The sequence below is a fragment of the Ranitomeya variabilis genome, chromosome 2 (assembly GCF_051348905.1).
Source record: "Ranitomeya variabilis isolate aRanVar5 chromosome 2, aRanVar5.hap1, whole genome shotgun sequence".
NCBI lineage: Eukaryota > Metazoa > Chordata > Amphibia > Anura > Dendrobatidae > Ranitomeya > Ranitomeya variabilis.
In genome coordinates, this window is record NC_135233.1 from 273998867 (window position 1) to 274287224 (window position 288358).

A 288358-nucleotide genomic window follows, 5' to 3' on the forward strand; every position below is an offset into this window, starting at 1 on the left:
TTGCATTTTTTTTTCAATTTCACCGCAGTTGGAATTTTTTTTCCCGTTTTCCAGTACACGACATGGTAAAACCAATGGGGTCCTTCAAAGTACAACTCATTGCGCAAAAAAACAAGCCCTCACATGGCCATTTTGACCAAAAGATAAAAAAAAAGTTATGGCTCTGGGAAGAAAGGAAGCAAAAATGAAAATCCAAAACCAAAAAACCCCCTGGTCATTAAGGGGTTAAAAATGCTCGGTACACCCCTAGATGAATTTCTTGTGGGGTCTAGTTTCCAAAATAGGGTCACTTGTGTGGGGTTTCTGCTGTTTTTGCATGTCACGGGCTCTACAAATCTGACATGGCTTTCACAATCTATTCCAGACAAACAGCGCGCCCTGCCTAGTGCCCAAACAGAAGTCTTTGACCACATATGGGGTATCATCGAGTTCAGGAGAAATTGCATATCGAATTAACGGGTCGGTTTTCACCTATTATCCATTGTGAAAATTACAAAGCCGATGATTCTCAGACATAGATCATGTGACTAGAAGAGCAGCTCAGATTACGGGAGGATTTGGTATAGCAAGGTATTTAGTGAAATGCTTATTTATGGCCAACCCCTTCAACCTTATATTACAATATTATACTTGTTATATGGCGGTATTATTGGAAATATGAGTAGTACTATATCTTGATTTCCTCCAAAGAGGGTAATATTAGTAATAGAGACTAGTGATGAGCGAGTGTACTTGTTGCTCGGGTTTTCCCGAGCACGCTCGGGTGACCTCCGAGTATTTATGACTGCTCGGAGATTACGTTTTCATCGCCTCAGCAGCATGATTTACAGCTATTAGCCAGCTTGATTACATGTGGGGATTCCCTAGCAACCAGGCAACCCCCCACATGTACTCAGCCTGGCTAATAGCTGTAAATCATTCAGCTGCCGTGATGAAAACTAAATCTCCGAACACTAACAAATACTCGGAGGTCACCCGAGCGTGCTCTGGAAAACCCGAGCAACAAGTATATTCGCTCATCACTACTCATCACTAATAGAGACTCCAATCTAGGGAAGGGGCCTGCGTGCATTAACAAGGGATGAAATTTAGCTTATATCAGAGACAGACTGGGACTATGTTATAGATAAATATATTTCCACTGGATACTATTCTGGAAAGCTCAGGACTGCACCGTCAGTTTGCCCATATTTTGCTTTTGTCCCATAGGTATCCTGCTTGTTTCAGATGGTTGGCTATAGTGCTGTGTGATTTATGTGTTTGGCAGAGACACAACACACAGAAAACCCCAGTGATATCAGCTGCAGTTACCTCCATGAACCCTTAACAATAATTCATTTCTGGAGCCCTTACATCATCAGCTGCTTGCTAACCTAGAACATTCTATTTCCGATATTTTCCCTATTTTGCTACAACACATCGGATGACTTATGTATCTTGTGTAAGATAAAGCATTCCCACTATAAACTTAAGAGAATATTAGAAAATACCTAGGTGTTTTGTGGTTATTTAAAAGATAGAAGCCCCAGGCAGTAGTACTACAACAGTTGAGGTATTGCTTTGGCTGCTGCAGAATCTCTTTGAAAAGTAAGAATTTTACAAAGGATGATCAGTGAATAGAAATAAAACATAGCGCTATACCCATGCAATCACCAGCTTAATATCACCAGGGGCAGCACCTCTTCCAGAAGTGAAAACAATTTACCATATATCAAAGGTAAAGGAAAGGGCAGGTTTACAGTGGTCACCTGTAGACTAGAATTGTCAACTTCTGCAGCAGCTTGTATGGCAACTATTGGTTGCATTGACTCTTTATGGCCTGGAAAAGCACATGGGACAAGCCTTAATTGAGGACCCACCAGGACTTCTGACACAGGCAGCTCAATCACCATTTTCTTCCTCCACCAAAATAAGCTACACTTTGTCCCCTTTTTTAGACCACAAGGTTAGCATTTTAAAGCAGTCCGGTGGACAAACACATCCTCATTGGAGCCAATATGCTTGATTAAATCATATTCCTAGCAGGTATTTAACCATTTCACTATTCCCATCATTATGCCTGCTGGCTCATGCAAAAGCTTCTTTGTAACCTCTGATCATTCCCAAAAAATAGCTTGTTCCAATAAACAGCACCTTGAAAACCTTATGGATTCTTTAACAAGGGCTCCCATGTCTTGACGCTAAGCAGTGGTTTATTTTCCTGTGATGAGAACTGTATGATCTCTGTGGCCCTCTGGGATCCTAGATTCTTTGGCTAGATGTCCAGGCTTGTTGCATCTCCAACACCTGTTATTCAGCTGTATAGTTTCTGGAGGCATGACTTTACTATTAGCATTTTCACCTCTCAGGTGGGAAATCCACCTAAGTCTACGTTCACATTTGCGGTCTGCGCCGCAGCGTCGGGCGCCGCAGTGTCGCCGCATGCGTCATGCGCCCCTATATTTAACATGGGGGCGCATGGACATGCGTCGCACTTGCGTTTTGCGCCGCACGCGTCCCTGCGGCGCCCGCGTCCGGGCGCAGAGGACGCAGCAAGTTGCATTTTTGCTGCGTCCAAAATCAATCAAAAAAAGGACGCATGCGGCGCAAAACGCAGCGTTGTGCATGCGTTTTGCTGCGTTTTTGTTTGCGTTGTGCGTTGCGGCGCCGACGCTGCGGCGCACAACGCAAATGTGAACGTAGCCTAACAAGTTCTCAAAAAAAGTCTATCAAAGATTTCCTGGAAAGACATTATGGGGACAGTCTGTGTGCTCATAGTGGGTTCAGGGGTTGCCCCTCAGAGACTCATACAACAGTAGTTGTGATGCCATTGCTAAGATAGGAGAACATTTATTTATTCAATCAGCAGCTTTTACTTATTTTACGTAGCCATGACAACCATAAGAATTTTGTTTTCATGACTAGGCAGTGTGATCAATGTGGAATGCACATTTAGTCCAGTCCTCCTATTTCTCAGAATAGGATACATCAGCAATCTGGACCAGTATCCCAATTGTAACTCTGTAGTCAGGGCCACAATATGCAGGGGGTCCAGGGGGCAGCTTGATCCCTGTTCTCCTATCTCATCCTCACGCACAACTGCCTCTTCCTCTCTTGCTAAGTGCTGACACCTGATAGGTCATCAACCAAGGCTGAAAACACAACTCTGATTGGTGGATGACTATTTTATAATCTATTGATTAGATGACTATTTTATAATCCCATTTACACAATCAGGCACAATACACTTTAAAAAAGACAGCCATTCATAGAGGGGAAACATCATACTCCACAGGTGGGCTGCCAGTGTGTGATGGCAGGAATACTCCTCTCACATACAACGCATATGTGAGCATTTTCAAGGAGCCATACCAATAACTCACAAGTCATCTAGTATTCCCTTTTTTGAGGAGAGAATTATAGTATTCAGTCTATAAAATGATTAATAAAAATAACAAAATGGAGTGGTGAACAGAGCAGGTCAAGGTACAGCAGGTGACAGTAACTTAACCAGGCTGCCAATGTTTTCAAAGGTAAAGTGAAATAATTTCTAAAGAAGATCAGAAGGAAAGAAGTAGTGCCAGACAGGGAACACTCTGACATATAGAAATTACCTACAGAGTATTTGCTCCTCGGCTATTGAAGGTTGTGGTCAACCACTTCATCCAGTCTATGGCCTTATCATCCCATAGTATGCTGTGACAGATTGAAGCTGAACTGTTGATTTAGAATCATCCAGAAACCATAGGGGGTTAAAATGATTATTGCAGACAGGGAATGGTTAGCTCAGCCCCCGAGGATACTGGGAAAGTTGTTTTTGCGTCCTAGACATCCAAGAGTAAGGCGTGTCCTAGAGAGTCTCCTGTCAGACTGAAATCAGATAAGCTGTATAGACCAGTTATTCCTGGGAAGCGATTGCTGTAATAATAGAAACAGTCAGGACAGCCAGGAGTATCTTTATTACCTCAAGATATAAATGAGAGAGCTACAGCACTGGGCTCATCCCCCTTCCCTCCACCTCACTGCATGACCAAGGTACAGTTCTACTTAAGTTAAGACACTGTGTGTGAAGAGAAGTTATCTGTAAAGATACTTTCATATATGTTGATGAAATATTGCATGAAGAAAAGCTATTCTGTGTGATGAAAAGAAGCCTGAATAAAACTCTGGGATTGACTTCAGCTCAGAACTGTGTCATAGCTGTCTGCCTGTAAACCGTTACCTCCCCTCTACTGTGAAGAATTATAATTAATGCTCGCCCTGAGTAAGATTTCCCCAGGATTCCAACAAGAACTCATGTTCCATTGTATCGCCTCATATGCTGAGTGGTGTGCATGCAACAATGTTGTAGTATTCTGATAGTAATATATCCTGAAATCTTCATGTTAAACTTTTATACCACATGGTTTACCACCAGTAACGGTGTAATATGTTTCCCTTTATGCCCGCTATGACTGTTAGTGAAGCGATGGCCGGGGGACCACCACGGTGAAGGAAGACTACTGTACACAAGATGAGGTGCAAACAACAAAGGGTAGATTTATTGGAAGGCAAGGAATGAAGTGGATGAGGAAGATGCAAACAGGGGAATGCAATGGCAAAACATAATTTACAAGCGTTATATTCTTTAGCTTGTCCGTAAAATAGCACGATGCTCCAACTATTACAGAATCAACATACGTCACACAAGTAAATGCAAACAATAAACAAATAATGATGCTACTCTACGTATAACCTCCCTGGCCTTTACTCAGCAGGCCACACGGCTCCCGTGTACTGACTATTGAAGCCTACACTAGGAACTAATATGTGCACAAAACAGGAACAAACTCACAGTGATGTTGGGGACTCAGATGCAGTCCCGGGGGGCCCCCAACAGTCTAGTACCGTGGTGCGCATGGCTTACTGCCAGCTCCGTGAAACGTGGTCTTCTCCTTGCTTCTGGGTCCTGGAGGTGCTCCTGGAAACTGTAAATCCCTTTCTCGGTATTTTCGTGGCTTCTCACACTCACACAGAACAGCCACTCTCGCTGCACCTGGAAAAGTCTGTCAAATTTCACAAGTCCACTCTGTTACAGGCTGTGGGTCCTCTCGCAGAAAAACAGCACAAAGTTCTCTCTGCAGCAGCTTCAGCTCACACATCCTGTTCAGGCAGGCTCTACCCCCAGCCTCTGCACAGTCCAGTTCATTCACAAAGTCTCTTGCAGGGGAGAAGCAGAACATTCCAACACACCAGACAAAGGGGTGCAGTCTCTTAAAGTGATAGCGTGTTCCTTACTGTCCATAACAGCACCACCCTCTTACATTAGTATTGGCTGTTTTGGATCACCCACCTTATAGACATGTTAGAACAATTCCTTCTGTTGGGTATCTAGCACTGGTTTCATCTTCAATTGTTTAGCCAAGTCTCACCACATGTGAAACATTTAGATATACCTACAGAAATAACCTATTTCTAGGAGACTACATACAAGAGTTAACAAGTATAGTATTGGCTTAGTAACAATTAAACAGGCACAGCCCGTATTACTAGAAAGAATCTTAAGGTACCGTTACAGTAAACGATTTACCAACGATCACGACCAGCGATACGACCTGGCCGTGATCGTTGGTAAGTCGTTGTGTGGTCGCTGGAGAGCTGTCACACAGACAGCTCTCCAGCGACCAACGATGCCGAAGTCCCCGGGTAACCAGGGTAAACATCGGGTTACTAAGCGCAGGGCCGCGCTTAGTAACCCGATGTTTACCCTGGTTACCATTGTAAATGTAAAAAAAAACCCCACTACATACTTACATTACGGTGTCTGTCACGTCCCCCGCCGTCAGCTTCCCGCACTGACTGTGTCAGTGCCGGCCGTAAAGCACAGCACTGCGGTGACGTCACCGCTGTGCTCTGCTTTTACTTTTCGGCCGGCGCTCACAGTCAGTGCGGGAAGCCGCCGATGGGGGACGTGACAGACATCAGAAGGTGAGTATGTACTGTTTTTTTTTTTTTTACATTTACAATGGTAACCAGGGTAAACATCGGGTTACTAAGCGCGGCCCTGCGCTTAGTAACATGATGTTTACCCTGATTACAAGCGAACACATCGCTGGATCGGTGTCACACACACCGATCCAGCGATGACAGCGGGTGATCCAGCGACAAAATAAAGTTCTGGACTTCTAGCTCCGACCAGCGATGTCACAGCAGGATCCTGATCACTGCTGCGTTTCAAACACAACGAGATCGCTATCCAGGACGCTGCAACTTCACGGATCGCTGTCGCTCTCGTTGGAAAGTTGCTCAGTGTGACGGTACCTTTAATCAGCAAACCTAAAGTCAATAAAAAGAAAACTCTTCTTGACTCCTATGTTAATCATGCCTCTTCTTCAGGTCTAAGCATCACATTACTGGTATAATCAAGGCACACGTGAATGGTTTCAGACCTGTCACTTCTTCTAAATGTTCTGGGAAGGAGACTCTGGAGGCTGCATGCTCCTTGTAACATAATAACACCATGTATAATGCAATGTACAGTATATGCAGTGTAGGTGTAGGCAAGACTTCTTAATGCCTTGTCTCTCTTTAGTGTGAGCAAACCTAACATCTATATTATATATGCTGGATCAAGGTTGATTGTAGTGATTACTGACAGGAAGCCAGAACAAATTTCTTCCCCAATAATAACTACATTATCTTACATATAGATAGTTTTTATTGAAACAAGAACTTTTACATATTTAATACGTGTTATTAACAGTTTACAGATGTTGCAGGAGAAGAAATGCCTCAGCATCTCACTCACTAGACAGCTTCTCTGTGCTTTGTGTCTCATGTTGAAGGGAAAAACAAGTCGCACCACATTCAACATGCTTTATTAGATTTAATGCTGTTTTTTATGATGGCTAAAATTATTACTGCACAAAAATAGCCTACAATTGTGTGCACGGTGTAGTATAACTCCAACTCCAAAAATGTGGGACGCTGTGTAAAATCCAAAGAAAACAGGAATACAATGATTGCAGCCATATTTTCTTCACAACAGGACAAAGAACACAGGATAGAAGTTGAAAGTTAGACATTTTTCCATTTTGTTTAAAAGACAAACCTCATTTAGAAATTGATGGCAGCAACACATCTCAAAATGGTTGGGGCAGGGACATATCTACCATTGTTTAGCATTCTCTTCTCTTTTCACAACCATCTGTAAACATTTTGGACGTGTGGAGACCAGTTTGTCACACTCGCAGTTGGCTCATGTGGTTTGTGGACCCACCTTGCCTCGGGGCTGGGCTTGCCCAAGAGGGTTGTAGCTAAGCAGCAACCTGCCGACCTCAAGGGTCAGGTTCAGTGAATGGGGGACACAAGACCAGAGCCACTGACAGGCAGGATTCAGAGACTGATAGACAGTCCAGACAATATGGAATCGAGGGATAGGTTCTCGTCTGGGGAAACGGTTCAGGTACCGCCGGAGCGGCTTCAGGGACATTTATACATTACACAAGACTACAGGGAAATAACTACAATAGACTGAGGATGGGGGACATCCCTGTTTGGGTCACTGCTCCCTTATTGGGACACCACCCCCTTTAGGGACTCCACCCCACTCTGGGGTACACCCCTTGGACTCCCCCACGGCACTCTCAGGCCTCAGTTTCCACAGTACACTTATGTCTCTGTGGGCTTCTACTTGCCCTTTAAGAGTTTATATGACCTGGACCACTGTCCTCTCACGACACCTCACCAGCTCCTGCTAGCGCTACCACAGCTCCTGCTGCAGCCACAAACCGCCGGTACCTCTGGGTGCTGATCACAAGCCGCTGCTGCTGCAACTGCAGCTCCTGCTGCTGCAGAACCTTTGGCTGCACCTGCAGCTACTCTCCACAAGGCTCTGCACGGCTCCACAATGCAGACTTTGTGGACCCACCGATCCACAGCAAGACTTTGCAACCCTGCTGAGTTACAGCCAGACTTGTAAGCTTCATGGATCCGCCGATCCACAGCAAACTTCATAACCCCGCCAAGTTACAGCAGTCTAGCACCATATGTGAGATAGCGCTACCTGAGTGGGTTGGGGGACACTCGCTTGGCAATGGGATTAAAGCACTCAGGCACAGTTTCTCACATAAACAGTCTATTTGGTTTATTAACTCCGCATAAACCACATAACATAAAGTCCATTTCATTACATCCACAAACATATCATGACCACCAGTCTGTTTATGTAGCAGATAAACCTCTCTGCCGTATATTACAACCCCCCTTTTCTGGGGTTACGTTCCAGGAGCTCTGCTTCTACGCTGACGCCTTGTCAGTCCTGGCTTCGCCAACACAGAAGCTGTCCCAGGCTCTGTAGGTACATGGCCTCTCCATGCGCTCTTCAGGATGTCCGTTCCCAGCTGGGACCGTCCAACACACAGGCCACTCAGTGCCAAAGCCCCACCACGTGCTATTCAGGGAGATATCACTCCCAACACATAGAATTCCAGCACCTTGCACGTGGACCAAACAGATCCATACACTCTCAACCATGTGACCACACCATGGTCACATTATGTAACCACCCCCATAGGTGGGAGGAGTGTGTGGTTAGTCTGTTCCACCCAGCTCTCCAACCAACCCTGCAAGCCTCCCTTTATCTATGCAAATACTTGTGGGACTACAGGTCCCAGAACAACAATACTACAGACTTACAGCGCAGACTCCCTCTGCGACACATACCAGCCATTTACAATCATGCCGGACACTGTTTCATTATCAGCATCATTACAGATATGCCTCCATGTGTATCCTGAGGAGCACATACAGCGCCCCTGGCTGTAACATTAGTCACTGCATCACAGCCAATAGATCGTGAGCATCCAATATTGATTGTCATCCTGTTCCCTTGTGCACATTGATTTGTCCAAAATAGATGAATCTTTTTATATTATGTACTGTAGATTGTGGGATCTTTTTCTGAAATTTTTGAACAATTTTTACATGCAGTAGTTCAGAGATGAGTCAACCTCTGACCATCTTTTCTTTTGAGAGACTCTGCCTCTCTAACATGCTCCTTTTCAACACAATCATGTAGTTGAAAATTTACACTCCAGCTGTTTTTCATTAGTACCACTCACTTTTCCAACCAGTCGTTAACTTTCCCAACTTTTTTTGCAATTTTAAAATGGGTAAAAAAAATAATCAAATGACAAAATGTCTATGTGCATTCTTGTTTCCTTTTACACCAAGTCCCAACTTTTTTGGAGCTAGAGTTGAATAATTAATTACCCCAAGACTTGCGTACTTGCCTCGGTGCTCATGCACCTGGAAACAGAATGCAAATAAAACAAGCTTACTATGTATGCATGAGAAGCAGTACTCAGCAGTGCACACAATTAGAATGGTGTGACTACTGAGGTCACTGACTCCACCCAGATGACTCGCTAAGAGTATTTATAATACACACAAACAATAAAGGGTTCATTTTCTGCAGTAATCACTATCACTATATAACTAAAACCATACTAGTGCAGCTTTTAAAAAGCCATATAATGTTGTGTTGGTCCTGCTTTATAGTCCAAAATTGCAATGGTATAGCAGAGCTGTTCCTCATAACAAAATCCTCATAGATTTCAGATTTTGGTTGATTAATAGAGATGTGAATTGACCGCAGAGGATTGAGTTCAGGCTGAATTTCCAGAAATTTGCGATTTCAAGCAAATTAGACCATTTTGCGATTTTATTCACAAGTTGCAAATAAACCTCAAAAACGTTTCTGGCACCATTTCCCATGCTGCGGAAACATCAAATGCCCTGCAGCTATGACATCAGATTATCATACCTTGTATAGTGGTGAGCAGCACTGGGACCATCACTGATCAGCGGTTCCCAGCGGAGCACAGTTTGTACCAGGGTTGTGGATTCGGACTCCATTTTGGTGGAGTCAGAGTCAGTATGAAATGGCACAACTAGGACTCCTAAAATATATAATAAATTGGGTGCAGTAGTAGAATGTAGGATGTGCTGTAAATGTTTTGGCGAAGTTATGAAATGTCCTATAAATGTCTGTTCTGTTCTTGATCTAAGGATCTGGGCTTTTAGTTGAGATGAATCTGCGCTGCGCTTTATGTACATGCTCAGTAGTGAGTCATGTATGGGATAGTCGGGGAAATTGAGGAGTCACAGGTGGATGTATAGCTTTCCGACTCCACAGCCCTGATTTGTACGGCTTTTCTATTTCCAGAGTCACTGGGTAAGTCTCTCTCTTCTGTATAGGGTAAGCTCTTATGGTCAGGGAGATTCTCTATCCTGTCCCCAATGTGTATTTTCCATGCAATTACAAGCTTTCCAGTATTGAAATTCTTGTGAATTTATTCACGGCTAGTCAAATTTTTAGTGGCCATTTGATGAAGTTGGTGAATTTGAATTTTGAAGGACCTGTTCACCTCTATTGATTTTAAGCAATAATTAGTGATGAGTGAATATACTCGTTACTTGAGATTTCCCGAGCACGCTCGGGTGTCCTCTGAGTATTTTTTAGTGCTCGGAGATTTAGTTTTCTTCGCCGCAGCTGGATGTTTTACAGCTACTAGCCAGCATAAGTACATGTGGGGGTTTCCTAGCAACCAGGCAACCCCCACATGTACTTAGCCTGGCTAATAGCTGTAAATTATTCAGCTGAGGCGATGAAAACGAAATCTCCGAGTACTAAAAAATACTCGGAGGTCACCCGAGCGTGCTCGGGAAATCTCGAGTAACAAGTATATTTGCTCATCACTAGCAATAATTCTAAAATAAAATTTAAAAAATGCACTATGTCTGATAGTTGGCTAAACACACAATTTTTGTACAATCAGCAGACTATAGCCGAATGGTACTTGTCCATTAAAAAAGGGACTAGATATGATGGTTTTTAAAATGTGCTGATCCCTTGTTGCTTTTTAACCTCTTAATTCTTCAAGCGCCACCTCTGTGCTCTGTGTCTGCTCCTTGGACTGTGAGCGGAGTGCAGAGACATCTGAAGGGAGAACTAATTTCAGCACCTCTCAGAGGACAGCTCCTTCCTTAGTACCTTTACTCTTATTGCTGGGCTGAAAGATGGTCTAAAACTCTTTTAAATTGGCTTTAAATATGAACTATTATTATATGTAAGCAGCAATTTTTGTCTAGGGAACATCTAAATCGAGTGGTATTTTATTACATTGCTAACAAGAAATTAAAAAGTGCTGCTCACAATCACTACTTTATATCCAGTATATTAATTTCTGGACGGAAATTAAACAGTCAACATCAGGTAACCAAGACAATGCTCCTTCCCTGTAAATAAACAACCCAGAAAAAAGGGCTCAAAAGACAATACCATAGGGTCAAAGAAAGACAATATGAGCTCCCTTTAGTTATGTGTTAAAAAATGTTCCTGTGCTGAGATAATCTTATAACTGTGCCCCTCCTGTGTACTGTGTAATGGCTGTGTCCACCCATGCAGAGCTGCTTCAGTTCATGGTCGGCACATACCACTGCTCCTGGCAAGGGGTGAAGAAAAAGTCACTTATGATAAGGTTATAGCAACTACTTTCTAAGGTAAAAAAAATGTCTGATTGTTTTATCATAGAAGTGAGTGTTTATGCTGCATCAACAGTCCTGTGAGCTCATTATAAATCAAGTCAGTGACAAACAGGTGCATCTCACAAAATTAGAATATCATCAATATGGTCAAAGTTCATTTTAATCAACAGATCTTGGAATAATAAGTAGCACTTCCACAAGTGGATGTGTTAAAAAAATGTTCCTGTGCTGAGATAATCTTATACATGAGCTCCTGCTATGTACAACATAACGGCTGTGTCTGACCCTGCAGAGCTCTCCAGTTCATGGTTGGCACTTACCACTGCTCCTGGTCAGAGGGCATAAATCAATTAAGATAAGTGAGCATGCAGACAAAACAGCAGGGGCTCGCAGCTGTTTATTTCTGGGATAACACAATTTCCTGCCTAAGTTCTGGTGGCCACTGAGCTTATACAGGTGTTTCTCACAAAATTAGAATATAATCAAAAAGTTAATTTATTTCAGTTCTTCAGTACAAAAATTGAAACTCATATATTATATAGAGTCATTACAAACAAAGTGATCTATTTAAAGTTTTTATTTCTGTTAATGTTGATGATTATGAGTTAAAGCCATACATACATTAAGGCTTACAGCCTCAGTGGTCTAATAGTTGTGTATTGAACCTGTTTTTGAACTCTGTAATGTAAATACAGTCTTATTAATGTCCAAATGACTTCAACCTACAGTATCTGGCTAGAGAAAAACAGATGGTAACCAGCAGTACACAGCAGCTTACGTAACTGTACATTGCGGTTTTGCCCTTTGTAGGCTACCTAAATTATATAAAAGGTCAAAAAATATCCCTTTTTGGGGCAGATGCCTGTTTGCTGGTGTTCATACATAGGTAGTGAAAACAGAAGAAATGGTGGCTTTTTCACATGAGAAGTGAAACGAATGTTGTTGTTTAGGGAATTCCAAGAGTATTGTTCTTTGCTAAGTGAAGTTGCGATAGCTTTTTGACAAACCATCCAAAAATTATACTTTTATTTAGAGAGCGCAAAGGTGAAGAAGTAATGGCTTATCAAGTAGCAGTGAAAAAATTTACAAAATGATTAAGCAATTACAAAGGCTTTTTTTCAAGCCGTCCAAAAATGATTCCCTAGTTTAGAGAGCATTGATAGGTTAGCTGTTTGTCATCAATGGTTTGTCATAAAACCTTTCTAAAAATTAGCCCTATTATGGGAGCTAGTTCTTTTTTTATGTGTACCATCAAGAAAGTTTGGTTACCAGCATCAGTAAAGTCTAGCACTATGAAAAAAAAAACAGTGGGCAACCTGGATATGTGTGGTTGATGTGGCTCTGCAATGGCAGTGGAATAAGCCCCATGGTAGGGAATTAGGATGAGGCAGGTAAAGAGATTTGTGGCAATGTGGAACAAGCAACAGCAGCCGTGGCATCAGCAAAACAGACACTATAAAACACACTTTGTAGGTAGGACATGCGTGGCTGGTGTGGCCGTGCATTGGCAGGGGGAGCTGCAGAGGTCGCACAGTAGAGAATCTGAACAGGGCAGGCAAGGAGATGTGTCCCAGCTTACTGTCAGCAACATCAGCCCCAGCAGAAGCAGTGCTACATTATAGATGGCATAACTGACGGGGTAAATGCCTGCTGAGTGTGGGCCATCGGCACTGGCAGCAGCAGAATGGCATAGAAAGCAGTCAATGGACAGGCATATGGTATGGCCGACTGACATATGTATGTGAACCAAAGTTGGTTTTGGTCCATGCCTGATTCATTTTGACAAATGTCAGGTGGAGGATAACCTGGCCTGCTTGACTAAGCCAAGGGCAGCACTGAGTCCCCACTCTAACAGTACACTGGGGGCTGGACATGACAGTAGACCCAGAGCAAACTTTGTCACTTGTTTTCACTGTTCCAATATGTTGAGCAAGAAATCCATGGAATTGGATCGCAGGGTATGTGCTACAGTAATGACACAGAGCAGGTACAAATTAACATGGCTGTTCACGCAGTGCAACTCTGCTGATATGAATACGTTTGTTGCACCAGCAGATAAACCATTCGGTCCATCATGTCATATTTACAGTATATGTTGTAATTGGTGCCGCTGCTGACTCAGCTATTTGTAAAGTTGTTAATTTTTTTTTAAAGAAAAATTGTAATTATGAAATTCAAAGAATTTGAAGTTCGGAATTTTAAACAAATTATGGTTATGGCCATGGAAGTGAAATAATTTTGGTTTGAAAATTTCAAACAATTTCACCCTATGTGACAATTTTTCCTTTTCTGTCCTGCCCTGTAAGGCAGAGGTGTCAAACTGCATTCCTCGAGGGCCGCCAACAGGTCATGTTTTCAGGATTTCCTTAGCATTCCACAAGGTGCTGGAATCATTCTGTGCAGGTGATTAAATTATCACCTGTGCAATACAAGGAAATCCTGAAAACATGACCTGTTGGCGGCCCTCGAGGAATGCAGTTTGACACCTCTGCTGTAAGGTGTCCGCACACATGGGAAGTGTTGACTCTGCAGAGAGTGGAGAGGGTGTTTTTGGTCAAACATACAGTCGGTAATCGTTCACTGTGCAAAAACCTCACCAATTAGGGAAGATGGATTTTCATGGTAAAACACATATTGCCCTGACCCCAACATTTCTTAACAATTTTGGAAAAAATTGATAATTTTTTCGAGAAAATTCACTTATGGAATTCAAAGAATTTTTGCCGGATAATTTTTGAACAATTTTGCACCTTTTTCACATCCTGATCAGGGTGCTCCCAGGAAAATTTACTCCAGTTGCAGTAACCGTACAATTGAATTTCACTCAAAATGAAAAAGAAGTTGAGGTTTTTTTTCAAAATATTGATACACAAAATGTAAAATTTTGTTTTTGAAAACATTTTGCATTTTGTGCCAAAACCTGACCGATGACTTTTTAGCGCAACAAATAATGGCAACTACGTATCGTCCATGTTTCTTGGTCACACAAAAAGAAAACTGTCAATGCAATGGAGGTAGAAGAAATGCATGGAAAGCAGTAAGTAAGGATGATGATGGGGCTGATGACAGTGAAAAGGCACTACTTGCAGGTGCAATCTGGTTACTAGAAAGATGATTGTGAGGAGCATAGCTTGAACCTCATCCTCTACTAACTTTACCTACTCAGACCCCTGTCTGGTTCCCAGGTCTTGACCACATCAGAATAATTATCATCCCTAATTTGGCTGATAATTGACTCTTTGCAGTAAATAACCTGAATTACTTGTCCCCTGCTTACCTCATCCCCTCCCCAGGCTTCTTGCCTTGAGATTTGCCCTGGCTCAGAATGCTAGTATCACTGCCATTGCCTTTACCACAACGACTTGCTGATCTTACAACACAGCTTGACATTAAAATTGTGTTCTCCATCTCATCTAGCCCCATGATATCCAAGAATAATGTAATGGCTGACTGTTATTTTCCAAAAAAACAAATGGAATGAGTTATTCCATTGTAGTATATTCCTTAGCATCTGAAGTGCTGTGGGTTAGGTGACTATAAGACAGAACAGAAACAAGTGTTATTGACAGAATAGAAATCCTGTTATGTACAATACTAAGCATCATAATGGTGGAGAAGCTGAACTGGGCAAAACACTGACTCAAGCTGATGGTGTCACTGTCAGATGCTACATCATCCTGCTGTAATTGATATGGGTAATATGATAGATATTCCATTACTTCCTATGCTTCCACTCCATTAATATTCTTGCCAGAGGTAAAATGAGGCCAAGTTTAACCGAAATTTGATATTACTACTGCTATGACAGTTGCTGCCAGCAATGTTTGTGTTGTTGCTGCTACTAGCGTCTCCCACATTTATTGCACAGACAACGTTTTGCTTTAAAATACATTTTTGTAAAATTTAATTTGTGTCTAAAACTTTGTTACCACATAACTTAGGCAACCCGGGAAAAATATGAAATCAAACAAAAATGCTAGGCAGGGTTCACATGATGGACAAAAAAAGATAATTCAACAACAGGCTGGGTTGTATCTCCAGTTTGACAATTTAGGCAGGTGAGGCAAAACAGACCTGCACAGTAAAATGTCAAAATAAAAAAATGGCTTGCCCATCTTACAATGAATGCAAGAAGCACACTTTCTTTGACACACAAGTCTTGGATTCAGAATTTTATTTTAGCAGCAAAAAAAGCATCAAGGGGTTTGATACTTACCTTCCTTGTTTGCAGTTTGAGAAAAATAGTAATGAGTCTGTTGTTAAGGTGCTGTTACTGCAGTATCTCACAAATCAATCAATCCACAGTCACACTGGATAACTATAGTATATAGCCACAGCAGTTCTCTACACATCACTGCAATCTCTATATTAGCATTCACCAAATGAGATGATCCCATTTTCAATCTGCTTCAGCACTGAATCGACCTTTTTCTATCCATAGGTATAATGAGCTGTATGCTTTTATCTCCTAGCCCTACCCTGTACAAGCATGTAATGTCGCTACTTGGCTGGGCATCAATTTTTATACTGGCTGTGATAGTCCACTTGATTGGCTGCACTAGACCATGTGAAGTGATAGCTGACGGTCAGTATGGAGAGGCCTGTGCCATGCCGTTAGCCCATACTATGATTCCTCAGAGTGTTCGAAATGGCACCAAGCATTTTTTTAGCCAGTCCTCACGAATCGAATCGCATAGTGTTTGACTTCGCAGATTCCTAAAAAATTTTTGAAATTCTTTTCTTAGTTGTCACCATTCCTCTGCTCAGAGTGTCTGGGACTCTGTGATGGATAGCTCTGTCATCCTATCCTGTGCTTGGGTGTGCTGAGCTGGCAGTGCTTTGATTGACAGCTCGGTTGACCTATCTGAGACTGAAAGGTACAGAGATTTCCACAGGTGCTCCCTGTTCTTGGTAATTGCTCTGCTATTTAGGTGAGCTGTCTGGCACAGATCACTGCCAGTCAAAGGCTTGTTCTAAGCTTGTGCTCTCTGGTATGTTTGCCTGTACCCTGTGCTGTAAGTTCTGAACTTCTGCTGCTGTCCTTTGGACCATGTTCTGACTACCCGTTTGTTATTGCCCCTTTGTATCTGATATTCAGCTGGTGTCCTTTGAACCGTGTTCTGACTACCCGTTTGTTATTGCCCCTTTGCTTATCTGCTATTTCTCTCATCTTCAGACCCTGGCATGTGACTTACGACATCGTATTTTCCCCTTGGTTTACTGCGTGCTCTTTTGGTATTGACCCCGGAACATCTGACTTCGCTGATTCAGCAATCCAAGAAAAACTTTAAAGCTAAATCTGCTTTAACAAGCGGTTTCTTCTATAAGTTCAATAAGTATTCAGATTGATAGTGAAATATCAGGCAATGTGGAGGGGCAGCTTGACATCAGCCTTGTTATTTAGTCGTGTCCTGCTACGGTGAATTAATTCCACATATCAGCTTTTCTCTGGTCCATTCAACTTGTTCCAAATGGGACATTATGCTGTCAGTAATCCAATTGTCTATGTGTTGTGTCTGAGCACTGATTATTTAGTTGCAGACCAGGATACATGTCACCTGGCAGCTGAGGTCTGGAAGATGTCACACGCTGACTCCACTTTTGTAGCCAAGAATAGGCACCAATTCCACTTTACATTTATGATATTATGCTTTTATTACCTATGTGATCGGGTGTGATCATATAGTTCTCTGACAACTGAATTGTGCTTTATATGGCATATACATGAAGAATGCAAGCTCCTCAGACAAGAGGCTGGCAGTCAGGGTTATGGTAAAGGCTGTCTCACCCAATATTAGGGGGAGAGGGCTGCTAGAACACAAGAAGCTGAATGGAAGAGAAGATGAATGAGAAGCTGCACATAGTGAATGAACGGAGAGGAGGGGGAAGGAAGAGGTGGAGAGTCTGTGAAAAGGAGGAGGGGGGCGGCTTTTATAATAAAAAAAACCCACAGTTGCATAAGGCAGGGAAGGCAGTGCACGTGCATGTGAGCACGGGGCCACGCATTGACGTGCCTGCGCCCCTCTGATCAATTTCTCAAGGTGTTCTCTGCACAGCTGAAGATGGCGACAGATTAAATAGAAATAATAGGAGACCCAGCTGGGTGATCTCGGCCTGGGTGCTCTGCGAGGAAGAGAAGGCATGGGAATATTCAGTCCTAGCAGCAGGATGCCCAGGGAGCAGAAGAACAGTGCCCATCAGAAGAGGAAGAGAAAACAATAAGGAGGGCACAGCCACCTTCCGAGGAGCAGAGGAGCAGAAGCAGCCCGGGATCAGCAGGCAGGATGGGCAGCAGGTGCTAGGCACAGGGGATGCCCATACCTGGCTCTGCTGTAGATCCATAGGGGGGTGGGTGGGGGGATGTGCACGGCTTGTCCCTTGCATCCCCTGTGGACTTCTCCTTGATGTTCTGTGCCCCGGGGCTGAATCTTTACACAGGGAGGGGGGGTTCTTTTTTCTTGGTTGCTTTCCCAATATTTCCTGCAATGGCCTGTTACTGAGTGACCCGGGCAGGGCGGGCAGGGGAGGGGAGCTCCCATCCCTTCATCCACCTGTCATTGCTCCATCACATCCTCAATATTCTACAATTCATCCTCATTTCTCCTTCCTGTATCTGACCCTCCATCTCCTTGTCCCCCATCCCCCGATGATGTCCCTCTCTGCAGGCCCCCTCACTGGAGGCAGGTGACATTTTGCTGGTGGCACGGAACCCACCACAAACATAGGGGGTGGGGAAAGACTGAGAGCACCCGGCCGCCGAATTCTCCCACCCCCTAAAATATGATCAGGGGGGCTTGGATGTATCCAAGGGAAGATGAGGCCGTCTTAAAGATCTGCTGGGAACCCCGACACAGTGACAAACCGTGCGCCGACTCCGAGAGGGCTCAGAGATGGCGCTTGTCCCTTGCCTCTCTCTTGTTCTTCACCGTCCTGCTGTCTAATCACCTCTGGTTGGTCTCTGCAGGGGCCAAAGCAAGAGGCAACTTCTCCTACAGCCAGCAGCCCAGTCGGGGGGAGCTGGACAACTCTAGCTTGCTGTCCCTCCAGAGCTTCCCCGGGGAGGGCAAGGGGTGCTGGGACAACTTCCTAAGCAATTCGACCAAATCTGCTGCTCATCGTCCGCACTGCACTGGTGCCAGGTCTTCTCACCTGGATACTGCCTGCACCAAATTGCATTTGCAAAGACTTAGGGGGTCTGCGGCCCCCTCCTCCCCCCAATCCTCCTCCTCAAGAACCTACTCCCCTTCCTCTACTTCCTACAACCAAAAGAGGAACTTTTTGAAGGCTTATTTTAACAATTTCACTCTGTCTTTTTGTGATACTTACACCATCCTGGACCTGCTGCTGGGCATGTCCAACCCGGACAGCTTGAACTGCAGCCTGGAAAACCTGATGGAGGACTTCATGGGGGCCCCTGCAGCCTCTGCTGCTGTCACGGACGATGAGGTGTGCAGCACCTGTGTCCAAGCCTACCAGAGACTGGATCAACACGCTCAGGAAAAATACGAGGAGTTTGATTTTGTGTTAGAGAAGTACCTGCAATCTGGGGAATATTCTGTCAGATCCTGCGTGGGGGACTGCAAGGTAAGAAGGATGTACCCACACCAACCACTCTCCAGGTTATCTCGGGTCATATCAGACTTTCAGGTCAGGTCAGAGGTTGCGCCATAGCATAAATGGCTACTCCACAAGATGCAGGTAAAGGCGGCTATTAACACCAAACACAACATATTTCTACCAGCTCATATGGAGGTCACCTCAGCCTGTCAATCATGGGAGGCTACAGCTGGAGGACAATTTCTTATTCCTTTAGTTGAGAATCAATAGACACATCATTTCCTTGCACCGATAGAAATATGGAAGAGGATAGTTTCCACTTTTAAGTACTACATCAATTCTGATTCTGTGCTGGGACTGATGGTTATTGGTTAACTATATCTTTTGCTTTTCTTGTTAATAATGATATCTTTAGCATAATCATTATTGGATACCCTGAGTCTTATCTCCTCCGTTGTAGTCCTGCAATGGTCATTCTCTAAGGCTTCATGAAATAGTTTAGTTCTAGTGATTCAAGCCTAAGAACAATATGAAGAAGTAAAAAGTAAAGAAAGGCTGTGTATTAAGACACGGTATTACTATTACATGATTGATATTACTAAACCTACAAATACTGATCGCTACTGGTATGTTTATATGCTTTACTACAATATTAAGATGCAGTATAGAACATTGGTCTGCGACCTAAGCCTGAGACTGCAACTGGCAGCATGACCCGAGATAGACAGATAGATTATAGATACATAGATAGATAATAGATAGATAGATTAGATAGATAGATAGATTCACAACGGTAGTTACATCAACTATAGTACTATGTACAGACTTGTAAGAACTTTTTTTAATATTACTTTATTAGCTCTTTAAACAATAGAGATGCACAGAATGCATCAGATTTGTAAAGTTACATATTAACAGATAACATTGATCAAGAAACAAGTTTTCTTTTAAACCAACTACTTTTCATGTCCTACCAAACTCCTGATTTCCACCCACATGTAAGAACTTTTATCCTTTTTTTTAACAATATACTTTCCTAAAAGTTATTCTTACAAGGACACCAGTAGAAAATACTTGACTCTCCAGTACAATGGTAAACATAATATAAACTAATGAGATTTCTTAAGTGTATAAAATACCTAGGGATCAATTCCAGTAATGAAGCTATAAATATCGGTTGAGAAGGTCCCTTACAGTCAGGACTCTGGGCTACATCTTTAAACAAGCTTGGTCGTATGGATGCAAATATTCCTTCCAGTCACCGCTCCTTAAGTTACTTTTTTGGTAGCATTTTATTTAAAGAATTGGCACTTGTCGGAGATGCAGAAAGTAACATTTTCTCAAGAAGGGATTCAATATTTGGAATGTTATTCTAAGTGTTACTTCCTTTTTTTAGTTGGTCCTTTGAGATGTGCACACTGCATTGTATATCCTGACGCAGCAGTGGGAGGAGTGCTGGGGATGTGTAGCCATGGACAAAATCTTTTATTCTGTAACGATGGGGAATTATTCCTGTTCCTAGCTGGCTTCCACATTGCTTATTCTGTAGGAAGGGTGATAATGTGGCATTGCTGACCACACAGTGTTGTTGTTCCATAGTTTGCACACTGCATTGCACCTCATGGACTAAACACTGCCCACAATACTACACTGCAGTGCTTCATCAAGCCTGAGCGACCACGCTCTGCCGCTCTGCCTGTAGGATTGTCTCCACTCTGCACATTCCTCTCCAGAACCATATATGGAGCAGAACGTAAGGGAAGCATGGCCAGGCCCATACACTGCAGCACACTGCAGGCTGCTGCTGGGCGAGAAACTCGCATTCTGCAGTGTGGCTGGGAACTATAGGAAATTACAGAAGATTAAAGTCTCATTGCTACCACGTTGTAACCAGCCATGGTCGGCTGAAGGCTAGCTTTGCAACAATTTTTGTGGAGCCATTTCCAATAACTGGTTAATGTAGACTACTGTGCCAAGGCTCATTAGCTGGGCATTCATCATCTGTGGCGTCCTCTTACTTTGTGGCATCGTAAGACTATTTAGATTGTTCCAAGATTAGTCAAATGATTCTTATTATTTAGCGGACGAGAAATAGTCTTTATTCTGTATCGCGTGCCCTATCGAGACGATGGAAAGTGTTGGCAGGACCCAGTGACTTTTTAATGAATTGTTATACCCCCAGCTCGGCTAATAAAACTTTAATTTCCTCAATTTGACATTTGCACAATCTGTGGCTCTTGTGCCAGGCAGACGTGGTATGTGATGAACGCTGAGATTGGTTGACCTCTAGCCCCTTTTACCAGCCTCTTTCTGTAATGGGCCACCCGGACTGCTGCCTACTACAACAGAAACCAACAGAAACCATGGCAACTAAAACCGCCTGCCAGAAATTGCAGACGCCAACTCCTGCATTGCAATCAGGAGAGCCTGCTATCTGTACCAGAGGGGGGAAAGGAGAGAGGGGGAGGAGGAGAGAGCAAAAAAAGAGACACAGAAAGACACAAATGGCTTGCAAAACAGAATAATACACGTATTCATATGTAGAGTGAAAATAATGGCAGCCGGCGTAGACCGAGCAGAGAGAATGACAGAAAGCAGCATGGTGACAGCGCACATTGGAGAATGATGGAAATCTACCAGATATGGAATAGTGTGGGAAAGGCGGCAGTCACTTGGAGGAGACAAGGCACCTGAAGGATAGTGTACTGCTCTGCAGATGAAGGGCTCAAGCCTCTGACACCTGGTATCGAGTGTGAACCTCAGATGAGGCAGATGCTCTTCAGAACAGAATGGTCATCATGGGGCAAAATGTCCAACATTTACTTTATTAGCTGATCAGGTAGAATATATAAGTATACAAATGTTCTGCTATGAATGGTAGGTGTCATTTTATAGATGGAAGCACCAGATAAAATATTGTGTCTCATGCACAAGGATCCATATCACGTATACTGATAATGCATTTGGATGGAGCCATTTATACTATCAAAATATGGCGATATTCAGATATTTCTAGATGTGGAGTCTACCTGAAAAGAGAACTGACTATTAATACAGATTCTTTCCAAAGCTTTTCGGGAAAACTTGGATTTGAGTTCACACTGAACTATGGGGTCCTCATTAGATGCTGCAGTTTGGTTCCATATGGCACACTGTACGACACATCACATGATTGTCGGTGGTTCAGGCACACTGGAAGATATATACACTGATCAGTGATCACACATACAGTATCATTAAAACCACTGAAGTGAATAATATTGATGATCTCTTTGTAATGAAACCTGTCAAGCTGTGGGATTTATTAGACAGCAAGTAAGCAGGAAGTTTCCAAATATGATGTGTTGGAAACAGGAAAAATGGCCAGGTTCAAGGAACTGAGCGACTTTGTCAAGAAGACCAGATTTTAATGGCTTGCGAGGTGTTCCCAGCATGCTGTGTGGCAAGGGCCCCTAAGGGGGAGCAAAAGTTAGGGTGTTTTGGCCATTCAGTTTGATGTGCTGGATATCCCACAATGTCCAATACCAGATGGCAGAGAATCAGAAAGTGGTTATCATGTTACATTTCCTGCCAGTACCATTTCTGCTTTATGCATATTGTGATATTTCTATGTTCCCCTGATGAACCTTCTTTGAAGACACATGTTGAGACTTTGTCATTGGTGTTAGATGTGGAGATAGGCTAGCTTTCCACCAATGTCTGTGGTCAAATTTGCTGTTGGCCAGACACCTTGTGAAAGACTATCAATAAGTACGTTATAGCCATTATGATTGTTAGCAATCAGGTCTCATTGGATTTATAGTTCCATCATTTTAAGGTTGAAAGTAGACGCTAATTGCTTCATATTAAAGGGAATCTGTCAGCAGATATTTGCTATGTTATCTGAGGATAGCATGAGGTAGGGGTTAAAACACAAAATTCAATGATGTGTCACATGTCTAGCTGTGTGCTGTTGTTTACGTATACTGAAGGTTTTATCACCTTGTGATTATCATTGTCTGGACTTCAGAAGCTGGTGCCTCCTGGTCTGACTCCGCCCCTTCTGTGATAAGCAGCTCACTGTCCATAGCTATGTACACAGAGAGCCTGGTGTGGCCCAGGGGGAAGAGGAGGGGTTGTGGCAAGTTTTTCAGCTCTGTTTCATGCTGCAGCTAAGATCTCTGATTGTGTCAGAACGGCTGCACCCCGTAAGCTAAGTGATGCATCGTTGGATTCAACTTCTCTTTGCCTACATTGCAATCTACTCATGTTAGGTAGCAAAAACTTGCTGACAAATTCCCTTTAAGGGAATAATTCCTTCCCAACCCCACATATGGTAATAAGACTAGTTCTCTGGATCAATGTCCCACCAGAGAATCTAATAACCATAACCTATACATTATATTTTTCAAGAAAGACTCCTTGACCTTTTTAATGAATCAGCCATTACAACATTATGTGGCAGAGAGTTCCATAATCTCACTACTCCAGCTGTAAAAAAAATGTTGTTTATGATGATTATTAAACCTTCTTTGCTCTAGACTTGGAGGATGCCCCTTGTCATCATTGAAATCCTAGGTGTAAACAAATCATTAGAAAGATACCTATACTGTCCCGTCATATATTTGTACATTGTAATAAGATTGCCCCTAAGCCTTCATTTTTCCCAAACTGAAATCCCAAACTTTGATAACCTTTCTTGATATTGTAATCAACTAATTCCCTTAATAACCTTGGTTGCTGTTCTCTGCACCCGCTCTAGTTTAGCTATGTCCTTCTTATACACTGGAGTCCAAAATTGTACACAATGTTCTAAGGGTGGCCTCACTAATGACTTGTATAGAGGCAAAACTATGTTCTTGCCATGAACATCTATAGTTCTTTTAATGCATCCCATTATTTTATTTGCCTTGGCAGCAGCTGCCTGACACTGGTCACTAACTTAGAGGTTACTGTCTGCCCATATACCCCATATACTCAAGTCTTTTCAGTGACAGTTTTAGCCAGTGTTTTTATTTCCTCAAGTGTATGATTTTACATTTATCTACATTAACATTTAATTGTCATTTCTAAGCCTAAAACTCCAGCTTACATTAATTATATGAAATTATCTTTGTAGAGTTTAGTATCATCTACAGATTTTGACATTTGATTTTACTCTAAATGTCCTCTACAAAGCCATAAATACACATGTTAAAAAGAAGAGAGCCCAATACAGACCCCTCTGGTGCTCCGCTGTTAACTGTAACTCAGTCCGAGTGTGTTCCAATATTAACCTCTGTTTTCCATCAGTGAGGTAGATGTTAACCCAACGACACATGTTTTTCCACAGTTCCATTGCTCTCATTTTATGTCCAAACCTTTCATGTAGCACTGTGTCAAATACCTTTGAAAAGTCCAAATAGAGGACATCTACGGCATTACCCTGGTCCAGTCTGGAACTTACTTCTTCATAGAAGCTGATCAGATTAGTTTGACAAGACCAATCCCGCATATCTACTATTTCTTTTCCTTTAGGCTCATTTACACTGGCGTTGTTAAACAACCCACAATCGGCTACATGTTTGCCAATTGTGGCAACGTAAGACAAGGGAAAAAAATAGGTCTATTAATGGGTATAAACAAATACTAAATATAAGTAACCTATATTGTAAATACTGTGACCCAAAAGACTGGACTGTGCTGGCTAGAGGGACAGTCGGAAATTCATGTTTAACAATTGTGGTAGTTTAATACCAAGTTTAGACAGGCTGGTACACATCCTATTTGCACAGAATGATCATCAATAGATCGTTCTGTGCGTATAGACTGTCATTGTTCTCAGCAACATGTCCTGTGTACACAGGATGATGTGCTGCCAAGAACAATGATTTTTAACCAGGTTCGAGCTAGTTCATTGGGTAATTGGCAGCCGGTCTACACTACCAGATTAACGGGAAACGAATACATTCTTAGCTTGCAAGCAATGCTTTAAAGCTGGCCAGATTGCTGCACCCAGCCAGCTTCAATGTTCTTGCTTTGTTCAATGCATCAGCGACTATGCTGTCCTTGCTTGCCGCTCGAGAGAGCACACAGTTCAGGCCAGTGGAGTGGCCATGATGCCGGCCATAACTGTCATTTTTAAGGAGCACTCCGCCGCTCAGCAACATTATTGATACGATTGTTTTGTCTCCATACATGAGGTGGTGTGTCGCCGACAACGATGATGTTTATGCCAATCTCCAGACAAACAATTATTTTGTGCATACTTTGGATGGCATGTATACATGGGCAGACAATTGGGAAATAGCAATTTTATGGACACTTGTTCTCCGAGTATCAGCCTGCCTAAATGTGCATTTAGTAAAAGTCTTCTGCATGAGTCTTCTGCATGTTCTCAGATCTTATCCCAAAAGAACTTCTCAGCCCCATGTAAACAATGACCTTGTCGGGTTCAATATAAGGAAACAGTAGAAATTTATTCCAAAATTAAAACTAGTAGACATTGGGTAGATCATCAAAATATGACAATATTCAGTTCAGCTGAAATCAAAGTAAGATGATTATGATCAGTTTGCTGTGCTTGGCTAGATTCTCTAAGGCGAAGTTAACATGTTCAAACACTGTTTATTATGTTTTCGGTAAAGACGCATTGAATTAATGTGCAAAAGTGACCTGCATCATCTAAACCCAGCCTAACATTACACTTTATACAGACTATATAAGCAGAGTTGAGCAAAAAGAACTGTATGACCCTGGTCCTGCGGCCACCTCACTAGACTAGACTAGAGCCCTGTGTAAATGTCCTTCTACCTTACGACATCATTGGCGCTTCTACTGATTAGGAGGCCCAACACAACATCATCTTTACGGTGTGAAGCATGGGAGGAATCTCGGCAGGTAGGAGAAAGTTCACAGGGCTGTGTATCGGCATTCATGGACTGGATCGGGGTCCTACTGTTCACTTTGCTCAACTCTACTTCTATGTTAAATTCTTGTAAATGTCTTTGTAGCAAAGTGAAAATGTAATAAATAAATTATGCTTTAGAATTGCTCCTAATGAGTTGTCAGAAATGTTGACACTCCAATAAATATATACATAGACTCATGTAGATCTACATTTCATTGTGTGCTTTAGGTATGAGCATATGGTTCATCTGTGGATGTTTTGATCTACAGACGTTTGATGAACGCATCATGAGACACAAGCAAATATATTACTAGACAGCAATACATTACCTGTGCCAAGGAGCTACACTGTCTACACGAGCAATCTCATGTAAACAAACATAAATTCAGTCTGGCTATACATACCTGTCTGTGTATGCAAAGCCACAAAAAATTGGTGCAACAAAGTCCAAAAATCATGCCAAAATCTTTATTAAATATAAAATATACAAAACAAGGATAAAGAACTAGTAGTGGGTTAAAATCTGTTTGCAAAATACATAGAACACACAGAGTGCAGGAACTCCATCACATCAGCAGCCAAATACAGTGTATTTCAAAGAAAGGGCAACAATAGCCCCTGCGAACCTCATAATGGTATTAAATAACAACAAAGTAACAAACAAAGTCCGCAGAGATGTAAAACCAAATGGCACATAGTCACAGAAGTAATCCAGTGAAATACCTGATAGGCTGATGGCAGAGGGAGACCGTACACTCCAAAACCCACCCAAACGCGCGTTTCGGAGATGTCCTTCCTCAGGGGGCGTGTCATGTAATCACCGCACGTAGTTTATATAGTCCCAGGGCGTCGTGAACAGCCAATGCGCAGAAAGACTAAAGCAGGCGGGCGCCCAGACCGGCGCCGGAAAGCACGGGCCCATGCAATCCGGCGCCAGACCGCGACCCGGAAGTAAGAAGAAAGGGGAAGATAACTACTGCGCATATCCGGAAATGAACCCACGGCCATGTTAGAGAAGAAAACTACAGGGTACAGGGTAATGTGATGGTAATGGGACCGGAAACGCAATAACGGCCATGTTTAAGAAGGGAAAGAGTGCCATATATAAAAAGGGCCGGGCAACCAATGAAAATAATTATCTGTGCACATAAATATATATCTGGAGACTGCCCAGAGTAATATATCACATAAAAAGAGGCAGTATGCGTATATATAGATATAAAGACATACAGATAATAATAGATAACACCGAAAAGATAAAAATAAAAGACAGTACAATATAAATACACCAATATGCAAATAATGAATGACAATATAATAAATAATAATACATGCAATACAATAATATGCACAAGTAACAAATGGCAATATGGTGTATAAAGATACGTATATAACAAAAAGCAAACAAGACTACCTATAATAATATACTATATATACTCAGAAATACAGAAACATCAATTTATTATATGCATAGAGGAACATGATGGTAAATGTTCCAAGATTTGGTACACGTTTGGTTGCTAAGATGAATCCCGCGACGAACCCATGAATGGACGGAGAAAATACCCATTGCAGATAGATGACATGACAGATGGCGTAATGGTGCTACAAGGTAAAAAGCAAAATATTAAAAAAACACACATAAAATAAAAGAACCATGTATAGATCCGCAGACTACGTTTACCCAATATAAACAGCCGATTCAAAGGAAGGGAGCAAAGGAAAGACATTCATTGAGGCCATACGGATGAACTGTATTCAATCGCCAGATCCATCTAGCCTCCAGTTGACTAAGACGTTTGGACAGATTACCGCCACGTATATTGATCTTAATACAATCTATGCCCCGTACTCTCAACAGGGCACTGTTGCAGTTATGCAATAATTTAAAATGGCGAGGAATGGTTTTCAGGGTGGCTGGTTCCGCATGAGTGGCTGCTGCCTCAATGCCCAAAACGTGTTCCCTGATACGGACCTTGAGCTGTCTTGATGTTAATCCAATATATACGAGTCCACAAGGACACGTGGCATGGTATACCACGTATCTTGTTGTACAAGTAATATACTGGTTAATTTTATAGGTCCTAGTCCCATCAAAGTTGGTAAACGTATCTGTACGGTCCACGTTTGGGCAGGCGACACAGCCACCACACGGAACACAGCCAACCCTCCTTGGAAATCTGTCCAAAAATGTTGACTTTTGGTAGTTGTCATAGTGACTGGAGACTAGAAGGTCACCCAAGTTTTTACCACGTCTATATGCTATAGACGGTCTATCGGGGATGATTTTAGCTAAAGTGGTATCCACTTTAAGTATGGGCCACGCGTTCAAAACAGCGGAATGAACCCTATTGGACTGGGAATTAAAAGTAGTCACAAAGCGTGTTACTTGCTTGGTGGAAGAGGGCTGGAAACGTGCCTGTTTATAAAGAAGTTCCTGTCTGGAAGAATGCTTGGCCCTATAATATGCCTTCTTAAGCATGCGGCGACTATAGCCCCTAGATATCAGGCGTTGTTTAAGTTCCTCCGCCCTATGTTCAAAATCAGCATCCGTAGAACAAATTCTACGGATACGGAGGAACTGGCCAGTGGGGACCGACTTAATCATATGCCTAGGGTGACCAGATGTGGCATGAAGGAGGGTATTAGTAGATGTTGCTTTTCTAAAGACATCAGTCTGTAGAATGCCTGACGAATCCCTCCTTATGGTCACATCTAAAAAGTCCAAAGTCACTTCACTTGAACAGAACGTCAAGTGAATGTTGCGGTCGTTATTATTTACCATATCAATGAATTGCGCAAGGTCGAACGGAGTGCCCTGCCAGACAAAGAAGATATCGTCAATGTAGCGTGTCCACAATTGGACACGCTCAATTGACCCCAATCTGTCGGACAGGAAGAGGTCCCTCTCCCACAACCCCAGGAAAAGACCGGCATAGGACGGCGCAAAGGCCGCCCCTGTTGTGAACTATACTTCTTGGCTCCCTCTTGTGGTCACTAGTGGTTTGGCACTTGGATTGTCTTTTCCCAGGTTGGTACTCACCTGGTTCGTTAGGCCTGGGGTGTTGCTATTTAAACTTCCTGGATTCTCAGTCCAGTGCCTGGCATCGTTGTAATCAGTTCATTTCTGTTTGCTCCTGTCTTCAGGTCCTGGTTCCTTGCAAGATAAGCTAAGTCCTGCTTTCTTATTTTTGTTTATTTGCATTGTTCCTATTTTTGTCCAGCTTGCACAAAATGTGATTCCTGATATCGCTGGAAGCTCTAGGGGGCTGATATTCTCCCCCCTCACCGTTAGTCGGTTCGGGGGTTCTTGGATATTCAGCGTGGATATTTTTTGTAGGGTTTTTTGCTGACCATATAAGTCATCTTACTATATTCTGCTATTAGTTAGTGGGCCTCTCTTTGCTAAAATCTAGTTCATTCTTACGTTTGTCTTTTCTTCTTACCTCACCGTTATTATTTGTTGGGGGCTTGTACTATAACTTTGGGATCTTTCCTCTTGAGGCAAGAGAGGTCTTATTTTCCCTGACAGGGTTAGTTAGTTCTCCGGCTGGCGCGAGACGTCTAGGATCAACGTAGGTACGTTCCCCGGCTACTGTTAATTGTTTGTGCTAGGATCAGGTATATGGTCAGCCTAGTTACCACTTCCCTATGAGCTGGTATTTATGTTTGCAGACTTTGCTGTAATCTCTGAGATCCTCTGCCATTGGGATCATAACAGTATGCCAGGCCTAAGAGTGAATTGCTGAAGCGGGATTAAAAGAAAAGAAGTTCTGAGTTTTTTTGTTTTTTTTTTCTTCTTCCCCTTTGTCTCTGAGTGGCTTGAAGCTTTGCTGCAGACATGAATGTTCAGACCTTGATTACTAGTGTGGATCAGCTTGCTGCACGAGTGCAGGGCATTCAGGATTTTGTTGTTAGCAGTCCTATGTCAGAGCCTAAGATACCTATTCCTGAGCTGTTCTCTGGAGATCGATTTAAATTTAGGAATTTTAGGAATAATTGTAAATTGTTTCTATCTTTGAAACCTCGTTCGTCTGGAGATTCAGCTCAGCAAGTTAAAATTGTTATCTCCTTCTTGCGTGGCGACCCTCAGGATTGGGCTTTCTCGTTTGCGCCAGGAGATCCGGCATTGGCGGATGTTGATGCGTTTTTTCTGGCGCTCGGATTGCTTTATGAGGAGCCTAATCTTGAAATTCAGGCAGAAAAAGCTCTACTGGCTATCTCTCAGGGCCAGGATGAAGCTGAAGTGTATTGCCAAAAATTTCGGAAATGGTCCGTGCTTACTCAATGGAATGAATGTGCTCTGGCCGCAAATTTCAGAAATGGCCTTTCTGAAGCCATTAAGAATGTGATGGTGGGTTTCCCAATTCCTACAAGTCTGAATGATTCTATGGTGCTGGCTATTCAGATTGATCGGCGTTTGCGGGAGCGCAAATCCGCTAATCCTCTGGTGGTGTTGTCTGAATGGACACCTGTCTCAATGCAATGTGATAGAATCCTGACTAGAACCGAACGACAAAATCATAGACGTCAGAATGGGCTGTGTTTTTACTGTGGTGATTCTACACATGTTATATCAGCATGCTCTAAACGCCTAACAAAGGTTGTCAGTCCTGTCACCATTGGTAATTTGCAGCCTAAATTTATTTTGTCTGTGACTTTAATTTGCTCATTGTCTTCCTACCCTGTTATGGCGTTTGTGGATTCAGGTGCTGCCCTGAGTCTTATGGACTTGTCGTTTGCTAAGCGCTGTGGTTTTGTCCTGGAGCCTTTAAAGATTCCTATTCCTCTCAGAGGAATTGATGCTACGCCACTGGCGGAAAATAAACCGCAGTATTGGACACAAGTGACCATGTGCATGACTCCTGAACATCGGGAGGTGATTCGTTTTCTTGTTCTGCATAAAATGAATGATTTGGTCGTTTTAGGTCTGCCATGGTTACAGACCCATAATCCAGTTTTGGATTGGAAGGCTATGTCTGTGTCGAGTTGGGGTTGTCAGGGAATTCATTGCGATTCTCCGCCGGTGTCTATTGCTTCCTCTACTCCTTCAGAAGTTCCTGAGTATTTGTGTGACTATCAGGATGTATTCAGTGAGTCCAGGTCCAGTGCTCTTCCTCCTCATAGGGACTGTGACTGCGCTATAGATTTGATTCCTGGTAGTAAATTTCCTAAGGGACGATTATTTAATTTGTCTGTACCCGAGCATGCCGCGATGCGTTCTTATGTCAAGGAGTCTTTGGAGAAGGGGCATATTCGTCCATCCTCTTCCCCTCTTGGTGCGGGATTCTTTTTTGTGGCCAAAAAAGACGGGTCTTTGAGACCTTGTATAGACTATCGGCTTCTGAATAAAATCACTGTTAAGTTTCAGTATCCTTTGCCACTATTGTCGGACTTGTTTGCTCGGATTAAGGGTGCCAAGTGGTTCACCAAGATAGATCTTCTTGGTGCGTACAACCTTGTGCGCATTAGGCAGGGAGATGAATGGAAAACTGCATTTAATACGCCCGAAGGTCATTTTGAGTACTTGGTGATGCCCTTTGGGCTCTCTAATGCTCCTTCAGTGTTTCAGTCCTTTATGCATGATATCTTCCGGAAGTATCTAGATAAATTTATGATTGTTTATCTGGATGATATTCTGTTTTTTTCTGATGATTGGGATTCTCATGTAAAGCAGGTCAGGATGGTGTTTCAGGTTTTGCGTGATAATGCTTTGTTTGTGAAGGGCTCAAAGTGTCTCTTTGGAGTGCAGAAGGTTTCCTTTTTGGGTTTTATTTTCTCCCCTTCTGCTGTGGAGATGGACCCAGTCAAGGTCCGAGCTATTCATGATTGGACTCAACCCACGTCTGTTAAGAGTCTTCAGAAGTTCTTGGGGTTTGCTAATTTCTACCGTCGTTTTATCGCTAACTTTTCTAGCGTTGTTAAACCTTTGACGGATATGACCAAGAAAGGTTCTGATGTGGCTAATTGGGCTCCTGCAGCCGTGGAGGCCTTCCAGGAGCTGAAGCGCCGGTTTACTTCGGCGCCTGTTTTGTGCCAGCCTGATGTCTCACTTCCCTTTCAGGTTGAAGTGGATGCTTCTGAGATTGGTGCTGGGGCTGTTTTGTCGCAGAGAGGCTCTGGTTACTCTGTGATGAGACCATGTGCTTTTTTCTCTAGGAAGTTTTCGCCTGCTGAGCGGAACTATGATGTTGGTAATCGGGAGTTGTTGGCCATGAAGTGGGCATTTGAGGAGTGGCGTCATTGACTCGAGGGTGCTAAGCATCGTGTGGTGGTCTTGACTGATCACAAAAATCTGATGTATCTCGAGTCTGCTAAGCGCCTGAATCCTAGACAGGCTCGTTGGTCATTGTTTTTCTCTCGTTTTGACTTTGTGGTCTCGTACCTGCCTGGTTCGAAGAATGTTAAGGCTGATGCTCTTTCTAGGAGCTTTGTGACTGACTCTCCTGGAGTCTCGGAGCCAGCTGGTATTCTTAAAGAGGGAGTCATCGTGTCGGCCATATCTCCTGATTTGCGACGTGTGTTGCAGAGATTTCAGGCTGGTAGACCTGACTCTTGTCCACCCGACAGACTGTTTGTTCCTGATAAATGGTCCAGCAGAGTTATTTCCGAGGTTCATTCCTCAGTGTTGGCAGGGCATCCGGGGATTTTTGGTACCCGAGATTTGGTGGCTAGGTCCTTTTGGTGGCCTACCTTGTCACGGGATGTGCGGTCATTTGTGCAGTCCTGTGGGACTTGTGCTCGGGCTAAGCCTTGTTGTTCTCGTGCTAGCGGGTTGCTTTTGCCCTTGCCCGTCCCGAAGAGGCCTTGGACACACATTTCCATGGATTTCATTTCTGATCTTCCGGTGTCTCAAGGTATGTCTGTCATCTGGGTGGTGTGTGATCGTTTTTCCAAGATGGTCCATTTGGTGCCCTTGCCTAAGTTGCCTTCCTCTTCCGATCTGGTTCCTTTGTTTTTTCAGAATGTGGTTCGTTTACACGGCATTCCTGAGAATATCGTGTCCGACAGAGGATCCCAGTTTGTGTCCAGATTCTGGCGATCTTTTTGTGCTAAAATGGGCATTGATTTGTCGTTTTCATCTGCCTTTCATCCTCAGACTAATGGCCAAACGGAGCGAACTAATCAGACACTGGAGGCTTATTTGAGATGTTTTGTTTCTGCGGACCAGGATGATTGGGTGACCTTCTTGCCATTGGCTGAGTTTGCCCTTAATAATCGGGCTAGTTCCGCTACTTTGGTTTCGCCATTCTTCTGCAACTCTGGTTTTCATCCTCGTTTTTCCTCGGGTCATGTTGAGTCTTCTGACTGTCCTGGGGTGGATTCCGTGGTGGATAGGTTGCAGCGGATTTGGAGTCATGTGGTGGACAACTTGAAGTTGAGAAGGCTCGGCGTTTTGCCAACCGCCGCCGCGGTGTGGGTCCCCGACTTCGTGTTGGGGAGTTGGTTTGGTTGTCTTCTCGGTATGTCCCTCTGAAGGTTTCCTCTCCTAAGTTTAAGCCTTGCTTTACTGGTCCTTATAAAATTTTGGAAGTTCTTAACCCGGTTTCTTTTCGTTTGGATCTTCCGGTGTCGTTTGCCATTCACAACGTGTTCCATAGGTCTTTGTTGCGGCGGTACGTTGTGCCTGTGGTTCCTGCTGTTGAGCCTCCTGCTCCGGTGTTGGTTGAGGGCGAGTTGGAGTACGTGGTGGAGAAGATCTTGGATTCTCGTCTCTCTAGACGGAGGCTTCAGTATTTGGTCAAATGGAAGGGCTATGGTCAGGAGGATAATTCCTGGGTGGTCGCCTCTGATGTTCATGCGGCCGATTTGGTTCGTGCCTTCCACGCTGCTCATCCTGATCGCACTGGTGGTCTTGGTGAGGGTTCGGTGACCCCTCCTTAAAGGGGGGGTACTGTTGTGAACTATACTTCTTGGCTCGCTCTTGTGGTCACTAGTGGTTTGGCACTTGGATTGTCTTTTCCCAGGTTGGTACTCACCTGGTTCGTTAGGCCTGGGGTGTTGCTATTTAAACTTCCTGGATTCTCAGTCCAGTGCCTGGCATTGTTGTAATCAGTTCATTTCTGTTTGCTCCTGTCTTCAGGTCCTGGTTCCTTGCAAGATAAGCTAAGTCCTGCTTTCTTATTTTTGTTTATTTGCATTGTTCCTATTTTTGTCCAGCTTGCACAAAATGTGATTCCTGATATCACTGGAAGCTCTAGGGGGCTGATATTCTCCCCCCTCACCGTTAGTCGGTTCGGGGGTTCTTGGATATTCAGCGTGGATATTTTTTGTAGGGTTTTTTGCTGACCATATAAGTCATCTTACTATATTCTGCTATTAGTTAGTGGGCCTCTCTTTGCTAAAATCTAGTTCATTCTTACGTTTGTCTTTTCTTCTTACCTCACCGTTATTATTTGTTGGGGGCTTGTACTATAACTTTGGGGTCTTTCCTCTTGAGGCAAGAGAGGTCTTATTTTCCCTGACAGGGTTAGTTAGTTCTCCGGCTGGCGCGAGACGTCTAGGATCAACGTAGGTACGTTCCCCGGCTACTGTTAATTGTTTGTGCTAGGATCAGGTATATGGTCAGCCTAGTTACCACTTCCCTATGAGCTGGTATTTATGTTTGCAGACTTTGCTGTAATCTCTGAGATCCTCTGCCATTGGGATCATAACACGCCCCCATGGCGGTCCCCTGGAGCTGAAGGTAGAAGCACCCCTTGAAGACAAAAAAGTTGTGCGTGAGGGTGAATTCTAACAACTCTAGCAGAAGTGTACGAATTCCAATAGACAAGGATGACATGTCTAGAAAAAATTTCACAGACGATATACCATCGGTATGTTTGATGTTTGTATATAATGACTCCACATCTGCTGAAGCCATCAGAGTATCACCCTCAATAAACAGTTCGTCAACCCTGCGCAAAAAATCCCCCGTGAGCGCGGCCGATCGTGCTGGACGTACTATTCCGTCCTTGGGAATTAGGGCCCACCCCACATGGACGGAATAGTACGTCCAATGGCAGAAAGGGGTTAAGCATCCTATTTTTAGAATGCATTCCGCATTTTTTGTGCACATGCTGCGTTTTTTTCCGCAGCTGAATTGCAGTCCGGAAAAAAATGCAGCAGGTTCATTAAAGTGCGGAATCGCGGTGATTCTGCACACATAGGAATGCATTAATCCGCTTACTTCCCGCATGTGGCTATGCCCATCATGTGCGGTTGGTACCCAGGGTGGAGGAGAGGAGACTCTCCTCCAGACCCTTGGAACCATATAATTGTTAAAAAAAATAATTAAAATAAAAAATCGTGATATTCTCGCAGCTTTCCCACTCCTCCCGACGCTCCCGTTCCCAATAATGCTTTGCGAAAATGACCTGTGATGACGTGCGGTCTCGCGAGACCGCTACGTCATCTGGGGTCATGCCGCAAAGCATTACTGGGACTGGAGCATCGCGAGGAGCGGGAAAGGCTGTCGGGGAAGCCGAAAGTTGAGAATATCATGATTTATTATTTTTAACATTCTATCTTTTTACTATTGATGCTGCATAGGCAGCATCAATAGTAAAAAGTTGGTCACACTTGTCAAACACTATGTTTGACAAGTGTGAGCAACCTGTTAATCAGTTTTCCAAGCAATGCTACAGATCGCATGTAAGACGCTAGGATTCTGCAAGCTAATTACACTTGCAAAACCCTAGTGTTTAGCGAGAATACGCATGCCAATTCCGCATGCGATATACCCGTGGCAGGAGTTGCGGAATTGCTGTGGAAATTTCCACTGCAATTCTACAATGTGTTCACTTAGCTTTACTGTTATTGTGAACAGAGAAAGTTTGACAAATTGGCAACAAAATTCCCTATCTAAAGACTGTTAAAATATAACTTTTAATTCACTATTTAAAGGAATATTGTCACGACCACAAGGGTCAACACAACAAACACCAACAACTGGAATGGGAAAAGGGGGAGGAATACCTTAATATTAGGGAACGAGGTATGTGGCACCTCCTAACTGAGTGCCTTTCACTAAGCTCCCCTAACGCCCTATGCAGGTCCTTCCACCTGCTGCCGTCTCGTGGCTAGTCCCTAGCCATCACCTCACTAAACTCTGGCTAATGCACTTGCCAGCAAGGACGCCAGCCTCACCACTTCAGATAGTACAAACACAGGGTATTGTGACAAGTGTGAGACAGACAAGGTATATAATCAAGCAACTTAGCTCCAGGCTCCGCTGCCAAGCTTCACACCGCAGAGGATACAGAAACAGAAGTAGCAGATTCAGTGCTGACACCAAATAGCTGTAGCTCCAAGGCTGGCATACATAATTATTATTAATATTTATATAGCACCATTCCATCGTGCTGTACATGAGAAAGGGGTTACGTACAGAGCTATAGATATAATTTACAGTAAACAAATTTACAATGACAGACTGGTACAGAAGGGAGAGGACCCTGTCCTTGCGGACTTACATTCTACAGGATTATGGGGAAGAGACAGAAGATTGGGGGTGCGGCAGCTCTGTCAGTGGTGAGGCTGCAGCTCTGGTGGTGGTGACTTGGCAGCTCTGGTGGTGGTGAGGCAGCAGCTCAGGTGGTGGTGAGGCAGCAGCTCGGGTGGTGGTGAGGCTGCAGAATGGTTATTGCAGGCTGTAGACTTTCCTGAAGAGATGAGTTTTCAGGTTCTGTCTGAAGGATCCGAGGGTGGTGGATAATCATAAAAACTCTATTACCAACACTCAGCTGATGCATCATGTGACTATTTAAAGGATGGTGGGAGTGGTCACCACCCACATCAGCTGACCTAGCAGCACACCATACAATGTGATGTTCTGTTTTTTATTTTTAGATTCTGTCTCTCAAAGGTGAAGTGTACCTACCATAAAAATTACAGACCTCTCCATTGTTTGTAAATGGAAACACTTTCAAAATCGGCAGTGTATGAAATACTTATTTTTCCCACTGTAGGCTACTTAGCTACAGTTTGCAAGATGCAACCTTTATTTGGACAATTAATAATGTGAAGTAATTTTTATTATTAACACCAGTTTCAAAATTGGAATATCAACAATAGATGATAACATTTTTTGCAGCAATAGAGCGATCTGTTTGGAATGAATCAATTGTGGCACATTGCACTTTAATATCCCATTCACTAGGTCACTTTACTGCATACGACTTTCTAGAGGTAATTGTTTAGTTCTTGTTTTGTATATATACGTTTGACAATAGACTCGCATTTAGAGCATTGAATCAATTTTTTTGCCTGTTCGCTATCATTCTACTAGAGTCTAAGTCTCTCATCTAATTTTGCACCTTTTCTGATTTTAATTTGTTTTTATATGATGGAATACTAAGAAAAAAAATTTGTTATAAGTCAGTTCAGTATCACTTCTAATTTATGCCAAAGTGAAACTATGCACTTTGTGGATCTCTGATAAATTTAGGTACTAGCCATGCAGGGTGTCCAAACTTTTGTATTTGCCCATTTTCCTTTTTTCTAATTTTTAAAATGTAAAAGATGAATCTATATTAGCAGGGCATTGCAGTAGCTTAGGAACCCATGGATATGACCACTCACATAGTGACAGTTAGACAGCTCTTAGTGGCCGTAACCATGGATACCTAAGCTACTGCAATGCCCTGCACATGGGGTAAGCAACATAGCCAATCTGAAGAACTATACTACATTCGTAATTGGCGGTATTTGCTACTATTATTAATATTACGCCTACTACATGTTGGGATAGATATAGGATATTGGAATTGGGAATACCCATTTAAATCCTGAAAATGGTTTTGAGTCTTGATACCATCATTCAGACTTTGATTGTTTTCTCTCTGCTGTCACATCCCCACTCACCCACTTCCCCCATAATTTTGTTTCTCATCAGAGACCACCTTTTGCGTTTTTCCTTTCCACAATGGTCAGTCCACATATTACCTATTATTATTAGCCAATGGGCTAAGTTAGAGGGGAGTGAATCTGCTAAGATTTGAATTCAGGAGATTTCTCAAATTTTGCAGGGAATTTCTATTGTTGTGAATTGAAAGTTAATTTTTCTGTTCCATGGTCTTTCCAGACCCAAGAATACAATAAACAAAAAAAATGTAAAAAAACATAAATAACAATTAATTCTGACATTGCTGCCCACCTATCCCACATCAACCTGATGAGCAGCCACTTACGTCTGCCTTCCCCATCACCAACATCCTGTTTGGCCTTTTTCACTTTGCGCAAGGGATTGTAGTATCAAGTAGGCCTTTGACATCACACCGCACGTCGTGATATCATGGCACACATCGTGACGCCACAACATTGCAATGTGCATCACCTGAGATGCTGACTAGGCCTGGAACAATGCATGTTGTGACAACGTGACTTCATGACATGAATAAGGATAATTAGCTTGTCCTTTATAAACACCTGCCGCAACCCCTTAGTGACCGGGCCAAATTTTAGAATTCCGACCATTGTCACTTTATGTCGAATGCTTCAACATATCCCAATGATTTTGAGATTGTTTTTTCATGGCACATTATATTTTATGATAATGCTAAATTTAGGTTGATATGTTTTGTGTTTATTTATAAAAAAAAATATCAGAAATTTGGTATTGATCCCCACACTAAAGGATCACATGAATGATTTAGTCTTTTTACTATAATTGAACCTTCCTCAGTTCAAACGTTTTTGACATTATAAAAAATTTTTTGGCATTACATAGTTAGTGATACATATATTTTATATAATCAACTAGTGATTTCACAGTCAAACTAGCAATTTCCCTAATGGCTGACTAACCATTCAGTGTATCTGCTCCTGTGATGGCGTTCTGACAGCACCTAGATGTGCATGACTATTCATTTGTGTGCATACTTTGTCTCAATCATGCAATTTTATATAACAGGCAGTGATGTTCTTGGTCTGCATATATTAGACCACTAGAAATTGCTTTGCTGGTTACATCTTCCATGAACCAGTCGGCAAAGAGTTGGCTTTGAAGAAAAGAGACAAGACATTGAGATGAGAGGCAGCCAGCCTTAGCTTATTGTAAGACAGGGGTCTCAAGCACACAGCCCACGGTCCACATGTAGCTCCTGAGGCTGCATTCTGTGGCTCATGGGACACCAGAGCTCCCACAAGACATTCTTTGGTCTGGAAAACAGGCCAAAGAAGGAGCACATCAGGTGCCCCTTAATGACCACACCGGACCACAGTGTGACATCACATCAGCTCACAAGCAGAACTGGCACCATCTTCAGCAGGTGTTCGCTGAATATCATAGCTGACAACCTGCTGAAAAAGGTCACAATTGGTTTTAGTACCGAAAACGACCATTTAACCCCTTAGATACACATGTTTATTGAGGCAGGGGGCTCCCTCTTTGAGCCTATTGGTAGCCCACGATCAAAGGGTGCCGGTAGTGTCATGGCCAAAAAATGGCCTTCAAGTCAGCCACCTGGTATGTAAGGCCCTGCAATAAACAGGTGAAGGGTCAGTATAAAACTGACAGAACATCCTGCAGTGCAGAAGTATTTCAGGATAATACGGTAGATCAGTGATCAAGCAATTAAAAAGTTAACGTCCCATATAAGGACTAAGTAATGAAGTTCAAAACAGAAATAGGAAAAAATAGTAAACATTCTGAATAAAGTATGAAAAAATAAGTGAAAAAATATTTTGACACTAAAAATGCTGGAATGACCCAAGCTTTAATACTGTACCATAACCCATACGATGAACATAGTGAAAAATATGAACACACCAAAAATGTAGTATTTTCATTATACTGACACACAAAAAAAATAGCAAAGAATGATCCAAAAATGTATAGAAAAATAATCTCACAGATAACATCATCCTGTCTACAAGTAATGCAGCATGTCAACTTCAAATTTTTTCTAAGCACGCGGCAGAGTTTGAGACCCCTACAGTAAGATAAGGAGGAATTACTGCTCAGTGAACATGAAGAAAGTCAGGAACTCACCAGTTCGTCTATAACCTATAGTTGGTCTGTAGTAGTCAGGAACTCACTAGTTCGTCTATAACCTATAGTTGGTCTGTAGTAGTCAGGAACTCACTAGTTCGTCTATAACCTATAGTTGGTCTGTAGTAGTCAGGAACTCACTAGTTCGTCTATAACCTATAGTTGGTCTGTAGTAGTCAGGAACTCACTAGTTCATCTATAACCTATAGTTGGTCTGTAGTAGTCAGGAACTCACTAGTTCGTCTATAACCTATAGTTGGTCTGTAGTAGTCAGGAACTCACTAGTTCGTCTATAACCTATAGTTGGTCTGTAGTAGTCAGGAACTCACTAGTTCGTCTATAACCTATAGTTGGTCTGTAGTAGTCAGGAACTCACTAGTTCGTCTATAACCTATAGTTGGTCTGTAGTAGTCAGGAACTCACTAGTTCGTCTATAACCTATAGTTGGTCTGTAGTAGTCAGGAACTCACTAGTTCGTCTATAACCTATAGTTGGTCTGTAGTAGTCAGGAACTCACTAGTTCATCTATAACCTATAGTTGGTCTGTAGTAGTCAGGAACTCACTAGTTCGTCTATAACCTATAGTTGGTCTGTAGTAGTCAGGAACTCACTAGTTCGTCTATAACCTATAGTTGGTCTGTAGTAGTCAGGAACTCACTAGTTCGTCTATAACCTATAGTTGGTCTGTAGTAGTCAGGAACTCACTAGTTCGTCTATAACCTATAGTTGGTCTGTAGTAGTCAGGAACTCACTAGTTCGTCTATAACCTATAGTTGGTCTGTAGTATAGTGCAAGGTTTCCCGTGCCTCCTTTCACCTGGTATAAAATATCCACTCCTTATAGTGGTTGTGTTTACGTTTTTGGTTCTGAGTTTAAACTATACATTTTCAAGACTAGAAACTAGGGGACAATATACAATTGCAGGCATCTAGCTGAAAAGGACATTTAGAATGAGTGAGAAAGCCTCGCCTACCTGCTGCCCTAAACCAATTAGAATCGCTGTGATTGTTCTCAGTGATGCTGATTGGTGCAGAGGAGCTGTAAAATGGGGCAGGTCTCGCAATGCTCCTCTCAATTGTCCATTTCAGCTGGATTCTTTGAGGATTGCACTGTGTCTTTTTGCAGTTATTGATCCCAGAAAACATATCAGGAGGATCATGGCTACAGGAACATTGATGTTTGTTTAGAAATAATGCATCCGGGTTATACAAGCAAACACAAAAGGGAGAACATTCATTCACACAAAGAAAAACATGGGCTCACGATAAAAAGATGATTGGTTTTACTGAAAACAAAAGAATGTGGCCTATCACTATGTAACTAATAGTTAGTGCTGTAGACTGAAGCTGCTCAGCGATTTAATAGTTACCACATTGCAATTAATCCTAGTGACTGTGGTCATGTTTCACCCACTGGTTACCTTTAATGCAGCGTGACACTAAACAGAAATACAAATTTGTTGACTTCTGCAATAACTCATTCACCATAATTGGTTGAATGTAAGAGAGTTGCACCTGCTTACCAGGAGGCGGTGCATTCCCGAAGACTGACAGTTTAGGCCAGCTGCGTGGTCGTGCCGCTGGTCTGAACTGTGCTGTCTCAGATGCTGCTATCATCTTGCAAGCTCGCACTCCTTACCTAGGTTACAGGCCACCCTTATTGCAGAGAAGGATGGCAACCTAGGCAACGATCTGTAAATTCTACAATTAAAAATCCATCTGTTCTCCAGAACGAAGAGGATTATTAATAAGAGGGAAATTGCAAAGTTGCTTGTTTTTACAATCACTTTGCAGTTTTGCAATTTTAATCAAACTAACTCCGTGCAGATGTTGTCCTTCTTAGCATTTTCCTTCAAGACTGCCATATGAAACATCCATCTTTATTAATTCTTCCCCCCTCTCTCCCCTCACCCAATCTTATTCCAATGTTTAATCGTGAAGTAGTTTTTGAGAACTTGTGTTAAACTGTGCAATGTGCCAAGAGCGCTGTAGAAAAGACTCCAAAAACATGGCTGATACAATCCCTTTTTTATAGAGTGATCACAATAAAATGATCACCATGTGTCCCGCTGCAGAGACTTCCATAAACCTGTTATGGAACCAGGAGGCAAGCGTTCCATTTCCATTTATTACTGCTCTTTGCACTGGCTAATAGACAAAGGTCCTGAATGGGAATACCCATCACCACCAAAAATGAATAATAATTACTCAACCAGACAACTTGTTTAAAGGTCTTGTATTAGTGCCAATACAACGTGTTGTTGCTATCAGTAATATCATCATCATAATCCAGCAGTTATGTTGACCTACACCGTGCAATGAGGACTGTGATGTCCTTATCCTATGCTCTCTGTATTTCTACAAGTCGGTCTGAGTTCCACCCAAAGTAAGGTAATACATGCCACCAACCTCACACTCCCATTATCAGCTAAAAAAGGCAAAAAATAGGCTTGACATGTAACCAGAGACAGCTACAAATGACTCAAATCTTAAGAATCAAAGATTGCAGGCAAATACAAGGAGAATTGTCTGTCTTCCAATAATGTTATGTTTTCACTGCCCTCCTAGAGATAACCGACCAGTAGAATGATCTAAATAACCTATATCCTCATCTGCAAAACATTCACTGTCACACGGAGGAAACCATACACACTAGTACGTCTGGCACACCAGCATTACTGTCGCACATATATTTAGTGCCCGCAGTTACATTATCACTTCCATTGTGAGAAACATATATTCTGACTCATACCTGCTTTGAAATACTTACACATTGGACTGAAAATTAACTTGTTTTTTCATATATATGTTTAATACTCCCAGATTGAGAAAAGTTGCAGACATTATACTGAATGTAATTTTCAGGGTCACAGAAAGGGAGGATGACCCACACATTACAAGTAACAATCTGCAAGCCTATCCTATAACAAAGGTATGCTAAAACTTTTTCTGCTGGGAGTCTCATCAGATAATGCCCAGACCTCACCAGACAAACCACAATAATAACCTGGTTTTATCAGACAGAGCAGGAAAATGCCCGGGGCTCACCAAACCAAGGTAATGCCTAGGGCTCACAAGAAGAACAAGATAATGCCTGAGCTTCATCTGCCAACCCAAGATAATGCCCAGATTTCTCCAGACAAACATAGATAATGCCCGGGCCTCATCAGACAGACCAAGATAATGCTCCGGCTTCATCTCTCAGACCAAGATAATGCCTAGGGCTCAGCAGAAAGACCAAGATAATGCCCGAGATTCATGTGTTAACCCAAGATATTGCACAAACTTCATCATACAAACCAAGATAATGCCCGGGCCCCATCAGACAGATCAAGATAATACCCAGATATTACCAAACAGACCAAGATAATGCCTGGGCCTTACCAGACAATCCAAGATAATGCCCGGACCTCACCAGACAGATCAATACAATACCCAGATATTACCAGACAGATCATGATAATGCCCGGACCTCACCAGGCAAGTCGAGATAATGCCCGGACCTCAATAGACAGACCAAGATAATGACCGGCCTTCATTAGACAGATCAAATAATGCTTGGGTCTTACATACAGTCCAAGATAATGCCTGGGCCTCATTAGCTGGACCAAGCTAATACCCAGTACTCATGCCTTACAAGACAGTCTAAGATGATGCACAGGCCTCATTAGACAGACCAAGTTATTGCGCCGACTTCAAATGCCAATCCAAGGTAATGCCCGGGCCTGGTCAGACAGATCAAGCTAATGCCCGGGCCTTACTGAGCAGACATAAGTAGTATCCAGGAATCACCAGACAGACAAGTGTGAAATCTGGGCCTTACCCTTGTGAGGCAATGACAGGTATTAAATGCGAGGGGCGCTATGTATCCCCCAGGATGCGCATAGAGGCAAATTAAGGCTGCTGTAGTGCATTGCAGTCACAGGTATAGCTGTGACTGCAATGCAGATCACGTGACATGGGCTTTTATTTTTGGAGCAAACTACAGAATGGTAGTGGGTCGGTTTGCTCCCTCCATGTCTTACAAGTGGCCCATGGCCACTGATTCCATTTAAAAACCCTTCAGTAAAGGGTTTGGGTGTGTCAGTGTTTGTTTGCAAGTGGCAGAGCTAGTGGCTCTGCAACAGTCGGCTTGGGTGAGGTAAGACAGAGCCAAAAGCAGCGAATGCCTGGCACCCCTCAGCGTGACATGGTGGTGCAGTCGTCCTGGGCAACCGGTCTGTGATATGGACTGTTGTGACGCCCCGGCAGCAATCCGGAGGATACCGTGTGAAGTTAATTTTGTGAGATTTTGACATTAAATATGTTTGCTTTGAACTTTCCTGGGTCACTGCTTCATTACTGTATGGTGTGAACACCACTGCACTATACCTTCTGTAGCGTTTCACCTACTACGTGTCTTGGGGGACACTCGCTTGGCATAGGATTCAGGCACTCAGCAAGATATCTCACACAAATCAGTCCATAAGGTTTATTTATTTGTCATAAACCGCACCGTAAGCCAGGTTACACATCACCAGCTTACACATAGTCCATTGCTTCAACATGTGTGGCTTTACAAAGCATTCAATAGGCACGCCTTATCTCTCCAGTCACCAGGTGACTGCACAGTTCAGCAACTATCATATGTTAGCACACAGTTCTTTTCCCCATACCAGCGGTTACCTCTCAGGAGCTCCTGCTCCACAGGTTGACTCCACGTCAGTCCCAGGTCCTCAACACAGACTGTCCAGGTTGATGGTCTCACAGTGCTGCCAGGACGTCTTCACTCCCAGGAGCCTCCAACACTGACCGTCCAGGACCTACAGCACACAGGCCACTCAGTGCCAAAACCCAACCATATGCTATTCAGGAATCCTATTCCCCAGGACTTCCAACACAGGCTTCCAGGGCCTTGCACTTGGACCATTCAGATCCAAACACAGGAAACCCACAGGAGACATGTGACCCACACCCTGGTCACATTACATACTTGTAACCACTCCCCTGGGTGGGAGTGTGGGTGTGTGTGGCTAGTTTGACCCGCCCATCTCTCATAACTAGCCCTGCCAGTCTCCCATTAGAACTACACATTTACATTTGGGACTACATATCCCAGACCACAACATAACTTCAGACTGACAGCGCAGAGTGTCCTCCTCTGCGACACACATACTGGCCATCTACAATACTGCCGGACTTTGTCTCATCACAATTATGCCTCCAAGTGCATCTTGAAGTGCATGCGCAGCGCCCCCTGGCTGTAACATTGGTCACTGCACCACACCTCTTTAGTGGAAATTTATAAAAAAAGTTCAAAATATCTCTTAATTTTCCTTTTTTTGCTTCGCCTGAATATAATGTAACAATACAAAATGAGTCATGTATGTTGCTAAACAAAATATTGCTGCGGCCATAGAAAGTACTGTGCAGCGTACGATCACTTGTATGAAAACTGCCTTCCCAGCTGTGCCAATAACTAAAGGACGCTTCACAGTTTGAGAAACACTGCTCTAACAAATAACATGCCTTTATTTTATATAGTACCATATGTACAATGGTTCTTTTCTTATATAAAAGTTGGGAACTTAATAGTGCGTACAAACAGTCCCACTGAGGAGCAAGAAGTATATCCAAATAGAATAAAAGATTTCCTTCATAAAACAACCATTTAAATAGGTTGTACCCAGTTAAGATAGAGGATAACTTCTGAATCATAGGGGGTCAGACTGCTGGTGCCACCACTCTAAAAACAGGGGCACTGAAAATCGCTATTGGAATAGGGTAGTGGAGTGGTCAATCATGCGTACTGCTGCTGCATTAATTCTTAATAGGATTGCCAAAGCTCAGTCAAACCCTGTGCTCGGACATCTCAAACTGTTCCATGGAGAACGAATGGAACCGAGGTGCGAATAATTGGCGAACACTTATTTCACAAGGGGCTCTACAGAGCATTGGTTTTCAGGACCTGTGCTCAGACCCCCAGCAATCAGGAAATTGTACCATATCCTTTGATAGAGAATAACTTCCAAACTTGGTGTAACCTCTTTAAAGAACTTTGCAAACTCTTTTGTCAGCTGGGTATATATTATCCGGTCATGGATTATCCTTTTGGAAAATACACACCAATGTATTTTTTTTTTCATGTGCTTCCTGGATATCCATCTCTCTGCCTGATTAATGTTCAGCATTCGATGAGACAATTTTGGATTCCTGACACTGTCCCAGAAAGCAACACATCTACGATCCTTTACATTTACTTCTGAAATTTTACTGTTTACGTATATAGTCAGAAGGAAATGTTACCATTTTCTCCTGATTTACCTTTTCAACACTATGATGGGTGTCTGTGTATTTGAGGTTGCAACAGGCATCAAGGACAAAAAATTGCTGCCGAGACCCTACAGCCTGCCTTCTGGAAAAAGGCAACGATCTAAGGATAGTAATAAGGGAAGCAGTTCATCCTGTGACCAGTGTGTCATGTTTTTCTGTAAAACAGAGGACCTGCAAGCTTTCCTGACATGAACAAGCTCTCCTGACATCTGAGGAAAGCCTTGTTCCTAGGATGAAACATTATTGTTTTACACTAAAAATAGAGACATCTGTTAATCTACCTCATATTTTTGCAGTGTTCGTCGCTTGTGATAGCAAATTGGTCCAGAGCTTCTCTTAATATCCAGCTCTCCGTTAAGTCTGTTTCCGTGAATTCTTGTTTTCTTCGTAAAGTAAAAATGCTGGAGCATCTCTTTTTCAAATTTTGCATTGGTTGATTCCTACACTACTTGAATTTATAAGTCGATAAATTGGAGTTATTATTCCTCTTGTCTATGTGGGGGGTCTCTACCCAGTCTGACTCAGACAATCTGTTGTCAAAGTACTCAAATATTTGTGTGGAATGGCTGAATGCAGAGTCCTGAACAAGAAACAATACCTTAGAATTAGTAGTCAATGTATCCAAGAGTACTGACACTTACCTTGTTTGGTATTAAACCAATGGTATCATTGAAAAGTACAACTCGTTTTGCAAAAAAATAATCCCTCACATTGCCAAATTGACAGCAAAAATAAAAAAGTTATGGCTCTGGGAAGAAGGGGAGTGAAAAACGAAAACGCAAAACCGAAAAAAGCTCCGGGGGTTAAGGGGTTAAATTTCCCCGCCTGAGCTTTATCTCCCCAAACTTCATCATAGTAGACTCAAAACACATCAGATGGTCGGCCAGCCCTGACAAAATCAGCCAGTTCCACCAACTTTAGCCTAAATTGTAAGTTCTGCCAGTCTATGCTTGGGTGGTTTGCAGCAAAGCTAACTCTTTAGGAGGCACCGACTTTGATAATGCAAAGGAAGCAAGTTATACCTTATCTTATATATGGTGAGACACGAAACACAGACCCCTGTTTCCCCTGTGTGCTTTGTACAGGATTATACTTATCGGGTTTCATTCATCAGAACTGTCTTACAGTAAAACAGTCTTTGTGGCTTATAGCAATCAGTCAGAGCTCAGCTATCATTTCACCAGAGCAGTAAAAGAAATGAATGAGGCCCACCGTATCCTGACCTGCCAGCCTATATGGAGGACAATAGTGATGTGTGTCAGTATGTCTTACATCCCGTATTCGAATCAACAAAGATCTGTGACAATGGAGGACGATCAGCGCACATGCTGCTTCACAGAAACACCGGACTGTTTTACTGGTGAATTTAAAGAACCTTCTGCTTCAAGAAATTGCAGTATAGATGGTTTGGTGCAGTAATGGGAGGATCCTTGGCCAATTCTAGTACTCAGTAATCATTGATGAAAATAGGAACTGTTGCACAGTTAGCTGATATTGAATAAGTAGTCTTTTTTTTTAATAGGGTCCTATCTTCCATGTCCCACCCTGAACAAAGCTGTTGCCAAGATACAGATAGTGATGGTACTCCCAAATACAGCTTGTACATATAAATGAACAATAGAATGATGGAATTCGATATGAACCCCTTCCCAACATATGATGTACATTTACATCATATGTCTGGTCTTCTTCTTTGAAACAGGCTCAGAACAGCCTGCGGTCTTGTCAGAAGATGGATGATAGTGCTGTTGAGTCATCATCTGCCTCTAACAGCAGCGAGTGGAGCCGGGCTCAGTGTGCTGCTGTCAACCTGTTAGATGTCACTGTCAATCTCTGACAGCACATGCCAAGCTAAGCGTTCATAGCCCCCCCAAGCAATGTGATTGCGGGTTGCCGATGGGTTGCCATGACAGGCATGGGTCTGCTGAAGACCCTAGTGCTTGTCATGATCGTGCTCCTTTGAAGCCAAGCATTTAGTTGGGCTTTATGGCTGACCATGATTTTTGCTATATACTGTGATATTGCGGTGTGTAGTATAAGCAATCAAACAATCACAGGTTCAAGGACTAGAAAATACAGTAAAAAGTGAAAAAAAAGTTTTTTCAAAAAAATTGTAGAAAATGTAAATATATAACAGTTTGAATCCTCCCCATTTTTCATTCAGTTAGAAATAATTAAGTGAAAAAAGTAAACATATGTGTTATTGTCACATTCATGAACGTAAAATCAGTAAATGTCGTAATGACAAAAGCAACTGAAAAACCAGAAAGGTTTCTGTCACTGAAACACCACAAAAAAATGTCAGAAGTAATCAAAATGTCATATTTAACCCAAAATGATATTGATAAAAACATCAGCTCCTGGTGCAAAAGACAAGTCTCTAAACACTCCATCAGTCAAAAAATGAAAATGTTACATGTCCCGAAACATGTGACATTTGTCCACATGTGTGATTTGTCCACAGTACATGCTTAATAAAGTTAGTTTTATACAAAAATCCAGAAAAACCTGTTTGGTGCCTTTATTTTCAGCGTTTTTACACTTTCTCATCTCTTTCTAAGGATGAAAAAATGCTGCAAAAACTCTGTAAGAATTGCCATGCTGCAGATTTATTCTTACAATCACTGGGTTCCAAGAGTTCTGATTTCCAGTGACTAAAGATATGTAGTATATCCTAATGATATGCCATCCCATACTGATATCTTCTTTATTCAGAATGCATAATAATAATAATAATAATAATATATTCCGCAGCACCTTACATTTTAGAGGGGACTGAGTAAATTCTTAATCCAGGTAATATAACTTGGGGCTTGTGTTCTAGCTGTAAGAGTCACCACTCACCATAGCACTGAATTAAAAAAAAAAATGTTTTGTACTTGTTTTTTTAGACTAGGTCCCATGACTATAAGTGTATTATGACCAAAGTGTGGCATTGTAGAAGCATCGGATCCAGTAAGGAGGCATCATATAGTGGTTCACTATGGAGTCACAGGGACCAGTTATGTATATTGACCAGTTTGTAAAATGACAATGCACTCTCTAAACTGGATGGGTGTAACAGTAGGAACATGTGTTAGCAACCTACGAATGGAAACTGCACTTGGGTGGTCATAGATTTATAGATGTACAAATAAAGAAATCAGCGTCAAGAAACTTCAGGAAATTGGGAGGTGGAATAATATAGAAAGAAATACATGGTGATGAGGACATACCAACTTGTTATTTCCTCATTTGCAAGTCTCCACATAAAGTAATGTTGGCACTGGTGCTGAAGAACAATATAAAACCACATGGCGTGATGTCTTTCATTGCAGAATCTCTTGTTATGGAAGTAAATTATTTAGGAAATAATGACAGGTTTTTCTTCCAGAAGGTCTAAACTGGGTTTGTGATCTTGACACTGCCCCAAAAAGTAGAATGTTTCACTTCCAATACTGACTTCAACTTGGCGAAGACACAACTGAGATGGCGTTCCGTATTTTTCGGACTATAAGATGCACCGGACTATAGGGCGCCCCTAGGTTTTAGAGGTGGAAAATAGGGAAAAAATATTTGAAGCAAAAAAATGTGGTAAAATATTTAATAACATACTATTATATGTGGTGTTATTATATATAATAGTATGTTATTATGTTGGAAGCTGCGGGACCAGTGTGGTGTCTGTGAAGTACTATATGAAGATGCTGTAGGGTGAGTATAAGAATGGTGGCACAGGGCTTATATTGAAAGCACCACTCCAGCACTGCAAAATAACACTGGAGTGCTGCTTTAAAATCCCATGGGAGAACTATAACTCCCAGCATGTCCTGCAGATCCTATGGCATGCGGGGAGTTATAGTTCACTAAAGGAGTGGCAGAGTGCTTTATTGTGTTTTGGAAAGACTAACCTCTTAATTGTGGCAGCCAGCCTGTGGTGAGGTGAAAAGCATCCCATGGCTGCACAGACAGAGCCCTCCCTCTTGTTGCCTTTCCACAGCACAGGTAATGGAAGCCAGCAGATTCTAGTGTTGGAGTCTGAAGGACCTGTGATGATGTCAAGAAGAGGGAGGGCTCTGTGCTGCCATGTGATGCTCCAGCCCGCCCACTTCTGACATCACACAGGTCCTCCTTGTGCACAGTGCACAGCACTCAGCGTCCAGCCCAGGAAGGTATGCAGCGATCTCCTCTCCCCCGGACCCTGCTGCTGCTGCCTCCTCCCCCGGACACACGGATCTCCCCAGCTGCTGCAGGAATCAGCGCTGAGGAAACCATGTGTGTCCCTGCTTAAGTGCAGTATTCATTTGCTGCTCCTGGCTCACCGCACAGCTGATAGGTGGGGAGTAGCTAATGAATATTCACTGCACTTAATCATCGGGACCACATGGTTTCCCCAGCAGCTGATTCCCGGCAGTGGGGACATTTTTCTGCCTCCTGAAGTGGGATAACATTGTGATCCCACTGGCTGCTGCCCCCCTCCCCACATGCTACATCCCTATCATAAGACGCATCCACACTTTCCTCCCAAATTTGGAGGAAAAAAGTGCGTCTTATGGTCAGAAAAATACGGTAATATGGTTGTTCATCCAAATTGATTGACTTTGGCATCATTTCCAAATGCAGATTGGGATTGAATGTTTTTGGACCTAGTAGACATGGTGACTTTAATATCTTTAGATATGACACCCTATTTACAGTATTCCATACAACCTCCAGCATTAAATTAATTTTACCTGTGCCATGCAAAGAGCAGGAAGTGATTGGTGCAGGTTCCTGTACCAGCTTAGATAGAATTGGGGAATGTTCAGGTCCATTGGCCTTGTTGATGTATCTGAACTTCTACAGCTTTCCTACGGCATATGGATGTTCAGTTCTCTTACCAGACACTTCAACGTGCTGAAGAGATGTTAATTAATGTATGAATGGTCTCATGCCCTACATAGGTGGTCCTCAAAATTTCTTACCTTGAGAGCCACATTCAACTCTGAGAGATGGTTGTGAGCTACATCCTGCGCCAACCCTCATACTAGTGACACTCAGATACTCCCATTACCAGAATGAAAGCCAAAACATAACCACAGAAAGCACACTGAGATCTTGTGCCCATCTAGGAAGTATACTTACAACAAAGAGGTCTACCTTACTCTCATCTGGTGTTCTTCTAACAAGCACACCCTCCACACTATTGCATTCACCCTCAAGCTCCTCGCTAACACAATCATCCAGCTTATTATATTTCTCACACCCATCACAACAATATATGCACATTCAGATCTTCTCTTATGTACAAGGCTACTCGCAATAGTCACCGTGTGGACACCTACTCTTAATAGCTAATGCACCAAGCGCTAATGCACCAAGCTGGCAGAGAGCCACAAGACACCAACTTGGACCATTTGTGGTTCCCAAGCCATTGGCTGGGGCCTCCTCCCTACATAATGACCATACAGGCTCTTATTCTTCAGTAAAATGCAATAACTTTCTTACCCAGGGGTAGAAAGATATTGAGGGATTTTGATATCGGATATCACAAATGGATATTTTATCCCAGAGCTACGGTTTAGAACATTAGAGATTGGGCACAGTAATTTGAGAATATGAAATTGAATCCAAAAGGTTTGCCGTTCTCTTTGATGGGAGCTCATCACCTATGGCGTGTGTGTGGGCACATGTCGTATGGGAAGGGAAGCTTGAATGTGTAGCATATGTAGCTCGTCATGCACTTTGCTGAATGGCTCTCGTGGTGGATTGACCTGCGACGTGCTGGTGGTGAGATGAGCTTCTCACGCAGCACTGCTGTCATCTCAAGGGCAATGAGTCAAGAGAAGGAAGAGCCAAGTGATTTTACAAGCGAAAGGGAGGAGGGGAATGGACATGATTATACAGAAATATGTGTCTGCTACAGTCTCCATGACATGATCTACACAATACATAATGCTACTACTGTATGTCCCTCTGTGTGATTTTGGCTTTTCTGCACTTTTTTAAGATAAAGCTCCACAGTGCATTTATGATTTTGCCATTCAGACATCACAATTTATTTCACAAGTGACTTTCTGCCATCAACTGAGGAATCTGTCTTAAGAGTTAAAATAAAATTAGATTTTAATATCGCATGCCATTGTGGGTATACTGCAATTTTCAATTCATATGGAATGGCACATATGCATGTCGATATGCCGTGTAATGGAACCTCATTGGAAAACATATTATAAATGATAGCATGCTGTGATCTGATGTAATATTAGGCAGTAGTGATTATATGTAGACTTTTGGTATGAAGCCCCATCATAGTTTTGATTCCGAAAAAGGACAAAAACGCACTAAAAATGCCACATGTGAATATATGCTTGTGGACACAGTTGACAGGACAGGGACTGACACTAATTGATTGCTAGGGCACACAAATGTCCTTGCTGTCAGTTCTTACCAAAGTCATCTAATTACGTGACATATTACATAGAAACTACTTGCTGCCTTTAGGATAACAAAATATTTCGGCCTCATAGAGTAACCATCGTTTTAATTTATTTTTCATATATAAAGTGCAAATGAAAATAAAAAAAAAATGTAATATATCTGCTTCTTTCACGTCGTCACTGATAATCTTCAACTAATGAATAAAATCTGCATTCAGAGAATACAGATTTTCCCATCACGTAGAGAGGAGATGACAGTTGGTGCTCATGAAGTTCTATGGAGAACTGTATCTGCCATTTCAGGAGAACTCTGCGCTCATGGAAGTTCCCTCGTCTGGTCTAGATAGGCTATTAAACAACTGCAGATCACCTTACACATAGCTAATCGATGGTCATTTATCGGCCACAAATGTGCGGTGCATACCTGGCCTTACTCTCCAGTATAACAACCAGACCATATAGCAGACTAGGTATCAAGTATTTATTATTATCTGGGATCATAATGCATCAGCGGTCTCATTAATTCACCGTATCGGTAACATATCTGTCGTTGGCCACTATTACATGAGAAGACATTTTTTATTTGGCTTATTCATGGTTAAAAAAAATGTGGCTGCCTTAATCTAAAGACAGCTCCACTCCTGTCTACAGGTTGTGCGTGGTACTGCGGCTCTGCATCATTCATTTCAATGGAGTTGAGATGCAATACTTGTGTATTGGTTTGGTGCTGTTTTTGGGGAGAAGGCAGCCATGTTTTTCAAATCCTGGACAACTCCTTTAAGATTTCTCACTCAAACTATTCAATATAACATTATTGTACCGCAGCCAGTCCGTGATTTTTAGTTTTCTCTCAACCTCCTTTTATGTTTCTCAGTAGTCGCCTGATGCCATCAAAATACAAAATTATGCTTGTGACAGAATGGTGACGTCGTAGCTGAACTCAGCATCCCTTCGACAAGAATTCGGTCTACACGTGATACTGATGTCTCCCGGCACAGTCAATGCTCAGCAGGGTCAAAGGGATGTATAGTAAAGACCATTTATATATTGCAATCAACTCTAGGGAATACCATCATCTGCTGCCGTCCCCCCAGTGTCCCCCGTCCTGGACATAACACATTAGTCGCTGTTTGGTTGCAGCAGAATCTATTGATGTCAGATTCAGTGAGAGGACCACTACATACCCAACAGGTTATATAATGCTAAAGGCTACATTCTCAAGATGTAGTGATACGACGTTTGTCAGATGTGGCAGAGCTGTCATTTGTGTCACTTGCCACCACTCATGGTGCTATCTGTGGTTACTGCTGATACAACAGATTACTCAAGTAACACAGGATCTCCCAAACTATTCATCCTTCACATATGTCTATTAGGATGCAGTCACGGCCATATAAATCGGACCAAAATCGGAACACAATGGACCGACTTAGCACTCCTGACCCGAGAGTGACAGCTTCATGTGCTTCTATGTAGTTGTGACAGTTGGGTCGTGAGAGCCGCCGGCCAGTCCATACACTCTGTTCCGATCTCGGTCCAATTTATATGTCCATCTGACTGTACCCTTATATGTTGGTTAATCACGAGAAATTCCCTATAGAAGTCTGTTTACACTAACGTCTCATTCAGACATTCAGGATTTTTATTGTACATTAAAAATGGTCCGAGTGTCATCAGTGTTCAGTCGGTGTTTAATTTTTTACTATCACTTCTTTTCGTCAGTGATTTTTGGTAAAAAAAAAAAAAGAAAAATCTTCTCCCATCATTGCAGTGTGTTAATCACAGATAGTACACTGATGCCATCCATGTGCTGTTTGTGGTTCTCATTGACTCATAAATTTGTATTGGTAATTCCAGAAAAAAAAAAGACGTGAGCAGCCCCATAAACTATAATGGGTGCATATTCTATTCTAATTTGAAAAGCAAGGATATAACATGTACGGTACTGTACATGCAGTGTCAGTGTTAGGGAGAGCGAACTGGGCAATTGCCCAGGATCCTCGGCCTCCACAGCAGGAGCTACACGGATAATAGCATTAAAACTATTTTAAAAAATACACTGCATTCGTAAAAGTCCGATTTGTCAAAATATAAAATTACTTAGTCTGATCGCTAAACGGCGTAACCAGTAAAGAAATCAAAATGCCAGAATTCCTTTTTTGACTACCGTAACGTTGCAATAAGAGGTGATCAAAACATCTCATCTGCCCTAAAATGGTAACATCAGCTCAGGGTGCAAAAAATAAACCCTCATGCAGCCCCATATCCTGAGAATTGGAATCATTAAGGGACTCTGAAAATGGCGACAAATGCAATATTTTTATTTTTTACAAATGTCACCTCTTAAATTAAAAAAACTATACATGTTTGGTATCCGCATGCTCGAATTGTCTTGGAGAATCATATTGCCATGTCAGTTTTACCATATAGTGAACATGGTAAATAAAAAGACTCAAAAACAATTGTGAAGCTGCACTTTTTTTGCAATTTCAACGCACTTGGAATTTTTTCCCACATTCCAGTAAATTATGTGATAGAATGAATGGCGTAATTCAAAAGTTCCGCAAAAAACAAGCCCTCATACAGCTATGTGGACAAAAAAATATGGATGCAGGGGAGGAAAAACATCCTCCTTCGTCAGCCGGTGTAAAGATGCCAGTAAACAAGCGTCAAACGACTTCAGGATTGTCGATCGCACTCATTTAGCGGTCTGAACTCAGAGCGGGTAAATGCGACCTGAATGTTTCTGTGTGACGGTGGAATATGTGAGCATTTGGACTCCGCTTTAAACTTTTGCCCAGGGCCCCACTTTGTCTAAAACCGGCCCGGCATACATATTATTCCTGGCGATAATGACAAGGCTGAAATATGGAAGAAAACCATTGAGGATGATAGGAAGCGACTACAAGCAGAGATCTTTAACATCATGAGAATGTCATTCACCAGATACAATAGATAACTATCATGTTTTATACAACATAAATGGATAGGGTTTATTGGCTTCAGTCGCAATACTACTTTAACAAAAAGAGCATTTAAAGAAAGCATAAAGAGGGGGTTATGTACGCTAATCCAGCACTAAACCCTGCAGGCAGATTATTCTCATCCGTGCGGAAAAGCTGCCCATACACAAAAATAGCCATCAGCCATATTAGCATTCAGACAAGCCCTTTGTTCCACAACTTTCTTATAAATGTGAAAGGGCAGCACATCCTATTGTGCATGTTAGGTCTCATTCACATGTCAGTGTTGCACATATGTGTTGTGTAATAGAGTGCAGGGTAGAGTATGTCACCACAGAACAGACAGACCAACTGTTGAGGGGAATTTACTAACAGGAGTAAGATTCTCCTCGCAGGGAGTAAACAGGGGGTTAATAGAGATAAAGCAAAGAGTAAAAAGTTAAGCGGAATCGCAACGGTTAATAAGTGTTCTTGTAACTTATCAGTCCAGGGCGGTCCTGACTGGAGGGTCCTTATCCCAACGTGGGTACAGTCACCAGCAGCGCTTGAGATCCTGAAGTCTCTCCTCTGTCTCCTGGGAACTGGAGACTCGGGGGTTAAGTCTTTGCTGCCTTTTCTCCCAGTGAAGCTGGAAGCAGGAAGTCACACAGCTGTTGTGAATTAGACCTTTTGGCTCCCTCTTGTGGTTACTAGTGATATGACTCTGGGATTTCTTTCCTCAGTTTGGCACCCACCTGGGTCGTTAGCCCAGGGGTGTTGCTATATAAACTTCCTGGATCCTTAGTCCAGTGCCTGGCATCGTTGTAATCAGATCCTTTCTGTTTGCTCCTGTCTGCTGTCCTGGTTCGTGCAAAATTAAGCTAAGTCCTGCTTCTTTGTTTTTTGGTTATTGCTTTGCTCTTATTTTTGTCCAGCTTGTACTAAATGTGATTCCTGACTTTGCTGGAAGCTCTAGGGGGGCTGGTGTTCTCCCCCCGGGCCGTTAGACGGTTCGGGGGTTCTTGAATGTCCAGCGTGGATATTTTGATAGGGTTTTTGCTGACCATATAAGTCATCTTTGTCATGGTCTCAATGGCAAGAGACATAGCCCAGCATATATCAGAACTAGCTCTTGGATGATGGGAACTAAACTGACCATGAACTAAACCTATCACACAACCAGAAGTGGCCAGGTAGCATGCCTACGTTGATCGCTAGATGCCCAGCGCCAGCCGGAGAACTAAATAGTCTAAGCAGAGGAAAATACAGTCCTTGCTCACCTCTAGAGAAATTCCCCGACAGGCAGACAGAAGACCCCCACATATATTGGCGGTGAATCAAGATGAAACAACAAACGCAGCATGAAAATAGGTTTAGCAAATTTGAGGTCCGCTTACTAGATAGTTGAAAGACAGAAGGGACACTTTCATAGTCAGCTGAAAAACCCTATCAAAATACCATCCAGAAATTCCTTTAAGACTCTGGCATTAACTCATAACACCAGAGTGGCAATTTCTGTTTCACAAGAGCTTTCCAGACACAGTAACGAAACTACAGCTGTGAACTGGAACCAAAAATACAAAAACAAACATGGACGAGAGTCCAACTTATCTAGGAGTTGTCTAGGAGCAGGAACATGCACAGAAGGCTTCTGATAACATTGTTGACCGGCATCAGACTAACAGAGAAGCCTGGTTATATAGCGACTCCCACATCTTGATGGGAACAGGTGAACAGAGCAGATGATGACACAAGTTCAATTCCACCAGTAGCCACCGGGGGAGCCCAGAATCCAAATTCACAACAGTACCCCCCCCCTCAAGGAGGGGGCACCGAACCCTCACCAGACCCACCAGGGCGATCAGGATGAGCCCTATGAAAGGCACGAACAAGATCAGAGGCATGAACATCAGAGGCAGTCACCCAAGAATTATCCTCCTGGCCGTATCCCTTCCACTTGACCAGATACTGGAGTCTCCGTCTGGAAACACGGGAGTCTAAGATTTTTTCCACAACGTATTCCAACTCACCCTCAACCAACACCGGAGCAGGAGGCTCAACGGAAGGCACAATAGGTACCTCATACCTGCGCAATAATGACCGATGAAAAACATTATGAATAGAAAAAGATGCAGGGAGGTCCAAACGGAAGGACACAGGGTTAAGAATCTCCAATATCTTGTACGGGCCGATAAACCGAGGCTTAAACTTAGGAGAAGAGACCCTCATAGGGACAAAACGAGAAGATAACCACACCAAATCCCCAACACCAAGCCGAGGACCAACACGACGACGGCGGTTGGCAAAAAGCTGAGTCTTCTCCTGGGACAACTTCAAATTGTCCATCACCTGCCCCCAAATCTGATGCAATCTCTCCACCACAGCATCCACACCAGGACAATCCGAAGATTCCACCTGACCGGAGGAAAATCGCGGATGAAACCCCGAATTGCAGAAAAACGGGGACACCAAAGTGGCAGAGCTGGCCCGATTATTGAGGGCGAACTCCGCTAAAGGCAAAAAAGCAACCCAATCATCCTGATCCGCAGACACAAAACATCTCAGATATGTCTCCAGGGTCTGATTAGTCCGCTCGGTCTGGCCATTAGTCTGAGGATGGAAAGCAGACGAAAAAGACAAATCTATGCCCATCCTAGCACAGAATGCCCGCCAAAATCTAGACACAAATTGGGTTCCTCTGTCAGAAACGATATTCTCAGGAATACCATGTAAACGAACAACATTTTGAAAAAACAGAGGAACCAACTCGGAAGAAGAAGGCAACTTGGGCAAGGGAACCAAATGGACCATCTTAGAGAAACGGTCACACACCACCCAGATGACAGACATCTTCTGAGAAACAGGCAGATCCGAGATAAAATCCATCGAGATGTGCGTCCAAGGCCTCTTAGGGATAGGCAAGGGCAATAAATTTCAGCTTCATCTTGCCCCTGAGATAGGGACATCAAAGTTTTTTCTGCCTGAAGCTCCAAATGAGGTTCCTCATAAAGCAACCCCAAGGCCAGAAAAAACGCATCCACATTGAGCAACGCAGGATCCCCTGGTGTCAATGAAAAAGCCCAGTCTTGAGGGTCGCCCCGGAGCAAGGAAATCACAATCCTGACCTGCTGTGCAGGGTCTCCGGCAGAGCGAGATTTCAGGGACAAAAATAATTTGCAATTATTTCGAAAATTCTGAAACCAAGATCTATTCCCCGAGAAAAATTCCGGCAAAGGAATTCTCGGCTCAGATACAGGTGCATGACAAACAAAATCTTGCAAATTTTGTACCTTCGTGGCGAGATTACTCAAACCTGCAGCTACACCCTGAAGATCCATTTTACACAGATGAACACAGAGCCATTCAAGGTTTAGAAGGAGAGAAAGAAAGGAAAGCTGTAGTATAGACAGACTGGCAGGTGGTTCAATTATGAGCACACTCAGAGCTAGAGGAAAAAAAAAAAAAAAAAATTTCAGCAGCTTCTCTTTTCTCTCCTTTCTCAGCCAAGGATTTAACCCTTTAGTGGGCCGGTCAAACTGTCATGGTCTCAATGGCAAGAGACATAGCCCAGCATATATCAGAACTAGCTCTTGGATGATGGGAACTAAACTGACCATGAACTAAACCTATCACACAACTAGAAGTGGCCAGGTAGCATGCCTACGTTGATCGCTAGATGCCCAGCGCCAGCCGGAGAACTAAATAGTCTAAGCAGAGGAAAATACAGTCCTTGCTCACCTCTAGAGAAATTCCCCGACAGGCAGACAGAAGACCCCCACATATATTGGCGGTGAATCAAGATGAAACAACAAACGCAGCATGAAAATAGGTTTAGCAAATTTGAGGTCCGCTTACTAGATAGTTGAAAGACAGAAGGGACACTTTCATAGTCAGCTGAAAAACCCTATCAAAATACCATCCAGAAATTCCTTTAAGACTCTGGCATTAACTCATAACACCAGAGTGGCAATTTCTGTTTCACAAGAGCTTTCCAGACACAGTAACGAAACTACAGCTGTGAACTGGAACCAAAAATACAAAAACAAACATGGACGAGAGTCCAACTTATCTAGGAGTTGTCTAGGAGCAGGAACATGCACAGAAGGCTTCTGATAACATTGTTGACCGGCATCAGACTAACAGAGAAGCCTGGTTATATAGCGACTCCCACATCTTGATGGGAACAGGTGAACAGAGCAGATGATGACACAAGTTCAATTCCACCAGTAGCCACCGGGGGAGCCCAGAATCCAAATTCACAACACATCTTACTATATTCTGCTATTAGCTAGTGGGCCTCTCTTTGCTAAATACCTAGCTCATTCTTACATTTGTCTTTTCCTCTTACCTCACCGTTATTATTTGTTGGGGGCTTGTATCCAACTTTTGGGGTCTTTTCTCTGGAGGCAAGAAAGGTCTTTCTTTTCCCTTCTAGGGTTAGTTAGTTCTCCGGCTGGCGCAAGACGTCTAGAACCAACGTAGGCACGTTCCCCGGCTGCTGCTATTTGTGGTGCTAGGATTAGATATATGGTCAGCTCAGTTACCACTGCCCTATGAGCTGGTTTTTTGTGTTTGCAGACTTAGTAATTATTTCTGAGACCCTCTGCCATTGGGGTCATAACAGTATGCCAGGCCAACATTGAATGTTTGATGCATTGCAGAAGTGGGATAATAAGAAAGGAAATTCTGAGGGTTTTTTTTTTTTTTCCTCTCTTCCTCCCCTTTACCTCTGAGTGGCTTGTGCTTGCTGCAGACATGAATGTCCAGACCTTGATTACAAGTGTAGACCAGCTTGCTGCTCGTGTGCAGGGCATACAAGATTTTGTTATAAGTAGTCCAATGTCTGAACCTGAAATACCTATTCCTGAACTGTTTTCTGGAGACCGATTTAAGTTTAGGAATTTCAGGAATAATTGTAAATTGTTTCTATCTCTGAGACCCCGTTCATCTGGAGATTCAGCTCAGCAAGTTAAAATTGTTATCTCTTTTTTACGGGGCGACCCTCAGGATTGGGCTTTCTCGCTAGCGCCAGGAGATCCGGCATTGGCAAATATTGATGCGTTTTTTCTGGCGCTCGGATTGCTTTACGAGGAACCCAATCTTGAAGTTCAGGCAGAAAAAGCCTTGCTGGCTATTTCTCAGGGCCAGGATGAAGCTGAAGTGTATTGCCAAAAATTTCGGAAATGGTCCGTGCTTACTCAGTGGAATGAGTGTGCTCTGGCCGCAAATTTCAGAAATGGCCTTTCTGAAGCCATTAAGAATGTGATGGTGGGTTTCCCCATTCCTACAAGTCTGAATGATTCCATGGCGCTGGCTATTCAAATTGACCGGCGTTTGCGGGAGCGCAAAACCGCTAATCCTCTGGTGGTGTTGTCTGAACAAAAACCTGATTTAATGCAATGTGATAGAATTCAGACTAGAAATGAGCGGAAAAATCATAGACGTCAGAATGGGTTGTGTTTTTACTGTGGTGATTCTACACATGTTATATCAGCATGCTCTAAACGCCTAACAAGGGTTGTTAGTCCTGTCGCCATTGGTAATTTGCAACCTAAATTTATTTTGTCTGTGACTTTAATTTGCTCATTGTCTTCTTACCCTGTTATGGCGTTTGTGGATTCAGGTGCTGCCCTGAGTCTTATGGATCTGTCATTTGCCAAGCGCTGTGGTTTTGTTCTTGAACCGTTGGTAAATCCTATTCCTCTTAGAGGTATTGATGCTACGCCATTGGCGGAAAATAAACCGCAGTTTTTGACGCAGGTAACCATGTGCATGACTCCTGAACATCGGGAGGTGATTCGTTTTCTTGTTCTGCATAAAATGCATGATTTGGTCGTTTTGGGTCTGCCATGGTTACAGATCCACAATCCAGTCTTGGATTGGAATGCTATGTCTGTGTCAAGTTGGGGCTGTCAGGGAATTCATGGTGATTCCCCCCCGGTGTCTATTGCTTCCTCTACTCCTTCGGAAGTTCCTGAGTATTTGTCTGATTATCAGGATGTATTCAGCGAGTCCAGGTCCAGTGCTCTGCCTCCTCATAGGGACTGTGACTGCGCCATAGATTTGATTCCAGGTAGTAAATTTCCTAAGGGAAGACTATTTAATCTGTCTGTACCTGAGCATGCCGCAATGCGTTCTTATATCAAGGAGTCTCTGGAGAAGGGGCATATCCGTCCATCCTCTTCCCCTCTTGGTGCGGGATTCTTTTTTGTGGCCAAGAAGGACGGATCTTTGAGACCTTGTATTGACTATCGGCTTCTGAATAAAATCACTGTTAAATTTCAGTATCCTTTGCCTCTATTGTCGGACTTGTTTGCCCGGATTAAAGGTGCCAAGTGGTTCACCAAGATAGATCTTCGTGGTGCGTACAACCTTGTGCGCATTAAGCAAGGAGATGAATGGAAGACAGCATTTAATACACCCGAAGGTCATTTTGAGTACTTGGTGATGCCTTTTGGGCTCTCTAATGCTCCCTCAGTGTTTCAGTCCTTTATGCATGATATTTTCCGGAAGTATCTGGATAAATTTATGATTGTTTATCTGGATGATATTCTGGTTTTCTCTGAAGATTGGGACTCACATGTGGAGCAGGTCAGGATGGTGTTTCAGGTTTTGCGTGAGAATTCTTTGTTTGTTAAGGGCTCAAAGTGTCTCTTTGGAGTACAGAAGGTTCCCTTTTTGGGGTTTATTTTTTCCCCTTCTGCTGTGGAGATGGACCCAGTCAAGGTCCGAGCTATTCATGATTGGACTCAACCCACGTCAATTAAGAGTCTTCAGAAGTTCTTGGGTTTTGCTAACTTCTACCGTCGTTTTATCGCTAATTTTTCTAGCGTTGTTAAACCTTTGACGGATATGACCAAGAAAGGTTCTGATGTTGCTAACTGGGCTCCTGTAGCCATGGAGGCGTTCCAAGAGTTGAAGCGCCGGTTTACTTCGGCGCCTGTTTTTTGCCAGCCTGATGTCTCACTTCCCTTTCAGGTCGAAGTGGATGCTTCTGAGATTGGGGCAGGGGCCGTTTTGTCGCAGAGAGGCCCTGGTTGCTCGGTAATGAGACCATGTGCTTTCTTCTCTAGGAAGTTTTCGCCTGCTGAGCGGAATTATGATGTTGGCAATCGGGAGTTGCTGGCCATGAAGTGGGCATTTGAGGAGTGGCGTCATTGGCTCGAGGGTGCTAAGCATCGTGTGGTGGTCTTGACTGATCACAAAAATTTGATGTATCTCGAGTCTGCTAAACGCCTGAATCCTAGAGAGGCCCGCTGGTCATTGTTTTTCTCCCGTTTTGACTTTGTGGTCTCGTATTTACCAGGTTCAAAGAATGTGAAGGCTGATGCTCTTTCAAGGAGCTTTGTGCCTGACTCTCCTGGAGTCGCAGAACCAGTTGGTATTCTTAAAGAGGGAGTTATCTTGTCGGCCATTTCTCCTGATTTGCGACGTGTGTTGCAGAGATTTCAGGCTGGTAGACCTGACTCTTGTCCACCTGACAGACTGTTTGTTCCTGATAAGTGGACCAGCAGAGTCATTTCCGAGGTTCATTCCTCGGTGTTGGCAGGACATCCGGGAATTTTTGGTACCAGAGATCTGGTGGCTAGGTCCTTTTGGTGGCCTTCCTTGTCACGGGATGTGCGGTCATTTCTGCAGTCCTGTGGGACTTGTGCTCGAGCTAAGCCTTGCTGTTCTCGTGCCAGCGGGTTGCTCTTGCCCTTGCCTGTCCCGAAGAGGCCTTGGACACACATTTCCATGGATTTCATTTCAGATCTCCCCGTGTCTCAGGGCATGTCTGTCATCTGGGTGGTATGTGATCGCTTTTCTAAAATGGTCCATTTGGTGCCTTTGCCTAAGCTGCCTTCCTCTTCCGATTTGGTTCCTGTGTTCTTTCAGAATGTGGTTCGTTTACACGGCATTCCTGAGAATATTGTGTCTGACAGAGGATCCCAGTTTGTTTCCAGGTTCTGGCGATCCTTTTGTGCTAGGATGGGCATTGATTTGTCGTTTTCGTCTGCCTTTCATCCTCAGACTAATGGACAAACGGAGCGAACTAATCAGACTCTGGAGGCTTATTTGAGGTGTTTTGTTTCGGCAGATCAGGATGATTGGGTGACCTTCTTGCCGTTGGCTGAGTTTGCCCTTAATAATCGGGCTAGTTCTGCTACTTTGGTTTCGCCATTTTTCTGCAACTCTGGTTTCCATCCTCGTTTTTCCTCGGGACATGTGGAGCCTTCTGACTGTCCTGGGGTAGATTCTGTGGTGGATAGGTTGCAGCAGATCTGGAATCATGTGGTGGACAACTTAAAGTTGTCACAGGAGAAGGCTCAGCGTTTTGCCAACCGCCGCCGCGGTGTGGGTCCCCGACTTCGTGTTGGGGATTTGGTATGGCTGTCTTCTCGATTTGTTCCAATGAAGGTCTCCTCTCCTAAATTTAAGCCTCGCTTCATCGGTCCTTATAAGATATTGGAAATCCTTAATCCTGTGTCCTTTCGCTTGGATCTTCCGGTGTCATTTGCCATTCACAACGTGTTCCATAGGTCTTTGTTGCGGCGGTATGTTGTACCTGTGGTTCCTTCTGTTGAGCCTCCTGCTCCGGTGTTGGTTGAGGGCGAGTTGGAGTACATGGTGGAGAAGATCTTGGATTCTCGTCTCTCCAGACGGAGGCTTCAGTATCTGGTCAAGTGGAAGGGCTATGGTCAGGAGGATAATTTCTGGGTGGTTGCTTCTGATGTGCATGCGGCCGATTTAGTTCGTGCCTTTCACGCTGCTCATCCTGATCGCCCTGGTGGTCTTGGTGAGGGTTCGGTGACCCCTCCTTAAGGGGGGGGTACTGTTGTGAATTAGACCTTTTGGCTCCCTCTTGTGGTTACTAGTGATATGACTCTGGGATTTCTTTCCTCAGTTTGGCACCCACCTGGGTCGTTAGCCCAGGGGTGTTGCTATATAAACTTCCTGGATCCTTAGTCCAGTGCCTGGCATCGTTGTAATCAGATCCTTTCTGTTTGCTCCTGTCTGCTGTCCTGGTTCGTGCAAAATTAAGCTAAGTCCTGCTTCTTTGTTTTTTGGTTATTGCTTTGCTCTTATTTTTGTCCAGCTTGTACTAAATGTGATTCCTGACTTTGCTGGAAGCTCTAGGGGGGCTGGTGTTCTCCCCCCGGGCCGTTAGACGGTTCGGGGGTTCTTGAATATCCAGCGTGGATATTTTGATAGGGTTTTTGCTGACCACATAAGTCATCTTACTATATTCTGCTATTAGCTAGTGGGCCTCTCTTTGCTAAATACCTAGCTCATTCTTACGTTTGTCTTTTCCTCTTACCTCACCGTTATTATTTGTTGGGGGCTTGTATCCAACTTTTGGGGTCTTTTCTCTGGAGGCAAGAAAGGTCTTTCTTTTCCCTTCTAGGGTTAGTTAGTTCTCCGGCTGGCGCGAGACGTCTAGAACCAACGTAGGCACGTTCCCCGGCTGCTGCTATTTGTGGTGCTAGGATTAGATATATGGTCAGCTCAGTTACCACTGCCCTATGAGCTGGTTTTTTGTGTTTGCAGACTTAGTAATTATTTCTGAGACCCTCTGCCATTGGGGTCATAACACACAGCCACTCTGCTGCTAGTCTCTGTATATTAGGCTGACAGTCTCTCTCTGCAGCAGCAATGCTACACACACACTGAGCAGTTTACTTTGTCACACTCAGGGGTCCTGGCTTGTCAGTGCGGTCACCGGGGCTGCGCGCTCAGGTCACTGTAAGGGGATATGTCTTTTCTGATTACGGAGGCTTCCAAGTCCACACTCTCACATCCAGCCTCCACTACGGCTGGTATCTCAGCCTCAGTGCCCTTACGGGGAGCACTCTCTCATGGGTAGCACGGCGCTGCAGCCTGCTTTCTCTCTGGCACGCTGTCCCCTCTCTTCCTCTCTGCCCCCAGCAGTCACATGGTCCCTTCTGTCCAGGGCAGAAAGTCCCAGCTGTCTGACTAAGTGGTTCCAGGTAAGGAGCAGGGAAAGCAACCTCCTTACAGTTGTATCCATTTTTTTTACGGATTCGGCAAATACCCATTATGCTCTATGATTCTATTCACAGGTCTGTGTTTTTTACGGACCGTGCGTCTATGAAAAACACATAGACGAGTCTGTTTTTTTCAGCAGCACGGATGAAAAATGGCCACCCTGATGACACACAGCTGACATACTGATGGTAAAAATAGATACACGGATGACACACTGATGGTAAAAACGGACACATTAATGACACACCGATGGTAAAAACGGACACATTAATGACACACTTATGGTAAAAACGGACACATTAATGACACACTTATGGTTAAAACGGATACACGGATGACACACTGATGATAAAAAACAGACACATTAATGACACAGTGTTGCAAAACACTGATGACACCGGTACCATTTTTTCACATACATGTTTAAACAAATGAGTGACTGAGGCCATATGGTAATAGAATAGTGGGAAAATGTCTACACCCGGTATGTACCACATACTGTATATAGTGAAGAAACAAAAAATCAGAGATGTTCAAATCCAACTTGTCCATTCCTTGTAGCTCCTAGTGGGAGATATCTGTGGACATTAAATTATGGAAGTATCCTTTCAACCATGGTGAAATCTTGACAAATAGCTAACGTGTAACGTGTACAGCCGGCTTAAATAAGCGCTCCCAGCAATTAATTTTCCCTAATCCTTTCTACATATGTATGTGATATACTGTAGTGTAAGTAGTGTAAACTGGAATAATGGGCAGTGACTAGGGATGAGCAAATAGCTTCGGATAACTCCTTATCCGAATAGTTATAGAGCTTACCAAATAGCTGCGTCGGGAACCTGGATACCTGGAGCGCTCCTGCTGATCAGCTGTTCGGTGCTAGCGCTGCATGTGTCGCAGCTGTGTGACAGTCACAACACACAGGCTCTCCATCTATGTGTTGTGACTGTCATACAGCCGCGACACATGCAGTTGTGGCAAAGAACATCTGATCAGCCGGCACGCTCCATGTATCCGGGATGCTGAGGCAGCTATTCAGTAAGCGATATAGTTAGTTGAATAAGGAGTTATCCAAAGCTATTCGATCAACCCTAGCAGTGACTAATAGAATGGAATTTAACAAGGAGAAATGCAGGATTCTATATCTGGGCAAGAAAAATTAAAATTACATCTACCGAATGGGAGGAATAGAACTAAGCAACAGCATGTGTGAAAAAGACTTGTTTTATACTAATAGATCACACACTACACATGAGTCAATGGTGTGATGCAGCAGAAAAAAGGCAAACACAGTTATGGGATGTATTAAGAGAAGCATATAGTCTAGATCACCTGAATTATTCCTCTCTACTCCTCCTTGGTCAGACATCATCTGGAATACTGTGTCCTGTTCTGGGCACCATATTTAAAAAAAAGAAATAGAAAAACTGTAGCAAGTTCAGAAAAGAGCTACCAGGATGATGAGTGGATGGCAAAGTATGTCTTACGAGGAATGGTTAAAGGATCTGGGAATGTTTAGCTTCCAAAAAAGAAGGCTAAGAGAAGACTTAATAGTTGTCTACAAATATCTAAAGGGATGTCACAGTGTAGAGGGCTCATCATTACTCTCATTTGCACATGGAAACACGAGAAACAATGGAATGAAACTGAAAGGGAGAAGATACAGATTAGATAATAGAAAAAACATTTTGACCGTGAGGGTGATCAATGAGTGGAACAGGCTACCACCAGAGGTGGTGAGTTCTCCTTCAATGGAAGTCTTCAACCAGAGGCTGGACATCTGTCTGAGATGGTTTAGTGAATCCTGCATTGAGCAGGGGACTGGACATGATGACACTGGAGGTCCCTTCCAATGCTAACATTCTATGACTCTATATTATAATAGTCTCTAATTGTTGTCCTTTCCAGTTTCCAACGCAGCTTTGTTTCTCTTCTGGACCAAACTTGCAGAATCACACTGGTGTTTATGAGTGGTCCAGAAGTTGCTTTCTCAATGTAAATCTATGGAACTTCTCAGACTCATAGACTTACTTTGAAAAAGCTGCTACTCCTCAACACAATAGTTACTTTGAGTGCCTGCACTGCTTATTAGTGGTCACATGGTCCAGAAGAAGATTGGAGCGGCGCTAGAAACTGTGGAAGATGGCCCAGTGGATATTCTGTCCAGATTTTTCTGCCATAAAATTAATTTCACATTACAGTAATAGCATTGTAAATAGGATTTCATAAAATCTCTTCTAGGCACTGCAGGGAAAATCTGCAATATAAATAGAGCAGCACTGGGATTTGGGATACATGCTGTAGATTTTAGCCATGCACATTCCGCAGCGGATTAGCTTCATGGTGACTTACTCAAAGACATTTATGTTATTTCCCAGAGATATTCTCAACTTATCCGCACAACAATTGTCCCAAGAATGATGTTGCTCCAGGTGAGGCAGTAAAACCATATAGGTATATATTGGCCACTTCTTTATGTGAATGTATAAGTGCCGAGGATGCTTGCTTGGAAGAAATAGTAGCTAAAGTTATCAGTAAAATGAGGACATCCATCATGTGGTGGTGACAGATGCCATTTAATCAGACACATGATGGTGCAGAAATATCTTTGCTTCTTCTTGACTGATTCAGTTATGTTGAAGGAAGAATATTATTGAGATAATGGAGTATTCATTTATATTTGTCAAGCATTCAATTGTATTAGATATTCACCAAATTCTGGTATTGTGACTATCACGGTGCAAAGAGAAGAGTCGGCTCCATACACTGGTCTAGGAGCATTAAAAGTGATGTGCCTTAGATCTGCCTGGTAATACCTACATAAAGAACTTCCAGGGCATAATTGTCGTAGAATATGTTCATTTTTAGCATATTCTGCTATTAAATGGACATGCAATCTATGGGCATTATGCTATAGAGCAGGAGAATCTGACCAGATTAATATAGAGGTTTGTGGAAAAAGATTCAATAAGTCAAGTCAATGGGATTGTTCCGATGAATGTTTTTTAATTGATGATCTGCATCTAAAAACAAAATTGCGCCATGGACTACTCTGATAATGGAGTTTTTATTTAGGTCAGACTCACCCATTAAACTCAATAGATACTTAAAAAATCAGGTGCTATATGGACACCATCCAAATGGCACCCATTTTTTACAGATCTATTGTAATTGTTAACACAGGAAACCGTAGTTGGATTTCTTACTTAATTTTTTAAAATTTTTGATACATATAAATGTTGGAATAGTGCTTACTATAGTATATATTGCAAGAACTACTAATTACTACTGTTTAATAGTGCATGAGTTTCTGTCTCCAGCAAGTATTATATTGCAAGTAAAGCACTGTTTAAAAAAAACAAAAAAAAAAACAGTTCCTGCTCACTGTGTGTGTGTAGCTGGAGCTCACTTTACTTTCACTTTGCAAGGTGACAGACAAGATGCTACGATCTTAAGCTATAAGAAATACCAGTTGTAAGCTGTGTTATCTTTCTTCCTTAATAAATATATTTTCACTGTTGAACGGCTGGACAGTACAAAGGTTAATCCACTGCCAGCAAAAAAATAAGTCATACTGTTAACCATACGTCACCCTTATGTCCATTTTATTAACAAATCAGACAATTTTTCATACACTGAACCTGGACTTAGGCAAAGTTTGTATAATTAAAGTGTTTGTCCCAGTTTGCCACAAAAGTCAGTCTATGTGAGTTCAGACTTGTGAATCCTCACATCACTCACAACATGAGGTGTCAGGATTCTCCGGTGCCGGCGGCGAGACCAGGCTGTCTTGTGATCCCAAATATGCGATATGAAAATTTCAACTAAACATGTGCGGCCTCGCTCAATTTACTTGTATCACAATGTGGTTTGGAGTATGCCCGGTCTCGCCGTCGATACCAGACAATTCTGACAGCTCACGGTTTGTGATGTGAGGGTTTACAAGTCTACAGTCACATGCAGTGACTGCAGACTTTCACACCAAGCTTGGACAATCCCTTTAAGGAGGTCTATGTGTTGTCCATGTGTTCATTTTTTAAATCTGTATTACACATTTTTTTATATCCACAATTAACCCCTTAAAGGGAACCTGTCACCAGGTTTTCCCAATATAAAATTAGAGACCTAAGTTACTTGATCTGAGTAATCCAATCCTCTTTGCTAGCTAAGGTATTCAATATATTGCAGTCTATAAACAGCATTTTCAGACTGGAAAAACTGTGTTTATGGATTAAGGTTAAGATTATTGACAGGAATTTGAGAAGAGTTTATTTACATAATTTATCTCCTGTTCTGCGAATCCTCGGAAACATTTATGAATCATGATGGCAGCTTTTAATCAGAAAAGCTCCATATTTTTTGTTATTTGTGTTAACTTCTAGGTAGTGGCAAATAGCTTTCACTCCAGCCTCCGTGAATTCTAGATTAAATTATGACCCTGAAGCTAATTCCTCAGAATCGTATTCCGAAGAATATGTGAATGTGCTGCTCTGGAAAATAAGATGACTGAGCCAAGTGGTCGAGATGAGTAGCAGATGACAATTGTGCTATTGGACAAGATTTTATGCTTTCCTGTAGTAGATACTGTCAGCTGGCCTGCTCTTAGACGTATTCTTACAGAAAATCTAGTACTATAGCCTCCAAGAGCAGCAATTTGACTTCAATATAAAGAAGCATAGAGTTGTCAAACACCAACTAAACCTAGGAAGCCATATCAGTTGAGCCTTGTTTACTCCAGAACCTCAGGTAAATTTAGCTGTTTTGGTAGATTATACCAGTAGTTCTCAAAGTTTATTACTGGGACAGGAAAAAAAGAAAACAAAGCCTTCCTGCTCTCTATGGCGACCGTCAATATTCCCTTCTAGATTCTCACTATATTTACAAGGTAACGCCTGAATACTGGAGCTAGGAGCATCTATAATAGATAGGTAGTAGAGATGAGCAAACCGTTGGTTAAACACATTTGTAAGTCTGTTTTAGTGTTCGGAGTTCTGGGTGATGTCCCGGAGGAGAGAGAGGGAGACATACCCCAAAGCCCCCTAGCCCTTACTATGACCATTTTACAACACCAAAGTTTGGTTCCCCATCGACGTCTATGGAGATCAAGTTCTGGTTACAGTTCTGGTAGAGTTCTGATACCCTAACCGAACTTTAAACTAAAGTCTAAGGTCTAACCCAAACTTCCACAGGTCCGTTCATCCTTAATAGCTAGTCCTCTGAATAATCATAATATAAATCACTGGTAGAAACTCCAAATAGTATATCATCTGTAGAAACAACTGGACTACCAAAAATAATCATAGAACATCAATTTTATTAATAATAAGATAACATTTCAAAATCTTAAAGGTGGATCTTTATAGAGGGATCGAATTGTCAGTGAGCAACAGTGTTACAATAGTTGATCATTCAAAACATGGCATAAATTAAAGGGCCACTGTCACCCCCTCCAGCCGTTATAAACTAAAAGAGCCACCTTGTGCAGCAGTAATGCTGCAGTCTAACAAGGTGGCTCTTTTAGTTTTTGATTCATTTATTACCTCAATAAAGCGTTTTAAAAATTGGCCACAAATACCAGATATTATATCTGGAGGCGGTCCGAATCGTCCTCTATGAATCTCCCAACTGCCGTCACTCTTCTCTTCAGGGGCGATGGTCGCCGCCCCCTGAGCGCTGTTGCTTCTTAAATCCGGCGCCTGCGCTGTGCGTGCCTGCCTGGGGCCCGCACTGTGTTATTCATTATGCACAGTGCGGGGCTGGGGTTCCTGGGCATGCGCACTGCGCTTGTCAGACGCTCCCCCGGTCCCCCGCCTTCCAGCATTGCCGGAATATACAGGTTTCATTGCCGAAGTTTTGAACAGCCACAAAGAACAACGCTGGAAGGCGGGGGACCGGGGGAGCGTCTGACAAGCGCATTGCGCATGCCCAGGAACCCCAACCCCGCACTGTGCATAATGAATAACACAGTGCGGGGCGGAGATTCAGGAACAGGGTGGCCGCACTGCCCGCACCTGCGCAGTCAGGCACCCTGCGTCTGAGCTGTGACTGACGATGAAGACTGCGCAGGCCCCAGGCAGGCACGCACAGCGCAGGCGCCGGATTTAAGAAGCAACAGCGCGAAGGGGGCGGCGACCATCGCCCCTGAAGAGAAGAGTGACGGCAGTTGGGAGATTGATAGAGGACGATTCGGACCGCCTCCAGGTACAATATCTGGTATTTGTGGCCAATTTTACTCTTTATTGAGGTAATAAATGAATCAAAAACTAAAAGAGCCACCTTGTTAGACTGCAGCATTACTGCTGCACAAGGTGGCTCTTTTAGTTTATAATGGCTGGGGGGGGGGTGACAGTGGCCCTTTAATCAAGATGATATAAAAAGTGCGCAAATATAAAGGGACAATCATAAAGCTCGTGTCGATGCAGTTGCCAATGCTCACCCTCCTTCTGTATATCTTAATCATGCCAATTATGATGTCCACGGTCAGTATACTCCTTGTCCACTGCTAACCATCTATTGGTGGCATTTATAGGTTGGTGGGGGTGGAGAAGTGATAGGGTTATATGCTGCACAATGATTTTGAACCTGGCAAGGAGCAGACTATGACTTTAAGTACCTCTAAGGGTATGTTTCCACGTTCAGGAAACGCTGCGTTTTTGACGCTGCGTTTTTCTGCTGCGTCAAAAACGCAGCGTCCAGATGTTACAGCATAGTGGATGGGATTTTATGAAATCCAGACTCCACTATGCGTTTAAAAACGCATGCGTTTTTGCCGCGAAAACGCATGCGTTGTGCGTTTTTTCAAAACGCTACATGTTGCTACTATGAGCAAAACACGCAGGTACACCACAGGTGACCTGCCAGTGACCTCAGGTGCAGTTTTGGTCAGGATTTTACTTGCATAAAATCCTGACCAAAGACTGATGCAATCCTGAACGTGGAGACATACCCTAAAGGTTACAGGTTTTGCTTTCATTTTACTGTGGTATAGGTCTATATTCTGCGGGGAGCTTGGGATTATTATTACACTCATAGTACATAAATACACCTACAAATGGAATAAGGCTCCACACCTGAGCAATTACTAATAAAAAATATATTTATTTGTGACATAAGATAAAACAAGACCAAACATAGACTTAAAAATTCCACATAAATAACAGGTGAGGCTCACATATGCACAGAAAAACAGATGGACAAACCTGGAAAAATAATAAGGACATAAAATCCAAATACAAGTGTGTATATATATATATATATATATATATATATATATATATATATATATATATATATATATATATATATATATATATATATATGTGTGTGTATCTCTCTCAGGCAAAGAATGTTAAATATCATATAAAAAGACAAGAATGGCACACTTTGTTCATTATGAGCTAGTGCTACACTGCACCCGATAGCAGACAAAAAAGATCCCATGTAATTGGATATACCCATGTGGTGGGCCTAAATGTATGCACTAACATTATGGAAACCCACATGTATTTAGTCAAATGGATACAACACTTTTAACACAGCCATCCTATGTACATGTCTAATAAAATTACAACATTCATTACCAGAAAGTGTAGAGGAAATCCAGATGTCCACCACACCCAACGCGCGTTTCGCAATGAAATGCTTTGTCCAGGGGTGGATAGACGCTGGTAAGGTACCTTTTTATATTGCAAATGGCCAATCAATAAACAAAAAAATGTGTGGTCCAAAGCGCATGCACCAGGGATAATGTTTACGCCGTTGTCATGAGGATAACAATACCGCAAAAGAGAATCCGCCCAATACCAGTCCAAAACCGCCCGAGCATATAAAGGAAGGAACACGTGAAAGGTAAGCGCAATAAAAAAAGAAAAACTATCGCGTGATTCAATAATGAAAACTGCTGTACTGCCAATGCCATGAAGACACCGAGAAAACACTTCCGGGGAACAAGCCGTAAGTCAGTCCGATCACGTGTTAGGTCAGCGCAGTAAAGCAGGATCCTATGGAGATCATAGAAGTGGTAAGTATCCAGGCAACATAGACGCTGTCTCAAAGATTGAAGAAGAGGGAAAAAAAAGAACAAGCTGTATTACAGAGAAAAAAAGAGACAGAGTGACAAAGAAAAGTGAAAATATGATGCTTATCAGTACAAAAGCAAAACCCGGAAAAAATGATTTATCATGAACAGGTGACAACAGTGCATATCTAGATAAACGAAGTGAAAATGAATATATGTGTACATATAAATAAACATAAATTAAAGTGCACTAGGACATAATAATATGAAGTGACAAAATTACATAAGTAAAAAACCCCAGCAGACTAATGATGGGATAAAAAAGTGCATACATAGTAATATACAATTACTCATAAAAAGAGTAAAGTGACACACAGTATTACAAAAAGTGCATAGTGCATGAGAAGAAGCAAAGTGCATAGTGCATAAGGAAGGACATCATCCTCGATATAGAAACGGCAGAAGCACAGCATGGATCAGGGCCAACATCTGAAAGAAATAGACAACATATTAAAGACAAAAAACATATAAAACATAAAAACCAACGACTAAAAACAACGAACAGCTCAACAAAGGGACATATAGAGATAACAATAAAATTAATACAAAATTATTTTAGACAAATATGATAAAATACAATAATAATCAAAACAACTGGTATAACGGAGTAAAGAAGAAAAAATTGGTAATACAGAAATATTACATAATTAATATGCAAAAACAAAGACCAGATGGAGCGCCCCCACACCGCCGCAGGGCCGAGGGGTACCCGGAGCCGGGCCTCTGAGTTATCAGTTCTGGGGTTGTCACGGTGGCTAGACCCGGTCCGTGGCCCTGTCTGTCAGTGGGGGACGTCCGGTGCAATAAGTGGTGTTGTAACGGTGCAGTTGTGGGGTGCAGGTCGCGGTAAATAACGAGGACACCAGGTTGCAGTCTCTTTACCTCTTTACTGAAGATCTCTGGGTCCTCAGTCCAGAATACGGTTCACCAGGCTGCGCAAGTCCGGCCGGTCCAATGGCACCTCCAGAGTTCTCTTCCCAGGTGGAAATCGGTGCCTTCCTTCTTAGCGCTATGTGTTGTAGTCCTTCCCTGCTATGCTTACGGAAAGTACCCCACAACTGTTGTGTCTGTTTCTTAAGTTCCCTCACAACAACTCGATTAACTGATCTTCTGCTAATCATCCGTCCCTTCCTGATGTCACAGTTAGAACGGCACCCGTTTGTCGGGTAGGCCTGGAGTTCTTTTGGGACCCTAGAGTCGCCCCTCTCCCGCAATTGCCTCCCAAGACTTCATAGGTGATTTAGGTGAGACAGCCCGCCTGAGACTGACTGCCCTGCCGCTGTTTGGAGTATTGCTTGAAGCTGAATGTTATTCCACTCCCTCGGCGTTCCGGCCACCGGTAATGCGCCTCAGTAGGGTGTTGCTCCGGTCTTACAGCATGACCCCTACTGGTATTCTCCTATTGCTTGATCTCGTTTCTCACTCAGCACAATCTATCTCGCTTCTAGTCCTTTCTTGGGTCCCGCCGCTTCCCGGAGCTGGCGCGGACCCGTTACGTTCTTTTCAATGCCAAGCCTCTGTCAGGATCCCACCCCTGACAGAGACCCTACTGTCTCTTCCTCCACAACACCCTCTGCCACCAGGTGTTGCTTCGTCCAATCCAGTCAGCTTTCTGATCTAACTTCCTGCCTGACCCCCAGTTTACCCACTATGGTGGGGAGTGGCCTAATGAATAGAACCCTTAGCTCCCCCCGGAGGCCCAGCTGTGAAATGTATTGGTGTCTGTGATACCTGATCAGATGAACTCCTTCAGTGCCATCGGACGCACCGTAGCTCCCCTTAGTGGCGGAGCCACAGTACTGCAACGACCAGGACTCTGGGGCGCTGCACAGACTCTTATTACAGAAAAGGTTGGAAACTGTTGTGATCATTCAAACCATGTGGGGATATAGTAGAGTGCATGTCTGAGGACGGGCTTTAAAGGAGACCCCGATTTTCAATAAATGCAGCAATACTGTGGTATTGCTGTACATAACACAAACAATCAGACAACCACAGATTATAGCCCCCTAGAGGGACTAATACAGTAAATAAGGAGAAACATAAAAAAAAGTTCTGAAAAGAATTCAAAAAACCATAAACGTTAAAATCACCCCTGTTTTCTCCCATTAAAAATAAAGATAATAAAAATGTGAAAAAAAATACATATTCAGAAAAGTCAGAAAAAAAATAAAAATTAACTCAATTTGTAAACACCTTAAAGGTAAAAAATTAAAGAATGCCAAAAGTACGATTTTTTGTGTAGCTGCAATAGCACAAAAATGCGGTGTCAAGGATCAACATTCATATCTATCCCAAAATAGTCTAAATAAAAACGTCATTTCACCCTGCAAAAAATAACCTGTCACACACAGCTCAATCGACCATTAAATGAAAATGCTACGGGTCTCAGAAAATGGTGACACATCCCCCAAAAAATGTTATTGTCAAACTTAACTTTTGATTTTTTTTCACCACTAAAATAATTAAAAAAAACTGGAGAGATTTTGTTTTGCCATAATCATACTGCTAAGCAGAATCATATTGCAATGTCAATTTGACCACAAAATGTACATCGTGCAAACAATTGCCAAAAAACAATGTCAGAATTGCATTTTTTTTACAATTTCTCTCCACATTTGAATTTTTTTCCTATTTTCCAGAACATTATGGGGTAAAATGAATGGTGTCATTCAAAAGTACACATCGTCCTACAAAAAACAACCCTCATATGTCTATGTGAACAGAAAAATAAAAAGTTATGGCCATGCAAAAATGGAAATTTGTCGCGTCGTGGCTGATCTTTAAACTTTCTTTTGATTTTGGCTTCAAAAATGGAATAAAAAACCTAAACTACCCCTGCATGGTTAATTGCATTTTGTCTATGTTTATAAAGATTTTAAAGAGATTTTCCTTGTGGATTCTATTGGCTGTGAAAACTGCATTAAAAAAAAAACTTGTAAAAAAAATGCATGAAAAGTTGGCATTACGAGATAGTGTCTTGTGCTCTTTAGGCACATTTTCCTATCAAGAACATTTGGAAAATTATTTTAAGCATACTTGAAGTATTGTTTGCTGAGGTTTGTGGTACAGAGTTCTCTCCAACACCCATATCTAAAAACTCCAAGTGAGCATACCAGACTAATGTCATTTAAAGAGCTATAATTTGAGAGATACACAGGGCAAGGTGTTGACATACACTAGCCTTCTAAAGTTTAGTATAATAAATGCATTAAAGGGGTTTTCCCTTGATCAAAGTATATTTTAATCAATAGATCTTGGAATAGCAATAATTTCCACAATTGGATGTCTTTAAATAAAATGTTCCTGTGCTGAGATAATCTTATAAATATGCCCCTGCTGTGTACTGTGTAATGGATGTGTCTGACTGTACAGGAACATGGTTGGATCATACCATAGCTCCTGGGCAGGGGAGGAAGCAAAGAGTATACAGACAGGACAGCACGGGATCACAGCTGATTCTTTCTGTGAGGTACAACATGTTTAAAAACAAGCAGGGAAATGTTTTAGCTCCCAGAAAGAATCAGCTGTGATCCACTTTTGTAATGTCTGTATACTCTTTTGCTTCCTCCCCTGCCCAGGAGATGTGGTAGGATCAGACCATGTTCCTGTCTGTATACTCTTTGCTTCCTCCCCTGCCCAGGAGCTATGGTATGATCCAACCATGTTCTTGTACAGTCAGACACATCCATTACACAGTACACAGCAGGGGCACTTTTATAAGATTATGTAAGCACAGGAACTTTTTTTTAATACATCTAATTGTGAAACTTATTTTTATTCCAAGATCTATTAATTAAAATGTACTTTGTTTGTGGGAAAACCCCTTTAAGTGAAAATTATGTCTATCTTTGGACTTCCCAATGCTGTTGAAGACAAGTAAAGCTGTTATGAGACTGTTTTTTAACAGCCCTCCCCTAACCGTTTATCCCCTACAAATATCCTCAGTAGACGTGTTTGGCTTGTTTAGAGGGCTTCGTCTTTGACATCCATACGATATACTTTACAGTATATTTTAGGGTTTACTGCTTGGACGCGATTCCTTTGTTTCAATAAGCACATTTGTTTCAGCCACAACTCTCTGAAAGATTGATGGGAAATATATTATCTTTGTCTACAAGACTTTCTGCATCAGACATGGATCATTTCCCTTTGGCCTCTTACTAACGTTGCTCTGTTGGTCCTGTCACAGCTCACTAAGGTATAACGTGTGAGACACATTGCTCCTTATTCCTTGATTGTAATGCATGGACTGAAATGGTGCAGAACTCTGTCCTGCCCGAGATAATCTCTGTGAATGACGCTGTCAACCCTTTCCAGAAGGGAAACACAAAATTGCTGCTTTCTATAACAGTAAAATAGGTAGGCATCAAGATAGGGGCTGGAATGGGTGCAGCTGGTGGAGGCCCGGACATGACGGGAGTTTGTAAGTGGGAGGTATTGAAGGGGTTAACCAGTAGTTTTACACATAGGAATGAAGAGGGTGGTGATATGGGGGCGTAAGTTGAGGGATAGGTCACAAGGAGGGCATTGGGTGTGATTGGATAAAAGTTATAAGGGGAGGAGTAGTGTAGGGTACCTTATAAAAAGATCACGGACCGACCTTGTCTGTGCAGAATACAGGATCAGCGAACGTCCCTCCTACCTGCTCTTAGTTTTGGTTGGTTATCACTGACTAGATTTCGGTGGTGTGGAATCTCTTCGATATGTTTGTCTTGTCATGGAAGCTGGAGGTGAGGAGGTCAGGGATGACCTTGGTTAATTGGGGTTTGGGCACATCAGAGGGATGGTGACCCTTAATCAATGGGTGTGGTTTGTTCCCGCTCGGACGGTTTCTGGGGAACAGAGAAATGGTGATGTGGGCAGCACTATGACAGTTTGTCAACCCCGAGTTGAAGCGGTGCGACTGGGGAGTGTTTTTGAGTTTGTACTGCCCACTGTGTTTTTGGGTCGGCCATCCAGGATTGCCTCTAAAAGAGGATAATTTATGTGTTGTTATATTTATATTGTAATCAATAAAGGTTGCTGTGGCCATTATTCTCCATGGTCACTCAGTGTCATGTTGTTTATTCAACTAATGCCGTATACAATTTTCATTACGCTAGTCACGTTGACCTGTATCGATTAGAATATGTATAGAGGATTGTGTTACCTTACGACCAGAATGTCTTGCAGTGATTCACTAGAATATGCAGATCATATCCCATAAACACCTGCTTTTTATCACCAGCTTATTGGTAAGAATCAGATGCAGAGGAAGATAAAGGGATTTGCCAAAGGGAGTGTAGGCGTCTGAGGTTGGAATTGAACTTACAAACCTACGTATTTAATACTTACACATTTACCATGGCAGCAGTAACCTACTATGCATGCAGTCGCTCAGATGGTGACTATTAATTTCAATACAGCTGGCAAATTACAAGCCCAGTCAGGGGTACAAGGCTGATTTGTTCCCCTTCAACAAGACAATGTATTAACCTGTCTCTGGTGTCGTGTTCTATATATACTGTTTTCTTTAAGGCTTTAATACATTCTTAAATGAGCTATCAAGATATTTGGACTAATTCAGACAACAGGATAGTGGGTGTACTTTCTTGTCAATATTCTGGCCAAAAGTTCCAGTCTGACTGTTGTCGCCTGACCTGAATGAGTAGCATTATATATACCTATGATGCTGCTAGTTTGGGTCACTCATACTTGGGCTTATATCGCAAACTGGATGAGAAAATATACCTGCTATCTGGTTTTGTGAATTAGCCCCCAAAAGAGTTGTCTGGGCAAAAAGAAGTGAGCCCCACGGCTTGGAGTTGTAAAAAATTATAAAACAAAGTGATACTCAACTACTTGCACCCATCTAGATCCAGCACACACAAGAAGAGAAGACGTGACCATTCCACTTGCAGTAGAACCGCTGCAGTCTGTTATTGGCTTCAGGTGACTTGAGCAGCTCATCATCATCAGAAAAACAACCTATGATGCTTTGTTCAAGTCACCTTACCGCTGCAGCTAGTCACAGGCTGCAGTGGTCATACCTCACCGCTGCGGCTAGTCACAGGCTGCAGTGGTCATACTGCTGGTGAAACTCTGACATCTCCTCTTCCTGTGTCAGGGCAGACCCAAGAGCGACCTGTACTGGATCAAGGTGGGTCCCGTTACATGATTATGGCCCCCTAAACACAAGGTAGCTGCCAGCCGAGCAATAGGCCAAACAGTGATCTTGCCCGACTCGCCTATACACAGTAGCGCTCACTCTGCTGAGCACTACTGTGTTCTCTAGGAGAGACCATGTTGCAAGGGCTTACCAGTAGAGAACAAAAGGATTGTCAGTCCGAAATCGGACATGCCGCATCCCTACCTCCACCAATAATCATGTGTTGGGGGGCCCCGTACACATTAGTCTGTCTGCTGAACCCATGGATATCAGCCAATGTTCCTTTAATGTGTACAGTAGCTTTATAACTTTATTTCTTACAGCTCCAAGACCATTGAGAACTTTTCTTTTTGCCCAGACAACCCCTTTATGGAGATTTTGCTGCCACAGTTAATTTCCCAACCATAAACATAATAATGAGTAGAGCTTATCTGCTGGTTTTTATGGCAGTTCTAAAAGTCAGTTGTTCAGTACAACCAGCTACAATGCAAACCCTAATGCCCTTAATGCCATATTTTTGTCTCATGTTGACATGTACTGTTCTTTTTTGTTTCTCTTTTTTTTTTTACGACTATAAAAAAGGAACCTAATACATAATCTACTAATACATGAAACGGAGCCTTTTAAGAGGTTGAAAACTTGTAATGTGAATTCAGTCCTTCTTGTATGAAATGGACCTAGGGCCATTTTCACATAAGCAGGTTTGTCGTGTATGCCACATTTATTTTTACGCTATATGTGCCTACATTCCAGTTGCAATGGCAGTGGCGATCTTTGAGTTTTTTTTGGTTGGTCACATAAAGTGCACATTTGAGAATCACAGCTCAATTCTGAATAGTAATGCAAATACAAAGCTATATAATTCTAAGTGCATATGCTCAGCTGTATAACTGTGCCTGGTGTACCTACGGTAGGTCCACATTTTCGGGAATGGTATTCTCCCCTACTAGTAGTAATGCTTCTTGAGGAAAAATATTGCCATAGTAGAAAACAACATCTTCATGCCATTGGATGTGATCATGTAGTGTGGGGTCTTATAGCAGTCTACAGGTACCATGTGTATAGAACAGGTACCAAGTATAGAGAGCTAGGCCTGCTCCATGTGTGCAGGTGGGATTGCAGTACCTGGACTGACCGCTGGTATCCCGCCTCACAGACACATATGAGGCTGTCATTTTGGATTGGGAGATCCGCGGTCAGTCCAAGCATTGCAATCTGTATATGGACCATGAAATACGCTCATGTGAACCCGGCCTCAATCGATGCATCTAGGGGAGCCATGTCTTGTGCTGGAGTTGTCCTCCATCTGAAATCATGTAATGCAGTCTCATGTTCATAATTTGACATTGATTGATAAATTTATTGACCAAGATTGGCAAATGAAAAATACAATATTCTGGCAGTCCTAACCTATAGCAGTCATTGCCGCTACCTCTACTACAGCGCCGCATCGTGTGTTTGGTTGCCATGGGTTACAGCACTTTCACAGACCTCGCTTCCCTGTGCATGAGCCTGATATATTAATCACCAGCACCTGTAGAGTTATATATCATGCAATGATGCCAAGAAAACATTATCTGTGGTAAATGTCAGCTTATTATAGCGTACTGCAGGGTAACAATGAGTTAAGGAAAGCCCTTGATGGCCTCATTCAGTCCCCATCAAGATGTCTCTTAGCGTCTCAGTTCCTGCCTGTTCCCATGGAAATGATGAGGGAACCTTTCCGGCTGCGGCAATCTCTGCAGGGGGAGGGGGTGCGCGGTGTAACACAGCTCCAGAACCAGGCGCACTGTCATTATTAATTCACTACCAGACATCCCAGGAGAGCCCTGCAAATGATGAGATGGGGGAGCTCACAGAGAGGAGCCCCCAACAGGACACCTCACCAGACCTTTATATAATACACGTTAATTGTTCTTTAATTCCCAGGCATTGTTTAACCTCTTACACGCCGCGCTCTTTGACACCACGATCGCCAATCTACAGCAATGTTAAGTACTGATTGAAAATATAAAACATGGCTGTCAGTTCAATGAAGAATCAGTGAATGTTTATAGATACCGTGAAGGGAACGTTCATTTCTGGTGATCCTTCTTTTATATATGAGAGAAATAGATTTCAGCGATTCACTTAAATATATCTATTATCCAAATCACCTCCTTTACAAATGAGAGCAATCAGGGTAATAGAGGAGATGTGTCACAGGGGAGACAGAGTCCCCGTGGCTGCGCTCCCTGTCATCTTTAACATTATATGGTACCACTATGGCTGGAATCACACATGCAGATTTTGATGCAGTTTTCTACGCCAAAGCCAGAAATGGATTCAGCAGGAACAACCAGTCTGAATATTTCCAGTCTCATGTAAAGGGTTAAATACATGGTACATCCTGCAAGTATGACATTGTCCCGAATGACGCAATCCTTTAAGGCAGGGTCATAGGATTTGTTACAACACTCATTGTGGGGCCATAGATGTTAGGTAATAGGGTTCCCATTGCAGAAGAAAGTTGCAACTGAAGCAAGCAAATAATGAAAAGTCAAAGGCTCCAATTTATCAAAATGGTTAATCTGGCGTAAAACACTTTGAAAAATCACATACATTTTGTGAGTTGCGTAAAATTTTCAACTTTTAACGTTTCCACACCATTTTTGGCCAGGTCTACTCAAATAAGCTCGCTGGGGGGGGGGGGGGGGGGGGCAGGGAAACTCCACCTCGTCAAATTCATGACGAACTGTGACATGTCTTATGACACAATTATTACTCCACTCCCTGGTTCACATCACTTTTAAGACTATCCAGATTAATTAAGAGGCATGCGTCTATCAATAAATAAGGGGTATCTGACTCCAACACCCCATCTCATCAAGGCAGGCATGAACAAGTCTGGTCTTGATGAATCGGGACCTACCGGTAAATCATTTTGGTTTTTTTGTCACTTAGATGTCACAGTCGCTGCAACTTGCAGGTAAAGCAACTCCATTTTCTAATGATTTAGCAGCACGATCTTTAGATGATCTATCACCCAAGCCAAATTCCACAATAAACTTTGGCTCAAAAATCTGCATTGATAACTGTACCAAAAACTGCCGTTAAAACTGCACATGTGGGATCACCAACTGCTGAGGTGCATAAAAGTGGCCAAAACTGTCTTGACTGTATAACTGCAGAGATCAAGCCCCCTATGGCATTGACATTCACACAAAAAGTGGACCGGAAGCTTCAGTTCCAGGGGCCTAATAATTTCAGTTCGCAACCATGACTGGGCCATTGTGGGTGGTGGGCCTGCTGACACCAGCGCAGACTTCAACTGGATGTGTGTCCTCGGATGCACAAAAGAGACATAAAAAAGCTAGACTGCAGTTTGCCAAAATGTACATGAGTAAACCAAAATCCTTCTTGTTTCATAGGTCATTATGAACTATCCTCAAGAAGAACAAGGATTTTTTTCTTTGAATGGGAATTTTTCCAAGTTACAAAATGAAGAGGCAGGCCGAATCCTTGGCTGACATTCCAATAATTCCCTATAGGGCTGCCAGAAAAATCTTAAAACAACACTTAAAGCACCTTTCCAATATTTTGTTTTATTTCAACTCTGGAGTGGTACTTTAAATGTAAGTCCCCTTCTCCTGTTCTTATACTCCCTTTCCGGCAGTTTCACCTTTTACTGACACTGCTCCACTCCCACTGCAACATCTTACACCCGTAAATTATGACTGGACGGAAGTCAGAAGTTACGTCCCAAGAGCTGAATGCGAGTCTATGAGAACCAGAATGACGTGCTCATACAGATATATTGAAAAGTGACTTCCGGTGTGCTCCATGAAACACTGAAGCCGCCAGCAGGTCCCTTTTTGCCAGAGACCGACGGGTGCGACGCTGGAAAAGGGTGAAGGCTGCAGGTGAGTATGAGACGGGGCAGTGGAATAACATTTAAAGTACTACTCCTGTAGTGCAATAAAAAAAAACTGCTGGTGGTGCTTTAAATGACATGAAGTTTAGCTCCAAATCAAGGTGGTTTTCAAATGATTTTACATGCAAAAAAATGTGAACACTAACACTCATTTATAAAACAGGCCAACTCTGAAACAATCTGCATCACAGCTACTCCTTTGCCCAGTGGCAGATAAACCATTGGTGCAACCACACAGGGGCCCAAGAGGTAAGGAGGCCCATTTCCACATTCCAAAGCAGGCAAAATTGTGCATTATAATCAGCTATTGGACCCCAAAATGCCCATATATACTGTAGATCTTTCACAGGGGCCCTTTTCAGTCTGTGTCTTCTCCTGCCTTGTCCGCTCCTGCCTTAGCCACTTAGTGTGTCAAAAGCTTATAATGCAGGAAACTGCTCAGACTCCCCGCCTGACGCGGTGAAATTGACAGTGTGGGAAAATTATCAGAAACTTTCCCACGCTAATGAGTTCATGTCCGGTCAGGCGGGGAGGCTGCGCAGGCAGCTTTTCATTCATTACACAGTGGTTTACAGTTGGGGCGGTAGCATTATTACCGCTCCCGTTTGTAAACTATTTAACCCCTTGAGATGGATTGCAGCATTGGAATTGACTGCTCAGTGGAGAGATATGGGATATTTTTGCTTTTTGATTTTTTACAGCAGATCGATGGCATCGCTTGGATTGAGAGTGTAAGGCCCCTTTCACACATCAGTTTTTTGCCATCAGTCGCAATCCGTCGAATTTTGAAAAAAACAAATCCGGCAACTGATGCCGCCTGATTTGTTTTTTCTCATAGACTTGTATTCGGATTCGTTGAAAATTGTTTGTCTGGCGAGCGGAGACAATGGACAAAGTAGCATTTTTTGCGTACGTCAAAAAAAACGGACAGCGACGGATCCGTCGCCGTTTGTCATTTGCTAGAATGGAAGCCTATGACACCGGATCCATCAAATGATGGAATCCAGCGACGGATTCCGTTTTTTTTAACTGAGCATGCTCCGATCCATTTAGCCAGATCCGCTAGTCGGATCCGTGCCAAAAAACAGATCTGTCACATCAGATTTTTACAATCAAGCCAACGGATTATCACTGACGGAAAAAAAGTGATGTGTAAAAGGGGCCTAATAAAGATGGAAAACCTGTGTGTTTAATTATTTCATTCAAAAAACTTTATTCTGCATGTATGTGTATTTTTTAACCCTTTCACACTAGTGGATTAATAATGGATAGGTGTCTTATTGGCACCTCTCCATTATTAACCGGGCTTAATGTCACCTTACAATAGTAAGGTGACATTAGCCCCTTATTACCCCATATGCCACAGCTACAGGGCAATGGAAAGCGAGAGGCTAAGTTCAAGAATTGCCACATCTTACAGATGCGCCTTTTCTAGGGTGGCTGGGGGCAGATGTTTTTAGCCAGGGGGGACAATAACCATGGTCCCTCTCTAGGCTATTAATATTAGCCTTCAGTCACTGGCTTTCCCTCTCTGGCAGAAAAAATTGCGCGGGAGTCCACGCCAGTTTTTTCCATGATTTAATTCTTTCATTTAACATCTACAGATCCACAAGTTTACACACATATACTACTAACACTATTAGTCAGGGACATGTATAAATCTAAGGGATATGCAATGGCTTACTGTATGTAAACCATGTCTCATATCCTGTCGGCTTCTGCAATGATATTACAGAAGCTGACAACTGAATTATCGGCTATTCTGCTACCTAACCCTCTATGAAATATATATATATATATATATATATATATATATATACTGCTCAAAAAAATAAGGGGAACACTAAAATCTCACATCCTAGATATCGCTGAATGAAATATTCCAGTTGTAAATCTTTATTCATTACATAGTGGAATGTGTTGAGAACAATAAAACCTAAAAATGATCAAAGTAAATCACAACTAATATCCCACGGAGGTCTGGAGTTGGAATGATGCTCAAAATCAAAGTGCAAAATGAAGTTACAGGCTGATGAAACTTCAGCAGAAATGCCTCAAGACAAGGAAATGATGCTCAGTAGTGTGTGTGGCCTCCACGTGCCTGTATGATCTCCCTACAATGACTGGGCATGCTCCTGATAAGGCGGCGGATGGTCTCCTGAGGGATCTCCTCTCAGAACTGGACTAAATCCGCCAGCTCCTGGACAGTCTGTGGTGCAACGTGACATTGGTGGATGGTGCGAGACATGATATCCCAGATGTGTTCAATCGGATTCAGGTCTGGGGAACAGGCGGGCCAGTCCATAGCTTCAATGGCTTCATCTTGCAGGAACTGCTGACACACTCAAGCCACATGAGGTCTGGCTTTGTCCTGCATTAGGAGAAACCCAGGGCCAACCGCACCAGCATATGGTCTCACAAGGGGTCTAAGGATCTCATCTCGGTACCTAAACGCAGTCAGGCTACCTCTGGCGAGCACATGGAGGGCTGTGCGGCCCTCCAAAGAAATGCCACCCCATACCATTACTGACCCACTGCCAAACCGGTCATGCTGAAGGATGTTGCAGGCAGCAGATTGCTCTCCACGGCGCCTCCAGACTCTGTCACGTCTGTCACATGTGCTCAGTGTGAACCTGCTTTCATCTGTGAAGAGCACAGGGCACCAGTGGCAAATTTGCCAATCCTGGTGTTCTGTGGCAAATGCCAAGCGCCCTGCACGGTGTTGGGCTGTGAGCACAACCCCCATCTGTGGGTGTCAGGCACTCAGACAATCTTCATGGAGTCTGTTTCTAACCGTTTGTGCAGGCACATGCACATTTGTGTTTTAACCAAAAACCAAAGGAGAAAAATCTAACCCATATTATCTTTACATTTCAAGTAGAAACATGAGCATATAACCAAAAAACTACCTGAAAAAATACTATTAACAAAATTTCATTAAAAACAATATATTTTATTATGTATTAGAAACACTACACAGAACAAAACACAAAAATCCAAACGAGGCACACAAAAGGTATATATCAGAAAGCAATTTTTACAAGGTATGACAATGTTCCATGTATGATAATATTTATACCCTCGCTTTCAATTTTATTATCAATATAGACAGGAGCTATGGCAAAGAGCTACCAACAAACGCATTAAAGCTTAGTAGACTCAATTAACTACTTATAGATCATCCAAGGATAAGGTGCATAGTGCATAGTGTTTATCATAGTCAATGCCAATATAAGGCACCGCTGAATAAGGTATGTACCTAGAAGTCTCTTATTTATATATAATTAATATAAAGTGCTACGTGCACATATAAATAAGGTATATACCTAAAAAGTCTCTTTGTTTAAATATGGTTCGTATAAAGTGCTAAGTGCACATGTTGGTTCTTACCAGTGCTCATGTCAGCGTTCCTGTGCCTCAGCCTAACACTCCAACGCGCGTTTCGCACGTTGCGTTGCTTCCTCAGGGAGTGAACCTGATGTTTCTAATACATAATAAAATATATTGTTTTTAATGAAATTTTGTTAATAGTATTTTTTCAGGTAGTTTTTTTGGTTATACATGCACATTTGTGGCCTGCTGGAGGTCATTTTGCAGGGCTCTGGCAGTGCTCCTCCTGTTCCTCCTTGCACGAAGGTTGAGGTAGCGGTCCTGCTGCTTAGTTGTTGCCCTCCTACTGCCCCTCCACCATGTGTCCTGGTGTACTGGCCTGTCTCTTGGTAGCGCCTCCAGCCTCTGGACACTACGCTGACAGACACAGCAAACCTTCTTGCCACAGCTCACATTGATGTGCCATCCTGGATGAGCTGCACTACCTGAGCCACTTGTGTGGGTTGTAGAGTCTGTCTCATGCTACCACGAGTGTGAAAGCACAACCAACATTCAAAAGTAAGCAAAATATCAGCCAGAAAGCATTGGTACTGAGATGTGGTCTGTGGTCTCCACCTGCAGAACCACTCCTTTATTGAGTGTGTCTTGATAATTGCCAATAATTTCCATCTGTTGTCTATTCCATTTGCACAACAGCATGTGAAATTGATTGTCAAACAGTGTTGCTTCCTAAGTGGACAGTTTGATTTCACAGAAGTTTGATTTACTTGGAGTTATATTCTGTTGTTTAAGTAACATAGTAACATAGTTATTAAGGTTGAAGGAAGACTTTAAGTCCATCTAGTTCAAGCCATAGCCTAACCTAACATGCCCTAACATGTTGATCCAGAAGAAGGCAAAAACAACCCATGTGGCAAAGATTAAGCTCCACATTGACAAAAAAAATTCCTTCCCGACTCCACATATGGCAATCAGACTAGTTCCCTGGATCAACGCCCTATCAAGAAATCTAGTATACAGTGCCTACAAGTAGTATTCAACCCCCTGCAGATTTAGCAGGTTTAATAAGATGCAAATAAGTTAGAGCCTTCAAACTTCAAACAAGAGCAGGATTTATTAACAGATGCATAAATCTTACAAACCAAAAAGTTTTGTTGCTCAGTTAAATTTTTATAAATTTTAAACATAAAAGTGTGGGTCAATTATTATTCAACCCCTAGGTTTAATATTTTGTGGAATAACCTTTGTTTTCAATTACAGCTAATAATCGTCTTTTATAAGACCTGATCAGGCCGGCACAGGTCTCTGGAGTTATCTTGGCCCACTCCTCCATGCAGATCTTCTCCAAGTTATCTAAGTTCTTTGGGTGTCTCATGTGGACTTTAATCTTGAGCTCCTTCCACAAGTTTTCAATTGGGTTAAGGTCAGGAGACTGACTAGGCCACTGCAACACCTTGATTTTTTGCCTCTTGAACCAGGCCTTGGTTTTCTTGGCTGTGTGCTTTGGGTCGTTGTCTTGTTGGAAGATGAAATGACAACCCATCTTAAGATCCTTGATGGAGGAGCGGAGGTTCTTGGCCAAAATCTCCAGGTAGGCCGTGCTATCCATCTTCCCATGGATGCGGACCAGATTGCCAGGCCCCTTGGCTGAGAAACAGCCCCACAGCATGATGCTGCCACCACCATGCTTGACTGTAGGGATGGTATTCTTGGGGTTGTATGCAGTGCCATCCAGTCTCCAAACGTCACGTGTGTGGTTGGCACCAAAGATCTCGATCTTGGTCTCATCAGACCAGAGAACCTTGAACCAGTCAGTCTCAGAGTCCTCCAAGTGATCATGAGCAAACTGTAGATGAGCCTTGACATGACGCTTTGAAAGTAAAGGTACCTTACGGGCTCGTCTGGAACGGAGACCATTGCGGTGGAGTACGTTACTTATGGTATTGACTGAAACCAATATCCCCACTGCCATGAGATCTTCCCGGAGCTCCTTCCTTGTTGTCCTTGGGTTAGCCTTGACTCTTCGGACAAGCCTGGCCTCGGCACAGGAGGAAACTTTCAAAGGCTGTCCAGGCCGTGGAAGGCTTAAAGTAGTTCCATAAGCCTTCCACTTCCGGATGATGCTCCCAACAGTGGAGACAGGTAGGCCCAACTCCTTGGAAAGGGTTTTGTACCCCTTGCCAGCCTTGTGACCCTCCACGATCTTGTCTCTGATGGCCTTGGAATGCTCCTTTGTCTTTCCCATGTTGACCATGTATGAGTGCTGTTCACAAGTTTGGGGAGGGTCTTAAATAGTCAGAAAAGGCTGGAAAAAGAGATAATTAATCCAAACATGTGAAGCTCATTGTTCTTTGTGCCTGAACTACTTCTTAATACTTTAGGGGAACCAAACAGAATTCTGGTGGGTTGAGGGGTTGAATAATAAATGACCCTCTGAAAAAACTTTTCCCAATTTAAAAACAAAAATAAACAAAGAAATAACATTCTTTTTTGCTGCGGTGCATTTCACACTTCCAGGCTGATCTACAGTCCAAATGTCACAATGCCAAGTTAATTCCAAATGTGTAAACCTGCTAAATCTGCAGGGGGTTGAATACTACTTGTAGGCACTGTATATTACCTGTAACATTATTCTTTTCAAGAAAGGTATCCAGCCCCTCTTAAATTTTAGTAATGAATCACTCATTACAACATCATACAGCAGAGAGTTCCATAGTCTCCCTGCTCTTACAGTAAAGAATCTGCTTCTGTTATCATGCTTAAACCTTCTTTCCTCCAGATGTAGAGGATGCCCCCTTGTCCCTGTCTCAGGTCTATGATTAAAAAGATCATCAGAAAGGTCTTTGTACTGTCCCCTCATATATTTATACATTAAACTAAGATCACCCCTTAGTCTTCGTTTTTCCAAACTAAATAGCCCCAAGTGTAATAATAACCTATCTTGGTATTGCAAGACCCCACAGTCCTCTAATAACCTTGGTCGCTCTTCTCTGCACCCGCTCCAGTTCAGCTATGTCTTTCGTTTACACCGGAGTCCAGAACTGTACACAGTATTCTAAGTGTGGTCGATCTAGTGACTTGTAGAGGTAAAATTATGTTCTCCTCATGAGCATCTATGCCTCTTTTAATGCATCCCATTATTTTATTTGCCTTTGTAGCAGCTGCCTGACACTGACCACTAAATGTGAGTTTGTCATCCACCCATACTCCCAGGTCTTTTTCATTGATGGTTTTGCCCAGAGTTTTAGAATTAAGCCATTGTTATACATCTTATTACTTCTACCCAAGTGCATGACCTTACATTTATCCCCATTAAAGCTCATTTGCTATTTATCAGCCCAAGCTTCTAGTTTACATAAATCATCCTGTAATATAAAATTGTCCTCCTCTGTATTGATTACCCTGCAGAGTTTAGTGTCATCTGCAAATATTGAAATTCTGCCCTGTATGCCCCCTACAAGGTCATTAATAAATATGTTAAAAGAAAGAGGGCCCAATATTGACCCCTGTGGTACCCCACTGCTAACCGCAACCCAGTCCAAGTGTGCTCCATTAATAACCACCCTTTGTTTCCTATCCCTGATCCAGCTCTTAACCCACTTACACATATTTTCCCCTATCCCCATTACTCTCATTTTATGTATCAACCTTTTGTGTGGCACCGTATAAAAAGCTTTTGAAAAGTCCATATACACTACGTCCACTGGGTTCCCTTGGTCCAGTCCGGAACTTACCTCTTCTTAGAAATTGATCAGATTAGTCTGACAGTAAGTGTCCCTAGTAAACCCATGTTGATATTGGGTCATGAGGTTATTCCTCTTCAGATACTCCAGCATAGCATCCCTTAGAATACCCTCCAGGGTTTTACCCAAAGTAGAGGTTGAGCTTACTGGCCTATAATTTCCGAGTTCAGTGTTCTCTTTATTCTATTCTATTTATTTTTGAGCAGTATATATATATATATCAATGACATATATATACATACCTATAATATAAGGCTAGGAGCACCACTCTGTCCGAAGCCTTTATAGACTGTGCAAGCGCGACACGCCTGCGCAGTCTGGACCCCACAGAGTTACACATCCGGGGATGAGGATTGTGGCCCAGGAGATCGCGGACACCCTCCCACAACGCGGACAGCCTCCCACCGCGTGGCCCGTGCTGGAGTCACACATCTCTCCACACAAGATGCTGACACCAGCAGGAGAGTCTGGCTATTGGCACCATGATGGGCAGTGTATTCTCAGTCTGCAGTTACACACCAGAACAAGCCACAATGGCGCCCAATCCCTAACACCAGATGACGACGGCCAAGTCCTCACTGGCTGAATGTACGGACGTATGCAGCACATGGACAGAGAAGTACAAGGGAGGCAGCTCTGACTACAACTACCCACACTGCACAATACCACCTCTATATCCTGTATATTTACGCTGCACAGTACCACCTCTATATCCTGTATATACACACTGCACAGTACCACCTCTATATCATGTATATATATAGATATACTGCACTGTACCACCTCTATATCCTGTATATATAAACTACACAGTACCACCTCTATATCCTATATATATATATATATATATATATATATATATATATATACTGCACAGCACAGCACCACATGACAGGATAGGGTGCAGGATGGGAGCACCATATGACAGGATTGGGGGACAGAATGGGAGCACATGACAGGATTGGGGCGTAGGATGGGAGCACATGACAGGATGAGGGTACAGGAAGAGAGTAGCACATGACAAGATGGAGGCGCTCAAAACAGGATGAGAGCGCAGTATGGGGGCTGCACATGACAGGAATAGGGCACAGGATAGGGCTGCACATGACAGGAAGGGGGCACAAGATGGTAGCAGCACATGACAAGATTAGGGCGCAGGATGGAAGCAGCACATACCAGGATGAAGACCATATACCAATATAAATGCTTGCCACCTGGGCATAGAATGGGTTCAATAGCTAGTATATATATATATATATATATATATATATATATATATATATATATATATACCTATACTATGTGTATACATTTATTTTATCTATTCTATTCTAACCAGTCAGTGTGATTTTACTGTACACCGCACCGAATTGACGGCTCTTCTAAAGGACACCAGTGCGTATTTCTCGCAAGTCACACTGATGGTTCTTGTTTTGTGCGAGTTTTTCTCGAACCCATAGATTTTCATTGGCAAGTTTCGGCCGATATATGGTGCAAATCGCAACATGCATGATGGGAGATGCCCCATAGATTAACATTGGGCAGAGTGCTATGTGATTTTTTTCTCCGTATTCCTCTCTAGTGTGACTCCGGCCTTAAAGGTCAACTGACAAAATGAGTTCATTGTGGGACTCTCACTGCCATGTTCACCAATCAGTCACAATTATTGCTGAGTATGCAGTCAATGACTCCTCATCCGGACAGCACTTTTCCATGTCTTATTAGCCACATCATAGTTGACATAAAATAGTACATTTCTCCTGTGTGATGGCTGGAAAACTGTGGAAAGATGGATCTTAACATGTCTAAAGGTTCATGCTTCTGGCTATATGCATGTAGCATGATTCATGCTCTTACCATGGAAGGATGTACAGCCCGTGCACACAACTCAAACCAAGTCCAGTGAGATCAAGAAAGGTTTTTCTCAGGCCTTCTCTCAACTCCCACATGAACATGCACACTTGGATCAGCCAGGGTTCACGTGTTTATCTCAATGAAGAGTGAGGGATAAGCTGCCGCCAGTTATCTTTGGCAGCACTTATCTCCAGGTAGAACAAGGAACCAACAAGCTTGTTCCTACTTCACAATACTTTTCTCACACATACTGTCCTTGTACATTAGATTATATCTCGATTTCTCCAAAAAATGGTGGGTTCAGCTGACTATTATCTAATATTTGCAGTAAATCTGCCACATCTTGGCTTGTGTGACCTTATGTCCTAGGGTATAGCCCTGCCACTATGTGACCTTATGGTCTGGAGATACAGAGATACAGTTTTCAGAGGAATCATTAACAGCGTACCATGTATAGTATTTATCAGACAGAAGTGTCATGAGTGAGACATGCACAGTATTGCTGGAGATATCACACAGTTCTCAGAACCCTGCTGCTTCCCTAGAGTCAAATCCTTTCCATTTACCATATGAAGAGGGAAGATTATATAATTGGGGAAGTCTCTTTGTGTGATATCAAGTACTGCTGCTCCTCACAAGCACTTGATAGCTCCTTAAACACAATCCTATTTTTGCCTTGGTTGTTGAATGGGGTCAAAGAGATTCATAAGTCCAGATTAGACACACTGAAGAGAACTTGCCGGGTCTCCTGACTCTTCCCAATTAGTAACATAGCAGCATGCATGGGGATGTCATTAATTTGATCATATCTTCTACTGTATATTGCACACTGAAGACAAAAGGTCTAATGTGTATGGGAGTCCCAGATGATTCTGAAGGATCCAGCATGTTGGATCTCCAAAGGCTAATCCTTATATTCTTCAGGAGACAAGACGCTGCCGTAAGAGTCTGGCAGTGGTTCTCTCATAGAGAAAGCAGGAGCACATTGCCAAGCATTCCTGTGTAAGGGGGACATCTAAGAGATAGCTGTTTTCCAGCCAACAGCTATTTAATGTGTATGATGGGTTTTATGCTGCAGGTTTTTTTCAAAATGAACTTTAAAAGTGACCTGTCGCATCAAAAACACTATTAACCTGCAGATATATGGAAAATCTGCAGGTTAATAGTATTCTAAATCTATGGTGCTATCGCACTGAAAGCCCAGCTGCAGGGAGGAAATTGACTTTTTTTCCACCCGGTAGCCTCTGGCTTTCAGTCAAAGAGGAGCGGCTTCCCTTACTGTTAAGTACATAATGAGTGGCAGCTGTATCTATGCTCCCCACACTGACTGACATTCAGCTCTGCTTTGCAGTAGTACAGAGCCAGCTGTCAGACAGTGCCGGGGCACTATGTACTGAGAAGTGACTGAAGCCGCATCAGTCATAACTCTATGACTGAAAGCCTGAGGCTTCTGGAAGGAATAAAGTTCATTTTCTCCCAACAGCGGGGCCTTCAAATTGGTGGCCACATAGCTTCAGAAGTCTATTAACCTGCAGATTAATCCTACATATGTACATATGTATGAGGGGGGACAGCTTTTTTTTGACATGACAGATATCCTTTAATCCAGCAGTGCTGCATATTCTAAGAGACAGGACTAGTCTAGAGAGGTGTTTCCAGGTGAGAGTCCTGCCATTGATCGTCTAATAACACATCATTGGGCATCATTAACAGCTTGCATATGGGTCCTGCCATACCAGAGAGTGTACACTGTCAGTCATGCCCAGGTATTCCAGCCAGAAAAATTGTAAGAATACATAGAAGTAAGCAGATGGTTGAACAACCATTGAACAATTACCTGGTGAGTGACCATTTCACTTAAGCTGCTATATACATTTTAGTCCATATCTGCTGTAAAGCTGACCATACACGGTAAATAACTGTTGGACAAATAATAATTTATTCTCCTGAAGTTTCCACACACATTAATGCTCATCATGGTGAGCATTCCCTTGTTCTCTATGGCAGAATCATTTGGTAGCCAGTTATCTGTCCAGGAGATTCAATTCCAACTACATTATCTTTATGGGAGACCCCCATACACATTAGATGGTCAGTCGATCCCAATGAAATCAGCAGTGTCAGAGAACTCATCTAAAGTATGGGAGCCTTTGGAATCTCTCAAACTGGCCAAACATGTTCAATGATATTGAGCAAACGATGAATGATCTTTCTGGTAAACTTCTGTGAAGATTCTTTCTCAGGACTCACAATTATCAGGCAAAATTTGAAATCCAACCGACTACTTCACCGAAGGTCAAAGTCGGCTAAAACTACAGTTCTATGTGAAATTTCACCTGATTAAAACATGGCACTGCTTGAAATCATTCATTTTTATTAACTGGCTTCCAACCAACGACAGATAACATTGAACTGCATAACAAATATAGCTTGCAATTTGTTACCATCTTTTCAGTTAGCCATTAAAAGGTACTGAGGACTCTCAATTCTAAATATTTTTCTAACAAATATAGATAAGAGAGATAAGGCTAAATGCCTGTCTCTCCATGAGAAATGTCTGACAGCCGCCTTGTGGACTCTTTCCAACAGAAGAAGTATTGCGGAGGCAACTCTGGGCAAACATACAGATTGTACAGCAGAATGGTTGTACGATTTTTACCTGGGCTGTATGTCTAGATAAATGCTGTAAAATGGTGTTCAATATAGTTTACAGTCTTTTTCTAAGTGGAGGCAAAATGGTGGTTTTATTATTAGAGGTATGTTACATACTTGCACATTCTTTACTGAGTAGGTATAAGCAGCACATTTTCTCTGTTACTGTGTGTTATCACAGGCCGGTGATGATATGAAGTATGAATGATCCAGACGTGGCTTCAGCCAGAACATTCAGCATTGCCATTGTCAGCCGTTTATTTGATGTGATCTGCATGCATTGCAGACGCCCGTGGATTACATCTAAATGAGGGAAAAAATAGAATGACAGGCTCTTTACGAGATCATAGTGACAGCAGCGTGCACGGCTTCATGTCTGTCGCTCTATGTTCAGACACCTGCCACAGAATGCATCTACAACGTCTTCTTCATCGCTTTTTGGTTACATTTCATGTTATGTTTTTTGAAAACCTATATACTCAAGAGGAGAGAATGGAAAATAGCACCACCTTATGGTCATGATTTGTGCCACTACCAATCCCTTTAACTCAGTTATAGTGCACTAGAGAGATGACTTCAAGACGTTATAGTGACCAAATGGATGAGGGCTTGGAAATGCGAAATTCTTGGCTATCATATAGGACAGAATATAGGGAGTCTTCTTGTAATGGAGCATCTCAATCATAGTATTTTTACTGTCATCCATTCTATCACCATAATGCTAGACGTTCAAGGCGGCCACAAAGCTCCTTCCTTTTCCGTAAACACATGGAAGGGATTCCCAATAATCTAGCAGCAGGTTGGTGGTGGATTCCCCCTTTCATGTTAGCACGGAGCCTTCTGGCGGTACCCCTGCAGCAGAGAGAGACTCCGGGGAATAAGACACACTGCATCTTCACTACTGCCATTCTCGCATTTGGGTTTCCCTCCTGAGCTGCTTGTGGTTTGTGCTCCTGTCGCTGCAGGCTGTTTATCTACTAATGGTTCATGTCTGGGATGCCCACGCATCGCTGTGCCAGCACCACTGTTCCTTCCCCCGCGTGGTGCTCCCCCATTATTGGATGCTTTGCAGCACTGCTGTGGAAACTACCTGGGTACCCCCAGCCTAATTCCTGTGGTGAACGCATACTGCAGTGTGGAAACTTCCCGATGCAGAGCAGAGGCGGGCGTGCTGCAGATACAGACTGACACCCAAGGCAGACAAGCACACGTACTGCTGTTCACATTACATCTTCCTCCCATCACTCTATGTTTTCATTTTTATGTTGCATGGTGACCTGTGCGGATTAGAACAAAAGCAGCCTTTATGTTTCCCACAGTACGAAGAATAAACCCTTAATTTCAAGACAAACCCAAAAGCGTTACAATTAAGCTCTTGAAAATTAACCGTTTCACTACTTAGCAGGGTGAAGAACCTCGCCGTTCTTCAATGACTTGCAGCCATTTTCAATAGACTGAATACTCCTGAGAACAAGCGCCTCTATCCATCCATTTCATTGTTTCATTGCAGATTTTAAAACCATTGTTACCTTGTGTGTTTTCCATTTTTTTTGCTGTTACCTGTGGAACATATCAGCATCATAGGGGTCTAGCTAAAGCGTATACAAAGATAGCAGTCACATCTGAGCCTTAATGCTGTAGGTGGCCGTAAAGTAGATGTTAGAGGTTTTGCATTGGGGCCCGAGAGCGTCAAGTTGCGATTCTGTCTCTAAATACCAGCTGAGGTTCTTGTAGACAGAAGGTTTGCATCGATACAGTATATTGTGTGTTCAGTGGCAGGTTTTGCACAGAATTGCTGGACCAGGCTCAGTAACACTCCCTCACGTGTCTGATTATTATAAGCTCCTTTTTTTCCCAGAAAAAGAAATGTGGAGGAGGCCGGATGTTCTCACACAACATTATTATATAATAGTGTATGCTTATTTTCCTTATTAACCATGGCAAGTCAGCATATCTAAATGCTGCAGCAGAGGCCCAGCCATAATAATGTCTCCAGATTAGTGATGAGCGCGCTAACTCGTCACTGCTCGTTACTCTCTCGAGCATCCGTGTGCTCGAGATGTTGGTTACTCGGCGAGTATTTTTTGAAGGCTCATGCGCAAGCTCGAATCCTTGCCTAGCATGCTTGGCGCTTTTTAGACAGCCAATAAACATGCGGGGATTGCCTGACAGTCACTGTAATGCGGTAACCATCTTGGTTGTGACATTACTGTTATTGACTGGCCGCATAGCATCATCGGGTCTATATCAGACCCAGGACGCCATGCTTGGCACAGTATATCAACTGAAACAGGCAGCACAGTGAGAGGTGCTGCTGGCCTAGGGACAGAGTTTTAGCTGCGTAAAGGCAGGGATTAGTCACCATTAATATTTCTTTCAATTGCAACAACAGCCCTTATGAGGGCTAATTATAATCAATATACTGCTGTTAGCAGCACTTAGGGAGAGATTGTGCTGAAGGGATAGTGTGGGACAGGATAAGGTTAATTACATGTCCTTTCTGCTGCAACACATACTAAAAGCCCTTCTCAGGGCTAGTAATATTCTTATTACTCTTAATCCTGAAAATTGTTCTGAGCAGGGAAATATTAGACACCATTTATACTGCGCCAGTTTTGCATCAAAAGCATACAGTCAGACTTGGTTGGTTAGCAATAGCATCACTATATTGCTACTGCAGGGTAACAAGTCCATTCGAGGTGGGCAAATTTTCCTGTTACTAATCCTGCAAAGTTTTCCCAACAGGAATATACAGTGCCTACAAGTAGTATTCAACCCCCTGCAGATTTAGCAGGTTTAATAAGATGCAAATAAGTTAGAGCCTTCAAACTTCAAACAAGAGCAGGATTTATTAACAGATGCATAAATCTTACAAACCAAAAAGTTTTGTTGCTCAGTTAAATTTTTATAAATTTTAAACATAAAAGTGTGGGTCAATTATTATTCAACCCCTAGGTTTAATATTTTGTGGAATAACCTTTGTTTGCAATTACAGCTAATAATCGTCTTTTATAAGACCTGATCAGGCCGGCACAGGTCTCTGGAGTTATCTTGGCCTACTCCTCCATGCAGATCTTCTCCAAGTTATCTAGGTTCTTTGGGTGTCTCATGTGGACTTTAATCTTGAGCTCCTTCCACAAGTTTTCAATTGGGTTAAGGTCAGGAGACTGACTAGGCCACTGCAACACCTTGATTTTTTGCCTCTTGAACCAGGCCTTGGTTTTCTTGGCTGTGTGCTTTGGGTCGTTGTCTTGTTGGAAGATGAAATGACGACCCATCTTAAGATCCTTGATGGAGGAGCGGAGGTTCTTGGCCAAAATCTCCAGGTAGGCCGTGCTATCCATCTTCCCATGGATGCGGACCAGATGGCCAGGCCCCTTGGCTGAGAAACAGCCCCACAGCATGATGCTGCCACCACCATGCTTGACTGTAGGGATGGTATTCTTGGGGTCGTATGCAGTGCCATCCAGTCTCCAAACGTCACGTGTGTGGTTGGCACCAAAGATCTCGATCTTGGTCTCATCAGACCAGAGAACCTTGAACCAGTCAGTCTCAGAGTCCTCCAAGTGATCATGAGCAAACTGTAGATGAGCCTTGACATGACGCTTTGAAAGTAAAGGTACCTTACGGGCTCGTCTGGAACGGAGACCATTGCGGTGGAGTACGTTACTTATGGTATTGACTGAAACCAATGTCCCCACTGCCATGAGATCTTCCCGGAGCTCCTTCCTTGTTGTCCTTGGGTTAGCCTTGACTCTTCGGACAAGCCTGGCCTCGGCACGGGAGGAAACTTTCAAAGGCTGTCCAGGCCGTGGAAGGCTAACAGTAGTTCCATAAGCCTTCCACTTCCGGATGATGCTCCCAACAGTGGAGACAGGTAGGCCCAACTCCTTGGAAAGGGTTTTGTACCCCTTGCCAGCCTTGTGACCCTCCACGATCTTGTCTCTGATGGCCTTGGAATGCTCCTTTGTCTTTCCCATGTTGACCATGTTTGAGTGCTGTTCACAAGTTTGGGGAGGGTCTTAAATAGTCAGAAAAGGCTGGAAAAAGAGATAATTAATCCAAACATGTGAAGCTCATTGTTCTTTGTGCCTGAACTACTTCTTAATACTTTAGGGGAACCAAACAGAATTCTGGTGGGTTGAGGGGTTGAATAATAAATGACCCTCTGAAAAAACTTTTCCCAATTTAAAAAAAAAAAATAAACAAAGAAATAACATTCTTTTTTGCTGCAGTGCATTTCACACTTCCAGGCTGATCTACAGTCCAAATGTCACAATGCCAAGTTAATTCCAAATGTGTAAACCTGCTAAATCTGCAGGGGGTTGAATACTACTTGTAGGCACTGTATCATATGCAATTTAAAATGGGCAAGGTGCATGTTAAGGGACAGGGAAGTGGACATGATGCTGAGGGTGAGCGCAAAGGCCGAGACCATGGGCAGGTGCCTGCTGCGGGAACACAAGAAACACACACATCATGTCGACCTAGCCTCCTGTCCCACATTGTAGTGGTGCGTGGAACACCACTCTTGTAGCCAGATGAGTGTGAAAAGATTGTTGGATGGATAGCAGATAATGCTTACAGTCCCTTTGCCAGCACCACCCTGTTTGCCACACATTCCAGTCTCAATTTGTGCAAAGTAATGGCGAAAATATTATTAACAGCTAAAAGATGCTGGATAGTAATCAAGTGGGGAAATACCGAATACCTACAAATTAGGGCAGAAAAGTGCAGAAACCGCTACATAAAAAGTGAATGGCAGACCATTCGGTACACTGAAACAACAAAGAACCCAAAGTATGGAAGTCAACGAATATATGCCCTACATATGGAAGGAGAGGAAATGAAATGTCCCTACATAATAGCCAAAATACAACAGTAAAAGGAATCAAAATAAAACCATAATAGAATATAAAAATGCCTTTATTAGAAGTATAATGGTTAAAAATGGCACATACAAACGTGTGCCTGTAACTGGAGGAAAATATAAACTATATATTAGAAAAGATATATATATATATACGTATGCATAAAGATATATACGTGAAAATACACTAACATCAATAAAACGGACACAAAAAAGGCAAGGTATACATACAGGAGGAATACCATAAGTTCATATGCTTGAACCACACGGCACATAAAAGTGCATAAAACAATATAAAGTGCACCACACCATGAAACAATATAAAAAATATAAAAATATATGTATACAACCGCCTATATAAAAAGGGGGGATATGTGTGCAGTAAGTGCAAATAAAGTGTACAAGTGCAAAAATCAATGTGTGTGAAAGCCTCTTATAGGCAAAAGTAAACACTACAAATATCAATATATGTGGACAGTGTAACCTAAAACACACATTAATGGGCACCTGGTTCGGTAAGCAAACGTAAATAGGTGGATGAGGTATATACCTTGTCCTTTAGGGTCCGATCCTCCAGGTACAGCGCACCCCTACGCGCGTTTCGGAATTAATACTTCGTCACCCCTGACGAAGGATTAATTCCGAAATGCGCGTCGGGGTGCGCTGTACCTGGAGGATCGGACCCTAAAGGACAAGGTATATACCTCATCCACCTATTTACGTTTGCTTATCGAACCAGGTGCCCATTAATGTGTGTTTTATGTTACACTGTCCACATATATTGATATTTGTAGTGTTTACTTTTGCCTATAAGAGGCTTTCACACACATTGATTTTTGCACTTGTACACTTTATTTGCACTTACTGCACACATATCCCCCCTTTTTATATAGGCGGTTGTATACATATATTTTTATATTTTTTATATTGTTTCATGGTGTGGTGCACTTTATATTGTTTTATGCACTTTTATGTGCCGTGTGGTTCAAGCATATGAACTTATGGCATTCCTCCTGTATGTATACCTTGCCTTTTTTGTGTCCGTTTTATTGATGTTAGTGTATTTTCACGTATATATCTTTATGCATACGTATATATATATATCTTTTCTAATATATAGTTTATATTTTCCTCCAGTTACAGGCACACGTTTGTATGTGCCATTTTTAACCATTATACTTCTAATAAAGGCATTTTTAGATTCTATTATGGTTTTATTTTTATTCCTTTTACTGTTGTGTTTTGGCTATTATGTAGGGACATTTCATTTCCTCTCCTTCCATATGTAGGGCATATATTCGTTGACTTCCATACTTTGGCTTCTTTGTTGTTTCACATTCCAGTCTCAGTAGCCATGATTCTGGACCACATAACACTCACCCTGATCCTCCTTTGTCCCAATATACTAAGTGCCAGGAGACAAGTGGCCCTGTTCATTTCAAGTGGGACATGAGAGATCGCAAGCAGCAATGCCCAAATATTTAAGCAGCCATGGTCACAAGAAGGCGACGATGGGAAAATGCAATTACTGTCACATGAGGTGGATGACAGTGAGACACAACTGCCAACAAGTGATGTTGTTAAGTCATCAAGTCAAGAGGAGAACTAGGGTGTGGAAGTGGAAGACGAGGTGGTGGAAGATGAAGTCTCTGACCCAATCTGGAAAGGTGACATGCAGAGCGAGGACCGCAGTGCAGAGGGGCATGTATCCACCTCACTACAACAGGCAGGAAGAGGCATTGGGGGGCCAGAGACACAAGGCGAGCAACTGTTCCCCAGAGCACCAACAGGGGTCCAGTTAACCAAAAATGTCATTTGCAACATCTGCCATTTCAGAAACAGCAGGGGCAGCACAACTACCAGCCTGGTAACCACCAACCTGCTCAGGCACATGACAGCTAAGCACCCAACTAGTTGGGCTGAATGGCAGGGTCCAGAACATTGTCTGCAGGTGATACCACTGCCTCTTCTCCTGTTCTACATGCATGCCAATACCCTGTCCATGACACAGGTGAAGATGCCTCCCTCCCTACACTTTTTGTGGCACACTTGCAACCACTGTCAGCAACCACGTCCACATGCTTGTCCCAGTGCAGCGTTCAGTTGTCCATACCCCAGCCCTTTGAACACAAGTGTAAATAAGCAGTCACGCACCCACAGGCCACAGTACTAAAAGACCCCATTTCCAGATTGTTTGCCATGGAAATGTTGCCATTTAGGCTCGTGGATACAGAAGCTTTTCGCAACCTTATGGTGGCGGCCTTCCCTCTGTACTCGGTCCCTAGCAGCCACTATTTCTCCCGGTGTCGCCGCCTTACACGAGCACATGTTCCATAACATCAGCCATGCCCTGAACAAAAGGGAAGGTCCACTTAGTCACGGACACGTGGGCAAGTGCTTGTTCCAGAGACGCTACATTTCCCTGACTGCACACTGGGTGAACATTGGGGAAGCAGTGCTACCAACACCAAGGATTGCAGGTCCTTGTGCAATCATGGCTTCCACCACCTTCTACAGTAGTTCCTGCACCTCCTCTTCCTCACTCTCCATCTCCGAAACGTAAACATCAGTTGCAAGCTGGAAGCACTGCAGCACTGCCTCTGCCAAGCGGCAACAGGCCCTGCTGAAGCTAATCTGTTTAGGTGATAAAGCGCACATTGCCACAGAGTTGTTGAAAGGTTTAACAGACCAGACTGATCTGTGGTTGTCACCTCTGAACCTACAACCAGACATGGTCATGTGTGACAAAGGCCGTAACCTGGTGGCGCCTCTGAAGCTTGGCAATCTCGCACACATGTTACATATGTTGGCAAGGCTTGTGAGTAGCAGAGGGCAGTAGTTGAATACCAGCTACAACATGCCCGTCGGTATTCCAGTCAACCTCTGCACATAAGAGCTGATGAGTTGGCATGGATTTCTGACATCAGTGAGGTTCTGCAAAACTTTGAGGACTTGATCAAGATGGTGAGTGGCGATGATGCCATAATCAGCTTCAGCTGTCTACTGAAATGCTCTCTGTTCACAATTAAAGTGGAGGCTTTGCTGACGCAGTAAGTTGAGATGAGGCAAGAAACTACACAGGATGATAATGCGTGGGGTACTATGACAAGGAGTAAAAAGTTTTGGAAGATGCTGAAGGAGTACCTTGCCAACTGCACCAGTGTCCTCCGTGATTCCTCTGTGCCTTACAACTATTGAGTATCCAAGCTAGACACATGGCATGAACTGTCTCACTACGCCTTGGAGGTCCTTGCCTGCCACTGCCACTAGTGTTTTGTCAGAGCGGGCTTTTAATGCCGCCACTGGTATTATAACTGATAGGCGCATCTGCCTGTCAACTGGAAATGCTGGCAGACTGACTCTTAACAAAATGAACAAGGGCTATATTGGCCCAGACGTCTCAACACCACTGGATGACAGCGGCGGAACATAAACTCAAATCCAGTGTTTTGTTGTTTTTTTTCTGGTCTACTCCCATGCACCCTTTCCCACCCAAACATGGGTATACACTTCAAGATTTTGTCTTTTTGTGTTGTCTTCCTCTTTTGCCTCCTCATCCACCACCATATCAATAGGATGATCATGCTACCCTTGCTATAAATTTTTTAAGGGTATTTACGATTCCCTCATAAAGAATTTTGAGGTGCCTACCTTTAACATTCTTTGATATATATGTATAACCTCTGGGGTAAATGCTTTTCAACCCATACACTTCGTGCATGTGCATTACCAGTCTAGGACACCCACTCCTTCATAATAGAAAAAATGCTTTTCTGAGGCTCCACCTTCCAGTTGAAGGAATATTTTTCAAAACTAAAAAAGCCAGTGGGTTCTATTAGTATATGATCCGGTGCCTTTTTATGGGCTGTCAGGTGGGCGTCACATAGGGAGTTCTGCACACAGAATTTCACAGCTGGGTTAGGAGATCTTGGTCTCCTCCATATCAGGCTGAGTAGATGTGAAACCACTCCACTATATTCCCCAGCAGAGTTGATGAAATAACAGTCCTTGATGCTGCTATGTTAAACTATTCCCCAGCAGGGTTGATGAAATAACAATCCTTGATGCTGCTATGTTAAACAAGTAGCCTTTTAGGGCTAATTAAAATAGATTCTATTCTCTAATATTAACAACACTCATATCTGCAATTTGTGTAGGGTAAGCTGTTGCAGTAGGGATAGCATATTACAGGCATCTAGTGAGAGATTATAAATTATAATCCTTGTTACTGCAAGCTGAAAAATAAATATCAAAGAAACATGTATTCTATTCCATATTAATACTGTTAGCTGCGTTTAGTGTAGGAATAGGTGCTAGGTATCATCTGTTGGAAATGAGTATTCATTCTGGTCACATACAGTGAAGGAAATAATTATTTGATCTCTTGCTGATTTTGTAAGTTTGCCCACTGACAAAGACATGAACAGTCTATAATTTTAATGGTAGGTTAATTTTAACATTGAGAGATAGACTATCATAAATAAAATCCAGAAAATCACATTGTATAAATTATATACATTTATTTGCATTTTGCAGTGAGAAATAAGTATTTGCTTCCTCTGGCAAACAAGACTTGTTGGCAAAACCATTGTTGGAAAGCACAGCAGTCAGATGTTTTTTGTAGTTGATGATGAGGTTTGTGCACTTGTCAGGAGGAATTTTGGTCCACTCCTCTTTACAGATCATCTCTAAATCATTAAGATTTTGAGGCGGTCATTTGGCAACTCAAAGCTTCAACTTGTCCGCTCCATGAACTTAATGTGCTTCATTTTGAGCCACTCAAAACCCCCAAAACATAATGTTTCCTCCTCCATGCTTGACAGTGGGTACGATGTTCTTTGGGTCATAGGCAACATTTCTCTTCCTCCAAATATGGCGAGTTGAGTTAATGCCAAAGAGCTCAATTTTTGTCTCATCTGATCACAGCACCTTCTCCCAATCACTCACAGAATCATCCAGATGTTGATTGGCAAACTTCAGATGGGCCTGCACATGTGCCTTCTTGTGCAGGGGGACCTTGCAGGCACTGCAGGATTTAAAACCTTTACAGCGTAATGTGTTACCATACCAATGGTTTTCTTGGTGACTGTGGTCCCAGCTGCCTTGAGATCATTAACAAGTTCCCCCCGTGTAGTTTTAGGCTGATCTCTCACCTTCCTCATGATCAACGATACCCCACGTAGTGAGATTTTGCATGGTGCCCCAGATCGATGTTGATTGACAGTCATTTTGTATTTCTTCCATTTTCTTACTATTGCACCAACAGTTGTCTCCTTCTCACCCAGCATCTTACTTGTGGTTTTGTAGCCCATTCCAGTTTTGTACAGGTCTATTATCTTGTCCCTGACATCCTTAGAAAGCTCTTTGGTCTTGCCCATGTTGTAGAGGTTAGACTCTGACTGATTAATTGAGTCTGTGGACTGGAGTCTTTTATAAAGGTGACTATGTAAGACAGCTGTCTTTAATGTAGGTAACGAGTTGATTAAGAATGTCTAGCTGGTCTGTAGGAGCCAGAACTCTTAATGCTTGGTAGGGGATCAACTCACTGAAAATGCAAATAAATTTATATAATTTATACAATGTGATTTTCTGGATTTTATTTTTGATATTCTATCTCTTAACCCCTTTCTGACATCGGATGTACTATCCCATCAAGGTGGGGTGGGCCCGTATGACCACCGACCGGATAGTACGTCCAGCGCAATCGGCCGTGTTCACGGGGGGAGCGCGGCAGATCGCGGCCGGGTGTCAGCTGACTATCGCAGCTGACATCCGGCACTATGTGCCAGGAGTGTTCACGGACCGCCCCCGGCACATTAACCCCCGGCACACTGCGATCAAACATGATCGCAGTGTTCTAGCGGTATAGGGAAGCATCGCGCAGGGAGGGGGCTCCCTGCGGGCTTCCCTGATACCCCCGGAGCAACGCGATGTAATGCTCCGAGGGTCTCTTACCTCCTCCTCCCTGCAGCAGGCCTGGATCCAAGATGGCCACGGCATCCGGGTCCTGCAGGGAGGTGGCTTCACTGCGCCGGGAAGCCTCCAGGAGCTTTGCACGTCAGATCGCCGATCTGACACAGTGCACAGCAAAGTGTCAGATTGGCGATCTTACTCTATAACATCATGCCCCCCCCCCCAATGTTATAGTGTAAAAAAAAAAATTTCACATGTGAAAAAAAAAAAAAAATCAGAAAAAAAAATGCAAAAAAATATATATATATATTGTTCCTATAAATACATTTCATTATCTAAATAATAAAAACAAAAAAACAATAAAAGTACACATATTTAGTATCGCTGTGTCCGTAGCGACCCGACCTATAAAACTGTCCCACTAGTTAACCCCTTCAGTGAACACCGTAAAAAAAAAAATTAAAAAAAAAACGAGGCAAAAAACAACACTTTATTATCATACCGCCAAATAAAAAGTGGAATAACACGCGATCAAAATGACGGATATAAATAACCATGCTCCCGCTGAAAACGTCATCTTGTTCCGCAAAAAACGAGCAGCCATACAGCATCATCAAAGAAAAAAGAAAAAAGTTATAGTCCTCAGAATAAAGCGATGCAAAAATAATTATTTTTTCTATAAAATAGTTTTTATCGTATAAAAGCACCAAAACATAAAAAAATGATATAAATGAGGTATCGCTGTAATCGTACTGACCCGAAGAATAAAACTGCTTTATCCATTTTACCAAACGCGGAACGGTATAAACGCCTCCCCCAAAAGAAATTCTTGAATAGCTGGTTTTTGGTCATTCTGCCTCACAAAAATCGGAATAAAAAGCGATCAAAAAATGTCACGTGCCCGAAAATGTTACAAATAAAAACGTCAATTCGTCCCACAAAAAACAAGACCTCACATGACTCTGTGGACCAAAATATGGAAAAATTATAGCTCTCAAAATGTGGTAACGCAAAAAATATTTTTTGCAATAAAAAGCGTCTTTCAGTGTGTGACGGGTGCCAATCATAAAAATCCGCTAAAAAACCCGCTATAAAAGTAAATCTAACCACCCTTCATCACCCCCTTAGTTAGCGAAAAATTAAAAAAATTAAAACATGTATTTATTTCCATTTTCCCATTAGGGTTAGGGCTAGGGTTAGGGTTAGGGTTAGGGCTAGGGTTAGGGCTAGGGTTAGGGTTAGGGCTGGGGTTAGGGCTTGGGTTAGGGTTAGGGCTAGGGTTAGGGCTAGGGTTAGGGTTAGGGCTAGGGTTAGGGCTAGGGTTAAGGCTACAGTTAGGGTTGGGGCTAAAGTTAAGGTTAGGGTTTGGATTACATTTACAGTTGGGATTAGGGTTGGGATTAGAGTTAGGGGTGTGTCAGGCTTAGGGGTGTGGTTAGGGTTACCTTTGGGATTAGGGTTAGGGATGTGTTTGTATTAGGGTTTCAGTTATAATTGGGGTTTTTTCACTGTTTAGGCACATCAGGGGCTTTCCAAACGCGACATGGCGTCCAAACTCAATTCCAGCCAATTCTGCGTTGAAAAAGTAAAACAGTGCTCCTTCCCTTCCGAGCTCTCCCGTGTGCCCAAACAGGGGTTTACCCCAACATATGGGGTATCAGCGTACTCAGGACACATTGGACAACAACTTTTCGGGTCCAATTTCTCCTGTTACCCTTGGGAAAATACAAAACTGGGGGCTAAAAAATAATTTTTGTGAAAAAAAAAGATTTTTTATTTTCACGGCTCTGCGTTATACACTGTAGTGAAACACTTGGGGATTCAAAGTTCTCACAACACATCTAGATAAGTTCCTTGGGGGGTCTAGTTTCCAATATGGAGTCACTTGTGAGGGGTTTCTACTGTTTAGGTACAATAGGGGCTCTGCAAACGCAATGTGACGCCTGCAGACCAATCCATCTAAGTCTGCATTCCAAATGACGCTCCTTCCCTTCCGAGCTCTGTCATGCGCTCAAACGGTGGTTCCCCCCACATATGGGGTATCAGCGTACTCAGGACAAATTGGACAACAACTTTTGGGGTCTAATTTCAACTGTTACCCTTGGAAAAATACAAAACTGAGGGCTAAAAAATAATTTTTGTGGAAAAAAAAGGATTTTTTATTTTCACGGCTCTGCGTTATAAACTGTAGTGAAATACTTGGGGGTTCAAAGTTCTCACAACACATCTAGATAAGTTCCTTGGGGGGTCTAGTTTCCAATATGGGGTCACTTGTGGGGGGTTTCTACTGCTTAGGCACATTAGGGGCTCTGCAAACGCAATGTGACGCCTGCAGACCAATCCATCTAAGTCTGCATTCCAAATGAAGCTCCTTCCCTTCCGAGCTCTGCCATGCGCTCAAATGGTGGTTTCCCCCCACATATGGGGCACCAGTGTACTCAGGACAAATTGGACAACAACTTTTGGGGTCTAATTTCAACTGTTACCCTTGGAAAAATACAAAACCGGGGGCTAAAAAATAATTTTTGTGGAAAAAAAATAATTTTTATTTTCACGGCTCTGCGTTATGAACTGTAGTGAAACACTTGGGGGTTCAAAGCTCTCACAGCACATCTAGATGAGTTCCTTAGGGGGTCTACTTTCCAAAATGGTGTCACTTGTGGGGGGTTTCAATGTTTAGGCACATCAGGTGCTCTCCAAACGCAACATGGCGTCCCATCTCAATTCCTGTCAATTTTGCATTGAAAAGTCAAACGGCGCTCCTTCCCTTCCGATCTCTACCATGCGCCCAAACAGTGGTTTACCCCCACATATGGGGTATCAGCGTACTTAGGACAAATTGTACAACAACTTTTGGGGTCCAATTTCTTCTCTTACCCTTGGGAAAATAAAAAATTGGGGGCGAAAAGATCATTTTTGTGAAAAAATATGATTTTTTTTTTTTACGGCTCTGCATTATAAACTTCTGTGAATCACTTAATGGGTCAAAGTGCTCCCCACACATCTAGATAAGTTCCTTAGGGGGTCTACTTTCCAAAATGGTGTCACTTGTGGGGGTTTCAATGTTTAGTCACATTAGTGGCTCTCCAAATGCAACATGGCATCCCATCTCAATTCCAGTCAATTTTGCATTGAAAAGTCAAATGGCGCTCCGTCGCTTCCGAGCTCTGCCATGCACCCAAACAGTGGATTACCCCCACATATGGGGTATCGGCGTACTCAGGAAAAATTGGACAACAACTTTTGGCGTCCAATTTCTTCTCTTACCCTTGGTAAAATAAAAAATTGTGGGTGAAAAGATCATTTATGTGAAAAAATATGATTTTTTATTTTTACGGCTCTGCATTATAAACTTCTGTGAATCACTTAATGGGTCAAAGTGCTCACCACACATCTAGATAAGTTCCTTAAGGGGTCTACTTTCCAAAATGGTGTCACTTGTGGGGGTTTCAATGTTTAGTCACATTAGTGGCTCTCCAAACGCAACATGGCGTCCCATCTCAATTCCAGTCAATTTTGCATTGAAAAGTCAAATGGCGCTCCTTCGCTTCCGAGCTCTGCCATGCGCCCAAACAGTGGTTTACTCCCACATATGGGGTATCGGCGTTCTCAGGACAAATTGTACAACTTTTCTGTTACCCTTGGTAAAATAAAACAAATTGGAGCTGAAGTAAATTTTGTGTGAAAAAAACTTAAATATTCATTTTTATTTAAACATTCCAAAAATTCCTGTGAAACACCTGAAGGGTTAATAAACTTCTTGAATGTGGTTTTGAGCACCTTGAGGGGTGCAGTTTTTAGAATGGTGTCACACTTGGTTAGTTTCTATCATATAGACCCCTCAAAATGACTTCAAATGAGATGTGGTCCCTAAAAAAAATGGTGTTGTAAAAATTAGAAATTGCTGGTCAACTTTTAACCCTTATAACTCCCTAACAAAAAAAAAAATTTGGTTCCAAAATGGTGCTGATGTAAAGTAGACATGTGGGAAATGTTACTTATTAAGTATTTTGTGTGACTTATCTCTGTGATTTTATTGCATAAAAATTCAAAGTTGGAAAATTGCGAAATTTTCAAAATTTTTGCCAAATTTCCATTTTTTTCACAAATAAACGCAGGTAATATCAAAGAAATTTTATCACTATCATGAAGTACAATATGTCACGAGAAAACAGTGTCAGAATCACCGGGATCCGTTGAAGCATTCCAGAGTTATAACCTCATAAAGGGACAGTGGTCAGAATTGTAAAAATTGGCTCGGTCATTAACGTGCAAACCACCCTTGGGGGTAAAGGGGTTAATGTTAAAATTAACCTACCCTTAAAATTATAGACTGTTCATGTCTTGGTCAGTGTACAAACTTACAAATTCAGCACGGGATCAAATAATTATTTCCTTCACTGTAAATAATAAAATAATTATATTGTTAGAGCTCCAGCATATTTACCAGCAGTTTACAATCTTAATTATAAAAAATATTGGTTGTCAAATAAAGCTGCATGTTCCGGTCATCAGCCAGTATTAGTGTTGAGCATTCCGATACCGCAAGTATCGGGTATCGGCCGATACTTGCGGGTATCGGAATTCCGATACCGAGATCCGATACTTTTGTGGTATCGGGTATCGGTATCGAAACAACATTAATGTAAAAATGTGTAAAAGAAAGAATTAAAATAAAAAATATTGCTATACTCACCTCCCCGACGCAGCCTGCACCTTACCGAGGGAAGCGGCAGCGTTCTTTGTTTAAAATTCGCGCTTTTCTTTCCTTACGTGAAGTCCCGGCTTTGTGATTGGTTGCGTCGCAGTCACATGGGCGACGCAACCAATCACAGCAAGCCGTGACGTAATTTCAGGTCCTTAAGGATTTTAAAATTACGTCCCGGCTTTGTGATTGGTTGCGTCGCAGTCACATGGGCGACGCAACCAATCACAAGCCGTGACGTCACGGGAGGCTGGACATGCGCGCATTTTAAAATGCGCGCTTGTCCAGCCTCCCGTGACGTCCCGGCTTGTGATTGGTTGCGTCGCGATCAACCAATCACAAGCCGGGAGGCTGGACACGCGCGCATTTTAAAATGCGCGCGTGTCCAGCCTCCCGGCTTGTGATTGGTTGACCGCGAAGCAACCAATCACAAGCCGGGACGTCACGGGAGGTTGGACAAGCGCGCATTTTAAAATGCGCGCGTGTCCAGCCTCCCGGCTTGTGATTGGTTGACCGCGAAGCAACCAATCACAAGCCGGGACGTAATTTTAAAATCCTGAAGGACCTGAAATTACGTCACGGCTTGCTGTGATTGGTTGCGTCGCCCATGTGACTGCGACGCAACCAATCACAACGCCGGAACGTAATTTTAAAATCCTGAAGGACCTGAAATTACGTCACGGCTTGCTGTGATTGGTTGCGTCCCGGCCACATGGGCGGCACGCGACCAATCACAAGCCGGGACTTCACGTAAAGGAAAGAAAAGCGCGAATTTTAAACAAAGAACGCTGCCGCTTCCCTCGGTAAGGTGCAGGCTGCGTCGGAGAGGTGAGTATAGCAATATTTTTTATTTTAATTCTTTCTTTTACACATTAATATGGTTCCCAGGGCCTGAAGGAGAGTTTCCTCTCCTTCAGACCCTGGGAACCATCAGGGATACCGTCCGATACATGAGTCCCATTGACTTGTATTGGTATCGGGTATCGGTATCGGATTGGATCCGATACTTTGCCGGTATCGGCCGATACTTTCCGATACCGATACTTTCAAGTATCGGACGGTATCGCTCAACACTAGCCAGTATCTGTCTATGTACAGTTACCAATTGCTATTGGAGGATGTAGAGACAGATGAATAGGAGGGACTAGATTCTGAGGAAAACAGAGAGAACAGGGAAGAGTTTGATTAGTGAAGTGAGATGATAGGATTGTCTGTGGTACTGCATTCCTGAAAACTGGTGCAGTAGTCTTGGACACAGAGGTGGGAGATTTGGATTATGGAGGATGTTAGAACAATTGCAGAACGAAGAGCAAGAGTAGGGTGACAGACAGAGATGAGGGAGGAGATGTATACTACCGTTCAAAAGTTTAGGGTCACCCAGACAATTTTGTGTTTTCCATCAAAATTCATACTTTTATTAATCAAATGAGTTGCCAAATGAATTTAAAATCTAGTCCAGACATTGACAAGGTTTCGAAAAAAGATTTTTATTTGAAATAATATTTTTTTTCCTTCAAACTTTACTTCCATCAAAGAATGCTCCCTTTGCAGCAATTACAGCATTGCAGACCTTTGGCATTCTAGCAGTTAATTTACTAAGGTAATCTGGAGAAATGTCACCCTATGCTTCCAGAAGCCCCTACCACAAGTTGGTGTGGCTTGATGGGCACTTTTTGCACCATACGGTTAAGCTGCTTCCACAACAGCTCAATGGGGTTGAGATCTGGTGACTGCGCTGGCCACTCCATTACAGATAGAATACCAGCTGCCTGATGCTTCCCTAAATAGTTCTTGCATAATTTGGAGGTGTGCTTTGGGTCATTGTCCTTTTGTAGGATGAAATTGGCTTCAACCAAGCGCTGTCCACAGGGAATGGCATGGCGTTGCAAAATGGAGTGATAGCCTTCCTTATTCAATATCCCTTTTACCTTGTTCAAATCTCCCACTCTACCAGTACCAAAGCAACCCCAGACCATCCCATTACCTCCACCATGCTTGACAGATGGCATCAGACACTCTTCCAGCATCTTTTCAGTTGTTCTGCGTCTCACAAATGTTCTTCTGTGTGATCCATATGGAGCGCCCCCACTGTCGCAGGGCCGAGGGGTACCCGGTACCGGGCTTCTCTATTTCGGTTCTGGGATTGGCTAGACCCGGTCCGTGACCCTGCTGAGGGGCGTCCAGTAGAAGTTGAGAGTGATGATGTGTGGTGCAGGGTGCGATGAATAACGAGGACACAAGGTTGCAGTCTCTTTACCTCTTTACTGAAGGCTTCAGGATCCTCAATCCGGAGTACGGTTAACAGGGCTGTCTGAGACCGGCCGGTCCGATGGCACCTCCAGAGTTCCCTTTGGAGGTGGAAATCTGTGCCTTCCTTCTAGCGCTTGTGTGTTGTGGTCCTCCCCTGCTGTGCTTACGGGATAGTCCTCACAACTGTTGTGTCTGTTTCTGATGTTCCCTCACAACTGATTCTGATGTTCTTCTCCGTCCCCCAGATGATATGGCTAGGACGCACCCGTATGACGGGTAGGCCTGGAGTTCTTCCGGGACCCTAGAGTCGCCTCTCTCCCACTGTTGCCCCCTATGTCTGCTTAGGTGATTTAGGTGAGACAGCCCGCCTATAACTGACTGTCCTGCCGTTGGTTTGAAGTAAGGCTTGGAGCTCAATACTTCCTCGGCGTTCCGGCCACCGGCTACGCGCCTCAGTAGGATGTTGCCTCGGTCTTACAGCACGACTCCTACTGGCGTTATCTCCTTGTTGCGTTGATCTCGTTTCTCACTCTTCACAATAAACCTCGCTTCTTGTCCTTTCTTTGGGTACCGCCGCAATGAAGTGCAGGCGCGGTCCCGTAACGTTCCTTCTCTTCGCTAAGCCTCTGTCAGGATCCCACCCCCTGACAGGGACCCCCCTGAATCTTCCCCTGCAACACCCTCTGCCACAGGATGTTGCCTGGTTCCAACCCAGTCAGCTTTCTGTCTAACTTCCTATCTAAATAGTCGAAATTCACCGCACTCTCATGTGGATTGGTTATGCAAAGGATTATATTCGTTTATTGGGAGCGTAACAGAATATTACAGTTATGACAAAGGCTCTGGTTGAGCCGAAACGTTGTTTATCGCATATACTGTAATATTCTGTTACGCTCCCAATAAACGAATATAATCCTTTGCATAACCAATCCACATGAGAGTGCGGTGAATTTCGACTATTCAGCTATTTGGACCACTGGTCCATTGCACCAGCACCTCACCTGAATTCAGGCTGAGTGCACACCAAATAATCTCTTTCTAACTTCCTATCTAACCCCCAGTTTTACCAGATTGTGAGGAGTGGCCTAATACATAGCACCCTTAGCTCCCCCTGGAGGCCAGACTGTGAAGTGTATTGGTGTCTGTGATACCTGGTCAGGTGAACTCCTTCAGTGCCATCAGATGTACCATAGCCCCCCTAGTGGCGGAGCAACAGTACTGCAACGACCAGGACTCTGGGGCGCTGCACAAACACCTCAAACTTGGATTTGTCTGCCCATAACACTGTTTTCTAATCTTCCTCTTACCCATGTCTGTGTTCTTTTGCCCATATTAATCTTTTCCTTTTTTTGCCAGTCTCAGATATGGCTTTTTCTTTGCCAGTCTGCCCTGAAGGCCAGCATCCCGGAGTCACCTCTTCAGTGTAGATGTTGACACTGGCGCTTTGCGTGTACTATTTAATGAAGCTGCTAGTTGAGGACCTGTGAGGCGTTGATTTCTCAAACTACACACTCTAATGTACCTGTTTTGTTGCTCAGTTGTGCAGCGGGGCTTTCCACTTCTCTTTCTACTCTGGTTAGAGCCTGTTTGTGCTCTCCTCTGAAAGGAGTAGTACACACCATTGTAGAAAATTTTCAGTTTCTTGGCAATTTCTCGCATAGAATAGCCTTAATTTCTAAGAACAAGAATAGACTGTTGAGTTTCACATGAAAGTTATTTTTTTATGGCCATTTTGAGGGTTTAATGGAACCAACAAATGTAATGCTCCAGATTCTCAACTAGCTCAAAGGAAGGTCAGGCTTATAGGTTCTCTAATCAGCCAAACTGTTTTCAGCTGTGCTAACATACTTGCACAAGGGTTTTCAAGGGTATTCTAACCATCCATTAGCCTTCTTACACAGTTAGCAAACACAAAGTACCATAAGAACACTGGAGTGATGGTTGTTGGAAATGGGCCTCTATACACCTATGAAGATATTGCATTACAAACCAGACATTTGCAGCTAGAATAGTCATTTACCACATTAACAAGGTATAGAGTGTGTTTCTGAATCATTTAATGTTAGCTTCATTGGGAAAAACTGTGCTTTTCTTTGAAAAATAAGGAAATTTCTTAGTGACCCTAAACTTTTGATCGGTAGTGTATTGTGGAGTGGAATTGTGGAGAACTTTTTGGGTGAAAGCGATGAGTTTATATTGCACTCTGTACTTGATGGGTAATTAGTGCAATGACTGGCACAAGGTAGAGGCATAGGTGAAGTGGCTGGACAGAAATATAACCCTAGCTGTAGCATTCCGGACGTATTAGAGAGGAGAACATTTTAATTGTGCCATTCTTCTTTTATACCATAGTTCCTCCTGTCCAAGTGGACATAGTCAATATATATGAAATAGAACACACCATATTTACAAAGTGAATGGTGACACCAAGTTATTTCCAGGAGTAACAGATGTTCCTCTTGGTCAGATGTGAATCAAATTTGAATCCAAGTTAGAAGCAACCAGACTCGGCTGGAATAAATCAGATGAAATAAAATTAGGCGTTCTTCAGCATTTTAGAAGAAATATCTATAAATAAGAATTCAGCTTGAACTGAACAGCCCAAACGCTGAACAAAAATGAATATGAAATCTGGGCTGCAGCCGTGTTTTCAATGTCTGGAAACCACTGATCTAGAACAAAGTTTCTCAATCTGTTTCTTACGAACCTGGAACACATATCAAAATTTCCTGCGTGAGTGCACTTGGGATAATTACAGATTGCTTGCAGCAAGTCATATTTCAAGAATGCTCCTGAACAGGTTGAGCTGAATTATTTAAAGAGAGAGTAATTTTAATATTATATCTTGTAGCATAGCACATAAGTCATTCTTATTGTACAATAAATTATCTTGACCTGCCTTGACCAAGATATGGTAAAAGTAACTTACATCGCATCTTTTTAGTTTAAACCCATTTTAATCTTTACAGGAATTACATCTTTTAGGCTTTTTTTTTTCCCATATTTGATGATGGGCACCATTATAGTTGGTAGTCTCCTGGACAGGAGACTAAATACTCCTCTTACTTGCTTTCATCAGTGCCTTTTCTTTTTGATTAGCTGGCATGGCTCAACATCATCGCTGTGTTGTGACACACATGTAGCATTGCGACAGCCAGGCTAATCAAAAGAATAGCTGCGGATGAGAGCAGGTAAAACCTGTACTCCCTTTACCATGCAGCGGCTACAGACCGCTGTTGTGGATGATGGAATGGGACGTGAGAATAAATGTGCACCAACCATAGTCCTTATAACAATTTGTATGTAGATTCAGTGCCTTGGAAAAGTATTCATACCCATTAACTTTTCCACATTTTGTTATGCTACACCCACAAACTTAAATGTATTTTATTGGAGTTTTATGTGATGTACCTGTGACGCCCCAGGGTCCTGGTGGTCACAGTGGCATTGCTTTCCTCTCGGGGAGAGTGATGTCACGCTTGGAAGCGATGAAGGATACCTTTCACCAGGTAATCACATACACACAACACGTTCATACTCCAGGCCAGAAGGGGGAGCTCTAAACCTGGTTTAGGGTGAACTCCCCTATAAATACATTCTGGTCTGGAGGGAAAGGGAGATTTCAGTCAGACTGTCAGAGGACAGAGAAGAGAGCAGACAGACATAGAGTGTCAGAAGGTCTCAAGGGGCCATGTAGTCTGAGGTACTATAGCTCCTGGAGGAAGAGAACAGAAAGGGAAAGAACAAGCTTGTGGAAAGTGTGCAGGAGAGAGAAGGCGCAGGAGAGTGACACCAGGGGAGCAGAGCAGTGAATTAGCTACCTCCCTGGGTAGCGTAGATTCCGGTAGCCAGAAGACCGAGGCTGTGTCGGACTCTAAGGGGCATAGCTGAAACCGGCAGGACAGCTGAACGTCAAGTTACCTGTCCGTCTTTACACCCAGGAGACACAGTGATATATATAGGGCCCGGGTTGTGATAGAGACCCTGTAAAAAGGCCTGCTTCACCTGTCATACGGGTTGCGTCCTAACCTATATGGCGGACAGAGAAGAACTGTGAGGACCTTATCAGAAGCCATAGGCAGTAAGGGACTACAACACCATCGCGCTATAGGAAGGCTTTCATCTCCACCTGGTAAAGGGGAACCGTGGATTCGCTTCCAAGCCGGCCGGACCTTGCCTGTACCTGTGATCTGGTGCCCTGGACTGCGGTTGCCTGAAGCCTACAGTAAACCAGGTAAAGAGACTGCAAACTTGTGTCCTCGTTCTTTACTGCACCATTCACCATCTTCCATCTACACACCGGAAGCCCTGGGGACCTACTTCACCTGTGGGAAGTTATACCATCTAGCTGCCATACCATCACCCCAGAGGACCCCTTTAAGCAGCGTTGGTCCCCACTGACCGAATACCACAGGTGGTGTCACGAACATAAACTTTAATCAACATTCCTTTTACATGGGCGCCCAGGGCCACGGACCGGGTCGCCGCCGTGACACATCCCCTTAAGTACCGGACCCGATACCGAGTACCCCACAAGCCCTGGCGGGCGACTCATACCAACACAAAGTAGCAAGTATTTGTGAAATGTAAAGGAAATGATACATGGGTTTCTATTATTTTAAAAATATACATCTGAAAATTGTGACTTGCATTTGTAGTCCGCCCCCTGTAGTCTGATAACCCTAAATAAAATCCTGAGTGACCAATTGCCTCCTGAAGTCACATAATTAATAAATTGATTACTCTTGTGTGTGATTTATTCTCCGTATAACTACAGCTGTTCTGTGAAGGCCTCAGAGGTTTGGTTGAGAATATTAGGGATCAAGCAGCATCATGAAAACCAACGAACACACCAGACAGATCAGGGATAAAGTAGCGAAGAACAGTAAAGCAGTGTTAGTTTGTAAAAAATAGACCAAGCTCTGAACATCTCAAAAAGCATTGTTCAATCCATCATTCAAAAATTGTCTGGTGCTGTACCTAGTGGTCAGTTGTACATTCATTGTCTGGACCCTGGTAATTAGCAGTACATTCATTCTCTTGTCCCCCTGGTGATTAGTAACACATTCATTTTCTGATATCTGGTGATTGGTGGTACATTTTATTGTCTGTTCCTCATGGTCAGCCTTACAATCATTGTCTAGGCCCTGGTGGTTAGTGGTACATTCATTGTCAAGTTCGTGGTGGTAAGCAGTACATTCATTGTTTGGTCCCTGTTGGTCAGTTGTCCATTAATTCTCTGGTCCCTCTTGGTCGGTAGTAAATGTACTGTCTGGTACTATACCTAGTAGTCAGTTGTACATTCATTGTCTGGACCCTGATGGTCAGTAGTAAATTCATTATTTGGCCCATGGTGATTAATGACATATTTATTTTCTTGTCCCTGGTAGATAGTGGTACCTTCATTTGTTTGATTCCTCATAATCAGCAGCACAATCATGATCTGATTCCTAGAGGTTAGTGGTATGTTCATTGTTTGGATCCTGTTTTTTACCAGTGCTTTCATTGTTTTGTCTCTGTTGGTTAGTGGTACATTCTTTGCTTGGAGCCTGGTGGTCAGTAGTACATTTATAGTTTGGTCCCTGGTGTTTACTAGTACATTCATTGTCTGGAGCCTGGTGGTCAGCAGTACATTTATTGTTTGGTCCCTGGTGTTTAGTGGTACATTCATTGTCTGGAGCCTGGTGGTCAGCAGTACATTTATTGTTTGGTCCCTGGTGTGTAGTGCTACATTCATTATCTGGAGCCTGGTGGTCAGCAGCACATTTACAGTTTGGTCCCTGGTGTTTAGTGGTACGTTCATTGTTTGGAGCCTGGTGGTCAAAAGTACATTTATTGTTTGCTCCCTGGTGTGTAGTGGTACGTTCATTGTCTGGAGCCTGGTGGTCAAAAGTACATTTATTGTTTGATCCCTGGTGTGTAGCGCTACATTCATTATCTGGAGCCTGGTGGTAAGCAGTACTTTTATTGTTTGGTCCCTGGTGTGTAGTGCTACATTCATTATCTGGAGCCTGGTGGTCAGCAGCACATTTACAGTTTGGTCCCTGGTGTTTAGTGGTACGTTCATTGTCTGGAGCCTGGTGGTCAAAAGTACATTTATTGTTTGCTCCCTGGTGTGTAGTGGTACGTTCATTGTCTGGAGCCTGGTGGTCAAAACTACATTTATTGTTTGCTCCCTGGTGTGTAGCGCTACATTCATTATCTGGAGCCTCGTGGTCAGCAGTACTTTTATTGTTTGCTCCCTGGTGTGTAGTGGTACGCTCATTGTCTGGAGCCTGGTGGTCAAAAGTACATTTACAGTTTGGTCCCTGGTGTGTAGTGGTACATTCATTATCTGGAGCCTGGTGGTCAGCAGCACATTTACAGTTTGGTCCCTGGTGTTTAGTGGTACGTTCATTGTCTGGAGCCTGGTGGTCAAAAGTACATTTATTGTTTGATCCCTGGTGTGTAGCGCTACATTCATTATCTGGAGCCTGGTGGTCAGCAGTACATTTACAGTTTGGTCCCTGGTGTGTAGTGGTACATTCATTGTCTGGAGCCTGGTGGTCAGCAGTACTTTTATTGTTTGGTCCCTGGTGTGTAGTGCTACATTCATTATCTGGAGCCTGGTGGTCAGCAGTAATTTACAGTTTGGTCCCTGGTGTTTAGTGGTACGTTCATTGTCTGGAGCCTGGTGGTCAGCAGTACATTTATTGTTTGATCCCTGGTTGGTAGTGGTACATTCATTGTCTGGAGCCTGATGGACACCAGTACATTTATAGTTTGGTCCCTGGTGTGCAGTGGTACATTTATTGTCTGGAGCCTGGTGGTCAGCAGCACATTTATTGTTTGGTCCCTGGTGTTTAGTGGTACATTTATTGTCTGGAGCCTGGTGGTCAGCAGTACATTTATTGTTTGATCCCTGGTGTGTAGTGGTACATGCATTGTCTGTCTGGATCCTGGTGTTCAGCGGTACATTTATTGTTTGGTCCCTGGTGTGTAGTGGTACATTCATTGTCTGGAGCCTGGTGGTCAGCAGTACATGTATTGTTTGGTCCCTGCTGTTTAGTGGTACATTCATTGTCTGGAGCCTGGTGGTCAGAAGTACATTTATTGCTTGGTCCCTGGTGTTTAGTGGTACATTCATCGTCTGGAGCCGGGTGGTCAAACGTACTTTTATTGTTTGGTCCCTGGTGTTTAGTGCTACATTCATTGTCTGGAGCCTGGTGGTCAGCAGCACATTTATTGTTTGGTCCCTGGTGTTTAGTGGTACATTTATTGTCTGGAGCCTGGTGGTCAGCAGTACATTTATTGTTTGATCCCTGGTATGTAGTGGTACATTTTTTGTCTGGAGCCTGGTGGTCAGCAGTACATTTATTGTTTGATTCCTGGTGTGTAGTGGTACATGCATTGTCTGTCTGGAGCCTGGTGGTCAGCGGTACATTTATTGTTTGGTCCCTGGTATTTAGTGGTACATTCATTGTCTGGAGCCTGGTGGTCAGCAGTACATTTATTGTTTGGTTCCTGGTGTGTAGTGGTACATTCATTATCTGGAGCCTGGTGGTCAGCGGTACATTTATTGTTTGGTCCCTGGTATTTAGTGGTACATTCATTGTCTGGAGCCTGGTGGTCAGCAGTACATTTACAGTTTGGTCCCTGGTATGTAGTGCTACATTCATTGTCTGGAGCCTGGTGGTCAGCAGTACATTTACAGTTTGGTCTCTGGTGTTTAGTGGTACATTCATTGTCTGGAGCCGGGTGGTCAAAAGTACATGTATTGTTTGGTCCCTGGTATGTAGTGGTACATTCATTGTCTGTAGCCGGGTGGTCAAAAGTACATGTATTGTTTGGTCCCTGGTGTGTAGTGGTACATTCATTGTCTGGAGCCTGGTGGTCAGCAGTACATTTATTGTTTGGTTCCTGGTGTGTAGTGGTACATGCATTGTCTGTCTGGAGCCTGGTGGTCAGCGGTACATTTATTGTTTGGTCCCTGGAATTTAGTGGTACATTCACTGTCTGGAGCCTGGTGGTCAGCAGTACATTTACAGTTTGGTCCCTGGTGTGTAGTGGTACATGCATTTTCTGTCTGGAGCCTGGTGGTCAGCAGTACATTTATAGTTTGGTCCCTGGTGTTTAGTGGTACATTCATTGTCTGGAGCCTGGTGGTCAGCAGTACATTTATTGTTTGGTCCCTGGTGTGTAGTGGTACATTCATTGTCTGGAGCCTGGTGGTCAGCAGTACATGTATTGTTTGGTCCCTGGTGTTTAGTGGTACATTCATTGTCTGGAGCCTGGTGGTCAGCAGTACATTTATTGTTTGGTCCCTGGTATGTAGTGGTACATTCATTGTCTGGAGCCTGGTGGTCAGAAGTACATTTATTGCTTGGTCCCTGGTGTTTAGTGGTACATTCATTGTCTGGAGCCGGGTGGTCAAACGTACTTTTATTGTTTGGTCCCTGGTGTTTAGTGCTACATTCATTGTCTGGAGCCTGGTGGTCAGCAGCACATTTATTGTTTGGTCCCTGGTGTTTAGTGGTACATTTATTGTCTGGAGCCTGGTGGTCAGCAGTACATTTATTGTTTGATTCCTGGTGTGTAGTGGTACATGCATTGCCTGTCTGGAGCCTGGTGGTCAGCGGTACATTTATTGTTTGGTCCCTGGTATTTAGTGGTACATTCATTGTCTGGAGCCTGGTGGTCAGCAGTACATTTATTGTTTGGTTCCTGGTGTGTAGTGGTACATGCATTGCCTGTCTGGAGCCTGGTGGTCAGCGGTACATTTATTGTTTGGTCCCTGGAATTTAGTGGTACATTCATTGTCTGGAGCCTGGTGGTCAGCAGTACATTTACAGTTTGGTCCCTGGTGTGTAGTGGTACATGCATTGTCTGTCTGGAGCCTGGTGGTCAGCGGTACATTTATTGTTTGGTCCCTGGTGTTTAGTGGTACATTCATTGTCTGGAGCCGGGTGGTCAGCAGTACATTATTGTTTGGTCCCTGGTGTTTAGTGGTACATTCACTGTCTGGAGCCTAGTGGTCAGCAGTACATTTATTGTTTGGTCCCTGGTGTGTAGTGGTACATTCATTGTCTGGAGCCGGGTGGTCAGCAGTACATTATTGTTTGGTCCCTGGTGTTTAGTGGTACATTCACTGTCTGGAGCCTGGTGGTCAGCAGTACATGTATTGTTTGGTCCCTGGTGTTTAGTGGTACATTCATTGTCTGGAGCCGGGTGGTCAGCAGTACATTATTGTTTGGTCCCTGGTGTTTAGTGGTACATTCACTGTCTGGAGCCTGGTGGTCAGCAGTACATGTATTGTTTGGTCCCTGGTGTTTAGTGGTACATTCATTGTCTGGAGCCTGGTGGTCAGCAGTACATTTATTGTTTGGTCCCTGGTGTTTAGTGGTACATTCATTGTCTGGAGCCTGGTGGTCAGCAGTACATTTATTATTTGGTCCCTGGTGTGTAGTGGTACATTCATTGTCTGGAGCTGGGTGGTCAGCAGTACATTTATTATTTGGTCCCTGGTGTGTAGTGGTATATTCATTGTCTGGAGCCTGGTGGTCAGCAGTACATTTATTGTTTGGTCCCTGGTGTTTAGTGGTACATTCATTGTCTGGAGCCTGGTGGTCAGCAGTACATTTATTGTTTGGTCCCTGGTGTTTAGTGGTACATTCATTGTCTGGAGCCTGGTGGTCAGCAGTACATTTATTGTTTGGTCCCTGGTGTTTAGTGGTAGATTCATTGTCTGGAGCCTGGTGGTCAGCAGTACATTTATTGTTTGATCCCTGGTGTTTAGTGGTACATTCATTGTCTGGAGCCTGGTGGTCAGCAGTACATTTATTGTTTGGTCCCTGGTGTTTAGTGGTACATTCATTGTCTGGAGCCTGGTGGTTAGCAGTACATTTATTGTTTGGTCCTTGGTGTTTAGTGGTACATTCATTGTCTGGAGCCTGGTGGTCAGCAGTACATTTGTTTGATCCCTGGTGTTTAGTGGTACATTCATTGTCTGGAGCCTGGTGGTCAGCAGTACATTTATTGTTTGATTCCTGGTGTGTAGTGGTACATGCATTGTCTGTCTGGAGCCTGGTGGTCAGCGGTACATTTATTGTTTGGTCCCTGGTATTTAGTGGTACATTCATTGTCTGGAGCCTGGTGGTCAGCAGTACATTTATTGTTTGGTTCCTGGTGTGTAGTGGTACATTCATTATCTGGAGCCTGGTGGTCAGCGGTACATTTATTGTTTGGTCCCTGGTATTTAGTGGTACATTCATTGTCTGGAGCCTGGTGGTCAGCAGTACATTTACAGTTTGGTCCCTGGTATGTAGTGCTACATTCATTATCTGGAGCCTGGTGGTCAGCAGTACATTTACAGTTTGGTCCCTGGTATTTAGTGGTACATTCATTGTCTGGAGCCTGGTGGTCAGCAGTACATTTACAGTTTGGTCCCTGGTATGTAGTGCTACATTCATTATCTGGAGCCTGGTGGTCAGCAGTACATTTATTGTTTGGTCCCTGGTGTTTAGTGGTACATTCATTGTCTGGAGCCTGGTGGTCAGCAGTACTTTTATTGTTTGATCCCTCGTGTTTAGTGGTACATTCATTGTCTGGAGCCTGGTGGTCAGCAGTACATTTATTGTTTGATCCCTGGTGTTTAGTTCTACATTCATTGTCTGGAGCCTGGTGGTCAGCAGTACATTCACTGCCTGGTCTTTATAGGCCCTTTACACTCTAGTGAACATTCATGCTGTCAGGTAATTTTACATCATAATACCTTTATCCAGCAGTGTATATTTTGAGTTTTTCATGCTAACAGCTGTCTTTTTAGCTATGAAGCCAAGGACTACTGACTGGCACTGCATCCACAGTTGTCAGTGGGGCAGCCTGTAATTGACACGCTGTTAGACTCAGATTGTGAAATCTTCTTCTGAGATTCATGGATCCAGTTACTGGCTGATCACAATGATTGTCGTGGTTCTTTCCCTTGATGCTGTAAAAAAGTGCATAAAAAATAACTCTTTGCAAAAAAAGTTCCTGTCTCTAAAATATTTACAGTGGGTTGTTTAAGGCAAAATAGTTTGTATCGAAAGAAGGTTGGTAAACTGGAAAAGCAAAATTAATCTTCCTGTTATTACAGAACTGTTACATTTAAATGCTGTTTTTCAACCATAAAACCACAGTCAAGAAAGTAGCAGTGGTTTAGAAATCAGTGTATAATCAATTGTAGAATGAGATTTGTAATGAACACGTTTGACTTATGAGATGTAAAAAGGAAAATCTAATTTAGTCAGCAAGAAAATGAGGAATGGCCGAAAGAAATGTAGCCTTATAATTTGTTACATAAATGCTGCAGGACTCATTGAGAAATACTAGTTGGCTGCATTGACCAATGTTGCTGTGGGTTTGATGGATCACGCTCCTTGTGTAAATAGCACCACGGAGTGCAATAATGAGAGGTCTGCTCCATAGGTGTATTGTGCTCGTCTCCAGCTTCCCTGGACATTATGGAATGAGCTGTAATCCAGGGAGCAGACATCAGTGAACTGAGCTTCTGGGTAAGTGCTGAAACTGCGTGTGGTGCTCCGGAAACATCATTACTCAGAGTAATGACTGCTTAAAAAGACACTCGCATATCAGGAATTAGGAATTATCCTGTAGGAAAGAGATCGCTGCCGACTCTACGGCATGTTGTATTACTAAAAGTGAAAAAGTCAGTGTTCTCCCCATGTCCCAGCTCATAAGAAAGAACAGTACGACCTTTACTAATGTATAAAGTGTAAATTCATCAGGTGATGTGGGAGCCCCTGTTTACCGCAACACTTAACACTTGTGATTGAAAAGTATCGAGCAGAGAACAAACAACTTTATGTGGCTTTTGATTCCTTTGTGAGAAATGCAGCAGTTCCATAAATATTTACATAGCACTTTTTAGATTCTGCAGTCATGTCTATGAATTTCATGTATATCCCCGGAATGTGTGAGAAGAGCCGCATGCCAGCCCCACACCTCTGCTGCCCCGATCCATGCAGACTCGGGCATGATTTCCAGAAGGATTTCCTGAAGATATGTTGTAGACTATTATTGAGCAATTGACATTTTATCAAGAGTGAATGAAAAAAAATTGGTCATTATATGAAACTAATCTCTGCAAAGTGTACAACAAGAAGAGCAAATTGTCTCTTCAGAGAGGAAGAGGACTAGAACTCTAGTGGACCTAGGTGGTACTAGAGTTCTAGTCCTCTTCCTCTCTGAAGAGACAATTTGCATATTTCCCAGAGGAGCATTGCGGCTTTAAGTCTCCTCATCTCGACATGCTTAACATGTCACTCTCCGCAAGAAGAAATGATACTTCTTGGATCCCCAACAAGAAGAGAGCATTTTCCAGGCTTAGCAGTGGATGCATATAAAAGTAAGAGCAGTGTTGACAAAACCTAATTCTAACGTTATTATTAATAGTATGGACCATTACAGATCCACTCCAGACACCAGCAGGTGTAATGCACAGGGATAATCTGACCACTGACTTTCACATGAAGAGGTGAGTGGCGCCGGTTACATCTCCAAATATCTGCCAGCTCACCTGTACATGTGCCAGGTACCGCTCACCTGTCCTATTCTAGTACGAGCTGGCAGATGTTTGTACATGTGACATCGCTGATGCAGAAGTAAACTGAGCTGGATTACCCCTTTGGGCGTTTTTGCTTGGCAGGTAAGAAGCTGCGGCAAAAATGCAGATGTCAGGGCTCTGAACATTTTGATTACCTTTTGTGCATTACTGCCCTTTTCCAAGATGGCGTCTTTGGTCTCATGTGCACTGTGTCTTCCTGCTATATAACTCCACCCCAGCCTTTAGTCTGTGCTAGAGTATTCTGCCTTGCATCCAGCTCCTGACGACTCCCTGGCTTTGCACCTGCTTCTGTGAACCTGTGTGGAGATCCTGCTACTCAGCTCTGAGTTCCTGCTGCATACATCGGTTTCCAGTAATCCTCCTCCATCTGCTGCTTGTGTTTGTTTCCCTCTGCATTTGCTGGACATGTAAGCTGTTGCTGCTCTGCTTAAACCTGAGACTTTTACCCAGGCCTCCCTGGTTGTGCTAAGATATTATTTGAACTGCCTTACAAGCATATCTATCTGTGTTTGGACTACCAAGGACTTATTCGTGTCAAGTATCCTCAAGAATAATTGTGCTTTATAGACTTTCTGCGTGATTGCATTTTCCTCTGAAGTTTCCTATAGACTGTTAAGCTGCATTTAATATTTACACCAAGTGTTGTGGACTTGAGTTTCTCTCTGCACCTGTTTGAATCACCATGTGATAATATAGACTTTACCACTTATAAAACTGTGTCCTGTAGTTGTCTTGTTCCATGCAAAGAGTCTCCTGAGTTATCCCTTATAATCTTTACAGCAGGTCTTGCTCTATTTTTGGTGCGTTTTTTTTCATGCATTTCTTTTCCCCTTAATTCAATGAGTGAAAAACGCTGAAAGAAGTGACATGCTTTATGTCCAAAAAACCAAGCAAAGCACGAAATACCGATGCCAAAAAAAACAAGCTGTGTGCATGAGATTTCTGACACCTCACAGACAAAGCTGGTACTGTAAAACGCAGCTGAAAATTACGATAAAAAAGCAGCAAAAACCCTTGTGTGAACTTAGCCTTAGAGCAAATACTGTAACAACTCCCTCCCCTTCATCACACATTGCGTTTTTGCTGTGTTTTTTTAATGCAAATTTTAAGCTATGTTTTACAGTACCAGCAAAAGCTATGAGATTTCAGAATCATATTTTTTTGGGGGGTGGGGGAACACTATATTTTATCAGCATGGACAAGATACAACAAAAATGCCGTAATAATACAGCAAATACGCAACGCTTTTTGTTTAGCAGCTCCTTTTACTGCCAAGAGAGCACGTATTGCCTGCAGAAGAAAATGCAGCAAAAATGCAACGTGTGAACATAGCCTTATGGGTTCTGCTCATATTTCTTTTCATTTGGACTTTGCAGCGAATCAGCTCAAAAATCCACAATAAAAGCCATGTGAAATACTACTTGATATGGATTTTGGAGCAGAATATTCTAAATCCTTGGCAATGGCTGCGTGGCGCAGGTACAATTGCTGTCTTGACACCCCCTATAATTATGCCCCATTAGATTATCATTTTAAAGGTAATACAGATGATCAAGATGTGTCCTGCAGCATGTAGTGCATTTTCTAGAAATACTGTGTAGCCCCAAAAAGTCAAATTTGTACCTTCACTTGATGTCCTCAATAAACCTCTGTCTACTTTTCTGCTTACTATTTCCATATTATCTAGTAGGCTGATATTTTTATTCAATGGTACTTGCTTGGCATGAATTAAGGACAATTGCCACAGTCTTGTAGACTTTAGCTGACTAAACCGTGACTCATTTACTATGAATGATATAAAGGGTTCACTATTATCCATTCCTCTGCTATGTAATCTGTAATCAGTGTTTGACAGATAGAAATCCTTTTATAACACAGAATACAGTCAAGTCTGAATGAGCAAACACATCACAAGAGAATATTTCATGGTCCACTTATAGACCACAATGCCCAGTCCTTATAATGTCCATGAAAAACACCCTTCTGAACCCAACCTTAATAAGAGTTTGTCGGAACTGCTGACAGCTCTGGAGGGTAAACCTGTAGAGGTATTAAAACGTGCCATTGAGTAGTGGACTTGTGGAAGTTCAAGTTCTGGTACCCGACCGACCTTTAGTCCAACATTCGGCTCAGGTACCAGAACTGAGCCTGAGCTTGAACCCCATTGAAATCAATGAGAACTTGAACTTTGGAGCAGGAAAATCTCTATCTCTCTCTGTTTCAGCATCTGACACTAGGTGTCCGTTACGAACCCCAATCTTTACAGTTCGGGTTCGCTCATCTCTAGAAGTGTTTTAGAAGATTCAAAAAGTAAAGTTTTAACCACTGCACCATACTACCTGGCAGCCACTAAAAGTCGAAAGTTCTCTGCAGTAAGCAGTCCACAACCTCTGCCCTTGAGTACCACATACTTGAAGGTTTTAGAGTTGTCCATGTGTCTGGTGAATACTATCTCAGAAGCATTGGCAAATACTTGAAATATTTATCTTGCTCTTCCCTTTTGGTAAATGCAATGTACTAGGTGAAAAATGAAATTTGGTTGTTCTGGATCAGAAATCCATTGATCTAGCAGTGATTGGTACCTGGTGGTCAGTGGGACATTTAATGTGGCGCCTGATGATACAACCCTGTCCAAATGCATGGTGGTTACTAGTTCTTTGTTTTTATGGGACCAGCGGTAAAGCTGATAATAATTTGTTGTATTTTCATCAGTAGGCAGCAAAATACCACATGTCCTCATGTGTCCTCACCACATGGGTCTAAGCCATCTTCTAGTGGTGACATACTGCTGGTTGGGCATTAGTGTCACCCTTGTCCTCATGTGTCCTCACCACAAGGGTCTAAGTCATCTTCTAGTGGTGACATACTGCTGGTTGGGCATTAGTGCCACCCTTGTCCTCATGTGTCCTCACCACATGGGTCTAAGCCATCTTCTAGTGGTGACATACTGCTGGTTGGGCATTAGTGTCACCCTTACCACTTTGTGCCACTGTTTATAAATCTGACTATTTGGTGAGTAGCATAACTACAAGTTAGATACATTATTTTGGGGGGGTGCATTTCAATCATGCCACTTTGACGGAGATTGGTTCTCTTTATTGAGACCAGCTGTATATGGAGTCTTATAGAAAATGCTCAATGGGAAAAAAAAGTGCAAATTAGGTTTTCTCCTATAAAGAAAGAAAATGATCTCACTAGTGTCCCCTGAGAGTGATATAAATGCCGTCTTGCATAAATATATGGAGTAACTACGGTGATATCAGGCTGCCATTGCTATGGGCAGTGGGAATATACATGGAGTCACAGCTTGTTTGGGAAGTTCCTGCAGCTCCATGGTTACAAATCCATATTGCAATGTTCTGTGCACATGGAGACGCTCCACTTCATTTTCATTCCTCATTTGTCCGCTTTCCCTCACTTCCTGTTTGCATGTCCCACAGAAGCACATTGCCTCATCTTTCCTGCATCTATGGTTTCACAGACCTCCTCGGCCCTCTCCTCCCTTTCCATCCTTCTGTCTGTCTCCCTCCTATTTGTTATTTCTATCAGTATTTATCTCACCCTCCTAGTTTCCCTCAGACATGCAGTTGTGACACCATATCCAGGAGTTTCCATGGTAACGGACCTGTGTCTGTGAGCATTTTGTTGTAAAGGGGGAGCAGGGTTCAGGATGACGAGGGAAACACCGTTGACACAGGAAGGCTGCGTGTGATTGGGATTCATGGTGACTCACTATCCCACAGGCACAAAAACGAAACTCTGCACTGGTGACCAGGAATCTACCAGAGCCGAATATTAATTTTGCATTTGTGTAGCCATAACATAAAAGCAGGTTCTACAGATGTCCGCACAGTTGTGGAGCTATGCCAGCCTCATAGTGCACAGGGTTACATCGGTTCATCCAATGCATAATACTCCATCCACATGATGCCAGTCTGTTGCAGGACAGGACATAAAGCAGGCCTGCCCGCCAGTGGGAAATGGTTTAGCGCAGCATTTTAGCATTTTTTGCATATTTCTGTATACATAGTAATACCTTTATGCAGTGTCGGACTGGGGTTCAAAGGGTCCACCAGAAACATCAACTCCAGGGCTCCACTTTTCATCTACATGTAAATGTGACTTTATGCTCATTCTCAAATTTATATAGCAATAACATGGGTTGATTATTGAATAAAAATGAAGCTGCCTTTGTCTATATATAATGAATCAAGTATATTGTGCCAAGTCCTGCTCAAATAAGAGGGTGCTGGCAACTCCTGCACAGCGTTCCACCAGAGGATTCTCCTGCTCTCCTGTGGGCCAGTCCGAGCCTGCCTTTATGCATCATCAGCCTCCTATTACAATCTCTTTCAAATTTGGAATTATTTCTGAAAATGTTCCCAAAATGACCACTCTTGCTACCTATCATGAGGGTGCAAATGATGTATTAGCAGAATTTACTACCTGAGAACATAATGCTAACCTGCCTCATTAAAAAACTTGGCCTGCAAATCACTGGATCAACAATTTGATCTGCTATGCTGCTGGTGTGATTGGCAGTCTGTCTTATTATACATTGTAACTTGGGTCTTTAGTGTCTGAGCTGATCGGTGTGGCAGGTCCACGTTTAGGCTGGTTAGATTTCAGTCCATCAGGTAGTATAGGATTAAGATGCTATTGAATGTACACCATGTTCCAAATTATTATGCAAATTATATTTTTCTCGGCTTTTCCTAAATGGTCGGTGCAAATGACAGTCAGTCTAATAAAAGTCATCACCTGTTAGATTATACATTGAATTTTATAAAAGAAACCTCCCAATGATAACAGTATAATCTCCAAAATGAATAAAAACTCAAAATGCACTGTTCCAAATTCTTCCAACAGTAGAATTTCTAAACATTTGATATGTTTTAAAGAACTGAACATTCCCATTTGTGGTATTTGCAGTATGAGGAGGTCACATTCACTGAACAAATAAGCTATTTAACTCCAAAACATCCTAACAGGCCAAGTTATATGTTAGCATAGGAACCCTTCTTTGATATCACCTTCACAATTCTTGCATCCATTGAACTTGTGAGTTTTTGGAGAGTTTCTGCTTGTATTTCTTTGCATGAAGTCAGAATAGCCTCCCAGAGCTGCTGTTTTGATGTGAACTGCCTCTCACCCTCATAGATCTTTTGCTTGATGATACTACAAAGGTTCTCCATAGGGTTGAGGTCAGAGGAAGATGGTGGTCACACCACGAGTATATCTTCTTTTATGCTCATAGCAGCCAATGACTCAGCGGTTTTCTTTGCAGCATGAGATGGTGCATTGTTATGCATGAAGATGATTTTGCTCCTGAAGGCACGTTTATGCTCTTTATACCATGGAAGAAAGTTGTCAGTCAGAAACTCTGTATACTTTGCAGAGGTCATTTTCACACCTTCAGGGACCTTAAAGGGCCCTACCAGCTGTTTCCCCATGATTCCGACCTGAAACATGACTCCTCCACCTCCTTGCTGACGTTGCAGCCTTGTTGGGACATGGTGGCCATCCACCAACCATCCACTACTCCATCCATCTGGACCATCCAGGGTTGCTCGACACTCATCAGTAAACAAGACTGTTTGAAAACTAGTCTTCATATATGTCTGGGCCCACTGCAACCGTTTCTGCTTGTGAACACTGTTTAGGGGTGGACGAATAGTAGGTTTATGCACCACTGCATGCTTTTGAAGGATCCTACACCTTGAGGTTCGAGGGACTCCAGAAGCACCAGCAGCTTCAAATATCTGTTTGCTGCTTTGTAATGGTATTTTGCCAGCTGCTCTCTTAATCCAATGAACTTGTCTGGCGAAACCTTCCTCACTATGCCTTTATCTGCATGAACTCTGTCTGTGCTCTGTTTCAGTTACAAATCTCTTCACAGTATGATGATTACTCTTAAGTTTTTGTGAAATATCTAATGTTTTCATCCCTTGACCAAGGCATTGCACTATTTGATGCTTTTCGGTAGCAGAGAGATCCTTTTTCTTTCCCATGATACTTGAAAACTGTGGCCTGCTTAATAATGTGGAACATCATTTTTAAGTAGTTTTCCTTTAATTAGAATCACCTGGAAAACTAATTATTACATGTGTTTAAGATTGATTTCAGTGATCGATTGAGCACTGAGACACAATATGTTGTTTTGTGTTTTTTGTAAGATCTATCTCTCGGAGTATTGTGCTTGCTTGTAAACATTAAAGGCGTATCTCCCAACTGTCCCAGATCTAGGACGACTACCCCAATTTGGGGAGTTGTCCCGCTGTCCCAGGATGTTCTGTTATGTCACAACATCAGCTATTTTCTAAGGTCACAGATGCAGCTGAACATAACAGTGGAGGAAAGAGCTATGTGAGAAGTGATGTAGCAGGACTGCTGTGTGTGTATGTATGTGTGTATTGAAATAGCTGAGCTGTGTGTATTGATGTAACAGAGCTGTGTGTGTTTGTGTGTACTGATATAGCAAAGTTGTGTGTATGAATTGATGTAGCAAAGCTGTGTGTGTTTGTGTGTATTGATATAGCAAAGCTGTGTGTATGTATTGATGTAGCAAAGCTGAGTGTGTATGGGTGTGAATTGATGCAGCATAGCTGATTATGTAGCAGAGCGTGTGTATGTGTTTGTATTCATGTCTCAGAGTTGTGTGTGGGGAGATGGGGTATATTTGTAGTGACCCGGTCCAGAGTGTGACCGTCCCTTTAAGTAACCCTGGACTGTGAGTAGCTTCTGTACACTGCAACTCACTCCTAAGTTATCCTCTTACTGTTATATGGTTTAAATGAATCCAAAACTCACTAATCTCATTTATTCCGCAGGTATGTGTTTCAGTGTTCTATTAGGCTTCTTTTGCACTTCCATTTTTACAATCTGCACAGGATCCGTCAAAATGTTGAAATGACGGATCCTGTGCAGATTGTAAAAAACGGGTGCACTGGGTACGTTTTTTTGACGGACCCGTCGAGGCTATGTGCACATGTTGTGTATGCGTCTTCGCAGCGGTTTTCCGCTGCGAAAACGCATACACAACACAACCCAAGTTAAAAAAAAAATAAAAAAAATAAAAAAATCGCAATATTCTTACCTTCCGGCGTCCTGCGCAGCATTACCAATGCTTGCGATGCTCCCGGCAGCTGGCGTTCCCAGTAATGCCTTGCGTGCAATGACCTCTGATGACGTAGCAGTCTCGCGAGATCGCGACATTATCGGGTCATTCCAGGAGCCTCACGAGCATTGGTAACGCTGCGCGGGATGCCAGAAGGTAAGAATATTGCGATTTTTTTTATTTTTAACATTATATCTTGTTACTATTGATGCTGCATAGGCAGCATCAATAGTAAAAAGAGAGAGCAAGCGAGAGAGAATTTCCCTGACTGGAAATTCTTCCGTGCCTGCTCAGTTTGAAAAGACGGGACCCGTCGCTGGATTCCTGCTTTTGACAGTCAGTGACGCATCCTGCGTCCATAGGCTTCCATTATAGCCAACGATGGGCAGTGCAGGATCCGTCGCTGAGCGATTTTCCGACGTGCAGAAAAAACGTTCCTCTGTGCATTGTCTCCGCCCGACAGACAGCACGACGGATGAAACGGATGGCCATCCGTCACAATCCGTCGCTAATACAAGTCTATGGGAAAAACAGGATCCAGGAGAAAAATTTGCTGGATCCTGTTTTTTCAAAAATCGTCGGATTTCGACGGGAGCTAAAAGACGGAAGTGTGAAAGAGGCCTTAAGTGCACTTTTCCTTTAATGTGTTCCAGCACCATCTGCTTGTGAATACATAATCTATACTATTATGTCAATGTACGATCTCACACAGAATTGAGTATAGATCCTATTGGTCAGTGACCCTGTCACCAAGATTCAATAGGAGGAGCTACCTCCAGTCTCTGTCTAGACAAGACAGAGATCTGGAGAGTCCCCATGTGAAGGGTCTCCTCACCCCTCCAGGCTCATGCCTGGAGAGGTTCATCCTTCTCTTCATCTTATTCATCTCAAGACATAAAGCCAGGCCTAATGCTTAGGATTTTTCCCTTGGCTTCTACAGCCAAGATGGCTAAAAACTTTCACATTTCTTTTTAACCCTGGGTCTTGCGCTGTCGTGCTTCTCCAGCATTAGGGTGCACTGAGGTACATAGAAGAACCTATTGCCCCACGTGTTGAGGAAATTGAGGGTCTCCCGCCTCACCGCAAATTGTCCGTTACTTACTTTAAGTATACATAATTCTGTACGGACCGCGACAAGCTGTGAAGTGGATACCGGACTCAAGGTCTGTAAATACCCTTACTATGCATCTCCTCTTCTACTCATATGCCCCAAAAGACTTTGAACTCTTTTAAAATTACCTACAAGTACTGCTTCTAACTAATACAGGTTCTTAAAGTTCCAGAACCTCAATTCTGTGTCAGAATCCAATCCTGAACTGTATTGGCCGTGGATTCTCCATGTGAACTGTAAACCATTACTACATGTTATATCTCCCCTTTCTGCTGAAGTAAAGCAGCTGTTATCCCCGAGACCTGTTGTCTGTGGTTATTCAATCGGCTGTGGACACTGCTTGGGGATGGATAACAGGGAATGGAATAGCTCCATACCAGGGCTATTGCAAAAATTGCTGTACGAACCCCACTGTATTTGTCGATCTTTCTTGCTTTTAAAAGTAAGGTGGTATGAATAAAGGGGTTGTCCAACTTTGGGGACCAATCTATCTATTTTTAATTAAATGTGTGAGTTTGGGGCTAAAAATCATTTCTGAAATTTGATTTAAATAAAAATGTTTCTTTTTGTTTCCCTGCAAATTCAAGTTTTTGAAGTGGTCTCTGGTCATACATCAGCTGAAAGGCGCTCAGAAAATTACAGAAAAAAAAGTTAAAAACTCCCTGTCAGACTGTCATACCAAGCTAAATGATGGATTCTCAATTACCTCATTCTGTTACAGCAATATCAAGGTTACAAAACCCTCATTCAATGCAACACAGGTACTGCAAAAGACAAGTACTACAAAACAGTGCAAAATTTTAAAAGCGCCACTCCGGTGTTGTTGTTTTTTTCAAATTTCAGCACTGGAATGGTATCAATAATGTAAGTTCTCTGCCCCTAATAATATACTTACCAGTCACCATCTTCAGCTCCTTCTCAGTGGTGTCACTTTTGGCCCTCACCACCATCTTGCGACCGCAGTTTTTAACTGAACGGGGAAGTCAGAGGTAGCGGTCTGTGAGAGCCACGTTCTGACTCTAAACACTGGCAGTTGGTTTGGGAGTTAATTTTGAGTCCATCTTCAACCTGAATAGGACCAGTTAGCTCATCTTTAATAATGCCTGTCCATAGCAGTAGCCCACCTCCACTTTGCTGGCATCTGAGTTATAATAGAGGTCTGTGCCCATTACTGATGACTTGTTACTGTTTTGCTCCTAAAAATCTATATTTACATTTTCTTTATTTTGTTAGTATTTTGTAAATCCACCCTTGGCTTTCAATACTGCCTGAATTTTTATGGGCGTGCCCTCGATCAGATTCAAGCATGTCTCAACTGAAATCTGATCCCAGGTCTCTTCTACATGTTCCCAAACTTGGTGCATACTGGTTGATTCACTTGGGTATGCCACAGCTTTTTCTTCAACTCTACCCACAAGTGCTCGATTGGGTTGAGGTCTGGGGACTGTGGAGGCCATTCCAGCACCTCTACTTTGTTGTCATTGAACCATTTCTTTGCCATTCTCAACATACACTTCAGATCATTGTCTTGCTGGTACACGCTGCAGGTTATTGTCCTGCTGGTACACTTGTCGTCCTTTTCATACCAATAGTACTCAAGTGTACAAAGTAACTCATCTTTTAGGATACTCACATAGCATTGAGATCACCATGAATCCTGGTCAAGCATCCAACCCTTTAGCTGTGAAACAACCCCCTATCATCAGGCTTCCCCCACCGAAATTGTCAGTTCCTTCAATTTGTCTATCTGTTAGCCCCTAATTCCCTTGTTTCTTCCGGATCCATTTGCACTCATGAGAGTCTAGTCTATTGACTTTTGTCTCATTGCTCTGAATCACCCATTTCCATTCTTCTACTGTCCACTTTTCATGGACGCTTTTTATGACTATATTAAAGTCGAGGCTTCTTCACCTTTCTTCGGGTCACCATTCCAGACTCATTTAATGTGCGTCACACAGTGTTTGCATGGACGTCTGTGATCTCACTAATACAAAGCATACGAGCTACTTCCACTGCCGTGTTTATTGCGCCAGAACTGATAGACCTTGTGAAGAGCCAGCTTGTTGACTCTGGTATTTTGCCAGGACGACCACCTCTTGTCTTTTGAATGGATGGGCGGACTTAATTTCATATTCTTCCAACTGTCATGGGGCTCACATGATGCAGTTTTGCAATTTTCTTTACCAATAGACCACTATCGATGAGCTGGATGATGATGCTTCTCTCTTGGGAAATCTTTTTCATGGCTGCTCCTCGATTCAAACCAATGACCTTTTGCTTGGGAAGCAACCTAATAACACAGTGAGCAATTAGGGAGTGTGAGAACAGATTGCATTTTGTAGCATACAAGAAGAAAAAGATTTTTCCACCACCAGGAGCAAAACAGTAACAATACACTGACATGACAAGAAACTGCATAATTAATCATATGCTAAATAGTTGTAAGTCTAATTTGTATATGAGATAGCCAAGATGAATATCTATAAAATGATGGTAGTCTTTTTTCTAAGATAAACAATTTGAACTTTTCTAACCTCTCATGAAAGTAGAGGCCTTTCATTGTAAGTAAGAATCTAGTTTCCCACTTTTTAACTAATTTTAATTTCACAATATCCTTTATAAAATCTGCAGGCCAAAACTGGATCCCATATTCTAGATGTGGCCTCACCAGTGATTTATAGAGGGGATCACAGGATTTTATTTCTCTTTTTATGCACCTTAAAATCCTCTTTGCTTTTGCAGCTGCTGCCTGACATTGAGTACTGCTGCTCAGCTTACTTGTAACCAGAATGCCCAAGTCCTTCTTCTGTTCTTTAATTCCTAGCATATATCAATTTAATGTGTATGCTACAACACACTTACTGTGGCTGCAGTGCATTACTCTACATTTATTAACATTAAACTTCATCTGCCATGGGTTTGACCATGGGGACATATTATCCAGATTGTTCTGCAATATTATGTACTCTAGCTCAGTAGCTCAGTTTTTACTGTTCTGCAGAGTTTTGTGATCAGCAAAGGATACCAGCAAAGACTGACACTTTACTCTCAATCCCATCCACAAGGTGATTAATAGGGAGGAAAAATAGGATCTAACACAGATCCTTATGTTCCACACTGCTGATTTTATCCCATTTAGAGAATGTACCATTTACATTTTAATTGTTTCCTGTTCCTTAACCAGTTTTTTACCCATCTGCATATTGTTTCCCTCAGTCCTTGTTTCTGTAGCTTCAGTATAAGGCTGTTATGTGGTACAGTGTCAAATAACTTTGCAAAGTCCAGATTAATCATATCAGCTGCATTACCAACATCCAGGTTTGCACTTGCTATATTTTTCGGACTATAAGATGCACTTCTTTCCCCAAAATTTTTTTGGGGAAAATAGAGGTGCATCTTATAGTTAGAATATGCTTACAAGTAGTGTGGCGGAACTAGGAGTTGGGTAATTGTGCAGCGGTCCAATGCTGCAGGGCGATGATCACACTCCCTTTCCAGGCTGGTGCGGCAGTATTCGGCGGTGCTCTGTGGTGCCGGGGCTCCACCGACATTTTGTGAAAGCCCGGAGACCCCACACTTCCATTGCTGCGATGGGTGGCCTTTGGGAAAATGGCTTCCAGAAGCAGCACATGCGCAGATTGAGATCTCAGCAACGAGATCTTGGTGCCGAGATCTCAATCTGCGCATGCGCTGCCCCCGGCAGCCATTTTCCCGCAGGCCACCGCATAGAAGCAATGGATATGCTCCAACCTTTCAGAAAGTGTCAGCAGAGCCCCTGCACCACGAATACTGCCGAACCTGCCACATCAGTCTGGGATTGGAGTCCTATCATCGCCGGAACACCCCCTGTAACCACACTCCACCAGCGCTGCTGATATCCCCCCCAGAAAACTGAATTTGGACTGTAAGACCTCCCTTTTGACACATTAATTTTTTTCCCTATTTTCCTTCTGAAAATTTGGGGTGCGTCTTATGCTCCGCTGCGTCTTATAGTCCGAAAATTATGGTATCTCCTTATACATGCCTAGCATGTTGCTTAGACATGACTTATCTTTCATGAATCCATGCAGATAACAGTATCATTTTATTCTTTACAATATATTTCTGGAGGTCATCTCTTATCATGCCCTCAAAAATGTATGAGCACTTTTATTACTCCTAGTCACTCTCCTACTTTTTTTTTACGAATTTCAGACCCCAGGAAAACCTCATTGGCCCTTATTATCATCCACTGCTTGTGTCCTCTATCCCCTTTTTTGCACAACCAGTCTCCTACCCCCTATCAAAAACCTGTAAACAGATTCACTTTAAGCAAGTTATCAGCTTTCTGCAGGATAGGTGATAATTTACTGATCGGTAGAGGTTCAAGAGCTAGGAACTGCACTGATCAAGAGCTAGGAACTGCAGTGATCAACAAAACAAGACATTTTTATCCCCAGTGGCACTTTTTTCCCTATTGCAAAATTGGTGGTCACATACCTGACCATCTCCTCCATTTATTCTTTAAGGGACTGCCATAAAAAGTTCAGCACAATGTTTTGTGGCACCACAGAGAATGAATGGAGAGGGGGTCAGGCAGGTGCAGCTCCATTCTAATGGGATAAAAGGGTCCTGATCTGCAGATCAGTGCAGGTCCTAGTGGTTTGGCTGCAAGTAATCAATAAGTTATTATCACCTGACATGACAATCACTTTTATGGTTTGGTGGCGCTGTTTGGTTTCAGTACTATCAAGCCTTCTTGGTCAGTGTCATACTCAGTAATTAAATGTATCACTAACAGAAAGGAATAATGAGATTGTAAACATATAATAAGTTACAGGTGCTCTGGAAATAACAGGACCCAACATTGATATTTAGTCCAGGAAATGTCTATCCTGATTAGGCAGTTATTGACTCCCTACACAGTGTATGATGAGAATAACTATACAAAGACTCTACTTTGGAGCTGAAAATAAACAAAAATCGCATCCACGGCAAACATGACCATTCTTTGGGTTTTTAGCATTTGAAAGAACCGTACAGGTGTTTTTTTGCTCCCAACAGCCATTACTACAATCCCATTCAGTGCTGTTTTAGTCCTTTCTGTATCAGAAGTAGCTTAAAAAACTTTGAAGAAAAACCTTAAAAGAAGCAGTAACCAAATATCAAGCTCTCCGTGCTCTTAATCTGCCCAATATGACGTAATGGAGGTTCCTGAGGAAAGGGGACGACGGTCCAAGCTTTTCTAAGATCCTGCACATGCGCCATTGATGTCTATTTCTAAAATATGCTCTGTTAAAGGGTTTGTCCACTACTAGGACAGCCCGTTCTTGAACTAAATGTTTGGCTCCGACAAAATAAAAAACCTATACTCCCCTTTCGTGCCAGCAGTGTTGGCACTCGCTCTCCTCGGGGATCTTGTGCGGTTGTTGCGACACTTGAGCCTGGCACTCAATCAGCGCTGGCGACACTGTCCCGGCCTTCTTACGGATTGAATATGGAAAGGACGTCAGGGATCAGCTGCAGTCCTGTCTATATTTAAAAAAAAAAAAAAAAAAAGCAGAAAATAGAATATACGTTATGGGCAAATTGCTTTGTAATGCTTATAGTTTCATAAAGCTAAGTTGGACATATAGATAAGATTTTAGGAATGACTTTTGTGCCTTCCACAAAGTTTCCCTATGGTTGAAAGAAGAGTTCTGCATTTTGGCTTTTTAGGCTACGTTCCCACGTGTTGCAGATTTTCTGCACCCATTAAAGGGAACCTGTCAGGTCCCCCATGTCCTGCAATCCAGCATCATTCATCCATGTGTGATTAACCTCCCTCTGTAACCAGCCCTGAATAACATAATTCAGTTAAATAAATGCTTTAAAAAAGTATTTAGAACCTCCGCTTTCCCTATGTTAATGAGGGCTTTGACTAGTCTATGGGGCATTAGTTGCCTTAGACTAGGCACCTCTCTTTCCAAGTTATCACAACCCTGTGGGTGTGATAAAATAATTTCCACAAGCAGCGTCATAGTCAGCTCATGGAAATCTGCGCATGCGCACCGCTTATTCCGGCAGTGTCACTGCGTCTCTGAAGCCAGGTGTATGCTTCCCGGCTTCAGAGTCGCACTGTACATGACCGAAAGCCATCTTCTAAACTTCCAGACATGCGCAATACGTGCCTCTGAAGCCAGGAAGCGTACACCTGGCTGCAGAGGTGCAGTGATGCTGCCAGACTAAGTGGCACTTGTGCGCGAGCTGTCGTCACCGCCAGCCCCTGCAAATTCTGTTATCACGCCCATAGGGGCGTGATAACATGGAAAGAGGGCCGCCTGGTCTGGGAAACTAATGCCTCATCAACTAGTCAAAGCCCTCACTAGCATAGGAAAAGAGAAGGTTGTTGCTGGATTGGAGGAAACGTTCCCTTTAAGTAAGATAGGTTATTTGCATTTTTTTCAAAAATATGCAGCATCAGAAACTCACCAAAAGCTCATCATGGGAACATAGCCTCCCTGGTCAGATTCTTTATTTCCTTGTAAAGCTACATTCCCACAATGAGCTTTTGGTGCATTTTTGATATTGCACCATTTCTGCACCTATTATTTAAATTAGGTTACTTGCGTTCTTTTATTGCATTCTTGTGTGCGTTTTTATCGTGTTTTTTGATTATGCTTTTTTTGTCTCTTGTTGATGTGTCATGCTTTAAATAAATCTGCTTTTATTCTTGGTATTTAACTCTGACACCATTTTATTGATATACTTATGTGCATATTACATGTGTTTTTGATGCGTTTCCGCTGCGAAATGCACTAATCCAGGTGCGTTTTTACCTGCAGAATTTCTGCAACTAGTGCAAATCTATGGGGAAAATCGGCACAGAAAACTCAGCGTACCCACAAGAGAAATTAACAAGCTGCTGATCTGAAACCCGCACCATGGGTCAGTTTATGCTGAGTAAAAAAGAAGCATAGTGGGCAGGAGATTTCTATAAATCCCATCCACTCTGCTGCAACTGTAAGGCTGGGGTCACACATGCGTGTTTTACGTACGTAAGAGCACAAAAACTACGTACGTAAAACTCGCATTACATACGGCACAATGCTTCTCAATGGGGCTGCTCCTATTAGCCGTATATTACGGTTCAGTATTATACGGCTTTCTACGGCCGTACAAAATCGCAGCATGCTGCGTTTGTCAGCGTATTGCGCAAATAATACGCCAATGAAAGTCTATGGGGGCGAGAAAAATACGGATTCCACACGGACCAGCAGTGTGACTTGCGAGAAATACGCAGCGCTGTTAGTGAAAAGTCGGTAATTCAATTGCCGGCTTTTCATTTCTCCTGCACAAACCCGACAGGATATGAGACGTGGTTTACATACAGTAAACCATCTCATATCCCCTTTTTTTTTGCATATTCCACACTACTAATGTTAGTAGTGTGTATGTGCAAAATGTCAGCGCTGTAGCTGCTGAAATAAAGGGTTAAATGGCGGAAAAAATTGGCGTGGGCTCCCGCGCAATTTTCTCCGCCAGAGCGGTAAAGCCAGTGACTGAGGGCAGATATTAATAGCCAGGAGAGGGTCCATGGTTATTGGCCCCCCCGTGGCTACAAACATCTGCCCCCAGCCACCCCAGAAAAGGCACATCTGGAAGATGCGCCTATTCTGGCACTTGGCCACTCTCTTCCCACTCCCTGTAGCGGTGGGATATGGGGTAATGAAGGGTTAATGCCACCTTGCTATTGGAAGGTGACATTAAGCCAGATTAATGATGGAGAGGTGTCAATTATGTCACCTATCCATTATTAATCCAATTGTAGGAAAGGGTTAAAAAACACACACACACATGATTGAAAAGTATTTTAATGAAATAAACACAGCGGTTGTTGTAATAATTTATTGTTCTCTCAAATCCATTTGCAGGCCCTCGCTTGGCAACATAATAAACGCACAAGATACATACCTTCTGATGTACTGTCAGGTCCAACGATGTAATCCATCTGAAGGGGTTAACTAATATTACAGGCAGGAGCCCTGCTAATGCAGCTGTGCTCCGTGCCTGTAATCCCCGGCGAATGAATGAAATGTAGGTCATTGACCTACATTTCCTTCAGTCGCGGTGATGCGCCCCCTGGTGGATGTCCTCATATGACCTGGAGCGTGGGAAAAAGTTCCCAGGCTGCAGTTCATGAGAACATCCACCAGAGGGCGCCTCACCGCGAATGAATGAAATGTAGGTCAATGACCTACATTTCATTCATTCGCCGGGGATTACAGGCACGGAGCACCGCTGCATTAGCAGGGCTCCTGCCTGTAATATTAGTTAACCCCTTCAGATGGATTACATCGTTGGACCTGACAGTACATCAGAAGGTATGTATCTTGTGCGTTTATTATGTTGCCAAGCGAGGGACTGCAAATGGATTTGAGAGAACAATAAATTATTACAACAACCGCTGTGTTTATTTCATTAAAATACTTTTCAATCATGTGTGTGTGTGTTTTTTAACCCTTTCCTACAATTGGATTAATAATGGATAGGTGTCATAATTGACGCCTCTCCATTATTAATCTGGCTTAATGTCACCTTACAATAGCAAGGTGGCATTAACCCTTCATTACCCCATATCCCACCGCTACAGGGAGTGGGAAGAGAGTGGCCAAGTGCCAGAATAGGCGCATCTTCCAGATGTGCCTTTTCTGGGGTGGCTGGGGGCAGATGTTTTTAGCCACGGGGGGGCCAATAACCATGGACCCTCTCTAGGCTATTAATATCTGCCCTCAATCACTGGCTTTACCACTCTGGCGGAGAAAATTGCGCGGGAGCCCACGCCAATTTTTTCCGCCATTTAACCCTTTATTTTAGCAGCTACAGCGCAGAAATTTTGCACATACACACTACTAACATTAGTAGTGTGGAATATGCAAAAAAAAGGGGGATATGAGATGGTTTACTGTATGTAAACCATGTCTCATATCCTGTCGGGTTTGTGCAGGAGAAATGAAAAGCCGGCAATTGAATTACCGGCTGTTCACAGATATCGCGCTGATTGAAATCTAAATACAGAATATATATATATGTGTCACAATGACATATATATATATATATACTGTATATATGTTTTCCCGAACATTTGAGCACATAAATCCATTAGATGTCGGTTTTGCAAGCCTGCGCGAAAATCTCGCAGTACGGATGCCATACGGATTACATACGGAGGATGCCATGCGCAAAATACGCTGACACACCCTGACTACGGATCACTATTTTGGGAACATTTCTCCGTATTACGGCCGTAGTACGGACGTATAATACGTGGCGTATTGTCTTACGCCATGTGTGACCCCAGCCTAAGACACTGCGATTTTGACACAGCAAAAACACACCGTGTGAAAATCGCACTAGAAACTTATCATGGGAACATAGCCCTATGAGCCCAAAACCAGTGATGCCCGGCAGCTGTTTATCTCTCCACCTATTACATGAGCTTATGGCAAAGTAGAATGTGCATGCTATTGTGAAGTTACATATATATTTACATATATATATTTATTTATTTTAAAAAGTCCATTGTGCGCAACCTTCTATATTTGCAGAACTAAGGTAGATGTTAAAGTTGGCGGTCATTATACTCCTGGTATATATCAAATGTCTATGACCTGCTAAATTCTCTACCCTACAAACATAGTTGTGATATACCCTTCTTTTTCGTTACCAAAATTAGATTTATAAATTAAAAATAGCAGAAATATCTCTCTGAACAATGCTTTTTTCTGTACATTATTATTAATGATGTATTTTGCTCTGGTATTATTTACTGTTTTGCTGTTGTGTATGTGCCTGCCTATTTTCCACATATAATATACTGCTGGGATTGTTATTCGTGTTTATTTTTAGTGGAGTTTGGCCAATGCTGTTAGGTTTCCTTGCTGCTGTTGCGATATTGTTGTGTATATGCCACTGCTGTGTGTATATTATGGCTTGCATTGTAGCAGTGTGTGTCGTTCTCGGCTGGGTGTACATTGTTGTATGTGTAGTACCGCTGGGCCTGTATTGCTGTTTATGTTCCACAACTGTATATGTATATATATATGTCACTGTTGGATGCTTATTATATACAAACTGTGATTTTCCAGTAACTAACATTATAAGTAATTGAGAAAAGAGCAGCTTTCTGGAATATGTACAATGGCCAATTTGTTGATTTATAGACTATTTCTACTCTTCAAGTCTGCAGAGATACGTTGTCTGCTAAAGTCATAATATATACTAATTTCTACATATAAAGTCACATACTGTGCATATATAAAGTTATATATAATTATAACTTTCAATACTTTTTTATGTTACTCATACAGGTAGTCCCCAGGTTACGAATTTGTGTTCTGTAGCTTTGTTCATGACTCAAACATGTATGTAAGTTGGAACAGGGTAAAGAGAAAAATGTTCACCTCATCATCGCTCACCTCTCCAGCTGCCCCGCTACTCGTCGCCTGCCATCCGATCTTCTTTTCACTGTCACACATTTCATCTCTGGCCTCTTCACTATAGATTAGTAGTTCCAGCAGTGTTCAGGTGACCTTATGATGAACAGTGACCTCCGGGACCTGGACACGGCCAGAAGTCTTGGAGATGCGTTGAGCAATGGAGAGGTATTTTCTGAAAAAAATACTCACAGCTCCGGTCACCCACCTGCTCACCAGTCACATCTCCTATCTCTTGACTACAGTCCAGGACTTCCAGTTATGTCCAGGCGATGATGACTCAACCTTATGACGTGCAGTGAGCACCAGCCTAGACATTGCTGGAAAATCTAGCCTACAGCGAAGAGTCCAGATATGCGGCATTTGACAGTGGAAAGGAGACTGAAGCAGGGCTCAGTGAGAAGAGTATTAGGGCAGCAGGTGGGTCAGTTGTTAGCATTGTACCCTTACAGTGCTGGGGTCCTGGGTTCAAATCCCACCAAGGACAACATCTTCAAAGAGTTTGTATGTTCTCCCCATGATTGTGTGGGTTTCCTACAGGTTCTTCGGTTTCCTCCCTCACTCGAAAGACATACTGATAGGGTATTTAGGTTATGACCCTCAAGGTGGACAGTGATGATAATGTATGTAAAGCGCTGTGTTATTAATGGTGCTAAATCAGGGAATGCATAAATATTAGATTTTGGGGGTGATTTTGAACATCCGACATTCATGTGTAGGGGGTCGTACGCAAGTTGGATGTTCATAAATCGGCGACTGTCTTTATTATCCTCTAGTCTATAATTCCATAATTTTTAGAAGATTATAACATACATTAAGGACATATAGTACCATGTAAACATTTTAGGCTGCTGAGGACAAAAATGCTGCAAAGAAAAAAACTTAAAAAATTAGAAGTGCTAATAATTTATTTTTATCACTTAACAAAATGCAAAGTGAATGAACTAAAGAGAAATCTACATGAAATCAATATTTGATGTGAGCACTCTTTGTCTTCAAAACAGCATGAAAGAATTGATTATTTTAGGTATACTTGCACACAGTTTTTGAAGGAACTCTGCGGGGAGGTTGTCCCATGCATCTTGGAGAACTGACCACAGATCTTCTGTGGATGTAGGATTGAGCAAATCTTTCTGTCCCTTTGTGTAATCCCAGACAGACTCAATGCTATGATCAATGATCTTTGGGGCCCATAGTCATAAATTCCAAGTCTCCTTGTTGTTCTTTAAGCTGAAGATAGTTCTTAGTAACATTGGCTATAATACTGTAGTCGTTTCCCTGCTGAAGAATATAGAGCCAGTCAAATGCTTCCCTGATGGTATTGTATGATGGATAAGTATCTGTCTGCATTTCTCAGCATTGAGAACTTCATTAATTATTATTATTATTTATTACTAGACTGTGGCCCGATTCTAACGCATCGGGTATTCTAGAATATGCATGTCCCCGTAGTATATGGACAATGATGATTCCAGAATTCGCGGCAGACTGTGCCCGTCGCTGATTGGTCGAGGCAACCTTTAGGACATCATCGTCGCCATGGCAACCATTATGACATCTACGTCGATACTGTGCCCGTCGCTGATTGGTCGAGGCCTGGCTGCCTCGACCAATCAGAGACGCGGGATTTCCATTATGACATCATCGTCGCCATGCTGTGCCCGTCTCTGATTGGTCGAGGCCTGGCAGCCTCGACCAATCAGAGACGCGGGATTTCCAGGACAGACAGACAGACAGACAGAAAGACAGACAGACAGAAAGACAGACAGACAGACAGACGGAAAAACCCTTAGACAATTATATATATAGATTATAGCACCATTTATTCCATGGCGCTTTACATGATAAAAACAAGTACAATAATCTTAAACAATGCAAGTCACAACTGGTACAGGAGGAGAGAGGACCCTGCCTGCGAGGGCTCACAATCTACAAGGGATGGGCGAGGATACAGTAGGTGAGGATAGAGCTGGTCTTGCAGTGGTTTGGCCGATCGGTGGTTCCTGCAGGTTGTAGGCTTGTCGGAAGAGGTGGGTCTTCAGGTTCTTTTTGAAGGTTTCGATGGTAGGTGAGAGTCTGATATGTTGTGGTAGAGAGTTCCAGACTACCATATTTTTTGGACTATAAGACTCACCAGACCATAAGACGCACCTAGGTTTTAGAGGAGGAAATTAGGGGGAAAAATATTGAAGCAAAAAATGTGGTCAATTCTGTGCTTAATATCCCTTATCCTGGTATATATAGCCCCCTCATCCCTACCCTGTTATGCATGGCCCCCCATCCCTATCCTGGCATGCATGGATCCCTCATCCCTATCAGGTATGCAGGGCCCCATCTCGTCCTAGTATGCATCACCCCATCCCTATCCTGGTATGCAGGGTCCTCATCTGGTCCTAGTATGACTGGCCCCATCCCTATCCTGATATGCAGGGCCCCCATCTCATCCTAGTATGCATGACCCCATCCCTATCCTGGTATGCAGGGCCCCTCTCATCCTAATATGCATGGCCCATCCCTATCCTGGTATGCATGGCCCAGTCCCTATCCTGGTATGCAAGGTCCCCATCTCATCCTAGTATTCATAGCCCCATCCCTATTCTGGCATGATTGGCCCCCATCCCGGTCCTGGTATGCATGTCCCCATCCTTATGATTGGCCCCCCACCCCCATCCTGGCATGCATGGCCCCATCAGAAAACATTAAAAAAATCACACTTACCTTCCCAGCGCTCCCTTGCAGCGTCCTGCTCCGTTGCCAGCAGCTGCTTTATGCTTGTCAACAGCACAGGGCAGGAATGTCATGCGCTGCTTGCAAGCCGAAGGGCAGCTGCTGGAATACTCACTGCTCTGCATGTCGGTACTATGTGTGCAGAGAGCAGTGAGTATTCATTGCTCTTCAGTAGTGCGCATAGTGTCAGCCGGAGCCTTCCTGCACCTTCCGGGTGGTCATGTTTGCCACTACTTAAGAGAAATGAATATTCACTCCTCTGGGCATGGAGAGGACTATAAGATGCACCCCCCATTTTCCTCCACATTTTTGGAGGAAAAAAGTATGTCTTATAATCCGAAAAATATGGTAAATCCCCAACTCTATTTGCTGAAATGCAGCCCCACATTTTCAAGTAAAATCCACCATTCTTCATTTTTGCTTGGAGACTTTCACTATTGTACTGCTTTCCAGCCCATCAGCAAGTATAATCTTCCTTCTGTTACAGCCAAATATTTCACATTTTGACTGATCAGTACAGAGCACCTGCTGACATTTTTCTGCACCCCACTTCTTATGTTTTCGTGCATAGTTTAGTCACTTGGCCTTGTTCCCATGTCGAAAGTATGTTTTTTTTTGCCACAATTCATCCATGAAGATTACTTCTTGATAGATGTCTCGAAACAGTAGAAGGGTATAGCTGGACCCCACTGGTTGCTGCCAGTTCTGAGCTGATGCACTGCTGGACATTTTCCGATTTTAAAGCGAAGTAAGCATGATGTGTCTTTCATCTCCTGCACTAAGTTTCTTTGGCCAACCACTGCGTCTACGGTCCTCAAAATTGCATAATTTATTGATGTCCTCAAGGCTGAAAAATGCAGGCAAATATTTTTCCATCATGTAATACCATCAGAGATGCTTTAAATTTGGTCTGCAGGAGAACAACGACCCCAAACATACAGGCAATGTCATGAAGAAATATTTGAGTGTAAATTCAGGAGTCTTGGAAGTGATGATGTGGCCCCCACAGATCACTGGTTTCAACATCAACGACTGTCTGTGATTACATAAAGAGACAGAAGGATTTGTTTATGTCTACAGCCACAGAAGATCGGTGGTTTGTTCTAATAATACAGTATGTACTGTATTTCTATAGAACCAACATATTCCACAGCACTTTTCAATTCAAAGGGGACATGTATAGACAAAATAAGATATTACAGAGTAACACATAGTTCAACAAATACCAAGAGTAGAGGGCCCTATTCAACAGGAAATAGGGGAGACACAAAAGGTAAAAAACTTCTTATATTGTATGTATATAGGGATATTCAAATAACGCTGCATGAATTTGTAACCAGCCAATATGTGTACAAGTACTGATACAAAGTGCTACTGAGGGCATGGACATTGTGGAAACAAATGATATGAGGGACCAGATTCTGAAGAACATTTAGAAAGGCAGAACAGGCAATAGTTAGGCTAGTGGGGTGAGGTGATAGTCTAGTCTAAATAAATGTGCTTTATTGCACACTTTTCTGTGGAATTAATTGGATTGTCTGGGGTAGTACATTCCAGAAAACTGGTGCAACAGTAGAGAAGTATTGGAGAGGAGATGTGAGTGTGAGCTTCAGATTATAGAAGATGTCAGTCTTAAGGTACCGTCACACTAAGCGACTTTGCAGTGACAACGACGACGATCCGTGACGCTGCAGCGTCCTGGATAGCGATCTCGTTGTGTTTGACACGCAGCAGCGATCTGGATCCCGCTGTGATATCGCCGGTCGGAGCTAGGAGTCCAGAACTTTATTTCGTCGCTGATCACCCACTGTCATCGCTGGATCGGCGTGTGTGACACCGATCCAGCGATGTGTTCACTTGTAACCAGGGTAAATATCGGGTTACTAAGCGCAGGGCCGCGCTTAGTAACCCGATATTTACCCTAGTTACCATTGTAAAAGTAAGAAAAAAACACTACATACTCACCTTCTGATGTCTGTCACGTCCCCCACCGGCGGCTTCCCTGCACTGAATGTGTCAGCGCTGGCCGGCCGTAAAGCAGAGCACAGCGGTGACGTCACCGCTGCTGCCGGCGCTGACACATTCAGTCAGTGCAGGAAGCTCTCGGCAGCAGCGCGTAACCCTGTGGACGTCGGGGGACGTGACAGACATCAGAAGGTGAGTAGTGTTTTTTTTTTACTTTTACAATGGTAACAAGGGTAAATATCGGGTTACTAAGCGCGGCCCTGCACTTAGTAACCCGATGTTTACCCTGGTTACCCGGGTGCTGCAGGGGGACTTCGGCATCGTTGAAGACAGTTTCAACGATGCCGAAGTCGTTCCCCTGATCGTTGGTCGCTGGAGAGAGCTGTCTGTGTGACAGCTCCCCAGCGACCACACAACGACTTACCAACGATCATGGCCAGGTCGTATCGCTGGTCGTGATCGTTGGTAAGTCGTTTAGTGTAACGGTACCCTTAGAACACACAGATAGGATGGTAGACAGAGATGAGGGAGGAGATGTAGGGTGGAGCAGAACTGTGGAAAGGTTTGTATGTGAGTGAGAGAAGTTTACACTGTAATCTGTGGTGGATGGGTAACCAGTCCAATGACTGGCACAAGAGTGAAGACAGCGGATTGGTGTAGTGGCTGGACAGAAATAATAGTTCTCCAACATGTTAGGATCAACCTTTCTGCCAATTTTCTTCACAAACCCTGTACAAATGTAACTAAAAGAATTGATGCTTTCATGTTGTTTTGAAGGCAAAATGTGGTCACTAGTAATGAGCGAATGTGCTCATGCTCCGATAACGTCTTATCTAAGCACGCACAGGTGTTCTCCGAGCATCTGGCAGTACTCGTATATTATGTTCGAGTCTCTGAAGCTGCATGATTTGTGGTTGCTAGACAGCCTGAATACATGTGGGAATTTCTTAACAAACAGGCAATTCCCACATGTGTTCAGGCTATCTAAGAGCCATAAATCATGCAGACACAGGAACTCTAACATAATAAACGAGCACTGCCAGATGCTCAGATAACACCCAAGCGTGCTTCGATAAGACGTTATCCATTTACGTTCGCTCATCACCAGTGGTCACACTAAATATTGTGTTAATTTAGTTTTCATTTGTTAATTTGCTTTGCATTACCTGGTAAGTTAGGCATTACATATTGCAGAAAACACAGAGGATAGGTAGAACTAAATAAACTTGGTTTATTCTCAAGAGTAGACTATATAGCTAAAAGCCAAGTTCTAAGAGTGTGTTCACATAGGTTTTATAATGTGAATTTGAAACCATGCTGGGGCATACTGTGTAAGCTTATAGGTATATTATCTGGTGTAGGAAATCCAGTTTTTAAATACTCTATGAAGCAAATCTAAGCTAATAAGGGTGGTTTGGGACAAGTGTTCAATACCCTCATCCATCAATTACAAGTGAGAGATTCTACAAAGAGCATTTATACATTTCGTCCAACAGTACATTGATTTGTGTGCTTGATTTTTCCTATGGTAGAGCTGCAGGTAAATCGCTTGTTGCCAGGTTCCCTTACATATTACAGCTGATCTCTGGGGGGATCCTAGCAGCAGGACAGCATGTAAGCTGCTTCTATAAAGAGGCTTTTCTAATAAAAACGTTATATATCAGCGTTATATTATGTACATTTTCATTCTAAAATTTTCTGCAGTAAAATTATAATTTTCAGCCCCCAATGGGGCCAATCTGTATGTCTGTGTTGTAATAGGATAGTCTTCAAAACACTTAATTCAAAATGGCCCACACTGGACAATGCAGCACTTAGCGTAAGCTGTCTGTATAGCGAATGACCCTCACCTTTCCCTGTCTGCCCATACCGTTGATTACTGTACTTACACATGATCTCTGATCCATTCAGACACAATATAGGTTTCACTACCGCCAAGGATATGCTCAGAGCAATGTGTCTGTGAAGTTTTCCCAACATTACAGGTTGTCCAAACTCATGGCTCTCACATCAGTCATGGCTAGACAGAGTGTGCACAGCTTTTACTGAGGCTGATCTATACCCAGAGTCAGTGTGGACAGCCTCGAGCTACTGTCACGGGGATTAATGATCTTTGTGACAACCGTATTTTGCAGGCAGCGCAGAAGCAGTTATCTACAGTGAAAGCACAAAAGCAATCTGCCATGTGTTGGGGAAAACTGCTTCAAAGACCATTTGTATTTGATATTATATTTCACGACGTCTTCTTTAGTTTTCCATATAGGTTGGACCATCAATTTCAAGCAAAGTGATCAAAACTGTAGGATCCTAAACTCAAAAGCAGATAAAAAAAATAAAAATGAATCCTTTAAATTCTCTGGTGAACAGTAATAGCAAAGATGTGTAGATTGTATAACTTATATCATCACTAGTATTCCATGAATAAATATGGCTGGATTGGAACAGATACTTGGTGGCCGGGGGAAAATTTTATATGTAGGCACTGTAACATATATTCTGCATACTATGACAAAATTAATGTAAATTAATACCTGAATTCTATGTAAGATTGCATTAAGCAATTTCCCACAACTCAATTAGTGGCATGCTGACATCCAGTGGATATGAATTACAAAAGTCATTTTTACAAACTGTTCTGAAGTTCTACTGTACTTCATTTATAAGACTATGTGATCTTACTTAGCTAACTATGGGATAGGTCTCCCCTTGAACTCCTTTGTTTGTCCCTCAAGTCCTTAGCACTTTACTTATGAAGCATAACGTAATGATCTGGTAATAATAAGTGAAAATAAATAGCTAACCTCCAATATTCACAGGTAGCCCATTTGCACCTCCGTTCCAGCAATCTAGGTTAGGATATTTGATACTCTGTTGGGACCAGAGATGCACCATACTCAAGACCTGCTGCTTTGGAAATGCTTTGCTGCTGTCTTTAGCCATCACAAAAAGCACCTTGTCCAAGTCAGATTCTTAGGGTTCCCCTTATTTCCTGCTTCAAACTCATCAACTCCAAAAACTGTATACATTTTGCCGAGTTCGTCCCACCCCACCCCATGTCAAGTGTCATTGTAATGAGATAGTCTATGTTATTCCTTTCACTGGTCAGTTATTTCAATGCTGAGAGGCTTTGTACATACTTCATGTATTTTATATATATACCGTAAATGTAATTAAAGAAGCACCCAGATACAAGACAATGGTTTGTAATTTTAGCCACAAGCTGTGGAGGTTGGGGAAATTTGTTAGGCCATGTGACCAGTGGATCGCCCCCGTGGGCAAGGGGTGCTCGGTACCGGGTCCTTCGGTTCTCAAGGGGGATGTCACGGTGGCTGACCTTGTCCGTGGCCCTCGGGACGTCCGTGTATAAAGGGAAAGGTCTTTAAAGGGGAAATGTTCGTGACGCCACCTGTGGTATGCGGTCAGGGTGACCGACACTGCTAAGGGGTTCGCTAGGGTGATGTTATAGCAGCTAGATGGTATACCTTTCCACAGGTGAAGTGTGTCCCCAGGGCTTCCCAGTGTGTAGATGGTGGATTGTGAGAGGCGCAGTGAAGAACGAGGACACAAGATTGCAGTCTCTTTACCTTTTTACTGAAGGCTTCAGCATCCACAGTCCAGAGCACCAGAACACAGGGCAGGCAGAGTCTGGCCGGTTTGGAGGCAAATCCAGAGTCCCCTTATCCAGGTAGAAATCAGTAGCCTTCCTCTAGCGCTGTGTGTTGTAGTACCTTACTGCTAAGCTTCTCATAAGGTCCTCACAACTGTTGAAGATGTTCAGATGTTATGTCTCTCTCTCTGTCCCCCAGATGGATAGGACAAACCCATATGACCGGTGGCTTGAGGCTTTTTACAGGGACTCTATCATGCCCCGACCTCTCGTGGGTGCCACCTTGCCTCCTGGGTATAGGGCGGGCAGGTAACGTGAAATTAGCTGTCCTGCCGGTCTCTGGAGCAAGGCATAAAGGACTGTTGCTCCCTCGGTGTTCCGGCTACCAGGATCTTGCGCCTCAGAAGGAGGCAGCCTGTGCAGCTCAGAACTCCTCTGATTTCTACTGCTTTGCTACGACTTCTTCACCCTCTCTACAATACAGTTCTCTTTCCGTGTCTCTTTCTGGGTGGCTGCCGCACTCAGGGCAGGCGCAGCTCCGTGTCCTTCTGTCTCAGCCTCTGACAGGATCCCACTCCTGTCAGGGACCACCTACCTGAGCGGAGTTCAGCCAGCAACTAACTAACTTCCTGTCCAGGCAACCAGTTTTACCTAAGTGTGAAGAGTGCCCTATTAAATAGGAGCATAGCTCCCCCTGGTGGCCTGGAGTGCAAAATGTGTTGCATGTTTGTGATACCTGGATTCAGTTGTCTTTCATTGCCTTCAAACGTAACACCACTCTCCCCTAGAGGAGAATGATATTACTGCAACGACCAGGACCCTGGGGCGCTGCACCAGCATGATGGCCATCTTGAATGTGGTCATCATAGATTTAACTTCTGTTTTTCAAATGGGAATGTAGATGTGTGGCATATCACTCTGGTAGAGCATTTTGGCAGAAAAATAATGGTGTTCTTCATATTAATGTAACTTTATTTGTTCTCATGTTATGGCAGTGATTTTTTTCTAGTTCAGAGAATATAAACCATGTTGTTATCCCAAGCAGATCGCTGTGAGGTCATTCTCATTTTGTCTTAAGGTAGCTTCACACTAAGCGACGCTGCAGCGATACAGACAACGATGCCAATCGCTGCAGCGTCGCGGTTTGGTCGCTGGGGAGGTGTCACACAGACAGCTCTCCAGCGACCAACGATGCCGAAGTCCCCTGGTAACCAGGGTAAACATCGGGTTGCTAAGCGCAGGGCCGCGCTTAGTAACCCGATGTTTACCCTGGTTACCAGTGTAAAATGTAAAAAAACAAACACTACATACTCACCTTCGCGTCCCCCAGCGTCCACTTCCCTGCACTGACTGAGCGCCGGCCCTAACAGCAGAGCGGTGACGTCACCACTATGCTGTACTTTTACTTTACGGCCGGCACTCAGTCAGTGCAGGAAGCGGACGGTGAGGGACGTGTGACAGACATCAGAAGGTGAGTATGTACTGTTTGTTTTTTTACTTTTACGATGGTAACCAGGGTAAACATCGGGTTACTAAGCGCGGCCCTGCGCTTAGTAACCCGATGTTTACCCTGGTTACCATTGTAAAACATCGCTGGTATCGTTGCTTTTGCTGTCAAACACAACGATACACAGCGATCTGACGACCAAATAAAGTTCAGAACTTTCAGCAACGACCAGCGATATCACAGCAGGATCCTGATCGCTGCTGCCTGTCAAACTCAACGATATCGCTATCCAGGACGCTGCAACGTCACGGATCGCTAGCGATATCGTTTAGTGTGAAGGTACCTTTACTAAAGCACTTGCCATTGCAAAACATTACTTCCAATATCACCCAAGCAGACAATACCTCAATTCAGCAAGTAAACCCATCAATGGCACCTTTACAAAATTTGTATACTGCAATACCTGACGAAGGACTCGGACTACGAGATAGACTATCCACAATGGGTAAAAAGCAACTTCAGGTAAACACTTGTTTCCCCATCAGGTGCTATTCAATGATGGCAAGAAGATTGGTCACTGTACATAAGGTAATGAAAAACCTGCTTGGTTGAAATCTGCAATGACACGTGCTTCATTTATCAGAGATGAGGGCATTCGCGATATGTTCTGCTTAGGATTACACTACCATTCACATCACAAGTTCAAAAGAAAAAACTCTGTTTTAACATGAGAAGAAATACAGTTAGGTTAGCATGAACAGTGGCGTATCTAGGGGGGCAGCCGGGGCATGTGCCCCGGGTGCAGCCGACAGGGGGGGCGCCATCGGGCCGCCTGATGTGCGGTCCAAGGAGGCTCCCCATCAGAGGCATTCTGCCGCCCCCACACTGAAATTCTGCTGTTCTCTGAGCCGGCTGTTAAACTGAGAGCAGGCTCAGAGAAAGTGCTGCACGTCGGTTCCCAGGGATATGTACTAGCGTCTTCAGACGCAAGTACACTTCCCTGACCGCCCCCGACACTTCCTGATCAGTGAAACGCCAGCAGCGTGATCAGGTCACATGATGCTGACGTCACTCACTCTTCAGAGGCGATAACACAGGGCACAGCGCTGCGGTTGGTGATAAGTGCTCCAGACGGGGTAATGGAGCTGAAGACATTGAAGATTTTAATGGTGGAAATTTAAGGACAGTATGAGGGAGAAATGTGAGAACACTGCATGGGGGGAGAAATGTGAGGACAGTATGGGGGGAAGAAATGTGAGGACAGTATGGGGGGATTAAATCTTAGGACAGTATGGGGGGAAGAAATCTGAGGACAGTATGGGGGGATTAAATTTGAGGACAGTATGGGGGGACTAAATCTGAGGACAGTATGGAGGGACTAAATCTGAGGACAGTATGGGGGGACTAAATCTGAGGACAGTATGGGGGGACTAAATCTGAAGCACAGTATGGGGGTATTAAATCTGAGGACAGTATGGGGGGATTAAATCTGAGGACAGTATGGGGATTAAATCTGAGGACAGTATGGGGGGATTAAATCTGAGGACAGTATGGGGATTAAATCTGAGGACAGTATGGGGGGGGATTAAATCTGAGGACAGTATGGGGGGATTAAATCTGAGGACACTGCATGAGGGAGAAATCTGAGGACAGTATGGGGGTATTAAATCTGAGGACAGTATGGGGAGGGAGAAATCTGAGGACACTGCATGAGGGAGAAATCTGAGGACACTGCTCATATATAGCTTTGTCGCCATAAAAGGAGGAGGGCACAAACACAGTTCTTGCACAGGGGCCCCAAGCTGTCAAGTGGGGATAGGGGATTTCTTGTGTGGGGTGAGATTTGGAGTGGAGATCGGGTTATCAATGGTGTGTGGGGAGATTTGTAGTGGGGATGGGGGATTTAATGTGTGGTGGAGATTTGAGGACACAAAATGAAGAGCAAAGGGGGAATGTGGTCAGAAGTATACAAATCACATGCTTGTGCTGACATGACCGTCCACCGGCAAGTGAGAATCCTAAAAGTATGCAGTGCATTAGTCAGAATTCAGAAGCTGCGGTGTCAAGATTCAGCTCTGCAGGTTCCAGTAGTCGTCACATGGACATTTCACTCAAATGTGACTTTCATACTTGTGGTCCTGTGACAACGAGCTTCTCATCTGCTTCTCTCAGTTTTTCACTGAACATTGAGAGCATTAGGGAGAGCGGCTCATGGGTACATGACTAAGTGTGCAAATCGCATATGTCCTAGGGGGGGGGGGGGGGGGGGGGCGCCAAACTGAATTCTTGCCCCGGGTGCCAGAAACCCTAGATACACCTCTGAGCATGAAGCACACCATTGTGTTTCTGGTGAAATTCTGAACCAGACAGATGTCATACACCTTCCTTCCTATTTGTGAAACTGAAGGTAAATCTAAGACAGCAGTATTTAAGATGGCCACCACATTGACACAGTGACATGGCCTGACAGGATTCTCCCTTCCCCACAGCTCATGTCTAAAATTGTATCTCCATCTACAAAGCCAGTTTACTTTTTATGTGCATTTCCTTACTTATAAGATATACAGTATATGTGCATATTTTTATGTATGCAGATATGTAAAACAAGTTGGCGACATGTTGCAACTTCTATCTATTTCCATTCTTCAAGAACAAAAACGGGACAAAAATACAGCGTGTGAACAAGCCCCAAGTATTGCATTCTGCCGTGCATTGTCCCAAAGATTTAGCACAAATAATATTAGAGAAATTTAAAAATAATTTTCACCAAACAAAAGTACATTTGTGGTATAGTAGATACTTTGTAAAAATTTAGAAAAAGAATCACTTTATGGAGCCATAAAATGCATCACATTTCTTACTAAAGTTAGGTACAAAATGGAGATGTGGGAAAACTGTAGCTGGCTGTTCATTGGCTGACGTAATTTCTGAAACATTTAGTTGGGAAACAAACCTTTCATTGGACATCATCGACTTAGCAAGCAAACAGAGAGATTCATAGCACCTAGTTCATCTATGTCCCAGGGCTCGGGAGGGCTGTAACAAGGCTTAGAATGGGATGCCCCTCCGCCAACAAAGACAAGAAAGGTCATAAAATAGACCAGTTATGCCTAATATGGTCTTTTCCTCTATTTCCTTTCAGTTTACCGTTTTTTTTCAAAATCTATGACTGCTGTCATTGAAAGGAAACACTTTTGTCCATATTCAGAGCTCAACAAACGTGACATTCATACAGCTGTAGTTTCAGCAGTGCTCCAGTCTACGCAGACATCTGGCCACGGCTTAAATTTCTCTCTTGCCCTAAGTACTGGTTGATAACCTTTACTAACGCTAAGACATTGTATTGGTAACAATGAATATCTCTTTTCACCGGAAGCAAACAAGGATCTTGTAAATGGTGGAGTCTAATGCAACAATTGAGCCTCCATTTCCAGATACCACAACATAGACTTGTCCATTATCTCTACTGTCAGTAGTCCTGTGCATAATTCCCGCCAATCCATTTTGTGCTTTTCAAGTCTCTGGTACTACAGTTGCTATGGGACAGCACATTTCTATATACCATAGAAGTGTCAGGTTAACGACTACAAGTATTTACTTCTTTACAGTCTATATCTGTCACTAGGGCCTCATTAATGAGGAATCCACTTCATAGATGCTACAAGCCAGCAATTTTCTAATAATGATTCTCAGCCTAAGCTTCACATTGTAACAGTCAGCTGAAGGGTTATACAGGTGTATACGCCAGAAGGTGCTTTCCTTTGAATATTTTTTTTCCTCAAGTATTTTGCATTTTACTACCAGGGTATGTGTGCACTAAATTTTCTGAGGAGTTTTTGGAGCCGAAACTCTGAGCAGAAACTCTACAAATCCTGCTTAAAAATTGAAGTTTCTGATCCCAAACCTCTCCAAAAAGAGTCAACTTTGTGTGCACATAGCTCTCACAATGGCGTCACGTCTCCCTGGAAGACCTGCAGTTAGACGGTCACGTCAAGTAGTGAATCGCAGGTCTTCTTCAAAGATGGTGTGATTCATGTCCTATTTTAAATGGATGCTGAGAGGGTTAGGCCGGGTTCAAATTTGCGTTCGGGGGCTTTGCGGAGGGCTGCGTACGTCCTCCGTTAAGCCCCGCCTACCTCCGCATACTTCTGCATGCATCCTGTGTACCTATCTTTAGCATTGGGTAGACAGGACATGCGGATGTATGCGGATGCGTCGCTTTGACGCGCCCGCGGTCAGGACAAAACACAACTTGTGTTCCCGTGTGGTCAGCGGGCGCATCAAAACAATGCATCCACATACATCCGCATACATCCACATGTCCTGCATACCCAATCTTAAAGATAGGTACACAGGACGCATGCAGAAGTATGTGGAATTAGGCGGGGCTTAGCGGAGGACGTACGCAGCCCTCCGCAAAGCCCCCGAACGCTAATGTGAACTTGGCCTCAGTAACTCTTTCCATGCTGGCTGAGACCATACAGCCTGGTTATTATCAGCTGCAACTGCTTATCATTTACTCCCTCTATACAGCTCTGACAAAAATTAAGAGGCCACTGCAAAATGTTCAGTTTGTCTGATTTTTCTCTTTATACAGTATATTTTTGAGTAAAATGTAAATTGTTCTTTTATTCTATAAACTTCTGACAACATGTCTCTGAATTTCCAAGCAATACATTTTGCTTTTGTTTGTCCGAAAAGGAGAAACTGTCAAAATTAAAAAACAAAACAAAACAGTGCTTCCAGACCTCAAATAATGAAAAGAAACCAAGTTCATGATCATTTAGAAACCACAATACTAATGTTTTAACTCAGGAAGAGTTCAAAAATCAATATTTTGTGGAATAACCATGATTGTTAATCACAGCTTTCATGCGTCTTGGCATGCTTTCCACCAGTCTTTCGCACTGCTTCTGGCGCAAAAATGTAAGCAGTTCTTCTTTGTTTGATGGCTTGTGACTATCCATCGTCCTCTTGATTACATTTCAGAGGTTTGCAATGGGGTTCAGGTCTGGTGATTGGGCTGCCCATGACAGGGTTTTGATGTGGTGGTCTCTTAATTTTTGCCAGAGCTGTATTTGATGGTCCTGGACGTTTAGTCTGCTGGTGAAAGATTTGTCTTCCTTCCTGTGCTAAAGCTAAGTGTTTGGAGTGGAGATGTTGTAGTAGTGATCTGTAATTTGCAATAGTAATTGAGTGCTTATCTCCTGGTCCCTATTCCCATTTGGCTTTATTCCTTCCTGTCCCTATCCTCCTCCATATTGTTGGTTTCTGCTTTTGTACGATAGAGGTTTTCTGTTATCCCTGTTTTGTCTTTGTGTCTTGTGAACATTACATTTCTGTCCCATGTCTCATGGAGTGGGGGAGAACAGATTAGGGTTTAACAGGAGCATAGTAACGTTAGCGACCCGGACCTCTCGACCTTTAAGGCTATGTGCACACGTCAGGAATTGACGCAGAAATTTCCGCGGCAATTCCGCAACTGTGCCACGGGTAAAACATAGGCGGAATTGGCATGCGTTTTCCCGCTAAACACTAGCGTTTTACAAGTGTAATTAGCTTGCAGAATGCCAGCGTTTTCCCAGCGATCTGTAGCCTCTCTTGGAAAACTGATTGGCAGGTTGGTCACACTTGTCAAACATAGTGTTAGCCTATGCAGCATCAATATTAAAAAGATATAATGTTAAAAATAATAAAAATAATAATAAATCGTGATATTCTCACCTTCCGGCGTCCCTTGCAGCGTCCTCCTCGCGATGCTCCCGTTCCCAGTAGCAGAAATGCCTAGTGGCAATTACCCCAGATGACATAGCGGTCTTGCGATACCGCTACGTCATCACAGGTCATTGCTGCAAAGCATCACTGGGAACAGAAGCATCGCTAGGAGCGGGAAGACTGCCGGGGACGCCGGAAGGTGAGAATATCACGATTTATTATTTAAATTCTTTTTTTTTTTAACAATTATATGGTTCCCAGGGCCTGGAAGAGAGTCTTCTCTCCTCCACCCTGGGTACCATCCGCACATGATCCTCTTACTTACCGCGTGGTGGGCACAGCCACATGCGGAAAGTAAGCGGATCAATGCATTCCTGTCATGGTTCTCAATGGCAAGAGACCGTAGTAAAGCATACAAAGGACTAGCTCTTGGAAGATGGGAACTCGAGCTGACTGTGAGCTAAACCTACCGCACAACTAACAGTGGCCGGGTAGCGTGCCTACGTTTTATCCCTAGACGCCCAGCGCCAGCCGGAGAACTGACTGACCCTAGCAGAGGAAAATACAGACCTGGCTTACCTCTAGAGAAATTTTCCCCAAAAGGCAGACAGTAGCCCCCACATATAATGTCGGTGATTTTAGAGGAAATTGACATACGAAGTATGAAGATAGGTTTAGCAAATTGAGGTCCGCTTACTAGATAGTAGGAAGACAGAAAAGGGAACTACACAGTCAGCTGAAAACCCTTTCAAAACACCATCCTGAAATTACTTTAAGACTCTAATATCAACTCATGACACCAGAGTGGCAATTTCAGCTCACAAGAGCTTCCAGCCTCAGAAATATTCAAACACAGAGAACTGGAACAAAAATGCAAAACAAACTTAGGACTACAAGTCCAACTTAGCTGATAGTAGTCTAGGAGCAGGAACATGCAACAGAAAGGCTTCTGGTAACATTGTTGGCCGGCATAGAAATGACTGAGGAGCAAGGCTAAATAGACAACTCCCACATCCTGATGGAAACAGGTGAACAGAGGCGATGAAGCACACAAGTTCAGTACCACAAGTGACCACCGGGGGAGCCCAGAAACCAAATTCACAACAGTACCCCCCCTCAAGGAGGGGGCACCGAACCCTCACCAGAACCACCAGGGCGATCAGGATGAGCCCTATGAAAGGCACGGACCAAATCGGAGGCATGAACATCAGAGGCTGTCACCCAAGAATTATCCTCCTGACCGTAGCCCTTCCACTTGACCAGATACTGAAGTCTCCGTCTGGAAACACGGGAGTCCAAGATCTTCTCGACAACGTACTCCAACTCACCCTCAACCAACACCGGAGCAGGAGGCTCAACGGAAGGCACAACCGGTACCTCATACCTGCGCAACAATGACCGATGGAAGACATTATGAATAGAAAAAGATGCAGGGAGGTCCAAACGAAAAGACACAGGGTTAAGAATCTCCAATATCTTGTACGGGCCGATGAACCGAGGCTTAAACTTAGGAGAAGAAACCTTCATAGGGACAAAACGAGAAGACAACCACACCAAGTCCCCAACACAAAGACGAGGACCAACACGACGACGGCGGTTGGCAAAATGCTGAGTCTTCTCCTGGGACAACTTCAAATTGTCCACCACATGCCCCCAAATCTGATGCAACCTCTCCACCACAGCATCCACTCCAGGACAATCCGAAGACTCCACCTGACCGGAAGAGAAACGAGGATGAAACCCCGAATTACAGAAGAAAGGAGAAACCAAGGTGGCAGAACTAGCCCGATTATTGAGGGCAAACTCCGCCAAGGGCAAAAAGGCAACCCAGTCATCCTGATCCGCAGACACAAAACACCTCAAATAAGTCTCCAAGGTCTGATTAGTTCGCTCGGTCTGGCCATTAGTCTGAGGATGGAAAGCAGACGAAAAAGACAAATCAATGCCCATCCTAGCACAGAACGCTCGCCAAAATCTAGACACGAATTGGGTTCCCCTGTCAGACACGATATTCTCCGGAATACCATGCAAGCGAACCACATTTTGAAAAAACAGAGGAACCAGCTCGGATGAGGAAGGCAATTTAGGCAAGGGGACCAAATGGACCATCTTAGAGAAACGGTCACACACCACCCAGATGACAGACATCTTCTGAGAAACAGGGAGATCCGAAATAAAATCCATGGAGATGTGAGTCCAAGGCCTCTTCGGAATAGGCAAAGATAACAACAATCCACTAGCCCGAGAACAACAAGGCTTGGCCCGAGCACAAACATCACAAGACTGCACAAAACCTCGCACATCTCGCGACAGGGAAGGCCACCAGAAGGACCTAGCCACCAAATCCCTGGTACCAAAGATTCCAGGATGACCAGCTAACGCAGAAGAATGGACCTCCGAGATGACTCTACTGGTCCAATCATCAGGAACAAACATTCTACCAGGCGGGCAACGATCAGGTCTATCCGCCTGAAACTCCTGCAAGACCCGTCGCAAGTCTGGGGAAACAGCAGATAATATCACTCCATCCTTAAGGATACCTGTAGGTTCAGAATTACCAGGGGAATCAGGCTCAAAACTCCTAGAAAGGGCATCCGCCTTCACATTTTTAGAACCCGGTAGGTAAGAAACCACAAAATTAAACCGAGAGAAAAATAACGACCAGCGCGCCTGTCTAGGATTCAGGCGCCTGGCAGACTCAAGATAAATCAAATTCTTGTGGTCGGTCAATACCACCACCTGATGTCTAGCCCCCTCAAGCCAATGACGCCACTCCTCAAAAGCCCACTTCATAGCCAAGAGCTCCCGATTACCAATATCATAATTTCGCTCAGTGGGTGAAAATTTACGAGAAAAGAACGCGCAAGGTCTCATCACGGAGCAGTCGGAACTTTTCTGCGACAAAACCGCCCCAGCTCCGATTTCTGAAGCGTCGACCTCAACCTGAAAAGGAAGAGTAACATCAGGCTGACGCAATACAGGGGCGGAAGAAAAGCAGCGCTTAAGCTCCCGAAAGGCCTCCACAGCAGCAGGGGACCAATCAGCAACATCAGCACCCTTCTTAGTCAAATCAGTCAACGGTTTAGCAACATCAGAAAAACCAGTTAAAAATCGACGATAAAAATTAGCAAAGCCCAAAAACTTCTGAAGGCTCTTAAGAGAAGAGGGTTGCGTCCAATCACAAATAGCCTGAACCTTGACAGGGTCCATCTCAATGGAAGAGGGGGAAAAAATGTACCCCAAAAACGAAATCTTTTGAACCCCAAAAACGCACTTAGAACCCTTTACACACAAGGAATTAGAGCGCAAAACCTGAAAAACCCTCCTGACCTGTTGGACATGAGAGTCCCAGTCGTCCGAAAAAATCAAAATATCATCCAGATACACAATCATAAATTTATCCAAATATTCACGGAAAATGTCATGCATAAAAGACTGAAAGACTGAAGGGGCATTAGAAAGACCAAAAGGCATTACTAACTACTCAAAATGGCCCTCAGGCGTATTAAATGCGGTTTTCCACTCATCCCCCTGCTTAATTCGCACTAAATTATACGCCCCACGAAGATCAATCTTAGAGAACCACTTGGCCCCCTTTATTCGAGCAAACAAATCAGTAAGCAGTGGCAAAGGATACTGATATTTAACCGTGATTTTATTCAAAAGCTGATAATCAATACACGGCCTCAAAGAGACATCTTTTTTAGATACAAAGAAAAAACCGGCTCCTAAGGGAGATGACGAAGGACGAATATGTCCCTTTTCCAAGGACTCCTTAATATATTCCCGCATAGCAGCATGTTCAGGCACAGATAGATTAAATAAACGACCCTTTGGAAACTTACTGCCCGGAATCAGATCTATTGTACAATCGCAATCTCTGTGCGGAGGTAGTGAACCAAGTTTAGGCTCCTCAAAAACGTCACGATAATCAGATAAAAATTCCGGAATCTCAGAGGGAATAGATGATGAAATGGAAACCAAAGGTACGTCCCAATGAGTCCCCTGACATCCCCAACTTAACACAGACATTGCTTTCCAGTCGAGGACTGGGTTATGAGATTGCAGCCATGGCAATCCAAGCACCAACACATCATGTAGATTATACAACACAAGGAAGCGAATAATCTCCTGGTGATCCGGATTAATACGCATAGTTACTTGTGTCCAGTATTGTGGTTTATTACTAGCCAATGGCGTGGAGTCAATACCCTTCAGAGGTATAGGAACTTCCAGAGGCTCTAAATTAAACCCACAGCGTTTGGCAAAGGACCAATCCATAAGACTCAAAGCGGCGCCAGAGTCGACATAGGCATCCGCGGTAATAGACGATAAAGAGCAAATCAGGGTCACAGATAGAATAAACTTGGACTGTAAAGTACCAATTGAAACAGACTTATCAACCTTCTTAGTACGTTTAGAGCATGCTGATATAACATGAGTAGAATCGCCACAATAGAAGCATAACCCATTTTTTCGCCTAAAATTCTGTCGTTCGCTTCTGGACAGAATTCTATCACATTGCATAATCTCTGGCGCCTTCTCAGTAGACACCGCCAAATGGTGCACAGGTTTGCGCTCCCGCAAACGCCGATCAATCTGAATAGCCATTGTCATGGACTCATTCAGACCTGCAGGCACAGGGAACCCCACCATAACATCTTTAATGGCATCAGAGAGACCCTCTCTGAAATTCGCCGCCAGGGCGCACTCATTCCACTGAGTAAGCACAGACCACTTACGAAATTTTTGGCAGTATATTTCAGCCTCATCTTGCCCTTGAGACAGGGCCATCAAGGCTTTTTCAGCCTGAATCTCTAAATGAGGTTCCTCATAAAGCAACCCCAAAGCCAGGAAAAACGCATCCACATTGAGCAACGCAGGATCCCCTGGTGCCAAAGCAAATGCCCAATCCTGAGGGTCGCCCCGGAGCAAGGAAATTACAATCCTGACCTGCTGTGCAGGATCTCCAGCGGAGCGAGATCTCAGAGACAAAAATAATTTACAATTATGTTTGAAATTCTGGAAGCGAGATCTATCCCCGGAGAAAAATTCAGGCAAAGGTACTCTAGGTTCAGATATAGGAGCATGAATTACAAAATCCTGTCAACTTTGAACCTTCATAGCGAGATTATTCAAACCTGTAGCTAAACTCTGAGGATCCATTTTCATCAGGTGAAATCAGAACCATTCAAGGATTAGAAGGAGAGAGAGACGAAGGCTGCAGTAAGCAGAGATGCTAGTGAATCAACTAATGAGCAAACTCAGGAAAAAAAAAAAAATTCTCTGCAGACTTCTTTTCTCTCCTTTCTTCTGCCAATTATTTTAACCCTCGGCCGGCCAAACTGTCATGGTTCTCAATGGCAAGAGACCGTAGTAAAGCATACAAAGGACTAGCTCTTGGAAGATGGGAACTCGAGCTGACTGTGAGCTAAACCTACCGCACAACTAACAGTGGCCGGGTAGCGTGCCTACGTTTTATCCCTAGACGCCCAGCGCCAGCCGGAGAACTGACTGACCCTAGCAGAGGAAAATACAGACCTGGCTTACCTCTAGAGAAATTTTCCCCAAAAGGCAGACAGTAGCCTCCACATATAATGTCGGTGATTTTAGAGGAAATTGACATACGAAGTATGAAGATAGGTTTAGCAAATTGAGGTCCGCTTACTAGATAGTAGGAAGACAGAAAAGGGAACTACACAGTCAGCTGAAAACCCTTTCAAAACACCATCCTGAAATTACTTTAAGACTCTAATATCAACTCATGACACCAGAGTGGCAATTTCAGCTCACAAGAGCTTCCAGCCTCAGAAATATTCAAACACAGAGAACTGGAACAAAAATGCAAAACAAACTTAGGACTACAAGTCCAACTTAGCTTATAGTAGTCTAGGAGCAGGAACATGCAACAGAAAGGCTTCTGGTAACATTGTTGGCCGGCATAGAAATGACTGAGGAGCAAGGCTAAATAGACAACTCCCACATCCTGATGGAAACAGGTGAACAGAGGCGATGAAGCACACAAGTTCAGTACCACAAGTGACCACCGGGGGAGCCCAGAAACCAAATTCACAACACATTCCTATGTGTGCAAAATCCCCGTGATTCCACACAAAGAATGAACATGCTGCATTTTTTTCCGGAATGCAATTCCGCCGCGGAAAAAAACGCAGCATGCGCACAAAAAATGCGGATTGCATTCTAATAATAGGATGCTTAATGTAAGCACTTTTTTCGCGTTTTTATAGCGAAAAACTGCGAAAAATCCTGAACGTGTGCACACAGCCTAAGAGTCTCCCCGGAAACGGCATAGTTAGGGTCCCATTTCCAGGGACAGTTTGAGGTCCCTCTCCCTAACTGAAGACCATCACAGCGTGACAATAGCCTAGGGGTATGCACACACTGATTTTATTTTAAATAAAACACAAAAGCATAATAGGGTCTTATCCAAGTACACAAGAGGAAAAGAGAGATAAATGTGCTCACATTATAGGGTTGTGTATAACACAACCACTAAAGAAACTGTAGTCCAGATGCTGCAGCTTCCATATGATAGTGTCAGGAAAAAGTTGTCAGGGCAATGGCAGTATTCTGCGCTCACTGGAAAATTGACATCCACAATCAGATACAGTATATTATGCAGGTTTATTGTCAATGCATTTCAGAATCACACTGACTTCTTCTTCAGGACAACCATGCATAAGAAGTCTAATGTATGGGTGTCCGGAAGGAGTCAGTGTGATTCTGAAACGCAATAAACCAGCATATTATACCTGATTGTGAATGTCAATTTTCCAGTAAGCGCAGAATAATGCCATTGCCCTGACAACTTTTTCCTGATTTTTTTTAGGAGTCTTTGGAGCAGAATCTGAGCAAAAAGTGAGAGGAAATTCTGCAAATCCTCTTCAAAAGTTCAAAACGCTTAAAAAAATCACAAAAACTGTGCAAAAAGACAAATACTTTTAGTTTGAAAAATTTAAATGTTTATCTTTCATTAGTGCTTGACTTTCTTTAGGCTAAGTTCACACAATGACAATTTGGGGCATTTTTGATGTTGCATGTTTTTGGCAGCATTTCTGCACCAATTAGCTAAATTATGTGTTTGCATTGCAAATTTGAGTACATTTTTACATGCATTTGTATCACCTTTTTCAGCTGCAGTTTCTGTTTGTTTGTTATTTCATGTTTTAAATAAAGCTGCTTTGTTATTGAAACTTCCTGTTAGTTAGCTTTGATAAAACTTTATTGATAAAGTCATATGGGGATCATATGCATTTCTGGTGTCTAACCTCATTCAAGTCCATGGGGAAAATGCGCAAATAAAACACATATTTACTGTATGAGAAATTGACAGGTTGCAGATTTCAAAATTGCGTTTCAGGTCAGATTCTGCAGCATTAAAAACAAAACCCTGAGGCATGAGATTTCTATAAATCCCGTCATGTGGCTGGGACTGTAATACAATTTTTTTTACACACATAAATATGCAGCGGAAAAAAAACCCCAAACCAAATCCACTCAGAACTTAAACTTCAGGGAACTCAGACTTAAACTTCTTATTTTTCAGACTCTTGTCCAGGTTTTAGAATAAAATCTTCGGGAACAAAAATGCAAATGTTTTGTGTGAACCCAATCTGAGTCTTCTATGCTGTACATTATATGCTTATTCTTTACTTTCTGATAGTTACACAGTTAAATGGGTTGTTAAGCATGAAAAATCTGAAAACAGCTTAGAATGTTTTAACTTAAAAAATAAATCACATTACCAATCCTCTACCTCCCCGGTTCCAATGCTTCCAGGTCTCCTACTGATTTCTGTCTTTTCTTGCAGATGATCATGCGCCACACAGCCATAGTTCCCAACTCTCCAGGATTCAGAGGGACTGTCCTGATTTCAGGGGGCAGTCCCGCTGTCCCGGCATGTCAGGGCTTTGTCCCGACTCTCACTCTTGACTTCTCTTCTGCTCTTCAGGGGTAGAGCTGGCAGCTTGCTGCCCATACTTACATAGAGTAATGAAGCAATTTTCTTATTTTTATTCCCTGGTCTCCCCAAGATTTGAAGCCACAACCTCTTGCATTCACAGATTGCTGCTAAATCTATGAGCAACTGGCTGGACTGATCAGCACAGGACAACTCGTTAATCTTGAGCTGTATTGGAGACTCTGGCAGCACAGGCAGACTACACTGGTACATACAGCAGAAATCCATCTCTATGTCCCTGTATTATAGAGGTGAAGAATAAGGCCGGCGTCACACTAGGCGTATGAAAATACGGTCCGTTTTTTACGGCCGTAATACGCAGTAATTGTCCCAAAACACTGTTCCATATTCAATGCGAGGATGCGATTTTTACACACAAATTTATCCGTGTGTCATCCGTATGGCATCCGTATGGCTTCCATATGGCGATTTTTTTGCGCAGGCTTGCAAAATGAACATATCATGGATCCATCGGCTCAAATATTCTTAAAAACACATATACAGTCTATATATATATATATATGTCAGTGAGACACATATATATATATTTATGTTTAATACAGCGCTAGATAGCAGAAAAGCCGGTAATTCAATTGCCGGCTTTTCCTATCTCCTTCACAAACCCGACAGGATATGAGACATGGTTTACATACAGTAAACCATCTCATATCCCTTCTTTTATTACATATTCCTCTTTACTAATGTAAGAAGTGTCTGTGTGTCAAATTTGGGGTCTCTAGCTATTAAATTAAAGGGTTAAATCCCGGAAAAAATTGGCGTGGGCTCCCGCGCAATTTTCTCCGCCAGAGTGGGAAAGCCAGTGACTGAGGGCAGATATTAATAGCCTAGTGAGGGACCATGGTTATAGTACCCCCTGGCTAAAAACATCTGCCCCCAGCCACCCCAGAAAAGACAGATCTGTAAAATGCGCCTATTCTGGCACTTAGCCTCTCTCTTCCCACTCCCCTGTAGTGGTGGGATATGGGGTAATGAAGGGTTAATGTCACCTTGCTATTGTAAGGTGACATTAAGCCAGGTTATTAATGGAGAGGCGTCAATTATGACACCTATCCATTATTAATCCAATAGTACGAAATGGTTAACAAAACACACACATTATTAAAAAGTATTTTAATGAAATAAAGACACATGGTGTTTTAATATTTTATTATACTCTCAATCCACCTGAAGACCCTTGTCACCTGAAATAAAGTTTAAAAAAACAAACAACAATATTCCATACCTTCCGTCGTTCAGTCTTGTCCCACGCTGTAAATCCATCTGAAGGGGTTAAATCATTTTACACCCAGGAGCTCTGCTAATGCAGCTGTGCTCCTGCCTGTAAAACTTGGCGAATGAATAGAATGCAGGGGAATGTACTGTAGTTACCTCGAGTCGCGGTTATGCGCCCCCTGCTGGATGAACTCATATGAACTCGACTTCACACAAAACTCACAAAAATTGTCATAAACTTGTGGCCGAGAGAAAAATATTATGTCTCTCCCAATATTTTTGCCCACACTTCTAGGGCAATGTAGGATACTCCCCAATATACATAGAACCAAAGAACGGAGTATATAAATCCCAATACACATCTTTTATAAAAGTATATACGTTTTTATTAATCAATAGTATTTCTCAAAAAAGTTTACATCGGTAACACAAATACATATATTACAGGATAGGTGAGGAGGAAACAAATGATAGCGGCGAAACAAGAAGAAAGCTTATTACATCCCTGGGGCTGCTACTGTAAAATATATAGTATAGGGACTCGTATGAAAATTGACACAGTCCACATAGCTTAATCAACAATTAAAGTGCCATAGTGCAAGACAAGCTAATTAAATATTACCATCTATAACTACTAAGCAGCTTACCCATCTTGTCTGGATGTCTCTCCTAGTTCCGCACGTCGCCTATTGTAAGGTGACATTAAGCCAGGTTAATAATGGAGAGGCGTCAATTATGATACCTATCCATTATTAATCCAATAGTACGAAATGGTTAACAAAACACACACATTATTAAAAAGTATTTTAATGAAATAAAGACACATGGTGTTTTAATATTTTATTATACTCTCAATCCACCTGAAGACCCTTGTCACCTGAAATAAAGTTTAAAAAAACAAACAACAATATTCCATACCTTCCGTCGTTCAGTCTTGTCCCACGCTGTAAATCCATCTGAAGGGGTTAAATCATTTTACACCCAGGAGCTCTAATGCAGCTGTGCTCCTGCCTGTAAAACTTGGCGAATGAATGGAATGCAGGGGAATGTACTGTAGTTACCTCGAGTCGCGGTTATGCGCCCCCTGCTGGATGAACTCATATGAACTCGAGCGTGGGAAAATATTCTGTAAAGTTCCCAGGCTCGAGTTCATATGAGTACATAATTGACACCTCTCCATTATTAACCTGGCTTAATGTCACCTTACAATAGCAAGGTGACATTAACCCTGCATTACCCCATATCCCACTGCTACAGGGGAGTGGGAAGAGAGGGGCTAAGTGCCAGAATAGGCGATGCGCCTATTCTGGCACTTAGCCCCTCTCTTCCCACTCCCTTTGTGCCTTTTCTGGGGTGGCTGGGGGCAGATGTTTTTAGCCAGGGGGGCCTATAACCATGGTCCCTCTCTAGGCTATTAATATCTGCCCTCAGTCACTGGCTTTCCCACTCTGGTGGAGAAAATTGTGCGGGAGCCCACGCCACTTTTTTCTGGGATTTAACCCTTTAATTTAATAGCTAGAGACCCCAAATTTGACACACAGACACTTCTTACATTAGTAAAGAGGAATATGTAATAAAAGAAGGGATATGAGATGGCTTACTGTATGTAAACCATGTCTCATATCCTGTCGGGTTTGTGAAGGAGATAGCAAAAGCCGGCAATTGAATTACTGGCTTTTCTGCTATCTAGCGCTGCATTAAATATAAATATATATATATATATATATGTGTCTCACTGACATATATATATATATATATATATATATATATATATATATACACACATTCTATGTGTACACGTTTATTCTGCCTATTCTATTCTGTCAGTGTGATTTTACTGTACACCGCACTGAATTGACGGCTTTTCTAGAGAACACCGGTCTGTATTTCTTGCAAGTCACACGCATGGTCCGTGTGTAATCCGTAATTTTCTCGCCCCCATAGACTTTCATTGACAAATTTTTTGCGCAATACGCTGACAAACGTAGCATGCTGCGATTTTCTACGCCCGAAACATACCATATATGACGGATGCGTAATATACGGCAGATAGGAGCTGCCCCATAGAGAATCATTGGGCCGTGTGCAATGCGTATTTTCTGGACGTATTTTCTGCGCTCATACGTCCGTAAAACTCGCTAGTGTGACGCCGGCCTAAGTTAGATTTTTTGGTTCTTATAAAACTCTAAAAAATAATACAAATCATTTACAAAAAAAAATCATTTTCACTTTTATGTGTCAACCAGGAATTGAACCAACTACCTTCACCATTGCAGGTAATAGCTTAAGCTGTAAACCTTAGGCTACTTTCACACATCAGGTTTTTGCTGTCAGGCACAATCCGGCGAGTTTTTAAAAAAAAAAACAGATTTCTTTTTTTCCGCCGGATCTGTTTTTTTCTCATAGAGTTGTATTAGCGCCAGATTGTGCCTGATGGCCTCACGTTTCATCCGTTTTTTGCCGGATCCTTCTAAAATTTCTTTTCCGGCCAATGGCGAAAACGTACAAATAAACATTTTTTCTGTCCGGCGATAAACGGATGAAATGTGTGGTGCATTGACTGGATCCGGCTACTGATTCCGTTTTTTTCACACTGAGTATACCCCGTTCCTGCATTTTCATTTCTGGAGAGTCTCTCTCTTTCCCTCTCTCCCCTTCTCCCCACAACAGGAAGTCAGAATTGTATGCCGATAAACCAAAACGGATCCAGCAAAAAAACAGATCCGGCTCATCAGTTTTTCACAATTTGCACCAGATCCATTTTTTTCAAAAATAGACGGATTATGCCTGAAGGCAAAAAACTGATGTGTGAGGCTACGTGCACACATTCCGGATTTTTCTTGTTTTTTCAGCCGTTTTCCGCGGAAAAAACGCTAAAAAAAAGCTTACATTAAGCATCCCATCATTTCAATGCATTCCGCAATTTTTGTGCAGATGCTGCATTTTTTTCCGTGAAAAAAACGCATCGTGGTAAAAAATGCAGCATGTTCATTAATTTTGCTGATTTTTCAAGTTTTTGCCACTATATTATTGCATTTGGAAGCTCCAGAAAAAAATGTGAAAAATTCGCAAAAAAAAGTGCAAGAAACGCAATAAAAATGTGAAAAAAAAAATGCTGATTTCCTGCAGAAAAAGTCCAGTTTTGTTCGGGAAAATTCTGCAGACATTCCTGAACGTGTGCACATAGCCTAGCCTAAGGCTTCTTTCACACTTGCGTCGGTACGGGTCTGTCGCTAAGAGTCGGCGCGATGTACCGACGCACGTTGTGAAATTTTGGCACGATGTGGGCGGCGGATGTAGTTTTTCAATGCATCCGCTGCCCATTCTAAAGACGGGGAGGAGGGGGCGGAGTTCCGGCCGCGCATGCATAGTAGGAAATGGCGGACGCGACATACGAAAAAACGTTCCCTTGAACGTTTTTTTGTGACGATCGTCCGCCAAAACACGACGCATCCAGTGCACGACGGACGCGACGTATGGCCATACGTCGCGATCCGTCGGCAATAGAAGTCTATGGGAAAAAAAACGCATCCTGAGGGCACATTTGCAGGATCCGTTTTTTTCCCAAAACGACGGATTGCGACGGACGTCACATAACGCAAGTGTGAAAGAAGCCTTAGGCTCCACTGACATGGGAGAATTTTGTATACTTGAGCTAAAGTGTATTTCTATGTCCCTGTATTCTAAAGGTGAAGAAAAACTCTGATTTTTTTTCCTTCTTATGAACTTACTAAAAAATAATGAAAAACGATTACAATAATGTGTTTTTTTATTAAGTAATAAATATAACAAATCCGCAAATGACAGACCTATTTGGTGTCCCTGTAATCGTACTGCCGGCACAACTCAGAGATCAGATTATTTATGGTGATCAGTGAATGGTGTAAAAAAAAATGACATGCTTGATTGTTTTTCCATTAAACCCATCAAAAATGTAATAAAAATGTAATAAAAATGTAACACTGAGGCTGTGTTCACATGTAGCATAAATGCTGCATTTTTTCTACTACTTTTGTCAGCAGGTGTCCACACCACATAACACAGTAAGGCCGGTTTCACACGTCAGTGGCTCCGGTACGTGAGGTGACAGTTTCCTCACGTACCGGAGACACTGACACACGTAGACCCATAAAAATCAATGCATCTGTGCAGATGTCATTGATTTTTTGCGGACCGTGTCTCCGTGTGCCAAACACGGAGACATGTCAGTGTTCGTGGGAGCGCACGTTTTACACGGACCCAATAGAGTCAATGGGTCCGCGAAAAACACGGACCTCACATGGACATTCTCCGTCTGGGGTCCGTGTGCGTGCAGGAGACAGCGCTACAGTAAGCGCTGTCCCCCCCACATGGTGCTGAAGCCGGTATTCATATCTTCCCTGTAGCAGCGTTTGCTATAGAGAAAATATGAAGAATAGTGTTAAAAATAAAGATCCATGTGTCCGCCGCCCTCCCACCCCCTGTGCGCCCCCCCGCTGGTCAGAAAATACTTACCCGCTCCCTCGCTCCTTCCTGGTCTGGCCGCGCCTCCTACTGTATGCGGTCACGTGGGGCCGATCATTTACAATCATGAATAGTCGGCTCCGCCCCTATGGGAGGTGGAGCCACATATTCATGACTGTAAATGATCGGCCCCACGTGACCGCATACAGGAGAAGCCGCGGCCAGACCAGGAAGCAGCGAGGGAGCGGGTAAGTATTTTCTGACCAGCGGGGGGGCGCACAGGGGGTGGGAGGGCGGCGGACACATGGATCTTTATTTTAAACACTATTCTTCATATTTTCTCTACAGCAAACGTTGCTGCAGGGAAGATATGAATTGCAGCTTCAGCACCATGCAGAGTGGGTACCACACGCTCCGTGTGGTACCCACTCGCCATACAGGCGGCACACGTGTGCCGCACGTATGGCCTCCGTGAGTTCCCAGGCACACGGACACGGATAACTCCAGTACCGATTTATTCCGGTACCGGAATTATCTGGACGTGTGGGACAGCCCTAAGGCTGCCGTCACACTAGCAGTATTTGGTCAGTATTTTACATCAGTATTTGAAAGCCAAAACCAGGAGTGGGTGATAAATGCAGAAGTGGTGCATGTGTTTCTATTATACTTTTCCTCTATTTGTTCCACTCCTGGTTTTGGCTTACAAATACTGATGCAAAATACTGACCAAATACTGCTAGTGTGACGGCAGCCAAACAATGTAATCGCTAATTATTGCATGCTTGCTGTGTTTCTTTTATGCCTTTTCCCCTTATTTGATGTTTGTTTGCTGCAGATGTGAAGCCACGTTTTACAGTATTGTGATTTGTATGGTGCAGAAAAGCTTTGACTCTGTGCTTAAAAATGCAACAGCATTTATTTTTATATACCGTTTTTCTCAAGCTCTACATAGAAGCCTTTAGAATAAAAAAAGCACTAAAACCGCACATTACAACAGGGTCTTCAGATGCACCAAGGGTGGAGTTTTCATGAAATCACATCCACTTCGCTTGGACATTTAGGCCGTGTTCACATGTTACGTAAATGCTGTTTTTTCTGTTGCTTTTTTTGCACAGAAATGCTGCTGTGTTTAACTGTCCAAGCAAAGTGAATGTGACTGTGCCCTCTGTTTGTCTAAGGATGCTGCGAACTGTGCAGTTTTGGTGTTTATTTTTATATAGAAGTTAAAAAAAAACTTATGTAAAAATGTTGTTGCATTTTTAAGGGAGGAATCAAAGCTTTTCTGTGCCATAAAAATTACATTAAAAACACGGCTCCACATCCGGACAAAAAACACATGAAATAAGGGTAAGGCTACTTTCACATTAGCGTCGTGTGACGCACGTCGCAATGCATCGTTTTGGAGAAAAAAACGCATCCTGCAAAGTTGCCTGCAGGATGCGTTTTTTCTCCATACACTTGCATTAGTGACGCATTGCGACGGATTGCCACACATCGCATCCGTCGTGCGACGGATGTGTCGTGTATTGGCGGACCGTCGGCACAGAAAAGGTTCAATGTAACTTTTTTTGTGCGTCGTGTCCGCCATTTTCGACCGCGCATGCACGGCCGAAACTCCGCCCCCTCCTCCCCGGAACTCACAATGGGCAGCGGATGCGTTGTAAAACTGCATCCGCTGCCCACGTTGTGCTACATTAACACACTGTCCGTCGGTAGTAGTGTGACGCCGGCCTTACACACCCTCTGTGCCGACAGATATTGCCTCTGTCATTGACTCTAATAACTCCATAATTATAATACGGAACCCAATGGAGAGTGCACCAATTTTTTGACAGAGTAAACATGGTATGCCTGCTAAGCATGATATCAAATGTATGGGTACCATAAGGGTATGTTCCGACAGGAACCGGCAGCGCTTTGGAAGCAGCACATGTCCGCTACATCCAAAGCGCTGTCGGCTTTTTGACACAGATGATTCGACATGTGTTTATTGAACCGTGCGGAATCACTGCATCCAATACATTGTACGGAGACATTTATCTTGCGGAGACTGAGCTTCTCCGCAAGATAAATAGACATGCTGCAGTCTGGAAAACCACTCCGCATGTGCGTCTCTGCAGCGAGCCCGCGGGTGCCGGTGCACGAATAGTGGAGATGGGATTTCTTCAAATCCCATCCACTATGCTGTAACATCTGGCCACTGTGGGTTTGACGCTTCGGATGTACACAGCGCCCAACCCGCAATGTTTACTGACCGTGGGAACATACCCTTAAGGGTCTCAACAATTCACAGGTAATAACTAGTCATTTTATTGTTATGTGCATGAGTCTGAAGACATTATTCCATGCCGTCTGCGTAAGCAATGTGCTGTGGCACTACAGAGGCCTACGTTGTACTCATGCGATTTTCTGTATAAGCAGTCTGCTATGGCACTACAGAGGCCTACGTTGTACACATGAGATTTTCTGTATAAGCAGTCTGCTATGTCACTACAGAGGCCTACGTTGTACACATGCGATTTTCTGTATAAGCAGTCTGCTATGTCACTACAGAGGCCTATGTTGTACACATGCGATTTTCTGCATCAGCAATGTGCTATGGCACTACAGTGGCCTACGTTGTACACATGCGATTTTCTGCATCAGCAATGTGCTATGGCACTACAGAGGCCTACGTTGTACACATGAGATTTTCTGTATAAGCAGTCTGCTATGTCACTACAGAGGCCTACGTTGTACACATGAAATTTTCTGTATAAGCAGTCTGCTATGACACTACAGAGGCCTACGTTGTACACATGCGATGTTCTGTATAAGCAGTCTGCTATGTCACTACAGAGGCCTATGTTGTACACATGAGATTTTCTGCATCAGCAATGTGCTATGGCACTACAGTGGCCTACGTTGTACACATGTGATTTTCTGCATCAGCAATGTGCTATGGCACTACAGAGGCCTACGTTGTACACATGAGATTTTCTGTATAAGCAGTCTGCTATGTCACTACAGAGGCCTACGTTGTACACATGAGATTTTCTGTATAAGCAGTCTGCTATGTCACTACAGAGGCCTATGTTGTACACATGCGATTTTCTGCATCAGCAATGTGCTATGGCACTACAGTGGCCTACGTTGTACACATGCGATTTTCTGCATCAGCAATGTGCTATGGCACTACAGAGGCCTACATTGTACACATGAGATTTTCTGTATAAGCAGTCTGCTATGTCACTACAGAGGCCTACGTTGTACACATGAGATTTTCTGTATAAGCAGTCTGCTATGACACTACAGAGGCCTACGTTGTACACATGCGATGTTCTGTATAAGCAGTCTGCTATGTCACTACAGAGGCCTATGTTGCACAGATGCGATTTTCTGCATCAGCAATGTGCTATGGCACTACAGTGGCCTACGTTGTACACATGCGATTTTCTGCATAAGCAATGTGCTATGGCACTACAGAGGCCTACGTTGTACACATGAGATTTTCTGTATAAGCAGTCTGCTATGTCACTACAGAGGCCTACGTTGTACACATGTGATTTTCTGTATAAGCAGTCTGCTATGTCACTACAGAGGCCTACGTTGTACACATGTGATTTTCTGTATAAGTAGTCTGCTATGGCACTACAGAGGCCTACGTTGTACACATGTGATTTTCTGTATAAGCAGTCTGCTATGTCACTACAGAGGCCTACGTTGTACACATGTGATTTTCTCTATAAGCAGTCTGCTATGGCACTACAGAGGCCTACATTGTACACATGCGATTTTCTGTATAAGCAGTCTGCTATGTCACTACAGAGGCCTACGTTGTACACATGTGATTTTCTGTATAAGCAGTCTGCTATGGCACTACAGAGGCCTACATTGTACACATGCGATTTTCTGTATAAGCAGTCTGCTATGTCACTACAGAGGCCTACGTTGTACACATGTGATTTTCTGTATAAGCAGTCTGCTATGTCACTACAGAGGCCTACGTTGTACACGTGATTTTCTGTATAAGCAGTCTGCTATGGCACTACAGAGGCCTACATTGTACACATGCGATTTTCTGTATAAGCAGTCTGCTATGTCACTACAGAGGCCTACGTTGTACACATGTGATTTTCTGTATAAGCAGTCTGCTATGACACTACAGAGGCCTACGTTGTACACATGCGATGTTCTGTATAAGCAGTCTTCTATGTCACTACAGAGGCCTACATTGTACACATGAGATTTTCTGTATAAGCAGTCTGCTATGTCACTACAGAGGCCTACGTTGTACACATGTGATTTTCTGTATAAGCAGTCTGCTATGTCACTACAGAGGCCTACGTTGTACACATGTGATTTTCTGTATAAGCAGTCTGCTATGGCACTACAGAGGCCTACGTTGTACACATGTGATTTTCTGTATAAGCAGTCTGCTATGGTACTACAGAGGCCTACGTCGTACACAGGCGATTTTAGCATTAGTGAATAGTGGCAGTAACATAGGATAAAATCACCTTTGATCAGAAGCAGGAAAACTGTAATGTATAAAGTAACTGTGGAGCCCTGGCCTTAGAGATATTACTTAGGAGATGTACAGGCAGAACTAGCGTGACTACTGTACAAGCTAACCTGCCACACGCTGCCATCATACAGCAGACACTATTAGTATTAGTGCAGCGCCTCCTACTGACCAGGGCAAGGGAGCAGCGGTGTGTTCAGACACTGATGTGACTGGTGTCCTTTCAGGTCACACATGTAGAGGACAAGCCTATCTCCTAAGACACTGTAATATGTAAGTGCTTTGATAGTTATCTCTTGTGCCTGGGCCTTATTCAGACTAGCACCCTAGATTAGCACAGACCAGAACCACAGAGACCAGTACAGCGAGGCGCCCATGTAACATACTCTCATACATCACATACTCTCTGCTCTCATCTTCTTGGTGCAGTTTGGAAATCTTTTTTTCCCTGCAAAGTCTGACTTGGTCCATGGTTGCCATAGCGACCATTACTGGCTAACGCTGCCTTTAATTAACATAGCAAGGTTTGTTAGCTTTGGTCTGGGCTCTCCTTCACTCATTAGTCAGCGATCTGCAGCTCCCCGAGGAGCGTCCCGGCAATGCATCCTCCTGTGGCGCCCTGCTGCCAGCGTAATTAGTGCCCAGCATAGCGTTGCCAAGGACTGCCACAATGCCAGTGCATTACCAGGTGAAGCCCATATACGTGTGGGGCTGTCAATGGAGTAATTTAGTGAGAAACAAATGGAGAACGACTATGTAACCATTTCCTTGCAATTTTGCAGTTGTAATGCTGGCCAAGTAGCTCAGGAGTGAAAATCAGTGCCAGGCAAATTTCAGAATTGACAACTTCATAGATCTCTATGAATCTGACAGCTCAGGCCGTAGATCGCAATGGTAATAAGCTCGACTGAAGCTCACCTTGGACTCAGAAGGGAAACAAAGGGCACGGAAAGCAGTTTTTAGGGGAGCGCTCCAGCGATTATTTCTATTATCCATCCCCTATCTGCTTAGCCATAGTTATAATGTGCACAGCACATGTACTACCATTCTTACTGACGGCTGCCTTCTGCCGTTCCTAATGCATTATCGATTATCCTTCAGTGACCACAGCTGGGGCTACACAACATCTTCTGTGTAGCCCAGAAGTCACTTTCTCAAGGTAACACTATGAGATTTACATTGAGAATGTGCGTCAGTCCACCCAGAAAACTGTCACGTGGCTAGTCACAAGTGCTGGCATGTCGCGCAGAAAAGGATCGAAAAGGCGTGGAAACTGAAAAAGGCAGCCATTGGTAAGTATTTTAATACATGCACTCTGTACATAGCTATGGCTAAGGATGTAGAAATGGACCTGAGTGCTACTTTAAGAGACTATCAATGAACATTTCCCCAGCAAAATTACCAAAAAAATATTGTAATTAGAAAACCTTACAGGGGATCATCCTGGGCACGGGAGAAAGCAAAAGGGAGTATACAGACATTACAGCACAGGGTCACAGCTTTCCCTGCCTGTATAAAAATAATGTTTTACCTCACAGAAAGAATCAGCTGCGATCCTGTGCTGCCCTGTCTGTATACTCTTTTGCTTCCTCCCCTGCCCAGGAGCTGTGGTATGATCAGACCATATCCCTATACGGTAAGACACAGCCATTACACAATACACAGCAGGGGCACATTTATAAGATTATCTCAGCACAGGGATATTTTATATAAACACATCCAATTGTGGAAACTACTATTATTCCAACATCTATTGATTAAAATGAACTTTGATGTGTGAAAACCCTTTTAGATAATAATTTTTATGATAAAAGTTTTGTCAGCGATGTCTGTTTTCAGGTAAACTGAGTGACAAACAATATGCCAACCATTACAACTCTCACTGGAGTTGGCACAACAGCTATCTGATTTGTAAGGCTGCCTTTACACCTCATAAAATATCACCCCTACAAGCGGAGGTCACAAACAGAGGAGTACCAGGCTCACAAAACATGATTGGAGCCTATGCCATATTTTTTGTCAAGGGTTTCTACAACCTTAATCCTGCCTTGATGTACTCACTTTAGCATCACTGCACAGTAAAATGAGAAATGCAGGAGTAACATAAAACCTTCTCTTGATTTGTGACATTTAATGACATGTCATGTGCGCTGGCATAGCATATAAATGCCACATGTCGCCCACTAATTACCCTTCCTTGTCAATAATATGACAGAAGTAATGATTCTGTTGTAGTTAATTAATAAATGTCATTAAAGGTAGATTCAGAAAATCCAAAATAAAATATGATCGTAGATAAAACTATTCCTGTGAGCAAGACAGGGTCATACTTGTATCAGCCAAGAAAGGGTTAAGAAAACATATAGTTCTAGCAGTGATGCCGCTTATAATAGATATGAATTGGCATTTGTTTGGCAGGTAAACCTTTCCTCCACCGGATTAGAAAGCTAAATCCATATGCTTTTTCCATACAGATTTATAAAAAAACTATTTAAAAAAACAAATGTCATTGGATTTTTTTATGGTGTCATTTGAAGCCTATTTTTTTGTGTCTTGGTCCACAAATATTTATAAAAAAAAACCATGGAGAAAATACTATGCCTTTAGTATGCCACTGACTCCAAAAATTACACAAACCAAAACTTGAAGGCAAATCCAGGAGGGAATTCCAAGGTCAAGGCAAGTATGGAGGAAGGAGAGATTATTTCCTTTCTGAAGGGTCCACATTGATTTTAAAAACAGCTTCTTCACTGAACCTAAAGCGAAGTGGATGGAGCACTATTTTACTGATGACCAGTTTCTGCCTGCGATTGGCTAAGTAGCCATTTTTGGTGTGTTGAGGACAAGGAAGAACAGACTAGCGAGAACTGGGTGACCATTGAAATGATACTTGTGAGGAATCGGGGAGACTATTACTTTGTTGAATATTTTTAACCAGTCTGGGGTATTTTAGGTATAATTTTAAGCGTCTGTACAATGACTGTATACTTAACCCCGCCCCCAGGCCAGAATTTATAGCGAAGTTCCCCTGAAGCTGGGTTTAGAGCTCCCCCTTCTGGTCTGGAGTCAGGAAGGTGTTGCATGTAATTGTTACCTGATTAGCGAATCCCTCCTTGCATCCAGGCATGACATCACCCCCCACGTCACGAAGGCTCCTGGGGTGCCACATATATATCACCAGTAGTGATGAGCAAGTGTGCTCGTTATTCGGGTTTTCCGAGCATGCTCGGGTGGTCTCCGAGTATTTATGGCGTGCTCGGAGATTAGGTTTGAGTCACCGCAGCTGCATGATTTGCTGATGTTTGACAGCCTGAATACATGTGGGGGTTGCCTGTTTGTTAGGAAATCCAGTGATTGATGGAGGTGTTCATAGAAGTATTGACGTTCTTGTAGTCACCCACTGAGCACAGCATCTATGGTTAGGCAAATGGCAAAACATATTTAGGTGCTGCCAAGCAAACAGAGTGCTTGAACATATTACAAGGAATAATCTGAAAATTGTTAAATAACACATCTTTTTGGAGGAATAAAAGGAATATTGTTCTATGACACATTAAGAATTCCCTTAGGTCCATTCAGACTGGGCATGTAGCTGGGAGCTGTAAGTTCAGAAAAACCATGTGATGTCCAAGCATTTACATCATGAATACGGACAGGTACACACAAGTACAATGTGCCTGACAGGATGAGGTTACATATCTCATCATATGTCAGCCGAAAGTGAGAATGAGACAATCTGATTTGTTTTCTCCCCAAAATATAATATTCAAGTAATTTTAGAGTATCTGTAGTCCTAAGTACAGCCTGCGATTTGTTCTCATCTCAAGGTAAGATATCCTTATAAGCCAGCTACAGGAAACCACCCCATTATTTTTTTATCAATGAGAATACTGTCATGCGATATAAATATTTAAGTCTGTTTCCCCTCAGTGTATCTTTCAGGATGACGAACACACTTTCAATCTAAAATGAGTCATCATGAAGTCTGACAAAGAAGGGGAAAAAAATGTTATTAAACATTGTAAGGCACCCATGATAGCATGGCGCCCTTCCAGGGATAAACAATGCAGAATCTAGGATCCAACACTGATGATATCACACGATCTGCATTAATTTCACACTTGTATTGCTATATACCAAATAAAACGGCTAGAACAAACACATCTGGAACACCGTAGACATGCTGTCATCCCAACGCTATCCACTGTATATTCACAAATGGATATGGGGCATTTCCCATTATCCACATGGACAACTTTCTCCAAACCTTGTAAGTGAAAAGTAGCATTGGTTTCTGTGGCCAAAAATGCCAGTGTAATACTAACTCCCAGGATACTAAAAGTGATCCATATACCTCATAGGACAGCCACAGGGTTGTTAACTAGTGATGAGCGAGCACTAAAATGCTCGGGTGCTCGTTGCTCGGGTCCAGCAAATTGGAATACTCGGGTACTTGACCCGAGCAACGAGTCCAATGTAAGTCTATGGAAAAACCTAGTATTTTTACCGCGATCCCCCCGGGGGTCCTTTCAAGGTCTAAAAATGTCTGAAAATGATGGAAACACTGCTCAAATGACACAGGAACATCATGGGGATCCACCTTGGAAGCATTACTGACTCCTAGGTCACAGCTGTAAGCAATGTTGTCAGAGTTTTGCGCCATTTTTACAGGTGCACCCAAAAACATACAAAAACGAAGCCAAAATGGATTTTGCTGGGAAATATGTTAAGGTACATCCTTTCCAGGCTAATGATTTGCATATAAGGCAAAATAATTCACCCCAGTCCAAAATATTGCTCCACCACTTGGGCTATGTTCACACGCAGCGTTTTTGATGCGTTTTTCAACTTTAACATTGCTTTCAACCAATACAAATGTATTTACTGGGAAATATCATTGTAACATTTAATAACCCTAGCTGGCCATGTGGTGTGTGACACATGAGGAGACACATCTTGTTTCATTTATTAAGGAGAGACTCTTAAAGTCACAAAGCCAATTTTTGAGGGGCATCAGGTGGCATTAATATTCTTAAAGGGCCATTATTAAACAGTGGGTCTCCTATGCTGTTATTGCCTATGTAGTGAGTGGCTGGGCGGCCAAGAATTACAACACACCCCAATACCCCTTTCACGAGAGGCATAGGAGGGCCTCTTGAAAAAATGTTGCATTGAATGCAAAGCCTGCCCTGCTATCAAGTCATATGCACCCCAATAAGCTTTTAAACCAGGTACTGGATAGCCACAGGAAAACCCACTTCACAGTCTTCAGTTGGTCCTGCCATACAGTTTCCTTATGCACTGAATGTAAGGGCTGCCTTGAGGCAAATTTGCATGCACCCCAATCCCCCTTTGGAAGAAACATGGAGGAGAGCCTCATAAAAAAAAATGTCCCATTACAAAGGAGCGGGTCTCCTAGACTTGTAATGCCCATAAGTGTATGGGGTACGGGCTGAGAAACATTTCCCCATGGGGGGTACATTTTTTAAACAATTTTTTATGGGGATCATAGACACCCTTGCCCAAAAATTGACTGGCGGTAGCAGCACTGAACACCTTAACCCTGGTGATCTAGTGGCAGTGGATGATGAGATGTGGAGGAAGGCCTAATTAAAAACTAGGCCCAATTTAAAGGAGCAGGTGTCCTAGACCTGAAATGCCCATACACTAAGTGTATGGACTGACAAACATTTCCCCATGGGGGTAAATTTAAAAAAAAAAAAAAAAATTCAGCCCAAAATAGTGTTTACTGTTTAGAGCTAGGGTAACACACAGCAAAAAAGGTGAATGGAAGCCTGAAAAGCACTCTTGTAGACCAAAGATACATGAGGCGTGTCACGGAGATACACACTGTAAAATATGTGGTCTGTGTTTTTATTTTGGCCCCAAAAATGGTGTATAGAAATCAGGTCAAAGACAGCAAATACAGTGGAATGTAGCCCTGAAATACCACAATTTGTAGGCTACAGTTACATCTGGCGTTTGACTGAGATACCAGACTCTTCAATAAGTGGCCTGTATATATTTTTTTAATGCTAAATAGTGTTTAGAGCTAGGGTAACACACCGCAAAAAAAGGAGAATGGAAGCCTCAAAAGCACACTTTGTAGCCCACAGGTAGACGAGGCGTGTCACGGAACTACCACACTGTAATATATGTGTTTTTTTGTTTTCTTTTTAACAAGATAGTGTATAGACCTAGGGTATTAGACAGACCAAAAATTGGAATATATACATGAAAAACAACTATTTTTAGACCACACATAGAATGGGCATCGGACGGAGATAACAGACTGTTTTAATATGTGGCCTGTATTTTTACAAATTTTTAAAACCACAAAATACTGTATACACCAAGGGTATCAGACCAAAAACTGTAATGTATGGCTGAAAAGCCAAGATTTGCAGACCACAGATAGACCAGATGTGTGACTGAGATAACAGACTGTTTCAATATGTGGCCTATATTTTGTCCAATTTTTAAAAAAATATACTGTATACACCAAGGGTAGCAGACCACAAACTGGAATGTATGCCTGAAAAGCCAAGATTTGAAGACCACATAGACATATCATAGACACCCTTGCCAAAAATTGGACTGGCTGTAGCAGCACAGAACACGTTAACCCTGGTGATCTAGTGGCAGAGAATGAGGAGACATTAGAATGATAAATCATACTGAAATCAAACAAATAAATAAAGGATGTGAATCCACCTATGAAAGAAAATAACAAAAGGGAAGGGAGAACACAGGTTCATATATATGAAGTCAGAATGTGTCCAACGAGATATGTTGGTCCCTAGCAACAGCTCAGAGACAGGGATATAAATAAAAATATAATATAATGGTATTTCAATATTTTTATATTGGAGTGCTATACACTAGGTTTTAAGAAGATGGTCCAGAGATAGGAAAACTGGAAAATATAACAATAAATGGGAAGAATATACGTACATCTCATTTTTATGATATTTCCCCTGGGGGAGTAACATTTGTTTTGGTTTCAAATTAGTAACGGCATCATTAAAACACCCCTGCACAAAATTTGGGTGACTTTTGCATCACAGAATACGTTCTCCCTGGTGTTCTACTGGTTGTGAATGATGATGAGGAGGATAAGGAGGAGGATAACACCAAACAGACCAAATCAGGAAGCGGATACCCATGTGTGGTTGTGAAGAGGTGCATGAGACTACACCTCCATAAAAATGACAATGTATTTGAGGTTGTGTTTTGCTGTTTTCATTCGGTGGTGTACAGAAGTCTTGCCCAATCCAGCCGTTATTCATTTTTATAAGAGTCAGCCTGTCAGCATTGTCCTCGGCGTAGAGAGGATGTGTTCCATCCCAAGGTCCGACTGGGTCCTGGCTTCCACTATGTTAACCCAGTGTGCCGTCAGTGAGATGTACCATCCCTGCCTACAAGCACTTGTCCACATGTCTGTGGTTAGTTGGACTTTCCCAATAACAGCATTGTTGAGGGCACGGGTAATGTTGGGGCATACATGCTGGTGTAATGCAGGTATGGCACATCGGGAGAAATAGTGGTGACTGGGGACCAAGTACCTTGGGATGGCCACCGCCATCAGGTTGCGGAAAGCTTCAGTGTCAACAAGCCTAAAAGGCAACATTTCGAGCGCAAGCAGATGAGAAATGTTAGAATTTAGTACTGTGGCCAGCATTGGCTGGATATTTCCGCTTGTGTTCCAATGACTGGGGTATAGACAACTGAAGGCTGGGATGGGACAAGGACGTGCACGGGCTTGATGATGGTGCTAGTTGACTGTGGACAACAACAGGTGCAGGGCCCGAGGCATCTTCACAGGCACGGTGAACTGGGGATTGGCTTGTATGCAAAACAGTGGAAGAATCAGTGTTGTCACCTGCAGACAGTGTTCTTGGAGTCTGGGGTTTGGCCCACAAAGTCGCGTGCTTTGCTGCCATGTGCCTAATCATGCTGGTGGTGGTCAGGCTGGTAGTTTTGCTACCCCTGCTGATGCGGACATGGCAGGTGCTGCAAATGGCCTGTTTGGGGTTATTGGCAGAGTCTTAAAAAATCAGTCACTATGTCATCCACCACCTCGTCTCCCACATCCGCACCCTGCTCCTCCTCCTGACTTTCTGGCAATTGTGTCTCATCATCGTCTACCTCTTGTGACACTTTCCCACCATCGCCTTTGTGTGACCATGGCTGTCCAAATCTTTGGCCATTGCTACATGTGATCTCATCTGGCCCCACTTCAAGTTGACCGGCCGAGAGTCCGGAATCTTTAAACGGAAAACTGAACAGCTCATCGGAGTGTCCAAGTGTGGGATGAGTTGTCTCAGGGCACTCGCCATGGTGGGAGGAAGGAGGATCAGGGTGAGTAATATCTGGTCCACACTCATGGCTACTCAGACTTGACCGTGTGGAAGACATGGTGGTGGTGGTTAAGTGACTGGAAGTATTATCTGCCATCCAACCAACAACTATTTCACACTGCTCTGGCTTCAATAGTGGTGTGCTGTGGTCCTCTAGAAACTGGGACAAGAAGGTTGAGCGCGAAGATGTGAGTCTTTGTTGTGGCCCACTTTCAGCTTTACAACGGCCTCGTCCTCTGCATGCATCATCAGCATCACGTCCACTTCCCCGTCCCTTGCCTTGCCCATCTTAAATGGACAACTGAAATATTGGAAAAGCTCAGTACAACTGGATTTATTTGGAGAAAAATTATATGTGATCAGTATGCCTGAAAAGCAAGTAATTGGAGACCACAGATACACCAAGCGTCTGACGGAGATAACAGACAGTTTAAATATGTTTGTTTGTTTTTTTAAATATTTTTTAAACAAAAAATAATGAGTAGACCAAGGCTAGCAGACAGAACTATGCGACGTGTGCCTGCGAAGCGAAGATTTTTCCACCGCAGATACACCAGGTGTCTGACGGAGATAAGAGAGTGTATACATTTTTTACACTTTTTTGTAATTTTTGAAAACACTAAATACTGAGTAGAACAAGGCTAGCAGACAGAACTATGCAACATATGCCTGCAAAGCGAATATTTTTACACCACAGATACACCAGGCATCTGACGGGATAACAGACTGTATACATTTTTAAAAAATTGTTTTGTAATTTTTGAAAACACTAAATGCTGAGTAGAACAAGGCTAGCAGACAGAAGTATGCAATGTATGCCTGCAAAGCGAATATTTTTACACCACAGATACACCAGGCATGTGACAGAGATAACAGACTGTATAATTTTATTTTTTTATTTTTTTTAAACACTAAATACTGAGTAGACCAAGGCTAGCAGACAGAACTATGCAATGCATGCCTGCAAAGCGAATATTTTTACACCACAGATACACCAGGCGTCTGACGGAGATAACAGACTGTATAATTTTTATTTACTTTTTTTGTGATTTTTAAAAGCACAAAATACTGAGTAGAACAAGGCTAGGAGACAGAACTATGCAACATATGCCTGCAAAGCAAAGATTTTTCCACCACAAATACACCAGGCGTCTGATGGAGATAACAGACTGTATACATTTTTTGAATTTTTTTTGTAATCTTTGAAAACACTAAATACTGAGTAGATCAAGGCTAGCAGACAGAAGTATGCAATGTATGCCTGCAAAGCGAATATTTTTACACTACAGATACACCAGGCATGTGACGGAGGTAACAGACTGTATAATTTTTTTTTTTTTTTTTTTTTAAACACAAAATACTGAGTAGACCAAGGCTAGCAGACAGAACAATGCAACGTATGCCTGCAAAGCAAGGATTTTGACACCACAGATACACCAGGCGTCAGCCAGAGATGACAGACTTGTTTTTTTGGGCACACCAAAATTGTGTCAATAAGTTGGCGATGACACTAATAAATAAATTGGAGTACTAAAATTTTAAGATATTTAGCGCAATGATATGCGATGTGTGTGGCGTACATCTCACAGTGATAAATGTAAGAACTGTAGCTAAATATTTTTCGGCCAGCTACAAATTTTTGGGGCAGCAAAATGGTGTCCAAAAATGTTGTAAGACACTACAAAATCTTAGCTAGTACCAAAAGAAAAGGACAGATTATTTGGCGCACTCACATCTGATGCCTGGGATCAAAAACAAATTTTTAAATTCTTTAGATCTTGTAAGCAATGACCTGGCAGTAGTCTGCAGCATGACCAAGCAAATAAATGTAGAAAAAAGGGGGCTATGGATTGCTGTGTAATAAAATGACCAGGTATAAGTTGCAAAAAAAACAAATTGCCACCGATAACTGCAGCTAGGTATATATAAAATAAGCAGCAGCAGCAGACAGTAATGGAGCTTTTTGATGTATGCAGTGAGATCTATGTACTCACATACAGTGCCTGCAGGCCTTGCACTGATGTGGATATGTGCACATAGACTCCCCTGCCTATCTAGCGCTGCAATCTATGTACCACCGAATTAGCCCTAAAAAGGACTGTTGGTTTATCAGGGTTTGTGGACTGAACACTAGCAGACCCACACTAACTATTAAAAGAACGATTCTGACCCTATCTCAGCAGCATCTCTCCCTACACTAGCTAAGTCCAGAGCAGAATGCGGCGAGCAGGGCAGCATCCGGTCTCTTATACCCCTGATGATGGTGTGCGGCCATCCAATCACTGCAAGACCACAACAAAGATGGCTGCGGTGTTACAGTGCCTGGCAGACAATCCCTGCATGTTGATTGGGTCTCTAAAGAACGCCAAAAACGCAGGGTGGAGACCCGAGCTCCCACCAAATAATCCCGGAAATGCTTGGTGCTCGCCGAGTACACCGAGCACAGTGATACTCGGGTGAGTATCGAGTAGTGGCGAGCATGTTCGCTCATCACTATTGTTAACTTGATTTTTATTTTTTTTCTGGACTGCTTATCAAAAAATCACGGACAGATATTTTTTATGGACACACTGGAAAACCATAATAAATCAGTATGATTACACCAGTGATACATGTCTGCAGCCCATAATTCTGATATACAGACATCAGTTAGGCTTCTTTTACACGTTCCGTGTTTTTGCGGGTCGTTTTTGCAGCCCAATAGATTTCTATGGGGCCGCAAAAATTTGTCGGAGTGCTGTATGCCATGTGGCCGTGAGGGCCATATTTACGGCCATGAAAAAATATCGAACCTGCTCGATATTTTTCATGGCTTACGGACACGGCCCCCATTTAAATCAATGGGGCCGCAAAAACAACGGATATGAAAGTGTATGATGTGGCACAGCTGTGATGGTGCTCAAAAGATGGTTCCCACACCAGAATATTGATAAAGTAAGTTTTGGCACTCAACTTGTAGAATAGATTAATTTTTATTATTAGCAGTCACTGTTAAACGATTCGGTCAAAACAACTGACCTTTCTCAATACACAAACTGCTCTTGAGGTGTCTGAATGGGCAGCACTTATGATGAAAATCAATGTGTGTATTTCATGAATGGCATGGGTCATGAGAGGTCCTGAATGGGCCCCTTAGTGCATAATGTGCGGTGGACACCGCGTTCTTGCTAGGCTGCAGTCAACATTACCTACCAGGCTACCTGTTTAGCCCTCTGTTTGGGTCTGCATCATACAGAACCTTATAGTTTCATTCGCATGCAACATATACCCTCTTATTCGATTTAATCAAGATGCACATTATGCACTAATGGACCCATTCAGGACCTCTCATGACCCATGCCATTCATGAAATACAAGCATTGATTTTCATCATAAGTGCTGCCCATTCAGACACCTCAAGAGCAGTTTGTGTATTGAGAAAGGTCAGTTGTTTTGACCGAAACGTTTGCCAGTGACTGCTAATAATAAAAATCCATCTATTCTACAAGTTGAGTGCCAAAATTTACTTTAGCAAAAACAACAGAAGCTTGGCCAGTGTGTTGATTTTGCGGTACACCGTGTAGCCGTATTTGCGGAACGCCGTATTATTACTAGGACTCTCCCATGTACTTCCTGTTTATCACTTTGAAGGCCTGCAGAGATATGAGATGGACCTATTCCCAACCAGAAAAACAGCGATTCGAGCAGATTTTTTAGGCCCGTTTTTGCGGCAGACCGTGAAAATTATGGCAATACGGCCCGCAAAAAAGGCCTGCAAAAACGGGGTGCAAAAAAACACGGCAAGTGTAAAAGAAGCCTTACAGTCACTGTAAACTGTAAAATGATGATAATTATGGTTAAAATAATCTGTATAAGTGTCTTCAGCTTCAAAAAGTCACAATTCACGGACACATTACATTTTTTTTTAACGGAAAGGGAAAGAGTGCCCTATTTTAATGACTTGTCCTGGAATCTCCGGACAGTTCGCAACCCAGGTCAGTAATGATGAATTGATAGGTTTCCAGTACATCTTATCCCCTGGCTGTTTAAAGAGGTTGTCTGGTCTAAACTGATCTGATCCGGTCTGCCATCTATCTGTGTCTGCCGCTTTCTGAGCCGATACCAGCGGGTACGTATGCGTTATACATACTCTTGGGCAAAACCTGTCTAGTGGGTGTGGCCTCGCTCCATACACTTCACAGTTTTGCACAGGAGTATGTATGATGCATACGTACTCACCGGACCAGGCTAGGAAGCCAGCAAGTCCTCACAGCGCACAGTGCATGGGCTCGGGGCTTCATAAGTCTGCAGTCACACAGAGTGACTGTGGAATGCCCGCCTGGGCCGTGGGGTACTCGGTACCGGGTCCAGTCACACATAAAGGGGATGTCACGGTGGCTGCGACCTGGTCCGTGGCCCTGGGTGCCCAGTTAAAGGGAAAGCTCTTTAAAGGGGGTTTGTAATAAAGTTTGTGTTTGTGACGTCACCTGTGGTATTCGGTCAGAGGGGACCGACGCTGCTTAAAGGGGGTCCGCTGGGGTGATGTTATAGCAGCTAGATGGTATAGCTTCCCACAGGTGAAGTAGGTCCCCAGGGCTCCCGGTGTATAGGTAAAGATGGTGAATGGTGCAGTAAGAACAAAGACACAGGTTTGCAGTCTCTTTTTTATTATTATTATTATTATTTATTTATTCTCTTTACCTGGTTTACTGAAGCTTCAGGCAACCGCAGTCAAGGACACCATATCACAGGTACAGGCAGGGTCCAGCTGGCTTGGAAGTCCCCTTTACCAGGTGGAGTTAAAAGCCTTCCTCATAGCTTGGTGGTGTTGTAGTCCCTTGCTGCCTATGGCTTCTGGCAAGGTCCTCACAGTTCTCTCTGTCCTCCATAAAGGTGGGACACAAACCCGTATGACAGGTGACTCGAGCCTTTTTACAGGGTCTCTATCACGACCCGGGCTCTATATGCCACTGTGCCTCCTGGGTATTAGGGCAGACAGGTGATGTATAATCCAGCTGTCCTGCCGGTTTCTGCTGTAAGTCTTAGAGTCCCTCACAACCTCGGTCTTCCCGCTACCGGTTTCTGCGCTCAGCCAGGGAGGTAGCCAAATTGCTGCTAGACTCACCTGGTATCACTCTCCTGTGCTTCGCTCTCCTGCATGCTCACTAAACAATATTCTTCCTTTCGGATTCTCTCTCTTTCTCCAGCAGGTGTAGCAACTATGGCTACATGGCCCCTTCAGTCCCTCCGACACTCAATGTCTGACTACTCTCTTCTGTGTCCTCTGACAGACTGACTGACTTCCTTTCCCTCCAGACCAGAATATAGGGAAGTTTCCCTTCATCTGGGTTCAGAGCTCCCCCTTTTGGCCTGGAGTGTGAACATGTTGTGTGCATTGTGGTTACCTGATAAAAGGAATCCTTCATCGCTTCCAAGCGTGACATCACTCTCCCCGTGAGGAAAGCAATGCCACTGTGATGACCAGGACTCTGGGGGTCACAAATGCAGACTTATCAATCTAGACCAGACAACTCCTTTAATAAATACACTCTTCTGACTTGCTGTATATCAAATGTGCAACCTGTGAATCTGCACAGTTGACCAGCAAGTAAGGCATCTTGACGGCAGAGTCATAAATTGTATTAGATTGCATGTAACGGACTCCGCTAATATATTTCATAGCTCATAACAACTGGTGGACTGTTTAATGTTCCAGCATCCGTCCTTTGTTTAACCCTGTGAAGATTCTGCTTTTAATAGTAACCGCTGCATCTAGATGGTTGTGGATGAATGTGGAGCACGGATTCATACGGACTCCCTGTGTGTACAAACAATCGGAATAATCTTACAAAACGCTCTCGCTTCAGGTGAAAAAATGTCAGTAGTTAAAATTCATAGTGTATTGGCACGATTAAAACATAAGGATACAGTGCGCAATAAAAAGCCAACGTCAGAGCATTCTTAGTCTTGGCGTATGTGAGATTTAAAAAATCCATGTTTATGTGTGTTTGTCAGATTGACCTCTTTTATGTTAAAGGGAACCTGTCAGCAGGATTGTGCACAGTAACCTACTGACAGTGTCAGGTCGGCGCCGTTATACTGATTAATGATACCTGATGCTGGAATCCGTCTTGTGGTTGTTGTTTAGTCTTTATTTTCAGTTTTGTGTTAATAATATGCTCGTGCTCCAGGGTGGCCTGTGGGGGTCTTCATGTGGTGCTCTGATTATATATTCATAATGCAGACTGCTGACAGGTCACTGATCCCTCACTGACCTGCCCCCTAGTTTATATAATGAATATTTATATCTATAGCTTGGGGAAAAAAAGCTTTCTGCAGCAGTGGCTCCTGTGCTGCAGCATAATCACATTTACAGTGTGCATATAGTTAATTTGTTTGCTGTAGTCCTAATATTTTTTAAAAAATCCATTTGAAAATGGCGCCGGCCGCACCTGCGCAGTAGCAACTATCGGTGATCTGAAAATAATATCTGGAGGCAGATTCTTCGGGAGATCTATGTCTGACTCATAGATCTTAACAGCTCATTTACATATAAAAAAAACATGGATTTCCCAGCAAAATGACATCGGATTGCAGAGATCAAGGTATCATTTTATTCAACGTTCTATGACCTTCATGACCATGTTGACAGCTTAGTTGAGATGATTCCACTGCTGGGTTCTCTTTAAGGCCAGATTCAGACATCCATGTACCATGGTATGAGTACAAACCATGATGTGAGAACTGGCCCTCCTGACCTGAACTTTGTAGCCTCTTACATACTGTACCTATCCGGCAGTGAAGGTCCGGACAGGAGACCTGTGTCAATTCCATGTATCATGGACCTTACTGTCTGAGTCCATAATGCACAGAAGTCAAAATTCAACCTAAGAGCATAAAAAATTAAAGTTTGAAAATTGCTATTACCATGTAAAATGAGGTGTCAGATTGGAAAAATCTGCCTTTGTCAGGACCACCAATATTGGCTGAGTTGGGATAAGGGGGATGTTTGATGACTGAGGATCAAGAATCCCCTCTTTGCTGTCTCGTCTGCCCCTGCATTGCAGCAGGTCCTGGAATCTGTCCTCGGTCCATAGCTGCATAGAATTTAGACTTGCATTGTACTTGTGCTCATTTCCTACCATGCTCCAAAAACATCCTAATAAATCAGCGTATCTGTGCAGCAATTTGCAATAAGCTGGTGACATAGAAGTAGAAGGAAATAATACATTTGTACATACAGTATGTCACTAAAAAGTAAATCTCATTCTTCTGGCCCTAAACTCACTATGGGATTGTCGTGCATGCCCCCTAGTGGGGAAAATGGAAACATTTCGCTTGCAATAGTAATATAACTACTATAATATAGTATATAGTGTAATATAATTACTAATATAATTGGAGGCTGTTCGCAGAATGACTGAGTGTTATTTTCACTTTTAGTTGATGCATGCAATATGGAGAAAACAACATATAGAGGATGGCTTTGTGCAATAAATTGTAGCTGAAAATAAGAATAAAAATGGTGACTAAGGCCGTGGTCACATTCAGAGGAGCAGACAATCAAACGTCATGCGGAAAACAGATCTGTTCCATCACTGATGATAATGGAAGCAGAGGGGCCCTATTGATTATTATGGGGCCCGCCTATATTTTGTTTCATATCCACTTTTAAAACAGTAGAAAAAAGCGCAGCGTGCAGAACTTTTTCTTCTATTCTAAAAACTAACGCAAGACAGAGCCCAAGCAGACCCCATAATAATGAGTGGGGGTCCCACTGCTTCCATTCTCATCAGTTATCCAATGGATACGGTTTCCACATGAATTTAATTTCAAAACAGAAATGTGAGCGTAGGCTAATAAGTTACTGTTTATGTTGAGAAAAACATGATAAAATCTCCTTTACAATAAGGGCTGCCATAGATGTACACTGCTGTGTATCCCAGGAGCGCAGACCTACAGCCATGTCTACCCCGTGCAGCATTTATTTGATGCCTCGGCTGTCAGGTATCCTCTGTGTCCTCATGTAATGAAGTGTCGGTAGGTTGGTTAGGGCTCGTTATTTCATTTACGGCTTGTGACAATACTTTTAATAACTAAAGTGCAGTGGATCCCCGCAGGGCTCCTCTGGTGTACTATATTGCTTAGACATGATTGACAGACATCTTTTTGTGAAGTATTCCTGTGGCATGCTGGGTAACCTCCAACGCTCCCTGATATGTTTCATCGCCTTTACATTTACAATACAATAGAGTCCTTTAGCATAATCTCTTCAGATATGTGTCATGAAATATCAATGATTAAAGTTTCATGCAGCATTACGATAAATTACATTTTTTTTTTTTTCATTTTAGTCAATGCATAATAAAATATAAATTGTAGCTTGGAAGTGAATATTCCTGGTAGGTAAATAACTCCTCAACAGTGAGAACGCCAAGAGGGAAAACTTGTGGAAGTATGGAAATCAGAGGATGGATAGGCATGTTATTGATAGGTAAATGATGAAAATGGAAACAACGTTTTGAAAACATCTTGATTTATTCAGCATAGAGTATGAGAGCCACTCGCTGAAATACACGATTACACACTTTGACTGGTATCAGTGAGGTTATTATTGAATGCACTTGGGCAAATCATCAAGATCCGCTGTTGGCAGCTTCCTTTACAATTGTCAACCAATGACATCCCAGATGTGCTTGATGGGAGACAAGTCTGGAGACACTGCAGGCCATGGTAGCACGTTTAGGCCATTCAGGCTGCTCAAAGTAGCACGAACAACATGCAGCCTGGCATTGTTATGTTGAACAATGGCTCCTGGGGACACTTTCATGTTCCCTCACAAAGGCCTCTTCAGGAAGTTGTCCGCGTGGTCTTCTGACCAATCTCCAGCTATCATTGTGTCCAACACAAGATCAGCACTCATTGCTGAACAGCATAGACCTCCTTTACAGCCTCAATTGACATTTTCCTTTGCAACGTTATTGCCTTTGAGAGCAGTGGGACAAGGATTAAAGGAGTACCCGTAGGTGTGCATCAGGCTCATAGTCAAATGTCTTGCAACTTCTGATGGTTGAAGCTATTTAACGCCTTAGGCTTGGCATGTGGCATCCATTTTCACTTGCAGTTCAGAATGGACCACTGCACACCATTTTTAAAATCTGACGAGACCACATGGGCAATGCCTTGCTCAGTTTATTGTAAGAATAAAAACTGCACTTTACTTATCCTATCTTATGTCCCAATCTCTGGTGTTTGGCTGCAGTGGTGACATCACGACAATCTTAGCTCATGCTACATTGGCAGTACCCCTGAGCTCAGTGATTGACTGCATCGCTGTGGGGTTTGTTTGATTCAACAAACTGAGGCGTGAGGCAAACATTTCAGAAAGGGGACAACCCATTTAATTCACACCCTTCTATAAAAGGGATCCTTTTACCAAATAATGCTGAAGGGAAGGAATAGTGACCCGATGTAACTTTCTTTTGTAGACCATGTCTGTCTCTGTTCCCAGCATTGTTCTTCTTGCAGTTTCCCCCCATTTCATTCTTCTAGCATAGCCCTGCTGTGAATTACTGTAAGATACAACCGTGTTGTGTTTGTGCACAGAAAACCCTAAATAACACTGCAGTTTTTCTTCCCTTCCGGACCTATGTTAACTTGTCATTTTTTGGCTTCCTCTGTGGTTTGCAAGATTCATTCTAGATTGTGTGTGACTCAGGCCCTCTTTGTCACAGATCATATCCAAATTCTCCCTGTATACTCCCACTTTGTTCTGTACAGTATCTCTGCCTTTCCACCCCCTCAACGCCCTTCACTCTCTTATTCCTCTGGTAGTCCCCTCTATTCTCTGCAGTCGTCCTGAAATTATGCATTAACTCCTAAAGGGGGCAAATGTAACACTCATCCAATATAAGTATATTACTAGACCATTACATACATCTAAGGCTACTTTCACACATCAGGTTTTCAGTGTCAGGCTAAATCCGTCTAATTTTCAAAAAAACGGATCAGGCGAATGTTGCCGCCGGATCAGGTTTTTTTCCCATAGACTTGTATTAGTGCCGGATTGCACCGGATGACATTGCGTTTCGTCCGGTTTTCGCCAGATCAGGCAAACCTGGCGCTTCCGGTTTCTTGAAAAAACGTCCATAGCAACGTTTTTTGTCTCCGGCGAAAAAGCCTGAAGCGCCGGATCCAGCGCTTCCGGCTGTTTGCTAGAATGGAAGCATATGGGAGCCGGAAGGTGCCGGATCTGGAAAATGGCGGATCCGGCGGCCTGATCCGTTTTTTTAAACTGAGCATGCTCCAATAATCTAGATATGTTAGCCGGACCCGTCAGTTTTTCACAATCTGCGCCGGATCCAGTTTTTCCAACATTCGCCGGATTTAGCCTGACACTGAACACCTGATGTGTGAAAGTAGCCTAATTGTTCCTGCACAATTTGGAGCTGTTTGCTGCACCTCGGCTGTCCAACCTCAAACCAAACCAGAGTTTCCCTGCTGTTTTTTTATGGAACTCTAAAAGGCCATTAGTATTAAAGCACTTTGTGATCAGAATTGGAAAGCTACTGTATCTTGCAACCTTCACAGATGAGTATGCAAAGGTTTCCCATCCATACCAGAATTTAGCAGTTAAAATTGCAGCTTTTCTTATTTGGGCATGCAATTGTCCTTTTGTCATCTTCCATTAGAAGCCTCCCGCTGTGCCGGCAGCCTTAAATAGGCGAATGCCTGTTCAACAGAAATACGACAAAATGTTCTCCAAATATTAAAGTCATTTCCAGCCTGAAAAGTTAATTTTTAATATTATGTTCTTGGATATTCAAATGATTCAATTGTAAAAATATTCTACAAAGACAATCACTTTAATCACTAAAGTAAGGGCTCCAGGTCTCTAGGTAGAACATTGAGGACAGGGGAGGGTTTAGACAGAACAATATACTAAACGCAGATATGATACTAATCATGTATTTAATGAAATGCCCGGTGTACGCGAACTCTTTAAAGTTCCATCATGAACTGTTTTGCTTGGATCCATTCAAAAGCCTATCTTGAATAGTAGTGAGATTGATCTCTTCATTCTGGTTTGGGCCTCTGCCCCTCTGTGTAACCATGATTAATGGCTGTTATTTGTCATTGTGAGATTCTCTACTCTGAACATCATTTATTTTAGCCTCGGTTCACATTAGCGCCATGGCTTCTTGTATTAGTGGAGCCATGATCGTTATGATAGATCCTAAGAGAAGAGAATGACAGAATATGATATTCTGGCTCTTAAAAAGCAATTGAACCTGCAACCACATTGGATGAAATATTTGTATTGCAGGTGGCACTGCTTGCATAACAGGTTAGCTAGGCTGCCTCCCTTGCAGCCGTAAGGCTGCTAGTTAGGGCTCATTCAGATGTCCGTGCATTACCGGTCCGATCTCACTATGATGTGCACGGACCTTATGCAGATACCAAAGCTATGTGCACAGGGCCTGTATGTTGTGACATGAAGTGCCTACTCTTCTGCAGACTCTGCTGCTATATGGTGCCTTTGCACAATACTGTATTGTTGTAACAACTCTGCCGGCATCACTGCATGGCCTCCCATCCCCCACCTGCATTACACACCAACTTACTTACTACTCCGGGCCATGCTGTGAGTTCTGTCTGCTGCCGACTCCATGCTGTGTGCCTCATGAGTCCTGCTTGCCCTTTGCATTCTTCCTGGCTGTGTGCTAAGGGCGGCAGCCCCGGCACTTCCTGATTCTTGTAGTGTCAGTGTGCATCTTCCTAAGGTGTTCCCAGCCACTTGCCAAGAGGCCTCAAGTACTTAAGGCATTCCCACCCCTAGGGGAATGCCTGAGTAACTTAGCTCCTCAGTCAGTTTCTCGCTGCTGAGGTGCCAGGACCTGTCTCTCTGTCATACCCTGGCCTGTACCTGGGTTCTGTTACTCCCATGTCTGCCACCCAGTGGGGCCTTGTACCCTGGCCTGTGTCCTTGTTTCTGTGCCTTGTCCCATGCCTGTCCCTGTCTTACTCTAGTCCTATTCCTGTGTCCGTTTGTATCCCAGTCTTGAGCCTTCCCTATCTCTCTGTGTGTTTTCTTGTATTCACTCCTTCTGCTCTCAGCCCCGCCTCCTGTGGTTCTGCTCTGCTCTCGGCTCCGCACTCTGTGGCTCTGCTCTGCTCTTGGCTCTGCACTCTGTGGCTTTGTTCTTGGCTCTGCACTCTGTGGCTTTGCTCTCTGCTCTGCACTCTGTGGCTTTGCTCTGCTCTCAGCTCTGCACTCTGCGGCTTTGCTTTGCTCTCGGCTCTGCACTCTGCCGCTCCGCTCTGCTCTTGCTCTGCTCTCGCTCTGTTACTCCACTCAGCTCTCGCTCTGTGGCTCTGCTCGGCTCTCACTCTGCGGCACCACTCTGCTCTTGCTTTGCGGCGCCGCTCCTTGCGGTTCTGCCTTGCTCCGCTCCTTGCGGTTCTGCCTTGCTGCACTCCTTGCAGTTCTGCCTTGCTTCACTCCTTGTGGTTCTGCCTTGCTCCGCTCCTTGCGGTTCTGCTTCGCTCTCGTTCTGCACCTTGAGGACCTTTGTCCTTATTGTCTGAACAGGTCCCTACCTGTTCCCATATATCTCATTCCTGTCTGTGCTCCTGTCCTCCCTGAACCAGTCCCTGCTCCTCCAGTCTGAACAGGTCCCAACCTGTTCCCATATATCACTCACACCTGCCCATGTTCCTGTGCCTTCCTAGTCAGTTCCTGTCCCTTCTGTCTCAGCCGTGCCCGCCTGCCTGCCTGTGTATCAGCCGTGCCCGCCTGCTTGCCAGTGTTCCGTCCCACAGTGGGATCCACAGCCAGACACCGTCCTGGAGTGGTACCTGGTAGCTACCTGCCGCACAAGCCTGACCTCAGCATTAGAGGCTCCAGTGAACACCAAGGAAGCTGCTTAGTCAGGCCTCTTCCAGGGTAGTCTGGTTTGTGGCACAGTGGGGCCACACCCCCCACACTCGCGCCAACTAATCAGGGTGCGAGCGTGACAATTGTGTAGTGTTTCCCAACTATGGTGCTATCGAAACACCCCAGGGGTGCCAAGATCGCTTCCTGGAGTGCCGCTTATTTATTCAATTGTCTCCTCATCTTAAAAGCAAAGATACAATTGAATAAAGAAATGGAGATGCAAGAAGACATCTTCGGCTCCCTGCCTACTACTGTCATGTCTTCTCCCAGATGATACTGGTGGTATATTCCACGGGATAAAGTGTATCTTAATTAATATAGTCAGGGAGCGCAGTGTGTCTATCTATCTATCTATCTATCTATCTATCTATCTATCTATCTATCTATCTTTCTATAATTTTTTATTAAATATATATTCAGTGGGCAGAGTATATATATCTACTATATAATCGTCTAAGGGTCACTTCCGTCTGTTTGTCTGTCTGTCTGTCACGGAAATACCGCGTCGCTGATTGTGACGGGCACAGTCCGGCCGCGAATTCGCCCCTTCCTACTCTCTGTCAGTGCCCCCTCCAGTCAGCGCTCACGCAGGGTTAATGGCTGCGTTACACCGCGTTATGCCGCGGTGTAACGCAGTCCGTTAACGCTGCTATTAACCCAGTGTGACCAACTTTTTACTATTGGTGCTGCTCTTTAAAACTTCTGCTGGTTTATTATACATGCAGCATAAACCAATGCAAAGTGAAAATAAATACGGCCATTCAGGCAAAAAAGGAAAACAAAACAAAATGGTATACACTCTCTGCAGCTGCGGGGATCTGCTCGCTCAGGATATAACAACCGGGTTCAGTACAGTTTAACAAACAAAAAACACTTCTCTGAAGCTGCCCGCTCCAGACCCACTGAACACTGAATGCCTCAGGAGGATGAGTATTTAAACTCCAGACCAGGCGTTAAAGTGGACAACCTCCCACCCTCTTTATGGATGTCAACAAAATCCCAGCCCTTAAAATGGCCCATTAACCCCTCTCAACACATGGTGTGCTGGAGGAAACTTCTGGGTTTCAAATCACTGAAGCTGATAGCCTCCGTGAAACATATCTCCCCTCCATCACTTTTCCAGTAACTTTTTTCACTATATATATATATATATATATATATATATATATATATATATATACGTAATTCTTGAAGGACACTGTATATTTTTATACATATTCAAGGAGCACAGTGTATACGTGTGTGTGTGTGTGTGTGTGTGTGTGTGTATACACTGTTCCAAAAAATAAAGGGAATACTAAAATCCCAAATCCTAGATACCACTGAATGAATTATTCCAGTTGTAAATCCTTATTCATTACATAGTGGAATGTGGAATGTGTTGAGAACGATAAATCCTAAAAATTATCAATGTAAATCACAACTAATATTCCACAGAGGTCTGGAGTTGGAATGATGCTCAAAATCAAAGTTGAAAATGAAGATACAGGCTGATCCAACTTCAGTGGAAATGCCTCAAGACTAGGAAATGATGCTCAGTAGTGTGTGTGGCCTCCACGTAATTGTATGACCTCTCTACAACACCAGGGCATGCTCCGGATGAGGTGGTGGATGGTCTCCTGAAGGATCTCCTCCCAGAACTGGACTAAAGCATCCGCCAACTCCTGGACAGTCTGTGGTGCAATGTAACGTTGGTGGATGGTGCAAGACATGATGTCCCAGATATGTTCAATCAGATTCAGGTCTGGGAAATGGGTGGGCCAGTCCATAGCTTCAATGCTTTCATCTTGCAGGAACTGCTGACACACTCCAGCCACATGAGGTCTAGCATTGTCCTGCATTAGGAGGAACACAGGGCCAACCGCACCAGCATATGGTCTCACAAGGGGTCTGAGGATCTCATCTCGGTACCTAATGGCAGTCAGGTTACCTCTGGTGAGCACATGGATGGCTGTGCGGTTCTCCAAAGAAATGCCACCCCACACCATTACTGACCCACTGCTAAACCAGTCATGCTGAATGATGTTGCAGGCAGCAGATCTCTATCCATGGCGTCTCCAGACTCTGTCACGTCTGTCACGGTGTGAACCTGCTTTCATCTGTGAAGAGCACAGGGCGCAAGTGGCATCCTGGTGTTCTGTGGCAAATGCCAAACATCCTGCACGGTGTTGGGCTGTGAGCACAACCCCCATCTGTGGACGTCGGGAACTCAGACCATCCTCATGGAGTCGGTTTCTAACCGTTTGTGCAGACACATGCACATTTATGGCCTGCTGGAGGTCATTTTGCAGGGCTCTGGCAGTGCTCCTGGGGCGCCCCCAGACGCAGGGCAGCGGGGTACTCGGTACCGGGTCTCTCTCTCTCGGTTCTGGGGATGCCACGGTGGCCTGACCCGGTCCGTGGCCCTGCTAAGGGGCGTCCAATTAAAGATGTAGGTGATGGTGTAGGTCGCAGTAAATAACGAGGACACAGGGTTGCAGTCTCTTTACCTCTTTACTGAAGGCTTCGGCATCCGCAATCCAGAGCACTGTTAACAGGGCTGGCTGAGACCGGCCGGTCCGAAGGCACATCCAGAGTTCCCTTTGCAGGTGAATATCAGTAGCCTACCTACTAGCACCTGGGTGTTGTAGTACTTCCCTGCTGAGCACCATGGGATAGTCCTCACAACTGTCGTGTATGTTTCTGTTCTTTCTCTCTCCGTCCCCCAGATGATATGGATAGGACGCACCCGTATGACGGGGTAGGCCTGGAGTTATTTTATAGGGACCCTAGAGACGCCCCTCTCCCACAATTGCCTCCGTTGTCTTCATTAGGTCAAAAAGGTGAGACAGCCAACCTAAAGTTAACTGTCCTGCCGTTGGTTTAAAGTAATGCGTAGAGTCTGTTACTTTCTCGGCGTTCTGGCCACCGGCTACGCGCCTCAGTAGGATGTTGCCGATCTCGGGGCACGACTCCTACTGGTTCTATCGCCTTTGTGCTGTGATCTCGTTTCTCACTTCTCCACAATATACTTCGCTTCGTGTCCTTTCTTAAGATGCCGCCACAATGAGGTGCAGGCACGGCTCCGTAACAATCTGTCCTTTCGCTAGGCCACTGTCAGGATCCCACCCCTGACAGGGACCCCCCTGAATCTTCCCAAGTAACGCTCTCCTCTCACTAGATGTTACCTGGGCAAAACCCAGTCAGCTTCTCTCTAACTTCCTATCCAACCCCCAGTTTTACCAGAGTGTGAGGAGTGGCCTAATACATAGAACCCTTTGCTCCCCCTGGTGGCCGGAGTGTGAAGTGTAATGTGTGACTGTGATACCTGGTCAGGTGAACTCCTTTAGTGCAATCAGACATAACATTGCTCCCCTTATTGGCAGAGTGACATTACTGCAACGACCAGGACTCTGGGGTGCTGCACTCCCCCCGGTTAAATCCAGTACTCCCAGACTGGGAAAGAAGAACAACAATACATGTTAGCAAAAGACATACAAAATTTTGAAATGCAATAAACAAGTAAATTTAACAGTGCTTCCCTTTATGGAAGGTGAGAACACTTGAACGTTACAAACAAAAACATATTTACATAGTGCTTATGATTTTAAATAACATTTATTAAATAACTGACTATAAATAACCATTATTACCCAGCCGGGCATTCTATCTACTAAGTGCAAATTCTGAACAATAATTTAACTTTCTCCTTTAAGGGCGTAAGGGCAGGTACCTGTTGTGAATGAGACTTTTTGGCTCCCTCTTGTGGTCACTAGTGGTATGACTCTGGGATTGTCTTTTTTCTGTTTGGCACTCACCTGGGTCGTTAGTCCAGGGGTGTCGCTATATTAACTTCCTGGATCCTTAGTCCAGTGCCTGGCATCGTTGTAATCAGATCCTTCTGTTGCTCCTGTCTGCTTGTCCTGGCTCTTGCTAAATTAAGCTAAGTCTTGCTTCTTTGTTTTTTGAGTTACTTGCTTTGCTACTATTTTTGTCCAGCTTGTACTAAATGTGATTTCTGACCTTGCTGGAAGCTCTAGGGGGCTGGTGTTCTCCCCCCGGCCGTTAGACGGTTCGGGGGTTCTTGAATATCCAGCGTGGATATTTTAATAGGGTTTTTGCTGACCATATAAGTCATCTTACTATATTCTGCTATTAGCTAGTGGGCCTCTCTTTGCTAAATACCTAGCTCATTCTTACGTTTGTCTTTTCCTCTTACCTCACCGTTATTATTTGTTGGGGGCTTGTATCCAACTTTTGGGGTCTTTTCTCTGGAGGCAAGAAAGGTCTTTCTTTTCCCTTCTAGGGTTAGTTAGCTCTCCGGCTGGCGCGAGACGTCTAGAACCAACGTAGGCACGTTCCCCGGCTACTTCTATTTGTGGTGCTAGGATTAGATATATGGTCAGCCCAGTTACCACTGCCCTATGAGCTGGTTTTTTGTGTTTGCAGACTTGGTATTTATTCCTGAGACCCTCTGCCATTGGGGTCATAACAGTATGCCAGGCCAACATTGAATGTTTAATGCATTGCAGAAGTGGGATATAAGAAAGGAAATTCTGAATTTTTTTTTTTTTCCTCTCTTCCTCCCCTTTACCTCTGAGTGGCTTGAGTTTGCTGCAGACATGAATGTCCAGACCTTGATTACAAGTGTGGACCAGCTTGCTGCTCGTGTGCAAAGCATACAAGATTTTGTTACCAGTAGTCCTATGTCTGAACCTAAAATACCTATTCCTGAACTGTTTTCTGGAGACCGATTTAAGTTTAGGAATTTCAGGGATAATTGTAAATTGTTTCTATCTCTGAGACCCCGTTCATCTGGAGACTCAGTTCAGCAAGTTAAAATTGTTATCTCTTTCTTACGGGGCGACCCTCAGGATTGGGCTTTCTCGCTAGCGCCAGGAGATCCGGCATTGGCAAATATTGATGCGTTTTTTCTGGCGCTCGGATTGCTTTACGAGGAACCCAATCTTGAGGTTCAGGCAGAAAAAGCCTTGCTGGCTATTTCTCAGGGCCAGGATGAAGCTGAAGTGTATTGCCAAAAATTTCGGAAATGGTCCGTGCTTACTCAGTGGAATGAGTGTGCTCTGGCCGCAAACTTCAGAAATGGCCTTTCTGAAGCCATTAAGAATGTGATGGTGGGTTTCTCCATTCCTACAAGTCTGAATGATTCCATGGCGCTGGCTATTCAAATTGACCGGCGTTTGCGGGAGCGCAAAACCGCTAATCCTCTGGTGGTGTTGTCTAAACAAACACCTGATTTGATGCAATGTGATAGAATTCAGACCAGAAATGAGCGGAAAAATCATAGACGTCAGAATGGGTTGTGTTTTTACTGTGGTGATTCTACACATGTTATATCAGCATGCTCTAAACGCCTAACAAGGGTTGTTAGTCCTGTCGCCATTGGTAATTTGCAACCTAAATTTATTTTGTCTGTGACTTTAATTTGCTCATTGTCCTCTTACCCTGTTATGGCGTTTGTGGATTCAGGTGCTGCCCTGAGTCTTATGGATCTGTCATTTGCCAAGCGCTGTGGTTTTGTTCTTGAGCCGTTGGTTAATCCTATCCCTCTGAGGGGTATTGATGCTACGCCATTGGCGGAAAATAAACCGCAGTTTTGGACACAGGTAACCATGTGCATGACTCCTGAACATCGGGAGGTGATTCGTTTTCTTGTTCTGCATAAAATGCATGATTTGGTCGTTTTGGGTCTGCCATGGTTACAGACCCACAATCCAGTCTTGGATTGGAAGGCAATGTCTGTGTCAAGTTGGGGCTGTCAGGGAATTCATGCTGATTCCCCGCCGGTGTCTTTGCTTCCTCTACTCCTTCGGAAGTTCCTGAGTATTTGTCTGATTATCAGGATGTGTTCAGCGAGTCCAGGTCCAGTGTGCTGCCTCCTCATAGGGACTGTGACTGTGCCATAGATTTGATTCCAGGTAGCAAATTTCCTAAGGGAAGACTATTTAATCTGTCTGTACCTGAGCATACCGCAATGCGTTCGTATATCAAGGAATCTCTGGAGAAGGGGCATATCCGTCCTTCCTCTTCCCCTCTTGGTGCGGGATTCTTTTTTGTGGCCAAGAAGGACGGATCTTTGAGACCTTGTATTGACTATCGGCTTTTGAATAAAATCACTGTTAAATTTCAGTATCCTTTGCCTCTGTTGTCAGACTTGTTTGCCCGAATTAAAGGTGCCAAGTGGTTCACCAAGATAGATCTTCGTGGTGCGTACAACCTTGTGCGCATTAAGCGAGGAGATGAATGGAAAACCGCGTTTAATACGCCCGAAGGTCATTTTGAGTACTTGGTGATGCCTTTTGGGCTCTCTAATGCTCCTTCAGTGTTTCAGTCCTTTATGCATGATATTTTCCGGAAGTATCTGGATAAATTTATGATCGTTTATCTGGATGATATTCTGTTTTTTTCTGATGACTGGGACTCGCATGTAGAGCAGGTCAGGATGGTGTTTCAGGTTTTGCGTGAGAATGCTTTATTTGTTAAGGGCTCAAAGTGTCTCTTTGGAGTACAGAAGGTTCCCTTTTTGGGGTTTATTTTTTCCCCTTCTGCGGTGGAGATGGACCCAGTCAAGGTCCGTGCTATTCATGATTGGACTCAACCCACGTCAGTTAAGAGTCTTCAGAAGTTCTTGGGTTTTGCTAACTTCTACCGTCGTTTTATTGCTAATTTTGCATTGCTAAACCTTTGACGGATATGACCAAGAAAGGTTCTGATGTTCCTAACTGGGCTCCTGCAGCCGTGGAGGCTTTCCAGGAGTTGAAGCGCCGGTTTACTTCGGCGCCTGTTTTGTGCCAGCCTGATGTCTCACTTCCCTTTCAGGTTGAAGTGGATGCTTCTGAGATTGGGGCAGGGGCCGTTTTGTCGCAGAGAGGCCCTGGTTGCTCTGTGATGAGACCTTGTGCCTTTTTCTCGAGGAAGTTTTTGCCTGCTGAGCGGAATTATGATGTTGGCAATCGGGAGTTGTTGGCCATGAAGTGGGCATTTGAGGAGTGGCGTCATTGGCTCGAGGGTGCTAAGCATCGTGTGGTGGTCTTGACTGATCACAAAAATTTGATGTATCTCGAGTCTGCTAAACGCCTGAATCCTAGACAGGCCCGCTGGTCATTATTTTTCTCCCGTTTTGACTTTGTGGTCTCGTATTTACCAGGTTCAAAGAATGTGAAGGCTGATGCTCTTTCAAGGAGCTTTGTGCCTGACTCTCCGGGAGTCGCAGAACCAGTTGGTATTCTTAAAGAGGGAGTTATCTTGTCTGCCATTTCTCCGGATTTGCGACGTGTGTTGCAGAGATTTCAGGCTGGTAGACCTGACTCTTGTCCACCTGACAGACTGTTTGTTCCTGATAAGTGGACCAGCAGAGTCATTTCCGAGGTTCATTCCTCGGTGTTGGCAGGGCATCCGGGAATTTTTGGCACCAGAGATCTGGTGGTTAGGTCCTTTTGGTGGCCTTCCTTGTCACGGGATGTGCGGTCGTTTGTGCAGTCCTGTGGGACTTGTGCTCGAGCTAAGCCTTGCTGTTCGCGTGCCAGCGGGTTGCTCTTGCCCTTGCCTGTCCCGAAGAGGCCTTGGACACACATTTCCATGGATTTCATTTCAGATCTCCCGGTGTCTCAGGGCATGTCTGTCATCTGGGTGGTATGTGATCGCTTTTCTAAGATGGTCCATTTGGTACCTTTGCCTAAGCTGCCTTCCTCTTCCGATCTGGTTCCTGTGTTCTTTCAGAATGTGGTTCGTTTACACGGCATTCCTGAGAATATTGTGTCTGACAGAGGATCCCAGTTTGTTTCCAGGTTCTGGCGATCCTTTTGTGCTAGGATGGGCATTGAGTTGTCGTTTTCGTCTGCCTTTCATCCTCAGACTAATGGACAAACAGAGCGAACTAATCAGACTCTGGAGGCTTATTTGAGGTGTTTTGTTTTTGCGGATCAGGATGATTGGGTGACCTTCTTGTCGTTGGCTGAGTTTGCCCTTAATAATCGGGCTAGTTCCGCTACATTGGTTTCGCCATTTTTCTGCAACTCTGGTTTCCATCCTCGTTTTTCCTCGGGACATGTGGAGCCTTCTGACTGTCCTGGGGTAGATTCTGTGGTGGATAGGTTGCAGCAGATCTGGAATCATGTGGTGGACAACTTAAAGTTGTCACAAGAGAAGGCTCAGCGTTTTGCCAACCGCCGCCGCGGTGTGGATCCCCGACTTCGTGTTGGGGATTTGGTATGGCTGTCTTCTCGATTTGTTCCTATGAAGGTCTCCTCTCCTAAATTTAAGCCTCGCTTCATCGGTCCTTACAAGATATTGGAAATCCTTAATCCTGTGTCCTTTCGCTTGGATCTTCCTGTGTCGTTTGCCATTCACAACGTGTTCCATAGGTCTTTGTTGCGGCGGTACGTTGTACCTGTGGTTCCTTCTGTTGAGCCTCCTGCTCCGGTGTTGGTTGAGGGCGAGTTGGAGTACGTGGTGGAGAAGATCTTGGATTCTTGTCTCTCCAGGCGGAGGCTTCAGTATCTGGTCAAGTGGAAGGGCTATGGTCAGGAGGATAATTCCTGGGTGGTTGCCTCTGATGTGCATGCGGCCGATTTAGTTCGTGCCTTTCACGCTGCTCATCCTGATCGCCCTGGTGGTCTTGGTGAGGGTTCGGTGACCCCTCCTTAAGGGGGGGGTACTGTTGTGAATGAGACTTTTTGGCTCCCTCTTGTGGTCACTAGTGGTATGACTCTGGGATTGTCTTTTTTCTGTTTGGCACTCACCTGGGTCGTTAGTCCAGGGGTGTCGCTATATTAACTTCCTGGATCCTTAGTCCAGTGCCTGGCATCGTTGTAATCAGATCCTTCTGTTGCTCCTGTCTGCTTGTCCTGGCTCTTGCTAAATTAAGCTAAGTCTTGCTTCTTTGTTTTTTGAGTTACTTGCTTTGCTACTATTTTTGTCCAGCTTGTACTAAATGTGATTTCTGACCTTGCTGGAAGCTCTAGGGGGCTGGTGTTCTCCCCCCGGCCGTTAGACGGTTCGGGGGTTCTTGAATATCCAGCGTGGATATTTTAATAGGGTTTTTGCTGACCATATAAGTCATCTTACTATATTCTGCTATTAGCTAGTGGGCCTCTCTTTGCTAAATACCTAGCTCATTCTTATGTTTGTCTTTTCCTCTTACCTCACCGTTATTATTTGTTGGGGGCTTGTATCCAACTTTTGGGGTCTTTTCTCTGGAGGCAAGAAAGGTCTTTCTTTTCCCTTCTAGGGTTAGTTAGTTCTCCGGCTGGCGCGAGACGTCTAGAACCAACGTAGGCACGTTCCCCGGCTACTTCTATTTGTGGTGCTAGGATTAGATATATGGTCAGCCCAGTTACCACTGCCCTATGAGCTGGTTTTTTGTGTTTGCAGACTTGGTATTTATTCCTGAGACCCTCTGCCATTGGGGTCATAACCAGTACCCACTAAAGGTCTACTATAAAACACTATAGTACAAATTAACTTTCCTTTATTTTCCTAAGTACAAATTCACCAACCATCTTCTTATGGCTTTCCGGAGGACTCACTAACCCCTACGGGTTCACTTTATTGAAGCTCAGTCTTCAATTCTCCCTCGTCCTCAATCTCTAGACAACATCATTAAACATTTTCCTATTGCTATCTAACAAACTACTTACTATTCCTATGTAACATTATTACTATTTAACTCTCTTAAGGCAACATTGTATTTTGGCTAAGTGCAACAGTAAACATTCCCTTTAAGAGGGACATCTCAAGTCTCTTTGAGGTAGTGCAAACTATCGATTTGCCAGTCTGATAAAGCAAGAACTTCTGCGCTGTAATCCGGAACAGTCTCTTCAAAAAGCTCTTCTTTTTGTAAAACCAGTAGGGGGCACCTTTAAGAAGGTACAAACTATATACAACAACAGTTTGTGAATCATTGACTGTCCATGATTCGGCAGTCTTTTAAAACAGTGATGAACGTTGTGCAAAACATAAAACGATAGGGATCCCGGGTAAACGAAGGGATCCCTTTAAGGACTAACCCTGGTCGGGTTTAAAGCAGCAAAACAAGAAAAGCAGTTTTAGAGAACTATTTACAGTTGTTCTGATTCTGGTGTTTACTCCTGTTCAGGTGGCCGCAGCTCCACAGGTAGCAATGGGCGAGGCCATCCGCCCGGATACCTGCGGTTACCAGGTGTTGTACCAGGAGCTCCCCCACTCCAGTCAGGGGTCTGGGTACCCACAGTTTTGGATCCCGAGAAGGCCTGGGCACTAGCCATCACTGCGGTCAGTTCTGTAGCCACAACGGTGGCGGTGGTGGCAACGGTGCAGGTCGTAGTTTTAACAATGGTGCACGTCGGGGTAGCAACGGTGGTCTTTGTAGTAACCGTAGCCTGACCACGAGGGGGCGCCACTGCCATGGGAGACACTTTCCTTTGCGCTTTGGGTGTAGGTGCTACTAAGTCTTGCTGTTTGTGCACGTTTAGCGCGAACCAGCCCTTCTCCCCGAAGTGCCTGGTATAGGTGACAATGTCTCCCGGGTAAAGATCCCAGTCCGGGTGGCCTTCTCTGAGGTGGGACTCCACGTCTCGTCAGTTCACAAAGACCTCGGCATACAGGTCTGGTTCTTTAATGAAGCCCCAACCCCCACGGAGTCTAAAGGCTACAACGGTGCCCTGCCTGCACGGGGCCTGGTGGGTGGTGCGGTCCTTGCGGGCCCGATCCTTCACCGCTAGGTCCCGCTGGTGATGGGCCTCCCGCCGGGCCTGGTACTCCTTCTCCTCCTTCTCCCACCGTTGGTCTAGCTGGGCCTGGTATTCCTCCCAGCTAAGGGCCTCCACCATTTCCCCTTCATGCGTCTTCACCCCGGGGAACCCCATGAAGTCTGACCCTGGGTTCACCCAGCGGCATACAGTCAGCTCCGAATAGACCGCTCCCGACACAGTGATGGGTGAAATCGGGGCCTTGAGGAACTGCTCCATACCCGTGGCCTGATCCCAGGGTGCAAGGCGCTGGAGTCTATGGGTCCCAGGGGGAGGTGGTGCTGCGACGGGGCCTATCAGCAGTTCCTCGGCTGGCGGGGCAGGGTCAGCGTGCTTACCGGCCGGCGCGTCATCCTCCATCGCAGCTGGCTCCGCTGGCGGTGACGTCAGTGGAGGCATCGGCAGCAGCTCTTGCAGCGGTACAGGAACCGATGTTGGGGAATCCTCCGCTGGCGTCTCCTGGTAGGAGGCCTTGGTTTCCACCCGTAGTTGGAGGAGCTGCTCAATCAGTTCCTCCATCTCGATCTGCAGGAGGCCGGTTCCAATCGTGGAGATCTGGCTGCTAGGCTCTTCCGGGTAGCTGGGGGAGTCCTCTGCTTCAACCCCGCATTCTGGGTCTGAGCGACTGGCCATGGCATCCTCCACGTGGCTCGCTTCCTGGTCTTTTTCCCGCTCTCTCCTTCGTGGGCGGTTTCGCTTTCTTTGTCTCCGCCCTCCATTGAGAATCAGGAGGCGGATCTCAGCTGCTGACGGACACGTCCTCACGGTACAGAGATATTTAGACTGGGCCGCCATGGTTCTTCGCGCTCTTCAGTCTGTCCACGCCCACAGATCCACACCCTTCTTCTTCTCCTGCGCTCCGCGTTGCGCTGTAATGGCGGCGGTTTTGGCAGGAACTTTTGGCGGCAAATAGCAATACACAGTCTTTGCAATAAATCACGATTCAAGCACAATTCAGTCACAGTTCCAAGGCACACATGACCTGATTCTTCAAGCTTAAGTAGATCCTGTTCGTGACGCCAAGTTTGGAGCGCCCCCAGACGCAGGGCAGCGGGGTACTCGGTACCGGGTCTCTCTCTCTCGGTTCTGGGGATGTCACGGTGGCCTGACCCGGTCCGTGGCCCTGCTAAGGGGTGTCCAATTAAAGATGTAGGTGACGGTGTAGGTCGCAGTAAATAATGAGGACACAGGGTTGCAGTCTCTTTACCTCCTTACTGAAGGCTTCGGCATCCGCAATCCAGAGCACTGTTAACAGGGCTGGCTGAGACCGGCTGGTCCGAAGGCACATCCAGAGTTCCCTTTGCAGATGGAAATCAGTAGCCTACCTACTAGCACCTGGGTGTTGTAGTACTTCCCTGCTGAGCACCACGGGATAGTCCTCACAACTGTCGTGTGTTTCTGTTCTTTCTCTCTCCGTCCCCCAGATGATATGGATAGGATGCACCCGTATGACGGGGTAGGCCTGGAGTTATTTTATAGGGACCCTAGAGACGCCCCTCTCCCACAATTGCCTCCGTTGTCTTCATTAGGTCAAAAAGGTGAGACAGCCAACCTAAAGTTAACTGTCCTGCCGTTGGTTTAAAGTAATGCGTAGAGTCTGTTACTTTCTCGGCGTTCTGGCCACCGGCTACGCGCCTCAGTAGGATGTTGCCGATCTCGGGGCACGACTCCTACTGGTTCTATCGCCTTTGTGCTGTGATCTCGTTTCTCACTTCTCCACAATATACTTCGCTTCGTGTCCTTTCTTAAGATGCCGCCACAATGAGGTGCAGGCACGGCTCCGTAACAATCTGTCCTTTCGCTAGGCCACTGTCAGGATCCCACCCCTGACAGGGACCCCCCTGAATCTTCCCAAGTAACGCTCTCCTCTCACTAGATGTTACCTGGGCAAAACCCAGTCAGCTTCTCTCTAACTTCCTATCCAACCCCCAGTTTTACCAGAGTGTGAGGAGTGGCCTAATACATAGAACCCTTTGCTCCCCCTGGTGGCCGGAGTGTGAAGTGTAATGTGTGACTGTGATACCTGGTCAGGTGAACTCCTTTAGTGCAATCAGATGTAACATCGCTCCCCTTAGTGGCAGAACGACATTACTGCAACGACCAGGACTCTGGGGTGCTGCACTCCTCCTGTTCCTCCTTGCACAAAGGCTGAGGTAGCGGTCCTGTTGCTGAGTTGTTGCCCTCCTACGGCACCCTCCACATCTCCTGGTGTGCTGGCCTGTTTCCTGGGAGCGCCTCCAGCCTCTAGACACTACGCTGACAGACACAGCAAACTTTCTTGCCACAGCTCGCATTGATGTGCCATCCTGGATGAGCTGCACTACCTGAGCAACTTGCGTGGGTTGTAGAGTCCGTCTCATGCTACCACGAGCGTGAAAGCACAACCAAAAGTGTCCGAAACATCAGTCAGAAAGCATTGGTACTGAGATGTGGTCTGTGGTCCCCATCTGCAGAACCACTCCTTTGCTGAGTGTGTCTTGATAATTGCCAATAATTTCCATCTTTTGTCTATTCCATTTGCACAACAGCATGTGAAATTGATTGTCAAACAGTGTTGGTTCCTAAGTGAACGGTTCGATTTCACAGAAGTTTGATTTGCTTTGAGTTATATTCTGTTGTGTAAAGTGTTCCCTTTATTTTTTTGAGCAGTGTATATATAATATGTATTGAATGGACACGGTATATATATATTTTATATATTCGGGGTGCACAGTTTTTTCTAATATTCAGGGGCCACGGTTTGTTTGATTTTTTTTTTTATGTTCAGGGAGCGCAGTACATTTGTCTAGTTAATTTGTAAAAACATATTTGGTAGCGGTGTCCCAGGACCAAAGAAGCTTGGGAATCTTTGATGGATCAATTCAAAATACAGCCTCCTGGTGAAACAACATACAAGATAAGTTGTACAATGTCCACAAAATGACCCCACAGCTGCACAGTAGTGCCATGTGCATCATTTGGCATAGGGTGTATCAGGTTATCATGGTTTTATTCCGTCTTGGAAGATTTGTTACAGAAATTTCTGCAACAAAAAATACTTTCCATGAGTGTGGACTGAGAAAGTTCTCTAGACGTCTTATAAGAAATGTCCAACTTGTGAATATATCCTTATAAGCATTATTGAAATAGCATCTAATCTGTGAATCTGTCCCAGTGTAAAATATAATTTCACAACACCATGGTATGTAAGGCTACGTTCACATTTGCGTTGTGCGCCGCAGCGTCGGCGCCGCAGCGCACAACGCAAACAAAAACGCGGCAAAACGCACGCTAAAACGCTGCGTTTTGCGCCGCATGCGTCGTTTTTGGCCGCAAGTTGGACGCAAAAAAAATGCAACTTGATGCGTTTCTTGCGTCCAACGCTTGCGGCCATGCGGCGCTAAACGCAGCACAACGCATGTCCATGCGCCCCCATGTTAAATATAGGGGCGCATGACGCATGCGGCGCCGCTGCGGCGCCCGACGCTGCGGCGCTGACCGCAAATGTGAACGTAGCCTAAGAGTTAGTGATGAGCGAATATACTCGTTACTCGAGATTTCCCAGGCACGCTCGGGTGTCCTCCGAGTATTTGAAAGTGCTCGGAGATTTAGTTTTCCTTGCAGCAGCTGAATGATTCATATCTGTTAGCCTGCTTGATTACATGTGGGGATTCCCAAGCAACCAGGCAACCCCCACATGTACTTATGCTGGCTAGTAGCTGTAAATCATTCAGCTGCGGCGATGAAAACTAAATCTCCGAGCACTTACAAATACTCGGAGGACACCCGAGCATGCTTGGGAAATCTCGAGTAATGAGTATATTCGCTCATCACTAGTGAGAGAGAATCCATTAATTACAAATCTCAAACAACACTACTTATGATGATAAAAAAAAGAACTGAAATAACAGTAGCCGATCATTTGCAATAAACTGATACTAGGTGAAGGTCGGAATACTAATCAGATAGCAGGCGGTCCTCCCACCAGTTATGTCCATGGACTCCCTAGCCAAGTACAGGTGCTTCTCACAAAATTAGAATATCATCAAAAAGTTAATTTATTTCAGTTCTTGATTGGCCAGCAAACTCGCCTGACCTTAATCCCATAGAGAATCTATGGGGTATTGTCAAAAGGAAGATGAAAGACACCAGACCCAACAATGCAGACGAGCTGAAGGCTGCTATCAAAGCAACCTGGGCTTCCATAACACCTCAGCAGTGCCACAGGCTGATTGCCTCCATGCCATGCCGCATTGATGCAGTAATTGATGCAAAAGGAGCCCCGACCAAGTATTGAGGGCATTTACTGAACATACATTTCAGTAGGCAAGCATTTCGGGTTTTAAAATCATTTTTCAAGCTGGTGTTTTAAAGTATTCTAATTTACTGAGATAATGACTTTTAGGGTTTCATTGGCTGTAAGCCATAATCATCAAAACATAAACATCAAATAGATCACTCTGTAATGACTCTATATAATATATAAGTTTCATTTTTTGTATTGAAGAACTGAAATAAATTAACTTTTTGATGATATTCTAATTTTGTGAGAAGCATCTGTATATGCTGAGTTTCGTAGATCGTTCATTTGCTTTTTATGGGAAGATGTCCTGATTTAGCATCCATTCTGAATCTGCCCGTGTTCAATATGGACTTACGCACAACCACATCGGGGTGTTGTTCCAGAGTCATAAGACACAGTATCATTATCCTATGCAGATTTTTTTTTTTATCACAGTGTACATTTTCAGGCAGGTTTCCGCAATCTGTGTGATGCCCCATGACAAATAAACTGCAATATGATTTACTCACATAAAAGTCAACCGAGATTAAAAAGTTGCCTAAAGGGGTTGCCATATCTTCTATTATTCAGGAGTGCACCGCTCCAAAATCAGCTTCCTGCATTGAGCGGGTCAGTGTGGGCCTCAATAATTGACAGTTCGAACTAGCTGCATAAAATTACAAATACTTCTTTCTTCAGGACATTTAGTAAGAGGTAAATCACAAAGTTATTTGTTTTTACAAACACTTCACAATTTTACACATATAAGATGAGGCAACCCCTTTAAGCGTGGTCTGAGTGATTATGGTATATTATGCTAAATTATTGATAAAGATGACCGGTTTTGTAGCAGAAAATTATTAAGGTGCTCGTAGAAGCCACCATAGCTATCTCATAAGGAACTACATGTAACTTAGTAGAGAAAACTATACATATGGTGAAAAGCCATGGCACTGTGCGGAACGTCACAAGCACAGCTGGCACTGGAGAACCGTATGGCACCATTTATTCAGATGCTTGAGTGCATGTGGTTTAAGTAAGAGCAGCGATTCCAATATTTTTCTGAAAACCGATATTGAGGTGCTATAGATTTCGGGTTTTTTTAGGAACTAAGCTGCAGTTTGTTAACCAATATCAATATATTAGACAAAATGGATAAATATAAATTGATCAGCTCACCATGTACAAAGAAGTTTCTGTTGAATAGCAGTGGTGCACGGGATAAATAAATCCCAGCTGGGTTCTGAGTTGATGAAAAAGGTTTGGTAATAGAGCACTGCTTGAGAAAAGATTAAAACATCACTAATATTTTTTCATTTAAAAACAATAAATTTGTGCATGAATCGCATCTTCTGGGATTCACGGATACGGTGAGATCTCCCGAGCTGCCTTCCATACAGCAATGCAGGGGCGGCATGCTCTGACTTGCCACAGTAGCAAAGCCAGTCCACGTCAAGGGCTCCAATGACCCTACTAAAGATCTCCATTCCTGTGCTTAAAGGGGTTGTCAACTACTTAGACAACCCCTTCTTGATCTAAATGTTTGGCCCACAAAATAATAAAGCTTATACTCGACTCCCGTGCCGCCACCGTTCCTGGGAGTCTGGGCGGCAATTGATTTCTGACTTCCTCTTCCTGCTCAAAACATCTGAAGGCGGGGAGTATGACGCCAGCGTTGATTGAGCGCTGTGGTCACGTGTCACAACACCAAATGACAGCCCTGGTGAGAGCAAGTGTCGACACTGCGGGAACGGAGCCGGCACGGGAGGTGAGTATAAGCTTTATTATGTTATCGGGGCCAAGGGAGAGATATGAGAAGTTGTCCAAGTAGTGGACAACTTCTTTAACAGCTAAGTTGCCCCTGCATGACATTACCATTTTCCCATCCTTCAGGCTGGGCACCAAAGCTCAACCTATTCACCACCATACAGCTTCTATTAAATTAAAATTAGTCCCCCATAACTTGCCCCCTCTTCCATCTCACTCCCAAATCACAATATCACAATAATATACCAATCTGATTTGATTTAAATCGCCTTTCATTCTGACTTTTACTTTATTTCTTTATTTACTTTTTTTATTTTAAATAAAATCAAGCCAAAATCCAAAGAGTCATCCTTCACCACTCAGGAGAGGAAAAACTCCCTTTGGAGGAAACCTCTAAGGAACCTTGACTGAAGGATTGCACTCCCTTGAGCTTAGAAGGTTGCTACCAAAAATGCCAATCAATATGGAGTTTTTATTTTTTGTTTGCTTTTTTTTATTATATGCTAACATGTACAAAGGAAGGTTACAGATAAAGGATGCAGCAATACACAAAGTTAGCCTAAACAGGGTAAGGAGTCAAGTAAGATATCAAATATACAATTGCACAGTAATACAAAGAAAAAGGGGGCTGGGGGTAGGAAATGCTTCTGCCATCTCTTCTGGCAGGAGAAAGAGGAAGAGACAGTGAGACAAGAAGTTACACCTTCCCATAAACTCTTCCCTCCCAACAGTAACAAGAAATCAGGCACACAAGCGGACTCCTGCTTCTCTAAGGAAATACCCAGCCTAATACAATCAATACAAATATAGATAAAAACTACAGGAATTGATGGTTACCTCCTTCCTACAACCATGTGTCCACTTTGCCTAGTACTCCGGGGAGATAATTCCAGCTGACACATTTCATGCTATCAAGAAGCACTGAATCATTCCTAGGCGAAACCCCCTGAGGAAGTCAACACGAAACGCGCGTTGGGACTGCTGTGGTGACATTCTTCTTATCTCTGTGACTGCATGTAGTTTAAGGTATTCACTATTGCCAAGTACTAATTGATGCTGCTATTTTTGATGCACCATGCAGATTGCAGACACAGCAGGTAATGTTAATGATCTTTTTTAGCACTAGCACTTTAACATAGTTTAATCAGGTTCATGATAATCCCATCCCAAGATTACAATGACTAGTGAGTGTTATACTTTTTAACACTTTACTCGTCCTACTGATAATGTCTAATATGTATTATACTTACTTGTTTGCCTATGTTTATTGTTAAATTACACAAAATTGTGCTATTTTTCATTGGGACTATTTACTCCAGTGTTTTTGGTATTACCATCATAGCCAGGGAAGCAGTATCTACTGTGGAACAGATATAGGGTTAGTCAAGTAGCCAAATGAAGGCGAACAAATAGAGCAGGAATAGTATGCAATGACACAGAAGCATGAAACACATCGGGTGGAATATGATCATCAGGATAATATATTTAAAAAAAAAAAACAATACGTGCAGAAACTTGCTGTTTTTAAATGAAAAGATATAAGCAAAGGTTGTTTTTTTTCTAAAATGGTGAATCTTGCAAACACCAAACACTTTTCAGTTAATCAATATATTAGAACAATGCATAAAAAGAAAAAACAAAACAGAATCTCTCAGTTTAAAAGCATGAGGTTATGGTAGAACTGACATAACATTGTTGCTGAAAATAAAATACAGTGCCCTTACATTGTAGTATCCTATGAATCTATGTACTTTCGTTTTATTACCACCAGGTGGCATTTGTTGCCTTTATTTTTAAGATAAAGTTAGTACCTGCCGGGTCATTGTCTGATCTGCACATGATATATTTAATGATTTCAATAGATGCACATTGGATATAAAGTCTACACACCCCTGTTAAAATGAAAGGTTGTCTAAAACCTTATTTCAGAACTTTTTTTCAACTTTTAATGTAATCTATATTCTGCTCAATTCAATTGAAAAATAAACTGCAAATCTTTTTGGGTGGAAAAAGTAAAAAAAAAAAAAGCTCTTGAATAATGTGTTTGCAAAAATATGCACATCCTTAAACTAGTACTTTGTTGGTCTCCTTTGATTTATGACAGCATTCAGTCTTTTTGGGAAGGAACATCTAGAATTAGAAATCTTTGCCCCCTCTTCCTTGCAGTAGCTCCAAATCTGACAGATCGGGGGCAGCTCCTGTGTACAGCGCCCTCTTTAGTTCACCCACAGATTTTCAATTAGATTTAGGTCTGGGCTCTGGCTGGGTAATTCCAAAACTTATGATCTTCTTCTGGCCAAGCCGTTCTTTTGCTGCTATTAGGGCATGTCTCACTTCTCACTTGTAATTTTGTGAGTGATGAAACACATACCTGCTGTGAGAGCTGCCCCAAATGTAAAAAAAGGTATTATACTAAATTTTACATGTTTACATACTTCTAATGCTAACTAGTGTTAGGGCTTCTAGTGATAGGCGTGGGTTTGATAGGGTTAGAGCTAATGATATGGCCAGCGTTACGTCAAGGGTAATAAAATACTAACATAAAAACAAAAGTGTAGTAAAAAAAAACTTGTATATTAAAATTGTATGTCAGATTTCAGAAAAAAGCTGAAAAAACATGGAGAACTAAAGTGCAAACTATGAACGGGGCCAAAATGCAATGTGACAATGTTCTCCCATGTTTTTAAAGTTACGTTTCCGGTATCTTACAGAGATGGTTTTTTTTTTTACAGAAAGAGAAAAATAATATTTTATTGCCTTAGAAAATTGCTTTATTAAGTTTTGACTTTCTTGTACCTTTCTGTAACTCACATTTGGTGGTTGAATACTCTTCTCTTCTTCTCTTGCCAGAACCAGGGGCGTAACTACCGCGGTCGCAGCGGTCGCCATTGCGACCGGGCCCCGCAGGTCAGGGGCCCCGGCAGGCTCGGACTGGCCCACCGGGGAGGGCCCCCACTGCTCCGGGGGCCCCCCTGGCCGCCCCCCACCCACCCTCCTTGAAGACGATACTCACCCTGCTGCCTGCTCCAGCGATGGTCTCGGCGTCTGCTCTGCACTGCATCTTCTTCCTGCTTGTGCGGTCACGTGGTACCGCTTCATTAAGGCCATGAATATGCGCATATTCATGACTTTAATCAGTATCACATGACCGCACAAGCACAAGCAGGAAGAAGATGCAGTGCAGAGCAGATGCCGAGACCATCGCTGGAGCAGGCAGCAGGGTGAGTATCGTCTTCAAGGAGGGTGGCGGCCGGGGGGCCCCCGGAGCGGCGGGTGCCCCTGGAGCAGTGGGGGACACGGGGGGGGGCAGAATGCTGGAGACACACACTGGGGCAGAATGCTGGAGACACACACTGGGGCAGAATGCTGGAGACACACACTGGGGCAGAATGCTGGAGACACACACTGGGGCAGAATGCTGGAGACACACACTGGGGCAGAATGCTGGCGACACACACTGGGGCAGAATGCTGGAGACACACACTGGGGCAGAATGCTGGAGACACACACTGGGGCAGAATGCTGGAGACACACACTGGGGCAGAATGCTGGCGACACACACTGGGGCAGAATGCTGGAGACACACTGGGGCAGAATGCTGGAGACACACACTGGGGCAGAATGCTGGCGACACACACTGGGGCAGAATGCTGGAGACACACACTGGGGCAGAATGCTGGAGACACACACTGGGGCAGAATGCTGGAGACACACACTGGGGCAGAATGCTGGAGACACACACTGGGGCAGAATGCTGGAGACACACACTGGGGCAGAATGCTGGAGACACACACTGGGGCAGAATGCTGGAGACACACACTGGGGCAGAATGCTGGAGACACACACTGGGGCAGAATGCTGGAGACACACACTGGGGCAGAATGCTGGAGACACACACTGGGGCAGAATGCTGGAGACACACACTGGGGCAGAATGCTGGAGACACACACTGGGGCAGAATGCTGGAGACACACACTGGGGCAGAATGCTGGAGACACACACTGGGGCAGAATGCTGGAGACACACACTGGGGCAGAATGCTGGAGACACACACTGGGGCAGAATGCTGGAGACCAGGGGCGGAACTACCGGGGTCGCAGAGGTCGCGGCTGCACCAGGGCCCGGGCCCAAAAGAGGGCCCGGTGCCGCCGCGACCTCTGCGACCTCGGTAGTCCGCCGTGGGCGCAGCTTACCGGGCCGCCGCCAGGATGAATTGCAGGCTGAGCGGCCGGTCACTGTGGGGGCAGGCCGTGCGGCGTCACGTTCTTCGGCTCCTCCTCCTCCTTTTCGCGGGGCTGCCAGGCGCGCGCGCGCTGCCTGGGGGACTTCGAGCGGTGAAGCCAAGGTACGTGCAGCAGCAACATGTGGGACATGTGGGGGGTGCGACATGTGGGTGCGCCATGCTCTTCCCAGGTCCCGGGCTGCCTGGCGATGCCGATCGCCGGGCCCCCGGCCCAGGTATGTCCGGGCGGCAGGAGCCGGTGCCATTATCGTTTAGCTGGGGGGGGGGTGCCCTGCATAGTGCTATTGGTCAGCTAGGGGGGGGGGTGCCCTGCATGGTGCTATTGGTCAGGTGGGGGGCCCTGCATGGTGCTATTGGTCAGCTGGGGGGGGCCCTGCATGGTGGGGGGCCCTGCATGGTGCTATTCAGCTGGGGGGGGGCCCTGCATGGTGCCATAATGGGGGGGGGGGGGGCCCCATTCAAAAGTTCGCACCGGGGCCCGCAGGACTGTTGTTACGCCCCTGGCCAGAACATATGTAGTAGCTTAAAAAAAATCATTTATGATTATGTTTTGTTTTTTTGTTAGGAAATTAATGGGGATCTGTCTCCAGATTTTTTCATTTAAACTGCAAATCTGTCAGCAATACAAACTTCATACATTAGTAAATAGATCTCTAAAATCGGGATTATACAGCTACTCTGACACAGATTTTCAAAGTGCACCAGTCCTATCAGATTTAAGAGATCTGTTTATTAATGTGTGCAGTTTGTATTGTGAAATCTGGTGACCAATCCACTTTTAAAGGGGTATTCTCAAGTTCGGAAGTTGTGCCCTACCTATCTATAGGGGATAATTTCCCTGTCGCTTGGAGTCCTACCACTGGGACCCCAACTGATCCCAAGAATCATGGCTCTTCAGAACCCTTTGTGAATGAAGCGGTGGTTGATCATGTGCACTCAGCTCCATTCATTCTTAATGTGACCACTGGAGGTAGTTCAGCACTGTGCTCATCTCTCTCTGGTGGTCTCATAAGTGGGAGTTCTTTATACAGTCTTCTTAAAGTATCTCTCAGTGCTACCCTGCTTTATGCTTGAGTGGTGCTTTCATCTATGACATCTATAGTCTATAACTTATTGTTACAGCTGATTACATTTGCAAAGTTTTGACATTTTTCTAATTATTATTCATCCGTAGGCTGTCTACAAGGCCTGGCTCTGCTCAGAATATTTTAACGTGACGCAACGACAGTGTCGAAATGGCATCCCCTGCAAGCAGTACTGCCTGGAAGTGCAGACCCGCTGTCCCTTCATACTACCTGACAATGATGACGTTATTTATGGAGGGTTACCAGGCTTCATCTGTACAGGTAAGAAAAAAATATGGTATCAGAAAAAACAACTTCATCCTACAAAAGAGAGAAAGCGGTAATAAACTGAAAACAGAAATGTGCAGGTGTGCACCACTTCATCAATACTAGCGCTTTGTCCACCAGTCTTGATGAACTGTTCACTGGAGTACAAGGTGCCTAATTCATTAGAGGTGTCCGCCTTCTAATGAATTTGGCTCCTCTTTCGGCGACCATGCACCACCGCCAGGAATGTATGCCAGTCAGCGGCCGAAGGACATTTCTGTTGTAATTTTCACCACTGGCATAAATTATGATGAATTTGTCAGCTGAGCTTTTCCTGGGTAAGAGCTGCTCACTTTTTTCCCAAAAAGTTGGCGCACATTGCCAACATCACTTTTCCAGTGTCCTTTTATTTTGTTAGGATGATAGATTTAACAGCAATTTTTCAATTTTTTTTGTTCAAGGAAATCAACAAACTCAATTTTTTACAAATCTATTGAGGTCTAAAACTGCAGCTCACAAAACATTAAAAACTGCTGTCAGGAAATCTGTTAAGTCTTCAGGTGCTTCACAGGAGCAAACGCAAAGTGAAATGAAAAAATTACATTTTTCTTCCACTAAAATATTGATTTACCCCAATTTTTTATTCTCATGAGGGGTAATAGGAGAAAATTTAGCACATAATTTGTTACTTAATTTCTCCTGAATGTGGTAGTATCCCATATATATATATCTGGTTAAAATGGCTTTTTGGTCTCAGAAGTGAAGGAGTACTATTTGATTTTTTTTAGCAAAAATTTGGCTGGAATAGAATGCGGAATCATAGAATCATAGAATGGTAGAGTTGGAAGTGACCACCAGGATTGTCATGTCCAACGCTCTGCTCAACACAGGATTCACTAAACCATCTCAGACAGATGTTGGTCCAGCCTATGTTTGAAGACTTCCATTGAAGGAGAACTCACCGCCTCTCATGTCAGCCTGTTCCACTCATTGATCACCCTCACTGTCAAAAAGTTTTCTCTAATATCTAATCTGTGTCTCCTCCCATTCAGTTTCATCCCATTGCTTCTAGTCTTTCCTTGTGCAAATGAGAATAAAGATGATCCTTCTACAATGTGACATCCCTTGAGATATATGTAGACAGCTATTAAATCTCCTTTCCGTCTTCTCTTTTGCAAGCTAAGCATTCCCAAAAATGTCATGCCATAATACATTTAAAGACCCCCGAGGTACCAAAACAGGAGAAACCCCCACAAATTACTGCCTTCCAAATTACTTTTTGTCCAACTGAAATGTTACTTTAGCCTCAATTTTATTATTTTCCCAAGGGTAATGGGTAAAAATGCTACCAACAATTCGTTATGCCGTTTCACCTGAATGCAGTGATACTTCAGAAGTTGTTGTATACCACAGTTTGGGTCACATCAGGGCACATCTTGTATTGGAAAGATGACTATTTTAGTTTTGAAGTGCAATTTTGGCTGGAATATATCGTTGACTTCATGATGTATTTGCAGAGCCCCTGAGGTGACAAAACAGCAGAAACCCCAAACCTCATAAATTAAGTTTGTTCTTTTTGCTGCACCATTGCTTTATATGTGGACACTATCTGTCATTTAGGCTCACTGTGAGGCTTAAAAGTGAAGAGGCATTTGGATTTTAGAGCTCAGATTTTTCTGCATTGGTTTTTAGATGACATGTCACTTTTCTGCATAATTTGAGCTCCTATAAGACCGGGTTCACATAACAATGTTTCACAATCCATATACAAGCCACAATGCCTGGACTGACAGTGGATCTCCTGACCATAACTTACAGCCTCAAATGTGTCATTTATGCTGTAAGTTCGGGTCAGGAGACCTGCTGTCAGTCTGGCATTTGAAAACCATATATGGACCATGAACTTGGCCTAACATAGAAAGCCATTATTTTTCCTTTGTCAGATGATGACAGACCTGAGTGGGGGCTTGTTATTTGTGTAATGAGTCGAAGTTATTATTGCTACCATTTAGGTGTACATTTAGGATATTTTCTTATCGCTTCTTATTCCAATTTTTTTTATATACAGAATGAATGAAAAGCAAGCAGTTCATATATTGTTTTTACTTCTTTTTTTACTTACTTGCCAAATTGTTTTTAGTTACTTTTTTTTACATTTCATACCATTTACTATGCTGTATAATCAGACAGCTTTATTGTTTGGGTCAGTACAGTTATAGTGATGCTAGATCTATATACTTTTGAAACCAGAAGTTTCCATCCACTATATAAAAAAGACACATCTGCATGTTTTTCTCAATATCTGACATGAAATCAGAATAAACCTTTCCCGTTTTAGGTAAATTAGGATTACCATAATTATTAAAATTTGCCAAATACCAGAATAATGAGAGAGAGAGAATGTTTTAAGGCATTTTTATTACTTACTGCAAAGTCAAAAGTTAACATACATTTCATTAGTATTTGGTTCCATTGCCCTTAAACTGAATAACTCGGGTCAGACGTTTGGGATATCCTTCCACAATCTTCTCACGATAGTTGGTCAGAATTTGGGCCTGTTCCTCCTGACAAAACTGGTGTAACTGATCTGGGTTTGTAGGTCGACTTGCTCGCACCTGCCTTTTCAGCTTTGCCCATAAATTTTCAGTAGGATTGAGATCAGGGCTTTGTGATGGCCACTCCAAAACATTGACATTGTTATCCTTAAGCCACTTTGCTACCATTTTGTCAGTATGCTTCGGGTCATTGTCCATTTAGAAGACCCATTTCCGCCCAAACTTTAACTTCCTGACTGATGTCTGGAGATGTTGCTTCAGTATTGCCACATTATTTTCTTTTTTGAAGTATTGCCATCTATTTTGTGATGTGCACCTGTCCCTCCTGCAGCAAAACAACCCCACAACATGATGCTGCCACTCCCATGTTTCACAGTTGGGATGGTGTTCTTAGGCTTCCAAGCTGCTCCCCATTTCCTCCGAAGGTAACGATGGTCATTATGCCCAAAAAGGTAAATTTTAGTTTCATCAGACCAGAGAACATGAGTCCAAAAATTAAGGTCTTTGTTCATGAGTGCCATTGCAAACATTAATCTGGCATTTTTATGTTTCTTTTGGAGTAATGGCTTCTTCCTGGCAGAGTGGTCTTTCAGCCCATGTTACTGTGGATATTGACACAATCTTGCCAGCTTCTGCCATCATCTTCACAATGTCTTTTGCTTTTGTGCTTGGGTTGATATGCACTTGTCAGACCAAAGCATGGTCATCTCCGGGACAAAGAACCCGTCTACTTCTTGAGCGGTATGATGGCTGGACATTCCCATCTTGTTTGTACTTGTGTATAATTGTTTGTACAGATGAATGATGCACCTTCAGGTACCTTGAAATTATACCCAAGGATGAGCTAGACTAGTGCAAGTCCACAATTCTGTTCTTGATATCTTGGCTGATTTCTTGACTTTCACATGATCCTACACAAAGAAGCAGTGTGTTTCAGGTGTGCATTACAATACATCCACAGGTGTGTCTCTAATTAACTCAGCTGTTGCAAAAAAAACTATCAGAAGCTTCCAAACACATGACATCATCATATGGGCAGTCCAGAATTGTTTAAAGGCATAGTAATCATAGTGTATGTAAACTTTTGACTTTTGGCAGTAAATAATAAAAATGCCTTAAACCATTCTCTCTCTCTCATTCTGGCATTTGACAAATAGTAATAATTATGGTAATCCTAATTGACCTAAAACTGGAAAGGTTTATTCTGATTTCATGTCATATATATAGTGTATGTAAACTTCTGGTTTCAACTGTGTTATGATTGCAATTTATGCACTTTAAAAACATTTTTTTATATAAAACTATTGGTTTTAGCTTTGCTACATACATTTTTTATTTTTCGGGCGATGGAAATGTATGAGGATTTTTTTTTTGCTGAACAAGATGATATTTCCATAGATCCCACTTTTTTAAAATCGACTTTTGATCACTTTTTCTACATTTTTTGTCAATATGGTGAAAAAAAATATAATTTTGGCATGTTTTTTATTTGTTTTTGTTTTTTAACACTGATCACTGTAAAGCAGGGATGGGCAGTTAATTTTCCCAAGGGGCAACATGAGAGACTGACTGTTCTGGAAGGCTGAACCAATAAGCTGAAATTAATTCTGCTCAATATTAATATTAACATTTATTATAATTATTTATGCTAATATTATTGTATCACTTGTTTTACTCATGTTTATTGTACTTGTCTATATTTGCCCTGTACACATGTAAAGCGCCATGGAATAAATGGCGCTATAAAAATGTTTATTAATAATAATAATAATAATAATAATAATAATAATAATAATAAATAATAATAATGATAACTTAATATCAAGCAGAATTAGGTATGCTAACATCCCCCTATATACTGTATGAGTCCGCATACAGCCCACTATATATCGTATGAGCCCACACACAGCACACAACCCCCCATATACCGTAAAAGCCCACACACAGTCCCCTATATACAATATGAGCTCCAACATAGCCCCCATATACAGTATGAGCCCCCACATAGCCTCCTATACACCATATGAGCCCCCACATAGCCTCCTATATACAGTAGGAGCCCCCACATGGCCTCTTACATTCAGTATGAATCCCCACATAGGTTGCTATATACAGTATGAGCCGCCACACAGCCCCTATATACAGTATGAGCTCCCACATAGGCTCCTATATACAGTGTAAGCCTTCAGATAGCCTCCATATATACAGTGTGAGCCCCACATAGCCTCCATATATACAGCAAAAAAAGAAAAATGCAGATAGCACTCACCGGTCCTTAAAACTTCATCCTTTATTCAAACTTTAAAATGTCATGGCCAGAGGAACAGGTTGCTGGGATGTGCGAGCTGGTGTAAGGTCTTAGGACCGGTGAGTGCTATCTGCATTTTTCCTTTTTGCTGCATATACCCTGTTTTTGCATGAGCACCCGGAGTCCATAGATGTGGTCTCCATCCGGAAAGCACTCTATTCAGCATATGGTTATCTGGCCCCACAGCAGTGCCGTTTTATTTTTCTTTCTTGTTTATTTGGCCTCCATATATACGTTGTGAGCCCCACATAACCTCCTATATACAGTGTGAGCCCCACAGAGCCTCCTATATCCAGTATGAGCCACACCTAGCTTCCTATATACAGCATGAGCCCCCATATGACCTCCATATATACAGCATGAGCCCCCACATAGCCTCCTATATACAGCATGAGCCCCCACATAGCTCCCTATATCCCTATATGCAGCATGAGTTCCATGTGGAAGATGGGGGATTTATTGACAGCTCACAATCCTCCTAAAAACAAGCAGCTGTAACAGAACACCTAGACCCATTTCAGTGTGCAGCTAGCAGCAGCAGGGGGGGGCAAAGCGACAAGCTGTGAGTGACAGATATCACACCTTGAGCCAGCTAAGCTTAGGACAAAAGGCTTGCTTGCCAAGTGGATATCATGTGGTCCAAACTACTTTGTTAAGTCAGATATGATTCCATAAGAAGTTATAGAGATACTATATGTCCTAGCCGTACATTGTGTATATTTTCGAGATCTCCAGAACATGGCGAACTCCTGCATTGGTCTCGAGCCATTCTAGCACCCAGGGTTATGGAAAACATAGAACAGACAGTAGAAATCAGATAGCAAAGCTATGTTTGGTCTTAACGCGTAGCAGGAGCCCGACCGGATCTGATGGCGCCAAAACCGCCTCCGTAGGACCATCCACTAAAGAGTTACGACTCATCTTAGGTTTTGGAGTTTTTAGCTGCCAGAGGCAAGGAGAGGGGAGTTAGGCTCGGCCCAAAGGACAGGAGGGGAGTGAACCAAAGGGATTAAATGCTCGTGTAAAGCATGGCCTATTGCTTTTTTTGGGGGGAGGGCGCAACAACATATCGTGTGGGGAGAAGTCAAGTAACAGAGGGGACCACAAGCCTCCCATTTGGCATCCCTTCACCTAAAAGCCAGGCCTTTCATCTTCTAGTAACTGACTCATACACTCACTGGCCACTTTATTAGGTACACCTGTCCAACTTCTTGTTAACACTTAATTTCTAATCAGCCAATCACATGGCGGCAACTCAGTGCATTTAGGCATGTAGACATGGTCAAGACAATCTCCTGCAGTTCAAACCGAGCATCAGTATGGGGAAGAAAGGTGATTTGAGTGCCTTTGAACGTGGCATGGTTGTTGGTGCCAGAAGGGCTGGTCTGAGTATTTCAGAAACTGCTGATCTACTGGGATTTTCACGCACAACCATCTCTAGGGTTTACAGAGAGTGGTCCGAAAAAGAAAAAAAATCCAGTGAGCGGCAGTTCTGTGGGCGGAAATGCCTTGTTGATGCCAGAGGTCAGAGGAGAATGGGCAGACTGGTTCGAGCTGATAGAAAGGCAACAGTGACTCAAATTGCCACCCGTTACAACCAAGGTAGGCCTAAGAGCATCTCTGAACGCACAGTGCGTCGAACTTTGAGGCAGATGGGCTACAGCAGCAGAAGACCACACCGGGTACCACTCCTTTCAGCTAAGAACAGGAAACTGAGGCTACAATTTGTACAAGCTCATCCAAATTGGACAGTAGAAGATTGGAAAAACGTTGCTTGGTCTGATGAGTCTCGATTTCTGCTGCGACATTCGGATGGTAGGGTCAGAATTTGGCGTAAACAACATGAAATCTTTGGGATGTGGTGGAACGGGAGATTCGCATCAGGGATGTGCAGCCGACAAATCTGCGGCAACTGTGTGATGCCATCATGTCAATATGGACCAAAATCTCTGAGGAATGCTTCCAGCACCTTGTTGAATCTATGCCACGAAGAATTGAGGCAGTTCTGAAGGCAAAAGGGGTCCAACCCGTTACTAGCATGGTGTACCTAATAAAGTGGCCAGTGAGTGTATATTCTGCTAATATCTTTTGTCCTACCAATATCTGTATTTGCATATCTGACAATTGTATATGTGTAACCATTGTGAATATAGTTTATTGACTAGTGTGCCTTTAAGGCTATTAAATGTATAATTTAACCTTGGGCTGCTCTTTATCCCTATCCATGTATCCACATGTCCATTTCTCTGCTTAACTTTCCATGCTACCGAGCTGGTTTCTGGGCCGATATACAGTAATCCCATTAATGGACCAGGCTTATATCTAATAAGGAACTGATGGCAATCTTACCATGCTGGCAACGCTGTTTCACTCGTGCTAGTGAAAGGGGCCTCTCAGCCTGTCATGGTTGTGAGTGAGTGTGGTGCCACCTCAGTGACTGTGTGTGTCCCTTCCTCTCACTTCCCATGCCTCCATGGGTTCGTGTGGACAGGGTGTTTCTGTGCAAAACTGTACCAAGCTGACCTTATGTGTCCCCATGGGGTGCGGAATGTCACGTTGGTGAAAGTGGGGAGGCCGCATTACATGATCCATCTCACAAAATAGTGACATCAGGTGGGGTGGCGAGGTGCGGGTTTTTCACATGTGGTGGCAGCGGTGGGATTCTGTATAATCTCTCCCGTGCCATCCATCACATCCCACATAGCCTCTTATATACAGTGCATGCTCAACATAACCTCTGATATATAGTATGTGCCCCAGATTGCCTCTTATATACAGCATGTGCCCAACATAGCCTCTTATACACAGCATGAGCCTCACATAGCCTTCAGTATACAGCATGAGCCCCCACATATCCTCCTATATACAGCGTGAGTCCCCACATAGCCTCCTATATACAGTGTGAGCCCCCACAATGCCTCCTATATACAGTGTGAGCCCCCACAAAGCCTCCTATATACAGTGTGAGCCCCCAACATAGCCTCCTATATACAGCATGAGCCCTCACATAGACTCCTATATGCAGTGAGTCCCACCTAGCCTCCTCTATGCAGCATGAGCCCCATCTAGACTCCATATATACAGTGTGAGCCCCACATACCCTCCTATATACAGTGTGATCCCCACATACCCTCCTATATACAGCATGAGCCCCACATAGCCTCCTATGTAGAGCGTAAGCCCCACATAGCCTCCTTATATAGCGTGAGCCCCCACATTGCCTCCCTATATAGAGCGTAAGCCCCACATAGCCTCCCTATATAGCATGAGCTCCCACATAGCCTCCCTATATACAGAATTAGCTCCCTAATAGCCTCCCTACATATAGCATTAGGTAACACATGGCCTCCCATATACAGAGTGAGCCCCACATAGCCTCCTATATACAGAGTGAGCCCCACAAACTCTCCTATATACAGTGTGAGCCCCACATAGCCTCCTATATAGAGCGTAAGCCCCACATAGCCTCCCTATATAGCATGAGCCCCCACATTGCCTCCCTATATACAGAATTAGCTCCCTAATAGCCTCACTATATACAGTGTGAGCCCCACATAACTTCTGATATACAGCATGTGCCCCATATAGCCTCACTATATATAGTATGAGCCCCCACATAGTCTCCAATATACAGTATGAGCTCCCCACATAGCCTCCATATATACAATGTGAGCCCACATAGCTTCCATAAATATAGTGTTAGCCTCATCTGGCTTTCTGGCTGTTCCAGTCCGGCCCATGGGCCACAGTTTGGACAGGTCTGCCGTAAAGGATAAATAATGTGGCAATTTTATAGTTAGGCCATTTCAGACACAGCAATACCAGATATGTATACTATTTTTGTCTATTTTGTTTATACAGTACATAAAATCTGCATTTTAGTGGCAAAACATTTTTCTGCACTTTTTGTGTGGATTTCTGTTGGTTATTTTAAATTTTAAAAAACTTCATTGATTTTTTTACTTTTTATTTTAACTTTCTACTTTAATAGCTTTCATTTTCATTGCAGATCTAACACATTGCAGTGCATCAGATCTGTCAATGTTACACTGACACTTGGCCTGTTAGGACCTGCCATGAACAAGGTCTAAGAGGCCATCATAGCTGGCAGACCCCAAGGCCATTAATGACAACCATCAGGACCCTGCGATTGGCTGATGTGGTTAAAGACAGTGCCCGTCCCTCTATTAACGATAATCTTTATAGCAGGGTATCTGGGTGTTTGCCTTGAGGCACACATTCCCTGACAGCCGGCTCGGCTCTGATCTTCTCTACGACATCACCAAGAAGATTGGAGCTGGGAGAGCTGGATGAACAGCCTGCAATTTATGGTCTGTATTTTGGATGCCACATTAAAATCCATGTTTCTCCCAGCTATAACTTAGATAACTAAGGTTCTATAGTGATCAAAGTTTTGTCCATTTGGACCCCAGATGTTTCATCAGTAATACGGTCGCTAAAATGCAGATGTTTTATGGCCATCTGAACTGCGCAGAAGAAAAGTCAGCACTAGACCTATGTCATCTGACGTCTACACACTCCTCATCACTGAAATTGCAAAACCAAGAAAGAGGGTAGAATTATGGAAATCGCAGGATGGATAGACATGTTAATGATGTGCACGTGATGAAAAAACAGAAACATCATTTCAAGATGTCACATTGTATTCAGTATCAAGTATGAGTGCCATGAGGAGAAATACACACACTTACACACCTTGGCAATTGAACATCATTAACATTTCTATCCATCCTGTGATTTCCATAATTTCACAGCTATTCCTTCTTGGTGTCGCAGAACAGCTTGGATGTGCTTGTGTATTATACTCGAGTCCCTGCAGCTGAATGATTTATGGCTGTTAGACAGCTTCAACACTTGTGGGGATTCCCTAACAAACAGGCAGTCTCCACATGTTGAGGCTGTCTAACAGCCACAAATCATGCAGCCACAAGGACTCGAACATAATATACGAGCGTGCCCAAGATACTCGGATAACATTCGAACATGCTCGGATAAGACGTTATCCAAGCACCTTTGCTCATCGCTAGATCTGATATCACAGTGACTACCCACTGACCAATGCTATTCAGTAGGGCTGGGCAGATGACAGTTCTCTGATATGGACCAAACGTCCTTGTGAGAAAAATTGCAGAATGCACTAATCTCCTCTGTTCTTTTGGATGAGACTCGACCATTCAAGTCTATAAGAGTGCAAAAAAAAAAGGTTCATATGCAAATTATTTGTATTGTGTCCAATTTCACGGTACATGCAATTATTAATATAGGAAACTAATTGGCTATTTAAGTTCTTATTAGAGTTGATGTACAAAAACTGATGTCATACGTATATAAAAGATGGACATAGGGATGACACACAAATGGCAATACTCTTGACAATCGTCCATTTTTTTTGAGTATTAAAAACAGACGATTTTTTTCTACGTTTGTCTAAACCCAACCATAAGAGAAAATGTGCACATCCCCAAGTCAATTAAGCTTCTGGGCTATAGGAATCAGAAGTGAATATGAATCAAATACACCTACTTTGGTGCAAGTGAAAGTGGCATTATTTCACGTCTGGTAGCATGAAGTAGGACCTGCAGGGGCAGCACATTCAGATTGCGCAGATAATCCAGCTCCTGCAGGATGGCACATCAATGTGTGCCGTCACAAGATGGTTTGCTGTGTATCCCAGCACAATCTCAGGAGCATGGAGCATATATTAGAACACAATGCTAGACGCGAGGATAGCTACACAGTACAGAAGAAGAGCAACAACCCAGCGACATGACCAGTTTCTGCTCCTTTGTGCAAGGATGAATAGAGTGGAATGTTCGAGTCCTACAACATGACCTCCAGCAGGTGACAGAGGTGCATGTGTCTGACCACACTGTCAGAAACAGACTCCATGAGTAAGACATGAAGGCCAATGTCCATTAATAGGACCTGTGCTCATAGCGTAGCCTGTGCTTCTGAATTGGCAATCAGCATAGGAACAAGACATGGTAGGTCCTCCATTAGTGCCCCATTTTATATCACTATGTGGGATATGCCCTTTTAGATATATCAAAATGAATTTTCCCTCACATTTACCCAACATCTAATGTCTTTTCACCTTGGTAAATTGTTCTGAGGTTTTAGTATGGAATTCTCTTGATTTTCGCCTATGTTCACACATAAGTGGCTTCTAGCTTATGCGATTGGTTTGGGGTTTGATGTGCTTTCTATTCAGGGTTACCTCTCCTGAGATTTTATAGCATTGTAATTGTTTGTGATTAGCTGGCATTACTATGAATTGTAAGCAAAGTGTAGTTACCGATAGCTGTGACTGAAAGAAAGTTGTTTGCGCGAAACGTGTCAGAAATGAAACTCTTATTCAATGTTATGGATTTTAGAATATATTCAGAAATAAAGGCAAAATTTTACTTGTCCATGCAGCACACCCCTTTAATAAGTTATGTATGAGCGCATCTGACGCAGCCACGAAGTCCCATCTGTGATTTCAATTTTTTACTTTCATTTTTGTGGTGATTTTGAATCCATCCCGCATTTGTTTGACCACAGAAACATTCATTTTGTTATGAACAAATTAGACAATTTATACCAGTATGGATTTTCTACTTGAAGCTTTTGTTCATTGAGATCCGATGTGTTATTTTAGCGTTCTCTAACAGTTTTTGATCAGTGAGTAATGTGATTACTGGAATCAGGGGTAGAAGTAGAATGAAAACTGTCACTGAGTATGGTTAGAGAAAGGCTGAATGTGTACGAGTTGAAGCGTTGCATTGCACTTTATAGGCTAATAAAGAGTCCGTCTTTTTTGCATATTTACTATTGAAGTACTGTCCTTTTTTTTACTTACGGGATTTTTGGTAAACCTAGGAAGCCATGACTCCAACATCCTACCAGTGCTGCTTCATTTTTTTTATCTTTGTATTATTTGATCTATCTAAAAATAAAAACTTTTTTTTATCTTTGTATTATTTGATCTATCTAAAAATAAAAAAAATGTATATTTTATTTTAGGCATTAAATTGTCCTAGCCGTACAGAGACCTGTAGGTTTGGTGACACTTTGTGAGCACTTACCATATCCTCTTGTTACACGCATATCTGTTCTGTACATCTACAGATAGTTCTAATGAGTTTACCCAGGTATTTCTTCCTTTTCTCTTGTAAAGGAACAATTAAGTCCAAAGATCATCATTTACATTAGCTCCAACATGCAGTCATCAAATTTCCAAAGGTCATACATCTTCTTGCTGCTGCCTGCACAGAATCACTGTTAGATTTCTATATACTAGGCCTCATCTCCCCTGATGGGGAGTTTGCAATCTACTTTACCCTAGCTCCTAAACTTGAAGACAGTTGCCACCAGACCGCTCATCAATTTCCTTCAAATCTATCGTCTCTATAACTGTTGTATACACCTTAACATTCTCCTAAGGTGTACGTCTAACAAGCTTAAGGACTATCCTTGGCCACACACTCTTTTGGCATACCTTGATCACGTAGAAAGTAATGATAAAATATTTTATGAACCCAATTCTTTAACAAGGAGAGATACATGACCATAGCGACAAATGGTTAATGATATAACAAGTCAATCAGCAGTCACTTAAAGGCCCTGTTACACGGGCCAAAGCAAACTGCATGGGGGGGAAAAAGTGTTAATTAGTAGGTTGCCTTGTTCACTAATGATTGGGAATGTGCATTACAAAATGGTGCTGACGGGTTCTCTTTAAAGCATGCAGGTATCAATTCACATAGAATATCGTATGCTAATACTTCTGTGTTGTTAAACATGTTTTCACTATATTTTTTGTTTCCCAACAGATTTGCTAGAAAACCATATGTCTAACACAGATGCGGTTTGTTGTGATGTCCGATGGCATTCCTGCAACACCCTGGGGAGCGGTGCCCACAATACATCTACCAAATCTTTGAACTCCCAATCCATGTATTACCAACACCGCAGTCGCCACCACCAGCATCCTCACCATCGGCATCATCACTTGCATCCTTACCATCATCATCACAAACCATCTCTGCTGCCGGTCTCAGCGGGATCCCGCCTCGGAAACACGAGACTAAAGCTATGTGTGCTGGTGCTTATGTTGCTCCACACCATGGCCTCCTTTTCAGCTGTGCAAAATGGGGTGAGCTTGGAAGCCATGCCCAGCATGGATGAGACATCGGCACGTGAAGAGTGAACACATGGAAGTGCTTTCTGAAAACTCAGAAGATTGGAATAAGTTCTTCTAAAGGGTGTGCCCTTTTCTATAACCCAGAGGCACTGGGAGATTGCCCTCAGCAGCAGTTAACCATGACACAGCATGGTAAAAACAAAATGTGTCCTTTGGGTTAGAGGGCTGTGAGACACAACTTTGAGAAGGGTTCTGTGTCAGTGGCCTTGAAATGATGCTTGTGTTATGCAGAGGCAACGTAAGGCAGAGTCAGATTGGGGTGGTCCAGTATCCTTATGATGAGTGCAAAAGTGGGAAGAATGCCTGGCCAAGTAAAAAAAAATGCACTCCATGGTTAGAGAAATTAAGTCGGTTGAGCCCGCTGGTAACTACCGGTGAGCCTTACTTGTGGTAGATGCTAAGTGCTTTAGTGCTGCCCCGAATGTATTCTTGGTCATGCTGATTGAGAGCTGGCCTACATATCCAACAGCTTATGGCCAAATGGCAGCCGTATTTCTAAAGTAAATAAAAAAAAAAAAAAGAAAACTTATGTTTTAATATCATCAAACCAGGGTTACACATAGAAAGGCGAATCGATGAAATAGTCCTATCCTGTGTAGATGTCATAATGATGTTTCTATTACAGGAGAAGTCCCGTAATCACTGGTTACAACGTCACAGGCATCATGAGCCACAAATATTAACAGAATGTGCAAAAAAATAGAAATATATCTTTTATGGTATCACACATGTACAGAAAAAAATATGTATAAGAGAATGAGAGATAAAATATAAGAAAATGTATAGAGAAGAATACAATATATAGTATTTATTACTATGGAGGGTCATATAGCATCATGTCAGGTGGTTTATAGATGTCAAATGTCACAATGCAATCTGAATGTTGCCAATACACTTACCTACAAAAACCAGGGCTATTCTTCCTATAGATTGCATCAAAATACATCAGATCAAATTATAAGTCCTCATCCACCATGCATTATTATTTCCCTTCACTATCTGTGGGATCAACTCAAGCTTTCCAAAAAAAAAAAAGTTGAGTTTTCATCTTACAGCTCTGTAGCTATGATATTAGGGTCATAGAATCATAGAATGTTAGAGTTGGAAGGGACCTCCAGGGTCATCATGTCCAACCCCCTGCTCAATGCAGGACTCACTAAACCATCTCAGACAGATGTGTGTCCAGCCTCTGGTTGAAGACTTCCATTGCAGGAAAACTCACCACCTCTCGTGGCAGCCTGTTCCACTCATTGATCACCCTCACAGTCAAAAGGGTTTTCTAATATCTAATCTGTATCTTCACCCTCTATAAGACAGTATAATGGTCTATAAGCCACAGAATCTATTTTTTTAGTGTCCTAACTTTATAAACGTTAAGGATGGAGATAATAATGGATATCCAAGGTGTAATACAAGTGCAGTCATGTCAACAACATATTAGCTAATACGACCTGTAAGTCAGTGGGGGAAAGTTCTGAGAGCTTCAGGGAGCGGGAGAAAGGTAAGGTAGGGTTAACGCTGCATGTGAAGTCAATTAATACATAATTCAGTTAAACAATCACAATAATGGTTAACTAATTATTTTAAAGGAAACATAGACTTTCCCATGTTACATGCCCCACATCAGTGGAGAACAGGCTTAGCCTGGCTGAATAAGATGCCCTTCATTCAGTTATGGAGTAATTTGGCTCATAAAGGAACCCAATTGTCTATGAAGTGCTATTGGCAATGCTCCATGGGGGAAAGTCTGCAGACTAGCGCTCTGTGTGTCTGGCTTTGATAATATCCTTGGTCATACTGCAAAGTTTGATAGAGGGTCAGAAAGTTAGATATAGGGTGGCGACCTCCAATAGGAGGGACTAGCAAGATATTATTTTTTTCTTTGTGGGTGAGAGCTAATTTCCATATGTCATATATCAGGCAGAATTGACTATTAGACTCAATCCATAAACAATAAATCACAATAGCAACCCTATTTCCCAGCCAGATAATAATAATAATAATAATAATAATAATAATAATATTTAAAATATAAAAAAATTATAAAATTAGACAGAGAAAATTGAAATTGCTAAAAAAAGAAGAATGGCTAACCATTTGGGACATATAAAACAAACCGAAAAACCACTATATAAGAGTTAAAAAAATATATAAATATATAATAAGACAATATGTACAAAATAGGTATAATAAAACATGCCATTATTGTTGGCAAACAATGGCACAGACAATGTGCACGCACTTGGAAGTAATAAATACCACAAAAATTAAAATACATGTATTTTACAAAATACAAATGGAAATAATAGCAAAAAAACAGACAAATGAAAGGGAGGGATAAAATATAAAATATAAATCATGTAAGATATTTTGCAACCATCTGAAAAGACAGGACAATGGTGTGGGCATATAATCAGTCCCAGAAAAAAAAAAATATATATATAAAAGTAAAATAGTGTATATGTGATAGACAATAATCAATCTAAAAACTAGGATAAGAGTGTGCACATATCATCAGACCCACAAAAATATATGTATGAAAATACATTAGTGTCTGTGTAATAGACACTAATCAATTACTGAAGGTAATACAATATATATATATGTAGTAGAGCGCTGTACTTGGAAAGTCAGGCATAAAGGTATATCCCATCTTTGAATTTTATGTACAATTTTGGTGTGCGCACTGAGTATAGATATAATAAATATATGTATATATATTGTATTACCTTCACTTTTGGTTATTTGCACTCTTCTTGATTATACTGGCATTATTTTTTTTTCATACATATTTTTTTTTTATATTGCACATGCACTTTCGTTTTTTTACATTATATTTGGTGAGTATTGATTAGTGTCTATTACATTGACACTATTGTATTTTTATACATATATTTTTGTGGGTCTGATGATATGTGCACACTCTTATCCTAGTTTTTAGATTGATTATTGTTTATCACATATACACTATTTTACTTATATATATTTTTTTTTTTCTGGGACTGATTATATGCCCACACCATTGTCCTGTCTTTTCAGATGGTTGCAAAATATCTTATATGATTTATATTTTATCCCTCCCTTTCATTTGTCTGTTTTTTTGCTATTATGAGGCTGTAAGTTCAGGTCGGGAGACCCATCACCAGATATGGCATTGTGAACCCTTTATGGACCCTAAAAAAATGCTTATCTGCACCCAGCCTAAGGCTGCATTCACATGTCCGTTTCAATTTTTACATCAAATAGACCTGTTTTATTCTCATGTACAAAAAAAGCATACAGCAGCACTCTGTAAGCACTAAGATGTATGCAGATGTTGAATATACGAATTTTTGTAGAAAGATCACATTATTTTTGTAGAAAGATCACAGACCTATTACAGTGAATGTGCCTTTCCACTTGTCCAAACGGGGACATTTACGTGATCAAACTCATCAAAACAAGTCGTTGGCTCCATGGGAAAAACAAAACAGTGCTCAGATGTCACTCAGAGTGATTTTACTTCTTAATGGCTAGGAGAAGTTAAGAATTAATTTTTTCATATGAGAAAACCAGATGCAATGAGTGTTGTTAAAAAATGATACAAGGACCAAAATAGGATCTAATACACTGAAATAAAATCACATATGAGAAATAAAAAGGATAAAACTGATGTGTGAAACCGGCCTTCCTATGGGTTTCACCTCGCTCAATGATACAGATTACAGCACAAAGTGAAAGCAGACGGGCGATTTACGTTGCGGATTAGCTCTGCGGTGTATGAGAGAGATTTTGTAAAACCTTATTCACATGCTTTAGTATGTAGTGGAAGTTCGCTGCACATCCGACCCATGTGAGCACCCTCGATAGTCATCACCCCAGTTCTCCTAGTCATCACCCCAGTTCTCCTAGTCATCGTTATCCGGTCATGTCAGAAGTAACAGGATTACAGTATGGTCTCATACGCTACACATTTAATTGATATGTAACACAAAACCGTTTCTTTTACTGCATCCTCTGTTACCAGAGAGGGATGGAACTATTGTATTTTGGCAGCTTATACTAGATCGGCAATTACACATCTGCGATCATTTCTAGGGGAATTCTACACATGAACAGTTTCTATAGGAATTGTGTGTTTCCATTTAAAAGTCCCTCAGAGTATTACTTTTCTCTCATAAAATTTGATAGGGACCTACTATAGTGCATTTGGGAAATCGGTCCATGTACAATGTATCTGCACTCCGTAGTCATTTCTTGTCTTTTAAATAATACAGATATCTTTGCTTTACTCCCTAGGTTACAATTGGCAATAAAGCATGACATTACGAAGGTAGGGATTTACATAGAGTGGTCCCATAGATGGTAGATCATTTGTTCTTGTGAGTTCCATGTAATTTGTTGACCTGGAGGTAATCTATTCTAGTTTTCATGTAGGTAACTATCATACATCGTACTACCGGCAATATTGGGGTTTTTACACGTCTCCTATATTTAAAGGCAATAATGCAAGTTACATGAATCAGAAGTACTTTAAAGGGAACCTGTCATCAGATTAATGATTCACATTGCCTGTTGTTTGGGCAGCATGAATCAGACTCCTGCTGTATTACTGCAGCCATTGTATGTTCCACTGCAACGTTTCAAGGAAATATGCTTTGAAAACCTGGCTATGTATCTTGTCATAGCTAGTCCGAGGCTGGTCCCTGGCAACTTTTCCTCACCCTACTCCAGTTGACTAATAGATGTCCCTCTATTTATGTGTGCAGGGAGAGACCTATCAGTCAAAGGGATCTGGGTGGGGAGAAACCACTGGGACCTGTCTAAAGCTATTCAGTTGAGACATAGTCCCCGGACGGTTTTTTAAAGTATGTTTGTTCTGAAAGAGCCCTTGTTTCAAAGTAAAATATACCTGGTGGTTTGCTGAAGATCAAGTGGTAAGCTGTGAAGAGCCCTTAGTTCTCCAACAACTTAAGATATTTTTCCTACATGGACATAATTTCCGAGTACATCTCTTGAAGTCTTACAAAAAAGTAAAACTTAATATGTGCAGAACTTCTGTAATATCAGCTGAGACCCCCACCAATCCTGAGACCCTGAAGAGCCCCATGTAAATAGAACGGTGGTCAATCATGGTCACTGCCACTCCATTCTTTTTTATAGGCATGCCGAGGACCAGCTGGTTATCTCTGGCCTTCACCTTAAGCACATTCACAGTGAATGCAGTGCACATAGTCGTCCACCACTCCATTTACACAAGGCTCTTCAGGGCCTTCTTCTCGGATGGATGGGGGCCCCTGCGGTCAGAAGCCTATCAATCGAGAAGTTATCCCCTCTATCTCCCGTTGAGGATAATCTTTTACTTATTATTTGTCTTTATTCAGGTAATGATGGCCCAGGAGGGTACTAGGCTGTGGTTTAATTATTTCATTAGCTTGTTCTATTCTATGGGAAAATTTGAAAAATTATATAAAAAAGGAAAGAATATGCATTAAATGCACCTGTCTGTTTGATGCAATACTTCAAATGTGGCAATTAAAAATGAGGAAATATGTTTATACCTGATTAATAGGTGTGTGTACATAAATCATGAATATCAGGGGGTAAATGCCGACCTATTTAGATGGTTTCCCCTTGTGATTATGGCGTGCAAAGTTTCCTTTTCTTGCCGGCAGATGGTGCATGGGATGATTATTCCTGCTTTAGAACTTTACTGAAAGCAGTATCAGCAGCGTTCCGGCCACTCACGTGTTTCGAAACCTTTCGAAACGTGTAGGATTAAGCAACGCCCTTTTTGCCTTAAGAAGAACTTGTAGACAGTGACGTCACGTGTCATGTGTGACCAGGGTGGCAGTTTTCTTCTCACAGTGTCTAGGCAAGTGTGACCAACCGGAACGCTTCCGACATTGCTTTCCGTAAAGTTCCAAAGCAGTAATAATCATCCCAAGCACCATCGGCTTACTATACAGACCGCCACCAAGAAAAGAAAACTTTGTATGCCATCATCACAGGCGGAAACCATCTAAATAGGTCGGCATTCACCACCTTATAGCCATGACTCATGTACACACACCTAATAATCAAGTATAAGCAATGTAGTTCTTTCTTTTTTTGACTGTTTGCTGCAAAATTGTAAAAGTGACAAACAGGTGCATTTAGCGCTTGTTCTTTCCTTTTTTATATCACCTTTCATTACGCAGGCAGGCAGGCAAGCAAGCATCAATTTTTGCAGCTTTATACACCTTCCATTAGTGGCAGCGCTGGTTCACATATTTTTCTTCCGAAAATGTAAAAATAAATACTATATGCATAAAATACTACATATGCATTTTTAAATGGAAGTACCTAAATATTGTGTTCATGGTCGGTAACCCACCTGGAGGTTTGGACCCTGAACATTCATACATTGACGGCCCTTAATGGTCTCTGATAGCCCCTATCATTTCTCCCTAGCTATTTGCACACCTACTTGTACAACTAATATGAATATTATTCATGCGCTGTGATATCCGCCAGGCATGTGAAATCATGTGTCTCTCATTATCCCTCACATATAGCAGTTACTGCACACTAGATTTCTCTGCCAGGGAGTATTTGTCACTTGTAATCACTGGTGTCTTGGCAGAGATTTACAGAACATATATAAGATTTGCATTTGTTGTTTTTACATTATGACAGCGAGCGTTTCACAAATTGTGAGGCATACATCATCTGTTGTGGAGAAAACGACTTCCTAAAAAAAAACCTTCCAGATCTTGGATATCAGGTCCTTTCCATCTGCTCGTTATTAGCTGGCTTGGGTTGAAAATTAATTTAGTGGACAGAAGAAATGCTAGAATTGTATAAGTAAGAGGGGGCTGTGAGCCCACATGCGATATTTGTGTCGTACAGATGTAATAATGCACGTAATGCTGTAAGTTAAGCAGGGTTTACACCTGATTTTATTGGCAATGAGTTCATGCCCCAGAGAGAAGAGTGAAAGAAAAGATAGGAAACCATCTAGAAAGCCTCCAGGCTCCGTATTAGAAACAATTGAGCATCCCATCTCTCTGGCGTCCAATTCCTCTTTCCTAGTTCACATTCTCTTGCTTCTGACATTTATAACTATTAAACGCTCCCAGATCTCGCCGTTACTGCTCCACGCGGCTCCCTGAGTGAGCCTAAAAAGTCTGTGACTTACAGCTGCCTTCAGATGACCTGAACATCTGGGAAATTACCGAGCCAGTATGTCCCTGCGACTATTAGGGGATGTAGCAGAGCGTGCCCTGTAATCGGAGCAGCTCAGGACTTCTCGGTAGGGTGATATAACTTACTTGCTATGTGCTGTTGGGAATGACGACAAAAACAAACATATTCACATGAATAAATATGGATGCTGCTGATCTGAATTCCCATTCAATACTTGCGGTTGCATTACCAAGATGATAAAGGGAATCTGTCAGTAGGGTCAACCCTCCTAATCCGCCTATATGGGAATGTAGATCATAGGAAGCTAAACAAAATGATTCCTTGATATCTGCAATCTGATGTCTTATTTTAGAGAAATCCACGTTTTTCTATGAGCCGTTCCAGGCTATGGGTCGGTCACTGATCTGTATGAGAATCTGCCTCCAGAGATTATTATAAATGAAAGTGGGCGTTCCCAGTGTGACACGTTACTAACATAGAACAGAGGAACTGAACCATGTCTCCTTACTAACACACTTGCTGCAGCTCTCACTGCTCTGCTGTGTTGCAATACTAGAAGCTGAAGCTGAGAGCAACCTGCAGATGTGTCAGATATAATCACACACAACTCCGTCGTGAGATCAGAGAGCGGCCATCCCATATGACACTGGTAATGATCCCTTTTATTTAAAATAAGCTCTGGAGGCCGATTCTCATGCAGGTCAGCGTCCGGCCGATAATCCTGAACAGCTCAGTTACAGCTACTATCTCAGGAAGAACTAATCGGATCACAGATATCAATTTGTCATTTTATTTGGCTTCATATGACCTACATACTAATATAGACAGCTTAGGAGGGTTCACCCTACTGACAGAATCCCTTTAATTGGTACCCAAGTGACAAGATGCCCAAACCATCACCCTTTTGTTTGATACATAGAAAAAAATACAAGAGACAACAGGCACTATATGGTAGAATCAGAGTATCAGACAGAATGACACCCCGCATAATATCAGGTTTTAAAATCAAAGGTACATTATTATTAATATTTATTTACTAGCTGTACTACCCGGCTTCGCCCGGGTTAATGACTGCTGTTAGCAAAATAGAATGTGTTAACAAAAATTTATTCTGCACACAAAAACCACAAAACAAATAGATAGAAATGTAATTATTAAAAGGCAAAAACTAAGCAAATAGAAGCATTTCACAACATATATTAGCTTTGTTATACTGAGAATGTCTTTGTTGCCTATATTAACCAATCAGAGCTCAGGTTAATTAACTGTAGCAAAATAGAAGCTGAGCTGTGATTGGTTGCTATTGGCAGCCTGATAAATCCCCAGCCAACAGGAAGCCCTCCCCCCTGGCAGTATATATTAGCTCACACATACACATAATAGACAGGTCATGTGACTGACAGCTGCCGTATTTCCTATATGGTACATTTGTTGCTCTTGTAGTTTGCTTATTAATCAGATTTTTATTTTTGAAGGACAATACCAGACTTGTGTGTGTTTTAGGGCGAGTTTTATGTGTCAAGTTGTGTGTGTTGAGTTGCGTGTGGCGACATGCATGTAGCGACTTTTGTGAGATGAGTTTTGTGTGGCGACATGCGTGTAGCAACATTTTGTGTGTTGAGTTGCATGTGACAGGTTAGTGTAGCAAGTTGTGTGCAGCAAGATTTGTGCATGGCGAGTTTTGCGCGTGGCGAGTTTTATGTGTGGTGCATTTTGAGTATGTGCAAGTTTTGTGTGAGGCAACTTTTGCATGTGGTGCAACTTTTGTACATGTGGCAATTTTTCTGTGTGTGCAAGTTTTGCATGAGGTGAGTTTTCCATGAGGTGAGTTTTGCACGTGTGGCGAGTTTTGCGTGAGCCTAGTTTTGCATATGGCGAGTTTTGCATGTAGCGAGTTTTGAGTGGTGACTTTTGTGTTTCGACTTTTATGTGGCGAGGTTGGTGTGTGTGTGTGGTGAAATGTGTGCTGAGGGTGGTATATGTGTTCAAGCACGTGGTAGTGTGTGGCGCATTTTGTGTTTGTGTTCATATCCCCGTGTGTGGTGAGTATCCCATGTCGGGGCCCCACCTTAGCAACTGTACGTTATATACTCTTTGGCGCCATCGCTCTCATTCTTAAAGTCCCCATTGTTCACATCTGGCAGCTGTCAATTTTCCTCCAACACTTTTCCCTTCACTTTTTCCCCATTATGTAGATAGGAGCAAAATTGTTTGGTGAATTGGAACGCGCGGGGTTAAAATTTCACCTCACAACATAGCCTATGACGCTCTCGGGGTCCAGACGTGTGACTGTGCAAAATTTTGTGGCTGTAGCTGCGACGGTACAGATGCCAATCCCGGACATACACACATACATACATACACACATTCAGCTTTATATATTAGATATACCTGTATGTAATCTCCTGTATATAGTATATACCTGTGTGTCATCTCACCTATATATAGTATATATCTGTGTGTCATCTCCTGTATATAGTATATACCTGTATGTCATCTCCTCCTATACATAGCATATACCTGTGTCATCTCCTCCTGTATATACTATATACCTGTAGGTAATCTGCTCCTGTATATAGTATATACCTGTGTGTCATCTCCTCCTGTATATAGTATATACCTGTATGTCATCTCCTCCTGTATGTAGTATGTACCTGTATGTCATCTCCTCCTCTATATAGTATATACCTGTGTGTCATCTCTCCTGTATATAGTATATATCTGTGTGTCATCTCCTCCTGTATATAGTATATACCTGTGTGTCATCTCCCCTGTAAATAGTATATACCTGTGTGTCATCTCCTGTATATAGTATATAGCTGTATGCCATCTCCTCCTGTATTAGCCCTCGTTCACACGTTATTTGGTCAGTATTTTTACCTCAGTATTTGTAAGCTAAAATGGCAGCCTGATAAATCCCCAGCCAACAGTAAGCCCACCCCCTGGCAGTATATATTAGCTCACACATACACATAATAGACTGGTCATGTGACTGACAGCTGCCGGATTCCTATATGGTACATTTGTTGCTCTTGTAGTTTGTCTGCTTATTAATCAGATTTTTATTTTTGAAGGATACCAGACTTGTGTGTGTTTTAGGGCGAGTTTCGTGTGTCAAGTTGTGTGTGTTGAGTTGCGTGTGGCGACATGCATGTAGGGACTTTTGTGAGATGAGTTTTGTGTGGCGACATGCGTGTAGCAACTTTTTGTGTGTCGAGTTGCATGTGACAGGTTAGTGTAGCAAGTTGTGTGCAGCAAGTTTTGCGCATGGCGAGTTTTGCGCGTGGCGAGTTTTATGTGTGGTGCCTTTTGAGTATGTGCAAGTTTTGTGTGAGGCAACTTTTGCATGTGTTGCAACTTTTGTGCATGTGGCAATTTTTCTGCGTGTGGCAATTTTTCTGCGTGTGCAAGTTTTGCGTGTGGCGAGTTTTGCACGTGTGGCGAGTTTTGCATGTGGAGAGTTTTGCGCGTGGCGAGTTTTGAGCGGCGACTTTTGTGTTTCTACTTTTATGTGGCGAGGTTGGTGTATGTGTGGTGAAATGTGCACTGAGGGTGGTATATGTGTTCGAGCACGTGGTAGTGTGTGGCGCATTTTGTGTGTGTGTTCATATCCCCGTGGTGGTGTGATTATCCCATGTTGGGGCCCCACCTTAGCAACTGTACAGTATATACTCTTTGGTGCCATCGCTGTCATTCTTTAAGTCCCCCTTGTTCACATCTGGCAGCTGTTAATTTGCCTCCAACACTTTTCCTTTCATTTTTTCCCCATTATGTAGATAGGGGCAAAATTGTTTGGTGACTTGGAAAGCGCGGGGTTAAAATTTCACCTCACAATATAGCTTTGACGCTCTCAGGGTCCAGACGTGTGACTGTGCAAAATTTTGTGCCTGTAGCTGCGACGCCTCCAACACTTTTCCTTTCACTTTTTCCCCATTATGTAGATAGGGGCAAAATTGTTTGGTGAATTGGAAAGCGCGGGGTTAAAATTTCACCTCACAACATAGCCTATGACGCTCTCGGGGTCCAGACGTGTGACTGTGCAAAATTTTGTGGCTGTAGCTGCGACGGTTCAGATGCCAATCCCGGACATACATACATACATACATACATACACACACACACACATTCAGCTTTATATATTAGATATAGCACCATTGATTCCAAGGTGCTGTACATGAGAAGGGGTTACATGCAAAACACAGATATCCTTAACAGTAAACTAACAATGATAAACTGGTACAGAGGGAAGAGGACCCTGCCCTTGGGGCTTACAGTCTACAGGATGGTGGAGAAGGAGACAATAGGTTGGGGGTTGCAATAGCTCTGGTGCTGGTGAGGAGGCAGCGGGGTCATTGCAGGCTATATAAACTTTACTGAACAGATGGGTTTTCAGGTTCCGTCTGAAGGATCTGAAGTTGGTGGATAATCAGATATAATGGGTTGTGTGAAATGGAATTGGACTGTGTATACTGCATACATCTAGAATGTGTGTGTACTGCACATACATTTATTTATTTTAAATTGCCCATGTGTGATAAGTGACTTAGGTTTTTTAAAGGCATTGTTCCATCTGGGACATTTATGGCATATCTGTGGTATGTGTCTTCATTGTCCTATAGGTGCAGGTCCACCACTAGTACTTGTAACCATCTCGGGAACTGCACCACGATGTGCATTCATTGGACATTTATGGCATATATGTGGAATGTGTCTTCATTGTCCTATAGGTGCAGGTCCACCACTAGTACCTGTACTAGTACCTGTATCCATTTCGAGAAAGGCTCCACGATGTGCATTTATTGGACATTTATGGCATATCTGTGGTATGTGTCTTCATTGTCCTAGATGTGCAGGTCCACCACTAGTACCTGTATCCATTTCGAGAAAGGCTCCACGATGTGCATTTATTGGACATTTATGGCATATCTGTGGTATGTGAAATGTGTCTTCATTGTCCTATAGGTGCAGGTCCACCACTAGTACCTGTATCTATCTTGGAAACTGCCCCACGATGTGCGTTTATTGGACTTTTATGGCATATCTGTGGTATGTGGTATGTGTCTTCATTGTCCTATAGGTGCAGGTCCACCACTAGTACCCATATCCATCTCAGGAACTTCACCACGATGTACATTTATTGGACATTTATGGCATATACTATAAATGTCCCAGATGAGAACTCTTCTATAATGACTCGTGGTTATCAGTTTTTGAATATGATGTAGATGAACACAAGCCCATCATTACCTTAGTCCTTTATTGTCAAATGTAAACATTTTCTAAATTATCTTGCCACATTCAGAAGCCGATAGATACTTTTATGGTTCCCCACTCAGAGGTCCATCCTTGACTCACCAGCTTGACTCACAGAGGTAATGACATTATGTATTCATGTCAGTTTACATTCTGTTTTTCCAGCTCTTTGACAAACCTGTTAGGAATGTGTATATGCATGTGTGTAACTATGAGAGGAAAACAGTAACGGCAGGTACCAAGAAATTTACATTTTGGCTTTTATGCCCCATTGGCACATTATTGTATGTAAAGTTTGTGCCATCCTTCAGAAGAAATACAAACTCAAAGCCTGTTCGCATTCGAAAGGCATACCGTAGGGTGACTGTACACCAGCCATGAATTTGTTGTTCTGCATGTCATGCCTATATTCATCTCTTCTCATCCACATGGCCTTGTACAGGGACATGAACAGCATGATGTAGGTAAGCAGAATGTCTCTAAAACGCAATTTAAAATTTTCAAGATAAAAAAATTTGTTGAAAGTCCAGGAATGTGATAATAGAGGAAAAAACCTATACCTGATATGTCCCCTGCCACTTCTGCACCACACCCCTGTACTTCCTTATCAGTCTTGGTTGCAGCATGACGTGACTGTAAAGCCACGTGACCAAAGTAGCCTACCACCGGCCTCAGCAGTGTGCGAAAGGAAAAAAAGGGAATCACCTCACCTTACAGGGAAGGCAATTCAGTGTGAAAACCACTTGTATTCACACAGGAACGCTGGAAGACCTTGTTTGGTCAGGGTGTGGTGCATGGAGTGTAGAACACACCAGGCTGGTATCCAGGCCAGAAATGGAAGAAGGGTCCATGATGAATGGGCTCCAGCACCAATGAGAAAGTGAAAAAACATAACTTTGACTGCACAATTAAAAGAAAAGAAAAAGCAAAAAAAGATAAGAAGATTAAGAATCCATAAGCTTACGCGTTTCAGGTTACAGCTTTGAATAAAGGTTGCAGCTTAACCTAAAAAAAATGAACTGGAGTATAAGTAGGCGTGCATGCAAAATATAGGAGCATGTTCATACTGGCCATTATGCAGTCAAAACCTGAGACAAACAAAATGAACATATACCCTGCTGTAAGTAAATAAGTAAAAGCATTATTGCATATAAATAAAATAAGCTACTTTAGTAAACGCAGTTTTTGATTAAAAAAAAAAGTGTAAAAGCCATCCCACCAGCGTCAAGATGTACCAGATGGTCCCAACTTCTAGTATTAAAACCATGAGTCAATTTGAATAAGGGCCGAGCAGGACCAGGTCCCGAATATGAATGCCCAACAAAGCTATATAAACATAGTGTCCAGCTCAAAGGAAGGCTATGCCCTTACGTGCACCCTGTTTGGTCAGGGTGTGGTCCATGAATGTAGGAACACACCAAACTGGTATCCAGGTCAGAAGTGGAAGAAGGGTCCATGGGTTCTGGGCTCCAGCAACAATAAGAAAATGTTAAAACAATGTTTACTTTGCAATTAAAACATGGTAAGAAAAAAAAGATTAAGGATCCATAAGTTTACGCGTTTCAGGTTATAGCTATGAATAAGGGTTGCTAACCTGACACGCATAAGCTTATGGATCCTTAATCTTTTTTTTTGCTTTTTCTCACCATGTTTTTAATTGTGTAGTAAAAGTTATGTTTTCCCATTTTCACATTGGGTGCTGGAGCCCAGTCATCATGGACCCTTCTTCCTCAGCGGTGTACACCATGAGACCTCTGAGGCCTGTGATTAACTACAGTGGTCACATGGGCAAAACACAGGCTGGTACGTTTTAGTGGTGGTACATCAGTGGATTTATCGTGGCGTATATTTTTCCTATTTTATGGTATTTCCTACCTTTTATCAAAAATGTTAACCTCTTTAATCACTTTTTAGTCAATAGGATTATATAAATATAAATGTTGACTGGAGACTTTTTTTAACATCTTGTCCTATCTGTTTATAACATTTATGAAACCATAGGATTTTTCTCTCTTATTTTTACTACTTACCATATATTGACACTTCTGCTTATCACTAGTGATGAGTGAGTATACTCGTTACTCGGGTTTCCCAGAGCATGCTCGGGTGGTCTCCCGAGTATTTTGGCATTGCTCAGAGATTTAGTTTTGTCGCCGCAGCTGTATGATTTGCGGCTGCTAGCCAGCCTGAATACATGTGGGAATTCCCTAACAAACAGTCAACCCCCACATGTATTCATTCTAGCAGTTGCAAATTATGCAGCTGCGGTGACGAAAACTAAATCTCCGAGCACATCAAAATACTTGGAGACCACCCGAACGTGCTCTCGGAAACTCGAGTAACGAGTACACTCTCTCATCACTACTTATCACCCTAGGCCTCTGTGTATACCGTACTCCATGGGATCACCTAGTATTAAAATATATAGCAGATATATACAAAAAATAGGAAACACATCAATTCAGCTCACCACTCATGTGTTAGCGATAAGTATCCAAGGAATATGCACTGGTTTGCACTGGTATGCACTGGTTTGGCTTCCATAATAAATGGTCCAAAAGAAGATGTTTTCCTGCACCAAAGGAAAGAAGCTAAAACATAACCTTTAATCATATAGCATAAAAAAAAAGCAGAATGTTTACATAAAAAACCCATAATGCTGACGTGCTTTGGGTAGACAAACCATTAGTCATAGCTAGGTTTCTCTATCTGAAACGCATCAGCACTTAGATTTTTTTTAATAACTACACATTCTGCCAATGTTTTATCCTATATGGTTAAAGGCTAAGTTTTAACTTCTTTCCTTTGGCGCACGAGAATATCCCCTTTTGGCCCATTTATCATATAGTAGATATACTAGTGCATAACACCCAAACCACAGAACAATTTGCTGTTTTGCCTATCAGCATATACATTGGGAAGACCACCCAACCAAGCGTTGAACCCAAGAATAGTGAGACCATGAGGCCAGAGCCTTACTGTTCTAACTTTTTACATCTCCTATAGGCAATATATAGTGTGATATACCTAGCATCAAGTGACAATTCTGTGCTGACCCATGAATATAATACTAAATATTCTGTATCTAGTAGTAAAGGATCAGACCTTGCATTATGCAGGCCCGGCTGTTGGCCTACATCCATATTCTCACACCTACATGTACTGGATTGTTGGAGTTTTTGATTCCTGTCCATTGTGCCCTGTCCACCTAGTATATTGTTTTGCCCATCTGAGATGTAACGCTCTCATTCATTGGGTATAGAATATGTGTTTTTCATTTTCTCATTTCAGGGTATATGTCGATGACCTGTTCTTGGCCGCGGTGGTGTGACGGTCATACAGACATACGTAAACTGTCGGCGGCTTTCTAATGATTATTAGTTTATTTGATTTCTTGTAGCCCATGTTCCATGAATAACTGTAGTGATTGCACAAATAAGGTTTTAATGACACTTCCACTGCTTGTCCCATTCTTCATTCAATATGACCTTCTCGCAGACTAATTGCATTGGGAAATTTACAGTCTGGGGCCACGTGTAAGGAGCTTTGCAGGACTTGAATGTTTCAGCCTGTTGAACATAGAATAATTGGACGCCCAACCCATAAAACAAACACATCCATTAAGTGTAGAATCATTTACATAAGAACCATTTGATGCTATTACCTGAACTAGTCTGAGCGATCGGGTTACACAAGAGTTTGCTTAAAAAAATATTGTTCATGTAAACAGTGACAAGCAAAATGTGCTCCTCAGTCATAGACTACAGTTATTTGCATCATTAAATTCACCACATGCTACTTTTTCTTATGAAAGGCAGTTTGTTGCAAATACACATTGAAGATTTGCTATGCATCTAATCTCTAAATATACCAAGAGCAACGGATGAAAAAAGTGTAATTGGTAGACTGGACAAAATCCTGCTGAGTTTAACATTTTATCTTACAGGAATCTTCTTAAAGGGTTTATCCAGGAATATTTATTTGTTTACTATGGGCCTAAAAGCAAACAAGCAGGTAGTTGCTACCTACATGACTGTGGTGCTCAGCTCCAATCTCTGCTCACATAGAGGGGTCACAGACAGCTCCTGCTGGTGATTCAGTGGCTTGACATCATGTTGAAAGAGCAGCGGCTTCTCATCCGCTCTGCTCAATTGACAGAGTGTGACAGATGACATCATGCTGATTGACAGTCGGCTCTCCGCTGCCAAGTTGCAGGGAGCTGGCTGTCAATCAGCATGATGCTAGCAGTTATGCTCTCTTGACAGAGCAGCCCAGAAGAAGAAGAAGAAGAGCTGCTCTGTTGGCATGAGGAAGCTGAATTGCCAGCAGGAGCAATCGGTAACTGTTCTGCACTGGTGCTGGATAGAGCAGACATGTACTTGCCTCTGTTAGAAACTACCTGCCTATAGTAAAAAATAAAATAGTCCTGTTCAATACCTTTAATATTATATTGATTGCTAAGCCTTAAGATATCCTGAAGACCCCCACCAATAAGAATAACATGGGACAGCAGCCGGAGTGCCGTGCCCCTTTGACTGCAGTAGCTGACACTGTGATATACCTGTGTAAGGAGCTGTGACTGGATACGGGGGTCTGATTTGCAGAACCCATCGCTGCGGCAAAGATGGCACTGAGACCGTGTTGATCCTGTGAAGGTGCTGCAAGAACAGTGAGACACGCTAAGACCTGGCTACATTGCCCATTGGGCTGAACGTCTACATGTGCTCTAGTTGAAACCTGTGCCAACTCCCATCCTAACCCCAAGTGTCACATCCAATATGTATAATTTTTTAATTATAAAAGTATCACTCTATTATTGCACAATATGTTATTTATTACTGCGATGGTGCTGCAAAGATATAATGCTGATGTCCTCCAAAGCATTTGATGGGTCCTTATAATTGACCGGGTCGGGGTACAACTACAACGTCTGTATCCTGACCAGCTAAAGGGGCATTAAATGTAAGCTGGCAGGACAAGGCCATTATGTAATGTGTATAGGGCCAAGTGATGAACTCTACCCTAACAGTAGAAGTCAGAAGGATCAGAATTTTGGTTTTCTAGAGGAGGTGAGCTGATGCCAGTCTAGCAGCCAGCAGCTTATTCCCCTCTCTCTGTGGGAAACACTTGCACACTGAGCCAAGACATTTTTGTTTAAGGATTGTTGTTGTCACCTTTAACCATACTTTATAATTATGCTCTTTTCCTAGTGCTTGCAGTGATGATTAGTGATGCAGCAGAGCCCTTGTGGGTAGGTTGTAGTAGGTGCACACACAAGGAACTTGGTGATGAGCCCACATATATCGTTTGTTCCTGTGCCAAGTAGCTCACTCCCAAACATTACAGATACATTTACGAAACATGTTCAATATCTGTTTAAGCTACCCGGTTGCCAATTTGCTTAAATATACATGTGGAAGAATGTATCTCTGCTCGTACTATTGGTTTTACTCTCGCTCATCAACATAGCTGGCCTCTGTGTGTAGTCAGGAGAGAAGACATTAGGAGGAAAACCAGGGAAAGAAAAGGTGAGGAACGTGTCGACTGCCAACAATACGGTTAGTGATGAGAGAAAGTTTCTGAGTGTACTTGTGAGAATTACTGCATGTGATTAATAAAAGGAGCACAAGAAGTATAAAGTAAATATGAAGTGTTATTATATGAAGTATAATTACCGTCGATGCCTGGAGCAGATTTACATTATTTTTATTTCATGCTATTACAGCGCTAATGGTTAATAATATCATTATAATTATATGTTCCTCAACTGAAATCCCTGCATTAAGTCTGAAAGGGATTCCTCACTTTAGACTGAGTTTAAAATCTTTGTAACAGTTTTCTTCTATAAGTTGTTGCTTGCAGTTTTGAAGAAAACAATGTTTCTTCATTTTATAAAAGAGTAATTTAACATGTCCCCCTGTCTACAACATAATGCAGACAGACGCAAGTCGTAAAAAAGTGACGATCCATGATACTGCATTAAAAAAAAAAGACTTCCAGAATAGACGTGTTCACGGTGGGTGCATGGTGGGTGGATGGTGGGTGCACGGTGGGGGCATGGTGGATACATGGTGGGTGGATGATGGGTGCACGGTGGGGGCATGGTGACTACACGGTGGGTGGATGATGGGTGCATGGTAGGTGCACGGAAGGGGCATGGTGGCTACACGGTGGGTAGATGATGGGTGCATGGCAGGTGCACGGTGGGTGCATGGTGGCTACACGGTGGGTGGGTGATGGCTACACGGTGGGTGCATGATGGCTACACGGTGGGTGCATGGTAGGTCCAGAGTGGGTACATGGTGTTTGCAAGATATTTCCGTAATATGTGCATTTTTTCTTTATAATGTGCACATGCTTCGTCCAGACTGTGTTCATGGTACACATGGTCCATTGTGTATAGTATGTGCTTGGTGCCACGCATGGTATGAAAATGGCGTGTGCACATTTTGTTTATAGAGTGGGCATGATGGGGTGTGTTTGTTATTTTTTTCTTAGAAACAAGGGATCAAAGTATGATGTCAATACTTTATTTGCAAATCGAGAAAATATGTTCATAATGTGTTTTTATTATTGCCAAAAATGAGAAAATAATTCCAGAAGCGGGAACCAGGGAAACCAGACCTTTCCTTTGGGAATGTTTCCTTCTTCTGGGATCACTTCCAGCTTTTGTTTATTAAAAAAATGGATCAGAAAGCCAAAGTTACAGCACTAGTAAGAACTAAGCCTAAGTGTTTTTAGCCATCAACTACTCAAAGCTTGAGCATGGGGATTGAAAAGTGGTTTTTAGTATTTCCTTTTTTCACCTAGTACTTTCATGCCACATTCTCCGCACGGGTTTCTTTCTTCTTAGTATGAATCCATAGTCATTTCACTGGCTATTCTGCCTGGCAATAGAAGACTTTATCTACAGTTGAAATTTCCACTAATTCTTTTCACATGTAAATACTGTAAACTCTGCTTTCCCTACCAGCAACATCCACTTAGGCCGTTAAGATGATTTTCCATACATTACAGTATCTGATACATAGGTATTATCATCAGGTGAGTGTATTGGTGTATAGATGCATACCCCCGACGCGCGCTCCTCACCATTGTGTCATGATGCTATATTTCCCTCATCTGCTCTCCTTAATGGAAGTATCTGATAACTGATATCAGTTGAGAAAAGAAAGCAATGTAATAATAGGGCGAGGGCTGCATCTTATATTGTCAGTAAACATAAAATGTATATATTTTTACGTATGCAAAAAAAAAAAAAGGCCTCTTGAGCCACCAGTGTGCACAAAGGATATACAAAGTAAACCAAAGTCATTTTGGTGTAAATGTGGCTTTGCACATGTGTAACCATGTCCCCTGCCAATGTCAGGGTAAGGTCTATAGGTATAGATTATAAAGGATAACTAGAGTGGGCCTGTTACCTGCGCACAGTGGGACCTCTATTTTGTGGGCTGCACAGGTAACCAGTCTGTCATCACTGGCATAGTCCGTACACAGTCTTATATGCCTCTGTGATGTCACTAGTTACTAGTGAGTTTCCAGATTTTTGTATAAATATGGCGTCAGCCAACAAAACTGTGGCAACCCTTCTGTATCGGCAGTAACCCCACTGAAACACAGAGAACACCCTTTTCCCTGAGATGACTTATGAAGCAATACCTTGTTCGATCCACAATTAAGCTCTGATATCTAATATTGTATCCGGAAGGAAAGTATAAAATGTACGTGTTGGCGCATAAGCTATGGATTTACCTTCTAGACCAGAGATACTCCTCGGTAGCTATGCCATATTTCCCTTTTTTCACCAGCAGACAAACACACGCTGCAAGTGAAAGGGTTAAACCTTTGCTGTTTGTAGGATGTGTGCATTATGTACAGAGCAACATGGAACTATTGAAACAATACATATTATTTATCCGTTTCAGCCTTTTTACGTTTACATTATGTTGATCCACAGAAAGGCAAAAAAACAATAATTTCTGCCACATGCCAAAAAAACTTTATAGAAAGGAAAACAAAATGTCTTCCTGGTGCCAAATATGTCAATTAGAATGAATCACTCTGTTCAAGAAAAACTGGCCGTAGACATGGGCAACCCAATCTCTACCAAGCTGGCAGATGTTCTCCTGAAGTGAGGGGAGACATGGTCTTCACATGGACTTTTCCTGTCTAATGTTTTTCTTCCCCAAGAGATAAAGGGCTTGAGAGGTGTTTGGCATGAATGTTTATGGGGGGGACTGACCTGATATTAGCCAGCCAGATCTGTCATGTCTACTGCCACTTTTACTCGGACTAATTCAGTCTCTCAAGGATAAGGGGTTACTGTGGAAGGAAGGGTGGTTCAGTAGACCCCGGCATGGTATAGTGCACATCGCCAGCGCTGTCTTTAAGGCTGTTTTGTGCCTGAACCCTTCTCAAGATGTTGTGAGGATTTTAGGTGTCCATTAAAGTCGGACTAGGGGGAAAATCTTTTCACAAAGTGAGAAGTTTAAATATAATATTAGTAAAAAATAAAAATAAAAATAAAAAAAAGTAACACAATGTGGAACTAAACTTTTGACCATTTCTCTGCTGAAAGGAGAGGCTTAAAATGCGTAACAAAACAATGCAGTGAGGAGGCCCATTCAGCTGTGAAGCGGTTAATGTGGTCTTTCTACTCTTTGCCCCTTTTCTCTCTGTCGGTCTTGACCTGTATTTCCCTCTTTCACTCTTGTTTTAATATCATTTCAAACTCTGTCATAAGGATGAGGCTGACATCTCCTCTTTGTGAGGACCTCTTTCTTATGTCGTTTTATACACTGTGCTTAATGTTATAGAACCTTTTTGCACTAGATCCTCTTTTTATTTTGAGATGGTTTAAAATGATGCTATAATTGAGTTGTATTAAAAAAAAGAATATAATATTAATACTGTCTGTGTTTCAATAGTCCTTATCTGTACCTGTAATGCTTTCTGTTCTGTTGTACTTTGGGCAGACACTTTCTGTTCCTTGTTTAACCCAGTAAGGAAATAAAATGTTACCAATTGATGATAATGTTTGCAATATTCTGATTTTATTTCACACACGCCAGAGATAAGAGCTCAACCATCACATTATATGGTTATCCATCACTTTATTTTTCTTTTAAAAGCATGGTCTAAAAACCAAAAATAATAAATATCCATTGACTCACTGCCATTTCTCTTCAATTGATGCTCAGGGCCCCTGCCAGCCTCCATGCCTTCCTCTTTGGGTGGAGCTGGACATGTGACTGCTCTGCGTATCCTTTTTTTTGGTCACTTTTGCAGCCAGTGATTGGCTGCATCGGTCAAATACCAGTACCCACTGGAAGAGAAGAAGAGGAGACCAACATAGGACTCTCACACTACAGGAAGTGTTGTAATTAGTGATGAGCGAGTATACTCATTGCTCGGGTTTTCCCCAGCACGCTTGGGTGGTCTCTGAGTATTGGGAGTGCTCGGAGATTTAGTTTTTGTAGACGCAGCTGCATGATTTGCAGCTGCTAGACAGCTTGAATACATGTGGAGATTCCCTAGCAACCAGGCAACCCCCACATGTAATCATGCAGCTGTGTCAACAAAATCTCCGAGCACTCACAAATACTCGGAGACCACCCGAGCAATGAGTATACTCGCTCATCACTAGTTGTAATCCATAAAAGCCAGATCCAGCACGTCAAAAAATTTTATACTTTTTTTCTTCCATGAAATCGTTAACAAGGATAGTGTATCAAAAAAAAGTTTAATAGAAGAACTATAAGTCACTTAGAAGAAATAGATGGTTGGCGCATTTCAAAGTGTACCGCTTCTTACTCATAATCTGAGAAAAACAGCTAGGAAATAGTTTCCAAACCCCTCCGGAGGGATACACCCACTTTACGTGATCATTGACATCTCTTTTACAAATAGTTCTAAAAAAAAAGAAAAATGTCATACATAAAGTTAATAAGATCTATATGTGTATTTAAACGTTGTGGATAAGAAATATCAAGCATTAATATCCAAAGTGCTTCCCAATTAAGGAGAGCCCGTCTTTGATCTCCTCCTCTAGATAAGGGATTAACTCTTTCCAACCCAACCAAACCAGCTAAATCGTCTCCATGTTTATGTAAAAAAAAAGACACATTTGAAGGATTTATAGCATTTTGGTTATTTCAGTCTCTAATGTGTTCATTTATTATTTGTCACAATTTTCAAGTGTTACACTCTATGTATTTATTATTGCACAATGTGCATTGGATGTAGTGTACAGCATGTGTGCTATTGCAATTAATCTGATAGCTTCTATCTTTAAACCCATTTGTATTTTTGTTTTTTGGTTTAGCATATATACATGAAGTACATTTATTAATTCTCCTGTAAACTCTTCTAGATTTCATGAGGACGTGTTTGTTAAGAATTTTATGATGCATATCTCTGCTCTGCTATATCTCTACACAGCAGTTGCAGAGATCAGTGAGGAGGGCGTGGTCTTTTCTCTCCTGCATGACACTGCCTGCTCATGATTGGTCAACCTCCTTCAGGAGAAGAGACACACGCCCCCAGAGACAAATCTTTGTTAACACTCAATCAAACTATAACATAAGTTACAACCTAAACTTCACAAGATAATATCTCCATAACAGAGAGGAGACATTTTAAAATAAAAACTACATTTTACTTAACTATACAGCTTCAATTCGATGATGTGACCAGTTTTAATTCTGAAACTAGTGAAAGATCCTCTTTAATTTCTATGCTGTAGGACATGGTGTTTTTCTTATGTTACTTGATATTATTAATCATACAATTTTCCAGTGGTAATATCCCTCGAATTTATCATTTATTGGATTCACTTTGTACAACTATCATTTCTGCCATAGTTCTTGCCACACTCTGGTATCTAAAGGTTTAAGGTTTTGTTTTTTTTGGTGAGGCGTTAATTATTTGTCTCACAATCTGCACGGTATGCTACACATCATTTCTGTGCTTTCACGAAACAAACAATTCAAACCACATACAATCATAGTATAAACTTTTGAGACTGACACACATTTACGTTTTCACAAAGTTTGCTGCTTTAATCTTTTTAGATCTGTTAGTCAAATGTTTCTATAGTATACAGGAGTACAATTTCAACATTTCATACTTTTTTTTGCTGACCATTACTTTTCAAGACTTCTGCAATTCACCTTGACATGCAAAATATCAGCTTCTGGGCCAAATCCTGACTTATGCCAACCCGTTTTTGTCTAATCAGTGCTTGGAGTTTATCACAATTTCTGTGCTTTTCTTTGTCCACATGCTTTTGAGGACTGACTACAGGTTCTCAATGGGATTGAGATCTGGGCATATTCCTCGCCAAGGACGCAAATTAATACTGGAGGATGTTTAGATACCATTCTTTATTCCTTGCAATGGTCTTATGCAAAATTGTGATTAATCCCACTCCCTTCAATGAAAAGCAACCACACACATGAATGGTCTCAGGACTCTTTACTACGAGCTGTGTGGGGTTGCTTTTCATCCGAGGGTGTTGGCTCACTCACAATTTTGGATAAATAAGTGCACTGGAGCCTAGCACTAGGTTCCTATCCAGCTGTCTAATAAACCTACAAAAGGAAGTCCTCTAGGCCAGCGGAGGACATACCCCTAGGCCATAACATATAAACCTACAAAAACGGGCAAGGCAGTGGACCAATAAATATGTCAAAACAATATACCGTTGTTCACAATGTCATTGTGCACAAAATCCATGCCAGAATAGGGGTTGATAATAAAGTATAACAAATTTTATTTAAAAAAATATACATTCACATAAACAAAATATACAGTGGATGAATGATAGCAGCTAAAAAATAACCAGTGTCCATAGATGTTATAAAGATGGTATAGGTACACTGGTAACAAACATGATTATCCTGCTGCAACACCTGCAATGCACTGAGCTGAACTGTCATATATGGGATGATAATATATAGGGAGGACGTGCTAAGGAAATAACTAGGCTAAATAGAATACAAATAGCCCACTAGTGCTTCTAAAAGTAGCTGACAGAAAGCATAACTGCTATGAATGGAACTAAATCATCAATCTCTGCCACTCATGGCTGTGTACTCATACCTTGGGACATCTTAGCAAAGGAGTGCAGGCATGCTGTCAGGATAAGGAAAGGCCTCGATGCACGTTTCACTGTCTTGGCTTCGTCAGGAGGCACCTAGTTTGGTTAGCAGCTTCCACTTGTTGCCAGAGAGAGATAATAAAATTATTAAAGATAGATACATATACTATTGAGCGGACTAAAACAAAATTCTGCGGTATTAGTTGTGTATAGATATAATATATATGAGGAGACTAGATAATTACAGCATATAACATATAACATATGTGTCGTACTTCTTCTGTTCAATGTACTAGTGCAATTAAAAAAGTACTGACAATCTAAAAAAAAAGGTTCCAGACCCGTCAAGCGGATAAACGATATGGCGGGGTGTTCACTGCACGGTGTGTTGAGATAGTCCTGAGACTGAAAGTAGTGATTAGTGCATATCTATGATCATAGGGTCAGGTCAATATTGTCAATAATACTAGACACCATCGCAGTCCCGTTAGAGAAATAGTCTGGGTGTCGGGATTGTTGCTGCACGGTGTACTGGACTGAAGGCTCTGGCTGTAGGTAAGAGTTCAAACATGCAAGTTCCTCTAACCTGATAGTAAGTAGACAGTGAGGGTCCCATAAATTTCTGTGCAGTCTTCTAGCACTCCATAAGTAAGATGAATGTGAGCACTGGAATACCTATTGACGGTAGTGTGCAGATCCATGAATAAGACCTGAATGGTTGAAACGCATCGGTTTGGACCAACAGGGACCCCATTTTCATGTTGCACATAACCTAATTTTGGTTTTAAAATATGTCTCCAATAAATTGATATTTTAATGAAGATCTACGCTGGAGAATTTTCTCTCTTCACTTTTGGCTTTGGACTATGTCTCTGATCAGGGCGGCTCCGTGCATGGACACTTACTGGACTTTGTGTGAGACTGGTGAGCTGACTTAATTTTTTTCCCCCCTTTTCCCTATACTTCCGTTTACATAGATTCCTGTGGAGTCTTCTAGCACTCCATAAGTAAGATGAATGTGAGCACTGGAATACCTATTGATGGTAGTGAGCAGAGCTGCACATGGTCCAAAAAATCCTGCCGGTGGCGTGCATTGAGGGCAATTAGTGCCGGTTGAATTTCGTGCTCATACGGTCAAAGGTGAGTGTATATCTGACTATTGAAGTGTGCTCAGATGATCCTGCGTGACGTCACTGTAATCCAAGTTGGAACCAAATTCTGACCCGTTTTTTTCCTTCACTCACACTGAATGTTAATTACCATCCAAGATGCTGCATGGAACTGGGTAAATCCATGGCTGCAATTTCAGCATACCTACCGTATATACAAGAAGCTGTCAGAAGCATCATGCCACTCACACAGAAGCATTAGAGAAGCAATCATTATAGAAGCGCTTCATGTTACCAAAAGACATATAAAAAGTATTTTTAAGTTCAATAAAGATTTATTCAAATATATTAACCATAAAAAAATATAAAATAAACCATACATTTTTATTCTTTTTTTTTTCATACACTTTACGAAAAATGTGGTACGCATCACAATCCTTGATCTGGCCGTCTGCTCTGCTGACCTAAATTTTCATTTTGCATTCACAAATGCTTGACGAGCCGATGGAAGAATATATATTTTCTAGGGATTACAGTAACACAATGGGGCAACATAGAGAAATAAAAGTTACATATCCTGAGAAGGCGGCTCAAGCTCTATTTCAGAATACTATTAGTATACTACATAAAAATCACCTGACAGATTCCCTTCAACCCATATCACAACAATAAGGTTACAATTATGGAAAAATAAAGAAAGTTACAGCTTTTGGAATGTGGCAAAACAACATTTTTAATTGCGCTAAAGGACTGAAAATAGTTCCACGAATATCAGGCTTCGCGCCTTTCCCCTTTCCTCCTCTGTGCTCTGTTGTGCTCCACGTTGGGTTTTTGTAGGTTTCCCGGCATGGATCAATGACATAACCTCCCTAGACCTATGTAAGACTCACTTACACACACCTGTGTCTGGGATTCAGTTTCTTGACCTCTATAGTTGACCTTTTCTCAATACTGTGCTTACTTGCTTCCATCCTTACTGGGTTACACTTCATCCATCCTGCTACTCCTGAGTTTCCAGAGTGTTCCAATTTCTATCTGCCTACGTGCCGTCCAGCTTGCTACATAAACGCCCGGGGTCTGTGTACCCACCTGAACCTGGGGCTTAGCGGATCCACCTCACCTCTGTGAGCATTGACATTACCTTTCTTGCCACACATTCAAACATAAATTGTCCCAGAAACATAAGGCCCCCCTTATACATCCATCCCTTATCTGTCCCAGTTCCAGCACAGAACCTTGCATCATTCCCATTGCACGGACTTGCTATCACAGCCTGGTGCATTCTGATGATGTCATGCTGACGGTGACATTATTTAGATCTGACTCAGGCAGGCTACTACCTGAGTATTCAGGTCATTGGCTTCCCTGTTGATACACCACTGCCCTTTACAATTTCATTCCTACCCTGCTATCTCAAGTCACCACTACTTTGTTACTCAGCTCTGCTCCATCAAGTCACCACAGCCCTGTTACTTAGTTCTCCTACACCGATGCCTCCACTTCTCCAGCTTTCATGATCAGTTACACCAAGAATTTTCAGCTTCACTAACCTAACCCGGCTACATTTCCGGTGCTGCTGCATTACTGACTGAGCTTCCCTGCAGAATCATCTGTCCGTGCTGCTATAAGACCGGGTCATCTGGACCGTCTGAGGAAATACAAAAGTTACTACTCATTCAATAAGACAATAAAAGAGAAAATGACTTGGACAATAATGTCTATCTGTCACCATATTTCACAATTAAAAATGCCTATATTATTGCGGTAAATAGATTTCGTAAACCCAATTACCCGGCTGATGTACTAACTCTGAAAATCTGTGTCAGAATTGTGGTATAATCCTTTTAGAAACTTTCCCTGCCTGATATTAAAATGAGAAGGACTCCTAAAATGTTCAATTTCATGTCACGATTATAGATCTATTCTGAGAAAGATTTTTAAAGTAAGTACACTAATCTGATCAGGTTTAAGGCATCTATTTATGAAAGGGATTTTCTGAGCCAGGGCAGATTTTCAGACAAAAGTGTAACATGCGAAATTCAACAAATCAGGGTTTTAATACATATGTAAATGAAGTGTTAAGTGCTCTGGGGGTGACAGAGCACTTTGCAAGTATTTGCCTCCCAAGGTTGTTTCCCCACCTAGCCCCGGCCTCTTTATCTTGACTGACAGCTCACTGTCTGATTTCCTTGCATGACATCTGACATCACACGGTGAGCTATCAATCAACCTAAACAGGCTAGTGCTAGGTTGGGAAACAACCTTAGGAGGCAGAGGCTTGCAAAGTGCTCTGTCACTCCCAGAGCACTTAATGCTTCATTTAGATATGTATTAAAATGCTGATTTGTCAGGAATGCAGCAAAAGATAGAAGATACAAAGGTGTTTATGGATTAAGCTTTCAAAGACCTGCATGTCCATATAGACGGCTTTGCTTTGTTGCTTTCTATCCATTCCACATGATTTACACGCAGGGGAGGAAGTTCAGCAATCCATGCATCCAAATATGACACCAGTGTGAACAAGTTGCAAATAAACATGAATGATGCTGATTTGCAACTTGACCTGTACATATTTTTGGCAATCTTTTAGCCATAGCAACCTGCACAATAAAATGATCAAATAATTTATTGTCTCTGTTCAACACTGCAAAAACAAATTCTTTGTAGAGATTTTATTTAGACTTCAAAGAGGTTCTCAAATATTTCTTATATTTTATAGCCCTATTTTTTTATTTTTTTTTTATCAAAGATTAAAAGGACTTTGCAATACAATGATTTTTAAAAAGGTCCCTTCTCTCTATGGTGTTTAACTGAACACATACAAAAATGCCATGGAATTACAGTCCATGCATGGGGCTCGCTCCTCACTGCCTGTGCAATGTAAAGGACTACTACGCCTTTTAATGGTTGCTGTGGGTCATCGTTGACACGGTTGCAATGGAAATGCCACCTGGTTACCAACGTTTTCCCCTTATAATACAAATGTCATTATGATATGTCATGCAATGTTATGCCATGCTGTATTGTGCTGCGTATCACCAGCAAAGTACTAGTGGTAGGTGGCATTTTCCCTTATAGGTAGATACACTATATGGATCACAAAATTATTCACTTAACTGTGTTTTTTTATTCAGCCCTAATGCTACACGTATATAAAATCAAGCACCACGTCATGCAGTCTGCCTTTGTGAAAGAATGGGTCGTTCTAAAGAGATCACTGAATTCTAATGTTTTACTGTAATAGGATGTCACTATTATTTGTAAGCAGTCAGTTCATGAAATATCTTCCCCCTTAAATATTCCACTATCAACTGTGAGTGATATTATTGAAAATGGAAGCATTTGTGAGCCACAAGTGGTGTAACGATCGTGGTCACAGAGACTGCGACCGGGCCCGTGCAAGAGGAAGGTCTGCTGACACCAGTGCCAATTTCACCTGGATGTGAGTCCTGAAAAGCACATCCAGCTGAAATGTATTGCGTCACAGCGACCCGCCAGCTACCTGCACAGCAATGCATGCTGCGACGTAATCAGAGGCTGGCAGCAGACGTCGGCTGGCCGGAGAAGTGCAGTACATAGCAGTGACATCTTATACTGCCCGTGCTGGCACACTGAAGTCAGCAGCTGGCTTCTGTGCCGGTTATAGAAGAGGATGCCACACTTCGTGGGAGTGGGAAAGGTAAGAATAATCTGTTGTTTCTCTTTAAATTATGCTGGAGAAGAAAGGAAGGGGACCAGGATGAGGGGCATTATACCAGGAAGGGACACAGAATGGGGGATATTACACCAGGAAGGGGACCAGGATGGGGGATATTATACCTGGAAGACAACGAGAATGGGGGATAATTTTATAGGATGGGGCCCAGGATGGAAGACATTATTAGTGGAATGGCTCAGAATGAAGGACAGAGGCACAGAATGGGGCCATTATTATAGAATGGGGCCGTGAGGACTAGAGTTTTCGTGATATTGGTCCATATAGCGTATGTTACAGAATGATGTAGTTTTGCCCTTCTAATGCTACATTAAAATACAGCAATGCAACAATGCTAAATTGAAGTATGATTAATAATTATGCGCGAGTATGCTCGCTACTTGAGTTTCTCCGAGCATGCTCGGGTTGTAACCGAGTATTTTGGCATGCTCAGAGATTTAGTTTGTGTCGTCGCAGCTGCATGATTTGCGGCTGCTAGACAGCTTGAATACATGTGGGGATTACCTGTATGTTAGGGAATCCCCACATGTATTCAAGCTGTCTAGCAGCCAAAAATCATGCAGCTGCGTTGACATAAACTAAATCTCCGAGCACGCCAAAATACTCAGAGACCACCCGAGCATGTGCATGTGAGTCCAGGGATGTAGCCCAAGCGCTGCTATGCTCCCCTTGTGTCACTCTCCTGTGCTTCCTTCTCCTGCACACTCACTAAACAATATTCTTCCTTTCATATTCTCTCTCTTTTGTCCAGAAGCTGCAGCAACTCTGGCTGCACGTCCCCTTCAGTCCTTCTGACACTCAAGGTCTGACTGCTCTCTTCTCTGTCCTCTCACAGACTGCCTCACTTTCTTTCCCTCTAGACCAGAATATATGGAAGTTCCCCTTAATCTGGGTTCAGAGCTCCCCTTCTGGCCTGGAGTGTGAACATGTTGTGTGTATGATGATTACCTGGTGAAAGAGATCTTCCTTCGCTTCCAAGCGTGACTCTCATGAGTAAAGCAATGCCTCTGTGATGACCAGGACCCTGGGGCATCACAATGCTCGGAGAAACACGAGTAACGAGCATACTCGCTCATCACTAATGATTAATTTAACTATTTATGTCTTTAACCCCTTCCCGACCTTTGACACCATGTAGGCGTCATGAAAGTCGGTGCCAATCCGACCCATGACGCCTATGTGGCGTCATGGAATGATCGCGTCCCTGCAGAGCGGGTGAAAGGGTTAACTCCAATTTCACCCAATCTGCAGGGACAGCGGGAGTGGTACTTCAGCCCAGGGGGGGTGGCTTCACCCCCCCGTGGCTACGATCGCTCTGATTGGCTGTTGAAAGTGAAACAGCCAATCAGAGCGATTTGTAATATTTCACCTTTCGCCCCCCCAAGCCACCGATCTGTGCTCCGCTCCCCTCTGTCTTGTGCTCCGCTCCCACGTCCTCCTGTCCGCTCCCCCCGTGCACCTATGCCACCCCCCCGTGCTCCGACGCCCCCCCCCGTGCCCCGATCTCCCCCCCTTATACTTACTGAGGCTCCCGGTGTGCATTCGTCTTCTCCATGGGCGCCGCCATCTTCCAAAATGGCGGGCGCATGCGCAGTGCGCCCGCCGAATCTGCCGCAAGATTCGCTGCAAGTACATTTTGATCGCTGTGATAGGTTCTATCACAGCGATCGAAATAAAAAAAATAATAAATAACCCCCCCCTTTATCACCCCCATAGGTAGGGACAATAATAAAATAAAGAAAATATTTTTTTTTCTTTTTCCACTAGGGTTAGGGTTAGAACTAGGGTTAGAACTAGGGGTAGGGTTAGGGTTAGGGGTAGGGTTAGGGGTAGGGTTAGGGTTAGGGGTAGGGTTAGGGGTAGGGTTAGGGTTAGGGTTATGGCATGTGCACACAGTGCGGATTTGGCTGCGGATCCGCCACGGATCCGCAGCGGATTGGCCGCGGATCCGCAGCGGATTGGCCACGGATCCGCAGCGGATTGGCCGCTGCGAATTCGTAGCAGTTTTCCATCAGGTTTACAGTACCATGTACACCTATGGAAAACCAAATCCGCTGTGCCCATGGTGCGGAAAATTCCGTGCAGAAACGCTGCGTTGTATTTTCCGCAGCATGTCAATTCTTTGTGCGGATTCCACAGCGTTTTACACCTGTTCCTCAAAAGGAATCCGCAGGTGAAATCCGCACAAAAAAACACTGGAAATCTGCTGGAAATCCGCAGGTAAAACGCAGTGCCTTTCACCTGCAGATTTTTCAAAAATCGTGCGGAAAAATCTCACACGAATCCGCAACGTGGGCACATAGCCTTAGGGTTAGGGTTGGAATTAGAGTTAGGGTTGGAATTAGGGCTAGGGTTGGAAATAGTGTTAAGATTAGGCTTGTGGTTAGGGTTACAGATAGGGTTAGGGGTGTGTTGGGGTTACAGTTGTGGTTAGGGTTGAAATTAGGGTTAGGGTTGGGATTAGGGTTAGGATTAGGGTTAGGGTTGGAATTAGGGTTACGGGTGTGTTGGGGTTAGGGTTGTGGTTAGGGGTGTGTTGGGGTTAGGGTTTTGATTAGGGTTATGGCTACAGTTGGGATTAGGATTAGGGGTGTGTTGGGGTTAGTGTTGAAGTTAGAATTGAGGGGTTTCCACTGTTTAGGCACATCAGGGGTCTCCAAACGCAACATGGCGCCACCATTGATTCCAGCCAATCTTGCGTTCAAAAAGTCAAATGGTGCTCCCTCCCTTCCAAGCCCCGACGTGCGCCCAAACAGTGGTTTACCCCCACATATGGGGTACCAGCGTACTCAGGACAAACTGGGCAACAACTATTGGGGTCCAATTTCTCCTGTAACCCTTGCAAAAATAAAAAAATACTTGCTAAAACAATTTTTTGAGGAAAGAACAATTATTTTTTATTTTCACGGCTCTGCGTTATAAACTTCTGTGAAGCACTTGGGGGTTGAAAGTGCTCACCACACATCTAGATAAGTTCCTTGGGGGGTCTAGTTTCCAAAATGGAGTCACTTGTGGGGTGTTTCTACTGTTTAGGCACATCAGGGGCTCTGCAAATGCAACGTGATGCCCGCAGACCATTCCATCAAAGTCTGCATTTCAAATGTCACTACTTCCCTTCCGAGCCCTGACGTGCGCCCAAACAGTGGTTTACCCCCACATATGGGGTACCAGCATACTCACAACAAACTGGGCAACAAATATTGGGGCCCAATTTCTCCTGTTACCCTTGTGAAAATAAAAAATTGCTTGCTAAAACATCTTTTTTGAGGAAAGAAAAATGATTTTTTATTTTCACGGCTCTGCGTTGTAAACTTCTGTGAAGCACTTGGGGGTTGAACATGCTCACCACACATCTAGATAAGTTCCTTGGGGGGTTTAGTTTCCAAAATGGGGTCACTTGTGGGGGGTTTCTACTGTTTAGACATATCAGGGGCTCTGCAAACGTAACATGATGCCCGCAGACCATTCCATCAAAGTCTGCATTCCAAAACGTCACTACTTCCCTTCCGAGCCCCGGCATGTGCCCAAACAGTGGTTTACCCCCACATATGGGGTATCAGCGTACTCAGGAGAAACTGGACAACAACTTTGGGGGTCAAATTTCTCCTGTTACCCTTGCAAAAATAAAAAATTCTGGGCTAAAAAAAATATTTTTGAGGAAAGGAAACACATTTATTATTTTCACGGCTCTGCGTTATAAACTTCTGTGAAGCACTTGGGGGTTCAAAGTGCTCATCACAAATCTAGATAAGTTCCCTTGGGGGTCTAGTTTCCAAAATGGAGTCACTTGTGGGGAGTTCCTACTGTTTAGGCACATCAGGGGCTCTGCAAACGCAACCTGACGCCCGCAGAGCATTCCATCAAAGTCTGCATTTCAAAACGTCACTACTTCCCTTCCGAACCCCGGCATGTGCCCAAACAGTGGTTTACCCCTACATATGGGGTATCAGCGTACTCAGGAGAAACTGGACAACAACTTTTGGGCTCCAATTTCTCCTGTTACCCTTGGGAAAATAAAAAATTGTGGGCTAAAAAATCATTTTTGAGAAAAGAAAAATTATTTTTTATTTTCATGGCTCTGCGTTATAAACTTCTGTGAAGCACTTGGAGGTTCAAAGTGCTCACCACACATCTAGATTAGTTCCTTGGGAGGTCTAGTTTCCAAAATGGGGTCACTTGTGCGGGAGCTCTAATGTTTAGGCACACAGGGGCTCTTCAAACGCGACATGGTGTCTGCTAATGATTGGAGCTAATTTTCCATTCAAAAAGCCAAATGGCATGCCTTCCCTTCCGAGCCCTGCCGTGCGCCCAAACAGTGGTTTACCCCCACATATGGGGTATCATCGTACTCAGAACAAACTGGACAACAACATTTGGGGTCCAATTTCTCCTATTACCCTTGGGAAAATAAAAAATTCTGGGCTAAAATTCATTTTTGAGGAAAGAAAAATTATTTTTTATTTTCACGGCTCTGCGTTATAAACTTCTGTGAAGCACCTGGGGGTTATAAGTGCTCACTATGCATCTAGATAAGTTCCTTGGGGGGTCTAGTTTCCAAAATGGGGTCACTTGTAGGGGAGCTCCAATGTTTAGGCACACAGGGGCTCTCCAAACGCGACATGGTGTCCACTAACGATTGGAGCTAATTTTCCATTCAAAAAGTCAAATGGCACGCCTCCCCTTCCGAGCCTTGCCGTGCACCCAAATAGTGTTTTACCCCCACATATGAGGTATCGGCGTACTCAGGAGAGATTGCCCAACAAATTTTAGGATCCATTTTATCCTGTTGCCCATTTGAAAATGAAAAAATTGAGGCTAAAAGAAATTTTGTGTGAAAAAAAAGTACTTTTTCATTTTTACGGATCAATTTGTGAAGCACCTGAAGGTTTAAAGTGCTCATTATGCTTCTAGATAAGTTCCTTGGGGGGTCTAGTTTCCAAAATGGGGTCACTTGTGGGGAAGCTCCAATTTTCAGGCACACAGGGGCTCCCCAAACGTGACATGGTGTCCACTAGCGATGGAGATAATTTTTCATTCAAAAAGTCAAATGGCGCTCCTTCCCTTCCGAGCCTTACCATGTGCCCAAACAGTGGTTTACCCCCACATGTGAGGTATCGGTGTACTCAGGAGAAATTGTCCAACAAATATTAGGATCCATTTTATCCTGTTGCCCATGTGAAAATGAAAAGATTGAGGCTAAAATATTTTTTTTGTGAAAAAAAAGTACTTTTTCATTTTTACGGATCAATTTGTGAAGCACCTGGGGGTTAAAGTGCTCACTATGCATCTAGATAAGTTCCTTGGGGGGTCTAGTTTCCAAAATGGGGTCACTTGTGGGGGAGCTCCAATGTTTAGGCACACGGGGGCTCTCCAAACGCGACATGGTGTCCGCTAAAGATTGGCGCCAATTTTTCATTCAAAAAGTCAAATGGCGCTCCTTCCCTTCCGAGCCCTGCCGGGCACCCAAACAGTGGTTTACCCCCACATATGAGGTATCAGCGTACTCAGGACAAATTGGACAACAACGTTCATGGTCCAGTTTCTCCTTTTACCCTTGGGAAAATAAAAAAATTGTTGCTAAAAGATCATTTTTGTGACTAAAAAGTGAAATGTTCATTTTTTACTTCCATGTTGCTTCTGCTGCTGTGAAACACCTGAAGGGTTAATAAACTTCTTGAATGTGGTTTTGAGCACCTTGAGGGGTACAGTTTTTAGAATGGTGTCACTTTTGGGTATTTTCAGCCACATAGAACCCTCAAACTGACTTCAAATGTGAGGTGGTCCCTAAAAAAAATGGTTTTGTAAATTTTGTTGTAAAAATGAGAAATCACTGGTCAAATTTTAACCCTTATAACTTCCTAGCAAAAAAAAAATTTGTTTCCAAAATTGTGCTGATGTAAAGTAGACATGTGGGAAATGTTATTTATTAACTATTTTGTGTCACATAACTCTCTGGTTTAACAGAATAAAAATTCAAAATGTGAAAATTGCGAAATTTTCTAAATTTTCGCCAAATTTCCATTTTTTTCACAAATAAACTCAGAAATTATCGACCTAAATTTACCACTAACATGAAGCCCAATATGTCACAAAAAACAATCTCAGAATCGCTAGGATCCGTTGAAGCGTTCCTGAGTTATTACCTCATAAAGGGACACTGGTCAGAATTGCAAAAAACGGCAAGGTCATTAAGGCCAAAATAGGCTGGGTCATGAAGGGGTTAATGTGACTGATGTGTGAGTGGATGTTAGACCACAACAGAGTTACAAGGAGAAATACACTCCCAGATTGAGGAGGTAACCTACTTAAATGACCAGGAGATAACCATGTGTGAAGGAGAATGAGTAGTTACACCTGTTGAGTTAGGAAGCCTGAAAGTAAAGATAACTTAAGCCCTACATTAGAGATTGCTAGGAGACTCCTGCCACTGTGATGCATTAACTGTGAAAGGTAGGCAATTGTGTGCAAAGTACCAAGCAAGTCACTGCAAGATATTGTTTCTATAGAGAGATGACTATGAGAGAGAGAGGCTGTGACCTTCACTGGGTGTGTCCCTGCTGCACTACTGAGTTACTGACTCAGAGACTATTGCACAGTTGTGCTGGTGAAGGAATTGACAGAAAAGTATTGCATGTCGATGAAAAACTTGGCACTCAGATTGAAATTTAATGAAGAAAAGTTCCTTTTACCTAATTCAGAACTTTGTCAGAACTGATTGCTGAGGATAAGGACCCTAGGTGAAACCACGAAGGTGGGTGTGACATGCATCGCTTGGAGAAAAGTATTGCAGGTGTACTGCAAATTGTCACAGGTGTCAATAAAGTGTTGCAAATGCAAAACACTTGTTATAAATTTCAACAGTTTACCTCTTTCCAAAACCTGCCAGGTATATCACAGTTGAAGCCATCTAGTTGCCTCATATACAACTGTAAACCACAAAGCTATTTGCCTTAATGAAACTAAAGTTATTCAACTGGCAATTATAGAGCTACTGGACCTCATCTTCTCCCGCCTCTGTTTCCTGAATCCTATCTAACGGCTCCAACTCACCTCTCCCTCTTTCTGACCACAATCTACTTACATTTTCTTCCTTCTCCTTTCCAGGTCCACAATCCCCACTCCGCAAACTTGCACACCCTAGCAGAAATCTCAAACACCTCAAGCTACATTCACTCTCTGAATCCCTTCTCCCTCTTACAGACATAAGTTCCTTACACAATGCTGATGCTGCTTGTTATGATCTGGTGACCTTGGAGCCGTATGAAACTTTCTCTGGAGTCGGTGGAACCTGTACTGACCGCAAATCCTGAACTAACACCGCAACTAGAAGTAGCCGTGGGGCGTGCCTAACATACCCTAGACACCTCGACACAGCCGGAGGACTAAATACCCCTATAGATGGAAATAGGAATGCTACCTTGCCTCAGAGCAGGTTAGGCAGCCCCCCACGAATAATGACTGTGAGTAAGAGAAGAATAGACACACGCAGGTAGAAAACAGGATTTAGCAAAAGAGGCCACTCTAGCTAAATAGGAAAGGATAGGACAGATTACTAGGCGGTCAGTATTAAAACCCTTCCAAAAATATCCACAGCAGATAATACAAAAAGTTCCACAATCTAACTAAAGACATGGAATGTATATCTGCCACTCCAGAGAATCCAACAAGACTGAGAAAATACTGACACAATCTAAGCTGGACAAGAAAACAGAAGAATAGCACTGAATTGTGAAGCACATAGCAGGTGTGCCACAGGAAAAAAAACGAGACAGTTATCTTTGCTGATTTGGCAGAAAGGCAGGAGGAACCAACCAGAGGTCCAACACCTCCCAACAACAATTGACAACTGGCAAGGACTAATGAATCCTGCACGCCTAAATACCCCAGTCAGAACTGCAATCAGCAGATACACCTAACCAGGACTGCAACTCAGGGGCAACTGCATTACCACCTACAACCACCAGAGGGAGCCCAAAAGCAGAATTCACAACAGTACCCCCCCCCCTTGAGGAGGGGTCACCGAACCCTCACCAGAGCCCCCAGGCCGATCAGGACGAGCCAGATGAAAAGCTTGAACCAAATCAGCAGCATGGACATCAGAAGCAAAAACCCAAGAATTATCCTCCTGGCCATAACCCTTCCATTTGACAAGGTACTGAAGCCTCCGCCTCGAAAAACGAGAATCCAAAATCTTCTCAACCACATACTCCAACTCCCCATCAACCAAAACAGGGGCTGGAGGATCAACAGAGGGAACACCGGGCACCACATATTTCCGCAATAAAGATTTATGGAAGACATTATGGATAGCAAAAGAGGCCGGAAGCGCCAATCGAAAAGACACCGGATTAATAATCTCAGAAATCCTATAAGGACCAATAAACCGAGGCTTAAACTTAGGGGAAGAGACCTTCATAGGAACATGACGGGAAGACAACCAAACCAAATCCCCAACCCGAAGCCGGGAACCAACACACCGACGACGGTTAGCAAAACGTCGAGCCTCCTCCTGAGACAACACCAAATTGTCCACCACATGAGCCCAAATCTGCTGCAACCTGTCAACCACAGAATCCACACCAGGACAGTCAGAAGGCTCAACCTGCCCAGAAGAAAAACGAGGATGAATACCAAAATTACAAAAAAAAGGCAAAACCAAAGTAGACGAACTAGCCCGATTATTAAGGGCAAACTCGGCCAATGGCAAAAAGGCCACCCAATCATCGTGATCGGCAGACACAAAGCATCTCAAATACACTCACTGGCCACTTTATTAGGTACACCTGTCCAACTTCTTGTTAACACTTAATTTCTAATCAGCCAATCACATGGCGGCAACTCAGTGCATTTAGGCATGTAGACATGGTCAAGACAATCTCCTGCAGTTCAAACCGAGCATCAGTATGGGGAAGAAAGGTGATTTGAGTGCCTTTGAACGTGGCATGGTTGTTGGTGCCAGAAGGGCTGGTCTGAGTATTTCAGAAACTGCTGATCTACTGGGATTTTCATGCACAACCATCTCTAGGGTTTACAGAGAATGGTACGAAAAAGAAAAAAAATCCAGTGAGCGGCAGTTCTGTGGGCGGAAATGCCTTGTTGATGCCAGAGGTCAGAGGAGAATGGGCAGACTGGTTCGAGCTGATAGAAAGGCAACAGTGACTCAAATCGCCACCCGTTACAACCAAGGTGGGCCTAAGAGCATCTCTAAACGCACAGTGCGTCGAACTTTGAGGCAGATGGGCTACAGCAGCAGAAGACCACACCGGGTACCACTCCTTTCAGCTAAGAACAGGAAACTGAGGCTACAATTTGCACAAGCTCATCGAAATTGGACAGTAGAAGATTGGAAAAACGTTGCTTGGTCTGATGAGTCTCGATTTCTGCTGCGACATTCGGATGGTAGGGTCAGAATTTGGCGTAAACAACATGAAATCTTTGGGATGTGGTGGAACGGGAGATTCACATCAGGGATGTGCAGCCGACAAATCTGCGGCAACTGTGTGATGCCATCATGTCAATATGGACCAAAATCTCTGAGGAATGCTTCCAGCACCTTGTTGAATCTATGCCACGAAGAATTGAGGCAGTTCTGAAGGCAAAAGGGGTCCAACCCGTTACTAGCATGGTGTACCTAATAAAGTGGCCAGTGAGTGTAAGTCTCCAAAGTCTGATTAGTTCGCTTGGTCTGGCCATTTGTCTGAGGATGAAATGCAGAAGAAAAAGACAAATCAATGCCCAGCCTAGCACAAAAGGCCCGCCAAAACCTAGAAACAAACTGGGAACCTCTGTCGGACACAATATTCTCCGGAATACCATGCAAACGAACCACATGCTGAAAAAACAACTGAACCAACTCTGAAGAGGAAGGCAATTTAGGCAAAGGCACCAAATGAACCATCTTAGAAAACCGGTCACAAACAACCCAGATAACCGACATCCTCTGGGAAACCGGAAGATCAGAAATAAAATCCATAGAAATATGCTTCCAGGGCCTCTCAGGGACTGGCAATGGCAAAAGTAACCCACTAGCACGGGAACAACAAGGCTTGGCCCGCGCACAAGTCCCACAGGACTGCACAAAAGAACGCACATCACGTGACAACGAAGGCCACCAGAAGGACCAACCAACCAAATCTCTGGTACCAAAAATACCAGGATGACCAGCCAACACAGAACAGTGAACCTCAGAAATCACTCTACTAGTCCATCTGTCAGGAACAAACAATTTCCCCACAGGACAGCGGTCAGGTCTATCAGCCTGAAATTCCTGAAGAACCCGCCGTAAATCATGGGAAATGGCAGAAAGGACCACCCCTTCTTTCAGAATGCCAACCGGTTCAAGGACCTCAGGAGAATCAGGCAAAAAACTCCTAGAAAGGGCATCAGCCTTAATAGTCTTAGAACCCGGAAGATACGAAACCACGAAATCAAAATGGGAAAAAAACAAGGACCATCGAGCCTGTCTAGGACTCAGCCGTTTGGCAGACTCGAGGTAAATCAAATTCTTATGATCGGTTAGGACCACAATACGGTGCTTAGCTCCCTCAAGCCAATGTCGCCACTCCTCAAACGCCCACTTCATAGCCAACAACTCCCGATTGCCGACATCATAATTGCGTTCAGCAGGCGAAAACTTGCGGGAGAAGAAGGCACACGGTTTCATCAAAGAACCAACAGAATCCCTCTGAGACAAAACGGCCCCTGCCCCAATCTCAGGAGCATCAATCTCAACCTGAAACGGAAGAGAAACATCTGGTTGGCGCAACACCGGAGCAGAAGTAAATCGGCGTTTAAGCTCCTGAAAGGCAGAGACAGCCGCAGAGGACCAATTCGCCACATCAGCGCCTTTTTTCGTCAAATCAGTCAAGGGTTTAACCACGCTGGAGAAGTTAGCAATGAAACGGCGATAAAAATTTGCAAAACCCAAAAATTTCTGAAGGCTCTTCACGGATGTGGGTTGAATCCAATCATGAATGGCCTGAACCTTAACCGGATCCATCTCCATAGATGAGGGAGAAAAAATAAAGCCCAAAAAAGAAACCTTCTGCACCCCAAAGAGACACTTAGACCCCTTCACAAACAAGGCATTGTCACGAAGGATCTGAAATACCATCCTGACCTGTTCCACATGAGACTTCCAATCATCAGAAAAAATCAAAATATCGTCCAAATATACAATCAAGAATTTATCAATATAAGTCCGGAAGATATCATGCATGAAGGATTGAAAAACAGATGGAGCGTTAGTGAGCCCGAATTGCATCACAAGGTATTTAAAATGGCCTTCGGGCGTATTAAACGCAGTTTTCCATTCATCACCCTGCTTAATACGAACAAGATTATATGCCCCCCGAAGGTCAATCTTCGTAAACCAACTAGCCCCCTTAATCCTAGAAAACAAATCGGAAAGCAAAGGTAAAGGGTATTAAAACTTGACCGTGATCTTATTCAAGAGGCGATAATCAATACAAAGTCTCAAGGAGCCATCCTTCTTAGCAACAAAAAAAAACCTGCTCCCAATGGTGAAGAAGATGGCCGAATATGCCCTTTCTCCAAAGACTCCTTAACATAACTCCGAATGGCGGTATGTTCAGGCACAGACAGGTTGAAAAGTCGGCCCTTAGGAAACTTACTGCCTGGAATCAAGTCAATAGCACAATCACAGTCCCTATGCGGTGGAAGGGAACTGGACTTGGGCTCATCGAATACATCCTGAAAATCAGACAAAAACTCTGGAATTTCAGAAGAGGAAGAAGAGGAGATTGACATCAAAGGAACATTATTATGAACCCCCTGACAACCCCAACTAGTCACAGACATAGATTTCCAATCCAACACAGGATTATGTACCTGCAACCACGGGAAACCCAGCACAATAACATCATGCAAATTATGCAACACCAGAAATCGACAATCTTCCTGATGGGCTGGCGCCATGTGCATGGTCACTTGTGTCCAAAACTGGGGCTTATTTTTAGCCAAAGGTGTAGCATCAATCCCCCTTAAAGGAATAGGGTTCTGCAAAGGCTGCAAGGGAAAACCACAATGCCTGGCAAACTCAAAATCCATTAAGTTCAAGGCGGCGCCTGAATCCACAAACGCCATGACAGAAAATGATGACAATGAGCAGATCAAGGACACCGATAACAGAAATTTAGGTTGTAAAGTACTGATAGTAAATGAACTAGCGATCCTTTTTGTCCGCTTAGGGCAGACTGAAATGACATGAGAAGCGTCGCCACAATAATAACACAACCTATTGTGACGTCTGAATCCTTGTCGTTCCGTTCTAGACAAAATCCTATCACACTGCATTGGCTCAGGACTTTGCTCAAAGGACGACGCCACAGCGCGCACAGTTTGACGCTCCCGCAAACGCTGATCAATCTGAATGGCCAGAGACATAGAATCACTCAGACCGGAAGGCATGGGAAACCCCACCATAACATCTTTAACGGATTCAGAAAGACCCTTTCTGAAAATTGCCGCCAAAGCATCATCATTCCATTTAGTCAACACAGACCATTTTCTAAATTTCTGACAATACAATTCTGCCGCTTCTTGACCCTGAGACAGGGCCAACAAGGTTTTCTCTGCTTGATCCACAGAATTCGGTTAATCATATAATAATCCTAAAGCCTGAAAAAAGGAATCTACATTAAGCAAGGCCGGATTCCCAGATTCCAGGGAAAATGCCCAATCCTGTGGATCGCCACGCAGCAGGGAGATGACAATTTTAACCTGCTGAATGGAATCACCGGAGGATCGCGGTCTCAGAGCAAAAAACAGTTTACAATTGTTTTTAAAACCCCAAAATTTGGACCTATCACCAAAAAACAAATCAGGAGTAGGAATCTTCGGCTCTAAGGCAGGAGTCTGAACAATATAATCAGAAATATCCTGTACCCTAGCAGCAAGCTGGTCTACACGAGAAGCTAGTTCCTGAACATCCATGCTGGCACAAGACTCCTCAGTCACCCATAAATAAAGAGGGAAGAGAAGACAAAACAGACTGCAGAAAAAAAAATGGCTCAACACCTTTCTGTTATGATCCTTAGTGGTTGAGGATCACAAATTACTCCAGCTAAGTAACAAACAATGGACAAGCTCTAGGGAGGTGGCAAACTGGACTGACCGCAAATCTGAACCTATCCAAACACACTAGAAGTAGCCGGTGAACGTGCCTAAAAATCCTCGACGTCTCGAGCCAGCCTGAGGAACTAACTACCCCTAGAGAGAAAGAAAGACCTCTCTTGCCTCCAGAGAAATAATCCCCAAAGATATAGAAGCCCCCAACAGATAATAATGGTGAGGTAAGAGGAAGGCACATACACAGGGGTGAAAGCAGATTCAGCAAATGAGGCCCACTAATACTAGATAGCAGAAAATAGAAAAGGAAATCTATGCGGTCAGTAGTGTTGAGCGATACTTTCCGATATCGGAAAGTATCGGTATCGGAAAGTATCGGCCGATACCGTCAAAATATCGGATCTAATCCGATACCGATACCCGATCCCAATGCAAGTCAATGGGACGAAAATATCGGAATTAAAATAAACCTTTTATAAACTTGTAGGTTCATTCTACATGAAGGAAAACAACTAAGAATAATGTAGGATGTATTGGGGGACGTGGCGGAGACATTAAAGGCACAGAGGTTTAGCCCAATCTAATAGAATAGCAGGATTTTGTTTTGTTTTTTATGACGTTCGGCGTTAGAAAGATTTTGACTATGTTAATTTTTTTTTTATTTTGTCAGATATTGATGTTTCACTACTTCCACGCCCTTCACCTTCTTTTTTACTTCTCCCACACTTTCTTCTTCATTATCCTCATCATCAGCTTCTTTGACATCAACTTCTTCACCTTATTCATCTTCTTCTTCATCTTCTACCTATTATTTTTTTGGTTACATTGTTCATATTCTTTTTATTTTACTATTATCTTCATCATATTCTACTTCTTCATCATATTCTTATTTGTGACAGGCATTCCCGTAGTTGTTATCTATAAAAGTTTGAAGATTACACCTTCCGTTGTGCCTGTCACAAAACAGTTACATTTGTCCGTGTTCAGTTTGGCCTGCAGCATCAGGCTTTATCCAGGGGCACCACGAGGAGGAACGGACTCACCCCCATACACTGCTTAGTCTTCTTCTGCTTATAATTTAGATAATATTTTTTGCTCTGATATTTAGTGTTATGCTTAATGTTCTTCTGCTCTTTGTTCTGCAGCCTCTTGTTCTTCTGCTTCTCGGTCTTCCAGGTCGTCGTCGTCTCCAGGGTCGTCGTCTCCGGGGTCGTCGTCATCGGGGTGGTCTTCAGGGTCGTCGTCTCCGGGGTCGTCGTCATCGGGGTGGTCTTCAGGGTCATCGTCTCCAGGGTCGTCGTCATCACGGTGGTTGTCGTCTCTGGTGTCGTCGTCATCTTAGGGGTGGTCTTCCGGGTCATCGTGTTTAGTCTCTTGAACTTGGAAATGTAGCAGAAGGTACAAGAAGGCTGAGAAAATGCCGAGAACCAGCTGATGGAACTGGAACTCGGATGGCTACCCGAAGGTCTAAGAGCCAATGGAACTACCGAGGACCAGCTGACGTTACTGGAACCCGGTTACTAAGCAGGAGGTACCCGTGCCTGAAAGCACTACCAAGGACCACCTGACGTTGGTGGAACTCGGATACCCAGAGGGAGGCACCTAAGCCAAAGGCTCTGCCCGGAACCAGCTGACGGTACTGGAACCAGGATGGGGAGCAGAAGGTACAAGAGCAAAAGACAGTGCTGAGAACCAGCTGACGGTGCTGGAACCCGGATGGGTAGCCGAAGGTCCAAGAGCCAATGGAACTACCGAGGACCAGCTGACGTTACTGGAACCCGGTTACTAAGCAGGAGGTACCCGTGCCTGAAAGCACTACCAAGGACCACCTGACGTTGGTGGAACTCGGATACCCAGAGGGAGGCACCTAAGCCAAAGGCTCTGCCCGGAACCAGCTGACGGTACTGGAACCAGGATGGGGAGCAGAAGGTACAAGAGCAAGTGTCTGCGTGGCTTTTGCAGGACACGATGCCGGCTGCACAGCAGGGGAACAGCTGGCGGTGCTGAACCCCACTGACACATTGGCTGGTGTTTTTCTCTGTGCAGCTGGCAGTACCGGGCCCCAACTGGCGGTGTTAGAGCTCGGGGTCAGCAGGAGGAGGAGAGGGAGCAGAGTGTAGGCCGAAGCCTGCACTGGCGGCAGCTTTGGGTCTGTTGTGCCTGCGTGGCAGTTGCAGGACACGTTGCCGGCTGCACAGCAGGGGAACAGCTGGCGGTGCTGAACCCCACTGACACATTGGCTGGTGTTTTTCTCTGTGCAGCTAGCAGTACCGGGCCCCAACTGGCGGTGTTGGAGCCCGGGCTCTGCAGGGGGAGCAGAGTGTAGGCCGAAGCCTAATTGAACCAATTTCAAAGGTAACCTTTAACCCCCCCTCAGGGGTTACAAAGTAGAAGAGCCACAGCTTATGCAGCAGTAGTGCTGCACAAGTCAAAGGTTGCTCTTTTAATTTGGCTCCTTGCACACGCTGAATGAAACACGTATAACATTTAGCCCTTTATACAGTCAAACTGTGTTGGAGGCGCGAGTTCCCTTTGTAATGAGACGCAGCACAGATGTCAAGAATCCCACCTTGGTGCTGGGTGCAGCCTCCTGAGCGTTGTTATTTGCTGTACAGGAGTCGGCGCTGTCGTGTTATCCCCTGGCCTAGCGCTGTTAGCGCTGCCCATCTTCTGACCTCATTTAATGTCGGCCGCTGCGGTTCGCGATGACCATGAATCCCAGCCCCGCGGTGTCTTAACATTGTTAAAACACTGCGGGGCTGTGATTCATGGCCTGGCGCAGCACATATGTTCGCCTCTCGCACTCGGGTCCTTACACCCGCTGCAGACTGTGCGGCGTCAGCTGATCCCTTATCGCATGCCACGGCCATGAAGCCGCACAGTCTGAAGAAGGCGGAAGGAGATGAGGGACAGGCGAACTGATGCACTGCTCATGCCCATCAATCACACCCTCGCAGTCCCAATAAATAAGACACCGAGGGGCGTTGTGTGGGTTAGGGCGGCCGCAGAGGCGCAGGCAGCCAAACAATGATGCCAGAAGACGGGCAGCGCTACCAAGGGGGTTGCAGCGTGTCATTACAAAGGAAAGTCACACCACCAGGACGGTTAAATGGTCACACAGAGGACACATTTCAGACGTGTTTTCAGTTCCACATGTGCGAGGAGAATACGTTTATGAGCCACCTTGCACACATGCAGCATTACCGCTGTACAAGGTGGCTGTAAAACGTACAAACGCCTGGGGGAGGGGGGACAGGTTCCCTTCAATTTCAGTTCTTGTGTCTGCGTGGCTTTTGCAGGACACGATGCCGGCTGCCCAGCAGGGGCACAGCTGGCGGTGCTGAACCCCACTGACACATTGGCTGGTGTTTTTCTCTGTGCAGCTAGCAGTACCGGGCCCCAACTGGCGGTGTTAGAGCCCGGGGTCAGCAGGAGGAGGAGATGGAGCAGAGTGTAGGCCGAAGCCTGCACTGGCGGCAGCTTTGGGTCTGTTGTGCCTGCGTGGCAGTTGCAGGACACGTTGCCGGCTGCACAGCAGGGGAACAGCTGGCGGTGCTGAACCCCACTGACACATTGGCTGGTGTTTTTCTCTGTGCAGCTAGCAGTACCGGGCCCCAACTGGCGGTGTTGGAGCCCGGGCTCTGCAGGGGGAGCAGAGTGTAGGCCGAAGCCTAACTGAACCAATTTCAAAGGTAACCTTTAACCCCCCCTCAGGGGTTACAAAGTAGAAGAGCCACAGCTTATGCAGCAGTAGTGCTGCACAAGTCAAAGGTTGCTCTTTTAATTTGGCTCCTTGCACACGCTGAATGAAACACGTATAACATTTAGCCCTTTATACAGTCAAACTGTGTTGGAGGCGCGAGTTCCCTTTGTAATGAGACGCAGCACAGATGTCAAGAATCCCACCTTGGTGCTGGGTGCAGCCTCCTGAGCGTTGTTATTTGCTGTACAGGAGTCTGCGCTGTCGTGTTATCCCCTGGCCTAGCGCTGTTAGCGCTGCCCATCTTCTGACCTCATTTAATGTCGGCCGCTGCGGTTCGCGATGACCATGAATCCCAGCCCCGCGGTGTCTTAACATTGTTAAAACACTGCGGGGCTGGGATTCATGGCCTGGCGCAGTACATATGTTCGCCTCTCGCTTGGGTTCTTACACCCGCTTCAGACTATGCGGCGTCAGCTGATCCCTTATCGCATGCCACGGCCATGAAGACGCACAGTCCGAAGAAGGCGGAAGGAGATGAGGGACAGGCGAAGAAATGCACCGTTCATGCCCATCAATCACACCCTTGCTGTCCCAATAAATAAGACACCGAGGGGCGTTGTGTGGGGCAAGGCGGCCGCAGAGGCGCAGGCAGCCAAACAATGATGCCAGAAGACGGGCAGCGCTACCAAGGAGCTTGTTGCGTGTCAATACAAAGGAAAATCACACCTGAGGGACGTTTTAATGGTCGCAGAGGACTCATTTTTAGACGTGTTCACTTCAACATGGGCAAGGAGAATAAGTTTCTGAGCCACCTTGCACACATGCAGCATTACTGCTGTACAAGGTGGCTGTAAAACATAGAAACACCTGGGGGAGGGGGGACAGGTTCCCTTCAATTTCAGTTCTTGTGTCTGCGTGGCGGTCGCAGGACACATTGCCGGCTACACAGCAGGGGAACAGCTGGCGGTGCTGAACCCCACTGACACATTGGCTGGTGTTTTTCTCTGTGCAGCTAGCACATCTGGGCCCAAACTGGCGGTGTTAGAGCCCAGGGTCAGCAGGAGGAGCAGGGGGAGCGGAGTGTAGGCCGAAGCCTGCACTCAAGCAAGTTGAAAGGAAACCTTTAACCCCCCCCCCCAGGCGTTTGTAGCTGAAAGAGCCATTGTGTACAGCACTAATGCTGGAAAAGGTAAACTTAGCTCTTTTAATTATGGTTCTTGCACATGCGGAACCTAACACTTATGAAATGTGTCCCCTCACAGCGTTAAACCGTCCGGTAGGTGGAACTTTCCTTTGTCGTGTGACGCAGCACAGCCATCATTTTTACCCCCTTGGCGCCGTGCGCCGCCTCCTCAGCGTTGTTTGAATCTGTCCCGGAGCCTGCGCTGTTAGGTTAGCCCTTGGCCATGCACACATGTTGCGCTGCCCGTCTTCTGACATCATTTGGTGTCAGGCTGGCTGCGCCTGTGCGGGTGCGCTGGCCGAGATCCCGCCTCGCAGTGTTGTCTAATGTAATCCCACCGCGGGCCTGTGATCCGTGCCCATGCGCAGTGCATATCCTCGCCTCTCACTCCCCTCCCTACGGCTTTTTCAGACTGTGCGGTGTCACGGCCGTGGCATGCTATTAGGGATCAGCTGACACCGCACAGTCTGAAGAAGCCGTAGGGAGGGGAGTGAGAGGCGAGGATATGCACTGCGCATGGGCACGGATCACAGGCCCGCGGTGGGATTACATTAGACGACACTGCGAGGCGGGATCTCGGCCAGCGCACCCGCACAGGCGCAGCCAGCCTGACACCAAATGATGTCAGAAGACGGGCAGCGCAACATGTGTGCATGGCCAAGGGCTAACCCAACAGCGCAGGCTCCGGGACAGATTCAAACAACGCTGAGGAGGCGGCGCACGGCGCCAAGGGGGTAAAAATGATGGCTGTGCTGCGTCAAACGACAAAGGAAAGTTCCACCTACCGGACGGTTTAACGGTGTGTGGGGACACATTTCATAAGTGATAGGTTCAGCATGTGCAAGGAGCACCACGAAAAGAGGCACTTTTTCCCTTTGCATCATTACTGCTGCACAAGGTGGCTCCTTCAGTAACAAACGCCTGGGGGGTGGGGGGACAGGTTCCCTTAAATTTAACTTGTTGTGCCTGCGTGGCGGTCGCAGTACACGTTGCCGTATACACAGCAGGGGAACAACTGGCGGTGCTGAACCCCACTAACACATTGGCGAGGTGTTTGGCTCTGTGCGTACAGCACTTCTGGACGGCAACTGGCGGTGTTGGAGCCCAGGGACAGGTGGAGGAGGAGGAGGTGGAGGAGGTAGGAGGGATTGCCACACACACAGCTGGGGAACAGCTGACGTTACTGAACCCCAATAACAGAGGAGGGACTGTTGACTGTGCGTACAGCACTTCTGGACGGCAACTGGCGGTGTTGGAGCCCAGGGACAGGTGGAGGAGGAGGAGGTGGAGGAGGTAGGAGGGATTGCCACACACACAGCTGGGGAACAGCTGACGTTACTGAACCCCAATAACAGAGGAGGGACTGTTGACTGTGCGTACAGCACTTCTGGACGGCAACTGGCGGTGTTGGAGCCCAGGGACAGGTGGAGGAGGAGGAGGAGGTGGAGGAGGTAGGAGGAGGTAGGAGGGATTGCCACACACACAGCTGGGGAACAGCTGACGTTACTGAACCCCAATAACAGAGGAGCGACTGTTGGGACTGTGCGTACAGCACTTCTGGACGGCAACTGGCGGTGTTGGAGCCCAGGGAGAGGTGGAGGAGGAGGAGGTGGAGGAGGTAGGAGGAGGTAGGAGGGATTGCCACACACACAGCTGGGGAACAGCTGACGTTACTGAACCCCAATAACAGAGGAGGGACTGTTGACTGTGCGTACAGCACTTCTGGACGGCAACTGGCGGTGTTGGAGCCCAGGGACAGGTGGAGGAGGAGGAGGTGGAGGAGGTAGGAGGGATTGCCACACACACAGCTGGGGAACAGCTGACGTTACTGAACCCCAATAACAGAGGAGGGACTGTTGACTGTGCGTACAGCACTTCTGGACGGCAACTGGCGGTGTTGGAGCCCAGGGACAGGTGGAGGAGGAGGAGGTGGAGGAGGTAGGAGGGATTGCCACACACACAGCTGGGGAACAGCTGACGTTACTGAACCCCAATAACAGAGGAGGGACTGTTGACTGTGTGTACAGCACTTCTGGATGGCAACTGGCGGTGTTGGAGCCCAGGGACAGGTGGAGGAGGAGGAGGTGGAGGAGGTAGGAGGGATTGCCACACACACAGCTGGGGAACAGCTGACGTTACTGAACCCCAATAACAGAGGAGCGACTGTTGGGACTGTGCGTACAGCACTTCTGGATGGCAACTAGCGGTGTTGGAGCCCAGGGACAGGTGGAAAAGCAGAGGAACACAATGTAGGCCGAAGCCTGAGAAAGTCGAAAGGGAACCTTTAAACCCCCCCCAAGGCGTTTGTAGCTGAAAGAGCCAGCTTGTGCAGCACAAAAGATGCAAAAGGAAAAGGTGGCTCTTTTCATCATGCTCCTTGCAAACACAGAACTAAACACTTATAAAATGTGTCCCCTGAAACCGTGACACCGTCCCGGAGGTGGGACTTTCCTTCGTAATATGACGCAGCACAGCCATCATTCCTACCCCCCCGGAGCCGTGCCCCGGCTCCTCAGCGTTGTTTGATTCCGTCCCGGAGCCTGCGCTGTTATGTTATCCCGTGGCCAGGCACACTTAGCGCTGCCCATCTTCTGACATCATTTGGTGTCAGGATGGCTGCGCCTTTGCGGCCGCGCTGGCCGAGAGCCCGCCTCGCAGTGTCTTCTGATTTAATCCCACTGGGGGCCTGGGATCCATGGCCATGCGCAGTGCATATCCTCGCCTCTCACTCCCCTCCCTACGGCTTCTTAAGACTGTGCGGTGTCACGGCCGTGGCATGCTATTAGGGACCAGCTGACACCGAACAGTCTGAAGAAGCCATAGGGAGATGAATGAGAGGTGGAGGTTCAGATATGCACTGCGCATGTCCATGGATCCCAGGCCCCCAGTGGGATTAAATCAGAAGACACTGCGAGGCGGGCTCTCGGCCAGCGCGGCCGCACAGGCGCAGCCATCCTGACACCAAATGATGCCAGAAGACGGGCAGCGCTAAGTGTGCCTGGCCACGGGATAACATAACAGCGCAGGCTCCGGGACGGAATCAAACAACGCTGAGGAGCCGGGGCACGGCGCCGGGGGGGTAGGAATGACGGCTGTGCTGCGTCATATTACGAAGGAAAGTCCCTCCTTTACGGTATCAGTGGACACATTTTATAAGTGTTAAGTTCTGCGTGTGCAAGGAGCTAAACAAAAATAGCTACCTTTTCCTTGTGCAGCATTACTGCTGCACAAGGTGGCTCTTTCAGTAACAAACGCCTTGGGGGGGGGGGACAGATTCCCTTACATTTCAGTTGTTGTGTCAGCGTGGCGGTCGCAGGACACATTGCCGGCTACACAGCTGGGGATCAGCTGACGTTACTGAAACCCAATAACACTGGGTCGTATGTTTTGACTGTGCAGACGGCACTTCTGAGCCTCAACTGGCGGTGTTGGAGCCCAGGAATTTAAGTTCAGGTGGTAGAAAGATGAACACAACAGGAGACCTGGATAACGTAGACAGTCACCTAATTATTTAATCAGGAAGAGGAGTGGCAAATTCCTGCGAGATCCAGGCCTTGTTCATTTTCAGGAAAGTAAGCCGGTCAACGTTATCGGAGGATAGTCGCATGCGACGGTCAGTTAGTACACCACCTGCAGCACTAAAGACACGTTCCGATAATACACTGGCCGCAGGGCAAGACAGCACCTCCAATGCATACTGGCTTAGCTCTGGCCATGTATCCAGCTTTGAGACCCAAAACTTGAAAGGGGAAGAGCCGTCTGGGAGTACAGCAAGAGGGCAAGACATGTAGTCTGTCACCATCTGACGGAACCGTTGCCTCCTGCTGACTGGAGCCGTCTGTGATGGTGTAGACTTTTGTGGGGGGCACAGAAAACTGTGCCACAGTTGGGCCATACTGGTCTTGCCTTGGGCAGAGGCACTGCTTCTGCTCCCTCTTTGTGCAGAGCCTCCACCACTGCCTGGACGCACTGAGCTGCTTTGGAATGCACTAGCAGCACTTCTCTCAGTTGGAATGGAGAAGATGATGGAATTCACCAGTGTGTCTTGGTACTCCCGCATTTTTCGCTCCCGGTTCAACGGTGTGATGAGGCTTTCTACGTTGTCCCGGTAGCGAGGATCGAGGAGGGTGAACACCCAATAATCAGACATGTTGAGAATGTGGGCGATGCGGCGGTCGTTTCTCAGGCACTGCAGCATGTAATCCACCATGTGCTGCAGACTGCCAACTGCCCAAGAAACGCTGTCCCCTGCTGGAGGCGTGATCTCTGCCCGCTCGTCATCACCCCACCCTCGCTGTACACACTGAGTACTGGACAATTGTGTAACTCCCTCCTCTGGACGGATGTCTTCCTCCTCCATTGACTCCTCCTCATCCTCCTCACAAACTGTCCCCTGCCTACGCGTTTGTGAGGAACCACGTGGCGCTGACTGTCCAGAAGATGATGGAAAAGGTGAATCCTCATCCTCCACCTCTTCCACAACATCATCCCTTAGCGCTTGCAGTGATTTTTCAAGCAGGCAGATAAGGGGGACAGTCATGCTGACTAGTGCATCATCTGCACTCGCCATCCGCGTGGAATAATCAAAGGGACGCAAAACCTGGCAGACGTCATTCATAGTGGCCCACTCTGTGGTTGTGAAGTCTGTACGGCGCTGACTGCGACTTCTTTGCGCCTGAAGCAGCTGGTACTCCATTACAGCTTGCTGCTGCTCACACAACCGCTCCAACATATGTAACGTGGAATTCCACCTGGTAGGTAGGTCACATATGATGCGATGTTCCGGCAGGCGGTGTCGGCGCTGCAGAGCCGCAATGCGCGCTTTTGCCGTGCTGGAACGCCGCAAGTGAGCACACTCTAGGCGGACCTTGTGCAGCAGTGCATCAAGATCCGGATAGTCCCTCAAAAAGCTCTGCACGACCAAATTGAGCACATGTGCCAGACATGGGATGTGAGTGAGGTTGCCGAGGCCCAGAGCTGCCACCAGATTTCGGCCATTATCACACACTACCATGCCTGGCTGGAGATTCGCTGGCACAAACCACACATCGCTCTCCTGCTTGATGGCATTCCAGAGCTCCTGCGCTGTGTGGCTACGATTCCCCAAAAAAATTAATTTCAAGACGGCCTGTTGACGTTTGGCCACGGCTGTGCTCATGTCGGTCGTAACAGGTACACGTTCATCACGGGTCCATGTGGAGGTGGACTGTGACGGCTCCTGCAGCGATGATTCTGAGGAACTGGTGTAAGAGGAGGAGTCAATGCGTACAGAATGGATTCCTGCAATCCTTGGAGTGGGCAGGACACGTCCTGCGCCACTCGCACGGTCTGTACCCGGCTCAACGACATTAACCCAATGGGCAGTGAGGGAAAGGTATCGCCCCTGTCCATGTTGACTGGTCCACGCATCGGTGGTGAGGTGGACCTTGCTACTGACGGCGTTCAGTAGCGCGTGTTTTATGTGTCCCTCCACATGCTTGTGCAGGGCAGGGACGGCTTGCCTGCTGAAGTAAAAGCGGCTGGGCACATTATACTGTGGGACTGCCAATGACATCAAGTCACGGAAGCTGTCAGTCTCCACCAGCCTGAATGACAGCATTTCCAGTGACAGAAGTTTGGCAATGCCTGCAGTCAGAGCCTGTGCTCGTGGGTGGTTTGACGAGAAAGGCCGCCTTTTCTCCCATGCTTGTACTACCGATGGCTGTAGACTGGGCTGGGAGTGTGTGGATGACTGGGAAAGTGGTGCTGCGGGTGGAATTACAGCGGGTCTCTGGACAACAGGGCCAGAGGTTCTTCCACGGCGATCCTGGGAGGAAGCCGAACCAGCTGCGTGTGAGCTGGAGGAAGAGGCAACACGAGCTGAAGAGGTGGTAGCTGCCGCTGTTGGTTGGCCTAGCTCTTCAGTGTGTTTTTCTAACTCCGCCGGGTGCCTGGTGCGCACATGTTTCCACATGTTGGAGGTATTGAGGTTGCTGACATTTCGACCTCTTTTGACTTTGTGATGACACACCTTGCATTTGACATAGCAAATGTCAGCTGCAACTGTGTCAAAAAAGGACCAGGCACTGCAAGTCTTGGGAGCGCCCTTTTTGGCTTTTGGAAGAGACATGCTCCTAACGGCTGCCAAAGCGGAGGCTGCAGGATCCGCAGTCTTCCCCCTCCCTCTCCCTCTTTGGGCCGTACGGGGAATCTCTTCCTCAGAGCTGCTCCCACCACCTTCCTGTCCCTCACGCCAAGATGGGTCAAGGACCTCATCATCTACACTACCCTCTGCCCCCAACTGCTCCTCCTGGGTAGTCTCAGCAGCAGAGCACGCACCAGTAAGTGGCACCTGAGTGTCATCATCAGCTGATGCGGCCTGCGATGTGGTGACCGGAGCCACTGGCCCACCCACCTCTTCAGAGGAAGAGAGAAAAAGCTGTTGGGCATCACTGCACCCTGCCTCTTCTTCCA

At 43.5% G+C, this 288358-nt stretch overlaps 1 protein-coding gene across 1 annotated transcript; it reads left to right on the plus strand.

Moving 5' to 3' along the window:
• The first annotated feature begins 17479 nt into the window (after positions 1 to 17479).
• Positions 17480 to 237097, plus strand: NALF2 (NALCN channel auxiliary factor 2). The gene is made up of 3 exons (XM_077284940.1): positions 17480 to 19092; positions 221361 to 221532; positions 234216 to 237097. Exons 1-3 carry the CDS (start codon positions 18289 to 18291, stop codon positions 234590 to 234592), a joined length of 1353 nt encoding a protein of 450 aa, XP_077141055.1. The 5' UTR covers positions 17480 to 18288; the 3' UTR covers positions 234593 to 237097.
• Positions 237098 to 288358: the final 51261 nt, after the last annotated feature.

Coding starts and splice junctions, on each gene's coding strand:
- NALF2 (XM_077284940.1), top strand. CDS start 18,289: ATGATCAGGGGGGCTTGGATGTATCCAAGGGAAGATGAGGCCGTCTTA. Junction 19,093..221,360: donor CCTGCGTGGGGGACTGCAAG/GTAAGAAGGATG, acceptor ATTCATCCGTAG/GCTGTCTACAAGGCCTGGCT. Junction 221,533..234,215: donor ACCAGGCTTCATCTGTACAG/GTAAGAAAAAAA, acceptor GTTTCCCAACAG/ATTTGCTAGAAAACCATATG.